The sequence below is a fragment of the Tenrec ecaudatus genome, chromosome 3 (genome assembly GCF_050624435.1).
Source record: "Tenrec ecaudatus isolate mTenEca1 chromosome 3, mTenEca1.hap1, whole genome shotgun sequence".
Lineage (NCBI taxonomy): Eukaryota > Metazoa > Chordata > Mammalia > Afrosoricida > Tenrecidae > Tenrec > Tenrec ecaudatus.
Genome location: NC_134532.1, coordinates 149,411,064 through 149,699,421, shown reverse-complemented (window position 1 = coordinate 149,699,421; position 288,358 = coordinate 149,411,064). Strand labels below are relative to the sequence as shown.

Here is a 288,358-nt window from a genome sequence, read left to right as displayed (position 1 = left end):
TACATGGGGTCTCCTAGTCATGAATCATGCCTATCCGGCTTGCCCTCACTGCCTTGGTCAGAAGGCCCTGGACCAATCTTAAAAGCCCTGGCTGGTATCGAGCAATGTGCATGTCATAAGGTCGAGAGAAGAGACTCCATTCAGTCACAAGACCAGACGAGTTGTAAATTGCAAAGTTGATTTCTCGCCTGGGTGCAGACATGAAGAAGCAGAGCAGTGCATTAGCCCAGGCTGAGGCTAGAACTTGCCTCAGCCCTGCACTAAGGGACTCGTGCCCTTACATTCAATGGTACAGAAATGAAGAATGGGCTTGGCTCCTCTGGTGTGGCAAACACGGGCTGAGGTCTTCCTGATCCTACCCATAGGTGTCAGGAAAGCTCCAGACAGTCATTTTCAGTTCTCATCATTCGTGGTTTGCGGATTTCTTCACGTTCATTGCTGTCCTGGGTTTGCTGGTTTGCGACTAAAGCACATTCTTTCCCATGTGTGCAGAACGTTTTACAGGTTCAGCCTTTTTAGGGTGTACTTTATAGGGTGGGCTCAGGGGCAAACATGGAGGAACTTTGGTTCTTAGCGACGCTGTGAAGTCTTACATATGTCCCAATCATGGGCTGGTTCCTGCTTCTTTAGTCCCATCTGTTGTTGCAATGTATTGATCTTTCACCAATCATGCTTTGGTGGCAGTTTCCTTTGCTCTCCCATGCCCTTTTATAAAGTGCTGCATTTCAACAAACCCTCATGTGTCATTTTAACCTCATGTTGGTGGCCTCCCTCATCCAGATGATGTGGCCGTGTCTTTGTCTCTCTTAAAACTTAATAAATATTCTCTTTAAATTATATTTGAGATGAAGTCTCTTTTGTACCCTAAACACCACTTCCTCTCCTGGTTTCACAGAATGGTCAGGATCAACCCTTCCTTGGAAATCTGTTCCAAACATGCCTATGGATTTTAGACCTCACTACTGCCCTCCCCTTTTTTGGTCACACCTCAACGGTAGAGTGCCAATACCCCACAATCAAGTGCCCTGCCTTCTGCAAGGAATCTGCCTGAGGGTTTCAGTAGTATGGGTTGTTATTACATGAAAATGTACCCCCTTTTCTTGGCTTTACCAAGTTTATAGAGTCTGACTTCGGGGTTAGTTGACTAGAGTTATGGAGCCCAGGCCAATAAACAGGGAAATTCTGAAAGCAAGGACAAAACATTAAAACATTGAAAGGAAGTAAGGAGATACAGTCGATGAAGCATGTGTTTATACATAAGCAGCTTTTAAAAATATATAAACTTTTATTTTTATTTTAATAAATTATTTTATTGGGGGGCTCTTATAGCTCATAACAATCCATATGTCCATTGTCTCAAGCACATTTGTACATATGTTGCTGTCATCATTTCTAAAACATCTTCTTTCTACTTGAGCCCTGGATCATAAGCAGCTTTTCATGTGTCTCAGTAGCAGCTACATTCCACAAAACTACAAAATATGTGTCATTAAGATAAACTCAGAAACATTCATCTATTAAAGCACAAACTCCATCTTGAAAGACTAAGGGGAAGCCTAATGCAATTTTATTTTCAAGTTCTCTGAATTTCAGATACTTCTCTAGTTGTGGTCTTTACAGCCTTGCGAAGATTATGAGCAGGAACTTCTAATTTATGAGTTACATTATCTAAACCCATTTAAAGTCTGATAACTCCCTTTAATGCAAGAATTAACTGCTTCTGTAACTAATAGCACTATGCTGATTATAAAGTATTCCATGAAAAGGATTTTTCTCATTCCCTAGTTATTCTTTTTAATGTTTCAAGATGATTTCTCTGGTCTCAATTTTACATTATTTTTGTATTTCTTGGTTTTCTTCATAAGTAATCTATTATATATAAGCACATAGAAATAGCATAACAAGAACCAGTCCAAATCTTTTTAAATCTGCAGATTAAAAAAGGAAGGAAAAAATTCTATTTAGAAGACAGTACCACTAATATTCCTACATAAAATGGATGGTAATCTTCTAGTCCACAAAGTTCTATGTTATTAATTTCCATTCTGTATAATTTTGGATCAGCCACTATCTGTGAACAAATCAGCTCTGAGCCAAGAATTCTGGAAATATTAATTCAAACATACCAAGATTATGCCAAATACACCCAAGTATAGCAAGATTATCAAGACTCTGAATATCTCAATAATATTGTGTGGGGCCCTTGAGTGGGATCTGACTCACAGCGACCTTCTGCATATGAAAACACCGCCTGCTCCTGCACCAGCCTCACAATTGTTCTTATGTTTGAGCCCATTGTTGCCGCCCCGGTGTCACTCACCACTTGTCTGCCAATTTGCCATCCTGTGGCGGTTTTTGTGCTGCTCGGTTGCTGGAAGCTATGTCACCGGTGTTTCAAATATCACGGGTCATTCAAAGACAGGTTTACATAGAACTGACAGACTGAGAACAGGTTATAAAGAAGAAATAAGCTGTCTACTTCTGAGGAATTAGCCATTGAAAACCTGATGGATAGCACTGAACATTTGAATAGTAATAAAAAATTTAAAAATAAAAACTCCATAAATAAACAATCTGACGACCCTAGTTAAAAACTGCTGGTTTTCTAACCTAAGAGCAATTTGTTCTGATGATGTGCTCCTACTCAATACTTGCCCTCATGAAGATATCTCTGAAGATCTGGTACTACAGCAAAATACATTAGAGAAATATGATGGTGCCCAGCTATTAGAAAGAATAACCTCTACACTATACCTAAGGTTTTGGAATTGGTGGTTGTTGGACTTTGGTTTGGATACCTTGCTTTGAGAGTGCTCAATAAATGGTAGCCTGGAAGTAGCATATTTTCACGTTCTCTTTCCTTTTTTTAGGAAATTTATTAGTCTAGACCAGTTCTGCCTCTTGAATGAGTGTTACTGAGTTTTGCCCTACCCCCCACACTCATTGTTTGTGTAAATAGTGTTCAGTCTCTCAAGATTTTAATGTGTACAAGTCAACAATCCACGTACTGTGGTCTAAAAATTTAACCTACAATGTATAATTTCCTTTTCTTGACAGTTTTAAATTCTATACCATTGGCTGAACTAATGATGCGATCAGTAGAAATACCTCATGACCCCTGGGGATGGTAATTGATATTATCTGAGATAATGATAATGATGTTTCTGAAGTAAACCAGGGATGTAAAGAAACCATAGACACAGGAATGGATGTGGACTCTCACTTAATTGTAGCCACCATCTAAAATAATTTGTTCTTGTAGCATGGCCCAACTCTAGGCTCACCCTCACAAAGACATCACTGAAGATATGGGTGCTATAGCAGAGAGTACCCAGCTGTCAGAAATAATAGAATCTGGAATCTTAAAGATTTGTCTTAAAACAATGAGCCATCAAAGTGAGGCATTATCTAAGTGCACATGAAAGATGAATCCCATGTTATATAAGGACTGTGAATTTTAAAATTAAATCTAGATGAGAGAATGGCATCGGAGCTTACATTGTGAATGCCCCATTTGCAAACCTATCTGTCTTGGAAGAAGAAAGTTGGTCATGGTGCTTCTTAGAGCAAGGATGGCAACACTTTGTCTTACGTACTTTGGACATGTTGTCAGGAGAGATTCCTCCTGAAGAAAGAGGGGTAAAGTGGAGGGGTAGTAAAAAGGAGGAAGGCCCTCAAAAAGATGGATTGACACAGTGGTTACAAAAATAGACTCAGGCATGGAAACAACTGTATGGACGGTACAAGACTGGGCAGTGTAGCATTCTGTTGTGCATAGGGTCCCAACGGATCCCAGCTGACTCAATGACACCTAATAACAAACAACAACAATGGAAATCCTTTTGCAATGTCACCACATGGATTAAGCCTCCAGGGAATTCTCTCAGACCACAGTCCAGGGTTGTGAACAGCCTTTCTATCAGACAGCAAGCATTGTAAAGTTGATGGCATAAGGTGTTGTTCATTCTTAGGAGGCTTCGAGTCGGTTCTGATTCATAGTGACCCCATTCATGTACAGCAGAACAGAACACTGCTCAGTGCTGGGCCATCCTCACCGCTGTTGTGCTGTTTGAGTCCACTGCTGCAACCACTGTGTCGATCCATCATGTTAAATAGCATCCTCATGTTTAATGCTCCACACTTTGCCAAGCATGATGACCCTCCAGAGACTGGTCTCTCTTGGTAACATGTCCAAAATATACAGGATGAAGTTAAGGTAAAATGTCATACTTTGATCTCCCTTTTGACTCGTTTTATATTTGTTCAAGATTTCAATATTTTCTGCTTTCTTTTCAATTGAGGTTTTTCCTTCCTTTATTTCGGAGTTTTGCTGTTTTATTGCTTCTTCTTTTGCATATTTTTCTGTGTATGAAATGCAGGATCGGTAAATCTATAAAGATGTAACTGGAAAATACTTTCATAGTTATGGCAGGGAAAGTTGGGGAGAAATAGGGTGCTAATAAGTACAAGAAGAAGAAAGTGTTTAACACTGATGATAGTAATGATTGCACTACTCTTTTAAAAGTGCTTTTTTAACAATTAAATTGATGCATGGTATGTGAATTATATGTCAATAAAATTGTCAAAACTTAAAAAGAAAGCATTGACTTTATGATGCTACATTCAAAAGAAATAAAATGATGATAATCAATTATAAAAATAATAGTATGACCAGATAGTATGTATTCATTGTCTAACAGTAGACAAAAATATAAAAGTAAAAATTAACATACTTTTTAACCCCCAAAATAAGCTTGAACATGGTATGGGCCAAAGTACTAGGCTGCCTATCAACTAAATATAAGACAACTGTCACATAAAGAAGCCACCCTATGAAAACAACACAGCGATTAAACCCATGGCAGACCAATTTCATTTGACTTTTGGAGACCAATGTTTGAACCTATTTCTTAACATAATTAATAATGATCTTGAATTTCCTCTACTGTATGCTGGTTTGGAGTTCATGTTAAAAACAACGACCATATATTTAAAGTATTTTGGAATTTCAAGGATCATGTTGACTTTCCATCTACTCTTTTATTATTCTATTTCAGGAAATATTAATTTTCTTTTGTGTTGTCTTTCTTTCCTTTAGAAACTATTTGATGCTCAGGTTTTTGTAGAGGATGTGATTACCCTCCATCTTGAAATATTTAACAATAGTTTTTCTCTTAAATTGATCCCATTTCATCTATGAATTTCTATATACACTTTAATAAACTGGTTTCCCCCTATGTTTGCCTTATATGACAGCTACATGACCTGATAGACCAGTGTTAATATCACTCTGCTGTTTTATTTTGTCCTTAGAACTTGCCTCTAGTCTGTAGAATGGAGGCCACGGGCACTGTTTTTCATGGGCCTGTTGAAAATCTCAGTTCCTTTTACATCGAAGGAAAAACAATGGCTTTGTGTGCATGACAGAATTAAACTTTTAGTAGATACTTTGAGAAACTTCGATAGAAAACAGCCTAATTGAAAAGTGCACTGAAACAAAAGGAACAGATTTGTAATTTGATTGGCATAACAAGACTTTAACAACAGATAAATTATACTAAATTGCTTTTTTGAAAGAACCTATAAATATGTAAAATATAAAGTTCTGAAAATGAAATCTTCTCCAACGTTTAATGGGATTACTAAAACTGAACTTGCATATTAGTAATTAAAGAGTCTGTTTCACAATCAGCCTCTGGCTTTGTTTTGGCTAATAATGTGAAGCTCCTCCATCTTCTCTTTCCACAGAGGTAGTCTACTTGATTTCCTGTGAATCATGTCTGGCAAGATCCATATATAATCAGTGCTTATTGCTGAAAAATGTATTTGTAATGAGGTTATTGGCCCTGGCAAAATTCTATCCTGTGATTTCTAATTGTGTTTCTACGTCCAAGGTTATAGTTTCCAACTACTAATCCTTCCTCTGTGTTTCAAACATTCGAATCCTTTTCCATGTATAATGATGTAGAGTTTTTGAAATTTCTTCATTATTGGAATTAGTAGTTGGTGCATAAATTTTAATAATAGTCATATAAATTGGTCTTCCTGGTAGGTATAGATATTATCCTATTACAGATAGTATTGTACTTCAAGATAGATCTTAAAATGCTCATTTTGATGATAGATGTGCCTTTTAAAATGCAAGTATAATATTCCTTCAAATAGCATTATTCTTTTTTTAATCATTTTATGGGGGGCCTCATACAACTTTTGTCACAATCCATACATGCATCCATATATGTATGTCAAGCACATTTGTACATTTTGTTGCCCTCGTCATTCTCAAAACATTTGCTTTCTACTTGAACCCTTGGTATCAACTCCTCATTTCCCCCCCTCCCTTCCTGATCCCCCCTCCCTCATGAACCCTTGATAATTTATAAATTATTATTATTTTGCCATGTCTTACACTATCTGATGTCTCCTTTCAACCATTCTTATTGGCTTAATGTAAACACTTACGTAAATTTAAGTTTGAATTATTTTCAGTAGTTAATGAAAGTGAATTCATTCTGACAATAATGTTTACATCAATCTTGAATGCAAAGTCTAAGTCATTTAAGCTGATAAGATATTCTGTGAGATGTATTGTGTCTAAGAAAATGGTTGATTTGTCTTAAACTATAGTTCCGGAATACCCTGGTGGCATCGTGGTTCTGCGTGGGGCTGCTGACCACAAGGTCAGCAGTGTGAAGCCACCAGCTGCTCTGCAGAAGAAAGAGGAGGCTTCTACTCCTTAAATCGTTATAGACTCGGAAACCCACATGGGCAGTTCAACTTTGTTCCGTTGCGTTGCTACCAGTCGGAATCAAACGGAGACCATTAGGTTGAGTTTTGAGGAGTATTTCCAGAGGAGCCATAGGATAAATCTGGGGGGTGGGTGTATGACTAATCTACAACTGGTGGGTTCATTTACATATTTATTTAAAGAGTTGGTATTTACTGGCTAGACAAAAGAATTTAATAAAGAGAAGGCAATATTGCTTACCAAGAGAATAGTGAAGGAGGAATATTTTAGTTGTTTTTTTTTCTTTCAAAGCACCAAGGTAACAAAAACATAAGTAAGTTAACTGAGAAGTTCAATAATTGCCTTTGACAAAGCCATAATATAATATAAGAGAGTCCAGAGGGATCAGCTACTGAGGACATGTAGCTCCACGGGAACTTTTGAAGGACTCTTCCAAACTACACGAAAACAACAGAAACAGAGGAGACACTGTCTTACTCTAGTGATCATTTTTTGGCAAACAACTTAGGCGTTTTAAGATGCTTAAACCTGTGCTCACATTTGGGGGGACAGGGTCGGGTCAAAACACTCTTTTGTTTTTCATATCAATCATAGGAAACAGTCCTTCTAACTCTGCTGCCTAAAGATCTAGTTTCTTTCTAAAACATACTAGTCATTCCAGCTAGAAAGTGCCCCAGAGGGGCCACTGGTTTATTAAACTGTCATCAGAGGCTCACACAGAAATCTGAGCATAAGCAATCAAAACAAGCAGCCCACTGGGATTGGTATCAACTGGAAGCGTTGGCTCTTACCCAGTATGAGACAAACCAAATTAGACTTAAGAATGTCAAGCTGACCATGATCTTCCAGAATGCTTTTGGTGAGCTAATTGCAGACAAACAGAAGGTGCGGGTGATGGGGCCCAATGCTGGCTCCTATGACGAAGCAAGGGCGCCAGAGCTCAGTGCTGAGCTGACTGGTTTCTGGAGCTGGACTTCTCCATGCTTCCAAGACAGTGGAGCAAATCCCAGGAACAAAGAAAACTCATTCTACACTATAACTCAAAAAGCTACCATGTAAAGAAAAAGGAGTGAGTGTTTATGAGGTTATTGACTTTAGGATGAGTCTGGAGATGTCTCAGATGCAGAGTCCAACATGGCTCTGCTGCTCCCAAAGCTCAAGATCTCGACATCTTGCTCAATGAGAGCCAAGTACCTTCGAATTCCCGTTTCTGACAATATATCAAAGAAGAAAGCACATCCTCTTTTACAAGCAAAGCAGAGTTCTCTGGATGACTATGAAGAATATGTCTGAACTGGGCAGCAGAATGGCGAGAGAACATTGAGCTTCAAGGGCCAACAAGTCTTCCTGAGGATAAAGATTTCTAAAATATAACTTGTTCTTTCAGGTATTTCCCACTGTCGGCTAATCTATTTTCCGTCTAAGAACAATCTGAGCTATTGTTTTAAGATTTACTTTCTTATCTGACCATTCCTGGATAATGCATGCTACCAGAAACAACCCTGATATTACAGCGCTTTCTACTGAACCTGCCCCCTCCCCTCCCCTTGGTTTCTCAGAAGAGGGGCTGAATCAACCCTTTACGGGAAATCTTCCCCCAAACGGCTCGAATTGTAGAGTCCTCTACTGAAAATGTTTTGCATAGGTCCATTTTTAGCTGCCTAAGAGTCATGGTTTCACAATTTTTATTATATTTTTTAACTTCAGAGGAAATTTTAAAAAATGGTATATCTGGGCATAGACAAATCCTAATGGCTTCCTTTTGTACTTAGATCCAAGTATTCCTACTCGTGGCTTATACTATTATTCAAGTCAATGCTTTGTTTGTTTTGGTTACGCCAAAGCAAAATAGATTTCTTTCTTTTATATCTATAAGTGTGGTGATAATTAGTGCTGAGTTCTGTAGCTAGGAAAATTCATTTTTAAATCAATTTGAGTACAGAGTGCGGACTTTGAAGCATAGGATTATATTCACAGCAGTGCACGAAAATAAAGATTTCTAGTGTTGATTTCTGCTGAAGTTCCCGAAACAATAACTGTTGCACTCTAGAGTGCACCATCTAAGGCAGAAGAGAAAATTTTGAAAATCAATTTCCTGACATTGAGCCTTAGCGCTAGCCAATGAAATATTTGAGATACTGAGAAAAGGTGCTGGCAGAAGACACTTAGTGTGTTTTCAGTTTTGTTTGTTTTAATAGTTGAATGAGGAACAAAGAAATCAACATAAGAAATGAAATCGGACTGCTCCTCAGAAGCAAGGGCGGAGACACTTGTTTCCGCTGCACCGTCACCAGGAAAGATCAACGCACCGAAAAGACGCCATGTTTGATGAAGCAGAGTCAATGAGACAGAGAAACCAGAAGAAAGAGGAAATCACCCAAGAGACATAACAGTGGAATGAAATAATCATAGACCATGAAGATGGCACAGACCAGAAAACATTTCATTCTGTTACACATGACGTTACCATGAACTAGAATCAATTGGAAGACTGTGCCATGTGGGATATTGCCACTGCTTTGGGAGTCTCCCAAATCACGGAGACTCCTCATTAGAGATGGGTATAATCTGCCTTCTGCTGACCCCATAGGCCCTGGTGGTATAGTGATCATGAGCAGTGTTGCCAACAGTAAGATTGCCAGTTAGAAACTACCAGTCACTCCCAGAAAGATGAGGCTTTCTACTCCTGTAAAGAGCTACAGTGTAGGCCAGCTACAGGGGCCATTTTACCCTGTCCTATACGGTTGCGATGAGTAGAAATTGACTTAATGGCAGTTTGTTTGTTTGTTTGTTTGTTTGTTTGTTTGTTTTGTCTGAGGGGGTTGTTTTCACTTTTGTTTTGGTCTCTTTACCCCAAGTCAGGAACCACTCAGAAAGCTAGATTTGGAACAATGTCTGGATTCTAGCTAAGAAGTATAAGAGATATGAGGCTTTGTCTAGTTAGTGCTCTGATAAAGAAATGAAGGTAGCTTCATTGGGATGTGTGTGTATGGTTGTAGGAGATTGTAGAGTTTGAAATCTGCATAAATACTTCTGTGGCTTAGAAGTAAGTCATGTACAAGAGCTGGTATGCAGCTTTCTTAAAACACAAGACTGCCTTAAATCCCCACATGAATCTCGAAGTGTGACACCGAGTGCTTGGAGGAAAGGGAAGAAAGCATCGCATTCAGAAGGAATAATATTTTTGCCTCTGCTGGAAGGCAACCGATCTCAAGAATGGGACCATTTTTGTCCTTGGTCTCTTTCTGCACTTGCTTTATACAATGAAGTCCTGGTCTGAGATTGAATTTTGTGACTAAAAGGTTTGCATTAAACTTATGAGTCTTCACTAAAATTTGCTCAAATGAATGGGAAAGAAATACTTCTACAAATTTCCTGGTGATCTTGAAAGGGTGCATACCACATGCATAAAGATGTTTTCTTACCGTATGCCACAATTTCTACTTGGTCAATATAATCATTACATATCCATGAAGTCTTTATATCACCTTGATTATCCTAGGCTTCCCCCATCATATATATATATATATATATATATATATATATATATATATATATATATATATATATATATATATATATATATATTCAACACACATCTTGCAACAGAATTTTCTTCTTTTCTCTTTCTGAAAATGTGTTTTAAATTGGCAGTGGCGAATGAGGGGGAGTGCGGAGTGGAGACCCAAGGCCCATCTGTAGGCAACTGGAATCTGCTTACAGAAGGGTCGTGGGGAGGAGATGAGCCAGTCAGGGTGCAGTATAGCAATAATCAAACATACAACTTTCCTCTAGTTCTTTAATGCTTCTTACCCCATCACCACTCTCATGTTCCCAATTTAACCTTACAAATCCAACTAGACCAGAGGCTGTATACTGGTGCAGATAAAAACTGGAAACAGAGAATCCAGAACAGATAAACCCCTCAGGACCTAATGAGAGTAGTGATACCAGGAGGGTGGAGGGAAGGTGGGGGAGAAAGAGGGAACCGATCACAAGGATCTACATGTAACCCCCTCCCTGGGAGATGGACAACAGAAATGTGGGTGAATGGAGATGCTGGAAAGTGTAAGACATGACAAAATAATAATAGTTTATAAATCATCAAGGGTTCATGTGGGAGGAGGGGTGGGAAGGGAGGGGAAAAAATGAGGAGCTGAGACCAAGGGCTCAAGTAGAAAACAGATGTTTTGAGAATATTGATGGCAACAAATGTAAAAATGTGCTTGACACAATGGATGGATGGATGGATGGATGGATGGATGGATGGATGGATGGATGGATGGATGGATGGATTGTAATGAGAGTTGTATGAGCCCTCAATAAAATGAATTTTTAAAAATTGGCAGTGATCCTTAAATAAAGAAAAATGGGAATACAGGAATCTGCCAGCCTGACCTAAAAGAATTGGCCTTTTGACCTGTATTACAGCAACATTATTTAAAAAAAAAACCATACTGCTCTAGAAGATACTTAGTCATCAGATGAGGTGATGAGTTTGTTATTGGCCATGTTGCCCAACAGAAAGGTCTTGTAGAATCTCTGAGTTCCGAGGTGAATTTGGCAGCATCATTGTGAGAAATTCCAAATGTCAGTGAAACACTGTCTCCCTGGGCTCAGAGAACAGGTCAGAATAGGCCCTGGAGGTTCTTGGAGCCAGGAGTAGACTGACAGTGACAGATGGTCAGAAAGCTACCTCAACAAACCGAATCTGTTTTATCAGAGTTGGAGGGCAAGAAATGATTAGGATTTATTTTACAGCTATTAGATGCCTGCAGAGATTCTCAATCTGGGTGAGGTAAACAGTCATATTAAAGCAAATTGTTTCATGTCCTTTTCCCCCCACGTTGCTCCCCACCCTCCAGGGGTTGCCTTTTGCACTCAGAGTCTGTGAGAAACTGATGAACCACAGGCCAGGGCTGTGCAGGTCTTTGAAAACCAGAAGACAAAATGCAGTTGGACAAAGAGACAATACTTATCATAAGGAAAGTTTCTCTCTGATCATCTCTGCCCGCCCGGTTCCACCAGATGAGATGCCTGGATAGTTTTCCCTTCTGTCCCTGTCTGCCCGTATCTACTATTTACACCAACGCCAATCATGCACTACATCTGCCAATTCAACTACATTCATTTTAAAATCTGTGAGCACCTACTGATGCTAGAAAACCCTGGATAACCCCCAAATGACTCAGACAGGCTCCGACCTCAAAGACCTTGCAGCCTAATCACAGCTATATAATGGAACTAAAGTGTTACATTAGAGGTACAGAACGCCAGAAAAGCACACAATTCATGTATTATTTGAACAATAGAAAGGAACAGGGGAAAACAAGGAAATAATTTCATTTGAGAGCATTGTGAGAAATACAACTGTGATAGGTTTTATGCTAACTTGGGTGGGCCGGGATTCTCCTGGGATGGTATCTAATACAGTAGGGGCAACTCCATGCTAGGATCCTCCGTGAAGCAACCAAGCAGGTCCCGGAAGAAGAGCGTGTTCATCTAGTCACTGCCTTGATAAAATCGAGGGGAAGTTTCATTCGGGATGTGACCAACATTTAGTATAGGTTGACACTGTGCACTGCTAGCTCATTTCTTCTGCTAGATCTCAATCCTGTAACTGGTTCTTGGAAATTTTCGGCTATCTCGTGCCAATTACAGGGACCACCAGTGAACTGCCTGCACTAGATTATTTCAACCAACTTCAGATTCATTCAGCTCTGCACTCACCTTCCTTTGGTCTTCCTACTTCATCTTCCTGCCACCGGTTCCCTAGCCCATGCAACTACAAGTCAGAAGAAGCCTCCACGTGAACACCTGATCCGTGGTCTTGAATCAGCTAGAATGAACCCACGTCTATAACTATATGAGCCACAGATGTGGTGGAATGGAATTTCTTTATATGGCTCTTCTTCCCAAGCTTTCTAGCTCCCACCAAATTATTGCATGGAACTATGCAAATAGGTCCTGTGTAAAACCAAGACAGGAGGCTAGCTCTAAGGAAGGGTAAGCCATCTTTGATAGGTCATCTTTGAAGCAGCAGTAGAGAATGGAGAAACCCCCAAGGACCTTAGAAGAGCACCTTCAAGATCTCTGTCTGAAGTGATCGAAGCTAATGAGACCAGATCACCAGTGACTGGCATGGAGAATTGGAGTCAGAGCAAAGAGACCATGGGGCACCTTTGCATCTAGCCTGAGACTACAGAACTCTGGGACAGAATGACAGATGGACTGTCTTCCTGGTCCATGGAGGAAAAGGCCAAGGGACCAAGTGGCTAAGAGACTGAGCACAGGAGAGAGAGACTTTGTTGTTGGCTGAGAAGGCCAAGGGCTGTTCGCTAATCTTGATTTGTTGTAACCTACTGATTTCCCTAATAAACAAACTCTCTTAATTGTGTGTATTGTCTGTGAGTTCTGTTGGCTCTTGAGTAAGGAAGATAAAAGAAGAATCGATACCTTGAATGATGGTGCTGGTGAAGAGTACTGAAAGTACCATGGACTGCCAAAAGAACAAACAGACCCGTCTCGGGAGAACGATACCCAGAGTACTCCTTAAAGGCAAGATGGCAGGATCTCATCTCACATACTTTGGACATGTTGTCAGGAGAGACCAGTCCCTGGAGAAGGACATCATGCTTGGTCAAGTAGATAGGCAGAGAACAAGAGGAAGACCCTTGATGGGATGGATCGCCACAGTGGCTGCAACAGGGGACTCACATACAACAAGTGTGAGGAGGACTTGGCATGCAGACGGGTTTCCTTCTGTTGTGCATAGGGTTGCTATGAGGTGGGCCCACTGGAGGACATCTGACAACGACAACACGCAAGAATGCGGTGTCTTTGTTATAAGATAGGAGTAGTGTAAGTTAAGTCTGAAATCTATTTCCTTTGAGCAATAAAAGAGGTCCAACAAACAAGCGAAGGAAGCAGAGACAGGGGAGGAGATGAGACGCTTCATTAGGCTAGCCCAGCAGCATAGATCAGGAGAGATGGGAACCTTCCTCCAGAAGCCACAAAGAAAAAGAGCCTTCCTCTAAAGCAAGTAACCTGAATTTGGATACCCATCATCCTCAAAGCAGAAAATAAACGTGTTTGTTAAAATTATCTACTTGAGGTATTTGTTACAGCAGAGCTAGATAGCTAAGACATGACCCATCTCTCTGGTAAAAGGAACCATACTTGGTATACATTTATTGTTATTTGCCACATTAAGCCTAGAGGAAATATTTTAAATAACATTTGGGGCATTCTAGAAATTTAAGAATCACTGTATTCAAGGAAAATTTTGATTTAAAAATAATGTATAGAATTGCATGCATGTAAATACTGTTTCCAAATTGTAAAAACAAAACCATTTTTAAAATCTGGTGGCACCTAAAACAATAAATTCGACTTTAAATAGATTTGCAGGCTATGATTTTTATAACATTCAAGTTACCTCAAGACTAAAGGAGCCCCGATGGTGTGGTGTGCCAGTGCCTGGTTACTAGTGGGAAGATTAGTGGTTCAAACCCACCAGCCTTTCAATGGGACAAAGATGCAGCACCTTGCCTCCATGGGGATTACAACATTAGAACTCATATGCGGTGGTCTGTTGTTATTCGGTTCTGCCTGGTGAATGCTGACTCACAGCATGCCATGCAAAATGGAATGAAACACTGTGGGTCCTGCTCTGTTTTGAACCCATTATTGCAGACTCTGTCAGTCCATCTCGTTGAAGGCTTTCTTAGTTCTGTCTTACCTTTCTACTTTACCCAGTGTGATAGCTTTTCCCAGGATTGGCCTTTCCTGATAGCATGTCCAAAGCCTATGAGACTAAGTCTCAGCCTCCTTGACACTAAGGAGCATCCTGGCAGTATTTCAGTTGTTTTTCTAGGAGTCCATGATACTTTCAGTACTCCTTGTGAACACTCTAATTCACTGTGTCAATTCTTCTTTGGTCTTCCTTGTTCATTATCGAACTCTCAAGTGCATCTGAGGTGATTAAAAACATCATGACTTGGGTCCGGTGCACCTTAGTCTTCAATGTGACAGCTTTGCCCTTTAACACGCTAAAGAGATCTTTGCTGCATATTTGGCCAGTGCACTAGACCCAAGCCATTCATTGTGGATTCAAAGAAAATGGAATTCTTGACATCTTTTCTCCATTTATCAGGATGTGATCTAGAAGTGGTCTTCTCTGGCCTCCGGGGCTGCTGCGAGCAGGAATTAGCTCAATAGCAATGGCATTTGTTCAGGCACTTCCAAACTAAGGTAGAATGGTTTGGTTTTTTTCCTACAGAATCAAGATCAGGAGAGTATATTCAAATTGATAGAAAATGTTATTGACAGTGAAGGGTGGGGAGTAAGGATTACTTCAAACCCTAAAATCACTCTATATAAATAGGCAACTTCAATGTCAGTTTTTTTTCTTTTTCATGGTTAGGAGAAGCAGACTAAATTTAAAAAGCAATAACTTTACCGAGTTTATCTCGATAATTTTAGGAGCTTACATAGTATATAAAAGATATAAAAACCTTGCTACCAGACTGTAATAAACAGCCATGGAGGGCCATAGTGACCCCTCTAGTTTCCCCATTGCCCAGACGCGGGGTCGCACAAGCCCCTTGCTTCATTCCCTATTCTGCCACCAGCGGTTCCTGGCACACCACTTCACAGCTATGTCGCATGTGATACTTCGTTGCAATGGCCACACAGAACTTACAGACAATGCTCACAATCAAGGAGGGTTATTAGGGAAGTTAATCGGGTACCACAAGTCAGGCTCAGCGAATAGTATGGTCTCCTCAGCCAGCAGCCAAGTCTCTTCTCCATTTCTCAGCCAATCAGCCACACAGTAGCCAAGTCTCGGGTTCAGTGTCTCAGCCACGTGATCCCTTGGCCTTTGTCTCCTTGGGCCAGGAAGCCAGACTCGATTATAAGTCTGCCTTACAGTTCCATAGTCTCGGGACAGAGAAGACGGTACCCCAAAGTCTCCGTGCTGCCCCGCTGCGTCTCTGTGCCACACCCTGTGGTACCTGGGGTCGCAGAGGCCTCAGCCACGGCAGACAGATAGCTTGAGCACTCTTTCGTGGTCCTAGGGTTTGTCTCTTGACTTTGAAGCTGTCTCATTCTTATAGCCCGGAGGGTGGGAACACAGACTGACCAATCCCTTCTCTGATTGTTACACCCACCCTGTTTGTATCGTCTCCCCCAATTCACTGTTTCTTCTAAGAACCACACTAAGATATTTTACTCCACCACTCAAACTGCTTGATGGTTACACTAGGATTATTGTTAGGATGTATTTTTTGGCAAAATATAAAACCTTTATCCTACTCCCCTGGAAAAACCAGCTGATTTCCTACTTCTCAGTTTTGATAAAGAATTTGTAATGCTTGGCACCAAATACTTTTTAAAAAGTGTTTAGAACTTGGGTGTGAAGATTGTATCCAAACAATACAGAGCTCAGAACGATATTTTTCTCTCTTTTCTATGGTAAAAAGATAGGCGTTATCCAGCCCAACAAGCCACTTTCCAGAGCCAAATCACTCGTTTTTATCTTCTTTCAGATTTTCAATATATTTCTAGTGAACGATTGATCCATTCATTGCATTCAATCCAGAATTTAATTTTTTTTCTTCAGAAATGGATGTTCTTCATTTTAAGAACAGAAACTTTTTCATTCCTGTCATAGTTAATTACCTGTCAGTCTGGAGATGACTCTAATTTTACATTATGCCCACTGTGTCAGATATCATTTGAAAACCAAGCCAGTCACCAACTGGAAGCAGTAGAGATGAAAGGGGACCAGCAGAGGCTATGAAATCAGTGTTGGCAGTAGCAAGGGACTCAGCCACGAATACGGGCACTGAGCATGGACTCACAGGTAGGTTCCAGAGTTGGAAAGCTTAGTAGTAGAAAGAAGAGAAGAAGAAAAAAGGAAGGTTTAAAGTATGCCTGCTGGGAAGTTGTTTACATGAGGTGGTCAGGAGTTGGAACCAAAGGCAGCAGTTAGGAAAACTGGCATTTACTGAGTGCTGACTATTCTGGGCTAATTGCTACAGAGATTAGGGGCAAAGACTCCATTGTCCTATTGTTACTCAGTCTCCTATTTGGATCTGTATCTCACTTGCAGGAAGTTGGCCAGTTCACAGAAGTCTAGAAATAAAGACCTGCACAGGTTAGGGATCGTTAACCATCTGCATAGGCAACAGTGTTGCAAAAGCTTCTGGACTGATTTGTTGTGTCATCTTGACAATCATAGGATGAGGAGCCCTTACCTAAAGCATTCAAAAGTGTAGGCAGATTGCAACGAACCAAGATCAGGATCACTAAGACAAAAGCAAGGAGAGATAGTAGCTCTTTTTAGAATCATGGAACCAGAAACCTCAATTGTCCAACTCAGGTAATGAATACAAGGTTCATAGGTCATCAACCTTAGAGGAACAAGTGTTTGGGGTTTTTCCTTTTCCTTGTATAAATGTATAGCCCTCCGCTTTGAGTGTTTCATTGATCGAAATGCAACCAGAAAAATTAACAATGGCACGGGCAGGGCATCATAATGACTAGCCAACAAGAAATCTAGAGCAATAGGATCGTTGATCACTACTTAGAGGAGAAAGTTGAGATTGATCTGTATTTCATCTGAGGCAAAAGTGGTATTGTTAATAACTTCTGCTGGTATTAAGGATGAGTTTCTCACCGTCTTTTATGTATTCATGGTTTATACCAGGGCTCCTCAAACTTTTTAAACAGGGGCCAGTTCACTGTCCCTCAGACCGGTTGGAGAGCCAGACTATAGTTTAAAAAAAAAAAACTTTAAACAAATTCCTATGCACACGGCACATATCTTATTTTGAAGTAAAAAAACAAATGGGGCAAAAACACCCAGGAGGCCGGATAAATGTCCCCGGCGGGCTACCGTTTGAGGACACCTGGTTTACACGAAGATGAAGACTTTCTGATTATTTACTTTGTTAGACGATCTTAGTAACGATGGGTGGTATTGTTTGGGTGTTCAGGTTCAAATCGGAATTCCAGCCTCAGTCATTTACGGAATTAGTTGCTGCGTATAAATGGTTCTTAAATGGTATGAAATGCTTTCCTGAGACAAACAGGGTCAGATGTCTTTGTCAGGGTAGCCAGCCCCTAACACAGCATCACGGGTCCCGCAGGCACAATTGTACAGTGACAATAAGTAAAGATTATAGTAAAGTCATAGATGATAGGAGAGATAGAAGAGAGAGTAAAATGAAGGAGCCAGACACATTTCATGGTAGCATGCTCACCTCAGCTCCTCTTGGTGGTACAGGTCAGGGGGGCAGGCAGGAGAGAGGAGCGGGGAGAGGACAAGGGAAAGGGGAGCAAAAGCAAGGAGAACATGAGACAAAAGGGGAAGCAGCTCCATAGACAGTGAGGCAGAGCCGTGGACTGCTTTGCTCTTCCATGGAGGCAGGGCCCAAGGGATTGCTCAGTGAAAGTGTGAGAAAGACTTGGCTCTCTCGATAGTGTGCTCTCTGTGGGCCAGATGTGAAGGGCATAGCATTGGGCAGGACACTCATTATGTGAGGGAGACCGCAAAGGAAACAGTAGAAGAACAAACAAATAAATAAATAAGACCACCTACTCCATTTCCGTGACAAAGGAGGCATCGTACCGTGTGCACTTGAAGAAAGGCAAGAGAAGAGAAAAGCATGCAGAAACAGAATGCCAGCCAAGTAGAAGTACATCTTCAGTCAGGGTGCAGTATAGCACCATGAAACATACAACTAGCTTTCCTGCTCTTCAATGCTTCCTCCCGCCGCCACCCTCACTATCATGACCCCAGTTCTACCTTACAAATCCGGCTAGACCAGAACATGTACACAGGTACAGATAGGAGCTGCAAACACAGGCAATCAGGACAGATAAACCCCTCAGGACCAATAATGAGTGGCAATACCAGGAGGGTAAGGGGAAGGTGAGGGAGAAAGGGGGAACCGACCATAATGATCTACATAAAACCCCATCCCTGGGGGACGGGGAGCAGAGAAGTGGGTGAGGAGAGACATAGGACAGTGTAAGACATATAAAATAATATGTGATTTATAAATTATCAAGGGTTCCAGAGGGAGTGGGGAAATGAGGAGCTAATACCAAGGGCTCAAGTAGAAAGAAAATTTTTGAAAATGATGATAGCAACAAATGTACCAATGTGCTCGACACATGGATGCATGTATATATTGTGATAATTGCTGTATAAGCCCCCAATAAAATGTTTTTTAAAAAAGAAGTGCTGTCTTATGTGCTGGGTTTGGAAAGCACATTCCGGTTTCTCTGGTTGGTCGTAAATTAGAAAGAGTCCGCACTACCCCACCCCCAAATGAGAATGTAACGAGCCAAGTCCTGCTCGTTCTGGACCACTTGCTAAGGTTGTGGTTTGGCTTCCTGGACATGTTGCTGTAGGTGGAGATTGTGAGTCTGCATTCTACTTTGTCTTTGTTTCCTTTCAATTTTGCAGTTTTCTAACGAAGAGTGTGTTTCATCGCAGAATCCAGTCAATGGCAGGGTAGTGTGTGTGCTGATGACCCTTCTCAATGAGCCCAGAGATGGGCCGTGGGCATTACTTCTTGTTCCAAAGTGCACCGAGTCCTCACGAAGCGGCCACTGTGCATTGGCATAGTCACTTCTCAAAGCTAAAATTTGTTTCCTTGCAGAGGCTCCTAGTCACTTAATAAAAAAAATCATTATGACATAACTATATTGAAGCAGAACAGACATTTTCTTAAAAGCCTTTGTTGAAGTGGGACTAAAAAGCATGTTTTGCAAAATATCTTCATTTTTGAGGTGCTTATAACTAACTCATACAATAAAAAACTAGGCTGCTTAACTTTTAAGACCAAAGATAATCCTGTTAACTTAACTTTATATCCATGAAATTGAATCTCTTGTCATGTTTGCCAAAATTTGATGAGGCCACAGACAAAAAAAAAAAAAAAACAACAACCAAAAAACCTTCAAAAGTATATAATAGAACCCTTTTGACTATTTACTTAAATTCAGATCAGGAAAATTACTTAAATACTTTTTACTCTCAAAGAAATATTTTTCCAAGTGAATTGTGGTTTTTAACCACAACATAATGTTTTACTAAGTAAATTGCTATAAGTTAAAAAAATATTCACATATTATATATTTTTTTCACCAAAGGAGTCATTTATTAGAATTTTCATTAGTACTGGTAAGCTTTCCTAATCTCAGTAAACTAAATAAAAGACACATAGTTAAATATAAAATGAATAAAAGATGCATATTTAAATAAAGTATAAATATGATATATTTCTTAAAGGAAAAATAACACATCATTGTGAAATTCTATGCAATTTTATTCATTCATTGTGGATGTTATGATAGTTTCTTTGAGGATCAACTCCTATTACATTTAGTGTAAATGCAAGTCCATAAGTTGGTATGGATTTTTTCTTCTGTAACATGCACACTATTCAGCACTACAATTACTTTTTTAAACTATAATTATCCAATAAACACAGTATAAGAAGATAGCTTGATTTAACTTCTTTTTAGAATTCCAAGTGACCTCACAGGTCTGTTTAGCCCCCAAATTTACTGACAGTTCATGTTTGAACCATGTTTAACATATACCAAGCACAAGTCTAAGCGCTTAAAAAATATAAATGAATTTAGTGTACAATTATATACCATTAAGATAGCATGGGCTCAGTCCCATAGCACCACAGTAAAATAAATACCATAATAAAAGAGAGTCACACAAATACTTTGAGTTTCCCAGATCATGCAAAAGTTAGCTTTATAATGTACTGTAGTGCACTGCTGGTGGCATAGTGGGTTATGGGTTGACCTGCAAACAGCAAGGTCAGCAGTTCAAAACCATCAGCTGCTATGCGAGAGAAAGATGAGACTTTCACTCCTGTGAAAATGTGCGGTCTTGGAAGCCCACAGGGGAAGTTCGATTCTGTCCTGGAGAATTGTTATGAGTTGGAATTGACTCAATGGAGTAAGTCTGGGGTTTTGTTATTTATTGTTCAAAAAATTGAAAATGTTTGAAATCTTGTGAGAATTATCAAAATGCGACACAGAGGCATGGAGTAAGAAGTACGTGCTATTGAAAAAATGGTATCGATAGATTTTATTCACTACAGTGTTGCCACAAACCTTCAACTTGTAAAAAAAAACACAGTATTTGTGAAGTACAAGAAAGCAGGGTATAACTGAATAAAGTATGTCTGTGGTTTTCCATGACATTTATTGGATGCCTACTATGGGCGGGCCCCACGTAAAATCTGTCCATAGATGCTGTCGGGCTGTCCCTGACTCACAGCTATCCCATGCACAACGGAATGTCCTGCTGCGCTGCCCCGTGATTGATTGGGGACTGCATAGTGGTGACCAGAGGGTTTTCATAGGCTGGTTTTCAGGAATAGATGGTCAGACCTTCCTTTCTTCTTAGTCCATTGTACTCTGGCAGCTCTAGTGAGTCCCATTCAGCATCACAGCAACATGTAAACCTCCGCTGACAGGCAAGTGGCAGCTGCCCTTGAAGTGCGTTGTCCAGGAGTTGAACCTGGGGCCTTCGGAATCCCAAACCAAACCTGTGGTCTCAAGTCAAACTCCAACTCATAGCAACCGTTGAGGACTGAAGAGCCCTTCCTCCAGTTTCGAAGGTCGTACAGAGGCTCCCTCCTGTGAAGCAAATGTGCTGATGGGTTCAAGCCACCAACTGACCTTCCAGCCAGCAGTGCAGCTCTTAACCACTGTGTCTCCCACCCACGTCTCATCTCTTAAAAGTGAGGACAAGAACTCTCCCACCCACGTCTCATCACTGAAAAGTGAGTGTACTTCTTGAATCCTCAATATAATCTTCTACGTCGACAGTATCCTTTTGTACAAATACAGGTTTCCTCCACTTTCCAAAAGTAGAGCTTTCTTATGAAACTTTCATAAGCAGAAATGGCATACATTGAAGAAGCAATTACCATGAATGCATATGAGAAAAAATTTCAATCTTCAGACCCCACAAATAACCTACCAACTCATACCAAATAGCTCCCTAAAATCTAACATCATACTAACATCCGATAATCACAGACACGGTTCAAAGGCATGGTGGCTTGACCCTGACCTGCTGAGTGGAGCTCCTGGGGCGGCCACTCACACGTACGCAAGGCGGGCGTAGCATCACGCTGCAAAACACATCCTAAACAATTCTGTCACCTTTTCCCATCCAAGCAGACGAGCTCTTAGGATTGCTTCAGTTGTTGGAAACAGGTATGGATGTTGGTCTTTAAGACTCAAGCTGAATAAAATGAACTTTGAAAATCAGGGGATACTTGTAAAGAGTGGTGTTCTGAAAAGATTCCTCACCTTGACGTCAAGCCCAGTGCCAGTCCCTTTCCGTTTTACCAGCTGTCTCACCCCCTTGATGACAAGCCCAGGAGGAATGGAAGAAGGGCACCAAGGAGCCAGATTAGGCTGTGGCCTGGAGATGGGAAACCAGAACCTCTCAGAGTCTTGCCCCCAAGCTGTGGGGTGAGGCAGGTAACTCATGCCGTACTTAGGGAATTTCAAAAGCATGGCATCAGGGTACACAGATGGTGGAAGCTGACCTGTTTTGCCCTTGGACTGTATGCCTGTTATAATTGAGGATGATAATGTATTAATACAAAAATGTACGAATGCAGCTAGCGAGGGAAAGGGATCTCTAGAAACAATATTTCTCTTATTATAAGTATTTCTAGGATACAGTCATTTTAGGTTCCAAGATTCTAAGTGATATAGGGTCTCCATTGTTCATTTGTTAACAAAAGCTTTCTGTTTCTTGTGAGTCCCAATAGATGTACAATCCAGTAATGTAATATGCCTTATTCCCTAGAAATGTACTTTCCAAAGAATTATAGCAATCATATTTTCTTGAAAAAGGAGAAGAAGTAGGGAGAGGAGTAGGAGGAGGGGAAGAGAAAGTAGAATCCACACAGCTGACCAATTTTGGTCTCTGATTAGAAGGCACATTTATATAAAAATATAATAGGACAGACTATTGAAAGCAGATGTTTCCGGGTAATTGGAGGTGTATCATCACCACGCCAGTAAAGAAGAGCTGCTAAAAGTCTGTACATAATTAGCTTGGCCTGTTCCTTGCCTGACATAGCAACAGGACAACTTACAGAAGATGCAGCTAATCAGGCATGCTAGCTACCCTCATTAGCTTCACATTTCACAGCATACAGAAACCAGCGTCTGATTTAAAAGCTGTAGAATGCCAAGCACCTGTGGAAATGCCAGTGCCTTAATTTTCTTGTTTACTAAATAACACTTTAGACAACATAATATATTAGGCATAGTCTTCTTTTTGTTGCAGATGAGATACACTTTCTTTAGCCTGCACACATGCTGCTTGCTCTCTCTTCTTGGGGTATTTGCTCGGCTCCCACCTCTTAACCCAGTCTTTCACTAGCCCATTTCCACTGGACTCCATGTTTCAGAGTCGGTGTCCCTTCCGCAGAAGGCTTTCCTGGCGCTGTGATGGATGAACTGTCCCTGCTGGGTGCTCTCCTCAATCGCTGGACTTTCCCTCTCACTCACCACACAATTCACTTGTTAAATCCCTGTCTTCTCCCAGCCCTCCTCTCTTGAATCTGCCCTATAAGTATCAATAATGGAGCATCATGTCTACCCTCATAAATGTGGGTTTAGCTATGCCAGGATAGTGCTTGCACAGGATACTGTTTTGTTGTCATGTATCATTAAGTTGGTTCCAACTCATGGTGACCTTCCGTACAACACAAGCAAATGTTGCCCAGTCCTGCGCCATCGTCATAATAGTGTCTTTAAATCCATTGTCATGGCTCATGTGAGAATGATGAGGGCAACAAATGTACAAATGTGCTTGACACAATGGATGGATGGATGGATTGTGATAAGAGTTGTATGAGCCCTCAATAAAATGATTGGGGGGGAAAAGTAACATTTGAAATTTCATTAAAAAGCATAAATAATTTTGATTTAGAAGTCACTGTCCTCTAAACAGAAGTCCTGGTGGGGAAATGGTTACTTGTTGGGCTGTGAGCTGAAAAGTCAGTAGTTTGGAACCACCCGCTGCTCCTTAGGAGAAACACCAGGCTTTCTACTCCTATAAAGAGCTAGTCTTTCAAAAACTCACAGGGGCAGTTCTATCCTGCCCCATAGAATCATTATGAGTTAGCATCAACTCAAGGCACTGCATTTGGTTTATGGTAGGCTATCATCTGTAGCTCAGTAATTTATTTATTTTTATTAGTAGGATTAAGGAAAAGAAATAGCCCAAGGATCTTTCATTGATTTCAGTGACTGAATGGCACATTTAAAGACTGCAATTACTAGTTAATCTCTTCAGATGTTTGTGGGAAACAGAAGGATTTCTCCCAAGTAGTCACCCCCAAATATACACTTGCGAATGACTTAGCTGCTTGCGAATGACTATACACTTGGAGGTCATCAGAAGTAGGTCAGGGGTTATTCTCTCTAAGAGCTATCAGCCATCTAGAGCAAGCAGAATCAGCCATCTAGAGCAAGAAGTCACCCCTGTTTATCCCACAACAAGTAGGGCCCACTCCTTTCTGATAAGGATAGTAGTCTGTTTCCTTGTAGGAGACCCCTGACAGGTCAAGCCCACCCAAGGGACTAAGGTTAGGCCGCCAACATGAATCTAGGGTCTGCCCATCTGGTCACATGTATACCTCTAGTCCCTCCCATTCCTATGTGCACACTCCTAGCTCATCCCCTTCCTGTCATCCCCTTCCTATGATGTGTATGCCTATTGTACTGCCCCTTCCTGTGACATGTGGTTACCTGTAATCACGCTCCCCTAATTAGATATAACCCTTGGTTAGCAATAATTGGGGTCCTGGAGCATACTGCCAGGTCCCTGCCCCACCTCTCCTCAGCCTACACTATGCGCGCACCTGACTGGTAAGATCATGGCCATCAGGAGGTGAGCATGCTACAATGAAATGTGTCTGATCCCATTATTTCAATCTCTCTTCTATCTCTTATGCTCTCTATGACTTTAATATAATATTTATATATCTCAACCACACAATTGCCCTATTGAACCCATGATTAATGGTGGGTGGCTGGCACCCCTTCCAACCACAGATGTTTTCTTAACACACCATACCATCTAAAGAATAGCTAGTAATTACCAAAACTACAAATGAAATAAACAGAAAAAATGCATATTATGGTCAAACATTTATTGAAGATCATAGTCTCTACTTGGATGCACCAGGGAGAAACTGCTTCCTGTTTTAATGTAAACACCAATAAAGTCACATTTTCAAAATAACATTCTTACTCTGGAAGCTCCACTATCCTAACTACTGTCAAATTGAATGTACAGCCATTATCATTAAGAGTAGAAGATGGCTCTGAGTGTGTCTGCTCTCCTGAATAATCAACATGTTCCCGTTTAAAGGCACTGCTGCAGCCAATATGCAGTTAGTCCACTCACTACTGGTGACCTGTCACGTCGTTTACTTCCTGAGAGCAGATTTATTATGTTCTTCAATAAAGACAGATGCATTGACCTAATGATTCATGTGGCCTGATTTTCCTCCTGGAGAATTGATGTGTTGCAAATTCAAAGATTAAGTGATATGGGACTCAATTTTTACCAGAAAAGTTACACAGCTACAAGTTTATTTTCTAGCCAGAATTCTTGTTAGACAATAATGACATCAAAATGAGTTAAATAGGAAGATCAGGTTTGTAATGCCACTGGCATTACAGTGACTGGCCCAAAGGGTCTGTTCTTACTGACTTGAAAGGAACCAGGCCTTTTCAAACAATTCCTCCTCCTGGAAGACTGGAGGCTGTTTCACTGTGTCAGTCTCCCGTTCTCCTAGTGCCAGCTCCCCAGTTCTCCGCCATGGCCAAGGGGCTACCTTTGCCTCACATTAGACCAATCAGATTCTTTTGCTCCAAAATTTAAATTTGTGTACATAGTCTTAGTGACTAAGAAAATCAATGATGATCATTCTTCCAGGGGGAGGATTTCTGGAGATTTGGCTATTGTATTCTTATTACTCTCTGGAGAAATCTCTGGTCTCTGAGATGGGATGTTTATTTTTTCCTATACGTTCAGCTCTTTGTATCCCTCAAATACATATATTTTTTCTTCCAGGTTGACTAGAATGCATTTTTGTGGCTTCAAACCCAAGAGCCTGACAGTGGGGAGACTTTAAAATTTGTGATTACATAGTTATTCAAAGCATCGTTCCAGCAGTCTAACTCTAAGACTGACGGCCTTAACAGGGCAATGGCTCTACCAAACAAAGGCAGCTGAAAGAAGATGGTATTCTACCCAATTCAAATCGAGATTTCGGTTAAGCAACAAAGAAAGTGAAATTTGCGCAAGCAGCCTAGACACACAGACTTCCATGTGCCGAGCAAGCCAGTGAGAGGCACGAGGAACCAACCTCCAGATATTATGAGTCTTTCTAATGAAGTGTCCACGCAGTGTTATAGACCAAAGCTTAGTCACCACATCAGCGAATATCTTTAGTCATATGTATGTAAATGTTTTAAGAGTTCATCAATGTTTATGGTGTTATATTTTAACCCTGTGAGGTTTATTATTAACTAGAGAAAAAGCTTCACAGAATTACAAATATAATAATTATGATATTTTGTAGTTTCAGTTCTTACCCTACAAAAAGAACATAGTCTTTGTGGTCTGTCTTATGACTTTGATGTATCCTGTACCACGGTCCTGAGCCCCTAGACCTGGTGACTCCTGTATTTCAACGATGAATAGCTTTTATCCACGCTACTCAAAAAAATCAATTTCCTATATTCCTTCCCTTACGTTGTCACAAAGAATTTGGCCTGTAAGAATAATCAGTCTGGTTATCATTCTAATTGAAAATGTATATTTATAATTTTAACAAACATTTGCTTACGTGTTTGTTGGTTTCTTTTCCTGCTCCGATTTAGCCTTCTGCTTTCCCAAGCATGATGCCCTTTTGCCCGCGACTGGTTTCCCCTGACAACACGAGCCAAGTCCATGAGAGGAGGTCTCTCCATCCTTACTTCTCAGGTGCGCTCTGGTCATACTTCCTCCTTTGTCCTCCTGGCAGTCCATGGTACTTTCGGCACGATGTACATCACAATCCAAATGCCTCCACTCGCTTGTGGCCTTCCGTACTCCCTCCCCAGCTTTCATATGCACATGCAGCGATAGGAAATGCCAAGGCTTAGACCAGGCACATCGTGGTCCTCAAAGTGACATCTTTTACTTGATCAAGTTGAAAACCTACAAAGGTGTAAAATAGCCTCTTCAAAGACCAACAAAATCACATACTTCAGCCTTCACAGGAAAGACGATTTGGTCATCTCTTCTATCTATTTCACAATCGTTCCCATTTCAAACATTAACTGAGTTGCCAAGAGGACGTTGTGGAGGATCAGAGATGGTAGAAAGACGTATTAGTTCTTCACACTTTTAACTGTTATGTGTTCTATCCTTTGTGTTTAGATAATTGAGATATAAAACTATATTCAGGTAGGAAAATAGATAGAAGATTCTCAATTTTACATAAATTTCATCAGATTTCCACAACTCAAAAACACGGCCTCAGAATCAGTGGAGCAGAACATGAGAGTCACCTTGGAGCCTCCTGGCACCGCAATACCACACTGTCTGCTAGTGGCTCTGTTACTTTTACCCCTCAAATGTACCTAACAACTCTTGCTACCTCAACTAAGTTTTCTATTCCAGTAATGAATCATAGAACTTTTAAAATTTAAGTATTTATTCCAATATTGTGTATCGTTCTGTAAGGCTCTCCTAATCAGGTCCACTTCATGTCTTCAAATTTTGATTTTTACATATTTGTATACATTGGAACATTTGTTTTTATTTTCTTCACTCCATTTCATGTTTTATCTGTTTGTGGGAATTGGGTGAACATTTACAGAAGAGATCGGTTTTCCCTTGAACTATGAAAACATTTTGGTTCACGTCATTGATCACAATCCCACAAGATAACACCAATGATTGTACTTCTGGCCTGTGCTTCCATTTGCTGCCCTTGTGATCTCAAGTAGTTTTGGATTTTTCCATGGGATTCATAGCTCCCTAGTTTTGTTCATCCCCTAATAAATCTATTGTTTGATGGAAAATTGAGCCAAAGCAGTGAGTTCATTGGACTAACTTTTCCCAGGCATCTTCAACTATCCTCTCTCTTCTCTGGAAAGGGAGAGATCAATAGTTGAGCCTTCGATGACCACTCATGAGCTTATAAGGTCCCAATTGCTGCTCACCCAAACAAGATATGGGACATTGTATTCATCGTTCATATTATGTCCGTTGACCTTGATGTGCCCTGACACCATGACCCTGAGCCCCATACTCAGTGACTAATATAGTCCAACAACAAATAGCTTTTACCCAGGCTATTCAAACATCCATTTTCAAACATATGGCAGGACACTATGTTATTTATCTGTATTTTCAAATCTTCATGTATTTATTTCTTCCCCTGTCCAATTCAAACAAAAAGGCAATCCTATTTTCATTGCAGGAGTATTCTGGTTGATGCAAAGAAATGGTTAACAGGCTCAGCTATTAACTAAAAGCTACCCAGAGGAGCTGGAAAGAAAAGTCTGGGAAACTACTTCTGAAAGTAGTTTAGGAAAAACAACTGTTTCCATCTGAAAAACCCTACAGAACATCGTTCTGCTCACATGCACATTCCCATGCAGCAGAGGCGACACCATAACAAGGGGATCTGCTTGCCATCTTGGTAAGCAGATCCGTAAAGTTCTCCTTGCCAGCTTGGTGAGCAAGCAGCTGAAGAAAAGCAAGAAAATTTTCAGGAATCTTGTAGGTTTTGGAGACAAAACCTAATCTCTAAAACTGAGAGAAGATTAGGGTACAGACAAAGTCTTTGTGTCAGAATAACAAAGGGAAACTTATTTCCCCCAAACAAAGACATTTGGAAGGGCTAATCGGATAGGATGGGTAATGAAAACAGAGTGGTCTAAGGGTCTAAAGACAGAAAAGACGGGTGACTACTTCCTCATCGGAGTCCCTAGAGGAGTGGAAAGACTTCAGTAACAAACTGACCCTTGGTGAGAATCTCGGCAAACCTTGCATGGACGCCTACACCCCAGCGCTGGTCAAGTGCCTGGATCTTAAGATAGACGTTGATGACAATCACTCTCGGTAGTAATGGAGTTTCAGAATGGACAGAGAACTTGACCATTAGATGCGCTCACCTCCACTTCAAGGTGAAGTTTTATTGTAATGTATTGTTCAGTTGCTATTTGTTTTAAGCTCAAGCCAAGATCGAACGTTTTCAATTGAACTGTAGTTTTATTGAACAATAAAAACTGTTGACAGTAACTACAATCAAATACACTAAATGACTTTAGTTATTGTGTTTTCGTTATTGATTTGTGACTTAGGAAACCGTGTTAGATCTCTCGGGAGCTAGATCTAGACCTCGGTCCTTGGCTCCACGCGAGAAAGAATTCACACCAAAGCCTGGTTTGTGATCCAAATGAGTTTTATGAGAGTTAGAAGAAGTTTCAGGTTTGCACGGCACCTATAGGACTCCTCCTGAACATGCAGCTTGGCTGGAAGCTGCCCGATGTCATGCAAAAAGTGTCACTCGAATCTGGGCTCCTGCCTTTTCAAGGATTCCATGGGGAGGCTTGATGGACAACTCCTGATTGACCCCATTGGCTGAATTGAACTCACCTGGCCTAGGTGGGCCAATCCAGGTGGCCTAGGTGGGCCAATCCAGGTTCAGCGCCCATCCATGCCTACCGGCGGGAAACCTGAACCTCTGAGCATGTGCAGTGCGCCACTCCTTTATTTCCGTAGCTTGGCTCTCTGGGCATGCGTTAATGGACATTCCCCAGTCCTACGCTAGCCTACCTAACAACCCCATGTGCTCCAGAATTATCCACTGAGGGTTCAGGGCTGTAATCCCTGCAGGAGCAAATAGGCAGACTTCTGCCAGAGCACCACTGCTGGGTGCTAGTGTGTGAGGGAACCCAAAAGAACTAGGTACTTGGGAAATGTATTCGGGTTTCAATTCTGAGCACCCAGTTTGCAGAAGGTTACTATGAGTTGAGATCAACTAGATTGCAGTGAATTTTGATGGATGGCAGCGAAAGCCCCAAATCCATTCGCAGAGTTCCCATGGGGATAATACTGCCGTTGAATTCCTCAGCCCATTAACCAGAGATATGAATAGACTTATCCTCGGGCAGAGTGCATCAGCAAGTGCACAATGTAGATACAGTTAGGCTAAATTTGACATCTAATCATTTGTTTTCCCTTTTGACTCATTTTTAATTTGTTCTAATTTCATTATTTTCTCTTTGGTTTTTATGTGTTTTGTTACCACTGGGGTTTGTTTTTTGTATCATGGTATTTTCTTTATTGGAAATCCAGGAGAGGTAAATCTATAGGGTTAGTAGCTTGATTAATAGTCTCTTAAGGTTATAGCAGGGATGTTGGAGGGAGATAAGGAGCAAATAACGATGAGTACCAGAATAAGTACAAGAAAATATCCGAAAATTGGTTCTGGTGGTGATTAGCATAATTCTTTTTAATACAGTCAGACTATAAAATTGTAAAAATAAATGACGTTTTGGTTAACAAGAAGGAGGAGGAGGAGAACGAGGTATTTGGCATAAGGAGAGGCTTCTGCCGGTGATGTAAGCCAGACTCCATTTTTTCTTTTCTGATTACTCTTTATTCTGTACTGACTTTCCAAAGTCAGGAAACCATCGTTCCTTGAGAAGCCTCAAGACCCCTTGCCCTTCCTTGCTTTCCTCTCACACCACACCCCCTGAAAGTGCATTCTTTCAGGTGGGTCTTCAGAGCCATAAAATAAGCTGTTAAGTGAGTCAAGCTTCGTGATTAGACAAATAATGTTAAAGGGTCTTGTGTTTGTTCAAACATGATTTTGTGAATTTCAACCAATCAGAATTTTCTTCTTATAAGTTCCTGGATCTTTCATATTTAAGATCTGTGAAAATTTCCTTTTACTACAGTACTTTGATGATGCTTGGGAGGCATTGCCAAAAGAACACAGAACTCTATCTTGGAAGAAGTACAGCCCAAATGCTCCTTAGAAGAAAGCACGGTGAGCCTTCATCTCAGATCCCCGTGTTGTCAGGAGAAACTAGTTCCTTGGGGACAAACACACTCCCATCATGCTCAGTAAGGTAGAGAGAGGGGCAGTGGGGAAAGAGGAGGACTCTTGGACAAGGTATCTGGACACAGTGGCTGCTCAAAGAACACCATTGTGAGGGCAACACAGCTTCGTTTTGCCGGACCCTGAGTGGTTAGAGACGGAACACACTAGATGGCACCTAACGGCAGCAATGGCAGCCCCGTCCTGGATTGTGTGAGCCTCTTTAATGTTGACAGAAACTCCTGTTTGCTCCTTGACAGATTCAAACCTTTGGTGACTAGCCAAGCACAAACCATTTAAGCTAATAAAAAACTTGCATGGCTTTGAAAATTAGTCTTTGATGCTCTCAGCATTAGTAAATTTATTTTGGTTGCAGGTGATATAAACCCAATAGGAAATAACACAATCAAAAGGGAGAACTTATTAGAATGCTTACGGAACCACTGGAAGAAGGTTAGGCCTCAGAGAGACGTGGGACCAAGAACTGGGATGCCACCAGGTTACTCTTCTCCTGTTCGTGCGTCTGTCGACGAGTCCACGATTTCAGGCCAGGTTCTTCTACCTGCTGTGCTGTGGAAGAAGGACAGCACAGGATCAGCGACTCTATACCCAGAGAGTAACTATTGGTGCCATTTTCTGGTCACAAAGAAAAATCCCCAAGGAAATCCACTGAAGGTAGAGTCCGGTGTCTACCTGAGAGAGGTCACCTGGTGAAAAAGGCAGGTGCTATGGGAGGTTGGCAGTCACTGGTGAGGCTGCTTGGTGAAAGCAGAAGAAGGAGCAGTTTTCTTAAGGGCGACTCTGGGAAGATAAGTCAAGTGATGTCCTCTGAAATCTAAAATCTCTCTCTTCCCAAAGAGTTCTCAAAGTGTGGTGTACCTACACTTGAGAATCTGAGACAGTTTTTTCCATGTACAAGGTCAAAAATGATTATGTAATAATTATGTGATGTTCCTGGCATTTTTGATGGGTTGACATTTGCACTGAAAGGCAATTGTAGATATAATTTCTGCTACGGCAGCATGATGAACATGGTGGTAGCAAACTGTACTAGACATGAAGGCACTCGGCATGGCCCCGGGCAGCTTGTTTAAATAGGTGGGGTGTCCCTTCAGAAAGTCCTCAATGAAGAAAACAATTCACTCGAGTTATTGAAGTTTTTCCTTAGGAGGGAGATCTTTTTATAAATCTCTGTGAACAAAGGAAAAGCATGGATAAAGCGTCCAGCGGCCTCAAGGAAACAGCACACTGTATGACTGTCCACACTGACCATCTGACTCCAAACTGATGAGCCACTTTTTTTTTCATGGAACACGATTTTTCCTTGAAAGAACAACTGAGAGATAACCTATGATTATCCAGATTTGAGCATTTGTAAGAAATTATCTCCCAGAAAAAAATCAGCCTGTCCCTTCAAGGAAAACAATTGAAAGAATGTGTTGCCAGTTGTCTTATTCTGAGGTCTCTAGAAGACTAAAACCAACAAAGTGCATGAGGATCTATAGAGAAAGACCTTGAATTCAAGGAAATGGCTCCCACAATCATGAGGACATGCTTCACACCATTGTGGGGGCCATCAAGTCCTCAGATAGTGAGTCAGGTAATAGGCAGAAGATTTCTGCTGGCTCACATGGTGGCAGGGGGTGACGAAACCAAATTCAGGCAGCAGGCTGGCATAGCAAGAACCAGAGCCAGGTGACAAGGTGGGCGCTGGGTTGGGAACAAGAGAGGACATCATCAGAACATAGTGAAGAGCTGGAAAGACTGGGAATCCAGGACAAATAAACCCCTCAGGGCCAGCGATGAGGGTATCCATACCAGGAGGGGAAGCCATCATACTGACCTACACATACCCCCTCCCAGGGGGACAGGCAACAGAAAAGTGGGTGAAGGGAGACATAGGTCAGTGTAACACATGAAAAAAAAAGATAAATTATCAAGGGTTCATGGCAGGGGGATGTGAATGAGCTGAGACCAAGAGCTCAAGTAGAAAGCAAATGTTTTGAAAATGATGATGGCAACATATGTACAAATGTGCTTGACACAATGGATGTACATATGGATTGATAAGAGCTGTACAAGTCCAAATAAAATGATTAAAAAAGAAAAGAACACAGATCAACATACTAAGGAAACTCCCCTTTCACCTGATTATTTGCTCCCCTCAGATCACAAACTAGAAAGTCATTATACACGTGTGTTAGACTGGGCACATTAGATAAACAAATCCATAGAAATTCATATGTATTAGAGAGAGTTTTATATAAAGGGTAAGTATACATTAAGAAAGCATCCAACCCAGAGCTGTCCAAGCCCAAGATCCCAACATTATCCCCTATGTCTGACACCAATCTACAAAGTCCTCCTCAATCTCACAAAACACACACAATGACACTGACTGCAGGAGGAAAGCTGAATCAGTGAACGTGTAAGCATCTCAGCACTGGCAGGGGTCTCCACACAGCTGCTCCAGCACCCAGGGCTGCATCAGGTTAGGTCCATGTCACTTCTCCTCAGGGATGTCTTGCAGGAAGTGAGCCCTGCCAGCTGAAGCAGGGAACTGACTAAGGCAGCTGCACCCTGGTCTGATCATCAAAAAGCAAGAGACCTGAGAACTAGAAAGGTGAGGCTCACTGAGCCATTTATCTCTCCACCCTTCAATTAACACCACAAATGTTTATCGGCCAGGTTGATATAATAAACCTTAACTATCTCAACAGGTTACCAAACCACCAAGAATCATAACCTATCTAAGTTGATATATAACCTTAAGAATCATACCAATGATATAATTAAAGTTTTCAAAGCAGTGGTTCTCAGCATTCCTAATGCTGCGACCCTTTAGTATAGTTCTTCACCATGTGGTGACCACCCCCCAACCATAAAATTATTTTTGATGCTACTTCATAACTGTACTTCTGCTATAGTTATGAATTGGGCAAACCTTGTGAAAAAGCTGTTCAACCCCCAAAGGGGTTGCAATCCACATGTTGAGAACCACTGCTTTCAAAGGAAAATTAGAATTTTAGCAAACTTCTATCCTCCACTATTAACTTGGCAGCTTCTCAACACATAACACCTTTTCTGAGGACATGCAGGTTAAGGTATTAACAAATGCAATTCCTGAGACTCTACGAGTTGCATGTGTAACAAAATGCGCTAATGTTTGGAAGAGTCGCAAAACTCAATGTACCAATATTCTCCACATGATCACTGTATGATGTTACAGAAATCGTGTGAGTGGTAGTGAGGTTTTGGATCAACTTGAATGGACTATGATTCTCAGTCTCTTTGCAGTTAAGACAATAGTTCCCCATAACTTGATCTAATACAATGTAATCAACTTCATAATGGGATATGCTATGAGCAGGAAATCAGTTGTTAGAAATTAAAGATGTGGTGCTGCACCCTTAATTAGATCACAACCCTGATACAATTAAAAGGAAGTTCCCTGAAGAGTGTGGCCTGCTTCTCATATAAGATTTCTTGGTTTTAGTGTAAGTTGTGGTGTGAAAGATTGCTGCTTCTTTGTGAGTCTGTATCCTGCAACTGCTTCATCGACGTCTGGTTCTTTGAACTTGAGCCAACAGCTTGCCATATTATTTGCCAATATTGGAAGTCACTAGAGGCTTTCCATCTATCCTTCCAGTCTTGCTCTCATTCACCTCTATAATCACAGCCTGACCTGCTAACCTTGCATTCATCTGGCCCTGTAGCCACTGTTGCCTTCCCACCTGTGATAATTAGGTTTATTGTGCCAACCTGGCCAATAGGAGCATGTGGGATTAATAAGGTCGCAGTGCAGGCCAAAGAGATAAATAGCTTGGCAAGCCCTGCCTCGCTCTCTCTCTTGGTTTCGAGTTCTCTGCCTCAACTTGTGAGCTACACTAGCTGTGGGACTGCCAACCCGTTGATCGTGTCACTAGAGCTTGAGGTTCCTTTGAGACCTGCTTCATCATGCTGCTGCTATATACATCGCTTGAACTTGGAACTTTCGGACCTTGTCATCTTGCTGACTGTTGGTGACCTGCCCTGCTATTTGCTGCCTATGGCTAGACTGCCTGCATTGCCCTAAGGAAGACTCAGATGTCTGCTTCCCTTATCTCAGATCCAGTGACCCTCATGAGTTGAAGGACTTCCAGTATATTAGCTGTTGCACAGGAGTGAGTTAAACTGAGCTCTCTGTACTGCTGTGTGTGCTAAGTGGCTATTATATTCCTGCATGCTATATCTATCTATCTAAAATCATAAGTATCCTGATTTTGTTTCTCTAGAGAACCCTGTCTAACACACCACCAAACGTAGGTTCATTAACCCTCATAGCTATGCAAGTCAGGAGAAACCTCCAGCTTAACAAATGACCAACAGACTTGGAACTTGCCTGGACTTGGACTTACCCACTTCTCCAACTATCTGAGCCATGTTCCTGATATAAATGTCTCTTTATACAAACATACACACACACACACATGTAAGAGTCACTGGTTTTGCTTCTCTAATGAACCCAGTCTAAGACAATGAGTAAAAGATATAAAGTGCAAGATAAGTCAATAGACATTAACATTAACAGAGATACATGTAAATTTAGCAGAGTACGAAAATTCCATGATTACCAAATTACACTAACTTTTAAGAAACTACTACTTACTGAGTTTTATTGCATCATGGAAGAAAAGTGGCATCTATTTGAAAGGATTCTCAAATGTTTTTCTGATGGAAGCAAATGCTTTTGGACATCTTAATAAATTGTAAGCCTGGAGTCACAATGCTAGATGTTTGGCTGCTAACCTAAACACTGGAAGTCCAAACTCACCAACCCTGCATGGACAAGATGTGGTCGCTTGATTCTGTAAAGATATGCAATCTTAGTAACCCTATGGTACAGACGATACCTCAGGATACCAGTGGCGCTATAGTGTTTTACATCAGGCGTCCTCAAATGATGGCCCACGGGCCACATGCGCCCACCTAGGACATTTATGCAACCAGCCAGGTGTTTTGCCCCATTTTGTTTTTTCACTTCAAAATAAGATATGTGTAGTGTGCATAGGAATTTGTCCATAGTTTTTTTTTTAATAAAACTATAGTCCAGCCCTCCAGTGGGTCTCGGGGACAGTGAACTGGCCCCCTGTTTAAAAAGTTTGAGGACCCCTGGTTTACATGTTGGGCTGCTAACCACAAGGTCAACAGTTCATAACCACCTGCCAACCCCACAGATCTGTGGGCTTTCTTCTTCCAGAAAGGACTGCAGTCTGGAAAACTCACAGGCGCAGTTCCACCCTGACCAAAAGGATTGCTATGGGTCAGGCTAGACTCAGGGGCAGGGATTTGGCTTTTTTTTTTTTTTTTTTTTGTAACACTGTGATGAAGTTCTACTTTGTCCTACAGGATTGCCAGGAGTTGGCACTGATTCGACAGTAGGGTATTTTTGATGGAATAAATTGTAGACGTGTAAAGGGGGCCTTAGAAGAGTACAGCAAGAGTTCAGCTTGCTTCCTTTGGACAAGTCTTTAAGAAAGACCAATTCTGACAAAAGGACATCATGATTGGTAAAGAGCCTGCAATAATGAAGGTAACTCCTAATAAGCTGGTGGGACACGAGAGCCACGACAGTGGACTAAGCAAGTCAAGGATGAGGAGGCATAGTATTGAGCAACAACTGCGTCTATTGTATGAAAGGTCACCATAGAGCGAACAGCAATAACAAGCAGGTCCTGAGCCTCAAGCGTTTGAAAAGTACTGCTCCCTCCTGTACATATCTTATCTATATTACCAGGGCTTCCACCTAGTAAGGATCGCTAATTCTAGTAATTATTACAGTAATAACAATAAGCCTTTACTCTTAGTAATCATTATAATAATTGTTACCCAAAATAACAGCAGGTATTGCAGCTCTGCTTTAAATTGTGCTAAATCTCTTTTAAATGAGTTCCTGCATCTTCCCTTTACAATAACCCTTTGAAGTAGATGATATCATCATCATCATCCCCATTTCATAGACGGTGAAAATGAGGCCTAGAGTGAGGTTCGATAACTTGCTCAAGGCCAGGTAATCAGCGGATCTGCTGCATCTAAAGTCTGTAAAGTACAGGTAATCTAGAAAGCCTCACCCACGCGATTCTTTTCTTCCAAAGGCAAGGAGAGCAACCAGGCCAATATTTTATAGGCACTCTGCTCATCACTGTAGCTCTGGAACACTTGAAAAGCAACTAGATTGAATGGAAATATCTTTTAGTGGTAAAATATGCCCTAGCCCTTGGAAGGTCAGAGAAAAAATCAAATATCTCATTAATATTTTCATATTCATTACTGTGGTAGTTATATAATCATTGGAGGATTAAGAGTATAGGGGTGGAGTCTAGCCTGTAAATCAGGATATGGCCAATGAGGTCTCTGTGGGGCCTGGCCTTCTCCTGAGGATTCTGGGAGACTCTCTCTCTCTGCTCACTCCCTCGGAGCCTCTCTACTGATAAGACTCAAAACTCAGTCTCTGAGAGACGCTCTACTGACCAGACACCTGGCACTACACTGCTAGACCCCGTGCCCTGGGAACTGAAGGAGCCACGTGGAGACCCCTGCCAGTGCTGAGATGCTTGCAACACCACTGGATCCACAAGGTTTCCAACCCAGGGGCCTGTGTGTATTTGGCATTGTTGCATGTATTTCATGAATCTGAAGAGGACTTTATAGATTGGTATCAGACATATGGGCTACTATTGGATTTAGGGTTATAATCTAGATTGGGCTGGGATGTTTTCTCAATCTTTAATTGCTCTTATATATAGACCTCTTTCTTACACACATATGAGTTTCTATAAATTTGTTTCTCTAGTCCACCCAGACTAACACAATTACTTGTTGCAATGACAGGGAGCCCCGGTGCTGTTGTCAGGTAAGCACTGGACTGCTAATACAGGGTCCATGGTTCAAAACTGCCAGCCTTTACACAGGAGGTAGATGGGCTTTTTCTGCTCCCATGAGATTCACAGCCTCCAAATTCCTTTCTAGGGAATGAGATAGAATCAGCTTGATGGCACTGGGATAAATTGTGCTTTGGTTGAAATGATAATATTTTAAATACATTGGGTTAAAGTAGATTATTAAAATGAATGCCACTTATTTCTTTTGAATTTGCTTTTTCCACAAAAACATGGCTACTAGGAATTTTAAATTATATCTGTGACATTTTATCCCTATGATCTTAATCTAAATATTAACTCAATCAAGTTTTGTTTTAGTTTATTTAAATAAGAGGTTTCATTATTTACATCATCTACAAGAACAGGATTCTTCCTCCTTTAAGTATTTTAAGGGATTTCTTCATTAAAATACAAATCACTGACACACGGTAGGATGTCTTCAAATAGTTCATACAGCTTTAAATAATGCTATTTAAGTAATCATGCTTCATCACGCCCTTTTAAGCTAAGTTCCAGATTTACCCTTTTGCACATCTTATATGCATGACTTTAATCTTTTTTACCATTAACATTGCTGTCTTATTTTGTGCTGCTATAACATAAATAGAGGCAAATGGCTTTAGCAAACAGAAATTTATTCTCTCGCAGTTTAGGAGGCTAGAAGGCCAAGTCCAGAGTACAAATTCTAAGGGACAGGTTTCTGCTTTCCATATATGGGGTTCTGGAAGGTCCCAGTTCAGAGAAGTTGGTTCCAGGGGACACACTCCACGCCTGGCTTGCTTTCCTTCATGGTAGTAGTTCATCTGGTCTCTGCTCCTTTGATTAATTTCTTATACTTCTAAAGAGATGGACTCAGAACACACAGGCCGGGGGCTTCTTCCACTCAGACTTAGTTAACACTTCACTTAGAAACTGTGTGTTTGAAGACAAGCCTTTACGATCCCAGACACTATTCTTTCTGATGACAGGGGACCATCTGGTTTCGTCATCACACAGTGATGTCTTCATGAGGGTGAATATTGAACAGGGCCATGACATAAGGACTAATTTGCCCAAGATTGGGGCTAGAATGAAATGTGAGGTCAAAATTCACTCCTGTATCTATGGTTTGGTTTATACACGTTTCTGGTTCACCATAGAGATCTCGGTACCCTTTTATGACAGAGAACATTATAAGTCATCCCTCCAGACCACAGTGGTTCTCAACCTTCCTAATCCCACAACCCTTCGATATCGCTCCTCATGTGTGGTGACCCCGTTTGAGGGCATATCTGCATGTGGGCGGACCCGCCTGGAGATGGATAGAAGAGTGGTGTCTTGGTTCCTAAGAGCATCGGAAATATGGTCTTAGGTGACCCCTGTGAAAGGGTCATTCAACCCTTTGGCGCTTGAGACCCCCAGGTTGAGAACCGCTGCTCTACAGCAAAGGAGGGAATAATATCAGCGTCTACACTGTGACTCTGGAAACCCAAGACCCATCATGGTCCAGGGGTGTGAATAGCCCTGCTATCAGACAGAGGATTGTTAAGTCGATTAGGGCAGACGCAGTTGTGCTGCAAGCCACACGGTCAGCAGTTTAAAACCACCAGCCTCTCTGTGGGAGAAAGACGAGACTGTAAAAAGTCCTGTAAAAAGAGTGACAGTCCCAGAAACCCACGGGGCAGTTCTACTGTGACCTGTGCGGTTGCCATGAGTCAGCATCAACTCGATGGCAGTGAGTTTGGTGTTTTAATTAGTTTAAAATGGAATACCTTTTCATTCCATCTCTCTCTTGACCCATTCTAAAGTTGTTCCAACTTTTAACATTTTCTATGTTCCCTTTTTTTTTAATTAAAATCTTCTGGCTCTGTTTAGTCATTGTTGTTGGGGTTTTGTTGTTGTTTGTTTTTATCTTGATGGTGTTTTGTATGACTTTCTGTATATGAAATCCAGGACAGATAGATCTATAGAGATTGTAACTGGATTGATAATCACCTAGGGGCATGGTAGGCATGGTAGGGGAGGATGGGGAGAAATGGGTAGCTGCAACCAGTGGGAGAAAATGTCCTGAAATTGACTGGGGTGATGATTGCAAAAATCGTCTTAATATAATTGAATATTTAAATTTTATGATATGCAAAATATATGCCAATAAAACTACTTTTAAAAACAAAATGGACTCAAATTAACATCTCATTAACAAAGCTGCCACTAATCCTGCCTCATTGACATCATAGAAATTAGGATTTATAATATATAGGATCATTGCATCGTATCACAAAATGTAGGCTAAATATTGAGAAAAACAGCTAGCCAAGTTGACATATATGTTTTCTAGGGGGAGGGGGGGTGCAGCCCATTTAAAATTCAATTCTTTACAGCGGCCTTGACACTGAAGATAAGAAAAGCAAAGTGACCAGGGAAGCGCCAAGCGCGGCAAAAACAAAGGAGATATTTGTGCAATGCAGCCCAGGGAAAGCGAAATGAAGCCACACCAAAATCTATCAGGATCTGCAGACAGCTGCACCATAGGCTTCGGGAGCAGGGGAGGCCAGGGCCGACTGTGAGGAACAGTTTGGAGCATCCGGCCACAGCTCCTTTGTAACGGGAGTGGAATCCCTGAGGGCAGAGCCGAAGTCACGTAATTGTGTGTGTGAAAAATTACCTGTGGGAGGAATGCATTTTTTCTCCTGTGCTCATATTTTAGAGTCCAAAATATGGTTTTTTAAAAAATGCCTCCTAAAGTTTCTCTTCTAAGAATAGGCAGCATTTATTGGGCACCTTTAACATGTCAAGCCTCTCATGTACATAATAAAGTAATCAATCTGCCAAAAAAAAAAAAAAAAGAAAAGATGGAGGCCTTGAGATGTCAATAAACGACCGAACTCCAGTGGAGCCCAGCCCCTCGTGGTCTCATTGCCCGGGCTCTCCACACGGTCTCTGCAGGCTCACAATCTCAGTTGAAACCTTCTGTCACTTCAGGATGAAACCAGGTGTCTGGAGTTAATGCTCCAAAAAGGTATAATGAATTCGGAATGTTAAAAATGCATTCAACCAAGGGCAATTTTTAGTAAGACGTTGAAAGTCTACAACACTAGAAATTCATTTTAACAATGATGAAAGTAGAGTGGAAGGCAGCTTGTATCCCAGCGGGGAGCATAACTAAAGAATCAAGACAACTCCATGAGAAAGCTAGTTGTGCTGTAAGGCATAAGAGTTACATGAAAATTCCATCCTGACCCTGCTGAGGTCAGCAAGTCCTCCTGCTGTACTATCTCACTGCCTCTTTTAGTGTCTGTGGATATGGACCATGGCCACGTTTGACCTGCTCGGGCCTTCCTCGAGAGAAGGTTCTAACCCCATACCAGCCCAAGACTGATTTCGATGACGTCAGACATGCTTCTACTCTCCGACCTGTTGTACCTGTCCTGACACCAACCGTTCCTCCCGAGGATCTCTTACTTCGCTGCTGGGTTCAATAACACAGCAATGGCCACAACGAAGTCATAGGTCATACTCCCAAGTAGGGACTTTATTAGGCTATAAACATGTTAAGCATAGAGTTCTTTTGTCCAGACCACCTCCGCCATGCTGTCAAGCCCTCGTGGCTCTCGCTGGTCCATTTGGTCTCTTAGCTTCTGTGCCACTCAACCAAGTGCTACAAAGTTTCTTTCGTATTGTTGATGCCCAAAGGCACTCACGTCCACTGTTCAATGGAGAGGGAAGCCCTCTGCTCTGTCTCCTGGTCTCAGTGCTGCTCCTCCCTTCAGGAATCTCGGTAGCCCTTCACCCTGGACGACCATCACCCTGGACTCCTCTTTCTTGGTGGTCATGGGATTCTCTGTTCCTGCTGCCCAGATGGCTCGCTTTATATTCAGTGGCATAGGAAAATGGACCAATCCTCCCTTTAAAGCCATCCACACCTTACTTTCATACTCCCACCCAGGCATTCAGCGAGAGGTACAAAACCTATGGACAGAAGATCCTTACCAAGAAATCTAACTTAAACAGTTTCCCTTATTCTTACACTCTAAGTGTCACTCAGTTTACTTATTTGTAATAGTGGGATAATACTATTAACTACCTCATACCTATTAAACTCGCTGCCATCTAGTAGGTTCCAATTCAAGAAACCTGATATAAGGTTTCTGAAGCTGTAAACCTTTATGGGAGCAGATAGCTGATGGGTTTGAACCACCGGCCTTGCCCTTAGCACTCTATTGTTGCCCCAACAACCCTACTTACCAGATAGAGGGTAAAATTTAAATAAGTTCATATGTATTAAATACTTGGAACAATTCCTAACACAGAGCAGAAGTTCAATACATGTTAGTGAGTAGAACAGATTTAATTGTGTTCCCACCAAAATAAGGTGAAATACCTGTGAATGTGATGACTCTGGGCGGCAACTACTTTTCTTGTTATGTTAATGACGCCGTGACCCATTCCCTTATAAATAGTGTCTTTTACAAAGGAAAACCAGACATGAAAAGAGAGAGACACATACACAGGGGAGCAAAACCATTTAAGTAAGTGCCAAGAAGCCAAGAAATAAATGCCCAGGGCTACTGACAAAGAAAGACTTCCCCCTGATTTGGACTTCAAACCTGCTCTTACATCCACACCCTTCCACCATTGTGCATTACTATTCATAGCAGTCGCCATAACACATTATTAAACATAGGTCTGTGATCACGCATGCAATGTTTGACTCCCCCATTAACATGCAAGCATCTTCATGTCAGGAACGATTATCCACTTGAATGACATACATCACAACTGTTCACTGGATGTAGCTCTCCACTTCAGGTGAGCACCAGAGCACACTGGCTTCCTCAGCCTTTAAAGCTGGAGCGTCCAATGCTGTTTCCAATACAATAGGAGTGTCTGTCATATTTTTGTGATTTGAACACTACCCTTGGCTATTCATCCCTCCCTTTCCCTATATCCAGGATGGAAGGACAAAACTGACTCGTGAGGAAGGGTACAGTGACCTGGGCCCCAGCAGACACTCTCTGAGAGAGACTTATGTCATTATTGCCTTATGTCTTTGAGATTTAGGGTGCATTCCTCATAACAGTGCAACGCAGCCTGCCCTGACTCTTCTAAGCAATCTACCCCCACGTCCTAACATATAGTCTGGCATATAGTAAATGCTAAACTATGTATCCATTCACTCAATAAATCTAACATTTGAATCACCAATTAATAATGTGGATGAAAGAAATGATTCAGCTCTATTCTCTATACAATAAAAACCATGAACATTTTAATCAATTAGAATGTGAGGATCATCCTCCTCGGGGAATCCAACCATCGTCTTAGATATCCAAGTCTCTCCAGTTTTGCAATCCAGAGGCAGTAGGGCCCAGTGGAATTTCAACGGAATACATTGTTCCACGAAGCTGCTCGCAGAAGTCTTTACTTCTGACACAGCGCCACTTACATAAATGGCCCTGTGCAAAGGCGCAGATGTCTTTTAGAATGTCCCTGAAAATTTCCTTCTGTGTGTGGTCCCTGCCTCCATGACAACCACAACTCAGATGCAGAAATTCCTCATAGGCATGGAGATTAGACCTCGAGGTCAAAAGCATTCAGAGAACACGCTTAACAAATTAAATTTGCCGTCTCTCTGGCCAGGAAGAGAGAAGGGGAGATTAGCACTCAGTTGGGCTTTCTTTCTTGGTTGGGCCTCTTCTTCCAGTAGGAAGCCATGAATTTACCAGGAAAACAAAACAAAACACCCATGGGCTCAGTTTAATCTGTTTATGGAGATGTGACCAAGATCAACAGAAAATATTGGTGGGTTCAGACAGAGGAATTGACCTAGTCACCCACAGGATAAACTCACTGACTGCCATCGAGTCCATGCAGACTCATCGCGACCCTAGAGGACAGGGGAGAACTGCCCCTGGGTCTTCCTGAGACTGTAACCGTTTATGGGAGTAGAAAGCCTGTTTTCCTCTCGAGGTGCGCCTGGTAATTTCGAAGTGCAGACTCTGAGGATCGCAGGCCAACTCACAACAACCATGCAGATAGTGAGGCCTAAAGATGAGAAATGAAATCTTACTGAGCCCCTGGTATGTGAGTGAGGTCACAGAAATGAATTCTCTCTCTCTCTCTCTCTCTCTCTCTCTCTCTCTCTCTCTCTCTCTCTCACACACACACACACACACACACACACACACACACACACAGTTCTCCAGTGATACCAATGACCTGGAGAAAATAAATTCTATTGGGAGTCTCATTGATTCCTCCAGCTCCACACTTCTAGAAACAAAGCCCACCTGGTTCACAGTAACATAGATGCTAGGAGAGACCCTGGCTAAGTGGCAGGGGTTGGAGTGAAACAGTTGTCTTTGATCTGAATTAACCTTGGGCTTTGGAAAAGGAATAGGGACTGATCCAGGGTGCCTGGGCAGGCATCTAATCTGCACCACTGTCTAGTTGTGCGACATGGACAAGTACTGAAAAGCTCTCTGTGCTTCAATTTTCTTCCCTGAAAACGAGGATAAGAAGTGGGCCCACTTCATAGAACTGTTGTGGGAAACTTGGCTAAAACCTGCACAGCCTCTTTCCAGAGCCTAGCACACAGTGGCTCACTGAGGGAATGGCAGCCATTGCTGGATGGAATGCTATTAACGTTCAATTCGGGGTCCAGTCCTTACCAGGTATGCGTCCTTGAGCACATCTCTTCTCATAGGGCCCCTTGGAATCTCTCTCACAGGCAATGCCAACTGCCCTCAGTACTGATTCTGCTAGTAAGAAGCTGAATAGGGGGGTTGGGCGACCAGGGATGCAGTGGGGTTGAGTGTGGGGAGGGCCTCTTGGACTAGCAGCAACTTTGGGAGAAAAGAAGAGGTTCCCTACTTGGAAAGAAATGTGCATGCTCTCCTACCTGATGGCGTGTGGCTCTTGGGGGTGACCAGATGGCATGTGGCCACCAGTTTAAAGTCTATAACCTCCTGTAAGAAAAGCAGAGATAAGCTTCCCTCAGGTAGCGACCAAGATAGCCTCTCATCTCTCTGCAAACCTCCAGCTCCCAGCCTCAAGCCAGGCGCTCCCGCATTTACAGAATAAACGTGGACTCCACGCGTCCTGACTGTCCAGCAGAGGCCGCCCTGGGCTGGAGCTCCCGGGACCGAGCGCCGGGGGTGGCCCAGTCGTCGCCGCGGGGCGGGGTGGGAGGGGTTTGGCGGTGGCGGCCGCGGCCGAGGAGGCGGCCCCGGGCGCTGGCGGCTGGGATGGGGCAGAGGAGCGCTGGGCGCCGGAGGGCACACAGCTGACGGAGCTGTGCAGTTCGGCGCTCGCCCGGCTTCGCCTCCCAGTCAGTCCGCGGAGGCACCGCGCTCCTCCCGGTTCCCACCGCAGCCCCGCGTGCAGACGAGGAGCCGCGGCGCCCGGTGCGCTCCGTCGGTCGCGGCCAACTCTCCAGCAGCCCGCGTCGGGCTCGGCGCCCGGCACCAGAGGTACCATGATCTGCAAGACGCTCTTCGCCTTTTGCGTGTTCACTGCAGGTACTTGGGGCGCCGCCTGGGCTCGGGGACCAAGTCGGGAGACTGGACAGGGAAGTTCCGGCTCTCGGGCCCTGCAGGAGGGCTCGCTGCCGCCCGGGGTGCGCGCAGGTGTGTGCGCATTGGGATTTGGGGTGACGGGCGTCTTTGGGGATCCTGGGCAGTGGGGGGCAGAGGGAATGGCAGGGTCTTTCGTGCCGCAGAAACTCCGGTTTTGTGGAACAGGTGGCTGCGCCGGCGCGGTTGAATCTGGGTGGGTGACACCGACTGCTTGTGGAGACTTCGCGGGCCTCCAGGGTCTCCGGGTGCACCTTGAGGCCCCCAGAGCCTGCGACCACACTTTCTGGGGCTGTTAGGCTGGGGGACGACTTACCAAAACAAGGGAAGAAATGTCTTCCGGCAAAGCTTTGCTGGGGTCTGCGCGGCGGCCGGGCGCGACTTGGCGGTGCCCGGCCTCCCGCCTGGTCCCTCCGTAGAGGTTTAGGGAGGGTGCGGCACCCGCAACCCCGCTGGCGAAGGCGGCAGGCGGCGCGCGCCAGGTTTAAGGTCGCCATCTCCGCGGAGAGTTTGCAACTCTCGCCGGCGCTTCCCCAGGAAAAGGAATCGCTTGGCCCAGACGAGCCTCCCCTACTCCACACACAGACGCCTTGGCGGAGACCACTTATCTCTGGTCTCAGGTCACCGAGGCTACCGGCTAGCAGGGTCGCCGGGACAGGGGGGCTGCGTTCGGCGGTGTGGCAGAGCCAAGGAGAGAGTCAGAGTCCCGTGGAGTGTCGAGTCTGAGAGCCCGATGTTCCAGAAAAGACCACTAGAGTCCTGGCGAGGGACAGCAGAGTCATGGCTAAGGTCACATGCCTAAAAACGTATGGGAAAAAAGTAGCCAGAGCTGCGCGGACACTGCCTTGTTTCAGTAAGAATGATCAAAAATTGACACCGCCAGCTGATGGAAAAGACCATTTAGTTATATATCCCCTCCCAACGCCCCCCGCCCCCCCCCCCCGCAGCCCCAACCTTTATAAATATCTTGGAAAGGATCATGACAGGTCATTCTCAAAGGATTTTATCTAACGAAAAGTTTCGCAACCTGAGGCAATTGACTGGACCTGTGCGAAAACCCCCTCTTCTTGCTCTCAGGTCTCTGGTTTGGAGATGCGGCAGCAGGCTATTCGGAGCCCTCTCCGCGCGCCCCGCGCCTGGGGGTTGCGCATCCCGGGATCTCAATGGGCGCCCAGCGCCTGGATCCCTTGCGTGCGCTCCCTGCATGCTCCGCCCAACCTTGCTATTTATGATGGATTCTGTCGTGGTGGAAACGAGCTATTTGCGAAATGACATGGAAAATGCCTTCACTTTCTTTTCACTTAAAATGTGCTCATGACATGCAGCTAGCCTGAAGGAGTCAGCAGAGCCAGAAAGTAAGTTTGTTTTTGTAAGCAGGTTGTCCTAGAAAACAACAATACAACACAACTCTGCCATGGTGGGGGGGGGGAGGACTGAATCAATCCTAACAGGAGTCATTTTAGCATCCCGCCTCCCCAAACTCAAGATTTCAAGATTGTGTGTGTGGGGGGGGGGAGGGGGGCGGGGTGCCAGCGCAGGAGCATTTCCAGGCTTCTAAGGCCTGCATTCCGGAGTCCTGGTAGCATAGTGATGACAGTCCGGCTGCTAAGCACAAGGTAAGCCGTTCAAAACCACCAGCGGCTCCGCGTGAGAACGAGGAAGCTTTCTACTCCAGTAACGAGTAGTCTCAGCAACCCGCAGGGGCAATTCTACCCTGTGTTGTCAAAACCGACTCTGGCAGTGAGTTTATTCCGGAGCAGAAAGCCCTGGTGATGCTGTGGGTTACATCTTGGGCTGCTAACCTCAAGATCATGAGATCGAAACCACTAGCTGCTCAGAGGGAGAAAGATGTGGTTTTCTTCTCTCCTACAGATGGACAGTCTCGGAAACCCACAGGAACAATTCTACCCTGTTTTTTAAGATCTTTATATTCCAGGGCAGAAAAATTGCCCTCATCCACAGTCTGAGTGAGGTTTATGGAGGGTTTGCTGAGCAGCCTCAGCCACACCCCCACATCATCCCCCCCACCCCCTGACCCCCAGCATATACACAGGTGCATTGGGACCAAGCCAGGAGGACTAAGACCTTCAAGGCCTGGAGCTCTGAGGACCACAAAGGACAAACTGCTGCTTTCTCCAGGTTCTATTTCTTGGTTCTGTTACTTTCTGTCGGAGGAAGAGGACAAAGCGAATGGAAGTTTCCTCCTCACTTCGGGCCCTCTAAAGATGGCTGCAGGGGCCCGTTGTTGTTAGACTTACTTGCAATAAATTTATAAGACGTGTCATCTGCCACGGAGTCCGGTCCAGCTCATATGGACCCTACAGAACCGATCAGAACTGTCTGTTGTTAGGAAGCACTAGATCCTCTGCACTCCAGAGCATTTCCATGTTTCCACCGTTTCTCCGTCAACCCTTCCCTCAAGCTTCAGATGCTTTCGCCCGTCTGTTTCTTCTACCCTCTGTCCAGTCGCCGCCAACCCAACCCCCAAAGTCTTAGAGGCTTCAGGGAAATTAAAAAATAAAAACAACCCTTAAGCTTTAAGCAAAAAATTAAACTCACTGCCAGAGAGTCCACGGGGACTCAGAGTGAAGGACTGGATAGAATTGCCCCCATAGAATCCATCCTCCAGCTGTAAACCTTTCAGGGAGCAGAGTGCTCCCCTCCGCCTCCCTTGCAGTGAGGGGTGAGTTCAAACTGCCAGCCTCTGAGCAGACCCAGGCTTAATCTGCTGCACCACCAGGGTTCCCAGGAAGAAGGCTAGGGGACCCTTTTGTATCTTAAATTCTCTCAACGTATACCTAGGATTTCCCTCCAGCTTGTATAATGGTCACTTGCGATTATTTATGCATTGCTAGCAGGTCAGCAAAGCTAAGCCTAATGGAGTCTCTTGTATTTAGGAATCAAGGAAGAGTAAAACCTTCGACTATGTACAATACTCTCAAAGTTGATTGTGATAGACAGCTCCCAAATTTCAAAAGAACATTTCTTTAAAACTCTTATGCTCTGACCAAAATATAATCTCACTTCCATCCAGCCATTTCTGACCCATATGACCCCAAAGGACAGGGTAGACCTTTGGGTAAACCTGTGGGTTTCGGAGACTGTAAATCTTCACTAAAACAGAAAGCCTCAGAGTGGCTGATGGTTTCAAACTGCTGATGTGGAGGTTCGCAACCCACGATGCTAGGTGAAACCACGGAAACCCAAGCTCACTGGCATAGAGTGGATTTTGACTCCTACTGTCTCTGTGGGTTTCTGAGACTGTAGCTCTTCACAAGAGTAGCCAGCCTCATCTTCCACAGAGAGGTTTTGAATGCTGACCTGGAGGTTAGCAGCCCAACAGGTAGGCCACTGGGGCTTCTTTTAAGACAGTAAGTTGATGGTAAAGTTACCCTCCCCCCTACAGGAAACCTGACCTGCGGAGATGGGAGCTCTCTTGTTATCTGATGTGTTTATGGAGGCCTTGGTGCAGTGGCACCCAGAGGCTCTCCAACTAGACGGTCTACGCTTTCCTATTTATAAATCACTCTCGGTTTCAGCCAAGTAATTTCACCACTCTCCATTTTCTTACTGCAGCCTTAATTGTCTTACTCAATTTCTTATTCAAAATGGAGGGCTAATAGCCTCATAAAGTTCTTCAAAGTCTTCATGGGAAGGGTTTTAGAACAGTGCTTGGGGGCACCCAAAGTATTCAGAAAATGTTTGCTATTGTTTTTGTTTTATTCTTATCGCTAGTTGACCCTACTCTGCACAGATTAGGTCACACTCTACCAAAGTAGAATGTATGTGTGTGCTCGGACGATGTAAATCAAAGATCTCAACTAATACTCTGTACTAGCTGCTCTGGCAAACCCTAATGTGCAAATGAAGAACATATTCAGCTGAGCCTACTAACTGCCTAATTTGAAAAGGTTAATAATGTGTCAACTCAGATTCAGCACGCAGCAGTCCCCCAAATTCTTGGTGACAAATAGAAGAAGTAAAGTGTATTCAAGGATTTGATTTCTTCCGCAGAGCCTTATACAAACAAACGGGCACGTTTCCAAAGCCTACATGGGTGAAACTTTAAGGTCAAGTTCTCTGAGGCACACATTTTTGAATAGCTCAAATAAAACAAATTAGACAGAGAAGTTGTCATATATGAATAATCCAGAACCATTAAAAATTGCCAAATCTCCAATTTAACTTGAACTTTAAGGCCCAGTCTAATTGTGATTATGTTTTCATGAGGAAAAAATTGGCCAAGTATTTACAGTGCATAAGCAGAGTTTCTTAAACAATGAGTTCCCAGTCCTGTGGAGTGATGGTGGAGAATATTGAAAGGACCATGCACTGTCAAAAGAACCAACACTTAGACTTGGAGCACTCTTTAGAAGCCAGGATGGTGAGGCTTGTCTCAAGGACTCCGCACATGTTATCAGAAGAGACCAGTCCCTGGAGAAGCACCTCATATTTGGTTAAGTGGAGGGACAGAAGCAAGGGGGTTGATTGACACAGCGGCTGCAACAATGGGTTCATGCATAAGAACAATTGTGAGGATGGTGCAGGACCAGGCGGGGTTTCAGTGTGTTGCACATAGTGCGGCCATGCGTTGAAACCGACTTAATGACACAAAGAATAAGTGCATGTATATGTGCATGTGTGTGTATGCACACATATTTAAAATTCATAGTTGTTAATCTTAAATTCAGCTTTAACTGGGTGTCCTGTATTTTATCTAGCAAGTAGGCTATTACCATTTCATCTTTTGGCTTTTCATCTATGGGTCATCTACCACCCATAAATTTCCAAACCTATGTGGTCTACCACCCCCTTTTCAAAAAAACAAAGCCAAAAACCAATATTCAGTGCCCCCTGGCAATGAAAATCCTGCGTAATCCATAGTCCATAATCCCTGATAAATTGTAGGTATCTGTTTTCACAGCACCCCTGGATTATTGATGTGTCCATCGGATGTGGTATTGCCCACTCTGGGAAAATACTAACAGGCAGTGGATTAGATAAAGGATTTGCTTTATTTCCCGTCCCATTTCGAAAGCGCTCTGGTGAAATAGTGGCCCAAACTCTGGGGTCTAAGTGCTCAGTCAGCAATTGGAACTCCCTAGGCATTCCACTCGGGAAAGCTGTGGCAGTCTGCTTCCATGAGGATGACTGTCTTGGAAACCCAATGGCACAGTTCTACTCTGCAGTATTGAGCTGCTAAACGTTTTAGCATTTGATTGCCCACCCCCCTCCTGTTTCACTGGGCTTTAGTTGCCCTGCCTTGTTCCTTTACAAACCATCTGTTCTTGGGAAGACACAGAGATTAAAGAGCAGCCCTTTCTCAGTTAGCGACTCTATGGACTAGGACCCACAGGCAGCTTTCACTCAGGGCACTACTTTGAATACGGTGGCCCATCCATTCCTGTACAGTGTCTCTGAGCCATTGGGGGGGGGGAGGGGCGGTCACTGTAGCTGTCCTTAGGCTACATTAGCCTAGCCCTTTGACTCTTCCTTTTTTAAAAAAGAGTAAGTTTTAAATCCTAGCAGTGTTCTTGCAATGAAGCTGGAACTAGAAACCTTCTAGAATCTAGTTGGCAGCTATATAAAAGAGAGAGATGTAGACTTGCTTTGGATTTTAATGATCTTATTTTGTGCCAAGATCTGAAAACATCTCAAATATTAATTATGTAAGGTTTACATAATTCCTGCTGGATAGTTCCACTTGTATCACTTGAAAGCGGCAGTTTCACAGGGCCTGGAGGGATACACTAGAATGTTAAGGCAGAGAGAAAACAAAAAGAAATCCTTTGTGTAATTTCATTGCGGTGAAAATTTGTACCTTTTGTACCTAAGGCAAAAATCTGAACAGGTAACTGTAATTAAATTGAAAAAAATATCTGGGAAGTTACCAGGTGTCAGATCATGAAATCATGCCTATTCGATACAAAAGAAGGCAAGTGGTAGAATACAGAGTTGATGATAATCTCTCTCTCGGACATTCCACAGTCCGACACCGGATTTTTCTGTCCATCGGGGAATAAATACAGAATGTGGTCTTGAACATGAGAAACATTGCAGGAGGGACGTTTTGTTTCGCAGATGGTTATGGAGAAGATGGCACACTTCCAGCGACCATCCACATTTCCACGGGGAGTGGGCGTGGCTGTTGGGTGCCATAGGGAGGATTCTGACTCAGCAATCATAGCATGGTTTTCTCGTAAGCAACCTTTAAGGGAGCATGTCTCTGGGTGTTTTCTTCCAAGGAGCGGCTGGGAGGTTCAAACCTTCAACCTCTCCATCAGCATTGAACATCTGACTTAATGCTTTAGGCATTGAACCTCCAGGGCCCTTTCCCCACTGGTTATAATACATGTTTCCTTTATGGGGTCATTGAGAAGTATAAAATGTTCCCTTTGGAATGGTGGTATTTTTTTAAGCATTTTATTAGGGGCTAATGCAACTCTTATCACCATACATACATCAATTGTGTAAAACACATTTGTACATTCATTGCCCACATCATTCTCAAAACATTTGCTCTCCACCCAAGCCCCTGGCATCAGGTCCTCATTTTCCCCCTCTCTCCCCACTCCCCACTCCCTCATGAACCCTTGATAATTTATAAATTATTATTTTGTAATATCATGTCTGACATCTTCCTTCACCCATGTTTCTTTGGTTTTCCCCACCCCCCCAGGTTCCCCCTTTCCACCCTACTCTCCCTCCACCCTCTCAGTATCACCACTCTCACCACTGGTCCTGAAGGGATCATCCTCCCTGGATTTCCTGTGTTTCCAGTTCCTATCTGTATCAGTGTACATTCTCTAGTCTAGCCAGATTTGTAAGGTAGAATTGGGATCATAATAGTGGGTGCGGAGGAAGCATTTAGGAACTAGAGGAAAGTTGTATATTTCATCATTGTACATTGTACCCTGACTGGCTCATCTCCACCTCGCGACCCTTCCATAAGAGGATGTCCAATTACCTACAGATGGGCTTTGGGTATCTACCCCACACTCTGCCTCATTCATAATGATACGATATTTTGTTCCGATGATGCCTGATACCTCATCCTTTCAACATCTCGTGATCGCACAGGCTGGTGTGCTTCTTCCATGTGGGCTTTGTTGCTTCTGAGCTAGATGGCCACTTGTTTGCCTTTAAGACCCCAGACACTATATATTTTGATGTTTTGATAGCTGGATACCATCAGCTTTCTTCACCACATTTGCTTGTGCACCCATTTGTCTTTAGCGATCGTATCAGGGAGGTGAGAACACAATGATATGATTTTTTTGTTCTTTGATGCCTGATAACTGATCTCTTCAGCTCCTTGTGATCATGCAGGCTACTGTGCTTCTTCCATGTGGGCTTTGTTGCTTCTGAGCTAGATAGCCCTTTGTTTACCTTCAAGCCTTTGAGACCCCAGATACTACATCTCTTGATACCTGGGCACCATCAGCTTTCTTTACCACATTTGCTTATTCACCTGCTTTGTCTTCAGCGATTGTGTTAGGAAAGGGAGCATCATAGAATGCCAGTTTAATAGAACAAAGTATTCTTGCATCGAGGACTACTTGAGTGGAGGCCCAATATCCATCTAATACCTTAATACTAAACCTATAAATATCTGCACATAGATCTATTTCCCCATCCTCAAATATAAATACATTTACATATGCACATGCCTTTATTTAGACCTCTATAAATGCCCTTTGCCTCCTAGCTGTTTCCTCTATTTTCTTTGACTTCCCTCTTGTCCCACTATCATGCTCAGTCTTCATTTGGGTTTTAGAAATTCCTCTTGGTTACATTACCCTGATCATGCCTTACCAGGGCTCCCACACCCTCCTCATCACCGATTTGGATCACTTGTTGTTCCCTTGTCCCTGGGTTTGTTAATCATGAAGGGCTGTTATGAGGGCTTCCCACCCCTAATATATATATATATATATATATATATATATATATATATATATATATATATATCCTGCACTGTTTGGAAAAGCTTTACAATCCCCACAGAGAAGCAGCAGAGAGTTACTGCTATTTGGGCATTGGGCTTTTATCTGGTTGTTAAACATTCCATACCATGCAACGCTTGCTTTGTACTGTAATTTAGATTCTTTGCTGTATTTGTCTGGGTAGACTTGAAAAACAAATCCAGAGAGACTCATATGTGCGCAAGAAAGAGCTTTATATATAAGAGCAACTGAATATTGAGAAAACATTCCAGCCAAGTCAAGATCAAGTCCATAAACCTGATATTAGCCCATATGTCCCATGCCAAACTATAAATTCCTCTTCAGACTCATGCAACACATACAATGACAACAAATGCAGGAAGATCACAGGCCAGTGGGGGGAAAGTCTTGTGCATGCAGTGGCGATGTAAGCATCTCAGCACTGGCATGGGTCTCCCATGTGGCTCTTCCAGCTCCAGGGCTCCAGAATAGGTCCATGCGTCTTGTTAGCAGGAAAGATGAAGCAGAGAGAGTCTGTCTGTATCTGGCTTCCAGTGAGCTGTTTATCTCTGTGCCACCTCCAAATGAGGTCATCAAGCTATGACCTGATTGACAGGCTAGACTCCACCCCTTCACAAGTTGGCCCAGATTATGTAACTACCACATTTATCAAGAACAGTAGCAGTCACTTCAAGGGTAAAAGGATATTCAGCATTTTGTTTTGTTTTTCTCTATATAAAAGCCACAGTGCACTCTCTCTATGTGGTTAGGGAAATGATCAAACATTCAGTCATAAGTTAGTTCTATAAAATGTCATATTACGAGAGAACTTTTTGTATCTGAGAATAACAGATTGGGAAGAACTCAATACCCCTTGCTCATCAGAGGTGGCTAACAGAGTCATGAAGAAATTTAGTGGGTTGTCCACTTCTTTCTGGTCTAGGAAAAGAGAAACGTTATTGAACTTAATTCTCCAAAGACCAGTCACCTGAAGCCCTTTCCATCTCACTCAATGGCAACTCCAACTATACACTGGCTACTCCAAAGCCCTGAGCCATACCTTGACTGCTCCTTTTCTTTCAACACCCCTTGTTCAGTACTTCAAGAATATCTGAATGCCTTATCTTGAAAATACATGCAGAAATGCACTACTCTTGGCCACCTGCATTTCTCTCCCTCTCCTCTGACCCACCATCATCTTTCTCTGGGAACACTGCTGTCACCTCCTCTCTAGACTACCAGCTTCTACCCTTTACCTTCTAGGATCTCTTTATGTGGCAACAGTTCATGAACTGGAAGTGGGTCACATGCTGGCACTGCTCTGTCCAACATCAACAGTGCTTCCCATTGCACTCAGGGTAGGGGACTGTGCCTTACAGTACTATCTCAATCAACTAGGGTCACATACACTCTCAGACCAGATCTTCTGCCCTTTCCTTGGCCCACTCTCCTCCAGACACCCCGGGTTCTTTATGACATGCAGTGGCTGCTTGCTCTGTCTACATTTCTCATGGCTGACTCTCTCACCTTCTTCAAATCCTTGCTCAGAAGTCACCTTCCCAATGACATTCACCCTGACCAACATTTTAAAATAGCAGTCCGTTCCACCTGCCAACAGCACATACCCAATGCTCCTTATCTGAGCTCGTGGCTCTACTCTCTCTCTAACATGTTATCTTGTTCCATGTCTACTCCACCCCAGCCTCCCCAGCTAAAGCATAACTCCACAGATGTGGGGATTTGGCCTTTTCTTTGCTGTGACATTCCAAGTGCCAGGAGTGTATGTGGCACATAAACGAGACTTCATAATCCATTTGTTAAATTGAATGATTAAATCCATTTTTGAGGGATGGCAAATTATACTTAGTTTAGTATGATTTTTTCACTTTGATCACCCAAAAGAGGGAGGGAAAGGGAGGTGAAGACAGACATACATATAGGCAAACTTGCTTACCTCCGGTGCTTAGGTCAAAGGCTACCAAATAGCTTTAAAATAAAATGAGTCAGGCTTTTATTTTTCATTGTGGTTCACAAAGGCTAAACTTTAAATTCAGCCCCCCGAAAGCCCCTGCTTTTCCATGTTGCGATTGTTGTTAGATGCCACTGAGTTGGCTCCAACCCATAGAGGCCCTGTGCACAAGAGAAGAAAGCACTGCCCACTCCTGCACTGTCCTGACAGCTGTCGCTATGCCTGAGCCCCTCGATGAAGCCACTGGGTCAGTCCATGTCCTTGGGGGCCTTCCTCTTGGTTGTTGCCCTTCACTTTACCAAACATGAGGTCCTTCTGCAGGGACTGGTCTTTTTGACAGCATATCCAAAGCATGTAAGATGAAGTCTTGCCATCCTTGCCTGCAAGGAGCACTCTGGTCTCAATGCTTCCAACACAGATCGTTTGTTCTTTTTGAAGGCCATGGTACTTTCAGTATTCTTCTCCAGCATCAGAATGCCAATGCTTGGATTCAAATGCTTCTGGGCCTTCCTTTTTCCATGTCCAGCTTTCACAGGCATCTCCTTTTCCCTTGGTATCCTTTGAAAATAGCTGAAACATCTTAGCGTTCTGGCCAATTAAGGAAGTGTCACCTTTGAATTCAGGGATTGAAGGTGAAGATACCTCTACTATTTGACATTTGAGAATTTTCCGAGTAACTCAAAATAGCCTAATGGACAAAAGTACTCTGAGACTAAGAGAATATTTATGAAAGTTAAGTAAATCCAGAAGGTATGAGGTAGAGGTGTTAGCAATGAATCGGCTTAAGAAGTGAAAGAGGGTCTCCTTGGCCTTCTGATCTCTGCCTGCTAGTAGCTGGCAGTAAGAATTGAAATTGTTTGGGAGCCTTAGAGATTATGGCAAAACTTAAGATTGTATCAACTTCAAGAGCAGCCTGTAAACAAATCACAGGAGACAGAAGAAACCTTAATACACCTTGCTTGCTACTGAAGCCCCGCTGTCCTTTATTGAAGGCATTGGACCATCATGAAGGACAGTAACACTGTCTGTGGAGCAGAGTCGTGGCCTTTGACTTTTGTGCCACAGACCGCTAGGGTGCAATGTCTAGTGTTGTGAGTGTGCATTAAAGGGCAGGGGAACATTCTGACACTTCTCCCAAGGAAGATACCTCTGATTACTCTGGCAAAAGAAAAAAAAGAAGGCTTGTGAGACTCCATATTTCAAAGGCAATTATGACTGTTAAAGAGCGAAAATGACTTTTGGATCGAGAGGAGATAGTTTGAAAATTTAATAAAGAATAGGAAAATGTGGTTTCTGAAATTCAAAAATTTACAACTAATTTTTGGTAAAATAAATGTCTCTCAATAACCGACAGTTGTCTCTTGCTTTGTAATTGTTTTCAAAAGTTGCATTTAAGGGTTGATATTTTTAATATTTATTTTTATTATGGAAACTATAAACGTACATTTCTAGATCTATCTTGAAGTACAATGCTGTCTGTGATAGGATACTATCTACCACATTCAAGGAAATCCAGTTAATACAACTATTACTCAAAGTTATGCACCAACCACTCAAGCTAGTGACATTCTACCAGTGTCTTCAGTCAGAAATGGATCAAACATACAATCAAGATGCATTGATAAATATTGTTGATTAGAATGCAAAAGTTTGAAGCAAAGAAAGAGGGATAGTTGATGGAAAATATGGCCTTGGTTATAGAAGTGAAGCTGGAGGTCACACGATAGAATTTTGCAAGGCCAACAACTTCTTCATCGAAGGATGACTATATAGCTGGACTTTGCCAGGTGTAACACACAGGAATCGAATCTGGGAAAACACAGCGGAGAGGTTCAGTATCAGCCGTCAAAACTAGGGGTCTGTGGAGAAAACCAGTTGTTCATAGGTAAGTTGAAGATGAAGAAAATTAATAGAAGTCCATGAGATCCAAAGTATGACCTTGAGTCTCTCCAACTTGAATTTCAAGAACATCTCTCTATAGATCTAAGTGGATGCTAATGGTGGACACTCGAAGCGCTGCGGAATGACATCAAGAACATCCTACGGGGAAGGGAGAAAAGCTGAAGGTCATTAAAGAAAACATCAAGAACATCCTACGGGGAAGGAAGAAAAGCCGAAAGTCATTAAAGGAACAGGAAGAAATAAAATATCAAAGTGGCTATCAGAAGAGACTCTGAAGCTTGCATTTGATGTTGAGTGGCAAAAGCAAGTGGAATAAATGGTGAAGTAAAAGAACTGAACAGAGCATTTCAAAAGGCAGCTTGAGAAGACATAATAAAGTATTGCAATGAAATGTGCAAAGACGTAGAGTTAGCAAACCAAAAGGGAAGAATATGCTCAGCATATACCAAGCTGAAAGAACTGAAGAAAAATTTGAGCTTCCAATAGTAATATAGAAATAGTGAACATTGTAGAAAGCTTCAAAGAAGACACAAAAAACATATGAGGTTATTGTACCAAAAAGAGGTAGTTGATATTTAGCCATTTCAAGAGGAAGCATATGATCAAGAACGAATGGTGTTGAAGGAAGTCCAAGCTTCACTGAATGCATTAGCCAAAAACAAGGCTCTAGAGCGGGACAACAAGTTGAAATGTTTTGACACACTGACATAGCATTGGATGCACTCTGTCACCCATGCCAATAAATTTGGAAGACAGCTAGATGGCCTGCCAAAGTGAAGAGATTCATATTTGTTCCCACGTTAAAGAAAGGTGATCCATTAGAAAACTCAAGTTATAGAACAATATAATTAATATCACATGTAAGTAAAATTTTACCAAAGAACATCTAATGGTGTCAGTAATACAGTGAAAGAGACTGTCAGAAATTTGGGCTAAATTCAGAAAAGGATGTGGAATAAGTGATATTATTACTAATGTCAGATGAATCGTGGTTGAAAGCAGAGAACACTAGAAAAAAAGCTTACTTGTTTTTTATTGACTGTGCAAAGACATTTGAACATGTGAATCATACCAAGCTGTGAACGGTGTTGATAAAAAGAGGAACTCCAGAACACTTCACTGTGCTGCGGAACCTGTCCACAAACTCAACGGGTGCAGAGAAGAGGAGCGTGCTGCGTGGTTTAAAATCAGGAAAGGTGTGCGACAGGCTTGTATCCTCTGACTAAATTTATGCAACATTTAGGCTGAGCAAACAAAGAAACTGGATTATATGAAGTAGAAGTCCACGTCTGGCTTATTAATAGCCTGGAATATGCAGAAGGCACAACCCTGCTTGCTGGGAGCCAGGCAGACAAGCCCTTGCTGATGAAGGCCAAGTATTGCAGGCTTCTGTATGCATTACAACTCAATGTAAAGAAAGCCCAAATCCTCATAACTGGACCAATAGATAAGGTCATGATAAATGGAGGAAAGATTGAAGTTGTCTAGGATTTGATTTTTGTTTGGATCCATAGGCAACTAAACCTCATGGAAGCAGCAGTCCAGAAATCAAATGCAGTATTTAATTGGGCAAATCTGCTGCACAAAACTTCTCAACAGTGTTAAGGAGCAAAGATGTCACACTGAGGACTAAAGTCCTCCCAACTCGGGCTGTGGCATTTTCTGTTTTTTCATATACATGTGACAGCTGCATAATGATAATCGAAGATCAAAGAGGAATTCCTGTATTTGAATTGTGGTGTTGGCAAAGAGTATGCAGAGTTCATGCCAAAAGGATAGCAAATCCGTGTTGGAATATATACAAGCCAGAATGTGCCTTAGAAGGCAGGGTGGAAAAGACTTTGTCTAGAATCCTGGGACGTGCTATCAGGAGAGATCAGTGCCTGGATGCCTGGAAGTGAGCATCCTGCCTGGTAAAGCCGAGGGAAACCCTCGAGGCGGGCTGGGTTCAAACTTAAGAATAATTGTTCGATGGCAAAAGACCCAGTAGCGCTTTCTTCGGTTGCACATGGTAGGACTGCTGTGAGTGGACGTCAGGTGAACTGCCCCAACACCAACCGCACACTTAATTTTATGGAGTTCCGATCTAGTGCTACATCGTTCACATGTATCGACATTTCTCTCAATGGTGAATGGTGCCTTGTAGGGCCTGCCAAACATGTGTGTGTCTATGTTTTGATAAATTTTAACTTTTTATGAAGGATTTCTACAATTTTGAGGTAGAAAATGATAATATAGACTCAGATCTACATGTATTTTTAATAGATGACATAAATATGTCTTGATTTTTTAAAATGTCTAGGCCATGTGATCTGTAATTTTTTTTCAAATTGCCCCATATCTTCAAGATATTCTCCAACATATTTATTGAAAAAAATCTGCATATGAGTGCGCCTAAGCAGTTCAACCCTGTATTTTCAAGGTTCAACTGCCCACTGTCATAAAATATTTAAAGCAAGTATATTTGTGTGCCTGCTGAATAAAAGGGTTTGCAAGAATCGAGTAGCTAGCATACTTTGTATTTACTGATTTATTATTAGCTTGAATTGCCTTTGCAATGAAAAATAAAAGACATTATGAACATCTATTTTGAATTCTCCTTTATCAATAATTAACGTGACTTTAGTAACTGCTAGATGGCTATTTTGATCCTCAAAATCATGAGTCAAAAGTCATTCTGATAAAACCTTCACAGAAGCAAGTGACCTCAGAAATATTTACAGGACTTTGCTGATGTAATGGGTATAGAAGGTTCTGGGTGGTAAAATAGCTTGGGATGATATTACATTTTCTAATATATGAATGATGCATAAATCATTGATCAGAATGACCATCTTGGGCAGTATTTTAAGAGGGCCTAGGCTAGCTGATGAGTATTTAAGTTTCGTTTAATCTTTTCAATGCTTATCACTTATAGGGGCAATTTCTTAAAGCATTAGTCTAAACTTTTAAAAAATAAAATGTGTTGAGTGAGATAGCAAATAAGAAAACTAGAGCTCTGTAGAATAGGGTGTTGTGGTTTTTTTTGTTTGTTTGTTTGTTGTTTTTTTTCTTTTCTTTTTTTATTTTTTTAATTTTTTTTTTGAGGGTGTTGTGTTTTTTCGGCCTCATGGAGTTGGTGATACCATCTCTTCGATGCGGTTTAAGCAGATGCTGGAGCATCCATACTGAGTACTCAACAACATCATCAGAGAACCTTCCGGAAAGGGGCTGGAGCAGAAAGGATGGAGAGAGGCTCTGGCGTGGCATAGGTCAGCTTCTCATAACTAAAATTGGACATGTTTTTAAAGCAATTAAAATTATTTTATTGGTGCTCTCAACAGCTCTTCTAACAATCCATACATCCATTGTGTCAGGCACATTTGTACACATATTGCCATCATCCTTTTTGAAATATTTTCTTTCTACTTGAGCCCTTGCTATCAGCTCCTCCTTTTTCCCCTCCCTCCCTCACACTCCAACTTATGAACCCTAGATAATTTGTAAATTATTATTAGTTTCATATCTTATACCATCCACTCTCTCCTTTCACCCATGTTTCCATTGTTCATCCCTGTGGGGGTGTGTAATACGTGGCTCATTGCAATATGTTCCCTGTTTCTACCCCCCACCTTCCTCCTACCCTTATGGTATCACTACTTCAATAATGTTCCTGAGGGGGTCATCTGTCCTGAGTCCCATGTATTGAGAGCTCTTCTCTGTACCAGTGTACATGCTCTGGTCTAGCTGGATTTGTAAGAAAGAACTGGGGTCATGATAGTGGTGGGGAGTAAGCATTAAAGAAGTAGAGGAATGTTGTGTGTTTCATCGGTGCTATACCACACCCTGGCTGACTCGTCCCTTCCTTGTGACCTTCTGTGAGAATATGTCCAATTGTCTACAGATTGGGTCTCCACTCCCCTACCCGCATATGATTATTTGTTTAGGGTTTTCTGATGCCTGATACCTGATCCTGTTGACACCTCATGATCACACAGGCTGGTGTGCTCCTTCCATGTGGGCTTTGTTGCTTCCCAGGTAGACGGTCACTTGTTTAACTCCAAGCCTCTAAGATCTGGAAATATTTATAGGCTTTTGTTTTGGTTTTTCATGTCTGTCTATTAAGGCAGGCAGGATAAATGATCCCATGGCTTCAAACTGCTGACCTTATATTTAGCAGCACAATGTGTAACCTGCTTTGCCACCCAGGGTTCTTTTGCACAGTGAACAACTGCACAAAAATATTGCATCCAACAAGGAGGCACAGAAAGGAGAACTGGGAGGCTGCTCGAGATCCAGTTGCCCTGCTTTAGTTAGGCTCAGGTCAGCAAGTGAGATTTATAAGGACATCTTTACCTCTACGTCCTTATCAAATAAAGAGTTCCCTCTAGAAAAGCGAATCCAATAGGATGGGGTTTTAAAGAGCCATAGTTAGAGCTGTGAATGCCATCAAGTTATTTACAACTCACAGCAACACATTTGCTGCAGAGTAGAGCTGGGTCCTTATGGTTTTCAAGGTGGTGACCTCTTGGAAGCAGATTGCCAGCCTAGGTCAGCAGTTCGAAACCACTAGCTACTCCACGGGAGAAACGTGGGGCTTTTGAAACCAGTAGATTCAAACCACCAACCTTTCAATTAGCAGCCAAGTCATGCCGCACAGAGATACCAAGAGGGAGAGCTAGCCCGAGTTAACTACAGGGGATTCCTACAGGCAGGAGATACTCCGTGTGTGCCCTCTAACCAAGATAAATGTATCTGCTTGGTTTTGAACTCATTAAGGAAGCATGTGAATTTTATATTTGTGTAGGTAAGATTTCTTATTTTAACATTGGAATTCACACTTCAACCTTTGAAATGTGTAGTCAAAACAAAGCCTAATCTGGACCAATATAAACATCAGTTTATGATGGCAAACATGTTCTATTAACTGAAAGGTGATATTAATTAGAGGGCCTTCGCTGTGGCCTGGCCCCCTTGCCATTCTCAACGTAATCTGATTCAGACAGAGAGGGAGTGGCCCTGAAAGCATTTTTATCTCGCCACAAGGACACTTTTCTTTCTTTGAACCCAGGATATTAGAAATCTGTCCTGATGCCATTCACATAGACAGAAGTCAAAAGCCAATGCTCTCGAGTCAATTCTCACTTGTGGACAGAGTAGAACTAAGTGCTCCATAGCATTTTCAAGGTTCTGACCTTTCAGCAGCTGGGGAGGTTCAAACCACTAGCTCTTCAGCTAGTAACCTTATGTACAGCAGAATGAAACACTGCCTGCTCCTCTGTCATCCTCCCAAGTCTTGCTGTGTTTGCACCCATTGTTCCGGCCACTGTGTCGAGTCCCCTCAGGAGAAAGACGCGGCTCTGATTCACCGTAAGTTGGACCAAGCAACGGCAATGGGTTTCAGGAGTGTGCATGCTACTGGGAAGGCATGTGGCAATGTCAAGGGTCTCCGTTTGCTTCTTCTCTCTTCTGTTTGAGGCGGTGTCATTTCAAAATCCTGCCTAAGATCGAGTCTGTTAACAAACAGAGATAAAAAAGTTTTAGGAGATGAAAATAGACACATTTGTGTTTAGGTTAGCTCCGTGTGAAATGAAGGAATAATGTTGCTCTTGTGTTTATGTGCCGGGAGGACCTAAATACTATTTGAAATATACATAGATATGTTCACAGTTATATGGGATGGATCATAGGATGGAGAAAAATGCATCTTATGCAAAGTGCATCATGTCCTCTCTGCACATATGTAAAGGAAAGGCATTGTTAGGAGACCTGGTGGCCTAGTGGGTTACAAACTGAATTGGTAACCACAAGCTCAACAGTTCAAAACCACTAGCAACTCCTTGGGAGAAAGATAGACCTTCTACACCTGCAATAATTCTCCATCTCAGAAATCCAGAGGGGCAGTTCTACTCTGCCCTGTAGGGTCACTATGAGTAGAAATCAACTCTGTGGCAATGAGTTTGAGGTTTTAGTTGATGGGATGGATTATTAGAGCTGGAAGCATATGCAGCCACACAAAGATCTAGGGGGGATGCAGACTGTATTATGTTACTCCAGGGCAACACGCGCTTACAGGCCAGTGTGACTAAGGTGCAGATGTGAACATTGATATGTGTGCACATCCGTTCTGCCCCCCCATTCTTGTTTGTATCCTTCCTCTCTAAACTAATCAGAAGAATTTAAAAAGTGGAAGAAAAAGTAGCATTAGGAAAAATAGTTTTTCAGGGAAAATTAACACTCAGGGATTCAGACAATTTCTAGCTCTGACTAAAACGGAGCCCCCTGTCTCTCCTAAAGAAGGACAGTCCTCTTCTGCACACCCAGCAGCCATGTCTACTGATGAGTAACCAGGATGTGCATTAGGAAGGATGCGGTCATGTCTTTGGTTCTGCAGCTAACTCTTTGATGTTCTTTTGCAATGAAGGCATTCTTTAAATGCCTGGATAAACATCAACTTGTGAAACAATCCTCTGTAAAAAAAAAAGCGATTTCACTACCGAAGATTTAACTCTATAGCTAGTGTTTGCTTGTGTGAGCAAGAGAAGGTTGAGAACAGAGGGCCCTATGGGCTACAGCTTTTATTGATTGGGGTTTTACTTGAAAGAATTTTTTTTTTAATGGAAGGCTCTGATACTATAAACAGAGTTCTTTGATAAGAGCGGAGTGCATGCTGGGATTAAGAGTCACACCACAAGAGAACAGCCTTTGTGAGGTTTTAACAATGCACGGAGAGGTATTGTTTTGGCAAAGCAATGAGGTAAAACATCTAGAGTGCCAACATCAGTGCCCAGGAGATGAGGAGCAAAGAGCCTTGCAGCTTTGATTTAAAAAAAAAAATTTAACAATTAAGATTAAAGGAGTTTATCGGGAAATCTGAGGTTATATAAGAGGTGAGAAGGTCAACCAGCTCAGATGTCTGGTTTGGGGCCCAGGCTTGAGATGACCAGAGGCTTCCGTGGAAGATTGTACTTGATGATAATTCTTCTAGAAAAAAGAGAAGTGACAAGAGCCGTTAAAACTTGAAAAGTGATCCCCATAGCTGCCGACATCTGAGAACATCCTGGCCTTTCCAGAGACATCTGACCAGGGAAGAAGATAAACCCTAGGGCTCGAACCCTGCAGGGCCCTGGAGGAAAGGAAGTGGGTCATGCCTGTGGAAGCAGCTCGTCTCCTTTGGCAAGTCAGCTAGCTGGCCCATTCAGACACGCCCAGGTCCCTTGTGACTGACTCAGGTCCCTGCAGGCCTCCTCTCCATCAGGTTACTGCTTAAGGTCTTACAGGAAGTTCTGGTAGACACTGGGTGGAGCTCTGGACTGTGGTGTCTATAGCTCTCAGGCCTTGTTTAGTTACTGTTGAGTCGATTTCAATGGACTGTGACCCCGTGAGGGACAGCATAGAACTGCTGCATTGTTGGTGCCGTGGAGTTGGTTCAGAACCATAGCGACCCGACGTACAGCAGAACAAAACACGGCCTGGTCCGGCGCCAGCCTCGCCATTGTGCCTATGCATGCTTATACTGCAGCCACTGTGTCCATCCAGCTAGCGGTGGAGGGTCTTCTTTCTTTTCATTGGCCCTCCTCCTTGGAAGGGCTGCTGAAATGATGGGAGTGGGGGAGGGCGGCAAAAGCAGATACCTACACTTTATTCCTGGATTTAGCACTCTAGTACCAAATATTTTTGTTGCCGGGGGATGCTGACTATGTTGTTTTTTCTCTCTCTGGAAACGCGGTGGGATAAGTTTGGGAACCCGTACTCTGCTTTAGGAAGCCCTTGTCCTGAGATTAGTCTCACCATCCTTGCTTTGAAGAAGCACACTGGCTATACTTCCAAGATAGATTTATTTGTTCCTCTGACGGCTGTGTGGCACTTTCAGGATTCTGCTACCTAGTTTCGCTTCTGTAATCCTAATGTAAGTAGATTGCCAGGCATTCTCTTTGGCTGCACAAGGGAAGAGGTTTCAGCCTCTAATCTTTAGGTAAACAGTAGAATGAAGGTCTCTGACACTGCCTAGTCCTCAACCAAAGCTAAACAAACCCACGGCCATTCTATTCCAACTTACAGTGACCCTAGGAGACAGAGCTTCTTTGAGCTTCTGAGACCCTAAATCTTCATGGTGTCAAATCGTCTCATCTTTCTCCTGAGGAACTGCTGATGCATTTGAATCATTGACCTTGCAGTTGGCGGTGAAGGTGACCTTCACCTTCCACCAAGAAGGCCTGGCGGTGCAGTGGGTGAGTTGACCAGTAGCTCTGAGAGGAGAAGGAAGAGACTCTCTACTCTCACGAGTTCCAGGGTCGGAAACCCACAGGCGCAGCGCTAGGTTGTTCTACGGGATCGCTGTGAGTTGGAACTGTTGGCTCTGTAGAACAAATCGGATAAAGGTAACAGGAGATCAGAGGGTCCCAGTGGGAGAGTGGAGGAAATGCCAATGAAAATAGGGACCACGGAAGGACCTATCGGCAGAGATGTTTGGGTTTGGTTTTCAACCTTTAGGTTTACCATCATACATAGACCTTTGGCCCTGCCTGTCCATATTAACCAAAATATAACACAACCAAACCAAACCAAAGAGAAAACGAAACCATTGCTGTGGAGTTTATTCTAATTCATAGTGACCACAAGATTCAAACAAACGAATGAATCCACTACCACTGAGTCCAGTCCAACTCAGTGAACCAGTATAGAGTTTCCAAAGGTTTGTGCGTCTCTGTGGGAAGAGACAGTCCCATCTTTCTCCCTGTGAGTGGCTGGTGGGGCATTTCCACCTTCCGTTGCTGATAGGAGTCCCATGCTTATCAGACACTGACCACAGAGCTCCTCCAGTGACCGTATACGGCAGAGCCACCCTGTATCATTGGGTTTCCCAGGCTGCCAGTGTCATGGGAGCAGGCATCTTCCTCGGGCAGAGCAGCTGGTGGGTCCGAGCTGCTGACCTTTCTGTGAGAAGCCAGGAATTAGATCACTGTTTTCTCATAACCACGATCATTCCTTTTCTCAAGATTAGTGGAATGAGCAAATTCGCCATTATAGCAATAACTCATCAGGAAGAACTAATAAGAAAATTAGAAATAGTTTTTAAAGGGAGAGGAAAAAGAAGAGTGTTTTTCAGGGAAAATATTCGTGAACTTGACCAGAGAGCAGATGTAGATTGAACCCCGCTGTAAATTCAGTGGTTCTGCATGCTCGTTTTCTTTTCACTTCTGATCTGGATGGCACAGTCCAGCATTCAGTTCAAAAGACTCGGGCTGATCTCACACCTGCAGGAGCCATTTGCACTGGTCTGATGAGAGTGGGGATGTAATAGGCACCGCATGATAATACCCATCTGCAATCAGAATGTTGGCCCTCACCGAAGCCTTCGAACTGTTTATGCACTTTCTTGATTTCATTTTTATAAAGTGCATTTTTCTCCACATAAGACTCAGGCAGCATTTTTTTTGGATGAGGGGTTTAGCAGACCATAGTCAATTAGCTAGAATGTGTACAAATTCAGGAAAATTGATGAACAGATCAAAATGTCTCTAAGAATTTAAGCTTAAACCCTGGTGGATACAGTTTCCTTAAAAAAGTGTTAGGCAATTTGGCTTTAAATGAGACCCTGGATTAATTCAATCTGTGCTTCATTACTACATGGCATCGTTTCAAGATACACATTCAATTTATATCATGGCAATGCATAAGATATGCACAAGCTTGTTTCGATGTTGTGGGGATGACGAATTAACTGTTCTGGTAAATGAAAGAGTCCAAATAATTGAGCTTATTCTCTCGGTAGAATGAAAATTGACCTGTTCCAAAAGAGAGAGAGAGAGAGAGAGAGAACGAACTATTTTTAACAGTTTGATAAAATTGCTGAGATGTTCCAAAGCTCCATGTCTCATTTCTTAAATAGAAAATTAGATGACATTTTTGTTTCTATTCTTTGTGATATAAAACAGCCTTAACCTGGCTGCCAAACCTTAAGCAAACAAACAACCAACCAGTTGCCTGGCGTCAGTTCCGACCCTTGTGTGTCCCACAGACTTGTGCTCCACCGGGGGTGTCCAGTGCCTGATTTTTCAGAAGTAAATCTCCAAGCCATTCCCTGGAAGTGCCTCAGGGTGGATTAGAGTTTCCATCTTTCTGGTTAGCAGCCCAGCTGTGAGCCATTTGAGTCGCCCGGGGGCTTCCTCATGGAGCCCTGGTGTCATATGGTTATCCACTGGGCTGCTAATCACAAGATCAGCAGTTTGAAACCACTCACCTCTCTGTTGGAGAAAGGTGAGTCTCTACTCCTGCAAAGCGTTACACTCGGGAACTCGTGAGGGCAGTTCTGGCCTGTCCTAGAAGGTCATTTTATGAATCAGAATTGACTCTATGGCACTGAGTTTGGTTTGGTTTGGTTTGGTTCGGTTTGGTTTGGAGGGGCTCCCTACCATAACTGAGATGATCCCGAAATGAGCACCCAAAGTCCACAACATATATCACATTATATCAAAATGTATGCACATGGCTTTTTTCTGCCTGTGAGAGGATCCACAGATTTTATCCAGTATCTGTACTCCGTGCCCCCAACAAGGTGAAGAAAGGCTCACTTTCATTCTGCAGTTAATTTGACCACTTAAATGATTTAACCACGCTTTGAACATTCAGAAAGCTCCTCAGTGCTTGAAGGCCTCCTGCTGCCAGGAGGAGCACGGGCTCAGCTGTCGTTCTGGCCTGCACTTCCCAATGTGCAAGTGACTCTTGCATCCCCAGTCTCACCCTTGGACGCCTTCAAAGGCAGACGTTCATCCCAAGTGACCGATACGACAAGGAGGGCACAGTGCTGGTCAACTCTCAGAGCCCTGGGAACCAGTCTTAGGTACTTTGGCTTCCTGGTCTGGCATTCTTCCTAGGACAGTCCTTTATGTAAAATTCCATAACACTTATACTCTAATGCACACAGTTCCGTTTTTTTGGAAGCCATTTCTGTTAAAAAAAACAAAAAAACAGCTATAGACTCTAGGCCCAAAGAAAATTGGAAAATATTACCCTAAGCATGCAGTTCTTCCAGTTCCTGCTCCTTAATTCTTGAATTAAAAATACGTGTGTAGAGCCTTATGGATTCCACAGTTTTTAGGTGCAAAATAGCCATCAGTCCTCACAAGGTCCTAGAAGTCACTGTGGTAGTCTTACCCCACAGATGAACACAAACAAGACTCACAGAAAGGAAGTGCTATGGCCAAAGTCACAGAAGGAGCTGAACCAGGACCCAACAGAGCTCTTGTGGCCAAGCCTGGCCTTGTTCACTGTACCAGAGCTGTGTCGACAATAGTCGAAGGCCCTGGAAGCAGGGGAGGGGTGCACAGGTCCGGAACTAAGTTAACTTGCTAGGTGAGATCATTTTTACAGATTCATGAATTTGGAATAGGGACCTGTCTGCAAAAAGAAAAAAATAGTATATTCTCTAGAGTTAAGAGGGTGATACTTCCCCCTAAGGGGGTGGGGGGACACTAGAAAGAGCCATGGGGGCTGCAAAAGCAGATACCGACATTGTATCTAAATTATGGGCTATAGTGGCTTAGTGGTTACACATTGGGCTGCTGACTGCAAGGTCAGCAGTTTGAAACCACCCGCCACTCCACCAGAGAAGGACAGGGCTTTCTATGTTCGTCAAGTGTTGCAGTCTTGGAAACTCACAGGCCAGTTCTACCTTGTCATATAGTGCCATTTTGAGTGGGCATGGAACTGATGGCAATGAAGTTTTGGTTTTTTTTGTAAATGGGCTATAGTACAAAACTTTTTAATTGTCAGAGGGGCATTGATTTTTTTTTTCCTGAAGAGGGGGGCGATAGGGCAAGTAAATTTGGGAACCTATGCTAGTCTAGAGTGTAGATTTGAAGCATTTTTCTAAAAGTTCAGATTATTTCTTCGTAGAAAGCCAATGGAGGACATATATATCTATGACCAGTAAGGAAGATATGGAGACTGAAATCTTTCTCAGTCCTAAATGCAAAATGCAACTTTTTATGAAACAAAGAAGCATTTTTGTGGGCTGGCAATTTTTTCTCTTTGCAGCAGAAAATGTGGCTTGATTCATAAAAAGCAGTAGGGGGGGGGGGTCTGAGGGAGAGATTTAAGCCAAGACAGAAAGGCTGTCACTCACTGCCATTTACTGGATTTTTGTGAATCCAGTAGCGTCTCAAGCACAGCAATTAGTCTACTATCGCCTGCCAACACTAACCCTTTTCCTAAGTAGCTCTCTGAGGTTAAGTGACTGGCAGAGGTATTTTCATAATCAGGCTGCACCGAAGGCACATTTTAATGCACTAGGAGATGCATGATTTATGTATTTTGATTTTGACCACTGAAAAATTTACGTCTGGGCATAGGTGCATAAACCTGAGAGAGCGTTTTTGCCAAGTACTAAGGAGCAATTACTCCCGGGCAGCCAGCTTGATTGCGGTGTCATCATGGTAGACTGTTCCCATGCTAGGCCTGCCCAGAATGTGCCTCAAAGGGTCCATGCTCCTGCGCTGGAATTCCAGGTCTGCCATTAGGGAGACAAGGGAAGGGGACACTGACATTTATGGAATCAAATAAGGTACCAATCACTGTGTTAAGAGCCACTGGGTATCTTTGGCTAGGTTCTCTAGAGAAGCTTATATAGACAGAGATTTTATTATAAAGAAATTTACATCAAGAAAATGGATTATACAGTTGGAGCAGTGGGCCCGTCCAAGTCCAGTCAGGTGCCAAACCTGTGGGTCAGATGTTAAGCCAGAGACTTTGACTTAGGTAGCTGATGAAGCCCAGGTTGCAGGAAGGCAACAGGCTAGCAATTGCAGAGGTGAGTGGCTCTAAGGTCAGCAGGTCAAGCTGATGACAGTGGAGGTGAATGCCTCCAAGGTTAGCAGGTCAAAAGGCAGGCCAATGAAGGCTCCCAGCAGCTGTCGGCAATGTGGCAGGCCTCTCACTCAAGCCCAGGGAGCCAGAGAGGTTTATGAGCCAGATGCTGGATCCAGATGCAGGTGACATCTCTGAGGCAATTAAGTGCATACGGCCTGTGACCTGAGTAAGGGTGTTGCATTCCAACCTAATCGCATCCTATTATGGAGGCTTATCACTGATTGGCTGTGATTGCATTATGTTAGGTCAGGTCAGGGGGATTACTAGATCTGAAATGCTAAACCATAGACAATCCTGGCCAAGTCAACACAAAAGCCTACAGTGGGTTTAGAGATATCTTCTTACTCTGTACTGACCCTAGAAGGTTGGTGTTACTGGTCTCTGTTTGCAAATGCGAAAATTGAGGCTCAGTAGTTGACCCAAAGCCACACAGCCCATTTCTCTTGTTTCGCAGCATCGAATCAATGTCATCCCATCACTTCCCCATAGGACAGACTGCAGTCTCTACAGACACAGTTTGCCACAGGGTTCTTCTGTAGAGCAGCCGGCGGGTTCAAACCACCCACCTTTCGGTTAGCAGCTGAGTGCATAACTGCTGTTCCCTCGGGTTCCTTCCCCACAGAGCCAGTAGCTCTCACATTTGGGACTTAATCTGTCACGAAACCCCTGCTCTTACTATGACCCTGGGCTTCGATGTCTTCATCTATAAAATGAGATCAATAGATGTCGTTGTGTGGGGGTGCTTTTCCAGACATCCTCGGCAGTTATGGCTTCCCCATTTCTCCTTGGCATCATCAACAAGCTTTAGAACAAAGCATCAGCCTCCTGCCGCCCAGCACAGGCACCTACCCCACCTTCCCTCAAGCGTAATGGTTTGTCTGAATGAGCTGCCTTTCTGGATGGGTGCCAAGGACTCTGCTCCTCCTCCCCTAGAGCTGTCAAGCAGGGGGAACATCTCCAATGCACTGCATGCAGTGGGTCACATATGCATTAGGGTATAAAAGTAGCTGGGGCCAGGGTCGTGGAGTGTCTCTGCTACTGTGCCGTGGCGGCGGCACCTATGGCAGAGTTCTCCATCTCCCTTGGGTCAGCTTCCAGTGCCAGAGCGGACAGCTCCATAAAGCCACGTGCCCTTTGAGCCCCTCGGCTACGGTACTAGGGGAAAATATATCTAAAAGACTTTTAAGGATCCCTAAGGAACCCGGTGGCATAGTGTTGGCATGTTGGGCTGGTAACCATAAAGTCAGCAGTTTGAAACCACGCTTTCTACTCCTGTTAAGAGTTGCAGTCTCCGAAACTCACAGAGGCAGTTCTCCCGTGTCCTGTAGGACTGCTGTGTGTCGGCATTCACTTGATGGCAGTGAATTTGCTTGAGTTTGGATGACACTCGGTAGGAGGAGCTCTGGTGGTGTCATGTGTTACGTGTTGGCCTCCTAACCACAAGGTCAGCAGTTTGAATCCACCAACTACTGCACAGGAGAAAGGTGGGGATTTCTACTCCCTAAAGAGTCATAGTCTCAGAAACCCGCAAGGGCAGTTCTACTCTGTCCCGTAAGGGTATTGAGTCAGAATAACTGTGTGGCCATGGTTTGAAGTAGGTTACATGTTGCGCTAATAACTGTAAGATCAGCAGTTTGAAACAACTAGCTGCTATGTAGGAGAAAGATGAGGCTTTCTATTCCCATAAAGCAGTGGTTCTCAAACTGTGGGTTGCGGCCCCTTTGGGGGTGGGTCAAACGACCCTTTCACAGGGGTCGCCCAGTTCATCACAGTGGCAAAATCACAGTTATGAAGGAGCAACAAAAGAAATGTTATGGTTGGGGGTCACCACCACATGAGGAACTGTATGAAAGGGCCACGGCATTAGGAAGGTTGAGAACCACAGCTGTAACGGGTTACCGTCTGGGAAGCTCACGGGAGCAGTTCTGCTTTGTTACATAGAGTCACTGTGAGCTGAAATCAGCTTGCTGACAGGGAGTTTCTGTCTGAGCCCAGGGTAGGGACTGTGAGGAGGGTCCTAGGAGCCCTCCCAGGCACATAAGAAGCGGTTTTCATCTTTTCCCAATAGCTTTTGGGCTAGGTTCCACTACTCTTCATGGGAACTCCCCTGTTGGATGCCTTCTGTACGTCATGAAAGCTACGCTCCATGTTCTCATGCTCTGAGGGTGTTTTACATGCTCAGGTTCTCAGAGAGATGGAGGAATCGCTGCTGGCAATCGTTACCCTGTTTCCAATGGCCGCCTGGCGATTTAGAAATCTGCAGCTACCTTTGGGGCCATCACAGAGCCTTGAGGCTGATTGGATTATAAGCACGTGTATCGATCCAGAGCAACAATCGTTTCACACAGACATTAAGAGTAATAGTAATTATTCAGCCATTGATCTTTATTATTTCTCCTCTTCCTATCCGCCACGGTGATAGTTCCGATTGTGTTAGTTGTTTGGTAGGTTGATTGATCAGGGCTTTCTTTGATTATGGGGTTTAGCTCAATGCTTTTTGAAATGCAGAAGCAACACTTTGGCTCAAAATCCAGGTGCTGACACGACTTCTGAGGCCGCAGAGGGCCAGAGTAACAATTTGTTCCTTCTTAACGTTTTGGCGTGAAGCGCTTCAGGGAAGGCCACTCGGGTGGCGCTGCTACCAGGGAACCCGTGCAGGGTTACCAAGTGCTTTCGCTGTGTGCCAGGGTCCTGTGGGGAGCTCGACTATCTGCGCATGAGCAACTGCAGCCAGACAGCTTTGGAGGAAGACTGAGGCCAAACAGCAGTGGGCTTGCAGGCTTTTGAATTGCTCTGGTAGTCTAGGCGGGTAACTACCCAGCCTGTATGCCGTTGTACAAAGGCTTAGAGGATGTCGCCAGTAGGAAGTAGCAGTGTTTCCTTGTCGATAAATGGCAGCCTGCTCCCAGAGAGAGCATGTGTTAGGATTCTGTTTTACGCTGTCCTCCCCTGCCTGGAGGCCCTGGAACCCTCTGCTTGTACCTGTAACTCAAGCTCCAGGATAGAAGGGAAACATGGAGAGTGACTGGAAGGGAGCAGAGTGGACAAGGTGGTGACTCTTCGTTGTAGCAGGTTGTTTCCCTAGTTTCCCTCACCATTGGCTCAGCTCCTTCTTTGAGATGGAGATTTACACAAATGATTGAGGCATAGCCTCCGTCTTGAAGAGTCTCCTAGTCTGGCAGGGGAGACAGACTTGGTAAGAGATGTAGGGGGCAGCCTGGCAGGGAGGCTGTTTGTTGGGTGATGGAAGGAGAGCTGATATTCGAGTTGGTTGTTAAAAGCTGATATTCGAGTTGGTTGTTTATCAAGTGAAGAAAGGAGAAGGGGTTACATTTTACATGTGTTGTTGCTTTCAGGTGTCATCCAGACGGTCGCAACCCATTGTGACCCTACGCACAATAGAGCCAAACATTCCCTGGTCCTGCACCATCCTCACAATGGTCCCCTGCCTGAGCCCTTTGTTGAGGCCACTCTGTCAATCCGCCTCATCGAGGCTTCAGACATACTAAAGGCAAAAGCCCAGTGTCCCTGAAAGGGGGGGAGGGGCAGCGTTTGTGAGGTTTGGCCATAAAGAGACCCAACTTGGAGCCAACACAAAGGACCTGGGACTCTGGATCACGATGTTTCATGGGGTCAGATCCTCGCTTCACAAGTTTTATGATGTGGTTTTGAACAATGCACTTAGTTACTCTGAATCTTGTTTATAACGTGAGATTCACACAATGGGACCAGGAGGTAAACAGAAAAGATTGACGTTGTCAAGGGTTTTATCTTGCTTGGATCCATAATCACTGCTCATGGAAAAGTAGTCAAGAAATCAAAAGACACATTGCATTGGGTAAATCTGCTGCACAAGACATCTTTGAAAGCAAGATGTTACTTTGAGGACTAAGGTACGCCTGACCCAAGCCATGTTATTTTCAATTGCTTCCTATGCCTGTGAAAGTTGGACCTTGTATAAGAGAGGCTGAAGAAGAATCAGTGCACTTGGATTATGGTGCTGCAAAGAATACTGAAGGTACCATGGATGGCCCAAAACCAAAAACAAGCAGAGCTGTCTTGGAAGAAATAGAACCAGAGTGCGCCTTAGAGGTAGGGATGGCGACATTTCATCTTATGCATTTTGTAAATACTGTCAGGAAAGAGCAGGATGTCCTTGGAGAAAGACATCATGCTTGGTCAAGTGGAGAGTCATCAAAAGAGAGGGAGGCCCTGAATACGATGGACCAACCAAGAAGCTCAAACATACTAACAATTGGGAGGATGACAGAGAACCAGGCAGTGTCTCATTCACTTTTAAATCGGAATGCGGTGAGTTGGAACCAACTTGATGACACTTAACAACAGCAATAAAGTTGGATGGCAACAGCTTCTGTCTCAGAGGGTTGTTGCGAGGATTCAATCAAAGCAGCCCCAGCACAATGCTAGCACGTAGCGTATTGTTCATTAATGCCAACTCTCCGTGTTCATCATTGGAGCAATAGCCAATTCCATGGTGACACCAATAACATTCTATTAGAACACGAACATCAGACTTCTCAAGGGCCTGGAACAGTCTGTGCTGATAGAAATATTCTGTATTTGCTGTCTCTGGCTACCGAGCATTTGAGGTGAAACCGAGGAGCCAAGTCTAAAATTTTATCTCATGCCCATTAAATAGCACAGGACCCTACAGTGCTCTGTTCTGTTGTGCGTGAGGCCGCTGTGGGTCGGAGCTGACACCATGGCACCTAACAACAACAACAACAATCTAATAGCCACACGTCCCTAGTGACTATTGGATTGGGCAGTGTAGGTCTAGAGTCATGTGATTAGCAAACATTTCACCTGTAAGAGACACCGGTGAAGCCCTGGTAGTTGAGTGATCGAATGCCTGCCTTCCACACCCCGGTTGGATTCCCACCAGTGTACCTCATGGAAAGCCACCTCCTGTCTCTCAGGTTCATGTTACTATGGTTCAAAACAGGTCTCAGTGCTGCTTCCAGAGCACGGCAGACTAGAAAGAACGGACTGGAGATCTAGATCTGAAAATAAGCCACGAAAACACTATAGATCATCACAGTCTGTATCTGATCGTGGCGATGGTGTGGGACTGGGCTAGGATTTGCTCTGAGGGACCCATTCAACCATAACTAATAAGAATAGGAACCACCTAAGAGACCTTATCAATCTTATCTAACCCCATCCCCCCACCCCCACACATCCCTTTTTGCAAAAATGGAACTAGAGGCTCTGAGGGTGGCCTGGGCTTGCATCGGGCGTTACATAGTGAGTTCAAGTGAGCCCTGCGGGTCGGACCCGTGGGCCTCTGGCTTCCAGGGAAGACTCTGATTTGCCTGTGGTCTGCTTGGAGTATACTTGCTGCTTTGGAAAGTACCTGCTCCCTGTGCATTGTGGGTTCTGCTGTCCTTCTCAGCTGCCTCCTCCTTCCTGGCCATTCACACTTCTGATCTGTGAGTTCTAATGTAACATGCACGCTCCATCCAATGAGTCCCAAGTAATCTGTAACTCACTGACAGACTATGCAGTTCCTGCTGTGGTAAATGCTAAGGGGAACATTGTGCATTATCATGTATTGGCAGCAGCTCATTCAGGACAAAATACCCAGTAGCATTGGTTTCATAACGAGTCCTTTTTGGCTGCTAGACTAACAATTTGTGTTCCTCTTCCTGGGTGTTAAATCCTCAGCAAAAACACTGACCTTCTTACAGTACTTACTAAGCATGAGTCCCAATCTTCAACATTTCAAAATGGAGGTTATCGGGACATTTATCAGAGTATTGATTAATGATGGGTCGCCAAGGGCAGACACAGGTCTTTGTAGCAACTGGTGTGGAGTCAGGCACCCTTGAACTCCAGAGGCAGCTGTGCTGCATGACACAGGTGTGGCTGTGGAAGGAGCAATCGGTGAATCGCCACAGGAGACTGTTCAGCTCAATGAACATTTAATTCACAGTTCTCACAACATTGGCCTGCGACATGAAGGAAGTACATTCTTGCCCTTCTGAGCACTTGGCCCTGTGCCCTACATGAGGGACAGCATCCATAATCTGAATCCTGGTCTTACCTGGTCTTGCATGACTGGTTCGGCTGCCCAGGGCTCTTGGCTCCAGATACACTGCCATCTGCAGTATTGTGATCATGCTAGGAGGCTCTCCTTTCGGCCTGGATTGTGCTCTTCCTCATGACCAGCTTACTTAGCTCTTGCAAAGTTCACCCCCTGACAATAGCGTTTCCGGACCTACACCTTGTAAAGTAAACCAACCCCTGCCATCACCTCCTCTGCCATACACACTCACACATAGCACCCCATTGTATCCTTGCTTATAATTCTAAGCACAGTCTGTAATGAAACTTTATTTTATGAGTATTTGTTTAATATCCAGCTCTCTTTAGACTATAGAGTCTATGAAGGTAAAGAGTGTATCTGTACTGAGTCCAGGAGCAAATGATTAACTGACTCAAGGTACCAAATGAGTACCTCACTGGGCTGCTTACTGAAAGCTTGAAGGTTGGAGTCTGCCCTTGAAGTGCCTCAGAAGAAAGGCCTGGCAACCAACACTTGATAAACTAGCCATCAGAAAACCCTAGGGAGCTCAGTTCTACCTAGAAACACAGGGAGTTGCCATGAGTCAGAATTGACAAGATGGCAACTGGGGAGAAGGAAAGGGCCTAACCCAATCCCAGATGTCCAGTAGGAGTATAGTGACTCTGTTGAATTAAAACGTAAATAAAGAAAGCCTGTATTAATGAGTAGAGACGAGCCGTGTTAGAGACTAAAGACACATGTTGTTTTTGAGTGAGTGAAAGCACATCAGTATTGTCCAACTGAGATCTCTAAGAGCTTGAGGGGTGGCCTTACCTGAAGACCATGCTGGCCGTAGAGAAGGAGGCATGAAAGGCAGGCTAGAGCCAGCACTGCAGGGAGTGAATCTGTGGTTGCTGTGGGCTGTGATGAAAGTGAGTAGGGAATATTGAGGGCCTACATTTTAGGCGAAGGAAGCTCCACAAACCTGCTCAACCCTCCGAACCCAAACCAAAGTCATCAACATCAAGGTGATGCCAACTCGTAGCGGCCCTTCAGGGCAGGGTAGAACTGCTCCTGGGGCTTAACAAGACTATCACGCTTTACGGGAGTAGAAAGCCCCACCTTTCTTCTGTTCAACGCTCCAGAGACACACAAGGTGTCTCAACTCTCAGCTTGTCCCGAAGGAGTGGTCATTTCTCATCTGATGGTTTTTGAGTGGAAATGTTTTTAATAAACCCTCTTTTTTCCTAAAAGACAAAACATTATTGAAACAAAAATTTTCTTATTAAAAAAAAAGTTTGGGTTGCTGCAATTCTGGAACCTGACTCTCTTTCTATCTTCGCGCTTGAGACCGCGGAATCAAAGAAGTAACGTGAGCAGCTGGCTGTGATCCGCAAACTTCTGCAGAGCCTCATTCATGTTTGTGATGCTCCTTCCCCTTTAGAACAGTGGTCCAGCCGGAGAAGCACAGCGCCCGTGGCTAAATAAATAAGAAATTATATTATCTGGAAATTAAAAAAAATTGCTACCCCCAGTTCCCTTCGTGGCAGGATGGAAGCTTAGAAAGAGTCTTCCTGGAACTGCATGGTGGGTATACAGAGGCGGGGAGGGTCTGGAGCTGCTGGGTCCCAGAGGCACCCGGAGCCCTGAGGACATGTGGACTGGCCCTCCTTTTACAAGACAGGGAAAGAACGGGCACTAGTGGGAATTGTTATGAACACGTGCTTTGTGCTCTGCCACATGCCTTGGGCCTCCTTCCCCTCACATGCCCTCCATCATGAAACCTTCCGTTAACCCTCTCCCTGCAGTGATGGGTGTGAAGAGCCCGGCTCACGGTTGGTGCCCACAGACCTCTGCCCGCGCAAGTCTCAGAACAATCACAAGTCATCACAAAACGTGACCCTGTGATGGGAAGTGCACTTTGCCTCCGTGGTGTGCCCCTCCCCCCCCCAATTTAATCTACAACCTTGGTCTAATCATGAAAAGATTTCTTTTAAAAATCTTGATTAGGGGCCATTTATACGGGACATGCCAGAGCCGTTCCCTTCAAGACTGTCAAAGTGACAAAAATGAAGAAAAAGATGAAGAAATGGTCACAACCCAGAGGAGGAGACATGACAGGCAAACCCTGCAGTAGAAAGAGGACCCCATCCCCCTCACCCACAAAAATAAACTCACTGCCATCTAGTCAACTCTGAAACAGCGACCCGTACAGGACAGGGTAGAACTGCCTCTGTGGCTTTCTGAGACTAAATCTCCACAGGATTACACAGCCTCATTTGTCTCCTGCAGAGCTCCTGGTGGTTCCGAACTGCTGACTTTGCAGTCAACCTTCCAAAGCAACTCTTTGTGCAACAGAACAACATGCAACTCGGGCCAGCCCCAACCTCACAATCTGTTTGGACTCAAGCCTGGAAAAGGGAGCGAATCCCTGTACGTAGGGACCACGAGCCTGATAAACGGCTCACAGCCCATCTGAGAGGCATCAGTGTGTGTGCAGCGGAGGACTCAGGGACCAGGACAGCAGGAGGGCCTCCACTGGCGGGGCAGCCCACTGGACGGGACAGGGGGGAGCACGGGGAGCTCTTCTTTACCCACTTTGGCTGAGGGGGGTTACTGGAATTGTTTGGAACTCATTGTGAGGTCATCTCTGTGGAGCATTCACAATGCAGCTGGCTGTGCGGCTCGCTCCCTCCCTCCCTCGGGGCCCAGGGGAGTGTGGGGCCGGCCTGCTTAGCTGAAGTGTGGCCCTCCTGGAGCCTGAACCAGTGGCCCTCCACCCTTGTTGCTATGTTGGAGCCCAATGTTGGAGCCCCTCTGTCCATCCAGATCATCGAGGACCTTCCTCTCGGTCGCTGGCCCTCTACCAACGAGGGTGTCCGTTTCCAGGGACCGGTCTCTCCGGATCACATGTCCAAAGGGGATGCAATCTCACCCCACCCTCCCGTCTAAGTTGGCACTGCCTTCACACCAGATCGGTTTGTCCTCCTGGCAGCGCAGTCGCTGTTTCTCACCACCGCCGTAATTCGAATGCACACCTGCTTCTGGGGAAGTCCTTAATCACAGGCCAGCCCTCACAGGTGCATGGAACGATCGACACACGGTGGCCTGCATCAGGCGCCCCTCAGTCTTTAACGTGACGCCTTTGTCCTTTAGAGAGGAAAGTGGGAGAGGACAGATAGGACAAGACTTTGCAAATTTCCTGTAAACCTCATATTTTCCAAATAGCTTATTTAAAACTATCAACTTTGATTCTCGGTTAACTAGTGCAGGGAAGCAAGTGAAGCAAATGCCTAAAGCTTTTGCTTTGTTTTCTGCCTTTCACAGAAAATGTAAGCTCCCTGCCAAAGAGACAGTGCTATTTGTTGTCGCTGAAGTGCTCGCCCGTCTGCTTCTGTCACAGCACCGTCATCAGCAGACAGGCTAATGTCGTCGGATTCCAATTTGGGTGGCACCCTCTCTACCCAGAGCAGCCCAATAGCTTGACTCCTGTCCGGATGACGTGGGCACATCTGTACTGTTGGCATGGCACAGCCTGGGAGCAGATGCCATCTGGGGCTGCGCATCCACCACCTGCCTTTTGGTTGATGGTGTTCCTGAGTTGGTTGCTCTCTGAGTCAAACTGATTTGTTGTGTGTCTGGAGACAGCCATGTCTGGGGCGTTTGTCAGAGGGTTTTGTAGATGATTTGTTGCCTAGAATCCACCAGGCCATTCTGTCCCAGGGCAAAAAGGCCCTGAAGCAGGCAGGTCTTTTTCCAGTCAAGAGATCCTTCTGCAGACATGGAGATTTCCAACAGAGTAAAAGCACGAAGCCCATCGCTGTGCCAACTTCAGTGAGGAAGATAAACTACGGGAGGGATTGTAGGTCCCTTGGCATCAGCCCCGCACATTTGTCCACATTAACACTTCCAGGTGTGCAGGCCTTTGCAAACTTTGATAAGCCCTGCCGGTCTCCATTCTGCATTAAGTTCCGCCTGGCTCTTTGTCATGTGGGGGAGGTCCTGGAGCTGTCTCTTGCTCCGTGTCAAGCAAGGTGACAAAAGGAGGGCAGCCTGGCGCTCTCTAGCAAAACCAGTTTGTGCTTGGGGGCCTGTGTTCTGACCTGAAGCGATCAGCACAATAGCCCTGATTCTGCACCTGGGACGCCGATGATGTCACGAGGAGCCCCTCGAAGGGTGAATGGAAAGGTCTGTGCAAGGAAGACCCGCCAAGTTGACCTTGGCACTGGGGCCTGAGCTCCTGAATATGTACATTCAAAGCTGTTCTTTTTCTGTTTGTTTCAGTTCCAAAGGGAGAGAAAAAGTGTTCCGTTGACATTCTGACTCTCCCAGCTCAGCTCCTTAAATAAATTCTGCAGGGACATGAAAGAAGGTCATAAAATCCAGCCCAATACGGGCCTACCTGTAAGGGTCTCTTGTTCTGCTGTTATTTATCTTGCAGTGTTTTCCTTTGGGATATTTTAATACACGGAGAAGAAGGGTTAGAACCCTGGGCGAAATGTAGCCCTTATGAACAAGCCACGCACTCAAAGGGATTCCCAGCCAGTACCCCAGCACCCCAGTCAGTGGGGTTCGGAAGTCTCTGGCCTGCACAGAGGACACAGGGGCCTATTTTCTTGGAAAAGGCTGGCCAGGAAATAGAGATGTTTCATGATTTCTGAAGACTTTTCAGGGACTTTTTTCTCCCCGTTTTCCATTTTCATTATATATGTATATATTTTTTAAAAGGTTTTTAAAGTTTGAATGTTAACACTATTTCTTAGTCAGCTTCTAAAATAAAATTAACACAGGTCGATGGCTTCATTTCTTTTAAGCCCTGTGTGATATTTGACGACAAGCCAGCCGTAATTTATTTATAGAAGTTGATCCTGTTTCTGTGTCTTTCTGTGTCTCCTAGAAAGCAGAGAGAAAGAGCTCCTGTGTACAAGGGGGCGCTCAGCATTGAACTCTACTTTCCCCCAGATGCTACAATAAAATTTGAGTATTTGTCCCAAGAAAGTGAAGGGGAAAGAACATTGTGTCATTTGAAATTTGATTACAAAAACATCAGCTTGAGCTAATTACATTTGTACAAGTCAGGAAATAGGAATTGCCTTATTCTGGCTTTATGTGGGTGCTGTAATCTGTAATGAGACTTCTACACTTCTGAAATGCTATACCCTCTCAACTTCAAAATAGATCGGCAAGGTTTGTATGTCATACCCTGATTATATGTCAGTTTACATAGAATAAAGAAACACCCCCCCACTGCCATCAAGTCATTGACTCATATTACTTCCCAATGTACATCTCTACAGGAATAGAATGCGTCCTCTTTCTCCACGTGTAGACTACTACATCACCAGCTTTCAAACAAAACTCACTTCCACCAAGTTGATTCTGATTGTCAGTGATGCTATAGGACAGGGCAGAGCTGCCCCTGTGGGTTTCCAAGACAGTAACTCTTTATGATAATAAAAAGCCTATCTTTCTCCTGTAGAACAGCTGGTGGTTTTGAACTGCTGACCTTGAGGTTAACAGACCAATGTATAACCTACTATACCACCAGGATTCCCGCCATGTCACCAGGTCTCCTTTTAAAATAGAGATGAAGAGGACACTGTTACTGGCACATACATTAACTGATCGCCACCACTACCAGCTATGGTCGAATGGAAATGGACCAATAGCAACGCCTTGTGTGGGGAGTAGAACTATGCTTCATGGGATTTCTAATGGTCTTCAGAAGTGGGTCCCCAGGGCTTTCTTCCAGGCTGCCTCTGGGTGGATTTGAACAGTTAACCTTTTGAGTAGCAGCTGAGTGCTTAACCTTTGGTCCACCTGAAATTCCACCTGAAATGAACTTGTAACTAATTGTGAAGCCAGCCTTGCCCCTCCATGTGCTGACAGCAAAGAGCAAAGACAGGACATGGTTGTCTATTGTACTTTCTTTTGCCAATAGACATCCTGTAGTAGGCCGGTTGTCGAGACAACCAAAACAGTGGCACGCATGTTTGTATAAGAAAGAGCTTTATGTCCAGGAGTAATCTTACACCAAGATGTCTTTCCAGCCCCGTCCATCTGAAGTCCATGGGTCTGATGCTAGCCAGCATCCTCTTGAGATCCACGTGACTGCAGGCTGATGATGCAGAAACGGAAGTGGGACGCAGAAAGATCACCTGCATCCAAAGTTTGTGGAAACTTGGCAGGGCACCAATGGCCACCCTTGGACACAGGCACAGTGCCAGCGAGCAGGAAGGTGAGGGCACAGAGAGAGAGGTTCCCGTTTCGTCCTTATCAAAAGGCCACACCCCCAAGGAGGCATCACCAGACTGTGACCTGATTGACAGGTTGGATTCTACTCCTAAACTTTCATACAGATTCAAGTTGACATCACATCTAATGACCACCCATCCTTACAAACAAACAAACAAAACCAAACAAACATAAAAAGGAGTCTTTCCTTTTCATTATTTACTTCTGTCTCCTCATTACTCAACATTCATTCCTTTCTTTGAACGGATTTAAAGGAAGCTGGAGTGTAGGGAAGTGACAGCAAACACTGTCGCTCTGAATGACACGCAGAGCTGTAGGACGGAGTTTCTAGCCATGATTAGAATTGCGCTGATTTCCCATCCTTAAGAAATGCTATGAAAAACAGTTGTAGATTAGGGATGTTTTGCCAAAGTCTCTCAGATGGGGAACCAGCTTACAGATGGGGAACCAGCATGGACGGGCACAGAGACCCAGGGAGCCACGGTTTGGAAGGTCACGTGTGTACATGTGTACGTAGGGATTGTCCTGGTGACCACGCAGAGGCTAGGAAGAGCTGTTTCAGCTCAGTGACAGGGGTGACTTTGAAGGAGCAAACTCACAGATCCTTCACTGGGTGTTTCAGGGAGATCCCAAGATCATTTGCTGGAAGTGCCAGGTGCTGGTAACATAGTGGTTACACAATGGGCTGCTAACCACAAGATCAGCATTTTGAAACCACCAGCTGCTCCTCGGGGGAAAGATGAGGCTTTATAGGCCCTTAGAGAGCTACAGTCTAGGAAACCCACAAGGGGCAGTTCTACCTTGCCCTGTAGGGATACTATGAGTTGGAATTGACTTGATGGCAGTGAGTTGGGGTTTTCGAGTTTGGGTTGCAGGCACTCAAGAGAAAACATGAACCTAAGCTTCTACTTAACCTACAGAAACAAAACAAACCAGTGTTGCCAGAGTCTAATGACCTCTTTGTAGAACTGTGCTCTCCAGTGTTGTTAGGGCTTGGGAAGTACACCGGTAGGCCTTTCTTCTGAGGTGCTGCTGAGTAACCTTGAACTGCCAACTTTTCAGTGAGTAGCCAAGGACTTAAGGAACATAAATACCACAGAGCATCCACAGAGCACCCAGCAGTTGGATTATCCAAATTGCAGATACAACAAATGCCTGGTAAGAGGCCGCTGCCACCACCCATTCGATCTAATGCTACAGTCTTGTCTTCCAGATACCCCCTGAGGCCGAAAGAGGAAGGCAGGTGGCCTAGCATTTCATCCTGAGCACAAACCGTGCACCTTCTCAAGGGTACACCCTCAGTATTTCCCCAGCGCAGCTCAGAAGCCACAGCCCTGAGACCCACGGGCTGCCTCCCGTGGTAGGGAAGGCAAAGTGTGGTGGAACCAAGGTGCTTCTGAGAAAGTGACTGTCTTGTTCCTCTCCCAGCAAGGCAGTGTGGCTCCTCTTTCTCTTCCGAATCCTCCTGCCTCACTACCCTACCCTCCACCAGGCAGCAGTCTTGTGACCTGGGAGCAGCCGGAGTTGTGTTTCCCACTGTGTCTTCGATCATAGAGGTTGACAGCTACCACACTGCCCTTTCTTCTTGAGACGATCTGGTGGCAGAACTCCCAAAGCTTCCAACAGACGCTGCTTGAGTTTGTACTAGACCATTTGGTTGGTTGGTTTGGTCTAAGTCATTGGAACACTCAACATCAGGGAGACATCAGATGAGCAGGCAGGGCTTGGGGAGATCAGTATTCACACTCGCTTGTCATTAGTTAGGGCTCTCTGAGTTCAAGGACAGGCGCCCTGGTGGTGTAGTAAGTTACCAATTGGGCTGCCAACATCAACATCCACAGTTCGACTCCACCAGCTACTCTGTGGGAGAAAGATGAAGCTTTCTGCTCTGGTAAAGATTACAGCCTTGGAAACCCACAGGGGCAGTTATACCCTCCCTATAGGGTAGCTGTATTCAGCATTTGGAAGATGGCAGTGGTAGGGAGAGGTGGAAGGAGGAAGGGAGAAAGTGTATGTGTGTATGAGAGAGAGAGAGAGAAACAGAGAGAGAGAATTCAAAAAAGCCTAGCCCCATACGAGGAGTGAGAGATGGCACCTCTCCAAGCTGATCTGAGAAGTAGTAGGGTATGGATGGGAGGTATGCCACGTCTAGGGGGCCTCTGGGACACTGACTAGATGGGACATTGTGGCTCACTCTTTTCCAAGCTTGATCTGTGCGTTCATGCCAGCCTAGCTAGAGAAGGCACCGCAGAGGGTGCTGGCCTCTCTGTACCCTGCCCCTCTTCTCAGAGTGGTGCAGACGTTGCTCAGTGAAAGGCTGGAGGTTCAAGGGTACCTTGAGGCACCTTAGAAGAGAGATTTTTGTAATCTGCTTCTACAAACTCAGTCATTGAAAACTTAATGGCTACTTGTAAATGGGGTTGCCATGAGTCCTAACCAGTTTAATGGGATTGGTTTCAAGTCTTCTCAAGTCTGAGGCATCCAGGTAGTGTGGTGGTTACGCATTTGGCTGTGATCCACATTGTCCAAAGTTTGAAACCACCAGCTGCTTCGAGGTAGAAAGAGAAAACTTTCTACTCCAGTAAAGAGTTACCCATCTTGGAAACCCATAAGAACAGTTCTACCCCATCCAGTAGGGTCGCTGTGAGTCGGGATGAACTCATCGATGGCAGTGAGTTTTTGTTTTCTCTAATCTGAGGCGTTCTGACTGCCTCCCCCCCCCCCATGGGGATGGAGAGCTTACAAATCAGCCCTTAGAGCGTTTAGCTATAGACGTGGCAAGCTTCTACCAACTCTGTGAGGCACTCTCCCTGAGTGTGGAGGGGAAGAACTCAACCGAAGCAGAAATAAAATTGCTCTTAACTCTTTCCCACGTTCCGTGAAGTCTAGATCTGGTAAAACATGACCTCTAACAGTCATAAGTAGTTATTCAGTTGCCTGGCCTGTGGACGATCTACTTTATAAGTTTCATGGAGCACAGCGGAAATCCATGGGCAAGTCTCCCTCACTGACAAGCTTCTGCCCAGACTGCTCCCAACATGCCTGCATGTGTGCCAGGCAGCAGTTTAAGTTTTACACTCCTATAAATGAAGCCCAATCAGGAAGGCAGACCTTCTGCAAATGAATGTGGATACATTTTTCAGAGCCAGGAAGAAATGTCCTGGGGCAAGAGGTGGCTTAGAGGTGTGGAGGCTGATTTCAAGTCCTGACTCGTTCTCTGCTTCTTATGAACTGAGTGACTTTGAGTAAGTCGCCCATTCTGGGCATTTCAAGATTTTGTTCTTATTTGTGGAAGCTGTACGTGGACCAAGAGGTAACCATTTAAACAGACCAAGGGAGTGCTACATGGCTTTAAAGTCAGGAAATGGATGTATCAGGGTGATAGCCTCTCACAAGACTTACTCCATCTGTATGCTGAGCAAATCAGCTGAGAAATTGGGCGATATGAAGAAGAATGTAGCATGAGGATTGGAGGACGTTTTATTACTAGCCTGCAGTATACAGATAACACAACCTTGCTTGCTGAATGCCAAAAGGACTTGCAGCATTCACTGAAGAAGATCAAAGCCTTGGGTGTGGGTTGTAACTCAATGTAAAGAAAGCCCAAATCATCCTTATTGCACTCTGACATACCATCCCGGTGAATGAAGAAAAGTTAAGAATTTCGTTTTACTTGGGTCCACAATCACTGCTGACAAGAAGCAGTCAAGATCACACCATATGGTGGTGCCTGGGGAGATGTGCCCCAAGAAACCTCTTTAAAGTGTTGAAGAACAAGGATGTCACTTTAAAGGCTCAGGTGCCCCTGACCTAAGCCTTCCTATGTTCAAGTGTCTTCTATGCATCTGAAAGCTGAATGATGAATAAGGGAGACAACAGAGCAGATGCATTTAGATTATGGTGTTTGCAAAGAATATCGAACATGCCACGGTGTGCCAAAACAAAAACCCCAAACAAATCTGTCTTGCAAGAAGAGTCAGCATGCTCCTTACTAAGCAAAGATAGTGGGCCTTGTGCCATGAACCTCAGATGTGTTATTCAGAGGAACCAGTCCCCGGAAAAGAACATCATGCTCGGTAAAGCAGAAGGACAGTGGAAAAGAGGAGGGCCCTTGAAAGATGCCTTGACGCGGTGGCTGCCACAATGGCCGCAAACAGCAATTGTGAAGGTGGCACGGGACAGGGCAGTGTTTCCGCTGTTGTATAAGGGTCACTTTGAGTTGGAACCACACAGCAGAACCTCCAAACAGCAATATTTGTGAAAAGAAACAGCATCCTGTAGCAGCAAACAAACAAAATAACAAACACACACAATAAAAAGACCAGAAACTTGAGGAGGGAGCAGTTTGGCAGAAGTCATTCATGACGTGGCATCAATTCTGAGACAGCTGTAGTTTTTCTTGGTTTAACATTTTTTTTCATCTTATCTTCTTTTTTTTTTTAACAATTTATTGGGGCTCAAACAATTCTTATCACAGTTCATACATATACATACATCAATTGTATAAAGCACATCTGTACAGTCTTTGCCCTAATCATTTTTTTCTCCTCTTTTCTTTTTTTACATTTTATTAGGGACCCATACAACTCTTATCACAATCCATACATATACATACATCAATTGTATAAAGCACATCCATACATTCCCTGCCCCAATCATTCTCAAGGCATTTGCTCTCCACTTAAGCCCCTTGTATCAGGTCCTCTTTTTTTTCCCCTCCCTCCCCGTTCCCCCCTCCCTCATGTGCCCTTGGTAATTTATACATCGTTATTTTGTCATATCTTGCCCTATCCGGAGTCTCCCTTCCCCCCTTCTCTGCTGTCCCTCTCCCAGGGAAGAGGTCACATGTGGATCCTTGTAATCAGTTCCCCCTTTCCAACCCACTCACCCTCCACTCTCCCAGCATCGTCCCTCACACCCTTGGTCCTGAAGGTATCATCCACCCTGGATTCCCTGTACCTCCAGCCCTCATATGTACCAGTGTACAGCCTCTGCCCTATCCAGCCCTGCAAGGTAGAATTCGGATGATGGTAGTTGGGGGGAGGAAGCATCCAGGATCTGGGGGAAAGCTGTGTTTTTCATCAGTACTACCTCGCACCCTAATTAACCCATCTCCTCTCCTAAACCCCTCTATGAGGGGATCTCCATTGGCCGACACTTGGGCCTTGGGTCTCCACTCTGCACTTCCCCCTTCATTTAATATGGTATATATATACATATATACATATCCATATATACATATACACACATATACACATACATACACACACATATCTTTTTTTTTTTTTGCATGATGCCTTATACCTGGTCCCTTGGCACCTCGTGATTGCACTGGCCGGTGTGCTTCTTCTATGTGGGCTTTTTTGCTTCTGAGCTAGATGGCCGCTTGTTCACCTTCAAGCCTTTAAGACCCCAGACACTATCTCTTTTGATAGCCGGGCACCATCAGCTTTCTTCACCACATTTGCTTATGCACCCATTTGTCTTCAGCGATCCTATCATGGAGGTGTGCAGTCAATGATGTGATTTTTTGTTCTTTGATGCCTGGTAACTGATCCCTTCGGGACCACTCGATCACACAGGCTGGTGTGTTTTTCCATGTGGACTTTGTTGCTTCTGAGCTAGATGGCCGCTTGTTTATCTTCAAGCCTTTAAGACCCCAGTCACTATCTCTTTTGATAGCCAGGCACCATCAGCTTTCTTCACCACATTTACTTGTTCACCCACTTTGGCTCCAGCCGTTGTGTGGGGAGAGTGAGCATCATAGAGTTCCAATTTAATAAAAGAAGGTATTCATGCATTGAGGGAGTGTTTGAGTAGAGGCCCAAGGTCCTTCCGCCACCTTAATACTTGACCTATAAATATAGACACATAGATCTATTTCCCCATCCTCCTATATATATTTGCATGTACATGTCTTTGTCTAGACCTCCATGAATGCCCTTTGACTCCTAGCTCTTTCCTCCATCTCCCTTGACTTTCCTCCTGCCCTACTACCATGCTTCGTCGCCACCTGGGCTAGAGTAACCTCTTCTGTAAGCAACCTTACCCTTGATCATTTCCCACCAGGCCTGCCACATTTATCATCTTTAAAACTGGTGTGCAGTTTACAAGCCAAAGCAAGTCCATTTATCGGCAGCATTTTGTCCCTCTCTTGATGTAACATCCATAGCTGTATGTCTTGTGAACGTGGCTTTAGATTTCAAGACACATGATCCTTTCTCTGGGCAAGTCTGCTCATTAGAAAATGAAGCTTATGAGCTGGCGCTCGAGTCCCTTTACTCGCCCGGGTTCTGGGTCCTGTTTGTCACTGCAGAGGTGGAAGTCATAAAACGCTGGCGTCACTTATTAATGACCTTGCTTGTGATCCTGATCTTCCCCAAGCCTGTTTCACAACCTTTCTCCAAGAGAAAGTCCCCCGCGTTTCCAGGAAGTCCAGGGAGTGAGAACGCTCTTATGGCCACAGCAATGTGATTTTATGTTGTAGGTTCTTTTTAAGTGGTAGGAGGCTCCTTTCGGTCACTGAAGGTGAGGGCCTGGCTATGTGAAGATGAGTGAGGATATTGACAATGTGCTCGTCTATAAGTCCCAGCCAGGCCAGGGGTGAAACACTGAAATCCCTGGGCCAGAACACTGGTGTGGCACTGCCTGCCCCACTCCCTGACTGGGCAGCTCCAGAGACATCGGGAATAGAGGGAGCGCGGTGGCACCTGGGATCTGCTTATCGTCTGCAAGATCTTGATCCACAGTTGGGGCCTTGGTCTTTCTGCTCTACCATCGACCACATTCATTCACTTCGTTTTTAAATCCTTTTATGTCTCTTTAAATATTCACATCTTTGTGTCTTTCATAACAGTAAAATAAGTAATGAAATAAGTACAGATCCAAGTTAAAACCTTTATTTTAATTTTATTATGATTATTAATCTGTACCATTTAACCACTCATAGCTAAATCTGCATGCATTCCAAATTCTGTCTTTTGCCTGCACCATTACAGGGCATGCTGGGGGCCCTGGCATCCTGTTGCAAATAGTTCTTTGGTATTAGAACTCTATTTGGGGAGATTTGCCTTTTACTTAGGAGCCCTAGTGACATAGTGGGCTGTTCACTGAGCTGTTAACCACAAGGTCGGCTGTTCAAGCCCACCAGCTGTGCACCAGGAAAAAGATGAGGTTGGCTGTCCTATAAAGGTTTAAAATATAGGAAACCCAAAGAGGTCATTCTACTCTGTCCTGTAGTGTCATCATGAGCTGGAGTTGACTTGATGGCAGTGATTTTGGCTCTGGGTGGTCTTTTGCATTAACACTAAGTTCAAAACTCTTCTGGTAAATACCTAAGGTGTCCTTTTCCGATAGGCAAAGACCTAAAGTAACCTAAGTTCAATCTGAACCTACTAAGAAGTGGCTGTCTAAATTCTCTGGATTGTTTTAAGTTAAGGCCCTGATGGTAAAGTCTTCACGATAAAATCAGAATCCTACCTTGTGCCCTTGAGTCTATTCTGACGCACAGAAATCCCAGGAGAGATGGTTGACCTGCTCATCGGCTCTCCTGTGGGGTAGTGCGCTCCGAGTTGGACCGCGGCACAAGGTTGGTGGTGGAAGCTACCAGCTGCTCTAAGGGAGAGAAGTGAGGCTTTCTGTGCCCGGAACGGATCAGAATTCCTAGATCCGCTTGCTCTGAGGCAGAATCTGCTCGACTCACAGCAGGGAGTTTCTTAGTTTCCCTCTTCTCTGCATCCCATTCTCTTTAGAATGTTTAGTCATTTGCTTGTGATTGTAGTTTTGAAAATCAACAAGGCAAGGCATAAAATCTCGTTGTTTTCATGGTGATACACATAATGTTAGAGTACGTAGTGATTCCGTGGCAGGATTTTCCTCTTTCATGTAAGATAACTGGCTTTCCATTCCTCGTCAGTGTACTGGACCGCCACCTTGTCTGTCAGGGGAGGCTTGCGTGTTGTTTTTTATCTTGAACAGGCTTCGGGACACTTCCTTATGAGATGGTTCAGAAAGCAAAGCGTGGCGAACTATCTCCAAAGATCAGCCACTGAAGATGTGATGGATCACAAAGAAGTGATCCAAACCAATCATGAGGATAGCACCGGATGGGGTGATACTTCTTTGGATGGTGGCCCATGGTAGCCAGGAGTCAGAAGCAGCTAATAAAGAAAATGAGATTAGCCAGTGCATTCTGATATCATTACACAAACAAACAAACAAATGAACATCTATAACCTAGTTTTAGAACAAAATGAGCTCCAATTGTCTATAATCAGATAATGTAGTTAATGAGAGGTTTCTATTTTCCAGTCATACGAAATCATAACTTTGCGTTTATTTTTTAAAGAAAACAAAGCAAAGACGTAAGATGTGAACTTCTGACCAGTAGGATTTCAGGCATCTCAATGTCCTTAGCCCACTTTGTGAATTTTGGGGTACTTTAAAACATATATGATCTAAATAAAAGGGGAAGCAATATCTTTCATGAGGTTTCAACATGTCCCAGACATTGGACAGACATTTACATACCAAATAAGGGTGGAAACACTTGCATTGGGCTACCTTTTGACTTACTTAATTTAAATAGGTCCATGCGGTTAGATGTGACAGGTGTATGGGTAGTTCACTAACCTCTGTCTTATCCACCTTCCCACAGTGACTGGGGTGTAGTTTTCCTTCTTCTTTTTGAAAGAACCTTGCATCACTACAGTTTCCGTATACAAGTATATGTTTTAAAGATTGCTAGCAGGGTTCCAGTTCGTGCCCATATACATTTATTCCAAGCAAAATGAGTTTAGACATGTCTCACTGATCAGTAGATGGCCACCTTAATTTTCTGAGGATGACACATGTCTTAGTCCAGTTCGGGTGCCATAAAAAGATCCATCAAAACTGACTCCCAAGGCTATGTGCTGGGTCAGGTAACGTGCAGGCAGAGATGTCGGCTTGAAAGGTTATGGCAACTATGTTGTTTTTAGATTCCCAAGGAATAATCTTGATCCACATTCTCAAAGAACACAGGACAATCACAGGAGCTTAGGAGGAAGACAATGTAAGAATATAGAAAATCTAGCATGAACAGCTACATGCACATCCAGATTCATCATAGCATGGCGTATAATAGCAAGATGAAAGCAACCAAAATTTCCATTGGTGAAAAAATAGATAAACCATGCATGGGTTTGGATTTATGGCAGGTCCAATCCCATGGGCCTTTCACAGTGTCCCATGCCAAAGCAACCTGTAACCCTGAACCATTGCCTGGCTTTACCCTGAAGCGGGTTGTGCGGGGCGGGGGGGGGGCGGTGGTGGCGGAAACCTTGGCAAAGACACAAAATGGAATACTACATTTGGTGAAAGAATAATAATGTATCTGCAAAGCACCTAATGAGATGGATGGGTTTGGAGGGCCTTATGCTTAGTGAAATTAGTCAAATACAAAAGGATAAATATTGCATGAGACCACTGTTATTTTTTTTAATCAAAAGGATTTCATATCCAAAGAAGCAGACTTTGCATGGCTACAAGGAGAGGGTGGGAGAGAAGAGAGAAGTGATAGGTTAGAGTGTAAGTCAACTACCTCACTGCCACCAAGCTGAGGTCAACTCGCAGTGATGCTACAGGATGGGGGCTTCCCTGTGGGCTTCCGAGACTGTAACTCTTTATGGAAGCAGAAAGGAGTGGCTGGTGGTTTCCAACTGCTGACTTTGCAGTGGGCAGCCCAGGGAGGAGCCCACTATACCACCCGGGCTCCTCAGGCTGGAAGGTAGACAGGTGTGAACTTGGGTGGCAGGGAAGACGATAGGCTACAAGGAGAAGCGGAAAAGGTGGGGAAAAAACAGCAACCACTGAGGGTTTCACAAGTTATTAAAGTTGTTGAATCAATGCAAAATCAATGATGTGACCCCCATGTAATCAATGCAAAATCAATGATGTGATATGTAAACTCCCATGTAATTCACAATACAAAGTTGGAGGGTGAGCATAATAGAGGTATAGGAGGAAGGTGAAAGGAAAAAGAGGAAGCAAAAGCTGTTTATGGAGGTATAGCTATAGGCATGTATATATATGTTTATGTATGTTAATGTGTAATGAAAGGAATAGAGGCCAATGTACATATATTTCTATGTTAAGTATTAAGGTAGCAGACAGACTTTGGATCTCTACTCAAGGCTTCCCTTAACAAGACATTTTGTTCTAATAACCTGGCACTCTTTGATACTCACCTTCCCAACATGATTGCTGAAGACAAAATGGGTGCATAAGCAAATGGGGTGAAAAAAGCATATGGTGCTCAGCTATCAAAAGATATAGCGTCTGGTATCTTAAGGGCTTGAAATTAAACTAGCAGCCATCTAGCAAGGAAGCAAATAAGCCCACATGGAAGAAGCACACCAGCCTGTGTTCATGAGGTGTCAAAGGGAGCATGTATCAGGCATCAAAGGATCCAAAACAAACAATTATATCAATGTGACATGGGGGGAGGGGTTGGAATATAGACCCATAGCCCATCTGTAGACAATTGGATATCCCCTCACAGAAGGGTTATAAGGAAGGGTCAATTCAACCAAGGTACAGTATAGCACCGATGAAACACACACCATTCCTCTAGTTCCTGAATGCCCCCACACACACACATAGAACCATAGACTATCATGACCCAGTTCTACCTTACAAATCTGACTAGACCGGAGAACACACATTGGTACAGATAAGCGCTCTCGACACATGGCATTCAGGACAGAGAAACCCTCAGGAACCGTAGTGGGAGCACCAATATCACGAGAATGGTTGGGGAGGAGGAAAAGGAAGAAGGGGGAACCATCCCAAGGTTGGCTATGTTCCCCCCACCCCCACCCACCCCCAAAGGGGACTAATAACAGAAATGTGGATGATGGGAGACAATGGACAGTGTAAGATACGAAATAATAATAACAATATATAATTGATGAAGGATGTAGGAGGGTGGAGGAGGGAAGAAAAAAAGAGGAGCTTATACCAAGGGTTCAAGTAGGAAGAAAATATTTTGGAAATGATGATGGCAACATATGTACAAATATGCTTGATACAATTGGTGTATGGAATTTTATAGGAGCTGTAAGAGCCCCACAATAAAATGATTTTTTTTAAGTTTGCAGAATAAAAAAAGTGTGAAACGGTATTGGTGAGGCAAAGGTCAGGAAATGTGCCCCCGGGGATTTATTGTTTCCGTCATGGCATTGTGTACCTGCTCATTCACTGGGGTAGCAAGAGCTCTCCAAGAACCTTTTATTAGAGCACCTTGACCTTGCCCCTTAAGACTCCCTTCTGTTCCCCAAACTACAAGAACATTTCAAAGAAAAATAATTTGAGCCCCTCCGGGATGCCTAACTGCCCTGTTGACCTGCTGTAAATCAGAGTGCAGACTTCTTTGGGGAAGCAAAATGGAAACACCGCTTCACAAGTGTACACATATAGATGGAGGGATTTCCAGAAGCAATCGCTTCGCGCGTTGGTATTTTTTGTTTAATAAAGGTTTCTATGGGTTCCATAGCAATGCTTTTTGACTGACACCAATACATGTATTGTAGAAGACTCAGACAAGCAAAACATTAAAAAAAAATAACTTCTGTCTTGCTGCCTCTTAAGGATCCCCGCTGTTCAGACTCAGTGTTCTCCTGTATGTTTTCTGTAAAGTCGCCGATACTTGATATCCTTCTTTGGAGCGTGGCCACCGTGCTTAGTGATAACTTACTCCAAAGGTAAACCGTTCCGGTGGCCTTTGAGTCAACCCTGACACTCTGTGTGTCAGAATAGAGCTGAGCACCATAGGATTTCCAATGACTGCTTTTCTGAAAGCCCTCACCAGGGCTTTGTTCCCAGGCGCCTCTGGGGGATGGCAACCACTAAGCTTTCCATTGTCTCGCTGATGGGGTGACCTGTGCACTGCCCAGGGATTCCATTAAGCAGACCCTCTCTTTCCAGAGGAACTTTCAGAAACCGTTCCCTTCAGGAACGTTTTCCTGAGCAGTTCCGCGAAGCTTTAAAATAAAAATTTTGAAAGCAATTTTCCCAATGATATGCCTGAATTAACTTGCCATTTTTCTGAAACACTTATGGTTTAGTTCTAATTCTACACCTACAGAAAATCGCTATCACCCTCTGAGTCAGTCAGTTTCTCATTCAAAAGATCCTGTTCCCTGACCCCATAAAGTATGGCTCGCTAGTTTCATCTGTCTTTCACTACTTTGCACATTGTAACAGGGAAAAATAGGATCGCAGTACCTACTTTATTCTTGACACCATAAAAAGAATTGTTTTGGAATCAAATAAGGAGCCCTAGTGGTATCACAGGAGACCTGGTGGTATAGTGGTTATGAATTAGGCTGTGATCCACAAGGTCTGCAGTTCAATGCCACCAGTTGCTCCTCGGGAGAAAGATGAGACTTTCTACTCCCATAAAGAGTTATAGTCTTGGAAATTCACAGGAACAGTTCTACCCTGCCCTAGAAAGGTTGCCATGAGTCAGAACTGACTCGGTGGCCATGAATGAGTGGTATACTGGGTTATGTGTTGGCCTGCTAACTGTGAGGTAACGTGATCAAATTCACATGCCACTCCAAGGAGGGAGGATGGTGGTGGGTTTTGTTAGAGACCTATTTTCATAGGGTTCCCTGGAGACGCAAAACCAGTGAAGCTTATCTATGCATATGAACAGTCATAGCAGTGGGCAAGTCCCAAGTCAGGACAAGTCCCAAGTCGGTGGCACTTGTTATGGGGTTAATGAACACAGGGTAGCAGGAAGACCGCAGGCTTGTGACTTTAGAGGTGAATTAATCCGAGCCTGGCAGGTAAGACAGACAGACTGTTGATGACTACCAAGGTAGACAGGCAATAAAGATGGTAGGCCGTTAGACAAAACCAGAGACCATGGACCAGATGCAGAATCCAGCAAGCTTTTCTAGTGTCCACGTATAATAGGCTCTCACCCCCTTCCAACTGACTGCATCAGAGCTGTGATGTGATCATGGTGTTGCACCCACCCTAATCATCCTACAACTGATTTGCAGCTCATAGCAGACCCGACTATGGAGGTGAGCCCATCGGGCTTACATCGTGAGGAGTTACTAGGTCTTTATCAAACCACTGAGAATTGTGGCCCAGTCAGGTTAATAAAAAAAATCTTAATTATGACAGAAGCAAATCTACTAAGTTAGAGGGAGAACAAGATAAATAGCTCAGGACCAAGCCGCTGTCCGCAGGTTCATCTGGAGCACATGTGGGGAATGCCTGGCCTGTGATCATCGGTATTAACTAACATCACAAGTCTTATGGAGGAGAAGCGGCCCCAGCCATCACATCGTGGTTGGTCGGGGCCACGCAGTCGGTTCAGACTCAGGGCAAGCCTAGGTCAAACAGAAGAAAGCACGACCAGATACGGAGCCATCTTGATAATCGTTCTTATGTTTGAGGCCATTGTGGCAGCCACATCAAAATCCATTTCATCAAAGGCCTTCCTTGTCTACCAAGCATGATGTTCTTCTCCAGGAACTGGTCTCTCCTGATAACACGTCCGAAGTACATCAGATATAGTCTCGCCATCCTTGCCTCTAAGGGGCATCTGACTATACTTCTTCCAAGGTAGATCTGTTTGTTCTTTTGACAGTTCATGGTACTTTAAATATTCTTTAATAGCACCATAATTCAAATGCATCAGCTCTTCTACAGTCTTCCATGTCCAGTGTTTAAATGCATATGAAGCAAGTGAAAAGCCTATGGCTTGGGTCAAGTGTAATTTAGTCCTTAAAGTAACATCTTGTCTTTCAGCAACATCTAAAGATGTCTGGTGCAACACATTTACCCAGTGTACTCCATCCCTTAATCTCTTGACTGCTGGCTCCGGGAGCATTGCTTGTGGATCCAAGCATGACAAAATCCTTGACAATTTGAATCTTTTCTCCATTTATCATGATGTGATCTATTGGTCCACTAGTGACAATTTTTGTCTTCTTATGTTGAGTTGTGACGTATGGTGAAGGCTGCAATCCTTGACCTTCATCAGCAAGGGGTTCAAGTTCCCCTACTTTCAGGAAGCAAGGTTGTGTCATCTGCATATCACAGCTTAATAAGCTTTCCTCCAGTCCTGATGCCACATTCTTCATCATGTAATCCAGTTTCTTTGATGATGGCTTAGCATAGAAATTGAGTAAGTATGGTGAGAGGGTACAACTTTGACACGTACCTTTCCTGATTTTAAAGTACTCAATATTCCCTTGTTTGGATCTCACAACTACCTCTTGGTGCATGTACAAGTCCCAAATGAGCACAATTAGGTGTTCTGGGATTCTCATACTTTTCAAAGCTATCCATAGTTTGTTATGGTCCACACAGGTGGATGCTTTTGCTCAGTTAATAAAACACGAGTAAACATCTTTCTAGTATTTGCTTTCAGTCCGGATCCATGTGACATCAGCAATGTTATTTACTCCACATCCTCTTCTGCAACTGGCCTGAACCTTTGGCAACTCCCGGTCAATGTACTGCTGCAACTATTGTTGGATGGCCTTCAGCAAAATTTTGTTTGCATGTGACATTATTGATATTGTCCTATACGTTTAGCGTTCTCTTGTGCCACCCTTCACATTAGCCAAACTCCCTGCCATGGAGGCAGTGCTAACTCACTGAGACCCTTGTTGGGCAGGGTAGAGCGGCCCTGTGTGTCCAAGGCTGTAACTGTTGGCAGGAATAGAAGCCTCGTGTCTCTCCTGCTCAGAGGCCAATGCTTTTGAGCTGCCAACACAGCCACTATGCCACCAGGCTTTCACCATGGGTGAGTTAATGAAATGTTTGATCAATGTGGTCCTCAAATGATGTTATAAATATCCAAATGGGCCTTGGCAGAAAGAAGGTCCCCCAACCAGGGTCTGTGGATATTTTGTGAAAAGAATGGGAATTCCAGAACATTTCAGTGTGTTCGTGTGGAACTTGTACATGGATCAAGAGGCAGTTGTACAAACAGATCAAGGAAATACTGTGTGGTCGAACATCAGGAAAGGTGTGCCTCGGGTTGCACCCTCTCATCATACTTATTCAAACTGAATCCTGAGCAAATCATCAAAGAAGCTGTGTTATATGAAGAAGACTGTGGCATCAGGACTGGAGAAAAGCTAACTACCTATGATATGCAAATGATACAATCTTGCTTCCTGAAAGTGAGGAAGATTTTAATCCCTTGCTGATGAATATTAAGGATTTACATTACAACCTAAAGTAAAGAAGACCCAAATCCTCACACGGGGCCAATAGGGAACATCATGATAAATGGAGAAAAGATTGAAGCTGCCCAGGACTTCATCTTGCTTGGAGCCACAAGCAATGCTCATGGACACAGCAGTCAAGAGATCAAACAATGTATTGCATTGGGAAAATGTGCCAGACAAGACATCTTGAGATGTTGGATAGCAAAGATGTTACTTTGAAGACTATGTTACTTGACCCAAGCCATGGTATTTTGGTTTGTTTGTTTATGATTAAACGGTTTATTGATGAAGTTATAAGTTATATGGCCAGTGAGGAATGCTTAGCATTGAGTTGTTTATCAGGACATGTTACAAAGTTCTTTTAGGCTAGTAAATGCCCAAAGGGACACTCCATTTCACTGTGAGTCTCACACAAGCCCCAGTTCTAAGGATCAGCTGGGCATTTTCAATGGCCTTATCTGTATGTGAAAGTTGGACCTTGAATAAGGAAGGCTGAAGAACTGATGCATTTGAATTGCAGTGCTGGTGAAGACTGTTGAAAGTACAAATAAATCTTTCTTAGAAGACGGTTGGCCCACAGTGCTCCTTAGAGGCAAGGATGGCTTTGGACCTATTGTCAGAAGAGACCAGTCCCTGGAGAAGGGCATCCTGCTTGGTAAGGTGGAGGGTCAGCGAAAGGGAGGAAGGCCCTCAGTGGTTACTGCAAGATCCTCAAACATAGAGCGACTGTGAGGATGGTGTAGGACCAGGCAGTATTTTGTTCTGAGATGTAACAGCAATAGCAACACCCCTGATCTAGAACACCGATTCGCAAATGGTTTTGACCTATTCCTCCCTTTTAGAAAATAAAGTTACTTAGCAATCCCTGGTAGTAACAAACATTTGCACAATAGCCCATAATGAAGGGTGAAGTATAGGTATCTGCATTTGCAGATGAGGGTGCCTAGCATCAGTTGAAAGGTGGTCTGAGCATTACAGCCTTATTTTGCCTGAATTGTTACAGTATTTCCTGGAGGGCAGTATCACTTCGGGACACACTGAGCTAAAACAATGATCTATCATGAAAGGTAGTATATGGTAACAAGACTCCAAAGGAATTAAGTGAGCAGGGAGGCAGTCAGAGGTGCCAGAGCAGATGTGAGACTCAATGGATTGGAGCAAGATCTTTTGGGTTTCCCTGCAATGGGAGCATCACCTGGCCGTGTCCCCTGGTCCCCAAGGCCAATGGGACCAGATGGTGGTGACCACACAGGCAGATGTGCTGCAGCTGAGGAGTCTAGACACAGAGCTCTGCATCTTTTATACCTAGTAGTGAATGCAACACACCAGGTCCGTCCCCTGGGAGCTGGTGGTTGTTTGTATGCTAGTTACTCCTGTGTCACCTTGACCTGCTGAGTCAGCTATGCGACTAGCTGCAGAAATGGCTCGGCAAAGGCAAAGTGTCACAAGACTTGAACACACTCAGCAAAAAGTGAGCAGATGCTTAAGCTCATGGCAAGCTCTCTCTCCCAACACTGAGCTGCCTGCTTCATCCTTGATCCTGGGAAATAGACCCTTCCTTTATCATTCCATTTTACAGATGAAGAAACCGTGACTCAAAGAAAGGAAAGCACGTTGCCCAAGGTCAAAATCACCTGCTCAAGGTTGGTGAGAAGTGGGAGATATATATAGATATAGGTATAGAGATAGAGATATAGTTTGGTTCTTTGGCCCTGGGTTTTGAAAATAACCCTAACAACCAAAATGCCTTTGTTTTCCAAAATCCCTGGGCCAATAGCAGCAATGCAAGCTCCACACCTGGTGAAGTCAGTAGGTGAAGGGAGACGGAGCCTAATGTAGGTATGCATCCATTGGATTGTTGCTGACTTTGGATTGGGGCCCAAGCCACGCATACTTACTGAGTTTCCAGTAACTAGGGGGCCAGAGGCCTTGGGCTACTCTCTTTGGGGCCTCCCGGGTAGAAGAGGAATCTGGTGGTATAGTGGGCTATAAATTGGATTGCTAACAGCAAGGTGAACAGTTCAAAACCACCAGCCACTTCTCAGGAACAAAATGAGCCTTTCTGTAAAGAGTTGCAGCCTAACCTAAAAGGTCCTCTAAGGGCTTTCTGGGTTGGAACCACCTTGCTGGCCACGCACCTGGTGTTTGCACCGGGAGATGAGAGCACCCAGGCACAGGAGAATGTGGTGGCACGATCCTGAGGACAGCGGAAGCCTCTTGCCAGGACCTCCAGTGGTGGGATTCAACTGATTTGAACCAGTTCAACAGAACAGAACCTAATTGTTTGGTTTGGCAAAACCAGTTGTTAATACGGCGCTTGTAATCAGGGTTCTTTCTAAGATGAAAATCACAATATGCATCCCTTACTCTTTCTAAATTTTCATCTGCACAATAACACATTCCAAGTCCTAGTAGTAGTGGGAAACCAATCCGTAGATATAAGAATTAGACAGAACAATACTTATAATACTTATTTATTCATTTCACAAAACTTGTTATGCTTCTGATGAATGACTACATTTTTATTCCCTTGCACTTGTTAAACATCAAGGGAAAAGGTGCCCAAACAAGTAGAGGATGACACGCTGTCATTCGTTTCAGCTTTGTATTACACCCCAGATTCCCATGAGATATTTATTATGAGCGGATGATACAATTCCTAAAAGTGTTCAAAGAGCTAAAAAATATTGTCAAAATAATTACCTAAGTTCCGAAGAAGTGGAAAGGAGTTTTCAAAGATGTATGTAGGATGCTCAGGGAGGAAAAATTACCGAACTGTTTCTAATACATGAAAAACAATGACTCTTGTCTAATTGGCCTAGCTCTAAAGGAATGGGGTCCTACTCCTACAGTGAACAGATGGTCAAGGATACATCACACCGCCAATGATGCTTGGATAAAAGCGAAGAACATTGCAAGTGAGGACACCAGTCAAGAAGCAATATGGGAAGATCTTCAATAACAATTTTATTGTTTAGGCATTATTTAATAATTTTTCATTAATATGTTAAAATGCTTTCTTATCATATAATCTAGTTTTGTGTGCCTTTTCATTATTCTTATGACATAATAAGCTACATATTGGTATGTTGTTTTTGTACTTAAAATGGTCATTAGGGAAGCGATCATGTTGTTAAATTATTGGACTGTCACAAGTGGACCTCTCACAGAGATGCCTGATGTATCTCTTGGCTGGAATCCTTCCTGGTTACAATACATGGCCAACTGTAAGATTGGGAAGTAGCCTCTGTAACTTTGGGAAGCTGGTGTAGAGAACTGACGAGCTCACAGGGCAGTGGGCCAGCAGAGACTGGCAGTAGAGTTGATGTACATCGACCCCCACACACACAGAGAACAGGGACAGAGAATGACTACACGGGTAGATGGTGGGAAAGGATAGTCTTTCTCACTTGTGACCTAGTCCGAGGAGAGAGACACAGAGACAGAGAATGATACAGAGCCAGCTGAAATGGAGGGAGCTGTGGAGACTCTAAAGGAGCCCTGTTGGTGCAGTGTTTACAATTGTATGGTTAGCAATTTGTTGGATGGCAAGGTGGGAAGTTGGAAACTACCAGCAGCCCCGAGGGGAAAAGACTGGGCTTTCTACTCCCATAAACAGTTAGTCTCAGAAACCCACAGGGGGTTACTATGAGTCCACAGTGACTTAATGGCAGTGAGTTTATTTAATTTATTATTTTAATGGAAACCCTGGAGCCGCTGGCTGGTCTGAAGTGGTTGGAGACTGAGGAATGGAAATGTGAGAAGATGAGGCCTAGATCCACTCACTTCCAGCTGGGAATTGGGTTCATGCAAATTCCTACTGGTTAGCTCATGATAAAGGTGGGATTTGGGATCGACAATACAAAGTGCTCCATTTCATTCAGAAGGAAACCAGGAACCACAAGGACTGGACTTAAGTTATGTGCTTGTCAAAAAAAAGAAAGAAAGAAGTATGCAAGCCAAAATCAATCTTAGGTTGTCTATATGAGGTTCCCAAAGTTAATTTACTTGTAAAGACTTTTAAAAATAGAAATAGTAAGTACACTGAGCATTCATGTTTTTATATTAAAAAACAAAATGTTTGAGGTGTTTTTGAATGCAGGTTATGTCAAGGTCAGGAGGTGAAATTGTACAGTTTTAACTTAGCCCCTCAATTAATTCTTTTACCTTCTGGGAGAAACAAGAGCCTTGTTCGGTTCTCTGTTATTTGCGGTATTCGCTTATGGTTGATCAAGAATGACAGACTTCTGTTCTATTATTTGAAAGAGATTAAAATTGAGTACTATGAAGAGAACCACGAGTACTTCCTCCAGGGAAATAAAATCATTTTTCTCTTCCTTTCAATTACTCGAGACATAAACAGGCCATCAGCATTCTCCAGGCTATTGTTTGAGCTTATGTTTATTTCTTTAATTCAGGAAAAGAACCCATTTATGTTTAATTCAGCATTGACAGTGAGTCATTGAAGACCCATGCCCGGTTGCAGTAGTAAAGTCAGGATGAATAAAATGTAGTTTCTTCTTTTGAGGACCTACTTTTGGGGAAGATGGCTGTGTGTGAAGTGTGCACATTGACAGAATCACGCTTGGGCACCTTTACACAACCAGGGGAGATCGCTGTGTATTCAGTGCATGCGTGTACACACTATGGGGGAGATGGCTGGTGTGGCATGGATGCATTGACACAGTTTTGCAAGGGAAAGCCTGGTGTGTGATATACAAATGTACACAACCGGGGGAGGACAACGTAATTAACTCTGTAACACGGAGCTGTGTGTGCCTCCGGTGCTCAGCCCGTTCTTACTGAATGCAAGGATTACTGGATGGATCAAGGTAGGATGGTAAGAGTGCTTTGGGAGAAAGAGAAAATGTTACGAAAGTGTAAAAGAGAAACCGTCATGCATTCGGGACATGTTTCTGGTATGGCTACTGTGTACCAGACACTGTTTGGAGCATTAAGTATGTGGTGTGAGTAGTTGGTTGGAAGTTTGAGAAGATAACATGAAGGCGCTGACACGCATGCTGGATGTTTATGTTTAGATTTACATGCTCACAGGGCTGAAACGTGCCTGTGAAAAGTTCAAAGGCAGATAGAAGTTCAATTTGGCTGGAGATACAAGTATCGTTAAGATGAAAAAGAAGCTCTATACCAACCTCACTGAACAAAAGCCCATCAGTGCCGGAGGGCTAGTTTCCAGAGGTAGGGAAAAGCCAGCCTGTGGGCTGCATACGGCATGTAAAATCACAAATACCAGCTAAGGTCACCTGCCTCCCCAAAGAGAAGCAGCTCCGGCCACCACGCTAGGGGCGAGCTAAATGATGCTATCAATATCCAAATGGTGCTTGGTAGAAAGAAGGTTCCCCACCTCTGGTTTAGATCAAAGGTATCCAAACTTATTTGGCCTAAAGTCCCCTTTCTAGAAGAAAAATAAATAGTCATCACCCTTTTGACGATTAAAACCCTTTTATCATAGTCCATAGTCCAGGAAAAAGGTGTAGGAAGCTGCTTGTGTGGCCCCTTGGCTGCACAGGGGGTGAGACCACTCACTTTGGGAAGCACTGCTTTAGGCTTAGTTTTCTATTCAGTGGGGAGCTCTTGAAACTTCTGAGCAATGAAGTCATAGAAACATAGTTCTTGCGGCGGGGCCAGGGGGAGGTGCAGATTTAACATGAAACATGGTATAATATGGATGAAGATGAAGAGTTATGGACATGAAGGATGAGATCTTGATTCAATGGACTAGTGGGACAGCAGGAGAAAAGAGGGTAAGAGAAAACCTGGGGAGGCAGAGCCCATAAAATACAAGCAAGACCATCCACAAAGAACTGTTAGAAAATAAGTCAGCTAACGATAACAGACCCCTGAATGACCCCTGAATCTCCAGTTCGCCACGTGGGAGACTTGGCGCACTGCCGATAAGAATAGGGATAGCAGAAAGACAGGTTGTCAGAGAAGAGGGGACGCAGATTTTGCATATGCTGCATTTGAAAAGAGAGGAAGATGCACTTGGAAAATAATCCATCAACAGTAGAAATGAGAGATCCGGGGTCAATTTTATAAAGAATCATCTATTGCAGTATGAAAGAAACCGACGCAAAAGCGTAGAGTCAAGAGATGTATTCCAAAGAAGTAATGGAGATACAAGCTACTGAGCAAGGGAGCCAGAGATGTGAATGAGAGACAAAGGATTCGAATCCAGGAGTAAAGCAAGACAAAGAAAGAAGGGAAACACTCCCTTGGGGCATCTTTGGCACCCTGCACCACATCAAATATATGTGATCCTCCTCCAGACATCGGGAAGGTTCCATTAGTGCCGAAGACCCTTCCTTCTTCAGGCCTCTCTTTCCTGCAGGTGTGGAGTTTGACTTCTTTGAAATAAGAACTAGAACAGGGCCATCACTGCCAGGTGCTTAAGGGAGTTTCCTGGTCTTAGCTTCCTAGGTTCTACCCCACCCACCAGGTGTGGAGTCTGAATGGCCATTCAGATTTCCTGTCAGGACAGACCCTTGAGATAGAGCACTGCACCTTTCAGAGCAGGTCGTCATCGCAGGTGATGATAGTCTGTTCTCCTGGAGTTGCTAAGGTGGAGGCATTTCTTGATTAGCTATGTTCTAGGTAAGGGATGGACAGGATTCCCACCACAGGGACAGTGTGGTAGGTAAAGACTTGGAGTCGCTAGAGGTGGAGGAGATTCTTTGTAATGGTCCTAAAAGAGCCTTGGGTCAGATGAAAAGGATTGTTTCTAGTCGTGGCTGAGTCCATTTGGACTCATGTCAAATCATCTGTGTTATAAAGTAGAACTATTCCACAGGGTTTTATGGTCTAATTTTAAGCAAGATTAACTATAGCCAGGAGCCCTGGTGTTATAGCAGGCTGTGCTCTTGGCTGCTAACACCAAATTCAGCAGTTTGACCCCACCAGCCACTCCTTAGGGGAAAGACGAGGCTTTAGGCTCTTGTGGAGATTTACAGCTTTGAAACCCAAAGGACAGTTATTCTGTGTCCTACGGGCCGGTGCAAATCAGAATTAACTTGGTGGCAGCGAGTTTTATTCATTTATGGCGTCTTAGCAAGCAGATTGCCAGACTTTTCTTTCACGAGGTTGCTGGGTGCGATTGAATCACCAATATCCAGATTAACAATTGAGTGCAAACTATTTGTACCACCTAGATCTATCCAGCCACCCTTTCCCCTCCACATCTGCCTCGACAGGACGTGTACCAGGGCCATCACAAACTCATATGGAATGGGAATTCCTTAAATTGCATGTAAGTTCACATCTAATTTTAGTCTTAAAATAAACAGAAGGGAAACTTAGGTTACACAGGATTTTCATCAATGCTTAAGGTTTTCAGTTCAAACAAGCAAGTCTAGCAGCCACTGCAGTGCGTTTATAGAAATACTTTCACCTATCAGATTATAATTTTAGTCATATCTATGTCTGCTTGATCAGTTTTCCCCCCTGGGAGCTAGAGAAGTTCTGCAGCTGCAATAGAAACAGGGATAAGAAGTTCCCCTACTATACTGCTGGACTCAGCACAATACAGGCCTTGCCACAGATGAAAGTGAGGTACGTAAGAACAGTACCAGAAAGCAAATGGACCTCAGACTCTGATCCAAGAGACATGGATTCAGTATCGTCCCTGGAAAGCTTTGGAAAGTCACACATTGCTACAAACTAAATTAGGAAGACATGGAAAACCCTGGCAAAGGGAGTGCACTTGGAATCAGAAGGTGGGAAGTTATCCAAACAAATGGGTGTTGACCGAACGTAATATTTAGGGTAATCAAACTCCTTTTGCCAGACCGCAGCTTTCTTGCCTAGGCTTACCTTTAACACATTTGGCGCATGAATGCCAGTTAGACCTATTATACGCTGCTACTCCGAAGTGGGCAATGATGGCTGAAATCGTCAGATTGGGTTGCATTGTGAAAGGGAACTCTTGTGAGGTGGGAGCAGGAAGTAGATTTAGAGAAGACAGAGGTCAGAGAAGAACCCAGAGTGCAGTATTGTGGCCGCAAGGGGAGGAGACTTCGTGACCACTCTTTCCAGAAGCCACGTAAGCAGCAATATACATATACATTCAGCCTGTGCATAGCACTGTGTGCTATGGACAAAAGAGTCAGCTGGCATGGGTTCTTCCCACCGGGGATACTTCTGCATACAATAAGAGACTTGTGAGAATAGTAAAGGAAAAGATGAATTGCCTTACAGACTAGGACAGCGTATGGAGCCAACTTCTGCTTCTGGACAGGGTGAAGTCACTGAGACCGAAGTTAACTTTCTACGTCAACAAGTAAAATTACAAACAAATTCTATGAAACTGTGATTTCTAAGCACTAGAAAAGAAGCAGAAATCCTGAAGAGAAGAGAAACAACTTGGCAGGGCACGGACAGAGATCTCCTCTGGGTAGTTGGCCAAGCAATAGTCTCCAAACTTCCTGGCCCAGATGAGCAAGGGCCCCGTGCTTCCCCAGCCTGCTGGTGACGTCTCTAACCATTACTTCCCTAACTACTAAGAAATGGAGAGACCTTCCATTGTTTTTGTGAGGGTTTCGTGATAGCTAAAGCAAAAGTGAGAGCCATGCAGCACATAATAGCAAAGGAAAATGGGAACTACATGTCGGTATTTTATTTGGGTCAGAAGAGGTTGATTAGTGGTGGGGACAGGACGGCACGTAGAGGAAGTTGGGATGACCAAGTGCAAGAAGAAACTTTTAGGTGTGAATGATATGCAGTTTTATGCTAATTGTGGTGAATTAAATAAAAGTATATGATGCAGACAGAATAAGTTAAGACAAGGGAAAGATCAGTATAGCTTGTGATTAGACTTATAATTAGTGAGAGGACAATCTACAATAGAAATCAACCTTTGATAAAATGGTTAGACCTAAGGAATCAAGGTAGAAGGAAGGCCAAGAGCAGGCATTGGTGGGAGGTGTGGTGGGGTCAAGGCACTCGGTGGGGCAGTGGTGAAAACAGCTTGACTGCGAACTGAAAAGTTGGTGGTTTGAGCCTCATGCAGATTTACAGCCTTGGAAACCCCATGGGAATGGTTCTGATTTGGGTTTAGTAATGGGAAAGGGAAGTTGATGTTCAACATTAAGTAGAATGATCCTTTAAAGAAGAAGTCTTCCTCTAACTTTTAAGGTTAATTTCTTCCTGATACGTAATGACTGTCTATTTCAGGAGATGCTCATATATCCTTAGCTTTGAAATGAAGCCATTTACACTGAAATATCACTAAATCCCTTTAAATGGACAGCAGACGATGTTGGTTGTCATGGCGTGGCCTTTCTCTGGGATGAAGTAGCTAAATGTCTGCACTTGTTCAGCTCTTTTATGGCTATGCATACTGTACGCTTAAGTCAGAACTCACAAACAAATCATGTTTATGTTTGTGAACTTTTACTGTCCCTTTTCCCCACAGAAAAAAAATAAATCAATAAAAGCAATGTAAAAGATGCATAAAATTGTTACTACTATAAACTAGTAAGATGACCCCATAGAGACTCTTTTCTGGCTGCTCAGCTTCTTGGGAGATGCACACAGCCCCAATCTGTTTGCATTAATGTGATGAAAGGCATCCCAAAGCAAAAGAGAGATTATACTTGAAATTCCTTGCAAATTAAGACTACGTCAAAGAGAAATCTTGAATGTTAGGTTATAGATCTTGGACTCAGCAGACGTAGAAGGTCTGGAAAAGAGCAGCAACAAGATGAAAACCATCTCGAAGTCCTCTAGGAGCCACAGAATGAGCCAGACCCAAAATAAGGTGACAAGGCTATCAAGATCTATCATGGGTTGGTTGGCCCACCTGAAGAGGTTGTCAATAAAAGCAATGGCAAGACAATCTCATTAGTAATAATAACAGTGTTTATTATGTGTCCAGCACCTGTCTAGATGATCGCTTGGATTAAGTACACCTTCATTATGTATTTTCGGAAGACAGATCTAGTTGTCTACTTCTGAAAAGTCAGCCATTGAAAGTGCCAGAGAACACACTTCTACCCTGACACACATGGGGTGCTCATGAGTTGGAAATAATTAGCCAGCAACTAATTTGGTTTGGGTTATTACATTTACATTTGAGAAAACCCAGGTACCAAGATATTAAATAACTTCCCCAGGGTCATGGAGCTAAAGAGACGGGTCAGGCTCTGAGCAGGGCAGTCTAACTCCTGAGCTCTGTGCACGCGGCATGGACTTCAGGCGCACCCTGGGCAGCTCAGTCTTTTGATAGGCACTGGGAGTGCGTTAAAGAAGGAGTCAAATTCAAGAGAGTTCTGAGTACATCGCCTTCCCTCCATCTCCATGGCCACCGCCATAATCCACGGCAGTGTCCTCTCTTCTCTGCAACAAGCACCAGCTGGTTTCCTTATCTCCACATGCACCATCCCATAATTGTCACTCCAACCTCACCAGAATGATTTTCCAGACGCTTAAAGCTGACCCCACTGCCTTCTGGATCAAATCCATTCGGATAAAATTCAAAGCTGTGTGTGTCTTACATGATCTGGTCCCTGGTGGTTTATTAATCTTGTCTCCTCCCACTCACTCTTTTGCATTAAACTTGATGCTCTCTCATGTCTGGGATTTTATACAAGGTGCTTCTTTGGTGGGAAATGCTGTCCCCTTTCCCCCAGTGTATTGTACTTCATAAACTAACTCCTACTCATCCCTTACATCCAATCTTGGCGGTTGCTTCCTTCAGAAAATACTCAAACAACCCCCTGACCATCATTTACCTTAGTTGTCATATTCTTGAACAGGTAAATATGTTATGCTATCATTAATTATATTACATTCTAATCTCCTGTCAAATAACTGGCTGCCTCCACTGAATATTAATCTCCATGAAGGCAGGGCCTTGGTTCATTGTATTATTCCCAGCATTTAACATGGAACCTAGTACATGAGGGGATTGCAATTTTTTTTTCTATGAAGAATGGAGGATTCGAGTCTGATGGGCTATAGAAAGTAAAAGAGATCAATGTTTCCCATAATACATTAAACCTAACTGGTGCCATTGGCAGAATCAAGGAGCTATTAAAAGGAAGGGGGTTGGTTACACAGTTTATTTGGAACCTGTTGAGGTTGGTTACAAAACACCATCTAAGAAGAGATGGCCCGTGTGCACCTGGGACATTGGAGCTGAAGCTCCTTTGAGAGTAAGGATGGACATTCAGACTTGAAAATGCCTTAACACTTCCTCACATTTCTTAGAGAATTAGCTTTTCTCTGTTCACCTGATACTGTTCACGTAGACTGACTGTTGTTTTATTACCATGAAACGAAAATCAAATAAAGAACTTTTTTTCCCCTTTCCTGGCCTACTCTGCGCCAGGTAGTACGGTCAGTCGTGGACAGGGAGGAGGACTGGGGCCCCTACCTCTTTGCGAAAGTGTGCATGTCACTGTCACCATGCTGTCATTTGCATAAGTGGTGAGCCAAAGGGTCGATTGCAGAGAAAGGAGCCAAGGGTGGAATGAATGCTCTTGCTTCCATTGTAGAGCAAAGACAAATGCTTCTTCATATCTCCCATAGAATCATGTTGGCTTTCCAGTGCATCCTTATTTGATAAGGGCTGGGCAAAGTAGATGATCTGGACGAATGCAATTACAGCTCCATGGCCCTAAAAAGCGGCTCTTAAGCTCCAGCCTGCAGAGACTGGACTGGCAGCTAGTTCGTGTTTTCAGGGTGCAATGTGACCCAGTCATGCCAAAAGCTGGCTTGGAGCCAGAGAAATTGTGTTTCAGTAGCCTGGCAGATAGTCCTTGCACGCCCCCCCCCCTCCCCACACACAGATGAGCATCTGTCCTGAGGTCCAAAATGTGCCCCATCCCTTTCCCTAGAGGTAGTTGTATGAGAGACTGTCTGACAGGACGAGTTATTTCTTTCTGACAGATCACTTAGAAATTGTGTGTGTGTGTGTGTGTCCGTGCGCATACATGAGCCCTTGCATGTTCTCTTGTGTTTATTCATATGAATATTTCTCCACAGTGCAAAGGAAATAATTCTCCAAATGTCCCCGTGACTTTAGGAATGCAAGTGTCTTGTACAAAATGACCAGGGTTTACAAAGACCACGTTTGAATCCCTATCTTGACTTTGACAAGTTTTTTGACTTGAGATTTGAACTTAAGTAAAGGGAAAGATGGTGACAGAAATCAGAGGGGCATCGAAGAGCTGGTGGGGTGGGGAAAAGAGAAAGTTCATTTTAGACTGACAATACGTTTAAGACTTTTGGGTCCCTGGGGCTGTCCTAAGAGCTAGGAGTCAAAGGGCATTCATGGAGGTCTAGACAAAGACATGTACATGCAAATATATATAGGAGGATGGGGAAATAGATCTATGTGTCTATATTTATAGGTCAAGTATTAAGGTGGCGGAAGGACCTTGGGCCTCTACTCAAACACTCCCTCAATGCATGAATACCTTCTTTTATTAAATTGGAACTCTATGATGCTCACTCTCCCGACACAACGGCTGGAGCCAAAGTGGGTGAACAAGTAAATGTGGTGAAGAAAGCTGATGGTGCCCGGCTATCAAAAGAGATAGTGACTGGGGTCTTAAAGGCTTGAAGATAAACAAGCGGCCATCTAGCTCAGAAGCAACAAAGTCCACATGGAAGAACACACCAGCCTGTGTGATTGAGTGGTCCCAAAGGGATCAGTTACCAGGCATCAAAGAACAAAAAATCATATCATTGACTGCACACCTCCATGATAGGATCACTGAAGACAAATGGGTGCATAAGCAAATGTGGTGAAGAAAGCTGATGGTGCCCGGCTATCAAAAGAGATAGTGTCTGGGGTCTTAAAGGCTTGAAGGTGAACAAGCGGCCATCTAGCTCAGAAGCAAAAAAGCCCACATGGAAGAAGCACACCGGCCAGTGCAATCACGAGGTGCCAAGGGACCAGGTATAAGGCATCATGCAAAAAAAAAACAACTATATAAGTGTGTGTATGTATGTGTATATATGTGTATATGTATATATATACCATAATAAATGAAGGGGGAAGTGCAGAGTGGAGACCCAAGGCCCAAGTTTCGGCCAATTGAGATTCCCTCATAGAGGGGTTTAGGAGAGGAGATGGGTTAATTAGGGTGCGAGGTAGTACCGATGAAAAACACAGCTTTCCCCCAGATCCTGGATGCTTCCTCCCCCCAACTACCATCATCCGAATTCTACCTTGCAGGCCTGGATAGGACAGAGGCTGTACACTGGTGCATATGAGGGCTGGAGGTACAGGGAATCCAGGGTGGATGATACCTTCAGGACCAAGGGTGTGAGGGACGATGCTGGGAGAGTGGAGGGTGAGTGGGTTGGAAAGGGGGAACTGATTACAAGGATCCATATGTGACCTCTTCCCTGGGAGAGGGACAGCAGAGAAGGGGGGAAGGGAGACTCCGGATAGGGCAAGATATGACAAAATAACGATGTATAAATTACCAAGGGCACATGAGGGAGGGGGGAACGGGGAGGGAGGCGGGAATAAAAAGAGGACCTGATGCAAGGGGCTTAAGTGGAGAGCAAATGCCTTGAGAATGATTGGGGCAGGGAATGTATGGATGTGCCTTATACAATTGATGTATGTATATGAATGGATGGTGATAAGAGTTGTATGAGTCCCTAATAAAATGTAAAAAAAGAAAAGAGGAGAAAAAAATGATTAGGGCAAAGACTGTACAGATGTGCTTTATACAATTGATGTATGTATATGTATGAACTGTGATAAGAATTGTATGAGCCCCAATAAATTGTTTTTAAAAAAAAGAGAAAGAAAACGCCACAAAGCAGGGAGCTTGGAGAGCAGAAATTTCCTGTCTCCAAGTGTGGGAGGCTGGAGCTCCAAAATTCCAGCATCAGCCAGGCCATGCTCTCTCTGCCAGCTTTCACTCACAGGTGCCGAGGCTGGGCATTCAATCTTTCTTTTGGAGAACACAGTTCAATTTAGAACAGGTGCAAAACCACAAAGGCATTAAGAATTAGAGACTACAGACTGGACACTTGGGTCTGGGAATCACCTTTAAAATAAAGCCTTGAGATGGAGCTGTCTCTGTGTAAAATTAAATGCATGTGAGTTTGCAGTGCCACTTTATAGTCCCAACATCGGCAGAGAGGACATAACCCAAAAGAATAACTCAGAACCCTGTAAAGCAGTGGTTCTGAACCTTGCTAATGCTGCAACCCTTGAATATAGTTCCTCATGTGGTGGTGACCCCCCCAATCAGAAAATTATTTTCGTTGCTACTTCATAACTTTAATTTTGCTGCTGTTATGAATCTGGCAACCCCTGTGAAAGGGTCATTCAACCCCCACCCCCAACGGGGTCGTGACCCACAGATTGAGAACTACTGCTATACAGGGTTTCTGAGACTATTAATAGTTAAGAGACTAACAACCTCATCCTTCTCTCGAGGATTTGAACTGCTGACTTTGTGGTTAGCAACCCAACACCTAACCCACGGCCTGCCAGGGCTCCTTAGGAGAACATAAAAGCAAAACCCACTGCCCTCCCTCTGATTCCAACTCATAGCAGCTGTGTTAGTCCGGGCAGACTAGAGAAACAAATTCATGGACGCTCAGATGTGTGTAAGAAAAAGGCTTATATACAAGAACAATTGAATATTAAGAAAACATCCCCCAGTCCAGACCAAGTCCATAAATCTGATATTAGCCCATACATCTGATACTAATCTATAAAGCCCTCTTCAGACTCGCAAAACACATGCAATGATGCCAAATGTAGGAAGATCACAGACAAGTGTGTGCAAAGTCTTGTGGATCCAGTGGTGGTACAAGCATCTCAGCACTGGCAGGGGTCTCCATGTGGCTCCTCCAGTTCTCAGGGCACAGGGTCTAGCAGTGTAGTGCCAGGTGTCTGGTCAGTAGAGCATCTCTCAGGGAATGAGTCTTGAGTCTTGTCAGTAGAGAGGCTCCAAAGGAGTGAGCAGAGAGAAAGTGTCTCCCATCTCCAAGGGGGAAATGCAGGAATTCCCAGAATCCTCAGGGGGATGGCCATGCCCCCACAGAGACCTCATTGGCTGTACCCTGATTGGCAGGCTAGACTCCACTCCTACACTCTTAATTCTCTCAAGTCCCAAATTGACACCAGATTATGTAACTACCACAGCGTCCCTATTAGACAGAGTAGAACGTCCCTCTTTGGCTTTCTGAGGTTGTACATCTTTATAGGAGCAGGAAACGTCTATCTCCCTAGGATCGGCTGGTGGTTTTGAAATGCTGACTTTGTGGTTAGCAGGCCAACCACACCAGGAGGCTCCTTGAAAGGGGACATAGGAATATATTAAAGAAGTGGCTCATAAGGTTTGGAATAGGCAGTTATTTTTGAAGAAGCAGCGACAGTGATAAGTGTATTCTAAAAAAAGTATATAACAAAAGCAAAATTAGTCTCTGGGTTGAGCTATCAACGGAGCCGATTTTTGTACAGCTTCCACGCTTCCACAATTTGCCCAAGCTCATATCCCCAGATTCCGTCCTTCCAGATTGATGTGTTTAATTGCATCTGTCACGGCAGAGGCTGTGGAGCAGCATTCTAATGGATCCCAGAGATTTTCATCAGAATATGCTGACCTCCAATAACAGAGCCAGCAACATCTCACCTATTGTCGTTGCTGACACTTTATTTAGCAGAGGTAGTTGAGCTCGGGTGTTTAAGAGAGACTGAATATAGGAGTCGTTGGAAGAAGTTAACTAGAGATGTTATCTAGTTATATGACCACAAGCCAGTAGCTTTTAAAAACACAAACCAAACTCACAGTCTGTTGCAACGCACAGCAACCCCACAGGGCAGAGGAGCCCTGCCCCTGTGGGTTCTGAGACTGTCACTCTCTACAGGAGCAGTGGCCACCCTTCTCCTCTTTCACCAGCAATGGCTGGTTCCCCCTCACCACTACGCTACCAGGGCGCATGGAAATGTGTCTCGTCACAATTTAGGAGACTCACTGCCAAACAGTCGATGTTCAATCATAGCGACCCTAGAGGACCGGGTAGAACTGCCCTTGTGGGGTTCTTGGACTGTAACTTTACGGGAGTCGAGAGCCCAGTCTGTGTCTGGGAACTGCTGGTAGTTTTGAACTGCCGACTGCAGACTGCAGCCCCACGCATAACCACTAAGCCACCAGTTTCTTTCAGGGCACCGGCTCTCTACATCCTTCTCTCTGTGTCAGCACAGGAATGCCTGTTTCCTCCCCTTCTGTTTCCTGCATTCTTGGAGATTTCCATATGACTTGGTATCAATTTTCTACCATCTCTGCTGGCATATTCTGCTCATGTTATATTTTGAGCTTATACCTCGTGCTGCCAACTGCAAGGTCCACCTACTGTCAGCCACTCCTTCGGAAGGAGACAAGGCCTTCTACACCTGTAAAGAGTTACCTTTCTAGGAACTGACCAGGGCAGTTCTACCCTGCCCTGTAGGGTCACTGTGAGTCCGAATTGACTTGAGAATTGAGACTTGAGTCAGGATAGCAGTAAGTTTGTTTTTGGTTTATCTTGACTCAAAACACACTCTACACTAATCCTGCTTCATTAAAAACAAATCCTACCTCATTAACATCACCGAGACAGCCCATTCCCAAATGGGATTATAATGATAGGCACACTGACCAAGCTTGACAGCACACCTTTTTAGGGGGTAAGGGCATCATTTAACCAGTACCAGCCATGTTTTATGTGACTGTGTGGACTGGTGTAGGGATTTACTCTCCTTTAAGGGGAGTGCAAGTGGTAAGCAAAGAGAGCAAGCAACTTCTTTGTGGAGCAGTGACTGGGGTAGGTCACAAAAGCAAGAGAGCATCTGGAATTTTAGGCAAATTAAAAATCCAAAGGTTTCTTTGATACAGGCAAGACATTCAGCATCTCATTAAATGAGGATTCACCATGGAATTTCTTTTAATAGCTAGTTTCCTTGCCATTTGAAGTATTTGATTAAAATTTATTATCTAAGGTGTCTTTTATGTGAAGCATGGTTCTCCATCTTGATTTTGAAAGCTTTGGTTCATGACGCGGGACATTCTTTAGAGCAGAAAATTTGTGTGGTAATCTGGGTACTTTAGAGAAACAGAGCCACAGAAACCCATGGATAAGAGAGTTTTATGTAAAGGTTAAGTACACAAGCCCACAAGTCCAACAACCCATTAACCCATATGTCCAACATCAGTCCACAAAGTCCTCCTCCATCTCACAAAACAGATACAATGATGCTGACTGCAGGAGGAAAGCCAAGTCAGTGAATGTGTAAGCATCTCAGCGCTGGCAGGGGTCTCCATATGGCTGCTCCAGCACCCAAGACTGCATCTGAGTAGATCCACATGGTTTCTCTTTGGGGATGTCTTGCAGGAAGTGAGCCTTGTCAGCTGAAGCAGGGAACTGCTAAGGCAGCTGCACCCTAGTCCAACCTTTACAAAGCAAGAGACTCGAGAACTAGAAGGGTGAGGCTCACCGAGCCATTTATCCCTCCGCCCTTCAATTAATCCCACTTGTGTTTATCGGCCAGGTTGGTACAATAAAGTAACTAACTCAGTTTGTTACCACATGATCATGTCCTCATAATGCCAAAATTAAAAATATGATGATTTGTCCCCACCCATGGTGGCCCCGTGCAGTGGAGAGAAGTGCGTCTGGGGGCTGCATCATTTCCGTGATTGGACGGAGCCTTGGGCTTCTCCGGCGAAAATTGCCAAATCAGTCTTCCTACTCCAGTTCACTCTGGAAGCAATTTGGAACTTGTTGAACTTCTGATGATCAGTTAGGTTTTTGAATTTCGGATGGTCAGTTTATTGTCCCTCCCAAGGACAATGTTGAAAGAGGATCCTGCCCTTTCTTCCCTACTGGCAAACCACCTCCTGGGACCCAGGAAACAAAAAGCTAAATCATTCACCAGAACAATGGGCTCTAGCGTAAATCGGAAAGCTGTTTTTTTTTTTTTTTGGCTTTAACAACTGAGATGTTTATTGTCTCATAATGCTAGTGGCCGGAAAAAGAAATGGAGGGCAGGGTTGTAGTCAGAGAGTTTCTCAAGTAGAAGGAGCGGCGGGGGAAGGTCGTTGTCCTAGCAGATCTCCACGTGTCCTGCATGTGCCCGGGCACGGATCTTGGTTTGCAGGGATCTACTTTGCTCTTGGCTCTTGTTTCTTCATGGTGGACAGTGTGGCCCCGATCTACTGGCCTAGCTGCCTTTCCATCCCAAAGCACAACCACCTGTTCTAGAAGGAGCTGGGTCTCACAAGGGCGTTCCTGTGTGGGAGCGAAAGGCAAACATTCACCTCGAGAGGTGGGCTGGCAACAATGACCAACCCAGCTGCGGAGTAGAGTACCCAGGGGGAGAATCATGAGGCCTGCCCAAGGTCACCTTCTTAGAAGGGAGGGTAACAGTGAAAAGTACGAGACGGCAGCTGAGATGGTCACGTTGCATGTCTGCCTGTGGTAGGAGTGCGTGTGTGTGGGGGGGGGGATGGGGGATCGTGTCACCGACTCTGGCTGACTCCTCTGATGGAAAGACCCCCCGGCCGAAGGGAGTGGAACGTGGAGGAGAAGGCAGGTGCCCCCAAACTCATAAGGCTACTTTCTGGGTGATGAGCGTGGCCCTTTTGCCACACGGTTGCAGAGATGCCTCTGGGAGTCTGTGCCTTGATGTGGTAGAGAGCATACCTAATGGCGGATGCTCACAGGGTCTAGGGGTCTCTTTCTGGCTGACAGTGGACACACTGTCTGGGAGTCTAACTCAGGCCATCCAAGGTGAGAATTCTATCACCAAACCACCGCTGTCCCAGCTTCTCTTTATGGTGACCATGGCTTTGTGCAGGCGAGAAATATCCAGACACAGGTGTCATCTCTGAAGGATTGGACTCCCCCACCCCCCCACCCCCGACCCCTTTTCCTTCCTTAGGGAAAGCAAGTGTGAACATGACTCCCTCCTGCTCTGGTATGGCCTGCCTATCTCTGACAACACTTTAGACTCGGGAAACTGTCTCTGAGAAAATAAAAATAGAAAGTTCTGTCCCGACATCTCGGGTGACAGGTTTGGTCTTCTTCTGCCGTGTGGTTCCATCCCCATCTTCCAACGTCACCCAAACCTAGTTCTGAAAGGCCTCCTCTCCTCAGAGAAGCCAACTACATCAGTGAGACTCTTTGTGGGAAAGAGATTTAATCATCAGGCAGCTTGGTCTCAAGGAAGAAAAGTAACGTAGCAACGGAACTGAGGCATCAAACCCACAAGGCCCATAGGAAACGCAGAATTGCAAACTCGGCCTCATGCCCGGCCTAGAACACATTGTCTTCTCCTGTCTGCCAAATCAGTCTGAAATCCTCACTGCCATGCAGTTGATTCCGAAGCATAGTGACCCTAGAGGACAGGGTAAACTGCCCCGTAGGTTTCTGAGATGGTAACTCTTTACGGGATTAGAAAGGCTTATCTTTCCCCTAAAGAGTGGCTGGTAATTTCAAACAGCAGAACTGGCAGTGAGCAGCCCAATGCATAAATACTAAATCACCATCGCTTCTTCAACAAGCCTCATTTCACGAGAATTTAGCCAGAGGAGAGTGATTTTCAGATTATAGAAGCTATTGATTGTGGCCCTGTACATTCTAAAACCTATCATTTGGGAGACATTTTAAGAGTTAGAGAGAGAGAGTTGAAGGGCAGAAATGATCATTAATTAATACCTCACGTTGGTCTGTTACTTAATAGCTTACGAAGCCCTTTCCCCTACTTGTTTATTCCTGCCCTTTCCAGACATCTGACAAAATAGAAAGTCTGTGGAGTAAGGTAACAGAGAAGGAAGCATGACTGTGCTGAGAACAGAGGCTGTTAGCCAGAACGGGCAGGTGAAGAAGGCCTGAAGCATCAACATGGAAGTGTTGTGACCTGCCCTTGACTTGGCTCCTAACTCATGGGAAACCCATGCACTGTGGAACAAAAGGCTGCACTGTACTGTGCCATTCCCAGGACAGGTTGCCGATTCGATTTTTGTGAGCCTTAGGGTTTTCATTGGCTGATCTTTCAGAACTAGATGGCCAGGCCTTTCTTCCTCATCCACCTTAGTCTAGAAGCTTAGCGGAAGCCTGTTCAGTATCATGGCAACATGGTGGGTAGGTGGTAGCTGCGCTGAAGGTCACTGGTTGAGGATTGAATCCACATGGAAGGGGAGCATTCTGTCATGGATCCAAGAGTGCCTCAGTAGCCACATTCAGGAGAGGAAGGAATGCATCCATTAACAGAACAAATATAAGAAATATGTTGCAAAATGATGTCACTACTAGCAGCCACCTCCTGTATCCCTTAGATCCCCGGGTGCCTTGCTTATTGCTGTCTCAAGTAGCATTCTCTACTGTTTCATCTAGAGTTTACCTTTCAGTGCAACTCACAGGCAAACTCCATCATTATAGGCTTTATGGTGGAGCTACTAGGTTACAATGTGGGTGAGAGATGCTCAGGACACAGATGTCCAGTCAGGTCATGTGACAAAGTTCCTTCAGAGCTGTTAATACACGCCACTCCACTGTAAGCATCAACCCTATGGCAATCAACTCACCCAGCTCCCCAAATTAAATGCCCACTCCACAAACCAGCCTCCTGTCCAAAGGCAGTCAGCTTTCCTGGCTCCTTGGGCTAGAAGCCCATCACCCTTTCACCATCTGCCTCCTGGTTCTGCTGCTGCTCCTCCAATGTCACAGCTGTCTTCTGGACCAAGGAGGTTCCCTGCACAGGGATCTTGGGGTTTAGAGGACATGCTCCAATTCTGGATCTTGCTGGTAGTGAAATTCCCCACTCCTGCTTCTTAGAGGGCTTGTTTTAAGCCCAGTAGGTGGCAATCCAGTGAATCCTGTTCATCATTACTCACAGGCAAATCCTATCAATGTCTTCCCTCATCTTCCTACCCAGCACGCTGGAGAAAAAAGGACCTCGGGTGGTGGTTACAGAGACTTTGACCAGAGGAGGAGCCTCATCAAATAATTCACTGCCTGTGCAATCGCAAGCACTTCATCCATGTTTGTTGACTGGAACCTAAACCTGAAACACGTTTAAACAGTTAAAAAACAAATAAACACAGCCATGCTTCAAATGAACCTAAACAAGAAAAGTCTAATCACGTTAAAAAATAAATGATGCTGAAAATTTTAAAGTAATAGTAGAATATGATTCTATATGTTCTTGCTTCTTAGTGGCTACACATTGGACTGCAAGCCTGAAGGTCAGCAGTTTGAAATCACGGGATGCTTCCTGGGAGATATAGGAGGCCTTTTACTCTCCGACAGAGTTACGGTCTTGGAAATCCACAGGGGGCAGTTCTACCCTGTCCTACAGGGTCACTATGAGTCAGCATCAATTTGACGGCAGTGAGTTGAGTTGTATTTCATAACACTAAAAAAAGCAAGCCAAACCAGCCTACCTAAAAAGAACTGGGTATGGGTTCCTCGTCCAGTGCTCCGTCTTCTGTTCCAATAGCCTACTGAAGCACCCTGCCTGGTGCAGGCCTACTGGGACTCATTTTCAAGACTGCCCCAGAAGTTCCTCATCTTTTCTTTGTTTCTTCCTTCAATTAAGGTAGAAACGAACATACAGATCAGATTTAGCTGGTTTTTGCTTGTTTGCTTATTTGTTTTCCCAGGGCTTTCTGTGGCTGTGGAAGGCAGCTCATGAACCCAGACAGGTCAGGACCACTAGTAGGTCCAGCTGCCTCTTGCATCGTTGAAGGATGTGGGCACCTCCCCACCCCGGAGGCCTGCAACTGATACCAGCAGGAATAGCATTCTCCTCTGGCAGTGCCTAAAGAGCGTGCCTTTTGAAAACCATTAGCAGCTTAAGGGAGGTGAGGATATTTGGACCCAAATTACAGTTAGGTAGCAGTCAATAATAGAGCCTAACAGGCATTAAGCTCTTTCCTTGTATTAGGAAATGTGATAGGCCTTTTACAGGGAGATCCCATATACTGCAAGTAATAGGAAAGCAAAGGCACTTCTTGTTTATTTAACAGCAAGTCTGGAGACAAGCAGCCTAGGCCTGGCTTCACATAGCAACAGTGTTATCAAGGGAAACTCTGATGGATTGACTGTCACACCTGGCTTCATAAGCAGGTTGCCTCAGTGCCTGTTAGCCCATCTGCATGGAAATCGGGGCTACTTAGTTGTTGGACTGCTAACTATAGAGTCAGCACTTCAAACCCACCAGCCACTTCAGGAGACAGATGATACTGCCTGCTCCCATAGAGACTTACAGTCTTGGAGGCCCTAGATAGAGACACAATAAGTTGGAATTGACTCTATGGCTGTTCATGATACAGGGAAGCAGATAAAAGTGGGATGGGAAATGGCTGTTGGGTTAGTCAAGTAACAGTCATTGCACATTTATTTAGTACCTTATCAATGGAAAGGTTCCTGTTGAACTGGTAACCACGAGGTCAGCAGTTCAAACCCTCCAGAAGAAAGATGATGCTCCTCTCTGAGAAGCCCAGGGGGGCAATTCTGGTCTGAGTGATAGGGGTGCTAAGAGTATGTGTTCGCAGCTGTTTCTTCTCATTTTGAGCTGTGAGCCCTCAGCCAATGAAGGTCCTGAAGGCCTTACGTCCACAGACTTCCTTCCATCCACGTCGTTCTGGTCCACTTTGCTTTGTGGAGGTGCCTCTTCCTCAGTCACTTGTTGAGTGCCTTCTGACCTGAGGGGCTCATCTTCTGCTACTTCTCTGACCATGTGCTGCTTCTGTTCACGAGGTTCAGCAGCTGACAATGTCCCCACTCTGTCCATAAGGTTTTCAGTGGCTAATTCCTCACAAGTGGACAATCTACTCCTTCCTTGTCATCTGTTCTTGGTCTGGAAGCTCTGCTGAAACCTGTGCACTCGGGGTGACTCTGCTGGCCACTGAGGTTCCGGTCACCTCATCTCCAGAATTACAGCAATACAGAAGGCACCTTAGAATGACAGCCTGACAAACAAGTGGTGGAGTAGAAATCAACTCAGTGACCACAAGATTGATTTCAGTGTGGCCATCCCCATTTGCAGACGAGGAAAATGAGACAGAGTGACTTAGAAACGTCCTCAGGGTCGTACTGCTACTAAGTAGCCTGGTTTACAGGTAGAACTGCAGTAGACAGCAGGGTAGGTAGGAGGGGGGTAAGAAGGCAAGCTGCTTTTTAGCCCTTGAATCCATGGCATCTACCTTCTAGCTGAGTCTTGGGAAGATATCTAAGCTCTTTGTACCTCCGTGTGGGCATCCAAAATTAGATTGATAATGATATTGTAAAAATTTAATGTTCTAACAACATACAAAGCACTTAGAATTTAGCATGTAAATCAAGCAAATAAACCATACAAATGTGTCAGCTCAGAGATTATGAAACAATTTTATATATAAATATAACAGGAGACAGGTGCCCTGGTGGCTTTCCTGACACCTTGAGCTGGTTACCACAAGGTCAGCAGTTGGAAAGCACCAGCTGTTCATAAAGAGTTAGTCTCCGAAAGCCATGGATGTAGTTCTGTCCTGTCCATATAGGGTCCCTGTGAGTCAGAATTGACTCAATGGGAGTGAGTTTGTTTTTAAAACCAAGAGACAGCTTCAGTGTCCATTAGCATGAGGTTGAGTAATTAAATTTGATAAACACTTGACCCCTGAACAAAACAGCACGGGTTTGAACTGCATGGATCTAGGTGGACTAGATAAACAAGAACAAACGAGAACACCGGGTGAGCTAATCATCTCCCAGTGAGTCATTCTCTCTCCAGGAAGTTGGGTGTTACACTAACGGTGATGTCTGGCAGTTCTCTCATATGTTTCTTCCTGTTTGCTCTAAGACCAGAAAACCTTAGTACCACCGGGCCGCCAGTGATGCTCGATGTACTTCCAGGAAAGGGAGAAAAGTCGTGACATTTACGTGAAAAAGTAGAACTGCTTGATAGACACCATAGATTATAGTCTACACTTGGGGGCACAAGTTGCTCAAGGATCAAATGTATTCACTGTATAGTATCCAGCAGGGGAAAAAATGAGGTACTGATACGCACGACAAATGTCCTGCATATCATGTCCTCACACTAAGTAAAAGGAGCCAGACACAGAACAGTATGCCTTGTGTAATTCTACTTATAGGAAATCCAAAACCAGGAAGAACTATTCTACAGTGACAGAATTCATAAGAAGCGTGACCGGTGGCTTAAGCATACACAGTGGGACTGTGGAAGAAAGACCTGGTGATCCACCTCTTTTTTTTTTAAACCATTTTACTGGGGGCTCATACAAGTTTTGTCACAATCCATACATACATCAATCATATAAAGCACATTTATATATACGTTACCCTCATAATTCTTTAAAAAATCTTTTCTGCCACTCTGGCTTTTTTTGTTTGTTTGTTTTTTTTAGCACATTTGTACATTCACTGTCTTCATCATTCTCAGAATATATGCTCTCCAGTTAAGCCCCTGGCATCAGGTCCTCATTTTTCCCCTCCCTCCCCGTTCCTCCTTTCCTCATGAACACTTGATAATTTACAAATTATTTTGTCATATCTTGCCCTGTCCGACTTATCCCTTCACCCACTTTTCTGTTATCCATCCCCTGGGAAGAAGGTTATATGTAGATCCTTGTAATTGGTGCCCCCTTTCCAACCCACCCTCCCCCCACCCTCCCAGTATAGCCACTCATACTACTGGTCCTGAAGGGATCATTGGCCCTGGATTCCCTGTCTTCCTACCTGTACCAGTGTACATCCTCTGGTCTAGCCATCTTTGTAAAGTAGAATTGGGATCATGATAGTGCGGAGGCAGTGGGGGGGAGCATTTAGGAACTAGAGGAAAGTTGTATGCTTCATTGTTGCTATATCGCACCCTGACAGGCTCCTTTCCTCCCCAATACCCTTCTGTAAGTGGCCTAAAAATGGGTTTTGGGTCTCTACTCCACATTCCGCCCCCCACTCCATTCACAATGATTTTGATTTTTTTGTTCTGATGATGCCTGATACCTGATCCCTTCGACACCTCGTGATCGCACAAGCTGGTGTGCTTCTTTCATGTGGGCTTTGTTGCTTCTGAGCTAGACAGTCGCTTGTTTGCTTATGCACCCATTTGTCTTCAGTGATCGTATCAGGGAGATGAGCACACAATGATATGAGATTTTTGTTCTTAGATGCCTGATAACTTCGGCAGCTCATGATCACACAGGCTGGTGTGCTTCTTCCATGTGGGCTTTGTTGCTTCCGAGCTAGATGACTGCTTGTTTACCTTCAAGCCTTTAAGACCCTAGATGCTACATCTTTTGATAGCCAGGCACCATCAGCTTTCTTCACCACATTTGCTTATTCAACCACTTTGTCTTCATCAATTGTGTTGGGAAGGTGAGCATCATGGAATGTCAGTTTAATAGAACAAAGTGTTCTTGCATTGAGGGAGTACTTGAGTGGAGGCCCAATGTCCATCTGCTACCTTAATACTAAACCTATAAATATATGCACATAGATGTCGTTTCCCATCCTCATATATAAATCTATTTACATATGTACATGCCTTTATTTCAACTTTTATAAATGCCCTTTGCCTCCTAGTTCTTTCCTCTATTTCCTTTGACTTTCCTCTGGTCCCACTATCATGCTCAGTCTTCATTTGGGTTTAAGTAATTCCTCTTGGTTACATTACTCTTGATCACGCCCTACCAGGCCTCCTACACCCTCCTTACCACCAATTTGGATCACTTGTTGTTCCCTTGTCCCTGGGTTTGTTAACACCACTTCCTTTCCCCGCACCTCACCTTCTCCTATGACCCCCTGGAATTGTCGGTCCCATTGTTTTCTCCTTCAGATTGTTCATCCAGCCTATCTTATTTAGACAGACCTGCGGAGATAATAACATACACAAAAACCAGACAGACCCAAACCAAGCAACAATATACAACAAAACAACCACAACCCAATGGGAAAAAAAAAAACACAAGAAAGGAAAGCTTGTAGTTCAAGGACTGTTTTTTGGCCTTTAGGAGTGTTTTCCAGTCCAGTCTGTTGGGGCACCATACCCTGGCCCCAAAGTCTACCTTCAGCATTCCTTGGGGACCTCGCCACTCCATTCTCTTGCTGTTCTGTTGCACCCCCTTAGTGTTTTGTCTCAGTGTGGTGGGATCAGAGAGGGCACAATTCCCACACTGTGTCTCCAGTGTTGTCTCCTATAGGGCTATGGGTCATGGAGGGATGTCATGTCTCATAGTGGGGCCAGCTATGTGGTCCTCTCTGTGGACTGACTGTGGACTGACTGCTCTAATCGGGAACATTGTCCTCAAGGCCTGGTGGGTCAGGATGTGCTGCACTGTGTCCTCTTCCCCCTTCATCTGCTCCCGTGTGCTCTGATCAGATATGTCCCTCTCCAGGAGCTGTAATATGTCCCTCTCCAGGAGCTGGGGGGAGGGGCAGGGATCCACCTCTTTAAAGATGACACCCAGTAAAATCCTACAAAGCAATTCAGTTCTGTCCTACATGGGGGTCACCATCAGGTGGAATTCACTTGAGTGAATGGGTTTGATATTAAGCTTATTGAAGGTTAGAAGGTACTTGTTAAGGTTGTTGTTGTTGTCGGGTGCTATTGTGTTGGTTCCAACTCATAATGACCACACAGAGAAACACTTCCAGGTCCTGCTCCACAGTCACCTCCTGTGAGGAGGGAAATGGTAGTTACACAGGTATAGATTCTTATAAAAATACACTGAGGTATGCCCTTAAAATCTATGTACTTCATTACCAAGTCACTTCAGTTTTAAAGTGCAAACACACACAGTAACTGTGAGCATACCCATGGCGGCTGACTGTCATCTCCAGCAGAAAACCCTTAGGGCAGAAAATGGTGACAAGAATAGGGAGGAGACACCCCAATATCACGGATTATTCTTCTTGACTCAGAAAGCCTCTGATACATTGTCTGCATGGTGTTTCTAGTTTTAGAGATGTGTTTGTACCAGAGCATCTCTGTCCGCTTGCCTCATCTCTAGATCCTCAGGAAAACAACCCATGACTACACTTCATGTGTATTATCCTGTTACCTGTCAAACCAGCAGCTGCTTCACCAAGAGGGATGGCAGCACACACTGGGCTGAGATGTCCCCGCGAGCTGTTCTTCTAAAGCAGTGCTTTTCAACCTGGGCGTCTTGACCCCTTTGGGGGTTGAATGACCCTTTCACAGGGGTCGCCAGATTCATAACAGTAGCAAAATTACTGTCATGAAGTAGCAATGAAAGTAATTTCATGGTTGGTGGGGGGTCACCATAACATAGGGAACTGTACTAAAGGGTCACGGCATTAGGAAGGTTGAGAACCATGGTTCTAGAGGCAGTGCTATAGAACCAACCAGTTAAAGAGCCCCAAGTGTCTATAGCACAAGAAGTCATTTACAGTGTAACAACTGAGCTGTAGACAGGTAGGAAAGAATGATTAAGTGCATGGAGATGCAGAAGGCAGAGGTGCAGCTACTTCAGGTCTGCCTCTGTCATTTTGGCAATTAGACGTGGAAAAAAGGACCCTGTGAAGCCTAAACAAAGATGCTTTGATGGAGAAGATTCAGAGTCAAAGCAAGTATAATGTAAGGTTCTGAGAGTTTCCAGGTTGCCCTAGGATATGACAAGTGACCTGATAGCAACTTTACCTTGTAAGAAGTGAAGTACAACAGAGTGACATGTTGCATGACCCTAAACCACCTTCATGGTGCTGCTATGCGCAATGCCGTTGTAGTGGTCACTATATATTTGAGTGACTTTCTAGCTGGGGGGGAGGGGGGAGGGCGCACATCCACCAGAATTATACCAGTGTCCTGCCATGATCCACAGGGATTCAATTAGGGGTCATTGGAAGTGGATGGCCCAGACTTTTCCTTATTCTGTTGAAATCTATCCACCATGGGTGACAATATTTTGAGAGACTGGTGGCATGGCTGCCAGCCTCCTAGCAGCACACAAGCTACCACAGTCATACATGGACAGGAGGGTTCTGATATTGAAGTTCATCACCTCAACTCTCCCTACATGGAAACTAACTTGGAAACACCTGGACATGCTGCCAGAAAGGGAGGCATGGGGAAGCAGGCCCTGCCCGTCAAAGCTGGGAGGGAAATATGGCCAACTCAGTCTACCGACCAGGTCTGGGTGTGGCCCATGTCCAGCTCTGGCCTGTACTACTTAGCAGACCACCACTTCTTTTAGCCAGGGGGTAACTTGGGGTCACAAGAGGGCTCGTCTGGGAGTGGGCTGCAGGGCTATGGTTGTGAGCAGAGGCTGGGTCAGGGACATGACTAGTTTATGCACTTTGATGGCTATACATTTGGTATGTGGGCCTCCACATGGATCTTGTGCTGGGCCCCACAAGTGTTCCAACTGGACCCTTGGGAGGCAAAGCAAAACCCCACTCAATCGAATTGATTCCAATGCAGAGTGGCCTGGCTTATAAGCCAGCATAGAAGTGGCCCTGTGGGCTTCCAAGACTGTAACTCTCTAGGGAGTGGAAAGCCTCATCTCTCTCCCTGGAGAGGCAAGTAGGAGAAAAGCTGACCTTCTCCCCCTTGACTGCTCCGCCCTGGCTACTTGAAAGAGGCACTGAGCCCTCTCCTCTCCCTTCCCAGCAGCCCCTGCTCACACCCACTTCCCTGAACAGCCTAAGAAGAGGCCCTTGTCCTTTGGGCAACAGCTCCCTTTTTCTCTATTGCCCCAACCAGTTGTTAGCAGCTGTCCTGGAATTAGGTGCCCAACTTGCGGCCTCCCACCCTCAGGGGGAGAGAATGTTGCCAGTCCTGAGCCAACCTCATGACCAGCTGTGGAGTGCACAATTATGACCCAGAGGATTTTCATGGACTGATTTTCAGAAGCAGAGCTGACCATTCTTCCTGGTCTCTCTTGGTCTAGAAGAGGTGTGGGAGACATGCATTCACCCCAGGAAGCCCTTGAAGTCATTCTTACCAGGCCACGTCCCACACCTCACCCTAGAGAAGCAGCTCCAATGATCCCATTAGCGGTGAGTTAAAGAAATGTTTGACCAAATATTAAACAGCAAAACTCACTGCCATCAAGTCGGTGCCGACTCATAGTGACTCGTTAGGGCAGGGTAGAACTGCCCTGGTGGGTTTCTGAGACGGCAACTCTTAAAGGGAATAGAAAGCCGTGTCTTTCCCTCACAGAGAGGCTGGCGATTTCGAACTGCTGACCTTGCCGTTAGCAGCCCTACATGGAACCTCTACGCCACTAGGCTCTTCTGGACCACATATAGCAGGCTAGTTTTTAAGTTGATAATTTTGGATGGCCCTCAAATGGTGTTATAAGTGTCCAAATGGCCCTTGGCAAAGAAAGATCCCCATTCCCCTCTAGAAGCTCCATCGCTAACAGGTTGACATGGCAGCAGTGTGTAAGCCTCTGTTATCAGACAGGGAGGTACTGGTACACATGAGATGCTCTATGCACACAGTCTCCAGCATGGAAGGTGGGGATTCTACTCCTGAGCCACCAGGCGCTTCAGCTCAGTCTATCACCGTTACGTATCAGAACAAAACTGTGCCCACCCTCACGGTGCTAGGTATATTTGGGTCCACTTTTGCAACCACCATGTCACTCCACTTTGTTGAAAAGCTCTTCCTCTTTTTCTCTGATTATCTACCTGAGAAACCTCAATATGATACCTGTAGATTCTCTGTTGGCATCTTTGCCCAGCCTAGCCTCCTCCTTGGGCGGATCATCCTTGTTCCTCTCAGCTAAGAGGGAGTGGGTCTTGGAATAGAATTTGGTGGACAAAATACTGCTTCTGTGGAATGGAAATAAAATTGTGTTTTTTGCCTAGGAAGTACAAAATGCTTCGCAAATGTGATTCTCTCCGTCAGAATCGACAGCTCTGGTTTGAGCCTGGTGGTAGCATTTCCCCTGATTTTATGGATGGGGAAATGGAGCCGCACATTCCTGATTTCCATAACAAAATACTTCAAACAAGTCTCTTCTTAAACACAGTTTGATGGCTTTGGGGCATACACATTATGTCTAGACATATGATAGCTTTCAAACACCAGCTGGTCGGACCAGATTCTCATCAATAACGGGGCTGCAGATGTTAAATGAGCCTCCTGGTGCCCGTGGGCCTTTAGCAACCTCAACCGAAGACAACGCGGAGAAGTTGTGTAGGGGTGACAGTCTCACCCAGGAGTTTTGCACAATCTCAGAGCACCAGAACTTAGTGTTTTCATGGAGAAAAACAAAATTTTCATTTTAAGATTCTCTCGCTCTCTGTCTCTCTCTCTCTCTCTACAGACACACACACACACACACACACACACACACACACACGCTCCCTCCTCTCATGCCCTTTCTCTTGAAGTGTAGCCCATTAAAACTAGCGATGGTAAAGCCAGTCTCTGTTTGGTCCAACTGATTAATGGTCAACATTTCAAAAGCTGGTAGCTCTGGGTTTTAACCCATAAAGAGGAGAACTCCCTGCAGTCTTCAAAGCAAAAACAAACAAATAAAAACCATGAAGGACGACTTAGAGGCCTTCTGAAATGTCACATTAGCTAGTCATCTTTACAGACCTGATGGACAAATCAAGGGGTGCTTTCTGCTATGGTGGTCCAGCAAGTAAGTCTGAACACTTTGGTTTGTTGATGGGCAGCACATCTATGTTTTTAATCAATACATATTTATTGCGCGCCTTCTGTGTGCCAGAAACACAGGTCCGAAGAAGAAAACCTTAGTGCTTATTATCAGGACTCCTGTCAGACCTCTGGGAGAGGAGTATAGAGAGAAATTATGGTCTGAAGAAGTATACACCAAGGAACACTGGTGACACAGTGACTAAAACATTCAGTTGCTGACTGAAAGGTGGGCAGTTTGAACCCACCAGTCACTCCATTGGAGAGACACCTGGTGATCGACTCTCATAAATATATATGTTCTTGGAAACCACGGGCACTCCTACACTGCGCTATAGGATCCCTATGGGTCAGAATTGACTCAATGACAAAAAGACTATCATCTGGCTCTTAGTTTGCACTTGGAATTCCCAACAGAAGCCCTGGTGGTGCAGTGGCTAAGTACTCAGTTGCTAAACAAAAGGTGGAGTGGAGATCCAATGCCCATCTGTAGATAATTGGCATCCCCTCACAAAGGGATCAGAGGGAAGAGATGAGCCAGTCACGGTGCACTATAGCATTGATGAAACACACAACTTTCTTCTAGTTATTTGGTGCTTCTTTCACCCCATTATCATGACCTTAATTCTACCATGCAAATCAGATTAGACCAGAACATGCACACTGATACAGATAAGAGCCTGCAACACAGGGAATCCAGGATAGATAAACCCCTAAGGTCCAACAAGGAGAGTAGAGATACCAGGAGGACTAGGGGAGAGTGTGGGGAGAAAGGAGGAATCTATCACAAGGATCCATCTAGAACCCCCTCCCAGGGGGACAAATAGCAGAAAAGTGGGTGAGGGGCAATGGTGGATGATGTAAGATATGGAAAAAATAACTATAACTTATCAAGGGTTTGTGAGAGAGGGTGGGTGGGGGATGGAGGGGTAGGAAATGGGGAGCTGATATCAGGAGTTCAAGTGGGAAGAGAATGCTCTGAAAATGATGATAGCAACATATGTACAAACGTGCTTGACACACTGGAGGAATTACATAGATTGTGACAAGAGATGTTAGAGCCCCCAATAAAAGTATTTTTTAATTAGTCTTTGGTTGTAATATTAACAGATTCTATAGGCAAAATGTTGAACCAGTCAGGAAGCATCAGAAGGCATATAGAAATATTATATTAAAAAAAGAGTTGACATTCAACCACTTCAAGAGATAGCATATGACCAAGAACCAATGGTAATGAAGGAAGAAGTCCTAGGTGCATTGAAGGCATTATCTACAGAAATTGATGAAATAGCTAGTGAATGAAATGTTTCAACATGCTGCTGATGAAGCACTGGGAGCACTCACTAGTCTCTGTCAAGAAATGTGGAAGACAGCTAATTGGCCAAACAACTGGAAGAACCCCATATTTATACTCATTTCAATGAAAAGTGATGCCATGGAATGTGGATATTATCTAATAATATCATTAATATCACACACAAATAACATTTTCTGAAGATCATTCGACAATGGTTGCAGCAGCATATTGACAGGGAGCTTCCAGAAATTCCGGCCAGATTCAGAAGAGGACATGGAATAAGGGTTTTCATTGCTGACTGCAGATGGAGCTTGACTCAAGGAAGGGAATATGTGAAAAATGTTTACTTTTGTTTCATTGACTAAGCAAAGGCATTTGACTGTGTGGATCATAACAAACTATGGATAAGATTGAGAGGAATTGGAATTCCAAAACACTTGATTGTGCTCATGCAGAACTAGTATGTGAATCAACAGGCAGTTGCTAGAACAGAACAAGGTTTAAAATCAGGAAGGGTGTGCATCAGGGTGGTATGCTTTCAACAGACTTATTCAATCTATATGTTGAACAATAATTCGAGAAGCTAAGGTATATAAAGAAGGATGCGACAGCAGGTTTGGAGAAAGTCTTATCAACAACCTTTGATATGCAGATGACACAATTTTACTGGCATGAATACTAACATTTCTGTGTTCTTAAGGGGATATTAGGACTAATTGTATTATAGTCAAAGAAAAATGATTCTACCTTGGGTGGAAAGCTCTATAGGAGCACTAAATCATCATACTGTCTTCAGTTGACCAGGGTGCACACGAATCCCCTCCTTTCTTATTCCTTAGTGGTGATTGCTAAAATAAATTTCCCTGGTCTGTGCAAGGTTGCGGCCCATTGTAATGTGCAGGATCAGAGGGCGGGAGTTTGGTTTTGTCATACCCAGGGTCACTTTGAGTCAGAACTAACTTGAAGGCACCTAACGATCACGGAGAAAAGCAACATTCTGACCTGCTTAGCTTGATTTTCCATTCCTATGGAAGCATAAGTGCCACCGTTGAGAAGGTAGAAATTATATTTTCTCAGACTGATCAATCCTACTCATCTCTTCTCTCTCTTTGAAATTCTGTCCTCCTTTTCACCAAAGTCATCATTTTAATTGAGTTTATATTGTCGGTGTAAGGTGATATCTCATTATTGTTTTGACTTGCATCTCCCAAATGACCAAAGATTATGAGTATATTTTCATATGCTTGTTACCCACTTGAATGTCGTTTTTGGTGAACCATCTGTTCGTCTACTTTTCTCACCTTTTAATTAGATTATTTGTATTCTTCTTATTGAGGTATTGCCATTTTCTTTAGACTTTAGAGATTAGTCCTTTGTCAGCTATGTCATTGCTGAAGATTTTTCACAGGCGACGGATTCTCCTTTTACCCATTTGATGAGGTGCGCAAAATCATCTTGTTTTTAGTAGGTCCCAGTTATCTATTTTGTCTTTTACTGTGTGTGTTTCCTTCCATATATTGTAGTATGTGTGTGTCGTACAACAGGGGCCTTAAGTTTGTCCCTATTTTCTCATTAATGATCTTTATATATCTGTGATATACATTTAGGTCTTTGATCCTTCTGGAGTTTCGATAGTATCCTGTGGTGACGTATGGATCCTGTTTCAGTCTTCTGCAGATGGAGATCTAATTTAATGGTACCTGGTATTTGTCTTTCTGTTATTGTTAGTTGAGTCATTGCCATCGAGTCAGATCTGACTGATGGTGACCTTGTATATGACAGAAAGAAACATTGCCCAGTCATGTAGTGTCTTCATGGTCACTGGTCTATTTGAGTTCATTGTTGTGGCTGTTGTGTCAATCTTACAGAGGGCTTCCTTCATGTTTGCTAATCTTTACTGTCTTCATGCTGAAAGAAGACCTACACTCATGCACTCAGAGCTGGAAAGGATCGGTCATCAAATAAGGGAAAGCAGAGGCTCTTAGCACTCTGTACACTAAAGACATGCTCACAATCTCATGCATCGTTGCCTTGTTAGGAAGAGAAACTGTCCAACCTAGACTGTAAAGTGCTTTGACTTAGTGCTCAATAGGCGGCTGTAGGAAATGAATGACTACCTCCAATACTCTTTGGAGGCAGTCACAATGGGACTTATGAAAGTATACTAATAAGAATTTAGCAAGGAAATGGGTGTTTTCAGCAACAAAATTTCTAAAGCAAAGCATTCCCAGGACAGTAACAGTTTCCATGATAGAGGTTCTAGCTACTCTGAAAATGACAGTGCGCATCATATCCTATACCTTCAGTGACATCTTGTGTGCTCGCATTCTTTAATAACCACCTAAAATGTCATGTCTTCTGTGATTTTTTCTAAATGTCATCTGAAAATGACATTTGTATGTTTTTACATTCTGTAGTCCCTATACCGAATTTGTAAGTGTCTCCTTGAGGTTCTTTCTGTAGCCTGCTTTTATTTCCAAAAAGCACTTAACACAGTATATGTTCAATCGTTGGCTGTCCGTTCTGCCCTTCTAGATACTTAACTCTCTGAGGGCAAAGCCAGGGGCATAGACATTACTCAAGAAATGTTTGAATGAGTGAGTTTGTCCTATTTTTATCACTCATTTCATATTTACCTCAGGCTTCCCAAGACTTCTTGACTAATACCAGACTGGGCGTGGTCTGCCCTCATCTGCCCATCTGTCGTATGCTACCATGAACAGCAGTTGATCATTGCCATCTTTTCGTCTTCATCTTCATTCATCAGTCTTAGAAGCTGCCAGGGTGCAGAGCCAATAAAACTAAAGGCCATGAATGAAGATGCAGTGTTTTAATAAAGGAATTTAAAAGCATCACATATTTGTCTTAACTGTTGTTCTGTCCATATTTAATTGTTTTCTTGGTCCTTATTCATTCTGAAATTCTTCACAGTTCAAAGGTGCCAAAAGATTACCATGTTTTTCTTATTGTGTTCTATCGTGTCAATTCAGACCCTTAGGGGTCTCCGGGTCAGAGTAGAACTGCCCATGAGGTTTTTTAGGTTTAATCTTTAAGGGAGAAGACAACTCTGTTCTCACCAGAGGAGTTTCTGAGTGCCTGCTGCCAACCTGCCAGTCAGCCCCTGAAAGCTTAGCTACGGTGCCCCAGAATTCCTGGAAGACCAGCGTGGCGTCATGGCATGTTAGGGGGTCTATGTCAGGAGACCCGTCTTCCTGTTTAACAAGAGAGTAGTTCTCCTATAGCAATAGTTTTGACTATATTTGTATTATGTTAAACCATTTTCCCCCATTATTTTGATGACACTTCAAATAAATTCAGTAAAATAATGAGTAGTAAGCTGTTTTCAGTGACACATTCTATATCACAGGTTTCATTCAGCTACTGAATACATTGCACAATAGAAGGATGAAGTGAGCAGATTTTATCCCAGTGCCCAAATTCCTCCCTGTTCATCTTTCCTCCCTTCCTCTGCGTTGGAATCTAGCCCATGCTGCGTTCTCTGGATCCAGGTCATGGGGGAGTGTTCTCTTGGTCACCCCCACGGAAATCTCCTCAGTATACAAGGATGAATAGTTGAAGAGATAACAAGGCATATGGTGTAGGCATGAGTCATGGCAAAATGGCAAGGAAAGAGGCTGACAGTTCAAACATTGTTCCTGCCCTCAAAGACCATGAGGTAGGCCACCATCCCCGAGGAAGACCTGGGGGGTGTGGCCTTCACTGTGTAATGGAATGGAGAGATATCAAGAGTACTTGTGATAGTTAAGGTTTATTGTGCCAACCTGCCCAATAAACACATGTGAGGTTAATTGAAGGGCAGAGAGATAAATGGCTTGGTGAGTCTTGCCTTTCGAGTTCTCAGGTCTCTTGCTTTCTGATGGTCAGACCAGGGTGCAGCTGCCTTAGCCAGTTCCCTGCTTTAGCTGGCAAGGTTCTTTTCCTGTGAGACATCCCTGAGGAGAAATCACATGGACCTACCCTTATGCAGCCCTGGGTGCTGGAGCAGCCGGGTGGAGACCCCTGCCAGCACTGAGATGCTTACACGCTGACTGATTTGGCTTTCCTCCCGCAGTCGGCATGTGTTTTGTGAGATGGAGGAGGACTTGGCAGATTGGTGTCGGACATATGGGCTAATGTCGGACTAATGGGCTTGGACTGGACTGGGTTGGGATGCTTTCTTAATGTATACTTACCCTTGATATAAAACTCTCTCTTATATGCATATGCATTTCTGTGGATTTGTTCTCTCGTCTACCCAGACGAACATAGTATTCTTAGATGAAACTCTGAGGGGCATCATTTTCTTCACTTCCCCTTCCTACTTCAAGGACAGAGAGAGCACTTCATAGGAGCCAGGCCTCTCCTGGGCCTACGAAACCAGTAATGAAGAAAACCCAGTTCCAGCACCTTCGTGGAGCACAGTCTACTAGAACAAACAGATCACTAATGAATTAAAAAGTACATATCCAATTTCAGAAAGAAGCTAGTACCATGAATAAAAGTAAGAATGGGCAAGGGCCTAGTGAGTAGAAAGTATTCTAGTTGGAAGTCCCCCCCCCCCCCCGAGGAGGAGGTGATATTTACTAGACTGGATGGTGGGGAGAAAGGAAGCCATTAATGGATTTGGGCCTGAGCTCAATAGGACGTTTTCAACACCATTTTCAATAATTAGATAACACGATCTTCCTTATGAGTGTTAAAGAACATCCTGGCTCCTATGTGGAGAGCAAACAGAAAGGGAAGAAACCTGAACGTCAAAGACCCATTAGGAGACCATTGCAGCTGCCTAGACCTGTGCCTGATGGCTCAAGTGACACTGAGATAACGGAGGAGGTGGGGAACAGTAGTTGTATTGGGATATATTTTTAATGTTGAGTCATTAGATTCCTGGCTAGATTTGATGTGGCGTATGGGGAATGAAAAACCCACAACCATGTCTCAGTTTTTAACTGACCAACTGAGTGAATGGAGGTTCCATCTATTGAAATGGAAACGACCAGGGAGAAAGCCACTTGGGGAGCAGCAAAGGGGAAGGAAGAGATGTGGTACATGGAAAGTGCAATTGTCATTTTCAACAAAGGCTGTAACAAAAAATATATATGGCTGTGGTTACATAGGTAAATATGTATGTATACATATATACAGGGATGTGTATGTGTGTCTATGGGTACACATATATGTATATGAGAAGGCATATGTGTGTGTATTTATATATGAGTGTGAATTCTATGTATATATGTATACACACATATATAATAAAGCACAGGAGAACAATTATGTTGGTCAAAATGTCACAGGCATGTTATCAGACCTTTCTTAACGTCATGAGGTGAAGGAGATTCACCCTTAGCATCAGCCCAAGGATCATTCTGATGAAGTGGACATTGAGACATGCTTCCATCCTTCAACCTTTTAAAATCAATTCTGCCACAAACTGTATCTCCCACAGCACTCTCTGTTCTCTGTTGAGTTCAATAATGTGTTGTAGTGACCATAAAAAACTTACAGGCAATATTCAAAATTATATTCATTCTTAAGGAAATTAGCAGGTTACAATTCAGGATCAGAAAGGCCAGGATACAGCTCTTCAATTAGAGAAGCCTCTTCTCAGTCATGCCCATAATCTGAGTGCCTCCAGGGAGGAGGCTGGCTACTGAATGGATTGTCCTTTGGAAATTTACCCATGCTAAAGGGGTTTTGCTACACTTACCCAAGCAGGGAAGAAGCCAAGAGACTGTGGGTCTGAAAAATTGAGGACTAGAGAGAGCCATCATGGCTGAGAAGAGGCACTACAGAAAAAGAACTGTTAGCTTAGCATTTTGTAACCTGCAAGCTTCCCTATAAACCCCATAATCATGAGTATGTTTTGTAAGCTCTGTGTGGAAATTTCAATGAATTATAAAATCTAGCTGAGAAGTAGAGTGCCATAGGAGGGACAATTTGTGTCAGAATAAGATAAAGTCAAAAGGTAGAGATATGCGTTACTTCCACCTGACAAGATTACCTTTGCGTAGTTCTCCATGCTGCTGTGTAGCCAGAAGTCAGATGTGACCCCATCCCTATGCTCAGTGAGTCACAAGTAAAAGGATTATAACTAGAAGGTCATATCAAGTGATTCACTAAACTGTACAGACACTTTCTAGAACTACCCAAAGCCCTCAGTAGGATTGTCTTGTGGGATTTGATGGCTTTGGATCATAGCCTTGTGAGACAAATTGGTCAGTTGGCATAATCTATTTCATAAGTTTTATGCTCTGTATCCTACTTTTCTGAGGTCCTTAAAGCTTGTAAGTAGCCATCTAAGAATCACCTGTTGGTCTTTACTCATTTGAAGCAGAGGAGAAGTCTGAACAGATTAAAGTAGATTATTAATATACTCTGGATACCAGAACCTCCTCTAACTGAAACCAGAACCAGGTGGTGCCCAACTACCATGCCTGACCATTCAGAGTACAACTCACATTCTTCGAAAAGCAGCAGCAGCAGCCAGGCTTCTTGCTGCGCCACAGAGACCAGAGAAACTCTTGATAACATCAGTCTGTGAGTTTTCTTTGTCATGTCACCTTTGTGTTACAGAACAGGTAGGCCTACAACATAGACAAGGCCCTGTGAGCACTGTGCTTTAAAAAAAAATCATCTCTACTCTGAAACGTAAACTCCCACCTAATTTATAATAACAACTGGGGATGAATAAGTAAAAAAATCATTGCTATGAGATCAAGTGGTCAATATTTACTTTCAGCAAACTTGAAATGGCAACTGGGGAGGCACAGAGGGAAGCTAGTTGAGTGGAAAGGGAACAACCTGAACCCAAATGGAAACAATGGGAATATGGAGATATTGTGGGAAATGTAAAGCATCGTCACTGAACCGTATACATAGAAATTATAAAACGGGCACCTAGATTACTCTGGAAACACTCACAAGAAAACACAATGAGACTTTATAACAAGAAGAAAGGATTTATCGACAATAAAAAAGGAAGTGTGTGGAGCAGAGTGCGAGCCCATAAAACGATGTATAAAGGACTCGTTGAATAGGTGACGTGGAATAAGTAAATTAAGGGAGGCAGGGCAGGAACGCGGAACTTAACTTTTACAGATTATGGAGGTACAGGTCTGGCAAAATGATAACACTCGTAGTGCGAGAAACCCTCGACTGGAGTTGGGAGAGCTGGGTTTCAGTCCCAGGCGATTGTTCCAAACCTCAGATTTCTGATTTGAAAAATAAGAAGATTGGATCAGGTTCTCAGAGCGGTCTTTGAGCTCTGGTTCCAGGACCTCTGGTTCTTCCTTCTTCCGCAGACAAGGTGTGAGGCCACTTGTTTGTTCTGCGCCTTGCCTCCCTGTGGGCAGATGCAGGCCTGGCAGCCCTGGGCGGGGGGCAGAGAACTTCCCAGCACCAACCACACTCTCCCCACTTCCCACTCCCCATGGCCCCGGCCCCACCCCACCCCCACCTCCAGAACCCCCTAGGCTTCCTGAAGGAGACTCCTCCTGGCCAGTCCAAACCAACTCCCATCAAGTCCAGGTCCCCAGAGGGCCCCGCTTTCTAAGAGCAAGTTTCAAATAAGACCGGTTCATTCCACATGCCGTGTGAACCTATGTAGACTGATCCTCTTATTGTTCTGACTGAGCCTTCTGGCTATTTCGATAGGTCACTCAAACGAATCCAGTTACCTCTAGTCTGTGCTACCTCCTGGCAACCACATGTGTGTCTGAGGAAGAACTCGGCACTCTCCGGTTTCAGTGGGTGATTTTTAAAAGAACTCGATTGGCAAGATTTTCCTCAGAGACACCTCTGTGTGGACTCCCTCTAGCCTTCTGGTTAGCAGCTGAGCATGTTAGCGGTTTGCCTCACCCAGGGACTGCCACCCCAGAGAGGGGAGAATGGTTATTGGGAAGAAAGGCATAAAAGGCCACCTTCAAATTGAGGAGGACGCAGTGAACAATAAAGACATCTGTGTGAAAGCACGGCACAGCAACCTGGCCTCTCCGGCCCCCACATACTAACCGCCTTTGCGCTCACTCTTCCGCAGGTGTGAGGGTCCAGAGTCTGCCTTCATCGACCCCCTTGCCTGCCTCTCTTCCTGCAAAAATTACATCACCGACGGCCATCTGGACTAGCTCACCACAAAACACTACTGCAGCCACCACCTCGGCCACCAGTGGCACACACAGCAGCTCATTACTACCCGTGACATCGTCGGCGTCGGCTCAAACATCTCCGCTCCCAAAAGACAAGTCCACAGAGCCCAGAGAGGAGAGGACCACCCAGCAGGCTTCCTATTGGGAAGGTACAAGCACAGACCCTTCATCTCCCGGGGTCTTGACGACCAACCTTGGAGCCCACTCCACACCCACACCCACAGAGCCCAGCTCCAGCCCTTCCGCTGCAAGCGTGTCATCCGCAGGGTCCCCGTCACCGGCGGAGTCTACCACACTCGTCTCCCCTGAAGCGCCAGCCTCCTCACCCTCATCTTTATCAACCTTATCACCCGAGGGCCCTTCGCCATCTGTCACCACTGACCATGGCTTGGCAGTGACCAGCACCAAGCCCCCGGGCCCCCTGACCTCCACTGTGCCCTCAACAGTGGAGCAGACTTCAGGCGGCACACCTACTTCACATGCTACGACTGAGCTGGTGACCAAGAAGACAACGCCCCAGGCCACTGTGGCAACCACGGTAAACTGTGAGCTGATTGACCGGGAGACCACCACCGCCTCGCCGGGGGTGATCATGGAGCAAGTAGAACATGCATTGAGTTCAGGTGAGTCTCTGTCGACCACACATGCTGTTGCTCACACTTGGATGTTAAGAAGGCCATTTGGCTAACTGTTTTGGTCTGGGTTGGCTAGAGAAAGAAATTCAGAGAAACGCATATGTGTATAAGAGAGAACTTTACATAAAAGAGCAATTGTATATTGAGAAAACATCCCAACCCTGTCCAGATCAAGTCCATAAGTCCTATGTTGGCTTATATGTCTGATACCAGTCTATAAATTCCTCCTCAGACTCACGCAACACATACAATGACACCAAATGCAGGAAGAGCACAGGCCAGTGGGGGGAAACTCTTGTGGATCCAGTGGAAGTGAGAGCGTCCCAGCGCTGCATCTGCATGGTTCCTGCAGCTCCAGGGCTCTGACTCCATCAGCGTAGCTCCATCTCGCTTGTCATCAGGAATGTGAAGGCGAGAGAATGAGTCCGGCCTCTAGTGAGCGATTTATCTCTGTGGCGCCTCTAAGTGAGGTCATCAAGCTGCAACCTGATTGACAGGCTAGACTCCACTCCTTCGCTCAAGTTGACAGGAGATTATGGAACTGCCAGACTATAACAACAACACAATTGAATCAGGCTGAATTTTGCAATCCAACACCTGAGCTGAAATAACTCCACAATGGTGCAAACTTTAGAGTCATTTAATAAATCCCACATAATATATATTAATGTGCCAATTAAGGAGCCAGTTAACTAATTAGAAATATTATTTGTCTTGACATAATGTCGCACGCAGTGTTAAAGAGAGAAGAAGTGGAACAAAGGGATTAATGCCATGTTTTTTGGTCTCACTTCCTAGCTTTAAATTCTGACTCCTGACATCACCTGAATTATTTACTCTCTCTGTGTTCTTATGTGTCCTCATTTGTAAAATAGAGGTGAAATAGGCTCTACTGTATGGTTCTTGTGAAGATTAAAGGAGATGGCATATAAAGCGCTTAGCACAGATCCTGAGAAGAGATAAGTACTCAAAAAATGCCGATTACAGTTGCTCGGTAGTCCCTTGGTGGTGCAAAAGTTGAAGCGCTCAACTACTTGCTAAAACTCGCCAGGAGCAAACTGCTCAGCACTTCAAACACATTGCCTTCACGTCAAGGTCCCCGGAGGGTCCCACTTTCTAAGAACCAGGTGTCAAGTAAGACCGGTTCACTCCACTTACTGTTTGAACCTATGTTGGCTTACTGTTCTTACCCAGCCTTCTAGCTTGTTCCTACTGATCATTCAAATGGACACAAGTTGCCTCCAAATCCGCCTGCTTCCGAAAGGTCATAGTGGTGGACACCCATGAAGTCCAGATCTGCTTTGACATACATGCGATTGCCATGAATCAGCCTTGACTTGCGATCAACTAACAATTATTGTTCCATATTGCATTGACCTACTGGAAACCCATAAAGAGTGTAGAGCAGGGCTGGGAAGAAACATGCTTATTCTCTGTTGTCACTGATGCATTTCATGGGAAAAGCAATACATAGTTGTGACATTTGTCTTTATTCTTTCCAGCAAACCTGTCACCTTTTGTAAATTAGAGAGAGTGATGTAGGGTCTTTTCTGGAGCTCTACGTACCCTCCTCACCCCTGACTGGTTTGAGTTATTTATTCAGCTTTTTAATTGGTATCACTCTCTCCCATTTGTAGGATACCCCTGCTATGGTGCACTGATATTCCTGAGCATGAATTCTGAGCTAGGAATGCCAGAGTCACCAACATCTGAAACAACATCCTCCTAGGGCTAGATTACCTAGGACAGTTCTGTTCCAATAGCCTCTCTCATTTTTTTTAGACCAACCCTTGTGTCTTGATTTCTTCCACTCTATGTCATCAGGGCCAAGAGACAAAAGGCCAGTAGGTGAGTTGGACTCTAAACCCCTAAAAGCCACCCCCGGGGGTCCTTGGAGTCTGTTCTCTGTGCCCTGTGTACCACAGTGCAACTGTACTCTAAAAAGTTTCCACTCACCAAGCATTTTTCTCAAGACACCTCTGGGTGGACTTGAACCCCAGTCTTTTCTGATGTGGATTAACTGCTGAGCCTATTAACTCTTCATGCCACCTAGGGCCCCCAAAACTTTATAGGCCTCCGGAATATTATAGAGAGCGGAACTCCCCAGGAAATAAATGATTGGATGACTGGAGGAAAAGATCAGTGCAGCAGGTTAAACTGAGATCCTTGAGCTTGGGCCTGTGTACAACTCATTTTGGTGGCTCTCCCCCTAGTTTTTACTAGCTGATGTTGCATCAATTCTGACTCAGAACCGAATAAATACGGCCCCATCCTACACTATCCTCGCAAGCGTTGTCATAACCCATTGTTGCAACTACATTGTTCATCTAAATTGTTGAAGGTTTTTCTTTTATTCCATAACCTTCTACTGTTCCAAGTATGTTGTCCTTTTCCCGGATTTGTCTCACCTGATGACACATTCAAAATACACATCAGATGGAGTCTTGTCATCTTTGCTTTTAGGGAGCATTCCGGCAGTACATATGTTGGTTCCAAGACATATGTTGGTTCTTTTGGCAGTCCACAGTATTTTCAATACTCTTTGACAGCACCTCTATTCAAATGCATCAATTGTTCTTTGATCTTTAAGAGTCAGTGTCCAAATTTCACATGTATATGATGCAATCAAAAATACCCTGGCTTAGGTCAGGCACCTTTCGTCCTCAAAGTGCCACCTTTAAGGATGTCACTTAAACTTAGAGCATTTTAAAGGGATCTTGTGAAACTTATTTGTCCAATTGAATGCATTTGATTTCTTGACTGCTGCTTCCATGAGCATTGATTTTAGATGCAAATAAAATGATATCCTTGACAGCTTCAATCTTTCTCCATTTATTATCATAATATATTGTCTTCTGGGCCAACTGTGAAGATTTTGATTGTTTTTACATTGAGTTGCAATCATGCTGAAGGGTGCAGTCTTTGATTTTCACTAGCAAGTGATTCAAATCCTGCTCCTGGTCAACAAGCAAGGTTGTACCATCTTCATACTGAAGGCTATTAATAAGCCTTTCTCCAATCCTGATGCGATTTTCTTCACATAGGTCAACAAACCACCACAGTGTGACAAACTGGCAGACAAGTGGCAGGCATTTCCCTTACAGCAGATAAAATAAAAAATATTTGTTGTATACCTATGCAGAAAAGCATAAACCTGTCCTCTGATATTTTATCACTTACCTAGAGAGAAACATCACATGTACTAATAGTTCTTAATATCATTCATTATATTCTACTCCAAGAAAGAACCAAGGTAGGCGGAAGAGCTTTGAGATGATGTAATACAATCAGTTCATGTCATACATGAAGAAATTACGTCCCCAAATGGCTTCCTCCAAGGTCACACTGCTCAGGGCCAGCTGGGCTCAGAGCCCCGATGCCCTAAACCACAGTGAAGCCCTTGTTCCACCACCCACCATTGCTCCACTGCTCTTCCCTTGGCGTAGCCGACTGAGCAGCGCCCCATGAGGCTGCGCTCCTGGCTTTCTCTTTGGGATGTCCTTGCTTAGACACCCTTGCCCCGCCTGTAGTAGCAGCGGTATTGACACCGCCCATTTGTAAGCACGTTGCCACAACTCACAGAGCCCATTCCTCGTTATCCTTACAAGGACTGATCCCCTCAACCGAAACCTTACCGTGCGTAGTCTCCAGTAGACCCTTCTAAACCCAAACGAATGCTATTCCAGTTCCCTCTGAGAAGATGGCATTAGGGAAGCTTCTAGGGTGGAGTGATCACAGGAGCCACATTGTTAGAGATGATGGCTCCGGCCATGAGGGGAAGGAGAGGTGCAAGGGTGACCCAGTCAGACTGGGGGCACAGTATGGAGGGACAAATCTGAGTTCAGAATCCAGCCCTCCATGTCAGCCTGGTTACCCAGGCTTGATGACCCTTGCCAAGGAGCCTAGTGACCACCCTATTCTCAACGTCAGTGATTACTCATCAGACCTGATTTACTTGACCTGCAGCAGCATTGGCTTACATAATTACTTCCCTCCCCTTTAAAGTCATCGGCAATCTCTTACTTCTTCACCTGCCTCTCGGGACGTCTTTCGCCCTATGTATGCCCAGCTGCCTCGAGGGAGATGTTGACGGGAGAAGCGGGAACAGGACAAGTATCCGAGGACCCGAGCTAGTAGGATGAGACAAGTAACTCTGTGTGTGAGGCCACTGATAGTCACTAAAGGCATCGATCAGGGGAAGAATGTTCTATTTTAAGAGTACTCATCGGGCAGGAATGTGTCTCTTCAGTTGGAGGGAGTTCAACACGGGAAACAGGTAGACCAACTCAGACCTGGTCCCTGGTTTGTCTTTGTCACCGATAAGCTTGACACTTTACTGCTCTTACTTCAAGTGTTTGTTACTGCAAATGAATCTAAGAGAGATGCTTTGTTCAGCTCTTTTTGGCTTACTCTCTGACGATAATTCTTTATTACAAGCTTGTCCTGTGCCGAAAGATTCATATGAGGTGGCTTCCACAAGACCCTGGAAAAATTATCTTATCCTTTCATTCCAATTGAATGGAACCCTCATCTTGAAGCCCTCTTGTATTTGTTCTGAGACTTACCAAGAATATACATGTTCTGAGAACTGAGCAAGCCCCCAACACACACACAAATGCCCTCATCTCCTCCTGGTGACCGTCAGTGAGGGGAACAATGCCACGGGGTCTGTTCGCCAGGTGTCCAAACAGGTTCTGAAAGATTAAGGGACTTAAGTGCTCATTTGAGGGCCCTGGTCAGGATTCCACCTCAGGTTTTCTGGCCCTAAGCTCAATGTTTGTTCCACACCAACACTACCTGACTCTGTAGAAATGAAAAGTGGGAAAGGGGGAAAGCAGTCCGCAGGACTACTGTGGCAATGAGCTATAGGGGATACTGTGAGTGCCAAGTGCCGCCAGGGCTGATTCTAAGGAGTGGAACTTCCCAGTGTGGCGTGGGACAGGCAATGGTGACCACCGTCTGAAACCCGCTATGATTGATTATACTTTCAACTTTTCGTTTGAGAGGCCAATGTGTTAAATATGGGCCATCTTGTGTTGCTGAATCCGAGCCCGTCGAGGGTGGAAGCTGATCGCAGTTGAAGTTAGAGCCCCTGCGCTGAATTGGATGGCCCTGTGCGCCATTCAATCCAAGTACATGCCAAGGGGTTAACTGGCATTGTGTAGCAAGTTCGGCTCAGGATGTCATCGATCCTGGTATTTGCAGACTTCAAAGTTATAGTCACATTGAAAACTGGTTGTCCTCTTTTGTCTGAAAAATTCAAGTTTCCATCAGTTTTATGCTAACTTATATGTTCCTCTGAAAAGAGAAGGGCAGGCAAATGAATTTGAAATTACCAATCGAAACTCCAGTGTTTATGCAAGTCAAATAAACAGCGCAAATAAACAGGTACAAACCTCAGGACACCTCTGTACCCGCACCTTCAAGGGGCATTCAACTCTATAAGACATCTCCTATTCCCTGACTTAGCCTTAGAAAGTGTATCCATTTGAAGAAATTTGCTCTTATAAAAAGTGAAAGGATAACTTAAAATATGTATGTAGCAGTCACTGTAAAATCCATTTTATAAATTCATGCTCATCAATTTTTAAAGGATATATTAAGAGAAAAAATGATTTCACACAAAAAAAACATAGTTATGAGAAGACCACTTAAAACCATGTTTGACATTTATTTTTTATCGGGTTGAAAATGCCCAGAATATATCAGAAAGCAGTAATTTTAAAAATGCATATCTTAAGCTCAGCTTTACAAACAGTACATCATTTTACACAGGCAAGCATGGCCCACTTAGTGGATAATGAATTAGTAAACCAGTGGCCATCAAGTCTATTCTGATTCATAGTGGCCTCAGGTGTGTCAGAGTCAAGCTGTGCTCCATAGAGTTTTTAGTGTCGGATTTTTCAAAAGTAGATTGCCAGGCCTTTCCTCCGCAACCCTGTTGGGTGAACTCACACCCCCAGCTTTTCAATGAGAAGCTGAATGTGATCATCCATTTGAGCCACACACCCCAAGACCTCCTAATGAGTTGTGCTGCCAATCTCCAATCCTTTCTTTCCTTCACATTTCTATCCATAAATGCTATTAATCTTGAACTCCTAGTAGCTCTCCAAGTCACCCACTGCTCTCCAATCTCACTTTCACATCAAGACTTCTCTAATTCTACTGGGATGACTTCCTAATTACTTCACATTCACCCCTAATCCCATCTCCCCCATCTTAACCTGTCTCCATAGCAGCCATTTTGACTTTAAACAGATATCTGACCAGGTCACACTTAACATCTCCACAAACAACATCCCAGTCCCTTGGGGATTCCTACTGTCCATAAGACAAAGGTCACAATTCTTCACTCTCTGTGGCTGCGGAAGTCCTGTACCTACCTTCGCGGATGTCTCTCAGTATGGTGCGCCTGCTGACTTCCACCCACTCATTCAGATTCTTCTACCTGGAGCCCGCTCACAACTCACCACACACATTTCCCTGAGGGGTGGCACTGCTTTTCAAGGTACTGGGGACCTTGCCTGTTTTCTCTCACAGATGAATTCCCCAAACCTACAGGGTCTGGCCCAGGGTCATACGTGTTCCATAAATGCTCGAATGACTCTGGGCGACGAAATATCAAGCTTGAGACAATACACCCATGTATTTTCTTGGTCTCATAAACCTTGGAGTTTGAACTGAACATGAAAAAGAACGGAGTATCTTCATCTATTCACACAAAAGATGCCTCTTGGATACTCTGTCCCATCTGCAGTCTTTCTAAATCGCATTCTGCTATTGCTCAGAGCTTTTGCCAAGCCCCACCACCACCACACCTCTCTCCCGACTTCCCTACTTGGCTTTCCCATAGGCACCGGGAATGACCAGGTCCTGAGTTGTTACAGAGTTTCATGCACATTTTTCCAAAAGGAAGTAAAGAACTCAAACCAAGCCTATACCTCCAAGCTTGCTCAAGCCAAGTGAATTCCCACAATAAGCCTCACTTGTCAGATTATATTTTAGATAAATTATTTTGAGTTTTTGCCCCTGCTACTTATATTTCTCCTTTGGCTTACTTTTATTGCTTGAATCTTATTCTATTATTTTTTAAATATTTCCAAAATATTCTTGGAAATGTTCTATCAAGATAATAAATTAAATCAGCTTTTAGCATTTATCTTTTCACCTAGCAGTAAATACTATCCCATCACATGCTTTCATTGTCTCAGTGTCAAGTGTCATTATATCTGGAGGGTTTCTGTCTCCATGGAATAATTTCACTCTTCTGCTTTATATACTTTTCACCAGTCATATCTGGCCAGTGATTTGGGGAAATCCTTCATTGAAGAAGTGGTTGTTGACAGCTAACATTACTGTTGATGCTATCCATGGCCGGTTAACTGTTTGGGAAACAGATAGGAATATGTTTAACTCTATAATCAGCCTTCCCCCTTACCCTAAGCTTCAAAATCAAAAGAAGTATGTGGTTTTAGTTACAAAATAACTGAGTAGAAAAGGGACCATGTATCGGCACCTACTCATCAACGTGGTTGGAAAGGATCTACGGATTGTATCCTTGAGATGTGGACTGGGGAGCACTGTATTAAGAGGGAACATAACAGATGGTAATTGATACGGTCCCCAACATGCCGCGTTCTAAGAAAGCAAAACAGTGGTCAGTAAGAGAAGGTATTTTATAGTGTCTTGCTTTCACCATCTGATCCAGGATCTTCAGGCTAATGACCACAGACTGGAAAGCAAGGGAAATTTTAGTGGAACCCATCAGATCTCAGTAAGTCCAAGGATGAGGGCCATCCCAACCATTTTGCTTTCTATTTTGCTTTGGAAGAAATTTTGTGGAATAACTTCAAAGTCAGACCCTAGGAAAACCTAAGTGTTACTGATGGTGTGAACTTTGTTATCTGATTGCCTGGTTCAAATGTCAGGGGTGGCATTTGCTAGATAGAAGACGGGGTGAGCGTACCCATCCCCAGATGTCCCATTTTTTTCTCATCTATAAAAATATCACACTTGCTTAATAATTCTGACTAGGAATAAGTGAGACAAGTGTATAAAATGACCCTAATGTAAACCAAAAATAAATCACTGCCATTGAGTTCATTCCAACGTCCAGTGATCCTGTAGGGCAGAGCAGAGACACCCTTTAGGTTGCCAAGACTATGTCTCACAGTGTGGTGGAGGGGTGCAAAGTGCAGAAGCTAACCATTAATGTGCACCGATGTAGTAGCTATTATTACTTTATCATTATTACCATAATGGGTCTGCAATCCTCGGAGTTGCCACCAACAGGACCCTTAAACTGTGATCTTTCTTAACTTGAAGTCCCTTTCGACCACTAAAGGGACTTTTAAACGTGTGCAGAACAGACCCATGTAAGCACTTACCCTACATCACAGCGAGGCAAAAAGTCCGAAAAACGGTACAGAGAAAAGTGACTGTATTCTCACGAGAATGAATAATATGTTCAGGCAATCTGGGCAACCTGAGAAAAGGGTGAAAGAGTTTTAACAACGAGATTCTAGACCAGCGAGAAGAACTCATGGTGGGGAAGAAGAGGCTAGAGAGGCTGTGCTGTGGGCTTTCCTACTTGGTCCCGTTAAAAAACAAACAAATAAGCCAAACTCACTGCCGCCAAGCCAAGCCTGGCTCATCTTGACCCTCGAGGACAGGGGTAACTACTGATGGGGGTTTCTGAGGGTGGCACTCTGTACAGGGGTGTGTAAACAGTCATCTTTCGCCTGCTGAGTGACCGGTGGTTTCGAACTGCCGACCTCGCTGTTAGCAGCCCACTGCACAGCCCCTACTGGACTAGGACTCCTCTGCGTAGAGAATTGGGAGATAGAGATTGTTCTATTCTCTTAGCTTGCACCAAAGTTTGGAAATTATTTTTTTTCCCAATGCTTTGTTTTGTTTTTTAATTTTAAAACCGAGGGGTCCAGAGGCTGGGAGAAATTAAAACGTGGAAAGTGCAGTATTTAAAGGCAGCTTGTGGCTTGTTGCCTGGCCTTGGTTATTCATTACACAGAGACGAGGTTAAATAAATGTAACTAATGATTCTTAGGCAACCCCTCAGGCCTTGAGGCTGTAGTGGTCACACGGACGCTCCTGCCCTTGACCAAGGTGTTAGGACAGATGACCACAATGGAATGATGAATGTGCCCAACACTTGGCCAATGGGGTTAGCACTCGGCCTGAGGCTACGATGTGTTCCTCCCTCCCGTTCTCCTATTCCATCTACATCAAGAACATGTTTCCGGGGTGCAAGGTCATCTTCACTAAAGTTGGGACACGCAGAAGGAATTTGAGCCTCCACCTGGCTGTCTGGGGGAGTCCCGACAAGGGAAGACGCCAACGTCTGTTTATTTTTCCTTGCAACTAGTTTATCTGTGGCCACACCTCACCCCCGTCATAGAAAGTAGCAAGGGCTGGAGAAGGAGCTAACAACTACAGCAAGTGTTCTCTCTTAATGCTCATGGAGATGACTGGCAGTTCATGAGCAAGGCAGGGGCCTGCTTCGCACACCACATTATCACCCCTTTCTAGGTGTCAGTACTGATCCAAAGGTTGGCAGTTCAAACCTACCCATTGGGCCTTTGGGAGCAAGGGCTGGCAAACCTACCCACAATCAGTTCTGAAACCCCCTTGGAGCACAGTTCCCCTCTGCGGCATATGGTTGCTGGAAGTCAGAGTCTGCAGGCCACGCAGACAGGTGGCCCAGCCTGGAAACATCAGCGAGTTCTCCCCACTAACGCTGTGGTTCATGGTATTGAGGAGGACAGCAGGGGGATTCTGGGACTTAGTTTCCCATTTCTGACCTGCTGGTGCATAGAAATCCTGACCCCTCCAGTCAAGGGATCAGATGTCCGGCTCCTCTCGGGTTTGTACAGCACGGTTTCCAGGACAGTGGAATTCTCTTCAATCACAGCCAACACGCGGATGTTTTCCAGTTTTGTCTCAGCAATTCTTTCCAGACTAATTGTGGGGTCTGGGTACAGGAAGGAGTCCCGCCGTTGCCACAGTGGCGGAGCACTTGGGGACAAACAGCAAGTCTGGTAGTTCAAACATACTCTGAGAAGCTTCTAAAGAAGGGTCTGGTGGACTTCCAAAAGCTTGCCATGTTCAAAACCCTACTCTGACACTGACATGTGGATATTCAGATGTTGGAAGCATTGCCCTGGGAGAAGTGGCTGGGGTCTTGTCCCTGTCCATTACCTCAGCGACCAGCACTTTCAGGGGTTTTTATCTGATGTGAAACCAGTGAGTAGAGCATTTAAAAGGATCCAAACCAGGAATCAAGAGGTCTAAGTAGTCTGCCACCGATGGACTCTGATCTCAACCAAACCTTTTAACTTCTATAACCTTTCATCATCTGCACAGGGAGCTAGACCAGCTGAGGCTTCTTCTAAGTCCCTTTCAACAATAAAGCCACATGATTGCATTGATCATGATCTGGCTAGAGGGGAAACTTGAACAATGAGATCAGCAGTCATTATGAATAGCTAGCTCCGCTCGAAAGTGCCACTGGATCCGAGCTTCCTTCCTGGCTTCGCAGGGTTTATGGGTGAGAGGTGTCCTGAGCCTTAGTCTTGCACTTGATAATGGACAAAGCATTTTAAATGCATTATTTAATACTCTGGCAGGAAGTGGGTGTTTCATCAGAGTTTGGCATGGAACAAACAGTAAACATCAAGAGTGTAATTGATTGAGCAACTTCTCCTTTGCAGCTAGAGATGGGAGAACAGAGGAGGCATGGAGGAGGAGAAGGGGGGAAGGGTTTCCCTGGGCCACTCCTCTAGGGCATACATAAAACCAGTCCCCATTCCCAAACTTCTGGCTGTGTGATGTGGGAAAGCAGGGATTTGGGAAGTCTAGCCCTACAGTTTGTGAGTTAAGGTTTATTACACCAACCTGGCCAATAAACACATGTGGAGTTAATTGAAGGGTGGAGCGATAAATGGCTCCATGAGCCTCGCCTTTCTAGTTCTTGGTCTCTTGCTCCCTGATGGTCGGACCAGGGTGCAGCTGCCTTAGCCGGTTCCCTGCTTCAGCTGGCAAGGCTGACTTCCTGCAAGACATCCCTGAGGAGAAGCCACATGAACCTACCCCGATGCAGCCCTGGGTGCTGGAGCAGCCATGTGGAGACCCCTACCAGTGCTGAGATGCTTACACATTTACTGATTTGGCTTTCCTCCTGTAGTCAGCGTCATTATGTGGTTTTATGAGATGGAGGAGAACTGTGTGGATTGGTGTTGGACTTATGAGATAATGTTGGACTTGTGGGCTTGGATAGCACTGGGTTGGGATGCTTTCTTAATGTACATTGACCCTTTATATAAAGCTCTCTTTAAAAAAACAACAAAGAAAACACTCTTATTTTTAAATGAGTTTCTGTGAATTTATTTCTCCAATCTACCCAGATGAACACAGTTTGAATGGCACCTCTGCCCACCAGCCAGCTGAGCAGACTCCTAAGGGCCTTGGACCCTCCACTTCCTGCACTCAAAGTGGAGAGATCTGCCTTAAGCAGTGATTGATGGCTGCAACATTGTCTGTGGTCTTCGGTGGTTTCCAAGTGCTTTTATCACTGCTGTTGACACAGTACTGTGGCTGTCCTCAAGAACTTGTCTGAATCCAAGTAATCTGCAAAGGATTTCTGTGACTGTCATCAAGGTGTGGGTCAAATGCACCTCGGGAGGAAATCTGATGCCCCCCAGAGTCATCTGGGGCACAGGGAGCAGCCTTGTTGTTGGAGCCATTGTTTTCATTGTTGCTACCTAGCAAGGGGTCAATCAGTCCCTGACTCACGGTGGACAGAAATACTGTCCCGTCCTTCACCTTCCCCATGGCCATTTGTGAATGGGACTAGTCACCCAGAGAGTTTCTGTTTTCTGAATTATGCCTCTCTTCCTAGGCTTAGTCCGAAAGCGCTACAGAAACCCGAACAGCATCATATGACAATGCAGGCTTCCCCTAAGGGAAGAAGGTAGTAGCTGGCATGGGGGACATTGGCTGGGAATTGAACCATGTCTTCTGTCTGGGGGTGCGAATTCTGCCACAAAGCCACTGATGTGTCAAAGCATGCACTTAAGCCAGCCGAATATCAGGAACAGTCCCAGACACTGGGCATGCTCCGGCTGCAGTCCAGGGTGGTAAGAGCTCCGCGACAGGCAGCCTGGATTCTGGAGCCTGCCTCAGTTTCCTCACCGTAAAGTGAAGAACTCAACAAGACAGATGGACACAAAAGAGGGCTGAGGCTCAGGAATGAGTGTGAGGCTGGCTCAGGGTGAGGCGGGGTTTCCTTCTGTTCTGCCTCCACACTTAGTCACCAAGTACTCGGAACGAAATCCACCGAACCTCCCTCCCGACAAAGCGGCAATAGCAAGAACACACACCTTTTGAAGTTCCCATAAATACTGCATTTGAAGCTCTTACAATAGTCCTTAGCACTGTGCGCGCGCACACACACACATGCGCGCACACACACACTGCCATGGAGTTGAGTCTAGCCTCATCTTTCTTCTTAAGAACAGACGGTGAGTTTGAACTGCCAACCTTGCTTTTAGCAGTCCAACACTTACCTCACAGTGCCACCAGAGCTCTTCCTGATGCCACAGGCACAAGAAAGCATTGTTGCTATTATTTTTACAGTGGTTGTTTGGTGTTGTGGTTATGTGTTGGGCTGTGTTCCACAAGGTCAGCTGTTTGAAACCAGCAGCAGCTCTATGGGAGAAAGACAACACTTCCTACCTCTGCAGAGTTGCAGTCTTGGAAATTCAAAGGGGGCAGTTCTACCCTGTCTTATAGGGTTTTGCTTTGAGTCAACTTCCACTCGATGGCAGTGAGTTTGGTTTTTGAGTGTGTTACTATCACTGTTGCTATTTGAGGGAGGGTGATGTATTGAGAGGCATCTGCTGTAAAGACAGAAGGTCCTTTGGCTGGAGTGATGAGTGGAGATTTGGGCCCCCCTACAAAGCTCTGCTAGGCAATTTGGTCACCGGCTGCTCATATCCAAGCGTGTTCTTTAAAGAGAAGAGACTTCTCTTGGTGACTTTGACTGAAGGAGCCCCGCACACTCTGAAGTGGCTACCTTCTCCCCGTCTCCATTCTTGCCTCCCCTGGGCCAAGAATAGGAAAAGAAAAGGGCAAGGATATTGAAAAGCCGTCAAGAGACTGTTTAGAGACTGCCCCGGACTAGATCAGAGGTGCGCACACATACCGGGGAACTTGGTCCAAGCCCTTCCTTGCACCTTTGGAAGAGGCTGGTTGTTGGTTTTCAAGGAGAATGTAGTCCCAGCGTCATCAGTGGAGAGGGTCAGATGCTCTACTCGCCTGGGCCAGATGCTGTTCCCACCTCCTGAAGCTTTTCCACGCCAACCTCACCTTCTAACGAGCCTGCTAAATTCTTTCCTTCAGATGTTCTCCTCCTCTCAAACTAGAATTTTCCATCTATATGCAGTTGGCAAATATGCCTGCCCAAGAGTTCTGATGAAATGTTTCTTTCATTTAACAGAGAGGAGAAGGGTAAAAAAAAATTTTTTTAAGCAAAGAAAGCCCCTCAGTGAAGAGGTTTCATGTGGGACCATTTGAAGTTCGGGAAATGTTGCTGAATCCAGAAAGACAGGAGGTGACTTTGAGGTCCAGCGAGGGGGAAGATAGTTGAGACGCAAGCAGTCCCCCTGGATGAGGACAGACCTCCTTTGTTCCTGATGGACTCAGTAGGTGTCTGACTGAAAGAGGGGATTTGTGTGTACCATGAGGGACAACCCACAAGGAACGGGAGCCCTTAAAATGATGCGCCGGGGATCCCAGAATTGCTAGGCGGTCAAGGACCAGTTCCAAACAGAGGGGCTGGCGGCCTGAGGCAGCCTCCTTCCTGTGGAGGAGGTGAGGAGGAGATGTTGGTCAGGTCTGGAAACCACCCAAGAGCCTGGGCTCCTGGGACTTTTCTCTGGCTGCTTCGAAGATATGATCTGGCTATAATCAGGCAGTTACTCCTAAAATAACTGTCCTCCAGCTTCCCCTCCAGGCTCATGCTTGGGCCTTGCAAGAGCCCAGAGTGGAGGGCTAGGGGTGCGGTGCTAGCAGAGGGGAGGATAGAAGTATTCGGCTAAGACTTGAAGCAAGAGATCCTAATCTGAAGAGTCTGCTTGCTGCTCAGGAACTTTCTCAGCATAAGAGTTGGCATATACAAGGGTGTGGAAAACACCAGTTACTGTTTTATTTGCCACCAATATTGCCTATGATCGTTTAAGAACTATAGGCAACACACGGGGCCTTGTCCTTTGAGTGTGGGCAGACTGGGAAGAGTCGTGGATTAAGATAATTAGCTTATGCCTAGGGCCATAGCCATAAAAGGGGCGCCGGGCTTGGTCATGTAGAAGGTCAGGGACAAAGGCAAAAGCCCTGAACAAGGTGCAGTTCTGTTGCGGGCGTGGTCGCTAGGAGGCGGAACCAAGTGGACAGAACCTCACAACATGCCTGGGGCAGCTCATAAGCAGAACACAGTAAGTAAGGCCAGTCCGGAGTGAGCACCCAGCAGACAGCACTGGGAAAATCAGGAGAAGATTCTCAGAAGGACTGATCTTTTCTTTAGGCCAAAAAAGTTGATTAAGAGCTCACCAAACTGAGAAAAGTCTGGGGAAGGCTTCTGTTTATTCATGGTTAAAAGTGTAAAACCTGCCAGGCAACTGTCCCAAGTTCAAGTGCTAGCTCGATTGTTTCCTTAATGTGAAGCCTAAATTGAGCTTGGCATCTCTCTGAGCCTTACCTTCCACAGCCATAAAAGGAGAACTACCCTACTCAACTCTAAAGAGGGATGGTAGTTGTGAACTGCTTGGCACAGTGTAAGCCTAAAATAGTCACCAGGAAGTGGCAGCTTTTGCTATTCTGTAGTCTGTTTATTTTTGCTCTGGGCTGTTATCAAAGTGGCACCCTGGCAGCCCGAGAAACCCCAGACGTCCGAAAGGCCAGGCTTCCAGGAGGCTCTGGTGCCTGGCTCTTCAAGAGCCGCCTGACCAGGAAGAAAGTGTTGGTGCCTGGAAGCTTCTAACGCTTTGGCTTAGAAAATATGCAGAAAATTTCCTCCCATTCTCTTCATGTCTGCTGGCTCCAGGGCCCCACAGTCTGAATCACAGCCCGGTCTGTAACTTGCAAAACCAACACGGAAGGACGCAATAAAATGCCAGCCACCCTCCCAGGACACGGGCCCACCCCACTGGTGCCTTCCTCATAGGACAAAGCCTCCCTGCCCCTCGCCACACCTTCCTCATTTTCCTTTTTCTTGCCCCACCTGGGGGGAGAGAGAGAGAGAGAGAGAGAGAGAATATGAGCGAGAAGGTGGGTGGAAGGTGGACAGGGGAATACCACTTTAAGTTAAACACAGCTCAGGGGGAAATGACACTTGTTTTCTCAAGGAGAATGTATTGCCTTTTTAGTTACCCCAAACACAGTTGTGTTAACGTCTTTGGCTCAGCAACTTCCTCCTGGGCGCAGTCTACGGTGCCCTCAGGTGCGGAACTTCCCAGGACCAAGGTTACCAGCTGCCTTCTGAAAGAACAGCCGGGGCCGGGGCAGCCAGAGCAAGCACGGGACTGGGACGCAAGGTCTCCTCCAAGGCCCAGGGCCAATAACGAGCTTCTCCTTCAGGAGGGCCAGTGCCCTCTGAGAAGGGTCAGGTGGTGGCAGAATAAATAGTAAGACAGTCCAAACGTCTCATAAATATCACCTAGTTTACCTCAGACTAATTTTGGTCTCTTATTGGTCAGCACCACCCCCCTAGAATTGCCCCATTGCCCAGTTATTCATCCAGCTTTGGTCACATGGACCACCCGAGGGGACAAGGAAGAGTGGCCTTCCATAGCTCCACTTGAAGCCCAGGTTTGCCGTAAGAGCTAGAGAACCACAGGTCACATGGAAGGGAAGTGGGTCACTCATCCCTTGCTCCCCCCACTCCTCAAAAAAAAGAGAAAGAACAGCACTTGAATTTGGAAAAACTGTCTGTGGTCATCTTTAGAATGAGCTGGTATATAAGTAAATTCAGCAAAGGGCAGAGTTGGAGGAGGCCCAAGCGCCTGGGGTCAGGGAGGAAACGTTGAGAATGTCAAACCATTGATGTCCTATGTGAAACTGTCTCTGGTGTAAGATCCAACCAGCCCACTGCCAGAGTCCGTCCCGCCTTATGCACTACACAGAGATTCCAAGACAGTAAGTCTGCACGGAAGCAGAGCGCCTCATCTTCCTCCTAGGGCAGGCCAGTGGGTTTGAAACACCAATCTTGTGGTTGGTTAGCAGCCCAATGTCTAGCCCACAGAGCAGGATTGTCTTATGGGAAAATTAGCTCTCTTCATTCCGTTACCCCCATTAAAAAAATCTTAAAATCCCTCCATCATCTTAACTTCAGGTTATAATCCCTTTTTCACAAGCTCTTAAAAGAAGCACTGGTGGCTCAGTAGTTAAATTCTTGGCTACTAACTGATAGGTTGGTGGTTCAAAACTAGCAGCTACTCCGTGGGAGGAAAATGAGGCCATCTATGTTTTTCAGTAGGACAGCCTTGGAAAAAGCCTATCAGACAGTTCTGTCTTCCAGTGCTGCTAGAAGTTGAAATGCCTTCCCAGGCAACATACTTGGTGTGGGCTTCGTGTCTGTGGCTTTGTTTTTGTGTGAGAGCTATTAAGAGGCTGTCATGAACTTTGAACTGTGATCATTTCTGTGCCACTTGACGACTGAGACACCAGTAACAGTCTTGCAGAGGAGGATGGGGCGTTTGCTATAAGGGAATCAGCCCCAGACTTGCTCATCTTGATCCAGTCTATATGTCTGAGCACTCGGTGACATGCTTACAACCAGATTACAGGAAAGGGGGACAAGAAGATTACCGGTAGTTATACTGATGTTATTGATGTTGTTGTTGTTGGGTGCCATCCAGTCAGTTCCGACGATGGCCTCTTGCTCCATGTGCAGGTTCCTTGTGAGCACAATGAAGTGTTCTGGAATTCTGATCATAGTAATCAAACTCGGAAGAATTCCAACAGCAACGCAAGGAATGTGTGAGTGTCCAGAAGTGTCTCACTGCCATTGAGTCAATCCATCTCATAGCTGAGCCTACAGGACAGGGGAGAGCAGCCCTTACCAGTTTCCAGCACCGTGACTCTTTCCAGGAGTAGAAAACTTGGTCTTTCTTTTCCAGAGTGGGTGTTGGTTTCAAACTGCTGACTTTATGGAGAGCAGCCCAATGTGAGAGAGCAGCCCATTACACCCCTGTCACTGCCAAGGCTCCTTCTAAAGGGCAGAAGCTCTGAAATGGTGGCAGGTTTGTGTAGACCCATCAAGTCCCAGTCTCAGTTTACATGTAGCCGTGATCTCACTTGGTTCCCACTTAGGAATTACAAAACCTGGAGCACGGGTCGCTGAGGCCCCCTTCTTTGTCCCAGACGATCAGGGGCATAACTAAAGAGTGCAGAAGATTCACCTTTTTTTTGCGCTCTATTCTAATTCCTTCAAGGGAAAATCAGTGGGGAGAATATTTAATAAAAGCTATTCACACAGGCGGGGAGAAAAATAAAAGGAGAGAATGCAAAGTCATCTGTAAATGATAATTCTCTCAGAATGTGGGGAGGTTCCATCACCTTTGAGAACTAGTCCATGGAAGCTGGGCCCTGGTCCAGACTCTCGCCCGCAGATAACAATGTAGCCTTCTGCATGGGACGGGTGGCTCACTAAGTCCTCCTAAAATCATGTGAGCTAGATGCGGTGTGGTCTTAGTTGCTTCCTGGCATCCTAATGAACAACAGAATCAAGCATTGGCCTATTCAGAACCATCTCCGCAAACATTATAATACCTGAAGTCCCTTTGTGTAACTGCTATGTGTTTTAAGTGTCCTACCTGAGAGCCTCAGGATCCCCCATGCGACGTAGTGGGTTAAACCGTGGCCTGCTACATGACAGTCAACAGTTTGAAATAAGCAAGATACTCAAGGGAGGAAAACGAGGCTTTCTACCTCTGTAGAATATTAGTCTCAGAAACCCACAGGAATAGCTCTGGTCCTATAGGGTGGCTAGGAGTCAGCATTGATTCGGTGGCAGTGAGTTTGGTTTTGACTTTGGACCTGGGAGCCTAGTGAAATTATTGGGTAAGTAGTAGACTGCACAATGCAAATTTGGCACTTCTGATTTACCAGCCACTCATCAGGAAAAAGCTGAGGCCATTTGCTTCCATAAAGATTTGCAGCCTCAGAAACCATACATAGGCTCACGGTGAGTCAGAATTGACTGGCTGGCAATTGGTTTGGTGTGGGTGAATTTCCCAACATAGCGGACTCATCTAACACCCCTCTCTTCTGCTGTGATCCACTGGGCTTTCAATGACCCGTTCTCAGAATTAGATTGCCAGGCCCTTCTTTCTAGTCTGTCATAGTCTGGCAGCTCTACTAAACCTGTCCACCATGTGTGGCCTTGCTGGCATAGTGGCATAGCTTCTAGTTCTGCACCAACCTACAAGCATCTACATTATGATAAACTGATAGAAGGGTGATGGGCGAGATGACTGAAACAACTCTTATTCTTCTGGTTTTGTATTTGCGTGTAAAAGAGTCCACAGTGTTAAGTCACCCAGCTAGTCATGGCAGAAACCATGACGAATTCAGATTCGAAATCCCTCATGGTTTTCCCAGTGTTTAAGAAGAGCGCCAGTCCTTTGTCCAAGTACCAAATACATCCCCGCTGGCCTGAACAAGTAAAGGAGGCTCATTAATAACCAAGATCAAAGGAGAATCGATGCAATTGAATTATGATATTGTCAAAGGCAGTTGTATGTACTGAAGACTGCTGTCAGAAGAATGAACAAGTATGTGGTAGAAAAAATAGCCAGGATCCTCCTTAGAGACAAGCATGGCAGAACGTTCTCTGACTTACTTGGGGCTGCTCTCAGGAGAGGCCAGTGCTGGGAAAGGCCATCGCATTGGGTGAAGTGGCTGGTCAGCAGAGACGAGATGGACTCTCAGAGAGCAGGCGCAGCACTGTGGCTGTAACAGTGGGCTCCAACATGGCACTCAGGAGAAAGACACAGGAGAGTATTCCATGGTGTTGTGCAGAGTCACTAGCAGTAGAAGCCAGCTTGACGGTACCTAACAACAATTACCTCCGCTCTCATGCCAATAAGTCACTTTAACTATTAGGTGTACGAGCCCGATTGCATCTGTGCATTTCTAGGGTGAAAATTAAACGGATGCATGTGCATTAATAGACCAACGTTCACCCCAAAAAGAGTGTCATGCTTCAAAGTAGTGTTACTGGGAGACATTCTGGTTATTCTCACTAATTCCTTGTGCTTCAAGATTTTTGTATGCTTTTTCCTTTCCTTCGCTATTTTTTTTTTAACTTGACCTTTAAAGGCCTGGAACTGAACTCACGCCTCTAGGTCAATTTTCATCAAAACCAAAGACAAGCCCATAAGGTAAACAGTAGCACTAGAACTCTTAGAAAAGTCAACCATTTGAGGCCAAAAGGGCATCGTACAAAGTTCAGAAGGTGGGAAGGGATAGGATGGAAGAATGGAAACACAAGGGAAAAGTAGAAAGTGGCATGCAATAAGTGACATGTAATAAACGGCGTATGAATTGTTGAATGGAAAATTGATTTGATCTGTAAACCTTCACCCAATGCTCATGAAAACGTTGTGGGGGTTTTTTTTGTTTTGTTTTGTTTTAAGAATAGTTACCTTTGATACTAGCTTTCAAATTACACAAGAAAAGATGGATGTCTTTTCCAATGGGACCTGGATATCTCCCAGCCTTGACCTTATGTAATATGCCAAACTTGACTTCATTTTCTAAAAATGGAACTCACCTTTCAAGGATGAAAAGTAGGCATGTTTCCCAAAGAGAGGTGTCTTAAAGGCTCTGATTGGATGGCCTCATCATTAAAACTGGTGCACCCCTGCTACCAAAGTGCCTTTTAAAGTGGGTGCTAGTGATTTGGCTGAATGCTTCCTAATTTATTAAAATAATCAACACTATTAACTTGTAGTGACTCTTCGATAAAACATCCTATCTCCCAATAGTTCACAAGTGGTCAAAATATAAGCGAAGGGAAATGAACCATCAAGAGGTTTTCAATCCCCGACCTCTGCAGACAACAGCAGCAGACTGCTCTCTCGTGGAGAGATCATCAAAGAGCACAATGGGCTGATCTCTGTATTCCATGTCCGTCAAAAACATAATCATCATAAAGATTCGCTCTTTACCAAACCTCCCCTGGCACTAAAAGCATCTTTAATGATCACATTAAGATCCTGGATTCCATTCCCGCTCTGACTGTCTGCAGAATGATCTGAGGTGAATAAGCATTTCCTCTGTCCAAGGGAAGATTGGGTGGGGCCGAGGCGATGGTGATGCGTGCTCCCCGAGAGTTGTGGAGCTGCCCCTTCATCTCCTTTTCCACTCTGTCCTCCCCACAGGCAGCATTGCCGCCATTACGGTGACCGTCATCGCCGTGGTGCTGTTGGTGTTTGGGGTTGCCGCGTATCTGAAGATCAGGTAAGACCCTCCCCCCCAGACTTTTTTCTGCATGAAGATAGGATTCTAGGTTGTAGGGGAAATGAATATGTCCAACACATTTCCCACTAGACAGCAATAGAAGCTCTATAGTATCTGAACCTGGCAGAGTACAAGAAATGAACTAAAATATTCAACAAGGTGATGTAATGGGAAAAATAGAAATTAACCTGGAGTCAACAGACTGAGTCCTGACTGGGCATTCTGCCCTCAGCTTACCTCACCATGTGGAGGAGGCCCCAGACCTTCAATTCTTCCCATCTGTGAAGTCAGGATAGGGATTGGATCCATGCTTCCTAAATACTGATCTCCACTTGAGTTCGGATCTGTGGATTTGTACCCAGTATGCAATGAGGTTTTCATTGGCTCGAAAGCAAAATTGAGGAAATGCCCTCTGACTTAAATACTGTTCTCAGTGGCTAAAAAAGGGAAGGAAGTCAAACTGGGCTTGGAATCTCTAGGACATAAAAGATCATTTCAAGGATATGAGGAAAGTATAAGGAGAGGCTGGCATTTTCCATGTAACTGCTGTCTATTGTATTTTATTTTAAAATTATTTTTTGAGACCACACCTTTTTTCATTTTGATTTTAACATTTCATTCTTGTTTTTATTTTCGTGTGTCTTTGTGAGGTGTGGCTGAGCAGAGATTTTAGCAGAGCCTTTGCTCTCTTTAACACAATAGATAGTTGCAATATTGTCTGCCACTTTGGCTTTGTATCTCTCTGTAAGACCCGAAAGTCTCAAAACTGCACTGCAAACACCTCCGAGTTTCTGTAGGTTTCCTATGGCTCTAACAGGCCACAGAGCGAGTCCAGTCTTGTTGGGAAACTATAAGGGCAGCAGGGGAGAGAAGGTCCACATGCCACCATGATGCCATGTGCCACACCTAAGAGATGTGCACACATCTTGTCCGTAATCAGAGCAGCGAGCTCCTCCCTCTCCCACACCTGCTCTCCCAGCAACCAGGTGGTCACTGTGTAAGTTTCTCAGACCATGTCACTCCCTTCACTGAAAGGGACTTTGCACTGCTCTTAGAATCAAATTCTACCTTCTCTGCTTGGCCCTCGGGACCACCTATGGACTCCCCCCTACCCACTTCTTACTCCGTGTACCCTCACTCCCTCTGAATAGCACTGGACTCCTGCCAAATTCTTGGTCTTTCCCTCTGCTTGCCCGTGGCTCTTGCTGACCTCTGTACCTGAAAGGTTTTCTTCTAGTGCTGCCACATCCTGTATGTGTTGGTTGAATAGCTTTCTCCCAAGGAGCCTTCCCTTTCAGATGGGCACCCAGATGGGCACTCTAGTGCTTTCCTAATTTCTATCCAATTTCTATTCTAACACTGGTGCTTCAGTGATAGCTTGCATTTGCTGTGAAGCTGAACATGCTCTGACACACTGGGATCAGAGGTTGGGAAATTCACTAAAATTAGCCAAGGAAAACCCTAGAGATCACAATGATTTGATTCTGCTGTGCCTGGTGCCACTGCCACCATGAGTCAGTGGATGACTCCACGGCCACTAACAGCAACTGCAGTTATCAACGTCTATGACTTTATTTGATTATTTGTTTATTATCTGTTTACTCCACTACAACATACGCTTCATGAGGACCCAGAATGTATCTGTAAGTTTTGTTTCTCCGGCGCTTTGCACAGTACTGAGTCCAGAGATGCATCGAATAAGGGAACAACATAGCTTACAAATCCATCACACACACCCCTCTGACTTCTCTTTCCCAAACTGCATTGCCTCCTCAAGAGATGTGAACACACCTTGTCCTTGGACTTCACGTGTATAATTTCTCATCTATATGCACATATCCACCTTGCGGCCCTCTCCCAGTGCCCTCTCTCATCCCTCCTCATCACCCCAAGCCAGTCCAATGCCCACTGGGAAGCTCTCTCCTCCTCCTTCCCTTTATGTCTCTTCCCCATTTGTCCTAACTGTGCACCAAATCAATCTACTGATGGTGTCGTTTCTATAATACCACCTCTATCTAAGGAACACACAGCATGCAAGCCAGGTTTGAGGGGAAAATGAAATTAAAGGGCCAGTGTTACTTGTATTCAAAAGTATTTTTAAAAGCCTCCAGAAGTTTCCTTCAGAGTTTACAAAAATATTTCTGTGTTTGGTCTGTACTTTCTTTGAACACTAAACTTAATTTTATAAATGGGATGTTACTAAATGATACTCTTTTCTATCTTATTTAATTACTAGTTTATTAACTAGTTTGCTTGCTAATTTAATGCTATTTTAATGACAAACTGAATTTGCTTTTATGAACCAACCTGGAACCTTATCCCTATTTTGTAGCAAACTTTCCATTGAGAATTGAGTTCTCAAGGCCCCTAAAAAAGAACTTCCTGGTATACTTTGCAGTAATTTCAGAATCACCAGGGAAGATAAGTCTCTAAAGGGTAATGCCACTAAAATAAGACCTCTCGTGGACTGTTAGGTTGAATAGAAACAGTTCTATCTTAGCACGCTTGCCATTTTAAAAACTGCACGTGACGTAAAGAATTCTTCCTTTTATTTATCTCTAGGCAAGAATTCAGGCTTGCCATCTCAAACCAACCTCTGACAATTGGCAGATTCTGGAAACAAGGTGCCAGCAGTTCAAATCCCAGCTCTACTGCTTCTAGCAGTGAGACCAGGGCATGTTATTTAGCTCACAAATCCTCATTGTCCTCGCCTGTAATATAACCCGGCTTCTCTCCAGTTGATTCCAACCCATCTAGACCTTATACAAGAGGCTGCCTCTCAGAGAATCCAAGAGTGTGAATCTTTACAAAAACAAATGCCTCCCCTTCGTGTGAAGTGGCTAGAGGGCGTGAACCAGGAACGTTTTCACTAGCAGCCGTACACTAATCCACTGTGTCACTAGGGCTCCTCACCTGCGACAGGTGGATAGATTTAGGGATACTGCTTCCCAAGTATACAGTGCTGGCAACAGGGTCACTCTCACCAAGGTGGTCCACTGGAAGGGGCCCTCATAAGTTGCTTGCTTGCTAGGTAGTCATTGGGCATCAGCCATGAATCAGCCATTCTGCAAAGCACTGTGGCCACCTTAGTGATAAGACACAGGCCTGCCCGCACAGCACTTACTGTGTTGGGACAATTTTATTAGTAGATCAGTAAAATTAGCATTAATGAGTGTTGATTATTTAAAATGGTACTTACAAAAATTTCCCAAAAGTAGATTCCATTGAGCTTTCTCAACTCCAGACAAATTCAGTGAATGACCACATTGAACTACTCATTGCTTTCCTTCCCATGTAAACTTGCCAACCTCAAGGTAGAACGGTCTACATTTGATCTGTGAATGTTCCTATTAATCTACCTGTGTGTGTGTGTGTGTGTACAGAGCCCTGGGGGCCCAGTTGTTGAGCACTTGGCTCATAACTGACAGAGTGGTCATTTGAACCCCCTAGTGATGGTCAAAAGAAAGACCTGACCATCTGCTCCCATAAAAACTGCAGCCTGGCCAATTGACCCAGCGATGCACGCGTGCGCACACACACGGACAAAATGGCCAGATTCCTTCTTACAAAGCCCCTAAAGAAAATCTCCCTGTGGTCCTCTATGAAGTCTTTTGGCCAAAATGTTAACATACAGAATGTAATTGGTCTTTCTTATGAATCTTAAGGCTGGGATAAAACTCTTTCAATTGCCAGATTCTTGGAAATTTTGGCGCGCGCGCACGCGTGTGTGTGTGTGTGTGTGTGTGTGTGTGTGTGTGTGTGTAGTACATAAGGCTAAACTTCGTATTGGCTGGAAGTTTTTCAGCTTCTCTCGGCCCAGATTTCTGAGAAGAATAGCATGGCAAGGGGTATCTGTCCCCTGTGGTCTTGCAGCTCACTTGGCTGGAACAACAAGCATCTGAAATCACAGCCCAGGAGGAAACCATTCGCTTCTGGCCTGCAAACACAAGCTGTACCTCTCTCATTCCAGCCAACATGCTTTCAAATGCAAGGTTAGAACCTTCCAGAAAGGGCAGCTTCACAACCAAAAGGCACTGTGCATGCTCTGCCTGGTGAGAAGTAGCTTCCCCCTCTCATCCCAAATCCACATTGTTCCAAAGACATGGTAAACCCTTATCATCTGTACATTCAGATCCTCCAGGGGCCTCTGACCTCATTTTGTCACACAGTGACACCAGCTCATAGAACTGTTTTTTTTTGTTTGTTTTGTTTTAAATGGATCAGTTCACACAAATGAACGACTGAGCCAACCAGGGCCCTACTCTGTGATGGAACCCCCTGTTAGCCAGCAGCTATATGGTGCGAGGGAAGGATTAGGGGCTTCAAAGACAGGTTTACTACCAGCCCTACTACCAATTGTCGGTAGGCCTTGGTCTTCAAGTTTTCATCTGCATAGTGGAGATAATAGTGGTTTTTGATTCAAGTTTGTTTTGAATATGAAATTAAATAATGACTGCAGAGCCCCCGGGGAGACACTATGACGTGATGGTTAGGAGCATGCGCTCTAGGAAGCGTTCTTAACCCACTCTGGGCTGCATCACAATCATACTTAAGGCACAGCATTGCTTCAATGAAAGTACACAGGTTTGAACTGTGCAGGCTCATTCATATGTGGCTCTCCCTCCCTCCCCCCTCCTGGCTCTTACTCTGGTGACCTTATGTAAGTATCTGCTAAAAACTCCCTGCTGTATTAATCAGCTTCAGTGACTGGGGAGCGGAACTGCTCATGTGGAGATGAATAACATCACTTGGTGTTTTAAGTGGCTATTTGAAATACTTCAGCTCCATAAAATAGCAGCAGGAGAAAAATCAGTCCACACAGAACTCGGTCCCCACCGTTAAACTCATGTTGCTCAAGAGCCAACTGTATAGGACATATGTCAGCCTTCTCTGCTCGGCAGGAGGTGAAGGTGAAGGAAGAGCTAACTGATAGGAAGGTGCTTACTAGAGTGCTGAGCCTTTATACCCGGAGAAGAGGGCAGCTACTGCACCCACATCGACTCATGTGAACTTATGCACAACAGAATGACATTTGGCCCAGCCTTGCCTCGTCCTCGAATTGTTAGCCTGTTTGAATCCATCGCTGCAGCTCTTGTTCCAATCCACCCCTCTTGCCTTCTACCAAGCATGCTGTTCTCCTCTATCCAGTGATCCTTCTTGAGAATGATGGCAAACCCATGCTGTATCCAGATCCATGGGGTTTTCAATGGTTACCTTTCAGAAATACATAGCCAGGCCTGCTTTTCTAGCTGTCTTATTTTAGAAGATGTGCTAATCCCTGTCTGCCATGGGTGGCCCTGCTGGTATTTGAATTCCTAATGGCACAGCATGAACCACCACAAGGTAACCGGTCATGGATGGGAGGTAACTTCGCCCAAAGAGGATCAGTAAAGTGGTAGCAATCAGCAATAGGCCTTCTTATCTCTGTCCTTCCTAGTCCTTTTCAGTAAGCATCCGAGACTTCGAGGATAGGGGAGGAAGGCTGAGAAGATGGGTCTGGATGTGATGGTTTCCCTCATGCTATTCATGACGGCCTGTGAAGCTGCTTCTATGCTGCATGCTCATAGGCAGAAATCTCTGAGAAAGCTTCACTAGAGGGCTTGTTTGCAACGTTAAAAGGAAGCTAAGGCCCTGCTGCCTCTTGAAGAGGGTCTGAGGGTGTGTGTAATTTGTGGCAGTTGAAGAAGGAGGTGACATGCCAGTTGTGTTTCAAGCTGGCTCAAAACAGACCGGTCACAAGTCATCTCCCTGAGAGGAGACCGTCTCGGCTCTCAGCAGCCGTGTCGATGCTGCGATAATTAGGTGTGCTGGTCCCCCAGACAGACCACGGATGCCATTCTCGTCTCCAAAAGAAAGGCAATCTCCCTTTGTAGACGCAACTGGCCCGGCTCTGCAGGCATCTTGTCACAAGTCACCTGCTTTGCTTTGTGTCTCTGTGGTTACATTTTATTCAACTGGATTCCTTCTGGCTGATATTCGTTTTAAAGTATCGGCTGAGCCAATTCGAAAAACCAAGCTCTTCCACAATGTGTTACCCATGGGTCAACTTTTTAAGGACAGTCTTTGGAGTTCTGCAGGTCTTGCTGAAAGCCTAGTCAGATGCTCTGCCCCCCGTGACTCTCAAACTTAACTGCACATCAGGACCAGCAAGAGCGCTTAGGAAAGCACAATTTTAACTTCCGGGTCTTATCACCAGAGAGTCTGACTCAGTAGATTGGGCTGAGAGCTATGCATCTGCAGCTCTGACCAACTCCCAGGGGATCAGGGATGCCTGTGCTGCAGATCCGAGGACCACACTTGGAGTGACACTACTCTCTCTTACACTCAAACCGACACCTTGCTCTGGAGTTTTCTAGATGTAGTTCCCTGCTGTGACTTTGTGTTGACCCTTCTACTGGGAATGTTTGGATCACCTGTGTTTTTATCCAACCCATTCCAAGTGGCCTAGCTAAAAGAGACATGCCCTGGAGAGCCCCCTTTCCACGGTGGGTTGCTGCTGCACATAATGCATTGTACTGTCACTTCCCTGGATGTGATCATTGTGTTCCTGGCCGGTGCCCTCCTCCACTAGAAGGATCTAGAGCAGGGGTCCTCAAACTTTTAAAACAGGGGGCCAGTTCAGGGCCGTCAGACTACAGTTTTCAAACAAAAACTATGAACAAATTCCTATGCACACTGCACATATCTTATTTTGAAGTAAGAAAACAAATGGGGCAAAAACACCCGGCAGGCCGGATAAATGTCCTCGGCCGGCCGCACGTGGCCCACGGGCCGTAGTTTGAGGACGCCTGATCTAGAGCCTCTAGAAATATCTGACATATAGTAGGTGCTTTATAAGCATCTGGAGGATGAATGAATATTTCTGGGAAAGGAAATCTGGGGAGAGTCAGCAGTCTTTGATTATTCAGGAGGAACTAGGTTTAGGGAAGAAGCAGTCAGAGGAATCTGCTAAACCACACAGGTCTTCACTAGTTACCTGACCCTGGACTCGATCCACAGAGACACATGTTCCAATGCGCAGACCTTTGCTGTGATACACGCTTGCCAGTAGCATCATACCTGCCCAGGATTCCAAACAAAATGCACATAGAATTGTACTTAACCCTTCAAAGTAAAGGGGGCTTTTAAAAGTAAGTTTGAAAGTAACCGTTTTTCAAAGACAAGCCCCTGGTGGCACAGTTATGCACCCAACTACTAACCAAATGATGGGCTCTTCAAACCCACTCAGATGAGCCTCAGCAGGCGGTCCGGTGATTTGCCCCAAAGGTCGCAGCCATGCCAACCCCTGGAGCACCAGGCTCCTTGGCACGGCCAGCGCCGCCATGCATTGTAATCAAGTCAGTAGCAACTGGGTTTGGATGGTTTATTTTTTAAAGAAACTGAGACTATGAAAAGAGGATTTTAAATATAAATTGTTTGGAAATGTTCCTGTCATTGGGCTTTGGGTAGAAAAAGACTGAATTGATAGGCTGTTTGAATAAGTCTGACATGCGGTCACTCATTGGGCAATATGAAAGGATGCCAACGGTCAAACCACCGTCCTCGTGTAAAAGGCAGGACAGGAAAAGAGAAGTATGGGTAACATTTCCTCAGCAAACCGGTTGAGGAAATAAACTCACCTCTAACGGTCAGTTTTCTTAGCTTTAAAATTTGGACTTCAGTGCTAATGTTATATTTTTAACAAATGTCCATGGTTATGTAAGTTGCCATCATTAGGAGAAGCTGGGTACAGGGTCTGTGTGAATCATCCGTATGCCTTCTCTGTAAATCTAAATCATTCTAATCTAGGAAGTCTGTTTTGAAAAACAATGGCTCAGTAACTACCCGACACAATTGCTGTTTGTTCTTGCCCTAGAACCTCTGTGTGTGTGTGTGTGTGTGTGCATGTACCCCAATTAGAAGGTAAACTATCTATAGACAAGGGATTTTTTTTTAAGCCATGGGAATACCCTCCGATGCCAACTTGGTGGTAAGTTTTCAGTAAATATTTAAAAGGATTCAGGTCAGGAAATGACAACGAGAGAAAGAAAGTCAAAATGCAGACCAAAGAGAAAAAAGGAGACAGTGACAGCTGTACCAAACGAGCTTTACTAATGGATGATAAGGGCCTCAGGCTTAATTGCTAATGACTAATGAGCTGCTAAGTCAGCTGTGTTCTCGCAGCAGAAGGCCAGGTCCTCGGCATCTCTCTAAGCACTGATGACGGGGTAGCAAGACTAGCTTGACGATCCAGCAGTTGACTTTGGAGAGAGTCCTGGTAAGCAAATCTGGAGATTCACCGGAGAACTTGGGTTGACCCTTGTAAAGGAGGCATCTTCTAAAATAAGGTTTGCTTTACAGACATGAAACACCAGTCATTCTCAATGAAAATTAAGCATTCCACTAAGTATTGGCACTGCTATATTCTTAAAACAGGTTCAGTTTGCAACAGTGGAGGAGGCCTCAAGCCCCAAATGTCACTCTGACATTGACCATTTGTAGCAACAAGGTGTCACCCATAGGTGGTGCGTGTAGGAGCTGTCACTTCTATAGAGCAGGGAGGCAAGACAGAATAAAGCACCTCCCGTGTCTCCTCTTGGCTTGAACTGTACAATCCAGTACGATAAGGTCAACCACATGCCCAGTGCAATTGCTTAGCTGGAACTCTGAGCACTGTGCTACATGCTTCAAAGCAACGTCATTGCGTGGGAAAATGTTAACCATCCTTCCCTTTCCCTGTCTTACTTGCAACGTTCAAATGATGGCTTTGACCCTTGGCCTCCTTTTTCATTGTGTCAGCGATACTGCCCAACGAGTGGCCAGAGTCTTTCTCATCCATGCTGGTATTGACCAAGAGGCCCTATAGATTCATCGTACATGCCACCAAATATAAGGATGTACCAGATATTCATAAGCTAGCCATGATGTCAAGAGCAACATATCAGATGTTTCTACAGTTAGAAGGTAAAACATAGTCTTCCCGTGGCAGCTTACCATCCAAGGGAGCCAAAGCATGCAAAAACAAGTTAGGTTGTTGTTGTTGTGGGGTGCCAATGGTCAGTTCCAACTCTGCGCCGCCTTCTGCGCAGCAGAAGGGAACCTGGCCTGCGCCGGAGCCATGATTTCCGTCACTGTCAATGCATCTCCTGGAGAGTCTTCCTCTTCCCCCTGCCCCTCCACTTTCCCGAGCATGACGTCCTTCTCTAGGGACTGGTCTCTCCTGCCAATGTCGAAGGTATGCAAGATGAAGCCTCGCTTTCCTTGCCCTTAAGCTATACTTCTTCCCTCCTTCTTCCAAGACAGATCTGTTGGTCCTCCTAGTAGCCAGGGGGCTTTCCGTATTCTTGTCCAGCACCACCATTCAAACGCATCCGTTCTTACTTCCGTCTCCTTTACATCATGTCCAATTTTCACAAAGTACCACAGCTTGAATCAGGCGCAGTCCCTTGTCCTCAAAATAAACTATAGCTCCATTGAATGGTACACGTCTTTATTACGAAGTTGAGTGAACAAACTTGTTTTGACCGACAGTGACGTCATTCATTCAGCCCACTATTAAGACCGACGTTTAGATAAAGCAGTGTTGCATCATGGAGGGAGAGTTGTGGATTTACATCTAAGATACATACCTCTTAACAAAAAGACCGTCCATGAGATGAATGGACCGTGTGGTGGCAACAAAGGGCTCAGACATGGTAACTGTGAGGACGGCCCAGGACCTGGCAGGCTTTTGTTCTGCTGCAGATGGGTCTCCATGAGTCAGAAGGGACTGGATGGCAGCTGACAACAGCAGTCGTCATGACTAAGTGGCATTGTCAAAGTCTTCTACATTCCCTGGATGCCTTCTCAATCTCAGGAGCGAAGTAATTGATCAGATAACCCCAAAGGTCCCCCCAGCAGTGCTGTTTCACATTTCCAAAAAAAATCAAGGAAGCAAAATTTGATGAAACCTTTTCCATTTTTAGCCCCTACAAATGTCTATCTGAAAACCTTCTCACTTATTCTAGAATGTGATTTAAGAAGTTCTGACCCAGAGAAAGAGTTTTAAATGGCCATTAATTCGTTAATCACTTCTCGTCACCAGTAACAAACAAAACATTTTTGCTTACTTCTCCTACATAGCGCAGGATTTATACAAACCTGACTTACATCCCAGGACACCAATTCATCTTGTGTGGACTCCTTCGTATATTGAAACAAACCCTACGGGTTAAGAGCATTCTTGGTGCTGGAGCATTCGTAGCTCCTATGCTTTATCCTCCCTTCTCCGCATGCTGCCCAACTTAGTGTTCCTTCAGATCGTGGCTTGCAAAGAAAAAGGGAAACCGAAAACCAGCCTTTTCTTGTATTTTACTAACATGTGTATCGTAATGCCTCTTACAATAACAAATTCCCATGTAGCATCGATCACTTGATTCTGCCTAAGATCACCACAGGCAGAGACAACCTGGCCACCGGAGGAGTTTTTAGCCCTGTGTATAATAATCATTTGTAACATTTCAAGTAATAGTACTCTAAGCGCATAGTCTTAAGTGTGCCCAGGGCATCGTTTCCGGAGTCTGTGGTGGGAGGGAGGCTCAACTGTGCACACACTGCCTTTTAAAAATTGTTTACAGATTTACCCTGTGCTTGCGTCAGTTTCATTATAATAAAAAATTTAAAGGAAGTATTAGCCAAGAGTCACTGTACATTTACTATGTGCTCAGCCTTTTATATGCATGACCTCATTGAACCCTCTTGGCAATCTGAATGTAATTACGAAATAAAAGGTTTCCCCATTTTGCACATGAAGCAGCAGCGGGTTCAATGAACATGTTCCAGGACAGACATCTCATAACCAAGCTGACACCTCATGGTCAGAAAATTATATGACCGATACCAAAAACAAAAGTTGTCAGAAGTTAAATGGGCAGTGGCCTGCCAGTAAAGGAACATTTGCCAAGCCTCCAACTGTAAGTCAGGTGGAAACTTAGGATGAGCTCCAAGTCTTGAAATTTCTAGATTTCCTTGTTTATTCTACATCTTCAATTTCTAAACCATATTGGTAACATATTTCATTGCTATTGCAACTTCTGAATTTGGGAGAGTGGTGGGCTGGAGGGTTCATGACCTTTGTTTACTTCTCCTTACATGGCTGGAGACCAGCTTGCTTTCCCCCTGTTCCTATAGTAGATCCAAAGGTCAATACTGGGCTAGCGTGTGTTTGCAGCCCTTTTCCTTCTCGCCCATCGAGATGAACATGAGCCATCAGGAGAACCACAGAGCATGCCCCACGGCATCCCCCGCTTCTAGATTTAGAGAGTGGGTCGGCTCAGTCACCCTGCAGAACCTAATGCAAACTTCTGAAGTCTAAGCGTGGATGCAAGCAAGCCAGGGCCTGCTGCTTCCTGGGCAGTCCTCCCTTCAGTACCTGGCACGCAGAGATAAGCTTCCAAAGAGCGACGGTGGGCTGTTGAACATGAGATACAAGCATCGCAGAGCGTGTTTTGTGCCTCTCCATTTCTATTTTTCAGTGGGTGTGATTTTCATACCTAGCTGAGGGGAAAAAAAGAGGTGAGGAATGTTTTCTGTACTTTAGAGAGCAAACATGATTTACAGTGACAAGGTGTAAAAATTCACATGCCAGCATGAACCTCAGAAGTACCAGCTGCTCCATTTCTGGTGTTGTCCCAACCCTGCCGCTGGAGCGAGCCTTTGCGTGAGCGAGTCTCTCTCCTGGTGTACGGACTGGATCTACATCTTCTTGAGCCCCGACTCTGGCCAGTTCTTCTTCTAGGTGTTGAAGAACCAACCAAGGGCAATGTCCAATATGGCATGTTCTAATTAGGGCAGAGAGACAATATCAGAACTAATAAATATCCTCTGGTATGATGCACGGTGGTGAGTACTGAGGAAACTAAAGCAGCGCTCAGCGAAAATTCAGATGGGGCTGATTTGGAAGGGCTTCTTGGGAAGTTGGCATTTGAATTAACTGGAAGGAGATGAGCGAGTGAGCCATGAGGATACCAGGCAGAGGAAACAGTACGTGCAAAAACCCCAAGACAGGAGAAGTACCGGGGCCAGATCACATGGTTTTTAGGATTGTTGCGTGTGGTCAATCTTGTAGGACTCTGAGAGCCGTCGCATGTTGACTTTTCTTAGTGGTACTTCCGAGAGGTCCTTCAGAGGTTTAGAGATGGAGGCAGGATAATTATCTGGCTTCAATTTCTCCTCGAAATCATGTTCATTGTGCAACCGGGTCCCCGAATGGTCCACTGATATGATTCTGGAACAAATGCATTCAATCAAACTCTTCAAAGAAGTGAAAACGGACTGCCCACCTGTGGTAGGACTCATAAAGCACAGGAGGTGGCAAGAGGGGCGCTGAAGGCGCAGCGGCTGTAGTGCTTCATGTTATTGCAGGGAAACCAACAAAGCCCAGGACCCAGGGCAGCAGGGGGCGCAGGGATACATCCTTCTCTGGCTTATTGAGCAGTCCTGGAGATGGGACTTTGTCCTCCTCCAGCACTGGGGCCTGGGGAGAGAACCAAGGCTGACTGATCCCAACAGAAGGCACCAGGTGGGTCCCATCTGGATCTGTCAGCACCACAGGGCATTGGTAGACCAGGGCCTCTGGAACCGGTGGCTCTTCTCCATTGCCAAAGGATTTATTGATGCCCTTCCTCCTCCTCAATTCCGGCTGCACAGGCCTGACGTCTGCTGGGCAACTTCTCCCAAATAACCACAACCCTCTCCTCCCTCCCCGACAGGCACTCCTCCTATGGACGGCTTTTGGATGACCATGACTACGGATCCTGGGGGAACTACAACAACCCTCTCTATGACGACTCCTAACAAAGACCCTGGGCCTGCGAGGAGAACGAGCTCTTCTTTATTTATAAGTGCTTCTCCAGTAGAACTCATCACGAGTACCTGATGCACATTGAGAGACAATCTTAAGCCCTGTTTTGTTGGTCTGGTTGGTTTTGTTTCCCTCCCTTCCCTCTGGCTGCCACAGTTCCCCCTTCTGTTAAAAAAGACCCATGGCTTCCAGGTGAGTCCATGGAGGCTGGCTTGCTTCTGACATGGGTCTGCCTGGAAGGGCCAGGAGGCCCCACCATCAGGGCCCAAGGGGCTTCGGTCAAGACAGGACCTACTCTGAGAGGGACCGAGGATGAGGAATTGGGTTAGGTTTATTGTAGGGCTCATTGAAGGGGAGGGTTGTTGTTGTTGCTGTTGTTGTTGTTCGTAGTGGTTTCTTAAACTTTTCTGTAGAAAATCACATTAAATATCAATGAGGACTAGGAGGACTTGAGTCTGCGCATGAGAAAAGCAGGGCTTTCTTGGAGTCCTTTCCATCTCTGTTGAGAGGGTTGTGTCCGACAGGCTGCCCGAGCAGCTGGACAAGCTGGATCCCCGGCGTCCTCACTGCCTGATGACTGAGAGATGAAAATAGAAGGTGTCCCGAGGGAGGCTGCAGGCTGAGGGGCAGAAGGGCAGTTGCTGTCAAACCTCAGCAAACGCCTGCCCCCCACACCCACACCTGTGCCCCCTCCAGCCACTCTCTAAGCTGAGGATCTGCCTCCACTCAGCCTCAGCTGCAACTCCAACCCCCCACTTGCTCACGGCCCACTTGTGACTCCGAAGGACAATGCCATGCCACGCGATGAGCTTGGGGATAGAAAAGAGAGACGGGGGTGGGCAGGGGTGGTGGTGCCTGAGAATGGCCGAGGATGGAAGGGTAAGAAGGGAGGAGCATGCATTGCAGGTCTCCTTAAGGAAGTGGGACGAAGGAACCCACAGAATCTTTGCTTCAGATCCTCAAAGCAACTGGTTCACTGCCTTCCTGTCCCTCGGCTAATAGCTGTACCCGAGTGGGTTTGTTGTTCCTCAGGGCACTGATGGAGTGGCATTGGTCACTGTCATTTCCACAAAAAACCAATCCCCTTGGGGATTCATGTATTCCTCCCAGCCCTTTAAGTTACACATTCCTCCTTTTGATAAATGAACTCCTTGGGTGACGGAAGTCCTTAGTACCCTCAACTCCTCCTCACCCAAGTCCAGCAGATTCAAACACCGCCTGGTCCTGGACGGTCCAAATTTCCACAGAGCAAATGCTGAGAAGGAACCGCTCAGCCTTACAGGCCTTGATTGCTGAGTGTCCCAATCGGGACGTGATTTTGCCCACAGGCGACATTTGATAACAGTTGGTGTTATGTATATAAAAAATTGGCAATGCTACCAGTGAGTAGAGATTAGGGACGCTGCTAACCATCCTACAATGTATGGGACAGCGATTACAACCAAGAGTTTTCAAATGTCAGTAGTACCAAGGTTGAAAAACCCTGATTTACTGTGTTTCATTGTGACTGAACAATACACTCCCAGATTAATAACGACTCCTATTTATTTAGCGCAATGAAATGCTGTGTTTGTTTTTATATTGACAGTGTTGAGTGGGTTGCTCAGGCATGCATGATCGCCTGCTTAATCTCTCTGTGTCTACTGGAAAACATCATGTCACACCTACCACCCTGTCTTCCCGTCATCAGGATGTAAGCAGCCAGCATCTTGTGTTCTGATGTCATGGAGCAGGACACATACTTTGGACTCCTTTTCAAAGTGTACCATACGTCCTTCAGTGTCACAGAGAACTTGAAACAGAGTTTGTTTTTCCTTCATTTTTAAATTGGGACTTGCTTGCCACTCGCTTGCCCTCGGCTCCTCCTGTCCCTCACTGCGGTCCAGCACGGTCCTGACACAGTCCCCACCCAGCACAGTCCCAACCTCTCCGCACTCGGAGACGCTGGGCACGGCGCCGGCCCCTTTCCACCGCCTTTCCTCCAGTGCTCAGCTAGAGGAATGAGTATACTCCTCAACGGAATCAGTGCCAAAAGAGGAGGCCACACTGACCCCGGGAAATATTTCACAGCAGCAGTGGGTAATGAGGAGTGAGCTTCCAGAAATTATAATATCGCTGAATTACAAAAAAGCAAAACAAAACCCCCCCAAAAGTGGTTCTTCTCCAAAAAGATGACCAAGAGTAAACAAACACTGACCCTGTGGCTGTCATGAGTCAGAATAATTGTCCCTCTTTCTGGACCCTCCTCCTTCACCAGGCGTTCAGTTTGGGAAGGGCAAGCCAATCAAAACAGGCCATTCCATACATTTTATCTCCCTCAGCTAAAAATACATTGACAATACACCCACGAGACACCTGGGCGTGGCATGAAGCTGGATGTGGCTTCAGTCACAGACACAGCATCAGAGGGACCAGCCCTCCCCAGGGAGCTCTGACCAATTATAAACCAGAGTCGATTGCTCTCCCTGACTTCACACTGCTTCAGTCTCGAGAACATATGTTCAGCTAGATGACAGCCTCCCGTAACAAATCTCACAGCACGTGATTATGCCAGAACAAAGTGTCGGTGGCTTGAATCTTATTTGGCTAAACCTCTTCTCAGCTTTTGAGTTGACCAAAACCTTTTTATAATCATATTCTGCAAATATTACCTAAAATAAAACTGGCATAGAACCAGTTTGTTCTAGTTCAGCCCTGTGCTCCGAATTTGCCTTTCCACCCCAGATATACTGAATCCAAATATATATTTTCACGTGTATTGATATCTGTAAGATTCCCATAGGGGTCTTGTTAAAACATAGATTCTGATTCAGTATGTCTGGGGTGAAATGCAACACCTCAGTAAAGAGTTGAACCAGAATAAACCAGTTTGAAACCCTGTTAAACACACACACACACACACACACACACACTGTGAAACGGAGGCCAGTAAATGGAATCATTTACCTCAGGGAGGAAGGAAGTCTGTTTCCCCAGATGAATGACTGCAGAGGCTCGAGAGGACGAATGGTCCACACACAGGACTAGTGACAATGCTTTAGCAGGCATGCCAGCACCGTTGGCAGGCTTTTCCCATCAATTGCGGATTTGTGAAAGACAAATTCAACCCTGTTTTCTGTTTCAGTTGTCCCAATGAAATCTCCTGCCCTCTCTGAACTTCTGTTTCTGCATTTCTAAAGTGAAGGCAAGGCTTTCATATTGACTTCACCCCATACTACCTCACAGTGGTGCCGTGAGGATTGATGAAATCATGTCAACAGTGTTTTCAATTTCTGGGGGGGAAATATTTATAGTCATTTGAAGTATTACACAGATCTATATAAATGATCTCAGTTCGTTTGCTGTTGTTTCTACTTAAACCCATGAAAGTACAACTGTGTGGTGGCCGCATCCGTTAGCTCTCACAGCCCCGGACAACCCCAGTCCAAAGGACCATCTGCAGAGTTAGCTGGGCCTGAGACTGTAAATGAAGACTGCCATCTCCAAAAGAAAGCATGGCCTAAGATGCAGGGTTAGATAGTTAAAGTTTATTGTGCCAACCTGGCTGATAAACAAACACATGTGAGGTTAATTGAAGGGCAGAGAGATAAATGGCTCGGTGAGCCTTGCCTTTGTTGTTCTTGGGTCTCTTCCTTTCTGATGGTTTGACTAGGGAGCAGCTGTCTTAGCCAGTTCCCTGTTTCAGCTGGCAAGACTCACTTCCTACAAGACATCCCTGAGGAGAAGCCACATGGACCTACCCCGATGCAGCCCTGGGTGCTGGAGCAGCCGTGTGGAGACCCCTGCCAGCGCTGAGATGCTTATTGATTTGGCTTTCCTCCTGCACTCAGCGTCATAGTGTGTGTTTTGTGAGCTGGAGGAGGACTTTGTGGATTGGTGTCGGACATATGGGTTAATGTTGGATTTGTGAGCTTGGGCAGCACTGGGTTGGGATGTTTTCTTGATGTGCACTTACCCTTCATATAAAACTCTCTCTTATATATGAATTGCCGTGGATTTGTTTCTCTAAAGTACCCAAACACACAGGTCCTGCAGACTACTGAGTCAGGATCCAGGTCAGGGTAACAGTGCAGACGCAGGAGCATCAAGGACAGTAGACTTCTGTCCTTTACCACCCTAGGGTCTCCTGGGTCCTGTGCTGGATTTGATTTTGGTTTATCGGCATCTGTTTGCCCATCACCGTGCTTGCAAGGGTGCATGGTTCCACCCCTCGCATCTGGACAATGAATTTTGCAACTGAGCCAGATGCTTCTGCGCACGTTAATTCACCTACTTTGCCTTTAACCTTTTCTGAAGGGAAGGGGAGGGGCAGCAAATGAATGTATCACTTCTCCTTGGATTCTGACAGTGGTAGATGAGATTGGTCACATTTCTAACCAAGAGACCAATGCCTGATGGTTTGCCTGGGATGTGTTAGCCAACATCATTTGAAGACGAGAAGACGTGCAAACTTCTTTGACATTTGATGTCCTTGTATTCATATTTGTTGTAAGACATAGTATACCAGTTCTAATTAAAGTTGCCAAAAGCTTGCACCTGGCTGTGCTGGTTCACGTTGTGTTTCTTTTATTATCCATGCTGTTTCGTCTCCCGTCGGTCAATCAGATTTTCTGCAGTGCAGGCAGGTCTTTCTGGTCTTAAAACAGAATTGAAGAGGATCAGAATGGAAGAAACTTTCCCATCAGTCATTTCCCACTTGCCTGTATCATGTGCCTTATCAGAGAGATGTGAAAGGACACTTGGACTCAAGGAGTAGTTGGCAGCACATTGGCATGTCACGCTGAGCGGCGTCAGCACTCTCACAGTACATCTGATACCTGCGTCACTCACTCCTCTTCCAGAAAACCACAGTGGGCACGCCCGTCCTGATCAGACAGCCGTCTGCAATAGCAGTCCAGGCCCGGAGGCTAAGCAGCGGTGCTTCTGATGCTGAGGAAAATGGCAACCGCAACAACATCTTTCTCTTTCAGGGGAACAGAGATCCCAGCAAACTCAAACGCCTTGACGGGATGGTGGGTACAAAAGTGAAGGTGAGAGGTAGTAAGTGGGGTTCCCTGTTTCCCAGTGGCACAGTCAGCACAGAGATGGGAGATGGAGACCCACCATAAACCGCCCCTTTCCCATACTTTATTCGCTCACTTCTTGGAAACCTGCCAAGGGAATAAAAGCAATGAAAATGCCCAACGTTACCCCAAGTTTTATTGAGCAGGATTGGTCAGGGAGCATTGAAAATGTACACAACGAGCAGGGACTTTTAAAAATACGATCTAGTGTTTACATTTGGGATGCAGACAATATGCTTTCTGTATTAGAGATTTGACAGGACTGTTCAATTGGGGACAGACCTCTAAGAGGTATGATGTCTTCCCGTAATGGATCTAGTCTTTGGCAAATGTACAACGAACTACCTTTACTACACGGATGAAATGACATTAATAAGTTTGAGTCACCAAATAAGTTTTCCAATTTAAACAAGATAACAGAACATTTACTCTCAAGATGAATAAAGAGATCCAACATTCACAGAGAACTTGCATGGCTAATGCAGTTGCTATGCAGCAGTTCCATAGGAATCCTGGTGGTGTAGTCGTTAACATTCAGCTGCTCATTGCAAGGCAGACAGTGTGCACCTGCAAATGAAGCTAACTTCGATAAAGACTGTCTGCCTTGGAAACCTTAGTGGACAGTTCCACTGTCCTATCAAGTTGCTAAGACTTACAATCAATGCCTGGCAATGGCTATTTTTTTGGTCCTTTAGGGACTGTGTGCTTTGGGGCAGGAGCCCTGGTGGCGTAGTAGTTACTTGGGCTGCTAACTTCAAGGTCAGCAGTTCAACACTACAAGCCGATTTGGAAAAGAAAGACAAGGCTTTCTACTTGCAGAAAAAGTTACAGTCTTGGGAACCCACAGGTTCTCCTCTGACCTCCAGGGTGGCTAGGAGTGGGCCTGGATGCGACAGCAAGGAGAGAGATGCCTTTGGGTGTTGTCTCGTGTAAGCCTTGTATCGCTGTAAAGATCATTATACCATCTCCAGGCTCCAGATGGGGAAACTGAGGCCCAGGCTATCAAATCCATTCATCCATTGACTGAATCTGGCTGTGGACTCCCTAAAGAACAGATTGGCCTGTGGTCTCCACCTGTATACACTTTAGAAGGAACAGGGCTGCAATGAGAACCAGCTTTGTCTTTCCCCAGAGCCCTTGGGCTTGTTCTACCAGCGGGACTGGGATCCGTTTGTAAGTATAGCCCAGGTCTCAAGATTCTCACATGCTCTACAAATACAGGACAAAAATTCCCCTTAGCTTGTTCCTGGCAGTGTGGGTGGAGTCTGGCATGTGCTCCCAAACAAATCCAGTCTGCTACCAAGCCCATGTCCCCTGCCAGATGCTATCGCCTTTCTGTTGACCTGCTGCTCTCGGTTCCTTGCCAAGGGAGACGGCTTCTCCCTCTTCTGTGGAGGCGCCAACGCAGGGCCCTCTTGTCCCGCCCAGTGGTACTGACAACTCTGCGTTCCTCCTCGCTGCCTCCTGCTCTCCATAGGAATCAGGTGCTATTCCACAGCCACCTGGTCTAGAACTCTTTAGACTGGGGAGTCACAGGTTGCCCTCTGCATCGCTCCCTATCGCACCTTGAGCCGCCCTCATTGGCCCAACTTACCTTTTCTTGGTGTGATGATGATCATTCCAAACACCAGTGGATTCCAACTCACGGCAACCCTCCGTCCGTGGGGTTTCTGAGGCTTTGCTCCGAGTCTCAGAGCTGGCGGGTCTGCTTGGCCCTTCCTGTGTGGCAGCTTAAATTCTAAGCACTTTGGATGCATGAGCTTCCCTAGGATGGAGTAATGTCCCCATGAAGAAACGAAGGGCCAAATGAGTTGAGAAACTTCTCAGAGGTCACCAGCTCATAGGTGTGGGGCAGGAGTCAAATCCAGAGGCAGTCCGCCTCCAAAATTCAGACATTGTCCTCACCCCATGCCGGAGACATATGGGAGATCCACTCTACCAGCCACAAAGCAGGTCCCCAGGGACTGGAGGAAACGGTAACTTTAAGGGTAAACTTTACCCAGGGACTACGGTAATTTAAGTCCAGGCTGGGCACTCACAGCCCTCCCTGAAGGACAGTTTGCAAGGTGGTGAGAGGGGCGTCCTCCGAGGGGATGCACACCTGGGCGAGTGTGCCCTCCAGCACCTATGGAGCCATAGGCGTCTGTGTCGGTCATGCCCGGTAGATTTTCGAGCTGCATCTCTCTAGATTAACAGTCAAGATCACTCACGTGGCAACCACCCACTCAACATCGAGGACTTCAGTTATCATTTCCTTGTCAACAAATCCAGAAGGAAACTGTGGTGCGGTGATGGTTTCACTCTCCCCTAACGCTTTCCCGCTTGACACTGGGAGGAAATCATCTGTCCTGAACATGGTTGGGCCCCATGATGAGAAGCTCACAAGCCATGTGTAGCTAGGCAGAGTTAGGCATCCACCCCCACCCTATGATTTGTAATCCACCCCCAGCCCCCGCAGGCCAATGCATTAAGCCCTGTGATAGGGTTCTTTGGAGAAACAACACCAAACACCATTTCACACACTCCGTGGATAAACCAACCAAACGAACTCACTGCCATTGAGTTGATGCTGATTCACAGCAACCCTGTAGGACAGGGTAGAACTTCCCTGTGAGTTTCCAAGACTGTAGCTCTTTACGGGAGTAGAAAGCCTCATCTTTCTCCTGGGGAGCAGGAGCTCAGCTCATGGTTTTGAACTTCTGACCTTGTGGTTAGCAGTCCAAGGAGTAAATTTTAATGTGAACTAAAAGGTTCCATATAGAAATGATAGTCTTAAAATCTTTGAAAGAACAGGTGGAGGAATGTGGATGGAAGCTTCCAGTGGGTAACTGGGGTGACTACAGAAACTTTAGGGGTTCTGGGAAAATACTACCCACTGACTCAGGCCATCATTCTGTAGAAGGTGGTTCTCAGGGCCCATGGGGATCAACAACAGTCTGTAGGTCCATTGAGGGCAATACCTGTGGAAGAATGACTGTCTCTTTTCCATTTTCCATATCTCACCTAAGAATTTCTCCTTGACAAAATGCAACCCCAACCACACAGGAAAAGGGATTCTGAGAGAGAGAGAGCTGGCTGCTCCTCAGTGTTGGAAAAGAGACTTTAGAAAAGGGGGGTAACAATGCTGGGTTGAAATAAACGTTGAAAGCCCACTCCTTTGACCCCAGGCTGGAACTCTGACCAAAGACAACAACAGCCTGCATCCTCCTAACCCGGCGCTCTGTCCCTTACACAAAGGGCGATGCACTCATGTTCTTCCCACACAGGATGGCTCAGCGTCCCAGGTGCGACGTTATTTATTTGTGGGAACATCCTCTAAATTGCAAATTATCGGGCGAACAATTTTAATTCACGTTATGTTGCATAGGAACCCGTTGCCATAGACTCTAATCCAACTCATGGGACTCTGGATTGAATACTCCTTTCGGTACCTAACCAAAAGTAAACTCACTGCCATCAAGTTGATTCTGTCCCAGAGCGATCCTGTAGGACATGGGGGGCTTTTCTGAGGCTGTAGATCTTTATGGAGCAGAAAACCTGATCCTCCTCCCTCTGAGCTGTCGGTGGGTTCAAACTACCGACCTTGCAGTTAGCAACCCAACACATAACCTGCTGTGCCACAGAAGGGGATAAGAGATGGGGGAGGGGTGGAGTTGCTAAATTATTTTTCATATGTTTGCATATATGTGCAAGAAAATGAATATGTGTAATGAATAAAGAATTTCTTTCTGCAGTTAGCCATGCTTGCTATCACTTCCTTCTTGCACTAGCTATTCATGTATCTTTTGTTCTGAGACCACATCTCAGTGGGTGCTTTCCACGTGAGGGTGACACAAATCTACAGTGGAGATGCGAGTAAATCCTGGCCACTGGCAAGGGGAAATGGAGTGACTGGGTTGAGTGGTATTTCTACCAGTTAAATTCCTCTTAAAAAATGTGTTTTTAAGTGTGGCAAATTCAAGAGAACGGGTAAAAGAGAAAGGAACGGAAAGGACGGCGTAGAGAGAGGAAAGGCAGAAGGAAGCCAGGAAGGACAAAAGGACAGAAGGAAGGTCCAACCCCATGACGCATCGTGTGCCAGCTTTCATCCCTTCCCTTCCTCCGTGCTCTTCCTTTCTCCAGTGATCCCTCCCGCCCACCTGAGCGCATGCACCAAAATAACAAGTCAGAGAAGAGACAACAGACGAAGGTGGCAGCTCTTAGCCTGCGGCATGCAGAGCCCGGAGTCACTCCTGCACGCTGCTCTCGACCTAGGGCCTTCCTCTTTCCTGAGAAGGAAGCTCTTCGAAGTCATATTTTGAGTTCCTTCTGACCGGAGGGGCTCATCTTCTGGCACCATCTCTGACATTGTCCGGCTTCGGTTCCATCAGGCCTTCGCTATCTGACCACGTTTCCATGCTACGCATGAGTCTGTCTGCGGCTTTGGCGACAGCCGCTTCCTTCTTTGTCGTCTTAGTCTGGAGACGCCACTGAAGCCGCTTCACCTTTTGCCACTCTGCTGGCATTTGAAACACCACTGACATAGCTTCCAGCATCGCAGCAGCACACGAGCCACAGCAGTATGACAAACTGACAGACAAGTTTGGCTCAGAAACCGAATACTAAAAGCACCGCGAGGAAGGATGGGAGAAAGCAAGAATGCTGTGTGTTTTTGTTTATTCCCTTTCAGCATGGAAGCATCATTTCACCACCACCACCACCACCCCACCCCCAACCCCGCGCCTGCGCCAACTCCCCCCGAAACTCTAGGCAGCGTTGACACACAATACAATGCGTTACATACACACATTTTATAGGATGAGTGCTCCCATACACCAGGTCATTTCCCAATCCCAAGCAACTCCAGTGCCTGTGACAAAGCATAGCTCTCAATAAGAGTAATAGGGACAATTCATCCACAAGGCAGCTATGTGTGGGAGTGTACTTCGGTTTTAATTTATGAGGAGGTACCCCCCCAAAACCAGAAAAATTTTAAAGCTATGTATTTAATATTTTTACAAACAACCTTATCACCTTCAAAGTACTCTCCATTACATTTAATACATTTGTCAAATCTGCGATTCCATTGTCGGAAACATTTTTCAAACTCATCTGTTTGGGTGGCTGACAGCACCTCCCTGGGGTCTCTTTGTTGTTGTTGTTGTTGTTGTTGTTGTTGTTTGCTTCACCCCTTCTATGTAGTCAAAGCACTGGCCTTTCATTCACAGAAACAAAAAGAAGTTGCCTGGAGTGAGGTCAGGTGAGTTAGGTGCACAGGGCAAGAGGGCATGGTGGTTTTTTTTGCCAAACCAGTCATGAAAGCAAACCAGTCTATGAAAGCAAACATGCATCTAGTTCTCAGATCCAACAAACACTAACATTAATGACCGTTGGCTTATTGCTTAATCTTCATGAATCTCAGATTCCTCTCCTGGGGAAAGCAAGAAAAGAAATCTAGATGATGATACTTATTGTATTGCCTATAAGGCTTAAGGTAAGATCCTTTATTCACAGTGCTCAATAAACATTATTCCCCATCTCCTCCTCATCCTATGCCTCAGAAAGAATAGCAAGATGGAATTAAAAGTTCAGATACTTTGGACACATGATTTACAATAGATAACTTTCTTATTGAAAACTAAAAGGATTTCACAGTTGAATTTTTATGAATTGGACTTTTGTTTCTCTGAAAACCCATTTGTTGTGGATTGAATCACATACTCTAAAAAGGTATGTGGTAGTCCTACCACTTGTGCCTGTGAATATGACCTTGTTTGGAAATAGGGTTATTCTTTTAAGATGCTATGTGTTAGAGTTAAGGAGATCAAGCCAGAGTAGAATGGGTTCTGACTGCTGCTGAGTCATGTTTCATTCAGAAGCAGAGTCAAGTGGGGAGTGGGGAGATGCTGTGTGAAGCTAGATCTAAATGTCAAGGTAGAAGAGTTGTCTGGGTCTACCTAAGCTAGAAATGGCACACAAAAAAAGGATTTTTCTCATAATGCAGAGAGAATAGGGTCTAGTCACTGTCCTGATCATGGATTTCTAGCTTCCAAAAATGTGAGACAATGAATGTCTATCCTTTAAAGACACACATCTTATGATACTTTGTTACGGAAGCCCTAGGAAACGATGGCACCATTTCATCTCATTACCAAGCCAAATGATCATAAAAACGTTATGCCCCCCAAACACATCCTTTGTCAAACACGTCCTCTGTAGGTACACGCAACCCCATACCATAAATGTACATTAACTGTACATCTGGAAGTATTTTGGAAGATGAGGCATCGACTGATTGCTTTTTCGAGTCCAGTAAACTGTGTAGGGAAGAGGACTTCGCTTCTTGGTAAGTTTCTCAGGAGTCAAAATCAGCAGTTTTCATTACTTCAGCGACCCTGGAAATGTGTTCCATACTGTCATTGGCTGGGCCAGTTTCCCCACCAATGAGCTAGCACATGTGAGCAGTACACGCTAAGGGAGGGATTCCCAAGGTAACGTCTCTCGCAGTGATGTTCTGTTCCCCTTCTGAACACACCGAATACCCATCATCTTCAAAGACTTCAGCTAATTTCTCCGCCTAGTACCCCTTTCCACACACCTGTGCTTCAGTGGAAGATCAGTGAAAACGAGAAAGAACTTCAACCAGATGAACTGACACGGCAGCGACAGCAATATCCTCAAACACTGTCCTGACAGCACAGAGCAGGCAGTGTTTTATGCTGCTGTTGCTAAGAGTCGGAACCAACCCTAGCACCATACTTTAGTAAGGTTCCTATACTAGACTATCCATGAGTCAGAAATATCTTTTCTCTATGGTTTCCCAGCTTTGTTCATGAGAATTTTAAAATGACACAGTCAATGTATTTGTCCAAATTACAGCTTGGCTCAGAGAACATGTTTCAACCAAACCTGAGCTCAAATAATCAAAAATTTTTTTTCCCACCTCTTGAATCAGCTTACCACATTGTCTTATCAGCAATTATTTTCACCGATTTGACTCTATTTTATATTAACATCAACTTTGACTTTTAGGCAATCATAAATACCAAATTGATTCATGATTGTTAAAATTCTACCTATATAGGTAACCGTGTAAAGACTGAACTTCTCAAGTTCTATCATTCCAAGTCAGGGGTTACCCATGCCTAAATATTCCACTAATTGCCTGTAATACCTTATCTCAAAATGAGGATTCTGGTCTGTTAGCTAATCCTACTAGCGTCATAACTTCTGATAAAACTTGGAAAAGATTTCTGGTCCCAATTGAATTATTTTGGACAATAGACAATTCCATGTCCCTAAGACAAAATTCTTGACATATTCAAAATTATAAATGTCAGTAAGTGTTTGGAAGGATAATAACGTGTTTCTGACTTTTGAAAAAGATTAAAATACTCTTCAGTTTGTTGAACCTTCTCTAATAAAGTCAGATAAGAGCTGAGGCTCTTGTCGGCCTGAAGGCAGTGGGTACGCAGTGCTGTGTCAGCACATTTTGTCCTGAAATAAGCAGCTCTGCTTCCAGAGGAAATAATCTAGCCGTGGGAGAGGTGACGTCACAGCATGAGGAACTTAAATAAATAAAGAATTGTGAAGTATATTTATAACCTTTTGATTAAATGCCCATTTATATTTCACATAGCTCCAACATAATACTTCACCAGTTTCATGAATTGGTCTTTCTAGGGATTTGGAATCCTGGGGGTACAGAATAGTGTCTTCTATTCAGTAAACAGAGCTAGAATAATTCAAAGAGCGAGAATCATTTTTAAGAAGTGTGCTGTGCACCATGAACGTAGTAGGAAAAGGAAAAGAAATGGCATGGGTCTGGGGGACATAGAAAGATCAGGTCCAAAAATACCCAAGCCTTCAGATGTTTTACAAAAGAAAATGTGTAATTAGTCAATGAATGTGACAGAATATTTTCAACTTTGAGAGTCATTTGAAAAATTCCAAATAAAATTACTGCACTATTAGATTTCATAAAAATAAAAATACGTGTTTAACTTTTTTATACCTGTGAGAGTTAGGTTTTGTGTAAGTGTGGCTGGGTCAGGATGCTCCGCGGTTTGGCAGTTAAGGATGTTGCCTAACACAAGGTGAGCACCTCCATAATGGGATGCACTGCAAGCAACCAATCAGTTGTAAGAAGATTGGGCTAGACTACAACCCCCTTACTCAGGTCACAGTGCTAATGCAATGGAAGGAAGCTTCCTCAGGCAGGTGACCTACTTCCTACAGAAGGACACTGTGAAGGGGTAGGGGTGGTGGGAGCTTAATTGCTTTTTGCCATGTCTGGATCCTGTGTCTGCCTTACTGGCCTCCACTTACTTGGACTTGAGCTGATGGCCTACCATCTGACCTGCTGACCTTGGGTATATCAGCTCTCCCATTGCAAACTTGACCTGCTCACCTTAGATTAAGCCATCCATGTGGCCTCTAACTTGTGGGGGCTCTGTCAGAACCGGCCCACTCCTACAACTGTGTGAGCCATTGTCTTGATAACACTCTCTTTATGTGTATGTAAACGTCAGTGGGGTTTGCTTCTCTAGAGAATCCAGCCTAACACGTTGGGTACAATGTCATACATGCTGTGATTAAACTGTTATCACATTTATTCCTAAAGACCAGTTTCCACCAAACCAGCTGCAACTTCTGGTCACCTGGTGGGTGTCAGAGAAGAACTGGCTTCCACAGGGCTTCCATGACTGATCTTCCAGAAGTCCACACCCTAGCCTTTCTTAGGAGGCACCTACCTCCGGATGGACTCAACTGCCAATCTGGATATTAGCAGCTGAAGTCATTGACCGTTTGCACACCCCCAGGCCCCATGCTATCTCTAGTGGGATTTAAACTAGCATGGGCCTTTTGTCAAAAATCCAAAACAAAAGAATCATAGTTTTGAGTTCAGGAGGTTTATTGGGGAGTGTTTTAGGGATTAATACCTAAAAGGATGAGAGGAAAACTAAAAAAATAAATAAATCAACATTGCACAGAGAAGGAATTAGAATTGCAATACAGTCTCAGCCTGTAGGATTGGCTGTGGGACTAAAATGACCAGTGTGAGTTGCCTCAAATTGTGGAGGGATTGCAGGATTCTCTCCCACGCCAAGGGGCCACGACTATGGGCAAGGTAACATGCTCCATCCATGACAACTCTCCAAAAATGAACTCAGCTGAGGTCTCTGCCAGCCACCCTCGTACCAGCTGGGGAATTGTATGGGTCAAACCCAGAGGGAAACCTGCGTGGCATATCCTGATATCCTCTATACACTGTACCTTGCACCCTCTTGCTCCATTCATCTCATGTAAACTCTCGGGGAAATCACCTCCAATAACCTGTCTGATTTCTTCTCCTGGAACAATCATACAAAAAGAAGGGTCATTTGAAGAGGTACAGAGATTGTTATTACAATTGACCCCCCACCACCTAGTCTAGAGTCTTTTCATCCCCAACCAACGATTGTGTTGGTGCAAATGGCTGGACAGCTGAGATGTCATAGAAACTTCTTCCCGAATAAGGATCTCCATGAATCACTGGCCATCACGACACTCTTAGGCCAAGGTTTCTGCCCCTCTCCATTTACCATCAACACTGAGCAATTATCAAGAAAACCCAAAATAGGTCACCTAAGTGCCATCCATGTTTTTTTGTTGTCCCTATTGTAATTCAGTGGAAAGAGATGATAAAGAAGCTCAATATCAGCAGCTAAAGCAAGGCCAGGAACTGACAATGGGAGAGACCATCAATTGTACGTATATAATTTCTAATTGAGACCATAGAAAATGAACACAAGTCACCAAGAGCCAAAATACGACCTTGAGTTTATCCCACCTGAATTTCCAGAACATCTTAGCAAAAGATTCACGTGTTGAACACTAATGACAGAAGACCTGAGGAGCTCTAGGAGGGCATTAAGAACATCAAGCCAAAGGTCATTAAAAAGACAAGAAAGAAAGAAAGAAAGAAAGAAAGAAAGAAAGAAAGAAAGAAAGAAAAAAAGAAAGAAAGAAAGAAAAGATCCAAGCGGCTGCCAGAAGAAACTGAAACTTGCTCTCAATCACAGAACTGCTGAGGCAAATAGAAACGAGGAATTCAAAGAACTGAACAGAAAATTTCAAAGGGCAGCTCCAGAAGACAAAGTAAAATAGAAATGTGCAAAGACCTGCAGTTGGAAACCCAAAAAGGAAGACGATGCTCACCATATCTTAAACAGAGAGAACCCAAGGGAAAGATTCAAGCTTTGCATTGCAATATTGAAAGATTCCATGGGCAAAATGTTGAATGGTGAAAGAAACATGAAGAGAAGATGGAGCGAATACACAGTCACTGTATCAAAAAGACCTAGCCGACGTCCAACCATTTCAGGAGCCAACACTGAGCAAGGACCAGTGCTGCCGAAGGAAGAAGTCCATACTGCACTGAAGACGATACAAAATTCAAGGCTACGGGAGCTGAAGGAATAGCGTTTGAAATATGTCAACAAGCTGAGAAAGCACCGGTAGCACTCACGCATGTGTGTCAATAAATTTGGAGGACAATTCCTTGGTCAATTGCCTGGAAGGGATCAATGTTTGTAACCATTACAAAGAAAAGTGACCACAGGAATGCTCTAATTATAGAAAAATTATCACATGCAGATAAAATGTTGCTTAAGATCAACAACAATAGTTACATTGTTACAACAACAAATAGTTACAGCAGGACCTTGACAGGGACCTGCCAGAAGCTCAGGCTCAATTCAGAAGAGGATGTGGAACAAGGGACATTATGGCGGATGTCAGATGGATCTTGGCTGAAAGCAGAGAATACAAGAAAGATATTTACTTGTGATACATTGTGACTATGCAAAAGTATTCAACTGTGTGGGTCCTAACAAATGTGGATCCCATTGACAAAAATGGGAGTCCAGAGTACTTCACTGTGCTCATAGGAACCGGTACATGGATCAAGAAGTAGTTGTTCAAACACAACAAAAGAATTCTATGTGATTTAAAATCAGGAAAGGTGTGTGTCAGGCTTGTATTCTGTCACAATACTTATTCTATCTGTTTGCTGTGCAAATAGAGAATCAGGACTCTAAGAACATGTGATCAGAATTGGAAGAAGACTATGTAATAACCTGCGAAACAGCCTTGTGTGCCCAAAGTGACAAGAACTTGAAACTCTAGCACATGAAGGTCAAAAGTTATAGCCTTCGCTATGGATTACAAAGCAATGTAAAGCAAACCCACATCCTCACCACCGGACTACTTCATCATGATTATAAACAGGAAGTTCAGGGGGAAAGGGCTGTCTTCCAAAGGCCCATCAATCGGCAATGAACAGACGCATAAAGGGTCCTTCTTGAGAGACCAGGAGCACATTAGAAGGCAGTGGGAAGAGACGTACGTTAAGTAAGGATCAGTTACACAGCACACACCCTTCCTACTTATACTCCCAACAAAAGAGAGTTCTCTGCTTTCAAAGACATATATGATTAGATTTATCCCACTCTGCCAATCTCTTCTACGATACAGTTTTCCATGTAATGTAATCACAGGAGTTAGATCTCATCATATTCACAGGATCCAGGAAATTAAGAGAAATCTGAGTGTCCAAGTTGTGGGATATTTTAGTGTATTGACCCAGTTGTCTCCATTTCTGGCTAATTGAGGGCCTGGCTTGGTACAGCTGACTGCTCACGTTTTTTAATTCCATCTCTTCTAGTTCTCTGCTACTCTGCTAATGAAGTGCGGCACCAGGTCCTGCAAGCAAGGCTTCGAGCCAGTTCTTTCAGGTTTGACACGCACTCCCAACTGAGAATTTGTATTTTCATCCCAAACCAAAAATAAAAAAAGCTCTATCATCAAGTCAATACTGACTCCTAGTGACCCTGGTGGTTTTAACGGATGACCTTGCATGTATCTCAGCTGAACATGCAACCACTATGTCACCAGAGCTCCCTTCCTTTCATCCCGGATCCACTAAATCTGAATCTACATTTTTAACCACACCATCAGGGGATTCTTACCAATCCTTGGACGATTCTTGTGCACCTTCATGTTAGCATATCTGGGGTAAAAATGGAAACTATCAGGGGTGGGGCAAGGGTGGGAGGTGGGGGATGGGGGATGGGGAGGTGGAACCAGAATGACCTGATTCAAAACCTTGCCTGCAGGAGATGGGAGGCTCTTTTATATGCACTGAAGGAGGACCATGCCCTTTAAGCATCAATTGCCACCACCCTTCCAATTCCGTAGTCCTTAAGAAGATTTCCCTCATGTTTCCTAAACATTTGACAGCATCCACTACTGCACAGCTTTCTTCCTGCATCCCATACCGATTCTCCTCATAGAAAATATCTGTTATTTGCCCCACTGCCACCTGTCAAAGAGCGCCCATCCTTCTCTTTGCTGGCTGAAGGGGAAGGCTAGAGACATCCCATCTTCCATCATAGATTTTCTACATACTGCACCCTTTATTTTTCTTCTTTTTTTTTTTTAGCATAGCACTCTAAAAAAGTGTGTGGCCACTGTTTGTGTTACAACTTTCACGGCTCCCAAATAAGCCAGTGACCTATTATTGACTCAACTACGTTGTCTGAATAAAACAATAGGTGAGTTTGCATTTTGGGTGAATTCTTTTCATATGCTATAAACATGGCTGATCTTTTTTTATATCACTTTATTGGGGGCTCATACAACTCTTATCACAATCCATATATACATCCCTTGTGTCAAACACATTTGTACCTTTGTTGAACATGACTGATCTTAATGTATACTTTCCTAACCAATTCGTGACTTTTAAATTTATCATAAGTGAAGAAAAAAATCTCACGTATCATGGGTTTGTCAAAATAAACAGAGCAAAAATGTTGTTGAACATTTTCATCTTGTCTATAACTTCACAAATGTTGAGAACTAACTTAAAATGCTGTCATTTTATAGCACTGCAAGGCCAAATATTTACCTTTATTATGAACTGGTTACGTCAGTCTGGGAAGACTAGAGAAACAAGTTTATAGATACTCACATGTGTATAAATAAGAGCTTTATGTACAAGAGCAGTTGAATATTGAGAAAACACCCCAATCCAGTCCAGATCAAGTCCATAAATCTTATAGTAGCCCATATGTCCAATACCAATCTATAACATCCTCTTCAGACTCACACAACACATGCAATGATGCTGAATGCAGGAAGATCACAGACCAGTGGGTGGAAGTCTTGTGGATCCAGTGGCAGTAGAAGAAATCTCAGCACTGGCAGGGGTCTCCACATGTCTCCTTCAGTTCCCAGGGTACAGGGTCTATCAGCGGTGTGCCATGTATTGTGTCAGTAGAACTTCTCCAAGGAAGTGAGCAGAGAATGTGTCTCCAAGGAGAAAATACAGAAGTTTCCAGAATCCTCAGGAGAAGACCATGCCCACACAGAGGCCTCCCTGGCTATATGATTGACAGGCTAGACTCCACCCCATTTACTCTTAATCCTCAAATTGACACCAGATTATGTAACTACCACACTGGTGCTAGTAATTGCCTTTTCATATTAAATTTTACTATTGATGAGTAATGCATAGCAGGATCATTTCATAAGGGACTTCCACCAATAACTCTCTAAGTATAATATTTATCACTAATTTGTATTGAATTTCTTAAGATTCTCCTTATTCATGTGATAAATACTATTTTTCCCTATGAATAGTACTGCTTTAAGTGCACTAATTCTGGTTTTTGTCCTTCTTTGAGTCTAGCAAAAAAAAAGTGTGTTCGTATTATACTATAAAGCATTGTGCTTATTCTTGGAAGATTGATTTCTTTGCTCTGGATGCGATTTATAGAAGATATTGTTATTTTCCTCTATCAAATCAGGATGTAAAGTTTTATCTTGAAGCAGCTGCTCAGATAGAAACTATCTTTCCATCTCTCTTGCATTGGCATTCCGGTCTATGATATAAATAGAAGTGTTTGTGTGGAGCTTCCAAGAAATGACCTTCAAAGGAGATGCACACGCCCATCCTTGTCTCTGCTGGCTAAAGGGAATGATGCACATCTGGAACTCCAATAGCCATCGTTGACCAAGAAGCAACATTGCGAAAAGAAGTCACACACCAACATGGTTAAGTGAAAACCAAAAGACGCCGGAGCTCTGCGGACCCTGTGCTGCCTCTGTCAACAACAGACCACCCGTCCTCTGACTTTGCTGTGAGGAAGAAATTAGTCTTCTCTTGTCTCAGATGCTGTCCTTGTGGGGCTAATTCCTACCAAGCAGTTGATATAATTTTTAATGAGTGTATCATTGACTGTAATTGAAATAAAACCTGAAGAAGAGATGCAGGCCTCAAACCTCTATTTGACAGTTCAACTATTTGGAGGTCAACAGTAGACTAGGCATCAGGGAGAAATAATTTGTCATTCTGGTAAGATTCAAATTTGAGATATGTATTTTATACTTCCTATTTTTTTCTTGTGCAAGATTATAATCCCCGTGGATTTAATTGTCTCAGTCCATGGAAATTCACAAATTATCCCCATTATATTTCTTGTTATTAGGTGCTGTTGAGTTGATTCCAACTACAGTAACCCTATCTATACACAACAGAACAAAATGTGTCATTGATGTGTTCTGATAATGTGTCATCCGCCTATTAAGGTGTCACCCTCATAATCTTTGTAATGCTAAGCCCCCTGTTTTAACCATTGTGCTAAACCAGCTCTTTAAGGGTTTTCTCTTTTCCACTCCACCTATAATCTACCAAGCATGATACCTTGCTCAATGTACTGTTACCTCCAGATAACATGCCCAAAGTTGAAATTTCATGATGAAATCTTGACATCCTCTCTACTAAGAGCATTCTGCCTCTACTTTACATAAAGCAGATTTATTAATTCTGCTGGTACTCAATAGCTGTCATCAAGTCAACTCTCAATTTTAGCAACCCCATAGGACAGGGTAGAACTGCCCCCGGGGGTTTCAGAGACTTGCTAAAGGAGTAGAGAGTCTCAGTTTGCTCCCTCAGAGCAGTTGGTGGTTTCAAAATGCTGACCTTGCAGTTGGCAGCCCAAAGCATAACCACTATGCCATATAGTCTATGGAATATCCAATATTCTTCAAAGGTATCGATTTTTTCTGGTTTTCCTTAGTCACAGTCCAACTTTTGAGTGCTTATTAGCCGCCTGAAAATACTCAATGCAACCATCTTTAGATCTCATGATTGCTGCTTCTATGAGCACCGATTGTGGATCCAAACAAGACAAAATCCTTGATAACTTCAATCTTTTCTCCATTTATCATGCCATTACCTACTGATCCAGTTATGAGGATTTTGGTCTTCCTTACATTGAGTTGTAATCCATACTGAAGGTTATGATCCTTGATCTCCAATAGTAAATGCTTCAAGTCCTCCTTTCAGTATGCACAGCTATGTCAACTACATATCTCAGAGTGTTAATAAAACTCCTTCCAACCCTAATGTGCATTCTTCTTCATATAATCCAGCTCTCTGGTGATTTTCTCAGCACGCAGACTGAATCAGCATGATGAGAAGATACAACCTCGATGCACACCTTTCCTGATTTGAAGCCAGGCAGCATGCCTTTGTTCTCTTGTCTTGAGCCATATACAAGTGCCAAATAAGCACAATGAAATGCAATGGAATTTCTATTTTTCTCAAGGCTCTCCATAGTGTGCTATAATTCACACAATCGAATGCTTTTGCATAGTCAATAAAACACAAGTAAACATCTCTCATGGATTCTCCACTTTGAGCCAAGATCTAACAGAGGTCAGCAATGACATACCTTATTTTATGTCCTCTTCTGAATCTGGCTTGAAGCTCCGGCAGCTCCCTGTCAGTGTACTACTGCAACCATTGTGGTATGAGCTCCAGCAAAATTTTACTTGCATTTGGTATTAATGATATTCTTCTGAAAGTTGAGCATTCGGTTGGGTCACTGTTCTCTGGAATGAAGCTTTCCATAAGGTTTTCATTGCCCACTTCTTCTGATGTGGGTGGCCAATTCCTTTTTTACAGAATGTTTCTGATGTCCACTGAAGTCTGTTCCCCCGCTAGCGTTTTCTATTCCAGTGCCGTAGCTTCCAGCATCTTAGCAACACATAAGCCACCACAGTGTGGCAAACTGACATATAAAGGGTAGATTCTGTCCATAGGATCCTTCAATATTTTAACTCGAGGCTTGAATTTTTTTCTTCAATTCTTTCACCTTCACATCTGCTGAATATATTCTCCCCAAGGCTTTTACACGTTTCATTATAATGTTTTACTTGCTGGAGTTGCCCTTTGAAATTTTCGGGTTAGCTCTTCTGCGTCATCATTTTTTCATTTGCTGTAGCTACTCTTCATCCAAAGCAAGTGTCCGAGTCTCTTCCGACATCCAGCGTGCTCTTTCCCTTCTCTCTATTTTAACGACTATTTCCTGGGTTCCAGTAGGATGTCTTTGATGCCATCCTATAACTTGTCTTTTCTTCAGTCATGAGCATCCAATGTGTCAAATCTATTTTTGAGAAATCCAGGTGAGATATGCTCAAAGTTGTACTTTGGCTTTTGTGAACCTGTTTTAATCTTTTTTCAAATTCAACTTTAAGTTGTGTGCGAGCAATTGGTCACCTGTGCTGCAGTTGGCCTCTGGCCTTGTTCTTGCTAGATAACATTGAGCTTCTCCATTGTCTTTTCCACAAAGGTCATTGATTTGATTCCTGTGTAGTCCATTCAATGAGGTCCATGCATACAGCTCCATTTATGTTGCTGAGAAATGGTATCTACAATTATTGTGTCATTGGTCTCACAAAATTCTATACTGTCATCTCCATCTTCCTTTCTATGACAAATGTCATGTGTCTCAACTGCTGTTGCTTCTTTGCTTCCAGCTTTTGTATTTTGAATACTAAACCCAAACCCAAACAAACCCACTATCATTGAGTGAGGCAAGGCTGGTTCATAGTGACCCCTTGGGGTTTCCGAGCCTGTCACTGTTTGTGGGAGGAGAAAGCCCAGCCTGTCTCCCACGGAGCTACTGCTGCTTGCCAACTGCCAGCCATATGGCTTGCAGCCCAACACAGACCTTAATTGCATAGTTAATCAGTTCCAAACTGCAAAGCTAAACTCATAGCAGCGGTGCAGTCAATCACAACTCATAACAGCCCTAAAGGACAGAGTAGAACTGCTCCTCTGGTTTTCCAAGACTGTAGATAGTTATAAAAGCAAACAGCGTCATCTTTCTTCGATGGTGGATCTGGTGGGTTTGACCCGCCAGCCTTGAGTTTATCAGTCAGAGTTTATGCACTGTGTGGCCAAGGATCTCTCAGGAGTTGGTAAAAAGTCATCAATTTCTCTTTCATTGATATTAGTGGTTGGTATCTAAGTTTGAATGATACCCTTATTAACATGTCTTCCTTGCAGGCATAAGCGTACTCTCCTATCCCTGGCAGCCTCAATTTTCAGGACAGATCTTGAAATGTGCTTTATGATGATGCAGGTGACACCAGTTCTCTTCCATTTGTCATTCTTGGCCTGGTCAATCTTATGACTGTCCAATGCAATACCAGTCTACTTCAGTCTACAAATGCCTAGGATATGGATCTTCCAGTATTTCATTTACTTTTGACAACTTCCAATTTTCCGAGATTCATAGTTCACACAGTTAATGTTCCAATTACTAATGAATGCTGTAGCTGTTTCTTCTCATTTTGTATTGTGCTATATTAGAAAATGGAGTAATGAAATCCTTACTCCTTCCATCTCATCAAAGTCAATTCCACTCAGTTCTTGCTTGGTTGAGTTTTGTGTACGGTGATTATCAGACTCATTTTCCCAGTCTGTCGTAGTCTAGAAGCCCTACTGATATCTGCCCAGCACGGGTGAGCCTGATGACATTTGAAATACTAGGGACATAGCTTCCAGTATCATGGCGATACACAGCTACCACAGTACGACAGACTGATAGGTGAGTGGTGGACATTATATATGGTGGAGCTCTGTTCAGTTATTTCAAGTTCATTTGTGTAAATGTTGTGATCATTATAGTCATGCTTCAATAAATCCTTGTAAATCATATGTTCCCAAACTTATAGGGTTTCCCACCCCATTTTCTGAAGAAAAAAAAAATCAGTCTAGTCAGCACTGCCCTAGCAATTAAAGACTTGAGTGTGATGGCCCATCATCCAGGATGAAATGCAGGTAATCTGATTTTGCAGGCCCCTGGATCATCCAACACCCTAGTGTTTGCATTATTTTGGTAAAATTCCAATAGATTGAAAGAGCCAAACTCCAAATCAACAAATATAATTTTATTATAACCAAGAAAATTCAGTAATAAATAGGACTTGAAGAGATATATTCAACTAGCCACATCAGTTTATAACGATTCTTTTTTTAAAACATTTTATTAGGGGCTCATACAACTCTTATCACAATCCATACATATACATACATCAATTGTATAAAGCACATCTGTACATTCTTTGCCCTCATCATTTTCAAAGCATTTGCTCTCCACTTAAGCCCTTTGCATCAGGTCCGCTTTTTTTTCTTTGCTTGTTTCCCCCTCCCTCCCCGCTCCCCCCTCCCTCATGAGCCTTTGATAATTTATAGATTATTATTTTGTCATATCTTGATTCTTTTGAGGCAAGACTTGAGCTAAAAGGTGAGAAAGAGAACTTACACACAGGTGTTGTTCAAATGAAAGAGAAGCAGAAGACAAGTGTTACTGCTGGGCATGGACTCCCATTGTTAGCTGCACGCCATTTCATCCCTCTCCATGGCAACCGATGAAAGAGTGATGGATTGCTCCTAGCCCTCTTCCCTCCCTGCTGGGAACATATAGAGCGGTGTGGTTGGCCGACTGTCATATCATGCACACAGCCCTCTCAGCAGACCTCACCTCCAACGTAGAAGCCAGCTGGATGGAAAGCTTGAGTATGTATGGGTCAGTTTGTGTGACAAGTGTAATGTAAAAAGATATTGATGTGATTTCACAAAGGTATGAACACAGACGTAATACAAACACACCTCTCTAAATTACCTAAACCCATTCCCATCGGATTTCAGGGATCCTAAATAAAGTTTGCAAGGCAGATTGCCTCATCTTTCTCCTACGATGATGACAATAATAGCATCGATGAAAATGTTGAGCATAAATTCAAGGCTAAGGTAGCATCTATGTTTCTAAAAATCTACACTATTAAGAACAAAAACTTTGTCACACTTTGTCAGGAATTGAATTTGAGAGTACAGTTGAAGCAAAATAATTGTAGACATAAAGAACGAAATCACCATTCTGGCCGAGAATGTGGCAGCCTGGTACTGTGAGTTACCCCACCTACAATCCACAGACAGCTCCCTTCAAAGTTCCCAAACTATCCTCAAATAAAGCAGCTTTATGGACAGCTTCCACTTGAGAATTTGCAAGGACTAGATGCTCCTTGTACATGCGCTTGTCATAAGTCCCCCACGTCTGCTCGAACACGTCATCGCCTCAGGTCACTACCCTCCCAGCCAAAAAGCCACATGAAGATAAGTCATTGCATGTCCTCCTGCATCTGGACAAATAGAAGCGTGGAATGAAAAGATGACCCGCATGTTTAAAGAAATCTACCTTCTGCCATTTATTCTTGGCCTCGAAGTAATCCGGGATAAAAACGTTATCTATGTCTGGAGAAGTAATTGAGACTCTTTTGAAATTTAAACTCAACGGAAGCACAGTAATGGAAATAAACCAAATGCTAGCAGGAATTCCTACCCCCATGGTCTTCTGGCACAAGCCAGACTTTTAGTCTATTTTGGTTTATTAAGAATGTTAACAGGCGTTTTCGAAGGCCTATATTTAACATTGCATTACGAGTCCATGAATGTAATTGCCACACTTTCTTAGTTCTTCCTGATAGGATAACCAATGATCTTGGCAGTTCACTCAGACCTCCTGGTCCTCTGGACTTGACTGTCACATGGAATAAGTGTTTTTATGGCAGAAAACCCAGGGAGCCCACAATATACCACTTTGGTGCCAGAGAATGATCAGAAGGGGCCCGACTGCCAGTGCACAGCAGTGAAATGAGCTTTCTAAGTGCTGACATTAGAGGAGCCTCTGAATTTGTCAGGATAACCGAAAACCACAGCCGCTTTTCTCCAAGGCCCTGGCGACATCAGAAGAAGAATGGCACTGGAAATGACAGCTGAAAGATAAGGGTGCAACAAGGATTTGTTGGAAAAAGGAAATAAAAACATAGAGAACTCTTTCCACAAAGATCTTGAAGCCTTCTTGTATATCCTGTTGCCATTGGTGGATTCTGATGCGCAGTGACCTTATGGGACAGACTAGAACTGCCCCGTGGTGTTTCCAAGGCTGGAATCTGTATGGAAGCAGACTGCCATGGTTTTCCCTCACCGAGTGGCTGGTGGGCTCAAACTGCTGACCATTCAGTCCACAGCCAAACACTTAGTCTCTGAGGTACCAGGACTCCTTCACATCTGCATAGGAAAGGATTATATATTTGAAAGAAATATATATATATATTGGCTTTTGCATAGCTCTATGATCTCTGATCCCTGCTCCAGTCACAATGCCAAGGAGGTTACCCAGAAGAAAATTTCTCTGCCAAGGATGGCCCCTGGACCTCGGGGAAGAGTGGTGTGTTGTGGGGTTTGGGTTTTCATTTCCTGGGAGGTGTGAACATCCGGATTCCTTCCAGCCAGCCCCCGCTTTGTATGCACCAGTTAGGTCTAAGCCATCTTCTTGGACAAGGTCAGAGGAACCAGGGAATGAACTGAAGGACACACACAGAGCTACTGTGTTCACACGCTGTGCATTGCACAGCTGCAGGGGTTCAATTCCTGGGCTGATGTTGCCACTCTGCAGGGTGGTGGCTCTGGCCCTACATGCCCCTCTACCTTAAGATATCTCCCCCTCTCGTCTACCCAGTGTGTTTAACAATACTTAAGAACCTGTTCAATACCAGCTGTGAAAACACTTGGGGAAAAGACGTAGACAATTTAAAAACATTCAGGGAAAGGACATCACCCTTGGTAAAGTGGAGGGTCAGCAAAAGAAAGGCAGACCCTCAGTAAGATGGACTGGCACAGTGGCTGCAACAATGAGCTCAAGAGGCGTCCATCTTCACAGCGTTTCATTCTGTTCCACATAGGGTTGCTGTGAATAAGAGTCAACTCAAAAGTCACAACACCAAGATATTCAAGGGAGGAGTACTATTTCCAGGAGCCCCTTGTTTACCTATCCATGTGTTGTCTAGAGGGACTCATTTATCAGCCTTTTAATCCATTCATTCTAATAGGTTGATTACATGAGATGCTAACTTCAATGTGTCATGCAAGCTTTAAGGAAATCTACATTTGCACAATAGTGAGTCTCTGGGTGTATGAGTTTCTTAGTGTTGCTGTAACAAAGTACCAGATTGGGTCACTTGTAATAGTAGGTACTTGTTTCACAGTCCAAGAAGCTAGGAGTGTGAAATCAGGATGCCTGCCGCATCCATGTAGCTTGAGGCTTTGACGGGGAATCCATTCCGTGACTCTTTCCTAGACTCCTGTGACAGCCAGCAATCCTTGGCATTCCTTGGCCTGCAGTTCCAATCCCTACCTTCACTGTGACATAGTCATTTTTCTCGGTGTGTGTGCATCTCTTCTCTTTCATAGGAAACCCCTCAATTGGGAAGTCTTTGGGCCGTGCAAACAGTTGAAATACTTAGCTGCTAAACAAAAGGTTAGAAGTTTGGGTCCACATAGAAGTACCACGGAGGATAAATATGTCAATCTACTTCTGAGAATCCCACCACCACCCGTCCCCCCAAAATCCAAACTCACTGTCACCAGGTTACTGCCAACTCAGCCATTGAAAATTGTATGAAATATGGTTGTTCTCTGACACACAGGGTTGTCAGGACTCAAAATTGACAATTATTTTAATTAGTTTTAATCAGATTGGGGCTCACCAAATTATGGTATGATCATATGCTTGATTAGCTGTTAGACGCACGACCATTAAGTCAATCCTGAACCATAGCAACCTAAAGGACAGAATAGAACTGCTCCCGAGGGTTTCCAAGGCTGTAAATCTTTCGAGAAGAAAACCTCCTCTTTGTCCTGCTGGGGGGCTGCTGGTTTTGAACTGTTGATCTTTTGCAGCCCAATGCATAAGCCATTACACCATGAGGACTCTAACTTAGCTGGTAACATCTTCAAAGACCCCTTTTCAAACAAAACTATATTCAGTAGTTCTGGGGGGTTAGGATTCCAATGTTTTTTGGTTTCATTTTACTTTTTATTGTGAATTAGGTGTAGCTTCACAAAGCAGAACAGTTTTTAATTCAACAATTTGTACACAGCTTGTTTCACACTATTTATTGCAATCCCCACAGTGTAGTATCACTTATCCCACTTCCTCCCTGGGTTTTCTGTTTCCATTCCTTCTTCTTTCCTAACCTGTCTCAACTTTGTCCTCAAGTAGATGCCCTCCTTTTTATCTCAAATAGTGAGTCCCTCTAAAATGTGTCGGTGTTAGTCTGGGTAAACTAGGGAAACAAATCCGCAGAAACTCATATGCATAACACCGGGTTTGATATAAAGGGTAAGTGTACACTAAGGAAGAATCCCTACCCAGTGCTGTCCAAGCCCATATGTCCAACATTAGTCCGTATGTCAGACACTAATCTACAAAGTCCTCCTCAGTCTCACAAAACACACGCCAAGACGCCAATTGCAGGAGGAAAGCCAAATCAATGAGCGTGTAAACTTCTCAGTGCTGGCAGGCATCTCCATACAGCTGCTCCAGCACCCAGGGTTGCATCAGGGTAGGTCCATGTGACTTCTCAAGGATGTCTTGCAGGAAGTGAGCCTTGCCAGCTGAAGCTGGGAATTGGCTAAGGCAACTGCACCCTGGTCCGCCCATTAGAAAGCAAGAGACCCAGGAACTAGAAAGGTGAGGCTCACCGAGCCATTTATCTCTCCACCCTTCAATTAATCCCACATGCGTTTATCGGCCAGGTTGGCACAAAAACCTTAATTATCTCAGTGTCTATCTCCCCAGTGTTATTTTTCCCCTTATATACCTGATTATGGTCTGGCTGGAAATTGAGTCATGGGAGTGAGTTTATTTGCGTAATCTTCGGAGTTCCACTAGTCTCTGTCCCACCAGTCACCTGGTCTTTTTGATCCCAAATATCTCTTTTCAGAACATAATTTAATTCATCACACTGAGTAAAAAGGTAGTCTAATAAACAACAAAGTCCCAAGAGAGTAACATGAAGACCTACACAAACCCAAACTCCTTAGGTCACTATGAGTCAGAATTGACTTAGTGGTAACGGGGGTGGAGACAGAATCTGTCATTGAATTCATTCCAACTCCCAGCAGCTCTATAGGAGGAGGTAGAACTGCTGCTGATGGATTCCGAGACTGTAAATCTTTATGGACGCAGACTGCCTCATCTTTTTCCCAAAGAGCAGCTGGGAGGTTTGAACCACCACCCCTGGTAAGTAGTCCTTTTCTTAACGAATTGAGGTACCATGACCCCTTCAGATGAAGACGTAGAATGAGAAAAATAAATGTATATATTGAAGTGCAGGTTAACTTGAGACAGCATAAGGTCACTGAGAGCAATTGGAATTGAAGTACCCTTAGAGGAGAGAGATACTAAAATAAACTACGTCCCCTTCACAATTTACAATATTGCAGTCACAACCCCATTCTGTTTCATTTACTCTCTATCTACTACCCTATCCATTATCTTCAGTTTTCAGTTTGTTATAATACGAACCAAGTTTCCCACGTCACTTAACCAGGACGTTAAGAGATTAATTAAATGATGTGGCCCTGCATTGTTTCTTGCCTCTTGTAGGTATATGCCCCATGGGAGATTGCTGGGCCATATGCTAGCTCAATTCCCATCTGTTTTAGATATTGCCAAATCAATTTCCATAGTGGCTGTACGTACACCTACAGGTCCACCAGCAGCGGATCAGAGTTGCTATCTCACCACAGCCCTTCCAACACTTGTTGCTTTCTGATTTTTTTGAATTGGGCTATCTTTGGGGGTGTTAGGTGATATCTCATTGTTATTTTAATTTGCATCTCTCTTATAGGTAATGATCAGGAATATTTTCTCATATGTTTATTGGCCATTTGGATTTCTGCCCTTGTGAGACTTCTGTTCAGGTCCTTTGCCCACCTCTTCAGTGGGCAATTAGTTTTTTTCTTGGTGGAAGCTAGCAGAGCATTGTAGATTTTAGTGATAAGGTCTTTGTCAGATGTGTCATTGCTAAAGATGCTTTCCCAGCCCATGGGCTCTCTTATTACTTTCTTGGTAAATTCTTTTGATGTAAACAGGTGTTTAATCTTCAGTATATCCCATTTGTCAACTTGTGCCTCCTCTGTGTTTGTGTCCTTCCCTATTTCTGATAGCCTGTGTATTCCCTGTGCCAAAATTCTCAGGTGTGTCCCAACTACCTCATTGATGGCCTTAATAGTTTGGGGTTTTATCATTATCCCAATTCTACCTTACAAATCCAGCTAGACCAGAGTATGTACACTGGTACAGATGAAAATTGCAAACACAGGGAATCTAGGACAGATAAACCCCTCAGGACCAATAACAAGAGTAGAGATACCAGGAGGGTGGAGAGAAGGTGGGGGAGAAAGGGAGAACCAATCACAATGATCTACATATAACCTCCTCCTTGGGGGGTGGACAACAAAAAAGTGGGTGAAGGGAGACATCAGACAGTGTAAGACATGACAAAATAATAATAATTTATAAATTATCAAGGGTTCATGAGGGAGAGAGAGGGGAGGGGCGGGAGGGGAAGAAATGAGGAGCTGATACCAAGGGCTCAGGTAGAAAGCACATGTCTTGAGAATGATGATGGCAACAAAAGCACAAATGTGCTTGACACTATATATGTATGGATTGTGACGAGAGTTGTACGAGCCTCCAATAAAATGATTTTTAAAAATGATCTGATCTCCTTGAGCTCCCTCGACTAGAAATAAAAACCTAGCTCATATTCTCTGATGGATGAAATAAAGGACAACAATGGAAGGCACCTCCTATAATCTGCCTTTCCTGATTCCTGAACTCTTCTCCCTAGCAGGAACAGATCAGGTTTCTGCCCTTCAATGTACCCACGTCGTGGTCATTGTATTGCTGTTCCTTCCCCAGGCACACCTGCTTTTGGATTCCTAGAGAGCGGTGTCTCCTTCCAGCATCAGAGCACCACATAGGCCACCACAGAGTGACAAACTGACGGACCAGTGGTGGTGGCACCCCTTCATTGCACTCACGCAGAACTCACACATGGATCAAGAGGCAGTTGTGAGAACAGAACCCGGCAGGAGTGCATGTTGTGAAATCTGGAAAGGCATGCAGCAGGTTTGCATCGTCTCGCCATGCTTATTCAACCTGTGTGCTGAGCAATAGCCAGGGAAGCTGGAGGACATAAGGAAGAACGTGGCATCAGGAGTGGAGGAAGGCTTATTAATAACCCACCATATGCCATCGACAGAACCTTGCTTGTTTGCTGAAAGTGAGGAGGACATGAAGCACTTGCTGATGAAGATCAAAGATGGCAGCCTTCAGTATGGATTACAACTCAATGTAAAGAAGATCAAAACCCTCACAACTGGACCAATAGGTGACATCATGGTAAATGGAGAAAAGCTTGAATTGGCAAGGATTTTGTCCTACTTGGATCCACAATCAATGCTCATGGAAGCAGCAGTCAAGAGATCCAAAGACACCTTGCTGCACACGGTCTCTTTAGAGTGTTGACAAGCAAGGATATTACTTTGAGGACTAAAGTGCACTAGATTGGAGTCATTTTAACTGACTCACATGTGTGTCAAATTTGGACATCGAATAAGGAAGACCAAAGAAGAATCAATGCATCTGAATTGTGGTCATGGCAAGAAATATTGAAAGTATTTCAAAAATATTGACAGTATCTCAAAGGACAAACTGATTTGTCTTGGAAGAAGTAAGGTCAGAGCACTCCTCAGTGACAACCAAGCCCAGCCTTCATCATACATACTTGAGACATGCTGTCGGGAGAGACCAGACCTGGAGAAGGACACCATGTTTGGTAGAGTGGAGGGGCAGCGACAAGGGGCACTAACATGGTGGCACAGGCATAGGAGCAACGGCGACGATGGCTCCGGACCGCGCGGTGCTTTGCCCTGTTGTGCACAGCCTTACTGTGAGTCGGAATGGACTCAATACTACTTAACAACAACAACAGTGTCGTATTCATTTTCCCATTATCTCGTGTATAGCACTAAAGTGCTTACTGCTTCTAAACCACTCATCTTATGTAAGAGAAGTACCTTTCATTAAAAAAAATAAAGACCCAGCCACTGACTTCTCAACTACATGGAGCAGGTATCATTCATTCTCTATTCACCCCTGTTCTGTGCACTGAGGATACAGAAACACACATCTGAAAGGTCCCCTGGGAAACCATCTTTTACAGTCCTGCTGACTGAGTCCCTAGGAGCCCTGGGGCGGTAGAGGGTTATGCAAAGTCAACAGTGTGAAGCCACAAATACTGTAAATAGTTACAACCTCGGAAAGGCATGAGGGCAGTCCTATCCTACCCTAGAAGGGGACTTTGAGCCAGCATGGACTCAATGGCAGTGAGTTTGGGGTTTGTTTGTTTGTTTGTTTGTTTGTTTGTTTGTAGTTGACTGAGTCTCTGGTTGCTCAGAAATGGGATGACAGTCAATGTTTATATTCCCATAAAGCTTAAAATTTGGAGAAAGGAGACTAATAACAAACACATCAATGTAGAGGGCAGATCAATATGGTAAATGCTAGTATCTATTTACCATTTAAAATTAAATTATAAACAATAAAATACATATTTTCCCTTTTTAAGAAAACTAATGGTATTGTTGGCCACACTTTGGACTGCTAACGGATTCAAACCCACCAGTTGCTCAGGGGAGAAGTATGAGATGATATGCTCCTTGGGAGCCCTATAGAAGGTCACTAGGAATTGGAACAACTTGATGCTAGTGAGTTTGAGTGTGTTTTTTGTTTTTTGAAGAAGAAGACAATGCATTTGAAGTGTGATGCGGGTGAAGAACAGTGAAAGTACAATGGGCAAAAGCTAAAGGACAAAGAAGTCTGTCTTGGAAGAAGTACATGCATAGTGTTCATTGGAGGAATGGAGAGACTTTGGTCATGTTGTCAGGAGGGACCAGTCCCTGGAGAAGGACATTATGCTTGGTGAAGAAGAGGGGCAGCAGAACAGAGGAAGGCCCTCAATGCAATCGGTTGCCACAGCGGCTGCAACAAGGGGCTCAAGCATAAGAACAAATGTGAGGACGGTGCAGGACTGGGGAGTGTTTGATTCTGTTGTGTATAAGGTGGTTATAGGTTGAAACTGACTCCCTGGCATCTAACAACAACAACAACATTTAAATTACTGTTATGTTATGTTATTATGTTACGTTGCAACCACTGTGTCGATCCATCTTATCTAGGATGTTCCTCATGTTGACTGGGCTTCTATGTACGATGTCCTTTTCCAGGGACCCATCCTGTTGGTAACATGCCCAAAGTACTTGAGACAAAGTCTTGCCATCCTCCTTTCTAATGTGGATGATAGCTGGAATTCCAAGAGATATTTGTTTGTTCTTTTGGAAATACATAGTAATTCAAATATGTTTCTCCAGCATAATAATCTCTTTGACTACTGAGTGCAGTTAGTAATGCATCGGTATTTTAAAACCCTTCAGTTGGTACTCTATCAACTCCTGGAGCCTTGATTTTCACCAACGCCTTCAGTACAGGTTGGACATCTTCCTTCATTGCCATTGGTTCTTGTTCATAGCTACCTATTGGCATGATGGAATGTCAATCAAGTCACTTGGCCAATTCCTTCCATCTTCTTGTGATACTTTGTGTGTCTTTTAGTATTTTGTCCACAGAATCCTTCAATATTGCAACTGGAAACTATATTTTTGTTTTCTTCTTTTAGATTGAAAATGCTAAGCATGCGCTTTCCGTTTGGCTTTCAAACTTCAGGTCTTTGCACTTGTTATTATGATACATCTGGAAGCTGCCCTTTGGAACCTCCTTTTTCAATTCTTTCATGTCATCTGCATTTGTTTCCTATTTCCTTTAGCTACTCTAAATTAAAGGGCAAGCTTCAGAGTCTATTCTGATATCAAATTTGATCTTTATTTTTTGGCTTTTAAATGACCTTTTGCTCTCCTCGTGTATAACGTTCATTATGTCATCCCACAATTCAGCTGGCCTTTGGTCATTAGTTTTCAATGCATCTAATATGTTCTTGAGCTTGTCTCAAAATTCAAGTGGCCTATGCTAATTGCCATATTTTTGTTCCATTGAGCATCTTTTAATTTTCTTCAGTTTTAATCTGAACTTTCATAAAGAAAATAATGGTCTGTTTTACAGTTATTCCCTGGCCTTGTTCAGGCTGATGGTGTTAAGCATAGGTTCCCAAACTTATTTTAGCTACTGCACCCTTTCCAGGAAAAAAAATACTACTGAAAGCCCCAATGGCAATCAAAACCTTTTCTACTACATGTAGCCTATAATCCAGGATAAAGCATAGGTATCTGCTTTGTAGTCCCCCTTGAATCATTCCAGTGCCCACCCTTGATCACTTTGAAGTAATCCCAGTGACCCCCACGGGCAATATTGCTCACTCAATACATGGTATTGAGCTTCTCTATCATCTCTTTGCACATATGTGTATATTTTTACCTGGTAAGGTTCACATATATATATTAACCATTTATGTTGTTGAAGAAAAGTATTTACAATGAATAAATCATTGATATCAGACAATTCTATCATACTGTATTAGATCGGGTTGACTAGAGAAACAAGTTCAGTGACACTCAGATATGGGTAAGAAAATTCTTTATATTAAGCAAACATCCCAGCCCAGAACAAACCTATAAGTCTGATAGTAGTCCCTACGTCCCTCTTCAGACTCACACAGCCAGATGCAATGATGCAGAAGGCAGGGACATCACCAGCCAGTGGCTGCAGAGTTGTGTGAATTCAATGGTGGTGTCTCTGGAAGTTCTCCATGTGACTTGATACCCGGAATGTGAAGGTAGAGAAAAATGGGGAAGTTACAAGCCCCTCTTTATGATGAGGTCATGCCCACAAGTAGGCACCGTCGGGCTATGACTTGATTGGCAGGCTAGACTCCACCCCTACACTTCAAGTTGACACAAAATTACGTAACTACTACACATACTATGACTAACTCTATCACCAAGAGCACATTTTCCAACAATTGATTCTTCCTCTTTGTTTCTAATTTTCACATCCCAACCATCAGTCATTATCAATGCACTTTGATTATATAATAGGTGTTTTTCAGACTGAAGAAGTTGGTAGAATTCTTTGATTTCTTCATCATTGGCTTTAGTGGTTGGTATGTGAATAATTGTCTTATTAACTGACCTTCCTTGAAAGTATATGACTATAATCCTATCACAGAGAACATTGTACTTCCAGATAGATCTTGAAATTGTCTTTGTGACGAGGAATGCAACACAATTCCTGTGAAATAGCTAATTCTCTTAGATATGCCAGATCATCCTTTTCAGCTTCTAAACAAACACAGTGAGAAGAGAAGGGTACGTGCAGCAAGGAATTTTTTCTTATTATTCCTTTGTTGGTAGTCTAGAGAAACAAAACCAGTGATACTCGTATGTGTATGAAAAAGAGCTTTATATTAAGAAGTTAAATCTTATATCAAGAAGGCATCCTAGCCCAGTCCAACTTAAGTCGATAGGTAGAACACTAGCCGGGGCTTTCTTTAGACTCTGTATTGTGCAGGCAGATGGTGCAGAAAGATCTCTGGTGTTATAGTGAGCTACCTTTGGGGTTGCTAGCCACCAGGCCAGGAAAGTAGTGATCCCTGTAGGAAAAAGGACAAAGGCGTGTGGAATATTCAAGGTGAAAAGAGGTCCACTGTGTCTCGGTTAATGGAGTCGGGATGAGCTGAAAATGAGTGATTCAGTGGTAAATATCTTGCCTCCCATGAAGGAGACCAGGATTCAAATCTTGACCAACACCCTTCATGTACAACCAGCACCTATCTTATACTGGAAGCTTCACTGTTTCTACAGTGCTCAGGACATTTCCACCACACTGCCAGACGAAGATGCAGCAGGAAGAAAGGCCTGGCTATCTCCTTCTGAACCATGAAGCACAACTGTCCCATGGGCAGCACATCATGAGGCTGGTGCGGCAGTAGACAATATTTCATTCCATCGTGCATGGGCTCTAGGGACAGATATACATCAAACAATAACACGGCAAGGAAACATCTGATCACATAGGAACATGTAGATAATGATTTTACTACATGGAATTAGCATCAGGAAAATGAAGGAGATCTCCCAGGAGCGAGACTAGGAAAAAAAAAAAAAAGAATACATCAGAGCCAGTATATCCTCTTAGGTTAGAAGACCTAAGACCAGCCTAAAGAGGGGCCCTTGCGTAGGGAATGTGGGTGACCTTGGATAATTTGGATCAGCTACCCATCAACCTTGGCAAGGAAGAATAGTTGTTCTGATCAAAGTCTTGAGCCTTTGCCCAGTTATTGTAGCATTTCATCTTTTTGTTGGGCCTTCACTTTCTCTTGAAGGTACTATGTTCTTAAAGAAGTCTCTGAGGTTCAGTTTAATGGAGTTCTTTTGGCATTCTGCTTGGCAATGGTGGTTTTCTTTGTCCTGGAGCCTAATTAGCCAACAACTCCTCAGTGAACAACAAACTTCCCATTTGCATAATTGTTTCCTTTGCTGTTTCCTTTATAAAAAATAATGAACCATTATGCACATAATTAGAGCAAGTTTAACAAATGAGAGCCCGACTGACAAGCATCACATGAGAAGGGCAAGAGAAATTAGCCTCAAGGCCTGGCTACTAAACACAATGCCAATCTAATCTGCAGCGTCTCCTGGGAGCAAGAGGGGACTCTTACTGTTGGAGTTTCAATGAGGTCAGACTCCTGGAGGAGATAGGATTTGATTTCTGCCAGCCCTTTTCCTTCTGTTTCTTTCATTTTTCTCCTGTCCTTTTCCACGAGAAATATCTGGCTTATTATTAAAGCCGTTTGCAGCATTCTCTGTCTCCTTCCTTCCTTCCCTGTGTCAGACATTTTCCCAATGAACGGTTCGATAAGACATGCAGAAAGGAGCCATGTTCTCTAACAATCCTCAGAAGCCCAGTGCTGAGCTTCATGGAAGCTGTTTCTTCTTTGTTGTTGTTTGATAGCAATTCTCTTTCATCACCAAGTGGCTAAATCCACTGCCATAATTTCCAGCTCATAGCAGTCTTATATCTGAGGCCTCTGAGTTTATAAATCTTTACAGAAGCAGACAGCCGCATCTTTCTCTCCCGAAAGGGCTGGTGGGTTTGAACGACCCACCTTGCAGTAAGCGGTCCAATGAGTGTCCTATAGGACCACCTAAGCTCCTTTACAAAGTGGCTAGAACTGAGGCAAAAAATAAATCAGTAGTCAAGTTTACTCCAGGCTAGGAGTAGGTCTCTAGACCATGTGACTTCTACTGTTGGTTACTTCAGCATGAATGCCCCATTTCTGAAGGGACATGCCTGGATGTGCCTGATTCTTAGGTGATTGGAAGGTCATTGAGCACATAGTGAATGTTTCTGTTTTCCCTGCCTGGTTTTGTATTCCTTCCAAACTAAACACACACACACACACACACACCCCTGCCATGAAGTTGATTCCTACTCAGTGATCGCATAAAACAGACTAGAACTCCATACGGTTTCAGAGGCTGTGATCTTAATGAAAGCAGACTGCCTCGTCTTTCTCCCTAGATGTGGCTGGTGGGTTTGAACCACTAACCTAGCAGCTAGCGTCTGTGTCAGTTACATAATCTGTCAACTTGAGAGAAAGATTGGAGTCCGGCCTGCCAATCAGGTCATAGCCAATGATGCCTCTGTGTGGGCATGGTCTTCTCCTGAGGATTCTGGGAACTCCTGTCTTCCTCCCTAGAGGTGAGACTCACACCCTCTCTACTACACATTTTTATTGACAAGCCACGTGGAGCCATGCTTATGGTAGCCAAAGCCCTGGAGATGCTTCCACTGCCACTGGACCCACAGCCTTCCACCTGCCAGCCTGTGATCTTCCTGCATTCAGCATCATTGCATGTGCTGCTTGAGTCTGATGAGGAATTCTGGGACTAATATTGGACTTTGGGGCTATTATTGAACTTATGGACTTAATCTGGATTGGGTTGGATGCATACTGTATATACTCATGTCTAAGCCGAGTTTTACAGCACATTTTTAATGCAGTTTTTATGGTAAAATTAGGTGTCTCGACTAATATTTGGGCTGCCTTATACTCAAGTATATTAGTTAATTACTTCTTGATATAAAATTATCTCTTGCACATATATAAGTGTCAATGAATTTGTTTCTCTAATCAACCCAGCCTAACATAGCAGCCTAGTGTAGCCTGCTATTTATTATTCTAAGTGTTTGAGGAGCAAGTGCATTGATATCACCTGGGAGTTTGATAAAAATGCAGAATATCAGGCCCCACATGATGACAGAACCAGAGTGGGTATTTTAAATAAGATCCCCAAGTAACTGATTTCTATATTCAAGTTTCAAACACAATGATAAGGGGCATTTAGTGGAACTATTTATTTGTCTCTTCTCACAAAAAAATCATCTTATAAAAGTACTCACTGATTTCACAATGCAAAACTATACACATACAAAACACCACCAATGGCGTCTTGACTGTAGAAAACACTTCCTGAATACAAACCCACTCCTAGTCCCTCTGTCTTTAGCTTTAGCCATTTATAACCTCTGTTTACCATGATTCACACTCTGACAACATTAATTGAATGCCTACCTCATGCCAAAAAATATTCATGTCTCTGGTGTACATTATCTTATTGAATCTAATATTGCCCCCAATACTGAGCTGGTTGTCCTACTTGCACGTTCTCAGGTTTACCCAGCTATCATGTACTGTTCATCATATCTTATCCTGGCATTCATCAATGCAATTTGTGATCTGTTCTAATACAACAAAAATCTAGCCAGGAAAAGAGCCTTCCAAGATATACAGATGCCAGTCACAATTTGTGAAAAACCAGCAGTAGGAAATAAATTGAGTTTATTGAGATAATTCAGTAATATGAACACCAGGGAAGATGGGCAGGTATAAAATGTTTTGGACTTGATTGGCTAGGGTGATATAGATCAAGACTGACAGTAGGCTGATATAGATCAAGACTGACTAGGAGGTTACTTGAGAGACAAATAATTAAAAAGACAGTATAGGGGATACAGGAACTACCAATTTTTCTAGATTATCTAAACACTATCTGATTAATTTAGATCCTCAGGAGCAGTGAACCTGAAGTATATATTTTTAGTCTCTCCAGGTGAAATACCATTAGTCTTTCTCCTGGTTGGAGATAGCAACCAATTATAAAACCAAACTAAACTCATGGCCAGAGTTGACTCTGACACATAATGACCCTATACAGAAGCTAGATCTAAAGATTTCAGAGACTGAACATCTTTACTGGAGAGTGTTTTGTTTCCTCCCTAGGAGTGGCCAGTGAGTTTGAGCCACTGGCTTCCTGGTTTACCACCCACCACCTAGAACACAGCACCTCCAAGCTCCTTTAGGGTTGGGAATGTAGACTCTGAATCAATGTATTTTTATCAAGAGTTTTATTGGCATATAATTCATATAGCATACAATTAAATAGTACAATCACATCAAGAAGACTTGTGCAATCATCACCAAATCTGTTTTAGAGCATTTCTTCTCTCTTGTACTCATCGTTATTAGCCCCCAGTCCCCTGAACCTCCCCTGGCTTGTCCTCAAGGCACCATTAATCCCAACTATTGTCTCAATAAATTTATTTATTCTAGATATATGATATCCTGTCTATCCTATATTGAATGAGAGGGCGCTAAACTTGACCTAACTGCAGTTGCAACAATCCACTTTCCAATGCACTCTGCAAGATAGCAAGGTAATTCACATCCCTGGTCCATGGTAAGAGGAGATTTACCAAGGGAAATGAGTGTTTCCCCTTCACGTTTTCTTAAAGATCTGAAACAACTTTAAAATTAGTGAAAAGAGAGATCAAATGATAAAATATTACATTTTAACCTAACTTTGGCTGCCATAATCAACTTTACCATGTTTTCCTGTGTGTTAACAAGGGCATTCACATCCCTTAACTATGGTCAGAAGGAATTCACCAGAAACTCAATCCAAATGTGTGAATCCAGATTTTTTCATTCAAATATCAGCCCCCCTGATTTCTACCTGTGGGACCCAGAACCAGTCATTTAACTTTTGTGGGTTTTATTTTCCTATCTTCAAACTACAGGAAAAAAGGGTTTTTATTCCCAGAATTGTGAAAATTCAATAAGTTAAGACAGGTAGTTCCCCAATTTAGGGCAATGTTTCATTCTGATGAGTCTGTCTTAAGTGGCTTCTTATGAAAGTTCAGCACCTCTTTAATGTTTCTCATTTTCAGTGTTATTGCCATTATTAGTGGTATCTTTTTGAATCTGATGTTGATCTTTAAAATTTGGAAACATTACACATAAATTTACAAATATGATGAGATGAGTGAATTATATACTGCAACATTGTATGCAGTACATATTACTATTCATAAGATATTTTTTTCTGAAGAAAAAAAACAAAAACCAGGCCATCTAATGTGTGGTTTGTTCTTTTTTTTATAAGGTACACTAGCAGGACTAAAGCAAGTGTATTTGTTCATCCAGTCTATCTTATTGAGACAGACCTGCGGAGATAATAACATGCCCAAAAACAAGACAGAGAAAAACCAAGCAACAATATACAACAAAACAACAACAACAACAAACCACTGCCAAAGAACAAAACAAACCACAAGAAAGAAAAGCTTGTAGTTAGTTTAAGGAGGAGAAAACAATGGAACTGACAGTTCTGGGAGGATATGGGATAGGAGGAAGTGGGGGGAAAGGAAGCGGTGTTAACAAACCCAGGGAAAAGGGAACAACAAGTGATCCAAATTGGTGGTGAGGTGGGTGTGGGAGGCATGGTAGGACATGATCAAGGGTAATGTAACCAAGAGAAATTGCTAAAACCATGGTAGGGCCTGAGCATGATAGTGGGACAGGACAAGGGAAGTAGAGGAAAGAGCTGGGAGGCAAAGGGCATTTATAGAGGTCTAGATAAAGACATGTACATATGCAAATATATTTACATATGAGGATGGGGAAATAGATCTATGTGCCTATATTTATAGGTTTAGTATTAAGATAGCAGAAGGACATTGGGCCTCCACTCAAGTACTCCCTCAATGCAAGAATATTTTCTTCTATTAAATTGGCATTCTATGATGCTCACCTTCCCACACAACCACTGAAGACAAAGAGGGTGAATAAGCAAATGTGGTGAAGAAAGCTGATGGTGCCTGGCTATCAAAAGATATAGCATCTCGGGTCTTAAAGGCTTGAAGATAAGCAAGCGGCCATCTGGCTCAGAAGTAACAAAGCCCACATGGAAGAACACACCAGCCTATGCCATCACGAGGTGTAGAAGGGATCAGGTATAAGGCATCAAAGAACAAAAAATCATATCAATCGGTGCACACCTCCATGATATGATCACTGAAGACAAATGGGTGCATAAGCAAATGTGACAAAGAAAGCTGATGGTGCCCAGCTATCAAAAGGTATAGCATCTGGGGTCTTAAAGGCTTGAAGGTAAACAAGTGGCCATCTAGCTCAGAAGCAACAAAGCCCACATGGAAGAACACACCAGCCTGTGGGATCATGAGGTACCAAAGCGATCAGGTATAAGGCCTCATCAGAACAAAAAAATCTTACCATAGTGAATGAGGTGGGGAGTGCAGAGTGGAAACTCAAAGGCCATTGTTGGCCACTGGAGGTCCCCTTGCAGAGGGGTCTAAGAGAGGAGACAAGCCAGTTAAGGTTCAATGCAGCACCAATGAAAAATACAACTTTTATTAGTTCCTGTCGTGATCCGAATTCTACCTTGCAAGTCTGCCTAGACCAGAGGTTGTACACTGGTGCATATGGGGGCTGGAGGCACAGGGAATCCAGGGCGGATGATACCTTCAGGACTAGGGGTGTAAGTGAGAATACTGGGAGGGTAGAGGGAGAGTGGGTTGGAAAGAGGGGACTGGTTACAAAGAGCTACATGTGACCTCGTCCCTGGGGGACGGACAACAGAAAAGTGGGTAAAGGGAGATGTCGGACAAAATAATAATTTATAAATTATCAAGGGCTCATGAGGGAGGGGGAAAAGGGGAAGGAGGGGAAAAAGGGGCACCTGATGCCAAGGGCTTAAGTGGGGAGAAAATGTTTTGAGAATGATGAGGGCAATGAATGTACAGATACGCTTTACACAATTGATGTATGCATGGATTGTGGTAAGAGTTGTATGAGCCCCTAATAAAATGATTTTTAAAAACTAAAGAACATAAAAAACAAAAACAAATAAATAATAAAACTATTTTTAAAAAGCAAGTGTATTACTGAAAGAACTTGTCGGCCACCCCCCTGCTGTGATAATAAATACATTTATTTTGAATAAACTTGAACCTTATTAGTAATACTTTTTGACTTACCCTTATACGTAAGGTCAATTGCTAACAGCAAGCCCAAATAGTACTGAGGCTGTTCAAACTCTTGTTGAACAAGACTACTCAACAAGTGAGACCTTTTCTGCCTCTTCTCACCCTACCCACCTCCCCATATCACATGAGACCTGGTATAGATAGAATACCACAGTCAGCAAGATGAGAACAGAACACAGGAGCTTGTTCTTGGAAAAGAGAGAGGAACCATGACTTCCCTTCCCTACCTTACCACCTAAAGAAAATCCCCGCCACGGGAGCAAAAACACTTTAAATCAAGTTCTGAGCTTTCAATTTGTGTTTGAAATTGCTTATCTTTATTTCTTAATTGATATTAAATTACTTAATTGATATTAAGTAACTTACTGTGTTGTGTACGTTACTCTGGGTAGACTAGAGAAACAAATTTATATTCCTATGTGTATAAGAAAGAAGTTCATATAGAGTAATTGTATATTAAAAAGACATCCCAGTCCAGTCCAGATCAAGTCCATAAGTCTGATATTAGCCCAAATGTCCAATACCAATCTATAGATTCCTCTTCAGGCTCACACAAAACATGCAATGATGCTGAATGCAGGAAGATCACAGGCCAGTGGGTGGAAAGTCTTGTGGATCCAGTGGTGGTGTAAGCATCTCAGCGCTGGCAGGGGTCTCCACATGGCTCTTCCAGTTCCAGAGCGCTAGTGTAACTCCATGTGTCTTGTCAGCAGGAAAACAAAGCAGAGAGTGGGTCTAGCCTCCAATGAGCTATTTATCTCCTTCTTACTTCCAAATGAGGCCAAGATGCAACCTGATTGACAGGCTAGACTCCTCCCCCTCGCAAGTTAACAGATCAACACACTGTGTCATAGAGGAGCTTTATAATTTGGAATCTACTCAATGCCAACAGGTTTATTAAATAAAAGTAAATGAGCATATTTCCACAATTGAACCTATCATATAGAGATCGTGAAAAATAGAAAACATGCTTTAGGAATACATCCTGTAAAGTCTTGCCTGTTCAATCTACAAGTAAGACCAACATTTATCTGAATGATTGTCAATGCTTATACATTGTTCCTCTTTATAAGCCCCTTGTGGCAGCCATGTGTCAATCTGCCTTGTCCAGGGTCTTCTTTTTGTAGGACCCTCCACTTTACCAAGCAGGAGCTTCTTCTCCAGAGACTAATCCCTCCTGATAAGATGCCCACAGCACCTGAGATAAAATGCCCCCATTCTTTCTTCTAAGGAGCATTCAGAAGGTTGTACTTCTTCCAACAGATTTGAATGCTCTTTTGGAAGCCCCTGATGCTTTCAATAGTCTCTCCCAGCACCATAATTCAAATACATTGATTTCTCTTCAGTCTTCCTTATTCAATGTCCAAATTTTACATGTGTATGTGACAATGAAAAATATCATGGCTTGAGTCAGATGCACCTTAGTGCTCAAAGTATCATCCTCGCTTTTCAATACTCTAACGAGCTCTTCTGCAATGGCTTTATTTAATGCAAAACCTCTTGAGATCTCTTGACTGCTTCTTCCATGACTATTAATTTTGTATCCAAGCAAAACAAAATCTTTGACAACTTAACTTTCCTCCATTTATCATATTACATTGGTTCAGTTGTGGAGATTTGGGTCTTCTTTACATTGAGTTGTAATGTATACTGAAGGTTGCAATCTTCATCAGCAAGTACTTTATCAGCAAGTACTTTAAGTCAGCAAGTACTTTAAGTCCTCCTCACTATCAGCAAACAAGGTTATGTCATCAGCATATCATGTTGTGAATAAGTCTTCCTCCAATCCTAATGCTGCATTTTTATTCATATAGTCCAGCTTCTCTAATGATTTGCTCAGCATACAGATTGAATAAGTATGTTGAGAGGAGACACTGCTGATACACATCTTTTCTGATTTTAAACCATGAAATATCACCTTGTTCCATCCATACAACTGCCTCTTGCTCCATGTACAGGTTCTGCATGAGCATAATACAGTACTTTGGAATCCCTATTTTTCTCAAGGCTATCCAGCATTTGTTATAATTCATATAGTAAAATGACTTGGCATAATCTATAAAACACAAGTAAACTTCTTCCTGGTGTTCTCTTGAGCCAAGATCCATATGACATCAGCAGTTATATCTCTTGTTCCACATCCTCTTCTGAATCTGGCCTGAACCTCTGGCAGCTCCCTGTCTATGAACAGCTACAACCATTGTTGGATGATCTTCAGCAAAATCTGACTGACATGTGATATCATTGATACTATTCTATAATGTGAGCATTCTGTTGGGTCACCTTTCTCTGGAATGGGTACAAATTTAGATCTCTTCCAGTCCATGACTAAGAAGGTAACTTCTAAATTCCCTGGCATAGACCTGTAAGTGCTTCCCTTGCTTCTTCAGCTTGTTGAAATATTTTTCTTGGTATTCCATCAATTCTTGAAGCCTTGTTTTGTGCTAACACTTTCAGTACAGCTTGAACTTCTTCTCCAGTACCACTGGTTCTTGTTCATATGCTACCTCTTTAAATGATGGAATGTCATGAGTGATTTTTGATTTAATGATTTTTTATATTCTTCAATCTTCTCTTGATGCATCCTGCATCATTCAAGAATTTGCCCATAGAATCTTTCAATCTAGGAAACTCAGGTTTGAGGTTTTCTTTCTTTCTTTCTTTCTTTCTTTTTTTTTTTTTTTTTTTGAGGTCTTTCAGCTTAAGATGCGTTGCATGTGTTCTTCCTTTTTGGTTTTCTAACTCCAGGTCTGTGCTCATTCCACTATAATAAAATAGAATTGCACATTTGGTAAATACTTTAAGGAAAAGTAATATCAAAACATATAATACAGGATAATACTTTACATCAGTCCATTCACGGAATGGCTATCTGATGAAATGACAGGCTGAGACTGGGACGTTTTGAAGGGATTCATTAACTAGACAGGGGATGGGAGAGGGCCATTCCAGATGAGAACATTTATATGCACACACATATTTAAACTTACAAAGTTTGCTTCTCCAGAAAACCCAGACTAAAATATCACCTTTCCACATTCAATCTACCCTACAGTCTGGCAATATAAAATTCAAAGTTAACTTGACCCACCTCCCCAAACTAGCCTTGGGCTATTAAAATAGTTGTTTAGCTCTTATATTGTTTTTCTTACCCCACGCTTAACTCGAAACTCACTGCCATCGTGTCCATTCTAAGGCACAGTGACCTTATTGGACAGGGTAGAAGTGTTCCTGCCGGTTTCTGAGACTGTAATTCTTGACGGAAGTGGGAAGCCTCATCTTTCTCCCAAGGACAGGCTGGTGGCTTCAAAGTGTCAAGCTTGGGGTTAGCAGCCCCACTTGTAACCACTGTGCCATCAGGGCTCCCACTGCCTCCCTCACACGAGCTTGAAGCAAATTCTCTGCACACCGACAAAAGTGGCCTTCTCGAAAGCACAAATCAAACAGTGACCCCCCCCCTTAAAAAACCATTTTCATAGCATCTCGCTGGATTTAGGATAATATCCACACTTCTTCTTTTTTACAATCATTTTATTAGGGGCTCCTACACCTCTTATCACAATCCATACAGACATCCATTGTGTAAGGCACATTTGTACATTCATTGCCCTCATCATTCTCAAAACAGTTTCTCTCCACTTAAGCACCTGGCATCACGTCCTCAATTTTCCCCTCCCTCCCCGCTGTACCCCCCCTCATGATGGATGGATATAAATTATTATCCTCTTTTTTATTTTACATAGTACTTTTCCTTATAGTATTAACCAAAGTGTACAATTTATATGGGGCTCATATAGTTGTAGAGATAGACAAGTTCCAAGTCTGTGGGCCAGCAGTTTGGCTAGGGGCTTCTCTTAACTCTCATGGCTACAGGGCCTGATGAACCCAAATCAACAGGAAGACAATGGCTTGTGGCTGCCCAAGCAAATGAATCCGGTTTAGCAGGTCAGGCTATGGCTGCAAAGGTGAATGAATCCAAGGTCAGATGGCAAGTCCATGATGACTCTCAGGATTGGCATGCCATATGTCAGTCCATTGGCTCAAGCCCAAAACACTGGAGGCTGATGAGTCAGATGGAGAGTCCAGAACCAGCAAAATTGAAGCAAGCTTTTCTAGGGTGTCCACTTATGTTGGGAGCAGTCCACACCTCCAGGGAAACTTCTATTAATTGATTACATCAGAGCTATTATTTGATTGAGGATGATGCTTCCCCCCCTAATGGTCTTCAAACTGATTGGCTACTCATAGTATATCCCATGATGGAGGTGGTTATATTGTATTAGATCACATTATAGGGAATTAATAGGTCTTCATTGCCAAACCATTAAGAATCCTAGCTCATCCTGGGTCAGGCACAAACCCTTAGCTGTCAGGTAGGTAGAAGGAGACTTTGAGGATGAGTTTCAAAACACGTGCCCTCAAGCCACTGACCCATCTCTTAAACCTTCCTTTCCTCTCAACCTCGCATGCATGTAGCTTGTGTAGTCAGTAAGACGGTAGGAGGCAAGAATGACATATATCTGCCTTAGTGTTTGGCTAGTTATGCATACCGAGAGAGTGGAAAGCAATGGGAAAAAATACAAATCATGGCACTAAAAAGACGACTGAGAAATTTAACCAGTTGGCCTGTGACGGATTGGCACATCGCAAAGTGGCCCAAATGGCAACCCTTATATAAGGCAGTATATTCCTTTTAACAATTGCACTTATAACAAGAAGTCATCATCAAAATGTTACCATGCTATAATACTAAAATTCAAGTGACACTTAAACATTTAGATGCTAACTGTTCTCATTAAAACTAATGAATGCTTTCCTGGGATCACAGTAGCCTCTTACTTTAGCTATTTCTAGAGTTATTCTATGCATTTCATCAGTGCTGTATGGTCCAAACTGAGATGATGTCCTTGTGCCAGACATTGCACAGATCCATCAATCAGACAGACAACTACAACAGAATGTCTTGGCACGGGCTCTGAGGCAATTCAGAGCAGCCTGCGTTTCAGCTGCAACAAACTCCAGGTTGCTGAAGTAAAAGAGGAACCAAGGAGAAGCACAAGCGCTGGGTTTCTGGCATGGACGACGGGTCCATGGAATTCTCATTTATTAAGCAGCAAAGAACAAAGGGAGAGCAGATTAAAGGGGATGCACACCTGTCAAAGGTGTTAAGAAGGAGATGCCTGAGAGAAATCCCGGTGCAGATAACAAGTCAGCATCGTACACACAGATCTGAAGCCTGGAGAGATGAGTAAGACAGAGAGCCCCTTTTTTATTTGCAAGTTTAAATGCTGAAATAAAAGTGATATGGAAAACCTGTGAGAATATGAGATCTTCTAAGAAAATAATTATGAAGGAGAATCAAAATGAAAGCCCGTGACTAAATCCTTAGAACTCTCACAACTTGAAACGACAGGCCAGAGAAAAGAAAGAAAGATTTTGAGCAGGAGTGGTCTGAGACGGGTGAAAGGGCAGGAGTGTAAGGTCCTGGAATCCCAAAGGAAAATATTTGCTTTCCATCTGCTCTCGGGAACTTCGCAAGGTTTACAACTGTGGTAGCTAATGCACTCCACATTTGGCATATTCTGGGTATAATTATTTTGTCGCTCTCGGCTATGGAATAAATACACCTGTCTACTACTGCTACCTGGTCATCTCACAGCTGTGTGGTAGACACTGTGCATTCTGTTGGGCACTTGGTTGTAAAGCAAAGGCCGGTTAGACCCAAGGTGCGGCCAGTTGTCCTAAAAGAATGCTCACATCCATCAACCCGGCCTTCACGTAACGTTCACACACCATCTCCAAGTATAGTTTAGGTGACCCCTTCATTGAGGGTAGATGGGGAGAGGGGGTCACAAGAGGGATGCTAGAATGCTAAGACTAGAAAGCAAAGGAGAGGGAGAGAAATATTCAGTTTGGAGAGAAATCTTTCCCACCAGAAGACAAGCATCATTAAAATTCTTAGCCAGACTTTCAAATCTCCAGATGCTGCCATGGCTATTTCGATAAAGAATAATCTCAATTTGGAGCACAATCTGAGGGCAATTAAATAATGTAGAGGGCACTCACTTGCTATGGAGAAAGTGACCAAGTAAAAAGGAAAGTTCAGTATCTGTTTTCAATGTTTTGAAAAGAGAATCCAGAACAACAACACAAAGAAACCCTGGTTCCTTTGCCTAGATCACCTGACTCTTTCAAAACAGAGCTGCTGCGTGCAGGGTTTTCTGGATGGTAATCCTCCTGTGAACAGATTGCTGCCATTCTGCCGTGGAACTTCTGGGTGGGCTGGACCAGTACACCTCTAGGTGAGTAATCATTTGTAAACCTCTTATACCATACACATTCCAGAACTGTTCAAATAATCATCATTATAATTAGCTGAAAATAGAGCAAATCCTTGATCAATTATATATTGTTATTATTATTTCATATCTTACACAAGGGAGGGCGGAGAGGGAAGGGGGAAAAGAGGAGCTTATCCCATAGGCTCAAGTAGAAAATGTTTTGGAAATAATGATGGCAGCACATGTACAAATATGCTCGATACAATGGATGTATAGAATGTTATAAGAACTGGAAGAGCGCCCCTATAAAATGATTTTAAAAGAAAATAGGGCAAATAAACTAAGAGTTGAATTCTTATGGGAAATAGTGTCGTCGTTAATGGAGATTACTATGCAAGCAATGCTTACAATACTTTGAATTATCTTAGCTAGCTTGCTGCAGTTTATTTATTTATTTTCTTGTTGACATTGAAATCTATGCTGCTGTCCTGCTGTCATTAGGTGCTGTCATGTAAACGCTGGCTCCCATTGCCTGCAGAAGTGGCTAGCAGGCCAGACATGACTTCCTGTGGCTACAGAAGGAAGAAGAAGCCATCTTCACACCAGCACAAGGCTGTGTCCTAAGACAGCGGTCAGGCTTGCCTCTGCCCTCTATCCTTATTGGCCCTCGTCTCCCACCAGCCGGTCCTCCTGTGACAATCTGCTTTTATTTGGGGTACAATTTTTCAGTGCAATGGCCACACAGACCTCTCAGACATACTTACAGTTGTTGTGGGGGTGGGGTGTTCTGAAAGTCAACAGGTGACCAGAGGCCAGAAGCAAAATAATACAGTCATTGGCCCACATCTGGTCCTCAGCCTCTCAGTCATCTGGTCCCTTGGATTCTCTGCTCTTTTTTTTTTTTTTTTTGCTTACCCTTTATTTTACAAAGCATGGTATCCTTCTCCAGTTATTTACCCCTCCAGATGACATGACCAAAGAAAATGGATGAAGTCTCACCATCTTTGCTTCCAAGGAGCATTCTGGGTGTATTTCCAAGACTAATTTGCTCTTTCTACTAAGAGTCCAATTTAATTCCAAATATTGAATCAGGTATGCAATTTCTAATTATAAAACTGTTGTTTTGACCCCCAAAAAAGTGTTTAATACAGATTTAGAATTAGATCTGAATTTGAAGCTATATTTTATAACTTAGTAGTTATATAATCTTGGATGAGTTACCAACTTCTCTAAGCCTTAGTTTTTTTCATTTCTAAAATGGGGAGGAAATCACAGTATGTACCTCACAAAGCAGTTGTGAGGATTAAAAGGATTAAGGGATATGACATACTTAGGCACTTAGTAACTATTTTCTTAATTAGTCACTTAAAAAATCATTATATTGGAGGCTCTTATAGCTCTTATAACAACCCATACATCTATTGTATCAAGCACGTTTGTATATATGTTGCCTTCATCACTTTTAAAACATTTTCTTTCTGCTTGAGTCCTTGGTATCAGCTCCTCATTTTCCCCCTTCCTTCCTCTCCCTCATGAACCCTCGATAAATTATAAATTATTATTATTTTCATATCTTACACCACCCACTATCTCCCTTCATCCATGTTGTTCATCACCCTGGGTGAGGGCGGTTATACATTGATCACTGGGTCCGGTTCCCCCATCACTCACTTTCACACAGTTGGAGTGTGGTAAACTGAGGGACTGGATGAGCACCTCTTACAGCTAAATCATCCATGCTCATAATTACAAGTCTGGCAAATTCCCTCCAATAACCCCCCCATAAAAGAACGGTCATAAAGGAGTTACGATATAAGATGAATTATTTCCCTGTCTGGCTGTTTCACAATGCCTAAAGTTTATCTGTAGATAAGGGCAATCAGGTTCTATAGCCAACCCACCATAAATGTAGCACCTCCGTGGTTGCTCTGGGAGATTCCAGGTCAACTAGCACTAGGTCAAGACAATGACTCACCTCACTGCTGGTTTATTATGTTACTTGCTTAGGATATTACCTGCAAAAGATGTAATATGTTAACTGTATGAGATGCATGCCTTATGAAAGATTCGTAAGCCCCATTATACACACCCATTGGAAAATGCATTCTCTCTCTCAGTCCTGACATGGGACAAAGAGCCCCTGTGCTGTCTGTCTTTAATATTTTCCACAATTGCAAAGTCACTCCTGAGGCCCCGTGAGAGTGTGGGGTATCCCTGCCCCCAACATTAGAGAATACCTTCCTAAAACAACCCTCTGTGCAGAAGGTATTGATATCAGTGCGGGATCCACAGGCGCCTTGGCATTTGATAGCACATCAGAGAAGGAGATGCAACATGTAATCTATTTATTTAATTCCCTTTCTCTTGACACGACTGCTACTAAACAACAACAGCAAGAGATGTTAAGGTTTTTGCTTTCTATTCTAAAGCAGTGCCATCTGTGGGGTTAAATTCTATTGTACTTAATTATTCTGTTTCAACTGAATGCAAACACAATGTTTCAGGGGCGCCGTCAAGTCAGTGCCGGCGCATAGCACAACACAGCACAGCACTGGCCGGTCCTGCGCCACCCTCGCAAAAGTTGCTGAGCTTGAGCCCCTTGTTGCAGCCCCTGTGCCTGTCCATCTCCTTGAAGGTCTGCCCCTGTGTTCACCAAGCGTGATGTCCTTCTCCAGGGCTCAGTCTCTCCTGACAGCACGTCCAAAGTTTGTGAGACAAAGTCTCGCTATCCTTGTGTCAGAGGAGCCGTCTGGACATATTTCTTCCAATATTAATTTTCAATAAATTGGAGGACGTGTTTTGTTTCAATTTTCAAAAAACAGGAGATATTCTTCTATTTTCATTTCCTCAAGTGGGGTTTTTCCCTCCGTTCCCCCAGTCTCCGTGGTAGCTTTCTAGTGCCCAAGGAGGCCTGCTGCGTGCCCTACTACGTCCCATTAGCATTCGCTAAACTAATGCTTCTCTGAGTGTCCATCTCTTTTTGTCCTTGCTCTGAGCCACTTATGCCTTTCCATTGAAATTTTCTGAAGCAAACCACATCTTCATTATCAATGGGAACCCGTTGTTTCCCCCAGTCTCTTGAGCATAAATGCCACTTGCCAGATAATAAATACTCCCTGTGGGAGCGTTCCAGCAGTACCAATCATTCAGTGGAAGAAAAGGCTACACCGCTCATCAAGAAGTCCTCGAATGTTGGCTATCTCCTTCTATGCTCGCTCCCTTCTATCCCCCCTTTTTTCCTCTTTCGGTTTTTAAATAAAGATTCAATAAAAAATATGATAATAAGCTATGGAAAAATTAGCAGCTTATTCTCCTTAGAAAAATTACCACAAGATAATATAAAAGTAATCATCAGGAATATGATGATTATTTTGATAATCATTATGATGACTATTTTTATATCTTAGTTGAACTTGCTATGTAATGATGCAAGGTTTATACACAAATTAATATATATGCATATTTTTTCTTTCCCTCATAGATTACAGATTACAACTCAACATAAATACAACCAAAATCTGCACAAATGGACCAATATATCACATCAGGATAAATAGAGAAAAGATTGTAGTTGTCAAGAACCACTTGCTTAGATCCACAATCAGTGTTCATGAAAGCAGCAGTCAAGAAATCAAACGATGCGTCTCATTGGGCAAAGGTACTGCACAGGACCTCTTGAGAGGATTTGAAAGCAAGGCTGTTACTTTGACCCACATCATGGTATTCTCCATTTCCTCAGATACATCTGAAAGTTGGACATTGAATGGGAAACCTGAAGAAGAATTGATGCATCTGAATTATGGTGTTGAGGAAAAAAATAATGAAAGAACCAGAAGGACAAAAGCACCTTCCTTAGAAGAAGTGCAGCCAAATGCCTCTTAGAAGCAAGGCTGGTGAGACTTACGTTCTTTGGGCAGGTTACCAGGAGTGACCAGTCCCTGGAGAAGGCATCAGGTTTGGTAAAGTGGCAGGTCAGTGACAAAGATGAAACCCTGGACAACACGGATTGATTCAGTAGCTACAAAAATGGTCTGAGCATAACAAAATTGCAAGGATGGTGCAGGACCAGGCAGTATTACGTTCACACTGTTGCTGGGAATTGGAACCAACTTGACAATATCCAACAATAAGACAGTTGTGAGCTTCATAAAGATAAAGGCTATGACTTTTTCTTTCAGAAAAATTTAGTCAATCAGAATGCCTTTCACACTAACATTTCAAGGTCTGGAAAACTGGATTCCAATTAACTAAGGGAATTTATGAAATTATGTCTTCTTTCTGAACCGCAATTTCCACATGTAAAAATAGAAGCAATTGGTTTAGATCAGTGTTTCCCAAACCATGATATATGAAACACTGACTTAACACAGTATATAAACTATTGTTCTTTTTTATTTTAAGAATTATTGTTTTAATGTATGTAATCTTGGGAAAATCTATATAACTTACATACTTAAATGTTTATAACATAAAGTTCATATGATTATGAATATATATCACATCTAAACTGTAATTCATAGACATTATTATCCAAGAAAATATGAAATTAATCTAAATTCTATTTAAATATATACTACCTGAATAACAGATGGTACAACAATAAGGAAAATATTAGTAAAATCATATGCAAAATGGAAGATTTGGGGGTACTGATTTCCAAGGCCTATCCCAGCTCTAGGAAGTCATGGCCGCTGTGTTGGCCCCATCTTCAAGAAGATTATGACCTGATATTCCAGAGAAAATAAGGAAGGTGGTATAAGAGTTGACTCTTCTCTCTCAATAGCAGAAAAAATGAATTTTAAAAAAAATATAAGCCAGTGCCAGACGACTGCAGTGTGTCAGCAAGGAGTGGGGAACCAGTGGAAGGGCCTGAGGGCTGGCCCCCAAACCAGGTATGTCAACAACTGCCCCTCACCCCAGAAGAATTTACTTGAGAGGACAGCACTGAAGCTAGGGGAGAGGGGCATGTCAGATCAGCACAAATGGGACCAAATGAAAGGAGAGGAAGAGAGAGTGGAGCACATCCTGGCCCATCAAGCCTGGAGGATGATATCCCCACTCTGAACAGCCAATGGATAGAGTGGACAATATGGCTCATCCCACTAGGAGACACACCGTCCCTTGATGGCTCAGGGCCCTAAGGGGAACAACACTGGAGACTCAGGGCTGGGACTGGCCCAGACTGACCCTGTGACACTGAGGCAAACCACTAAAAGCGTGCGACACAGCAACTGTGGGAGCAGAGCAGGGAGCCCCTGAGGGAGTACAAAGGACAGACTCTGAGGCCAAAGCATGGTACCCCAGTGGACCTGACTGAAGGACACACCTAGAGATTAAAAAAAAAAACAGACATTTATCTATTTACAGGTTTTTCTTTCTTTTAAAATTTTTTTCTTTTAATTTAATGTCCTATGAGTAATTGGTTTCGCTTTTTATTGTCATAGCTGTGCTCTCACTCATTGCCTATCTTGCAATGACTTGATTTTTGGTGCATATTATTATCTCTACAGCTTTATCTAGATAAGATAGACTGGATGAATAGTCTGGAGAAGAAAACAACAGGGCCAACGGTTCCAGGGGGACACCGGTGAGGGGGAGGAGGGGGCAAGGAGATGGTGCTGACCAACCCAGGGACAGGAGAGCATTAAGTGATCCAAAATCAGTAGCAAGGAGGGTGTGAGTGGCCTGGTAGGGATTCAGCAAGGGCAAGGTAACTGAGAGAAATTACTGAAACCCAAATGAAGGCTGAGCATGATAGTGGGACAAGAGGAAAGTAAAAGGAAATAGAGGAAAGAACTAGGTGACAAAGGGAATTTATAGAGGTCCAAAGACTGGAATATACATATGTAAATATATTTATATGAGTGTGGGGAAGCAGATCTATGTGAATATATTTAGAGGTTTAGTATTAAGGCAGCAGATGGACATTGGGCCTCCACTCAAGCACTTACTCAATGCAAGAACACGTTGTTCTATTAAATTGGCATTCCAGGATGTACACCTTCCTGACATGATTGCTGAAGATAAATGTGTGCATAAGCAAATGTGGTGAAGAAAGCTGATGGTGCCCGGCTATCAAAAGATATAGCATCTGGGGTCTTAAAGGCTCGAAGATAAACAAGTGACCATCTAGCTCAGAAGCAGCAAAGCCCACATAGAAGAAACACACCAGCCTGTGTGACCACAAGCTGTCGAAGGGATCAGGTATCAAGCATCAAGGAACAAAAAATCATATCATTGAAAATGTGGGTGAGTGCAGAGTGTAGACTCAAAGCCCAATGGTAGCCAACTGGACACCCCTTACTGAAAGGTTGTGGGGAGGAGAGGAACCAGGCAGGGTGCAGGGTAGCAACGATGAAACATATAACTTTCCTCTAGTTCTTAAATACTTCCTCCCCCTGACTATCATGATCGCAATTCTACCTTACAAATCTGGCTAGACCAGAGGATGTACATTGGTACAGATAGAAACTGGAAACACAGGGAATCCGGAACAGATGACTCCTCCAGGACCAGTGGTGAGAGTGGCGATGCCTGGAGGGTGGAGGGAATGTGGGGCAGAAAGGGGGAACTGATTACAGGAATCTACGTATAGCCTCCTCCCTGGGGGAAGGACAGCAGAGAAGAGGGTGGGGGGAGACATCAGACAGTGTAATATATGACAAAATAATAATAATTTATGAATGATGAAGGGTTCATAAGGTAGGGGGAAGTGGGGAGGGAGGGGGAAATGAGCAGCAGATATTAAGGGTTTAAGTAGAAGGCAAATATTTTGAGAATGATGATGGCAACAAATGTACATATGTTATTGACACAATGTATGCATTGTGATAAGAATTTTACGATCCCCAATAAAATGATTTAAAATAAATAAAAAAAATGTTTCAGAATGCTAATATATATAGATATATATATGTATTAGCATAGAAACAGAGGATTTTATATGAGTTACTTAATATCCACTAGGAGTATTTTGCTGGAAATCGAAACCAGATCTTGACCCGTGGGACTGGCATGGATAATTTTATTGGGACCGACTGATGGCAAATTATGACTCAAAACATAAATGAGCACAATTTTTTTTTCTTAATGACTAACACAGACACATGGAGGGTCAGAAAGAAACGGCAGCTGCTCTCTCCAAATACTCCAGCCTGAGGAGCAGCCGGCCGCTTACTCTGGGAACAGAAAGCTTGAGGACGACCACACAGACAAACTGCCTCAAGTCAGAATACCAAGAAGAGCCAGTGTTCTAGCTAGCCACAAATTTAAGAGTTGGCACAAAAAGGGTTTGGGATCTATGTGCTGTATACAGCTCACCACTATGGTTGTTTCATAGTTAAATATGAATCATTCAGAATTCATGTATCATTCAACCTGGATCAAAAGAGAAAGAGAATAGATGGATGGATGGATGGATGGATGGATGGATGGATGGATGGATGGATGGATGGGATAGATAGATGATAGATGGATGGATGGATAGATAGGTAGATAGATGATGGATGGATAGATAGATGATAGATAGACAGATAGATAGATGAGAGATGGATGGATGGATGGATGGATGGATAGATAGATGCCTAAGGGGGTTGTAAAGATGATACATGATAAAATATGGGTGATTATTACATCCAAAAAGGAGGCAGTTCATTCTCAATTAGCGTTTTTCTCTCCTCCTAATATCTTCATCGTTATATAAAAGGGTCGTTAGGTGTCGCTGAGTTGGCTCTGACTTATAGCAATCCATGTGTACAACAGAAAGAAAGAGTTTCCTGTGTGATCCTCACCACTGTTGTTCTATTCAAGGGCAAGGCCAGTCCATCTCACTGAGGGGTCCTTCTGTGAGGTTGCTGGGGTGATTTACCTCGGTTCGTGCTTCTCAACGCTGAAAGAATTCACGTGGTAGAAGCCCTTTGGTAAGTCCAAGTAACTTTTATGAGGGAAAGGGAAGTTTCTGGTATTACAGTTTCAAGGTCACAGGCTAGCTCTGAAAGCATGCGGGCAGCTCACGGACAAGAGTTCATGACTGAAGATGGCCATTTCAGGGGAACGTGAAAAAAAAAACATGAATAAGAGGGAATGGCTTGCTCTCTGTCTGGTATTTCTCTCCTCCTGTCCCCACTTGGGGTCAGGGGCATGGTTAAGGGTACTGGCTGACCTCACTGGCCAAGTTTAGGTGCATGTGAGTGTGCCCAGGTTGGCTTCCACCTGGGCCTAGGCGGCCTCGGTCTGCACATGCTCTGTTCTGGATTTTCCCGTAGGTGTCTCATTAGAGTGCCTGATTTCTTTCCAGCCCCTTTCTTAGCGCAGGGCCAGCTAATTTTTGTTTAGCATAGGCATTCGGAGAGAACAAGCCCCTTTATGCCTAATGTAGTGACCTTTGACTTCCTCCTTACAACAATTCTCTATTCTACAAAGCATAATGTCTTTCTCCAGGAACTGTCCTCTCCTGATAACTGTCCTCTCCAACGTATGTGAGCCAAGTCTTGCCCTGCTCACATCTAAGGAGGATGCCGGCTGTACTTCTAAAACAGACTTGCTTGTTCTTCTAACGGTCAATGGCACTCCCTGCATTCCTACCAGCATCCTAACTCAAATGTATCAGTTCCTCAGTTTTGCTTGTTCATTGTCCAGCTTTCATATGCACAGGATGCTAGTGACGGGATTATGACTTGGATCAGCTGTGTCTCATTCATCGTGCTTCATACAGTGCTTCCAGTGCTTCAACAGCTTCTCAAAACATTCCCATTGGTGTTCTTTCTACTCCTGAATCCTTGTTTTTGGCAAATGCTTTCAGTACAGCTTGGACATCTTCCTTCAGTAAGTTGGTTTGTTATCATATGCTAGCTCTTGAAATGGTTGAATATTGACCAATTCTTTTTGTTACAATAAGTCTGTGTATTCCTGCCATCATCTCTTGATGCTTCCTGCCTCATTCAATATTTTGCACTCACGGTGAGCAGGAACAGTTGCAAAGTCGGTTAAGAAGCATGCTTATAGGGAAATTAGAAGTCTGCTTCACAGTTTAAGTCTGCGAATGATATGGAGAATGCCCTCCATTTTTCTAGCAATTTCTACTTCTTCCTTTCAGTATATATTTTCTCCATCCTTCAAGTTATATACTTTCTTTAAGGATTGCGATTGTGCCCTTTCCATCACTTTTTAAATTGTCATTTTATTGTCATTGTGTCCCCTATTTGCTGTATTTACCATCAAAAGAAAGCCAATGTTTACGAGAATACCTGGCCTCTTGTGTGTTGGTTCTGGGATTTATACTTGGAAGGAAATATGATGAGCCAATTTGCTGTTGAATTTCCTGTGTTGAACAAACATTCATCTTATGAAACTTTTCTTTATCACATCAAAATCATCCCCATACCCCATTGCTTGATTTTGTTCTGAATTGCTAGTGTGTATTGAAATGACAATACTCAGGATATAGTGCTACCTGATCTTAAGGAGACCACGCCTCTTACTGCGCAATGCACCAAGTCAGGCCTGTGTACCCTGTATTGTTTTCCAGATGCTTGGGGTTCTAATAGATACAGAAAGAGCACGATGGGTTTCGAGGGGCATAGTAAACTGAGTCATTCATGGAATTGAGAAGTGAATTACCAACTAACTTTTTTTAAATCGTTTTATTGGGGGTTTATACAACTCTTATCACAATCCATATATACATCCATTGTGTCAAGCACATTTGTACATTTGTTGTGCTTTCTACTTGAGCCTTTGGTATCAGCTCCTCATTTTCCTCCTCCTCGCTCCCTCCCTCCCTCCTCCCCTCTCTCCCTCCCTCATGAACCCTTGTTAATTTATAAATTATTATTATTTTGTCATATCTTACACTGTCTGACATCTCCCGTCACCCACTTTTATGTTGTTCATCCTCCAGGGAGGAGGTCACATGTAGATCCTTGTAATCAGTTCCCCCTTTCTACCCCAGCTTCCCTCCACCCTCCCACCACTCTCACCACTGGTCCTGAAGGGATCATCTGTGCTGGATTCCCTGTTTCCAGTTCCTGTCTGTACCAGGGTACATCCTCTGGTCTAGCCAGATTTATAAGGTAGATTAGGATCATGACAGTGGTGGTGGGGAGGAAGCATTTAAGAACTAGAGGAAAGTTGTATGTTTCATCATTGCTACACTGCACCCTGACTGGCTAACTTTTTAAAGGAATGCTAAAGTTTGTGTTTGTTCCCTAAACACAAAGCTCTTCTTTCATATCTCGCTCAAAATCCACTATCATCAAGATAATTCTGATAAGATATCATCACTCTCCCACTGTCTGCTCACTAAACATAAGGCAAGATAATATCATTTCATAAGATTTAGCATGCATAGGTCATCAATTAACATTCTGAATACAGCTCCACAGCATGTACCTTGACAGCACTCATACCCGACCAAAGCTCCATTGAGCATAGTTGTCAAACACAAGTATAGGATAGATGGATGAGTGGCTGGAGGGAGGGAAACAGATGAAAGAAACAGAAGAGAAAGAAAAAAAGAGAGTGATGATTGAATGCCCTCAGGAACATCAATGAAGAGGAGGATAAAGGATGAGTAGTCCTCACTTCCCTACCTCAGAGGTGTGCTTTACATATTTCCATAAAGAGTCCCTGTCGGAATTAGAACTTAGAGATCCATACTTCAGAACACTTTTTATTGGCTTTCCTTTATTCTCTTATTTGCCTCTCAAATAAATTACTTGCAACATAGCCCTTAGTTGCTTTTGAGTGAATCCAAGCCAAGATACAGATGTTATAACAATATTACACTATAAATCTCAGTTGTGGTTTGGGGCAAGAAACCTAGTTTCATCCTAGAACAGTTACAAGATGTTATCAGTCTTCAGATGCTATGGTGTAAACACCCATAACCTTTAAACCCCTGTCTTTATCTTTATTCCCCTCTTATCCTTTGTTAGCCTCTGCTTTATAAATAAAAGTTAATTATAGTCATTCACTTACCCAGCCTGGTGGGTCAGTGTAGAGACATTGTCTTTCATGTGGGCAACCTAGATGCCATTCCCAGCCAAGCACCTCATGCACAGCTACACCCCATCTGTCAGTGAAGGCTTGCAGGTTGCTGTGATACTAACCCAGTTTCAATAGAGCTTCCAGACTAAGAGTAGGAAGAAATTCCTGACAAACTTACTATAATCCCTTAACTTCCTTTTGGATCTCTCAAAGGATCTACATAAATGACACAAAACATAAGCAGCTGTATGAATAACTTAAATGATGAGAAAATAAGCCACTCAAGTGATTTTTCCAGCTGAATATTTTAGGGTCATTATAAGTCTTCACTGATTTATTTTTCTCTGGGTTTCGGAATCACAGACTCCATATTCTGTAAATAACAGACTAAAAGCAGGGCTCTTGATATCAGGGGATCAAGTGGAAATCGAATGCTTTGAAAATGATGATGGCAGCATATGTGCAAATGTGCTTGACACATTGGAGGAATGTATGGATTGTGTAAGAGATGTAAAAGCCCCCAGTAAAAGTATTTTTTAAAGAAAAAAACAATTTACATTAGGGTTTATTCACATTCAAGTGTAAGTTGTTAAAAATAAATTCCCAGAAATTATTAAACATAAAAAAACAAGGCTCTATTTAATTTGAAGAAAGAGTAAATGCTTGGAGCTTTTGTATTTGCAGAAGGTCAATGGGTCACGGAAAAGCCAGGTAATTCTAGAGCAATCTGCTCCAGTCTATCAACATTGCTCAGGGCCCAAGGCTGGCTGCTGCTGCCAGTTGCCTTATAAAGAAGCAGGTGGGCTACAAAAAGACATTTTTAATGTTTCATTTGCTTGCAACAAAAGCCCTAAAGCTCTGACTTTGGACTGGTGTTCTTATGACTAATCTACCTAATCAAGTTGGCTTTGAGCTTCAAGTTCAAATGAGGGTCACCCCAAATTCAAACAAATGCTTCCCAAGAAGTAAGGGGAAGTATCCAGGATGTGATTGCCCTTAAGGATATTCAACCTCGGAGGGCGCATTCCTGATGCCAAAATTTTTTTTTACTCTGCTTGAAAGGCTCAGTGAAGTCGAGAATGGAAATATAGTCCACACCTTGTGGAGATTCATTTGGCTGGGTAACTGAAAAGGTTTATAGGTCAGCTGTGCTAGAGTGAATTGGTTTCCAACACAGCAGACATATTTTTGAGGACAATCTGACATTATCTCAATTGGTTCACCTCCAGGTTCATGAGTACAACGGCCTTTGGACTCAGGTTTTCTACTCTGTTTGTAAGTTTTATACTTATGTAGTCACGAGGATGGAGTAAATTCCCTCAAACTTTCCTCAGATATTAGCTGAGATAAGAAATGGTTAACAACCACAAAAATCTAAACTATTTACCATTAAGTTGACTACTATTTGCCTACCTATAGCCACCCTAGAGGGCAGAATGTTTCCAAGACTATAAATCTCTATAGAGGCAGACTGCCGCATCTTAGCTACTGAAATCTCATGGATAGCTTTGAAACACTGTCAGATACTGAAAACTTCATAAATAGAAGCAGAACACTTTCAGAGATATTCCACCTGAATTTCAAGAACATCTCAAGAACAGGTTTGACACATTAAACACTGACAGAAGACCTAATGAGCTACAGGAGGTCATCAAGAACATAATGTATTAAAGCAAAAGGCCGTGTATTCTTCTGATCCAGTCCTCTGAGCAATGAGGTAGAGAGCCTGCCTAGAGTTTAGAAAACACTTATCACCCCCTGCTAAATTTACATCTTTAAGAAAAAAAACATTTTATTGGGGGCTTGCACAATTCTTACTACAATCCATCCATCCATCCATCCATTGTTTCGAGCACATTTGTACATTTGTTGCCATCATCATTCTCAAAACATTTGCTTTCTACTTGAGCCCTTGATATCAGCTCCTCCTTTCTCCCTTCCTTCCCCACTTCCTCATGAACCCTTGATCCCTTCAAATATGTTCTAGTTTTTATTCTGCTATCTCTTTTATTGAGCTTTTTATCTGTCTTACTTTATTCTTGTTAGTTTGTTTTTCAATGTTTCTCTATAAATGAAATCCAGGATAGGTAAGTCTATAGAGACAGTAACTAGATTCATGGAACCTTGGGGGTATGGCAGGGTATATTTTTTTTTGGGGGGGGGGGGTAGAGGAATGAGGAGCTAATAGCAATGAGTACAAGGATGAAAACAATGTTTTAAAATTGTGGTGATGATTATACACTTCTTGATGCGATTGAACTACTGAATTATATGTCGATAAAACTGTTGGAAAAAAACAAAAGGTCATTAGGAAGACAGGAAAGAAAGACAATGTCAAAGGGGTGTCGGAGGAGACTCTGAAACTTAGTCTTAAATGTTGAGTGGCTAAAACAAATGGGGAAAATGATGAAGGCAAAGCATGGATTCAAACATGTCGAAGGGCGGCTCAAGAAGATAAAGTCACATATTACAGAGAAATGTACCAAGACCGAGAGTGGGGACACAAGAGGGAAGAACAGCCAGCAGCTATGAGACGGAAAGACCACAGGAGCAAATCCAAGCCTCGAGATGCAGCATCGAAAGAGTCTATGGGGAAATGATGAAATGATTGAGGAAACATCAAAAGAACCACACAAAATACACAGTCATTGTAATAAAACGAACTAGTTTCCAACCCATCATGTCAGGAGGTAGCATATGACCAAGAACCAGTGGTGCTGATGGAAAAAGTTGAAGCTGCACTGAAAGCATGAGCAAACACGTGGCTCCAGGAATGGATGGCACCTCTGAAACGTTTCAACCAGCTGAGGCAACACTCTTGTCTGTGCCAGGACATCTGGAAGATGCCTACTTGGCCAACTGCCTGCAAGAGATCCATATTTGTGCTCATTCTAAAGAAAAGTGACCCCACAGGATGCTTAAATTATAGAAAAATATCGATATCATATGTAAATAATAGTTTGCTGCAGATCATCCAACACTGACTACAGCAGTCTGTACACTGACAGGGAGCTAGCAGAGGTACAAGCTGTGTGGGAACCAGCCCCCCACAACTAATCACAGGTGCGGTAAGCACAATTGTATGTTTCAGATATATAAAGATTATAGTAAAGTTATAGAGAATAAGAGAGATAGAAGAAAAGATAAAATAACGGAGTCAGATACATTTCATGGTAGCACACTCACCTCAGCTCCTCTTGGTGGTCCACGTGGAGGTGGGAGACGAGAGGGCAGGCAAGAGAGAGCTTTATTTCTAACCAATACTTATATATCGTTGGAGGTGTGCAAACCCCCTAATTACAGGTAAAGACAGGAATGGGTTATACTCGAGGTAAAACGGTAATGGGGGAGAATGATCTAGGGGTATACACGCTATAGGAAGAGGAGGGATTAAGGGTATGCATGTGACAAGATTGGCGAATCCTAGATTCATGATGGCAGCCTAATCTCGATTGTCCTTGAGCTAGAGACTTGATTTACTCCAACCTTTTCAGGGAGAGCAATCTACTGCCCTTCATAGTAGGGAGTGAGCCCCACCTATGAAGGGACAGACTATAGGGTCTGCTTGCTGATGCCTTCAGGGAGATAACTTTGACAATCATTTACCACTAGTTGCAAGCAGTGTCCTAGATCTGACATATATTTTGGGGGGAAATCTGGGGAAAATCCTTTGTATCCCACAAAGCTGGATTCAGAAGAGGATGTAGAACAAGGAATATTGTTGTTGACATCAGCTAGAGTGTGGCTCAAAGCAGAGAATGCCAGAAAGATGTTTACTTGTGCTTTATTGACTAGGCTCAGAAAGTCGACTATATGGATCATAACAAACTATGGATGGCCTTTGGAAGAATAGAAATTCCAAAATACTTCACAGTGGTCCTGCAAAACTTTTACACGGATCAAGAGGCAGTTGTTAGACTAGAACAAGGGACTACTGCATGAGCCAAAATCAGGGAAGGTGTGCATATACTTAGTCAACCTGTATGCTGAGCAAATAATCAGCAAAGCGGAATTGTCTGAAGAACGCCACATCAGGACTTGAGGAAGACTTATCAATAACCTGTGATATGCTGATGATAAAACCTTGCTTGCTGAAATTGAGGAGGACTTGAAGCACTTGCTGATGCAGGTCAAGGATAGCAGCCTTCTGTGTGAGTCACAACTCAATGCAAAGACCTAAATCCTCCCATCTGGACCAATAGGTAACAACATTAGAAAGGGAGAGAAGACTGAACTTGTCACAGATTTCATCTTGCTTGGATCCACAATCAATGCTCATGGAAGCAGCAGCCAAGGGATCAGAGGACACATTGCTTCGGATAAATCTGCTGAAGAAGACCTCGGTAAAATGTTGAAAATCAAGGAGGTTACTTTGAGACTAATGTGCTCCTGACCTAAGCCATAGTATTTTCAATTGCCTCCTATGAATGAGAAAGTTGAACATTGAATAAGGAAGATCAACGAAAATTGGTGCACTTGAATTATGGTGCTGGCTAAGAATACTAAAAGTCCCATGGATCACCAAAAGAACAAGCATGTCTATCTTGGAAGAAGTACAGCCAGACTCCTCCTTAGAGGCAAAAACCTAAGACTTTGTCTTTTGCACTTTGGGTTGTTGTCAGGAGAGACCGTGCCCTGGAAAAGGACGCCATGCTTGGTCAAGCACAGGGATTAAAAGGAAAGCCCTTGACAAGATGAACTGATGCAGTGGCTACACCAATCCAACCCAGTCTCTCTGCTGGAGAGAAGCCCAGGCTGCCTGGAGGCGGAAAATGGAGGATTTCAGGTTAATAGCCAGCTGCGATCAAGGTGAGCCCAGTCACCATCTGACTACACTTGCATAAGAAACCATGAACAGAAATAAGCCAAATGAGCCCAGTCAACCCCTCGCACAGGAAGGACAATAGTAATTATTGTTGTTTAAACACCTGTTTAAAATCATTTTACAGTAATAGGTGACTGGAATAAAAGCCTAGTAAAATAGGTATTATTAGCCCTACTTTGCTGATGAAGAATGAGGAGAATGAGTGGTTGTTAAGTCAATTACCCCAGGTAATTGGCAAAGTTTGGTTTCCAATGGCAGCAACATGGTTCATTGGAGTTTATGCTCATAGTCTCTCTTCTGTTCTTCTTTGATTCCTTCTTCCCGATAAGAGCCCAAGAGCAAGGAACTGCTGAACAGCGATGCTATAAACGACGGGAGAAAAGAGATCATTCTTTCAGGCATATCGCATCCATCCGACACTCCCTTAGCACACATCCCTTTTGAGGCGGTTCCGGTTGCTAGGCACCGTGGAGTTGGCTCCAATTCAAAACGATTCTTCTTCCCTTCAATATTTTTTAATAAAACATTTTATTCGGGCTCTTAAAGCTCTTATAGCAAACTGTGCAGCCATTGTGTCAAGCACATTTGTACATACGTTGCCGTCATCATTTTCAAAACATTTTCTTTCTACTTGAGCCCTTGGTATCAGCTCCTCTTTTTTCCCTCCTTCCCCCACCCTACTATGCACATGATCCCTTGATAAATCATAAATTATTATTATTTTCATATCTCACACTGACCGCTATCTCCACTCACCCATGTTTCTGTTGTTTGTCCCTAGGAGGGAGGGCATATTACATGTCGATCATTGCAATCGACTCCCCTTCCCCCACTTTGTCCTTCCCCTCATGATATCACTACTCTCATTATTGTTCCCGAGAGGTTTATGTGTTCTGGATTCCGTGTGTTAAGAACTCTTATCCGCTTCACAATAGGTTGGAAGTTCAAGTACACTCAAAGATGCCTTGGTGAAAGACCTGAGATTAACTTCCCAAAAGTATTCATTGAAAACCTTATGGAGTCCAATTCTACTTCAACACACATAGGGTTACCTAGAATTCACATCAACTTATAGTAACAGCTTTTTGCTCTTGTGGGTTTTTTTTTAACCTGACCATACAATGCACAATTGGAGAACACTGATTTCTTTAATAAATCAACAAGCCTTTTATAAAATATGAAACCTAAGACAAGAATTATGGGAAGACTCAGTAGCCATACTATACTATTGGCTGTACCTTCTGATCTTGAGTAAACTGAAGGAGCCTCAGAGAACTTCTAGGGTAAGTAGTAATGTGGAGAGTGTGTTTAGGGTCTGACCTCTAGAGTAGAGTCCCACCAGCCCTTCATTCTTATTCATAGGTGAAAGTGTCAGGGATTTGATATAATCTGTTCTGAAACTTCATATTTGGCTATCCCAACTTACCAGGAGCTCAAATGCTTTAAGACCTACTTATGTTGTGATTTTGTGCTACGGAGGTGTCCCTGGGAACTACAAGTGTTTAACAGGCTTGGCTACTAACTAAAAATTAGAGGTCCACATCCCTCTAGAGACATCTCAAAAAAGCAGTCTGATATGGGTGCTACAGCAAAGTGTGGTGAAGAAATTAGATGGTTCCCAGCTAGTAGATAAAATAGCATCAGAGGTCTTAAAGGCTTTCTTCCAAATCAGTAGCCATGTAACTAAGATGTCAACGAAGTCCACATGGAAGAAACACTCCAACTCCAACATCAGTGATCAACGGGCTGCAAATCATATCATCTGAATGGGAAGGAGGAAAGAGTACCAGATCCCAAATTGTGAGATTCTGGTTTGCAGAAGGCCACGGATGGCAGTTGGATCCCAAGATACAGTTGTGAGAGCTGCACAGGAAATAAGCCTCCAGTGCTTTCCCTCTGTGCATAATGGAGGGATGGGAATAAACTGGTTTCAAAACAAAGCGCATTGGAGAGATGACGATAGGAGATCAAAATCATAGACCTGACTTGAGCGGTTAAAATACTGTTAGTCGATCCCTACCACCCCCACCCCTTTACCTACTGTTCCCCATAAACATTGGGCCTGATTTAGTTTTTAATATTTTCTTTGTTTCTTCTTCTTGTTTTCCTTCATATTGGGGTTTAACTCTAATGTGTTTTGTCACTGGGGGTAACCCTCCTGAAATTTTGTTATATGGTTTTCTGGGGTATTTTTTGGTATATGAAAGCCAGGATTGATGAGCCTACAGAGACAGCAAGGAAAATAAGGGTTAAGGGAGGTACAGTGGAGGAGGTTGGGGTAAAGGGGATCTTATACCAAGGAGTTCAAGAAGAGAGAGAATGTTTTGAAACTGAGTGTGGTAACAATTGTACAATACTGTTTGATGGGATTGAATTATGAAATGATATATCTGTATTAGCTCCCAAGAAAAATAGTTTTTTGGAAAAAATAGCTATTTGAAAACCCTGTGAAGCACAGTTCTAGACTTTGGTTTGATGCAACACAAGCTGTTTTTTGTTGTCCTTGACGTTCAACTCTAGAAAGGCTCAGAAGTGGGCTCTTGGAGTCAAGTACACTGGCGATAGGAACAAGGTAAATAAAAATCGTCAGAGCTAAGTGCTTGTGGGCAAAATTCAGTGCCAGCCCAACGGCAGGTTTGCCCAATTGAAATCAGAGCAGACAGAGATACGAGCAGCTTGGCTTTCTGAGAATGATAAATTATGACTGACCTCAGAAGCTACAGAAATGACTTTCCAGACTGTTCATTTTTAATACCAGTCTGATTGCCCCTTCAGCATCACAACAGATTTCACAGCATTGGCAGGAAAATTCATCAACATTAAAGACATTAAATTACTGGGTCTCAGACAGACGACTTAAAATTAACATGCCTGGTTTGAAAATAAACATCTAAGGGAACCAGTATTTTCCTTCTAGCCCCTAAGACCTACTCGATGCACCCTTACGAGTCTCTCATAGTTCTGCACAAACCCCCTTCCCACACCCCCATGCCGCCACCTCTCACTCTCAAGCATTTCAGATACCTCAACTTATACCCAAAACCATGTATTAAAGTTTGTCTGCCAGACTCTGTAAACTGTATACTATCCTATCCCCTGTTTTATGTTTCCAAGGCCTGTTTTTCTACTAGGTCTTCAAATCACTGTGGCCTTACCCGCAGTGTAGCACTTTGACTCCCCTCCCTGCAGTCTCCTTTCAAGTGGATAGAACTTGGAAATGTGCTGGAAGGAGGGAAGTGTTGAGGGGAGGCGCTGGCGATGGGTATACGTTTAGATAAGGCCTTGTGACTTTCCATCTCCCAGGTTGCAAAGTCTGGAACTTTTTCTTCCCTCTGATTGAGCCTACAAAGCTGCCCAGGACATATGACAAGTAGCCCATCGTGTTTGGAACAAACATTGAATCCAAGATTTAAAATGTGTTCTTCAATCAGGAGAATTTTGGCTTCCGAATGAATCTATCTTTAGGATTTAGTGCAGAAGCCAAAACTCAAAATAGTCCAGGTCATTACAAACCCATGGCACAGTTAGAAACTGGACAGGTGCTAAAGCCTGGGCTCAGGCCATGCTCCACTTTCAGTAATGACAAGTGACAGCTCTTTGTGAGACGTGCATGAGATCTGTGATCTGTCCTGCTTCATAGGTGAGACATTGGTCCCCTGCAGAGGCTGCCTCCTGTGGCCACAGATAAAGTTGGAACCCCCTTCATATCTCATTCCTCGGGAAATCGTTTCTGATATTTCAAGGTCCTCCCTGGAGTCCCTCTCACTCACTCCGAAACAAGAAAATTTGAGCACCCCAAAACATGCTCTATGGATCTCTGCTGTCTTTGAAATAACCTTTCCTACGTCTCTCCATGAGCCCTGCGTAGTGTGGGCTGTGGGCTGCTAACTGCAAGGTCAGCAGTTCAAATCTACCAGCTCCTCCAAGGGGGAAAGATGAGACTTCTTACTCCCATAAAAGTCTCAGAAACCCACAAGTGTCCTATAGTGTCACTGTGAGTTGAATCCAACTGATGGCAGAGAGAGTTTGGAAGTACCTCCAAATATAAAACAAGAGTCGCCAAAATCAAACTATTACTTCATGACTATGTCCCTTAAACAAGCAGCAAAGACTCTGACTTTCCAAGAGGATAACAAAGTATTCCATGAAAAGTGGCATTGAATTGGGATACAAGCAGGGTGTAGCTCAGGCCAGTAACAAGTACGAAATGAGGCACTCAGCGTCTCAGCCTCTGTTGCGCCCGCGAAATGGAGTGAGACAAGATTGTCTCCAATGCTCTGGTGAGTTCTACAGCTGAGTGCCGCCAGAGCTGCTCTGTGGCTCACAACAGCTCTGAAACCCCAGGGGTGCGCAACAATCACCCTCCCTTGTAGGGGATTTATACCATGAGACCCAGGGGAGCAAGAGCTCCACAGGAAATACCTTGTTTTTCCTGGTCTCGCAATCATTCCACCTTTGACAGAGCTAAGGTTACGACTATACCGCATGTTATAGTGGAAAATATGAGATTTCCATCCCTGACAGGGTTCCACCTTACACAGTTTCCGGCTTTCATAGATATTCCATTAAACGTTGACTTCAGCCAAGTTAATTTAAACTCATAGCAACCCTATAAGACGGAGGAGAGCCTCTGTCTGACCACAATTTTCTCCATGGAGAAGCTGGTGGGTTTGAACCATCGACCTTTTGTTAGCAGCTGGGTGCTTAACAACTGTAACACAAGCGCACCTCGAGTATTCTCTATAAATGCCATTAAAAAGAACTAACTTCTGTTAAGCAAAGTTTGTGTTGATGTGGGCCAAAATAATGTGAAAGGAAAAAAAACTTGCAATAAATTGTATTTTCATTCAAAGACAGTACTACTTGGGAATAAAAGCCCCATTGTAATCTGATGAAGGAGGATATTTTATTTATTATAAACCAAGAAGACGAACCAGCATTTCTGGCCCCTGCTCCCCAGCCTATTTTCACCATGAAACTATTCTTGCTTTTAGTGCTGTACCCTCTGGGGGAATAGCAACACACAAAACAGGAAGTTCTTCTTATCATTCACAATTTTAGAACGGAAAACCCCAAACCATTTATCAAGAAATGCATTTGTCAGTCTAATTGTTTTATTTTTATATCACCAAACAAACTGAATTGAGTAATTCCCTTAACATCAGCTGTATAATCTGTAATAAAATATCAACAAATGTGGCAGACTGGTACATCAAATTGGCAGCCTTTACTATTTCTTAGGGAAAATAAGGGAAGTCTTTCTCAATTCCTATTTAAGGAATATTAAATATTCTTGAAAAAAATCCTGCAGAAGAAACAGTTACAAAATAAGGTGTCTATACCATCATCTTCAGTTTTTGATGGTGTGGTGGTGTGGGGGAGAGGGGGTGTTCCAGGTAATCAATCATGATATGACTAGAGGGATGTGGTGATGTCCTTACTCCCGTACCTGTGAAGGTGGCCCTGTTTGGAAATAGGATCTTGGGACATGTGATCACTTGCACCTCCAGGATAACAGAAGGTTGTGCTGCAGTTACCAAACCCAAACCAAACTCACTGCAGGGCGACCCTGCAGAGCGAGATAGAAGGACCTGTGAGTTCCAGAGACTGCAGCCCATCGCCGAGTAAGGTGGGTCCTACTTCTAAATGGGTGTCCTTGGGTGGGACAGTTAACATGCTTACAGAAAAATTAGAAGTTCTAGTTCACTCAGAATGCTTCTAAAGAAAGACTAGACAACGTACATCGGAAAGATCAGCTATGGAGCACTCTATGAAGTGCGGCTCTCCTATGAAACACATGGGGTTGCGGCGAATCAGACTCGGTTTGACTGTGTGTGTGTGTGTGTGTGTGTGTGTGTGTGTGTGTGTGTGTGTGTTTAATACTCAAAGCTTAGTGTCCTGATACGAGAAGTGACATGCAGACAAACAGACACTACAGCTGCAAGCCAAGGAACAACTTGACTTCCCCAAAGCTAGCAAAACAACTTGCAAAAGACCGCTCCTCACTCGGAGCCTCAGAAGACATGGCTGACCCCTGGTCGCAATCACAGATTGTGAGACACGACGTTGTGTGCGCTATTTTTACAGCAACCCAAGGAAACTAAAATGCTATATATAGATTTCCATTCCCAAAGTAACTCGAATATATGCTCGCTGAAACTCGCTGCCATCGAGCGGGTGCTGACTCATAGTGAGCCGTGGAGCGTGGTAGAACTGCCCCCTGGGAGTTTTGGAGACTGTAATGGTTTATGGGAGCAGAAAGTCATACCTTTCTCCCATGGAGCACCTGGTGGTTTCGAAATGTGGATCTTGGGGATTGCAGCCCCATGCCTAACCACTGTGCCACCAGGACTTCTTACACCTACACAATATAATTCAGAATGGTTTCCTGTCTCAGTTAAGGATGAACATGGCCTCATTTAGTGCTGTGTGGGATTGAGATGCAAATGGTGTTGCAATTGGGCTGAGATGCAAATTAGGTGAAACCTATTATAATCCTGTGAAAAACAAAAGATGCCACTTTTAATATTTTTAAAATCCCCATTATCAGCCTGTTGATTCAATTTCTCCTTTTAATACAACTTCCTGGCCAGAAAACATCCTTGACTTTTGGCAATAGTGATCTTTTCTTTTTTAAAATATATTTTTAAATCATTTTATTGGGGGCTCAAACAACTCATCATAATTCACACATCCATCCATTGTGTACATTTGTACATTTGTTGCCATCATCATTCTCAAAACATTTTATTTCTATTGAGCCCTTGGTATCAACTCTTCATTTTCCCCTCCCTCCCTACCCTCTCTCCTTCATGAACACTTGATAATTTATAAATATTTTGTTTATGTCTTATACTGTCTGATGTCTCCTTCACCCACTTTTCTGTTGACAATCCCCTAGGGAGGGGTTTGTATGTAGATCCTTGTGAATGGTTCTCCCTTTCTACCCTACCTTCCCCTTACCCTCCTGGTGTCGCTATTCTCATTATCGGTCCTTACGGGTTTATCTGTCCTAGATTCCACGCGTTTCCAATTCTTATCTGTACCAGTGTACATGCTCTGGTCTAGCTGGATTTGTAAGGTAGAATTGGGATTTCATCGGTGCTATACTGTACCCTGAATGGCTCTTCTCTTTCCTGAGACCTTTCTGTAAGGGGATGTCCAATTGCCTACAGACCCAATGGACTTTGGGTCTCCACTCCGCACTTCCCCCTCATTCCCAATAATATGATTGTTTTTTGTTCTTTGATGCCTGATACATGTTCCTATCGACACCTGGTGATAGCACAGGCTGGTGTGCTTCTTCCATGTGGGCTTTGTTGCTTCTTAGCCAGATAGATTTCACTTCAGAGGACAGCACTGAAGCTATAGCTCAGAGAGAGGGAAGAAGGGAGAGGAAGAGAGAGTGGAACACATCCTGGCCCACCAAGCCTTGAGGACAATATTCTCGCTCAGAGCAGCCAAAGCCCAGAGAGAACCATAGGGCGGGCCCCACTATGAGACACGACATCCCTCACTGATCCATCGCCCTACAGGGGACCACACTGGAGACAGTGTGGGAATTGCCCCTGATCTGACCTCACCACACTGAGGCAAAACACTAAGGTTGGACAACAGAACAGCAAGGGGAACAAAGCAACGAAGTTCCCAGGGAATACCAAAAGTAGACTTTGGGGCCAGGGCATGGTACCTCAACAGACTTGACCAGAAAACACTCCTAAAGGTCAACAAACAGACCCTTAACTATTTAGAGCCTTTTCTCTTTTTTTGTAATTGGTTTTGCTGTTGTTGTTTTGCTTTCTTTTGCTTTGCCTTGATTTTTGTGCATATTATTATCTCTGCAGGTCTATCTAGAGGAGAAAACAATAGGCCCGACAGTTGGGGGGAGGGGGGGTATGGGAGAGCGCTAGGCAGGGGAAAAGAAGTGGGTGTTAACAACCCCAGGGAGGAGGGTGTAGGAGGTCTGGTAGGGCTTGATCAAGGGCAATGTAACCGAGAGGAATTACTGAAACCCAAATGAAGGCTGAGCATGATAGTGGGACCAGAGGAAAGTCAAAGGAAATAGAGGAAAAAGCTAAGAGGCAAAGGGCATTTATAAAAGTCTAAATAAAGGCATGTACATATGTAAATAGATTTATATGTGAGGATGGGAAACTACATCTATGTGCATATATTTATAGGTTTAGTATTAAGGTAGCAGATGGACATTGGGCCTCTGCTCAAGTGCTCCCTCAATGCAAGAATACTTTGTTCTATTAAACTGACATTCCATGATGCTTACCTTCCCTACATGATAACTGAAGATAAAACATGTACACATGAAGGTATTTTTGAATTTGTATTCTGTCATGCAACTTATTTTTGTTCTCCTCCGCTGTCAGATTATCCATAAATATTATTGATATGTATAAATATCTTCTAATCTTGGTTGCTTAAAATATTAAATAAATCAAAATATTCCAGCCAAGTTAAAGATTGTGAGATGTTGTCATGATGGTGACTAGTCCTTTTTATTCCTGTTACATACAAAAAATTATCCATTTTTTTTCTATAGTAGCATCACGGAGAGCTTGTGTTAAAGACTGGCTTAGGTAAAATAACAACATATGTATGACAATACTTTAATGTATCATGAAGAAAAAATATAAAGTTAGTTTGACTTGATTTCTTTTTATTCAAATGATGTTGGGACCTAAGAAACACTGATTTTTCTTTTTCTCTAATTCATGTACCAGCAACAGTTAATTGATAATGGCTGCCTACAGTAAAGTTTTGGTAATAATTCTAAGTCTTGTCAAGACAGAGAGTTAAGACTGCATTGATGTGATTATTTAATTGTGCCTTTCATGGTTATATTAGGTAAGAATAATGGGACAGGAACAACGTATTTATGTGTCATCCTTCACCTGGACTTTCAAAATCTAACCTTTAATTTACTAGACTCTAAAATTGTAGCTGGTCTGTCATTTATAGAATTCATTTTTTTCCTCTTTACAAAAGAATGACCAGTTGCCAGTGTATCAATATTTCTGATTTTTGCACTTCTTCGAGGTTAGTAAAGTGTCTCAGTGACCTGATTTGCAGGCTTTCTTGGCATCAATGGGTGAGATTCATTTGGGTAAAGAGAGTTTAGCTTGTTGACGTCAAGAAGAATGTTTTATGCTGACCTTCAATTCCTCTCAATCATGTTTGGAAACTTATCAATAGAATGATTGGTCTTTGTAGGATACCTTCTTTGCCAAAGATGGCCACTAAATTTGCCTTCCCTACATGCTGGTGTTATCATCTGTTCTTGACAGTTCATAAACATGAGCAAATATGTTTAACTCTCTTATGCTATGGTCTATGATAGAAGTGACAGTGTTCCACTGTTATGAGTTATGTCATAAAAGGGAGACACTTTTAAACTCTAACACTTGGAATTCCTTTGCCACAATTCAAGAAGACACAAGACAGATGATGTAAACACATGAAAAACTACATGTTCATGTTGCTGATGTTATATGGATCATATCAAAGCAGAGAATACCAGAAAGATTTTACTTGTGTTTCATTGACTATGCAAAGACATTTGACGGGATGGACCATAATAAACTGTAGATAAGCTTGAGAAAAATGGGAATTCCAGAACACGTGAAGGTGCTCATTCTGGACATGTACATTGATCAAGTTGTACAAACGCAACAAGGGTATTCTGTATGGGATGCATTGGGTTGTCTCCTCTCACCATACTTGTTCATTCTGTACGCTGAGCAAAGCATCAGATAAACTGTGTGTCTGAAGATCGTGTATCATCATTGGAGGAAGGCTTGTGAACAACCTTGGGGTTACAGAGGGCGCAGTCTTGCTTGCTGAAAGTGAGGACTTGACACACTTGCTGATGAAGATGAAAGATTGCAGCCTTCAGTGTGAATTACTACTTGATGTAAGAAGACCAACATACTCACAACTGGACCAATAGGTAACATGATAAATGAAGAAAGAGGGAAGTTTTCCAGGATTTTATCTTACTTAGATTCACAATCAACGCTAAGGGAAGCAGCAGTCAAGAGATCAAAAGATATGTTGCATTAGGTAAATCCGCTGCACAAGACCTCTAGGGCACTGAAGAAAAAGGATGTTGCTTTGAGGATTAAGACACGCTTGATCCAAACACAGTATTCTCCCTTACATCATATGCATGTGGAAATTGGACTTTGAACAAAGTAGGTCGTAGAAGAATTGATGTATTTGAATTGTGGTGCTGGAGAAGAATATTGAAAGTTCCACGAACTGTTAAAAGGATGAACAAATGTATTGAAAAACATACGACCAGAGTCCTCCTTAGAGGCAAGGATGGAAGACTTTGTTTTACATACTTTGGACATGTTGTCAGGAGAGACCTGTCTCTGGAGAAAGACATCATGTTTGATGAAGTGGAAGAGCAGTAACAGAGAGGAAGGCCCTCAACGACATGGATTGACACACTGGCTGCATCAATGGGCTCAAGCACAGGAACAATTTAAAAATTATTTCAGAGTCTTAAATATGCTTTTACAAACAAATGAAATCACCATTATCTGAAAAATACCCTTGAAATGTTTTTAAATTTCACTTCAGGGTCACGTGTCTACCGAAAGAACCACACATGGCTCTTGAGCTGTAGTTTGTTGAGCCCTGTTCTAGTCAAATTAAAAGGTAAATTGACTTCCACTCATAGGACCCCTACTATGCAAAAGAAAGGGAAATAGTTCCCGGTCCTGCACCATCCTCACAATTGCAATTATGTTTGAACTCATTGTTGTATCCTCAGTTCATCACCTCGAGTGTCTCTGGCTTTTTAAGTGACTCTGCTAACCAGACATGATGCCCATTTCCAGGGACTAGTCTCTCTTGAGAATATATCAAAGTAGGGGGGGTCAAAGTCTCCATTGTCCTTACCGCTAAGGAGCATTCTTGCTTATGCATATCCCAGTTTAGATTTTTCCATTCCTCTGGCCGTCGATGGCACTTTCAACATTCTTTGCCAACACCATCATTCAAGTGCATCAATTCTTCTTTGATCTATCCTCATTAACCAGCTTTCCCCTATATATGGAGACTGAACACACAATGGCCTGGGTCAGGAGAACTGTGGTCCTCAAAGGGACACTTCTGCTCTCTACACTTGGAAGACATCTTGTGCAGCAGATTTGCCCGATTAAATACATCATTTGATTTTTTCGACTGCTGCTTCCATGAATGTTGGTTGATGGTGGATCCAAGCAAAATGAAATCATTGACAACTTCGAGCTTTTCTCTGCTTATCATGATGTTTTCTATTGGTCCAGTTATGAGAATTTTGTTTTTCTTTATACTGAGTTGTAATCCATACTGAAGGCTGCAATCCTTGCTCTTCATCAGCAGGAGCTTCAATTCCTCTTGGCTTTCAGCAAGCAAGATTGTGTCACCTACATATTGCAAGTTGTTAATAAGCCTGTCTTCAATCCCGATCCTGAACTATATAAAGAAGAACCAGCAAATTGAATAAATACAGTGAGAGGAAACAACCTTTATGTCTACATTTCCTGATTTTTAACCGTGTATGTAGTGGTTACAAGTGAAGCTGCTAGCCACAAAGTCAGCAGTCCAAAACCACCAGCCCCTCTGAGGGAGAAAGATGGGGTTTTCTATTCCTGTAAAGAATTAGAGCCTTGAAAATTCACAGGGGGCGGTTCTACCCTATCGATACTACAGGGTTGCTACGAGTCAGCACGGGCTGGATGCAGTGAGTTTGTTTGTTTGGTTGGTTTTTCTGAGTATTCTCTTGTTCTGATTGAACCACTGGCCATTGGTCCATTTACAGATTCCAAAGCACAATACAGTGTTCTAGAATTCCCATTCTTCTCAAGACTATGCATAGTTTGTTATGATCCATGCAGTGGAACACAAATAAGTTTCTTTCTGATGGTCTCTGCAAGACCCATCTGAATTCAGCAATGATTTCCCTTGTTCTACATCATCTTCTGAATTCTGCCTGAATTTCTGCAGATCCCTGTCAATATCCTGAGCTCTTTGTTAAAGGACGCCATTAGCCATGTGACTTGGGAATGAAGAAGAAGCCAACAGGTGATTCCAGGCCATAGATGAGTCCCCTTCACCTTCAAGTCTTAGAAGATGAAGTTTCAGACATTGTGAAATGAAGAAAATTACCCCTGCTAGGCCTATCTGGATTTTTGAAACAGAGAATCTAGGAGCACACTAAAAGGAGCTTTACATGGTCAACTGTGAGGGGTGTGTTACCCAGCAAGAGTTACTGAAACAATATTCTTGATAGAGTTGCTGTTATCACTGTGTTCCCTTGAGTTGATTGTGACTGGTAAGGAGCAGATAGAATGGAGCAGAACTCTCTCAGTGCTTCCTAGACCGTACTCCCTATGGGAGCAGATCACTAGTTGTTTTTTTTTTTCTGCCAATTAGCAACTGAGAACTGAATGATCACACCACCAAATAGAAACTTCTTTATATGTCAGTGTGTCTTGGCTACTACATATACTGAAATTACCTGGTATGTTTGTTTTTAAGTCAGCCTCCTAGAAGGACAAAGACAGTGGATCCTTGAGGAACTAACCCAAAGGAGGAGTGGTAGAATCGCAGATCCTGAAGAAGGCCAGAAGTGAATGTCTGGCAATCTGAGCATGGACTGATAAATATCATTATATATGCATAGATTCTGGAGTGTGTCTGAATTGCTAGTTCTAAAATTTCTGTTATTGAAAAAGATTGCAAAAATGAATTGTGGTCAGAAAAAGTATATAATTTCCAATTGAAATATATGATGAATTATGTATAGTAATATACTCTCTTCTTCTTCCTCCCCTTCCTCCTCCTCCTCCTCCTCCTTTTTCTTCTTCTTCTTCTTCTTCTTCTTCTTCTTCTTCTTCTTCTTCTTCTTCTTCTTCTTCTTCTTCTTCTTCTTTCTCTCTCTCTCTCATTCTGTGTCCCAAATCTTGTACTCTGTCCTAGCCACTATTTGCTGCTTTGGGTTGGAGCAGTTCAGGATTAACCCTTTCTGAATGACAGCCATAAGACCCAATGAAAGAAAATATTGGCTTTAATCACCAACTAGTGCTCTGCAACTGAACTCCTCCCCATAAGAAAAATTAATGTCTTTATTCATCTAAATATGGGCCAGTTCCTCGCCCACCTGCCAGGTATAAATCCATGTTAGTACCAGAGTAAAACGCACATCAAAGAAAAGCATGCCAAATGGGGCCAGATTTCTCAACTTGTTTTCCAACCAGGGCTTCCATAATCCTTGAAACAAAGCTGAAATTACAGTCTCAGTATCAGGACACCTCACTAGATTCAAGAAAAATCTAACTCTAAAACTGTAACTCCAATATGTAACTTTGTTGGATTACCACTAAGTATCAACTCAGCTCTGTAAAACAGAATGCTAGATGATGTCTGATATGGAATGGGTATGATTTTGACAGATTTCTTTAAAAGTAATTTTTGAGGCATTTTTGTGTTGTATTTTCATTCAAACCTCTTTTTTTCTTAAATTTAATTACATAAGAGAAGCTTTGAGAGAATTCGAGATTTGCCTGCTCTAAACTGCCAAAGGCAGGGAGTGGATAATGCTAATAAAGTGGTGGACATGCTTCACAGGTTTTAGAAAGAGTACACTGTATGATCTAGCTCAAAATTTTAATAGAGCTTCTTTTATTCCATTTTAGGTCTGATAAAGAATATTTAAAAACAGGATGTTTGTTCAACAGTCATTCAAATAACAAGATAAAAATATTTTAAAAATTCAACCGTATACATATGAAATATCCTCCACAGAGTCCACTCTATGAAACATTTGGACTGGTGCATTTATCATCACATTTTTATTTTTCACTAAACTGCGGGGTAAGCTGTATCCCTTAATGAATCCATTTTTAAGGCCAATCCAAAGTCTCCATCTTCTAGCAGAGCATTTTTTTCTCTAAAGCCCATACATGGTTCGTATTTCTTCATATAGAAGCAACATGTATTATATTTTGACCCTCGTCTTCTATAAAGGATGTTGTTTTGATATATTGCTTTGGGTTTCAAGTAAGCAAGTTAGGATGATCAAATGGTAACCATGGTAACAGAAAGCACAGTTCAAATCTAAGCAAGGTCATGTCATTTTTTTCCACCACATTGCGGAATCCACATCCTAAGGCCAATCCAGTATCTAAAAATATATCACAGGACAGCTCATGTTGCCATTTATGGGAAAACATGATTGATTCCATTAACTTACATTCCAGCTGAATAAAAGGAATTACTAATTAGTAAACTAACAGATCCCTAGTTACAGGGACATAAAGTTACAAGAAAAGGGAGAGATTTCATTTTTTATCAAGTAATATTCAAGCTTTAGAATGATCCCAGAAACCAACAGAAACGCAAATCCAGTGGGAAAGCTTCACTATCGAAACCATAGTGATAACAATGGAAATAGCCATGTGGCAGTGTATTTCTTTCTTGGGCTCCTGACTGCACGGTCAGCAGTTCAACAATGAGGCTTTCTACTCCTGTAAAGGGTTACAGTCTCTGAAACCCACAGGGGCCATCCTAATCTGTCCTACACAGTCACTGTGAGTGTGCACTCGGTGGCAATGAGTGAGGGATGAACTATAGGTGGCTCGGTGGCTCCCTTTTACAATGGAGACGGATTCAATTGCTGTTCAAAGCATTTCACGAGCAGTCACTGCTGTCTGTCAGCGAAGGATTGCATGTTGCTGTAGTGATGGACAATGATATTCCAGATCGGCATCGACTAGTGAGAAGGGCCTGGCGATCTACTTCTGAAAATGAGCTCGTGCAAACCCTTTGCATTGCAGTGGTCACGTTCAGAAATGATCAGCGGCATGGCTCAGGACTGCAAAGCAGTCAGTTCTGTTGTGCATGGATTCACCACAAGTCAAGGGCTTCTCTGGCACCAACATCCACATCCACAATGGCAGACAAGTCAAGAGACCATCTCTGGGACTTTCTTACAAACAAGCGAGTGACTTTGTAGTGGGCTGAGATGTAAGCATGCCCATGACCTCAGTCAGACTGATTCTGAGAGCTGAGTGTGCACAGAACAGGGGCTCTGTCCCCACGTGGTCAACCATAATCGTGTGAGAGCCAAGGTCGATGCTCCCCTCCTATCTACTTCGAAGTTCATCATGGAAGGCTTTGTTTTCACTCTTTTTTTTTTGAGCCTTAGAGTATACAACTTCAAAATAACATAACCAGGGTCACAGAATTAAAATATTACTTGAGAGTGAAAAAAAACTATTGCATATCCAGTTGCGATAGTTTATTGTGCCAGCCTAAGGATGTGGGATACTGGTGCACAAAATGTAATATTAGACCGGTCTGAGTTTCTGGATATGGGACTCCTAAGCACAGACTCTTCTTTCAATGTCTCTGCGAGACAAGCTAAAAAAGGATCTAATTCTTTATTTGGTTGGTTCAATGAAGCATGGAATTCCAGATGGCCTAGATTAGACCAACTTGAAATACTTGACCTACCTTGGTACACTGTAGAGGAAGGCATCCAAAGCTTAGAGAAATTGGTATGTTAGAATGGATCTATCAAGATATTCCCATAGACCCAAAAAATGGGGTGTCCTGAGGACATACCCTTTACCACAACCATAAGAACAAGTTTGTGAGGTGGGCCCCAGCATCTCTTAAGACTCCTGTAATTGCTATTTTATGTGCACCAGGATTAACAGTGGGCACTGCCCTAAGCAAACTCCAACATTTGCCCACAATGGGGCTGATTGGTCCCCGTGATGGTAGAGGGCAGGTGTCAGCACTGAATCAACAGAGACAGTGGGTGTGGTTATAATAGACAACAAGTTTTCAATAATAATCAAAGCAACCTGTCTCGTTTGGAATTATGACATTGGCTACTTAGCCATGGTGTCCCTAGAATGAAATAGATGGGAAGCATACTAAATATTTACGTGATCTGTACAGACGAAGGAATGGTAGATCAGGTGAACAGCAGAATAGACAGTCACGATCACTCAATCAATTCCCAGACCTGGACCAGTTTACAGACCCACAACCCCTTGAATGAGGTGGAGGCCGGGTCCCTTGGAAGGAGGACCCTGCTATATCACCGAAGGTTTATACTGTTTCTTCTAGCTTTCCCCAAAGGGACCTGCGGCCTTTCACAAGAGTGACTGTTCATTGGGGGAAAGGAAATAATCAAACTTTTCGGGGATTACTAGACACCGGCTCAGAACTGATACTAATTCCAGGAGACCCAAAATGTTTTGAAGGCCCACCAGAGTGGGGGCTTATGGAGGTCAAGTTATCAATGGAGTTTTAGCTCAAGTACGCCTCACTGTGGGTCCAGTGGGCCCCCAGTCCCATCCTGTGGTTATTTCCCCAGTTTCAGAATGCATCATTGGAATAGACATACTTAGTAACTGGCAGAACCCCCATATCGGATTCCTAAAATGTGGAATAAGGGCTATCATGGTAGGAAAGGCCAAGTGGACACCATTAGAATTGTCATTGCCTAGGAAAATAGTAAACCAAAAGCAATACTGCATTCCTGGAGGGATTGCAGAGATCAGTGCCACCATCAAAGACTTGAAAGATGCAGGGGTGGTGATTCCTACTACATCCTCATTTAACTCACCTATTTGCCCTGTAAAGAAGACAGATGAATCCTGGAGAATGACAGTGGATTATCGTAAACTTAACCAGCTGGTGACTCCAATTGCAGCTGCTGTCCCAGATGTGATTACATTGCTTGAGCAAATTAATACTTCTCCTGGTACATGGTATGCAGCTATTGATCTGGCTAATGCTTTCTTCTCCATACCAGTCTCAAAGGACCACTAGAAGCAGTTTGCTTTCACCTGGTAAGGGCAACAATATACTTTCACAACTCTCACCCAGGGGTACATCAACTCTTCTGCCCTATGCCATAATTTAGTCCGAAGAGACCTTGACCACCTGTCTATTCCACAAAATGTCACACTGGTCCATTATATTGATGACATTATGCTGATTGGAACCACTAAGGAGGATGTATCAAAGACTCTAGATTCATTGGTACAATATCTGCATACAAGAGGTTGGGAAATTAACCCAATGAAGATTCAGGTACCCTCCACATCAGTAAAATTTCTAGGGGTCCAGTGGTGTGGGGCATGTCGAGATATTCCTACTAAAGTGAAGGATAAGCTATTGCATTTAGCGCCCCCAACGACTTAAAAAGAGGCACAACGCCGAGTGGGCCTCTTCGGATTTTGGAGGCAACATATCCCTCACTTGGGTGTTCTACTTCGACCCATTTATCAAGTGACAAGAAACGCCTCCATTTTTGAGTGGGGCCCAGAACAAGAAAAGGCGCTTCAACAAGTTCAGGCTGCTGTGCAAGCTGCTTTGCCACTGGGACCATATGATCCAGTTGACCCAATGGTGCTAGAGGTGTCAGTTGTAGATAAAGATGCAGTGTGGAGTCTTTGGCAGACCCCTATTGGTGAATCACAGCGAAGACCATTGGGATTTTGGAGTAAAGTCTTGCCATCCTCTGCAAACAACTATTCCCCCTTTGAAAAACATCTGTTGGCCTGTTACTGGGCCTTGGTGGAGACTGAACGCCTCACCATGGGCCAACAAGTCACCATGAGGTCTGAATTACCTATCATGAACTGGGTATTGTCTGACCCACGTAATCATAAAGTTAGACGTACGCAGGAACACTCCATTGTTAAAAGGAAGTGGTACATTCGAGATCGGGTCAAAGCAGGACCTGAAGGGACAAGTAAGCTGCATGAAGAAGTGGTCCAAATACCCACAGTCTCCACTCCTATCACATTGCCTCCTTTCTCCCAGTCTGCACCTATGGCCTCCTGGGGAGTTCCTTACCATACTTTAACTGAAGACCAAAAAAGTCATGCTTGGTTTACAGATGGCTCTGCACGATATGCAGGTGCCACTCGTAAGTGGACAGCAGCAGCACTACAGCCTCTTTCTGGGATCTCCCTAAAGGACACTGGTGAAGGGAAATCTTCCCAATGGGCAGAACTTCGAGCAGTGCACCTGGCCGTTCAGTTTGCATATAAGGAAAAATGGCCAGATGTGAGACTACATACTGATTCATGAGCTGTGGCTAATGGCTTGGCTGGATGGTCAGGGAATTGGAGGACCATGATTGGAAAATTGGTGACAAGGAGGTGTGTGGAAGAGGTATGTGGATAGACATCTCTGAATGGGCCAACAAAGTAAAGTTAATTGTATCTCACGTGAATGCTCACCAAAGGATTACCTCTGAAGAGGAGGATTTTAATAATCAAGTGGATAAGATGACACATGCTGTGGAGACTGGTCCTCCTCTTTCCTCTGCCACTCCTATTATCGGCCAATGGGCACATGAACAAAGTGGACATGGCAGCAGGGATGGAGGTTATGCATGGGCACAGCAACATGGACTTCCACTCACCAAGGCTGACTTGGCCACTGCCACTGCTGAGTGTCCCATTTGCCAGCAAGAGAAACCAACATTAAGTCCAAGATATGGGACAATTCCTCGGGGAGATCAACCAGCAACTTGGTCGCAGGTTGATTACATAGGACCACTTCCATCACGGAAGGGACAGCGTTTTGTTATTACTGGAATAGACACCTACTCTGGATATGGATTTGCCTTCCCTGCACATGATGCTTCTGCCAAAACTACTATTCATGGACTTACAGAATGCCTCATCCACCGGCATGGCATCCCACATAGCACTGCTTCAGATCAAGGAACTCACTTCACAGCAAATGCAGTGCGGCAATGGGCCCATTCCCATGGAATCCACTGGTCGTATCATGTTCCTCATCATCCTGAAGCTGCCGGCTTGATAGAACGATGGAATGGGCTCCTAAAGACACAATTACGGCTCCAACTAGGTGGCAACAACTTGCGGGGCAGGGGCAATGTTCTCCAGGAAGCTGTATACGCTCTAAACCAGCGGCTAATATATGGTGCTGTGTCTCCAATAGCCAGAATTCATGGGTCCAGGAACCAAGGGGTGGAATTTGGAGTGGCACCACTCACTATTACTCCTAGGGATCCACTTGCAGCATTTTTGCTTCCTGTCCCAGCAACCCTGTGTTCCTCAGGCCTGGAGGTCCTGGTCCCGAAGGAAGGAACTCGCCCACCTGGAAACACAGCACGGATTCCACTGAACTGGCAGCTGAGAATGCCTCCTGGGCACTTTGGGCTTCTCATGCCTTTGGATCAACAAGTCAGGAAGAGTGTCACCGTACTAAGTGGTGTGATTAATCCTGATTACCAAGGAGAAATTGGACTGGTGCTACATAATGGAGGTAAAGAAGAATATGTCTGGAATCCAGGAGATCCCATAGGCTGACTCTTAGTGTTACCATGCCCTGTTATTAAAGTAAATGGTAAGTTGCAGCAACCCAATCCTAACAGGACTTATAATGACCCAGATCCCTCAGGAATGAAGGTCTGGGTCACCCCGCCAGGCCAAAAACCACAGCCAGCTGAGGTCCTTGCTGAGGGCAAAGGTAATACAGAATGGGTAGTAGTAGAAGGTAGTTCTACCTATCAATTACAACCAGGTGATCAATTGAAAAAGCGAGGTTTGTAATTGTCAATGTATTTTCTTTGTATGTGATTATTGCATATATTTCCTTTGTTCAGGTATAATATATCAGATATAATTTGACTCAGTGTGTTTTCATTTACATGTATGATAGATGATTGATGATAAGTATAAGTGTGATTTCATTAATGTCTGGAAATTATATAAGTATGTATGGGTGAAGAATTGTGTACAGGTGCCTGGTTGGCAAGGGGTGGATTGCGATAGCTTATTGTGCCAGCCTGGTCAATAAACACAAGTAGGATTAACTGAAGGGCTGAGGGATAAATGGCTCGGTGAGCCTCGCCTTGCTTGTTCTGTGCCTCAGTTTAAAGGGGTACGCTACCTGTGGGATACCTAGTCTGTGGACTGTGTTGCTGTAAGTTTAGGCCCCTCTAATCCCACAGGATTGGAATGTTCATCTCTGAAACTGGGAACTGACAGTTGGTGACAGTTGGTGACCTGCCTTGCTGTTTGCTGCCTGGGTATATATAGCCCAGCTCTCTCTACAGAAGGGGACTGGCAACTGGCGGCTCTCAAGCCTTAAAGGACTGCTAGTGTCTCACTGCTTTATAATTTAACTGTTAATTTCTTGTATTATCTATCTGTATATACTTTAACAGTTCATTTCTTGTATTCTTTATCTATCTTTATAAATATATTTATATATAACTACTAGCAATCTGGTTTGTCTCTCTAGAGAACCCTGTCCAACACACCAGTCATATTACACTACCTTGAAACAGCTAAAGTTTTTATTTTAGGTCTTTGGTAGCATATGTTTTAATCTTAAATTCATTGGCTTTTACTTCTGCTTAGCTTCTTGGATATCTCAAATATTCATTGCCATTTCTTCCCACATTTCTATTTTGAAGCTGAATTAAAATTTTTACTGTCTTCATTGCACAATTGGGAAGAATGTTTTCTTTTTGTAGTAGGGTTCCCAGGGCCTTTCAAACGCCAAGCAATTCATCTCTATGGTCATGTATCACTGAGTCATTTCTGACCCAGAGCAACCCCAGCACAATGGAAGGAAGCGTGGTCTTGTTCTGTATGGTCCTCTAAACCACTGCTATCTCTAAGCCAATTCTTACAGTGCCTGTATCAACCAATCTCACTAATATTGGCACTCTTTCTCTTGGTGGATAGCCCTCTACTTTGCCAAGCAGGATGCCCTTCTCCAGGACTAATCCCTCCTAATAACATGTCCAAAGTCTAGGAGGCAAAGCTTTACCATTTTTGTTTCTAAGGAACATTCAATGTCATAAGACCGATTTGGTAATTCTTTCTAGCACCCAGTGGGATAGTTAATATTTTTTCCAACATCATAATTTCAATGCATTGATTTTTCATCTGTCTTCCTGACTTATTGTTCCATTTTTGCATGCATAGGAGGCAATTAAAAATACTATGGCTTCGTTCAGGCACATCTTAGTTCCCAAGGTAATATATTTGCTCTTTCAAACTTTCAAGAGGTATTTTGCCTAATGCAGGGCATCACATACTTCACTGCTATATCTACAGATGTTGACCGTGAATCCAAGTACACGTAAATTCCAGACAACTTCAATATTTACTTTGTTGATCAGATGGTGTCTGTGGGTCCAGCAGACAAAGGGTTTTGCTGTCTATTGGTTGAAGTGCAATCTATACTGAAGGCTGTAGCCCTTAGTCTTCAAGTCTTCTCACTGTCTCACTCTCAGTAAGAAAGGGTGTGTGTGCAGCTCACAGGTTACTAATGAGCTCCTGAGATCGTGATGCCGTGTTGTTCTTCATATAGTCCAGCTTCTTAGAATGGTTACTTGGCATACAAATTACATAAGTATGATGAAGGATACAAGACTGATACATACCTTTCCTAGTTTTAAGTCAACCATTATCTCCTTGCTCCATCCCTTGGTCTCTGAATCAATTCTGTGTGAGTACAATTGCTTCTGAACCCCTATTCTTTGCAATGTTATCCCTAATTAGTGATCAGCCACACACTTGAAGGTCTTTCCGTAGTTAATAAAACACAGGTAAACCTCCTTCTGGTATCCTCTGCTGACAGTCATTGCTTTACGATATCCCTCATTTCATGTTCTCTTCTAAAAATCTGGCTTGAACATCTAGCACTTTCCTACTGATGTCATGCTACAGCCATTTTTAAATGACCATCAGCCAAATTTGATTTGTGATATTAATGGTGTTGTTCTCTAGTTTCCACATTCTGTTGGATTATCTTTCCTTTTGTAATTATTATGCTTTAAGTGAAAGCTTACACATAAAATTAGGTTCTCATTAAACTATTTTATACAACTTATTCTGTGCCATATGTATGTGTGTGTGTATGTATTGTGTAGGTATAAGAAAGATGTTTACATACAAGAGCAATTGAATATTGAGAAAACATCCCAGCCCAGTACAGAACAAGTCCATAAGTCCAATATTAGCCCATATGGCCAATACTAGTCCATAAATTCCTCTTTAGACTCATTAAACACATGCAATGGCACTGAATGCAGGAAGATCACAGGCCAGTGGGTGGAAAGTTTTGTGGATCCAGTGGCACTAGAGGCATCTCCGCACTGGCAGGGTTCTCCACATGGCTCCTCCAGCTCCAGAGCTCTAGTGTAACTCCATGTGTCTTGCCAATGGAAATGTCTCACAGGGAGTCAGCCTGTTATATATATAATCATTTTATTGGGGGCTCATACAACTCATCACAATTCATACATCCATCCATTGTGTCAAGCACATTTGTACATTTGTTGCCATCATCATTATCGAAACATTTTCTCTCTACTTGAGCCCTTGGTATCAGCTCCTCATTTTCCCTTCTCCCGTCCACCCCATTGGTTATATTTTTATAATGCATTATTTTTCTATCCTAATTTGTTCTGTTTGCACTAACCTAGCTTCCTAGCCCTCTTTACTGTCTCTAGTTTGCTTTAAGGTGAATGCAAATCACATGGTCTCATTTACTGATTATTTAATGAAGCACAGTACTGAAGGGATAGCATGTTTATTTTATAAATCAAGTTATTATTTGGATGAAAGATGACTTCTGAGACTTTCCAAAACTCAAATGCTATCTTATCCACAGCCCTCAGGGTGATTCCAATTCATAGAAGTCCTATAGGATAGAACGGAATGGCTCCAAAGGGTTTCTAAGTCTATAAATCATAATCAGAGCAGAAAGTCTCATATTTCTCCCACAGAACAACTGAGGGAGTGAAACCACAGGCTTTGTGGTTAGCAATGCAATGCTTAACCCACTGTGTCACCAGGTCTCCTAACAGTGTCATAGGGTGATAGTATGGGATGGGCTACTAGTCTCATTTCTTTTTCTCTTCTTTTTTTACTGTGATTTATGTGTAAATTTGCACATTGGTGTTCCATTCAACAATTCATACACATTTTGACTCATGACATTGGTTCAATCTGTATAGTGTAACAGCACTCATTCCACTTCCTCTTTGTGTGCCAACGCAATATCAAATACCAGTGGGGTCGCCCATGGTGGATAAGTTTCAATAGCGCTTCCAACCCCATGACAGACCAGAAATAGACCTGGAGATCTACTTTTAAGAATTGGGTACTACAGATCACAACAGTGTTGAAATATGAGCTCTCTGGGTGAGAAGGCACTCTGAATACAAAGTGTCCACAACAATGAACTTGCGCATATTAGCAATGGTGACAATAGCCCAATGGTTTCCTGGCCATACCTAAGACCACCATGAATCAAAGCCAACTTGGTGACTACTAAACAAAAACAGCTGGGGACCGCAAATTAAAGACTTACAACACTAGGGGGCAGATATTACAGAGCTTTAAAACACAATTATTTTCTAGTCATGAAAATATTAAATGATAATCAAATACCAACTGTTTCAGCCGTTCAGCCATCTCCTGATTAAGTTTCTTTTTTTGAACGATGTCCAAAGCTTAGAATGTGAAGATCACTCAACTACATTAGGCATGTTGAACAGTGAGAAGTTTGTTCTCCAGCAATTCGATAAACACAACCTGGTTCTTCTTCCCAGAAGGCTAGATGACATGGGTCCATCTTTGACATACCAAGCATAACTGACAACAGTGAGATTCAATTTTAGTTCTTTGTCATGCGGCATCCTGGGAAGAGGCTTTCTCCAACTGATAACAGACTACAAAGCAACAAGTGTGTAGACTTGCTCATGCCATGGAGAAAGTCATTGAAGAAGATACCATGGCTTATTTCACCCCTCTTATATTGATTATATAAGTTATCTCCTATTAATGCACGATCCCAAGCTTTGAGGTATAAAGCTATCCCTTAAGAGTTTATCAAGTTCATATTTTTTTAGATACAAAAGATTTCACATGCCAACAAGACACCTGGATTCTTAAGAGGAGATCACCCAGAGTTCCTTGGCGTGACAGGTACACATATCTTCATCAATGACTGCCTCTAATCACTGCGTTTTCCACCTCCCCAACAGAAATGGCAAGGTACTACAATATCCTGTTTGCTTTCCCTATACTTCCCAGCCTCCTCTGGTTAGAGAAGAAGCAGGAGACTGGAGCTGGTGTGCTTCTTCCATGTGGCCTCTACTGACACCTCACTGCATGGCTGTTGACTACAATCCTTTAGGACCCAGACACTATTCTTTTTGATAGCCGGACACCATCTGCTTTCTTTTATTAAAAAAAAACATTTTATTTGGGACTTTTACCGCTTTTATAGCAATGCATACATCAATTATATGAAGCATATTTGTACATGTGTTGCCATCATTCTTCTCAAAACATTTTCTTTCTACTTGAGCCCTTGGTATCAGCTCTTTTTTTCCCTCTCTCTCCTACCCTTCCACCCTCGTGACCCCTGATTAGTTATAAATTATTATTATTTTCATACCTTACACTGTCAGCTCTCTTCCTTCACCCATGTTTCTGTTGTTCACCCCCTCAGTGGGCAGGAGTGGGTGGGTACTACATTGATCGTTACAATCAGTTTCCCTATCTACTCCCTCCTTCTCCTCATTCCTCCCCACCTACCTTCATGGTATCGCTACTCCCATTACTGTTCCGCACACTTTGCTATAACACTCATATCTTCAATTATCTCTTCATAAAGGCTAGTATTGAGCAAGGTCATGCCATAAGAACTAATTGTCCTTGGATTGGGACTAGAATTAAGTGGAAGTCCAAGATGCACTCACTTGTCTTTGGATTCTGTATGGTTCTGGTTTACAGTAGGGGCCTCATTATCATTTTATGACAAAGAACATTATCAAGCATCCTCTTGGGTATAAGGTTGTTCTATAGGTAGTGTCATTAATTCATCCAATAGCATAGAAGTTAACACACTGATAAGAAAGGGAATTTATGCAAATATACCAGCTCCAAACTGCTATCCATGAGTTGTTGATTTGTACTTATTTCAAAGAAGGTAACCCAACAGAATGCTCAAAGTATAGAACAATATCATATGCAGGTACAATTTTGCTAAAGATCACCCAACAACAGTGGCTGAAGTACATTGACAGGGAGCTGCCAGAGGTAATGCCTGATTCAGAAGAGGATGTGGAACAAGGGATATCATTGTTGATATCAGATGGATCTTGGCTCAAAGCAGAGAATACCAGAAAGATATTATGTGTTTTCTTGACTATACCATGTTTTTGACTATATGTGTGGATCATAACTAACTATGGATAGCCTTGAGAAGAATGGGAATTCCAGAATACTTCTTTGTGTTCATGAGGAATTTGTAAGTGGATCAAGAAATAGTTATGTGAAAAGAATATGGGAATATTGGTTTAACATCAGAGCCCCCAATGAAAGGGTCTTTAAAAAACAGTAAAAAGATATTACTTTGGGGAGTAAGGTGCATCTGATCCAAGTCATAGTATTCTCAATCACTTCATATGCAAGTGAAAATTGGTCATTGAATAAGGAAGACTGTGGAACAATTGGTGCATTTGAATTGTGGTGCTGGAGAAGAATATTGAAAATACTACACATTGCCAGAAGCACAGGCAAATCTGTCTTGAGAGAATGGTGAAAGTGCTCCTTAGAGGCAAGGATGGAGAGACTTCATCCTACATACATTTGACATGTTGTTAGGAAAGGCCTGTCCCGGGAGAAGGACATCATGCTTGGTAAAGCCGGACAGTTAAAAAGTGGAAGGCCCTCAAGGAGATGGATTGGCACAGTGGCTGCAACAATGGGAAGACTCGTGAGACTGGCGCAGGACTGGGCAGTGTTCCATTCTGTAGCGCACAGGGATGTAATAGGTAGAAATGGACTCAATGGTACCTCACAGCAGCAAGAGCTTGGTAATTCTCTCTCCATTCTTTGATTTTAGTCTGTCTTTGTCTTTGTGCCTAACATATTTCTCTAAGGTCTTGTCCTCTTGTCTTCGTTGGTCTTGTTTTCTTATGCAGTCTGTCACTCGCTGTATTTGACCCGTGCACTTAATTCAGTAATATTCGGTGTTGTTATTGATGTATTTGTGTTTGTTGCTGTCATCCTGCTATGCATTTGTGTGTGTAGGTTTCTATTGGCTTCTTTGTTTTTCCTAAATGTCTGTGCTGCTTTGAATGCTGTTTTCAGTGTGTTGATTTCTGTGCGATGTTGTCGTGTATGTTGTCCTCAGGTTTGCCTGCTATTGTTATTGGTTCTCTGTCCAAACTGCCCCCTCTAGTATTTTTTGTAATGCTATTTCATATAGGAGTTTTAGTTCTATTATTTTAATTGTTCTCTTGAAAAGTTTCCACCACTCATTCAATGTGCCTCAACCTCATCCTTCTGAATTCTATTTCTGGTAGCTCCAGGGCCTTTTCTTCAGAGTATAGTCTGTGAGTTCTGTATAGTAGACTTTACAATGGACAGTAGAACCTAGATATAAAACTACAGCTCTTTATACTATAGTAATAAACACCAAATTCAACAAATGTTTCCTATAATCTCTCCAGAAATGATAAACTATGTCAGGCTCAGAGCTTTGCACAGCATTCGCTGATGGAGACTATGTGCGTCTTCTCTGACTTGCAGCAGCAGCAATGGTCTCTCTCCCTTCTCCAGGGAGCTGAGCCAGTGGGTGCTGTGGAGTTTTCCCCAAAGAAGAACTCAAGGGAACGGTGGCTGCTCTGAAACGGGCATTGGTGGAATTCTCCCCTGTCACCGACAAACGTTTATTCCCACCGAGAAAGTGACAGCACTTGGGTGTAGGAGAAAGGCATCTTTTACTAGCAGTGGGTGTTAACTAAAGAACACATCAAACCAGGAGCTGTTCTTTTTAAAACTTAAAAAAGAGACCCAGGATGTAGGGAACATACTGTGCGTGGGAGGAGAGGAGAGTAAAGGTTGCTTATGGAGAAGACAACCGTACGGAAATTTCAGGTGTGAATCCAAAGCAGAACTATGGAGGTGGAAAAGAATGAGGGGAAATGGAGTGTGTAATGAGAGGATGAAGTAAATGTTTTCCCGACAACCAAACATCAGAACGTGTTTCCTTTTACTTATGCCATGTAAATGTATTGTCAATTACTGAAAATATTTTCAATATTTCAAAAATTTAATTTATTGAAAATTATTTCAATCCGAGGTCATAAATGCAACTACAGTATTATAGCTTCTGATAAAAAGGTGACCGGGGAAGCCTAGCTCTCTCTGATTCGTGCAAATGATGAAAACGCTTGACGGCTATTAGCCAGAAGATGAATGCTTCAAACCCACCCAAACGTGTCTTGAAAGAAAAACCTGGAAATATGTTTCTGAAAAAGCCATACCGTTCTACTTTGCAATATGTGAGGCTTCCAGGAAGTGGAATCAACTCAACAGCAATTGCTTTTACCTTAGCATTTGGGCTAACAGGGTCCAATTCCCATGTGATCCATTCCTCGAACGGGTGTCTCCCGAGAGTGTGTTTTATGCTCGGTACCACTGTGCTGTATACTTGAAACGATCTCATCAAAACTATAAAAGAGAAACGTTTGAAGTTTTACTTCTCTGAGTAAGCTATCCATTGTCCTGCAGAGCAAAGCAACCCTCTTAAATAAGGTTCAAAGGAAAGAGGAGAGGAAAACGGGGGGGGGGGGGGGGGAGAAGAGAGGAACAAGAGGAGCACCCTCTGTATGTGGGGGAGAAATATCCTGTGCCCAGTGTCTTACTTGCAAACCCTGGCAACCAAAACACTGAAAGTGGTGAACTGTTTACATGACATGATAATATGCACAGTCAAATTAAAATGACAGATTTGAGACAGTCACCCTTTAATTGCTGCAGGGAAACTGGTTGAGACGAATCGACACTGTCCCAGAGAGGAAGAAACAGTGAAATCGCACGTATCCCCCACTCACCAGGCCTCATGAGAAGAAGACAATGTAAGTGGAAATTTTAGAATTGACTCAAAGCTCTAATAGTCATAATAGAATACATTGAGAATGGCTCGCCTTGTACTCTTCTGCACTCTAAAAACACAATTGAGCAACTGGCCCACCCTCCCCTCTCCTAGTCTCTCACTTGGGAGCTCCCTGCCATCACAAGAGGGACTTGAAAGGCAGTGGATGAATATCTGCCTGGGCTGGATTTCTAATCAGATTTCCTAGATGCTGGCAGGAAACTGTGGTGGGTAATGAGCTTAATGCTGCTGGAGAGGAAAAGACGCACTGGTTCCCTGGCCAAGGGCTCTCCAGCCTGTTAGCACAGAGCCCTCGGAGCTAAGGACACCTGGAGTCCCCCCAGCACACACCAGCACCATTAATTCTGACTGTCAGATTCTGCCAGAGACAGGAGGCAGGAAGAAATGCATAAACATCAAGAGCAGTAAGAACAGCACTTGAATAAAAATTATATGGATGGCAAGCTGGAGATCGCAAGAATTTTTAAAAGTAATCTATAAAATCATTTGAGTGTTTAAAATCTTTCTTAGACACTGATACAAGAGGAAGTTCTGTACTTTCCCAATACAATGGCACTTCAACTCAAACCCCATTGTAATTAAGCCCCAGAAAAGTCCACCAGGACTTCCTTCATCTCATAATATCCATTAGGTCAGCCAACAATATTTCTGAATCAGCAAAGATACCCCTAGTACTTAGCAAGTGAGGGACTATGGTTTCATTAGAGACAAAGCATGTGTCCAGTAAGAAGTTAAGAAAGCGATGAAATCTAAGAAACTTGCTAGTTACATATCAGAAACAGAACCACTGTGCTTATAGATGAGTCAGATGACTCCAAGCATCGTAAGAGAGTAGGATAGAACGACAAGGTAGACAAGGAAGGGAGAACAGCTAATAGGGAAGTATTGAGTAAATTGACACTCTGGGTAATAAGGATTCAATGCAACTGGTGACTCTCTGGGAAACTGTAAAACACGCCTAAGGAGTATCCACTGAGGGGTTAAGAAGTGCAGTGTTTATCAACTCCTATTTCCCACTACAGGGTTACTTTGAGTCTGAATTGACTCAAGGTCAAGGAGTTTGGACTGGGTTTTGATTGTTTGCCCATTAGTTAAGGGTAGCTCCTTGGGCGCTGATTCCCCAGCACTTCCAAGTGACCTTCTGTACCTGAGTAGGAGATGCTCCCAAATGAGAGCTTTTCCTCAGGCAGAGAAGTATAGTATGGAAGGGAACCACCAGTGTCTAGAGGCCTGTGTTAGACAGGGTTCTCTAGAGAGACAAAACCAGATTGCTAATATTTATTTATTTATTTGTAAAGATGGATAGATATATAACACAAGAAATGAACCGTTAAATTATATACAGATAGATATATAATACAAGAAATGAACAGTTAAATTATAAAGCAGTACAAATGGCTCGGTGCAACTCACTCCCGCGAGTTGTGAGACACTGGCAGTCCTTCAAGTCTTGAGAGCAGCCAGGCAGTCCTCTGTAGAGAGAGAGAGCTAGGCTATCCCGGCACAGGCAGCAAACCGCAAGGCAGGTCACCAACTGTCAGCCAGGTCACCAACCCTCAGTCCCCAGCTCCAGAGATGTAAATTCAATCGTGTGGTCTTAAAGGGACCTCAACTTACAGCGACACAGTCCACAGGCTAGGCGTCCCAAAGGTAGTGTAGCCTCTAAATTGAGGCACAGAACAAGTAAGGTAGCCCTGATCTGATGATCCAAGAGCAAGAGACAAGAAAGGCGAGACTCACCGAGCCATTTATCTCTCCGCCCTTCAATTAGTCCCATTTGTGTTTATCAGACAGGCTGGCACAATAAACTATCTCAGGGTCTATCTGCCAACCACTTCTAGGCTAGGCTAAGGGACATTGGTAGAGAACTGACATTTTCAATTTCAGAGTAATACAGATGGACGATACAGTTGCTTACGTACAATGGGCAATTTTATAAGTCTAATGGGTCATTTTATAACTGGGCTGTGGCGCACTGGTCCACTTGCTCTTATATTTACATGTGATCAAATCAGTTGCCCTCAAGCAAAGCAGTTTACTTTCATTAATGTAGGCAGGCCACAATGAGTTATTGGGCAACCTGAAGAGTGACGTCCCCCTGGGGTCCACTCTGCCTCCAGAGGACATAAAGACCTTTTTTTTTTTTTCAGAACACTCTTACTCTTCTCTCTTCTCATCAACTGACCTATGAATTTGGGGACACAAACCGACAGGATCCTCCAGGCTGTTCCTCTGGCTTACGGAACGGAGACTTTCTTAGCCTCTCACAATCATGAGAGCCGATTATTTGAAGTAATTCTATCTATCTACCCATCTAATCATTAGTTCTGCTTTTCTAGAGAGCTCTAATACTTTCGGGTTACGGGAAAGCCAGCGCTGTGGGCAACAAGAATCCAAGCACATGTTCATCTAGTCCTTCAAACCTGTGAAGGTTTCAAATGTGCTTTGTCAAGCTGCCTGTGATTCACGGGGCTCAAGCACTGCATAAAGAATGTGGAGAGGGGTGTGGCATTAGGGTGGCAGGAAGGCTTTTTAACAACTTGCAATAATAAGGTAACACAAACTTGCTTGCTGAAAGTGAGGAGGCCCTGAAGCACTTGCTGCTAAAAATCAACAATTTCAAACTTTAGTATGGATTCCGACCAATTTAAAGAGGATCAAAATCCTCACCACCGAACCAATAGTTAGCATCGTGATAAAGGAAGCAATGACTGAAGTTGTCAAGGATTTCATCTACATCGCATTAGATAGCCCTGCTGCACAAGACCTCTTTAAAGTATTGAAGGATATTACTCTGAGGATTAAGGTGGGCCTGACCCAAGCCATGGTATTTTCAATTGCTCCGTGTGCATTTGAAAGTAGAAGGTTGAATAATAAAGACTGAAGACGGATTGATGCATTTGGATTTGGGTGCTGGAGAAGACTATTGAAAGTACCATGGACTGCCAAAAGGAACAAATAAACCTTCTTGGGGAAGTACAGTGGCCCCAGTGCTGCTTAGAGACAAGGATGATGAGACTTTGTCTTACACACTTTGGTCATATTGTCAGAAGAGACCAGTTCCTGGGGAAGGACACTGTTTGGGAAAATGGAGGGGTAGTGAACAAGAGGTCGGCCTGCCATGAGATGGACTGACACCATGACTGTAACAATGGGCTCAGGCAGAGGAACAATTGTAAAGATGGCGCAGGCTGGGCAGGCTTTCATTCTGCTGTGCATAAGGTCGCTATGGATTGGAAGCAACTCGATCACTTTAACAACAACAACAACCTGCGTTACACAGAACTTCTCCGTGGATGTTATTTTTTTGTTTGTTTTTGTTCTTGCTGTGACTTTACAGAAGCAGTTCGCCAGCCTTTCCATCCATGAAGCTGCTGTGTGAGGCTGAAACACGGACCTTTCAGTTTGCAGCCAGTGGCAAAACACTCGCACCTTCTCCGCCAGGCTCTTGAGTGTTGTTATTGATAAGTACCATCAAGTCACTTCCAGCCCATGGGGGCCCTATGCACAACAGAGGAAACACGGCCCGGTCCTGCAGTCCATCGGGTTGTACCCTTCTTCTTGCTCTGGGCCCTTAACAGATGGTGGTTTTGAATATGAAACTAACCAGCTATCTGGTTCTTTCTTCAGTCATCTCACCTCAAATTACTCACTCGTTGCCATATGTCATGCAGTTAGTATTTCCAGAGGTGCCTATTACAGACAGTCAGCCAACTTATGCTGTTTGTTTTTGTTGTTGTTGTTGCTGTTGGGTGCCACTGAGTCAGTCCCCACCATAGTGACTCTCAGCACAACCAAATGGAGCCGCGCCCGGTTCCTGTGCCAGGCTCACAGTCACGATATGCTGACCCCACTGGCGCAGCCTCAGGGTCAGTCCACCTCACTAAGCTCCTTCCCTTCTTTGGCCCGACTTGACCAAGCATGATGGCCTTCGGCCTTCCCCAGGGCTGGCCCCTCCTGTCACCAGGATCGAAGTGTTCAAGGGCCTCCAAGGAGCCCTCTGGCCTCACTCCCAAGACAGATTGGTTTGTCCTTTTGGCAGTCCACGGGACGTTCAACTGTCTTGATCATCACGACAACTTAAACGCATCGATTCTTCTTGAGTCTGTGTTATTCCACGTCCAACTTTAATATGCAACGAGACAATTCACACTCACATGGCTGGATCAGGCACACCTCAGTCCTCTCTGATTTTAAGAGGTTTTACACAGCATATTTTTTTCATGTTTACGGTTTCCTTTCTAATACTGTTTTTTCCCCAGACAACACACTTAAAGAGCTTAAAAATGAACATAATTTCTCATTCAAAGCAAGTTTCAGAAATGGAAGAACAAACTCTCCTGGTTATCACCCCCTTTCCCGCTCACTCCAAAGTATGACCTTGCTCTGACCGCATCTCAGTGTTTACAATCCTGACGACGCTCAAATGAGGCAATGTCCCACCACATCTATCTTCTTTCTTTGATGTTGATTTAGGGATGCACTCTGCTTCCACTAAACCTCTCATATTGTTAATGCCAGGGTTGGACTGAAAACTAATGTTGCACGTTGATAAAAATCTGGCGTGATAGTCCTGTGGCACAGCTGATAGATGGTTCCTAGATCCACATAGGAAATGGAGCATAGCCTCTAGATGAGCTCAATGGCCCATCGGGGACCGGAAAGACAAAACATGTTTAGAAAATGGTCAGGGAATCCGTCTGAAGGGTCTGTGCTAAGAGTCATCAGAATTCAGGCTGCAAAAAGAGGTCACCAAGCCAGATTCTGGTAGGTTCGGAATATCAGGCTCACGCTGCTATTTCAATCTGCCAGCGAGTAAGAGCCACTGATGTAATGGCCCAGAGAGGTAAGACAGCAAAAGTGGTTGAAGAGGAAGCACCTGTGAAGTACATAGGAATGGGGAAAACCTGAAGGCAAAGAGACCATTATAAAGTTATTTACTCAATTCAGAATGAAATTTTAAGGGTTTATAAATATTCCATGATCCATAATCAAGTGCATACAGTTGCACAGGTTTCAAACAAAGAAGCCCAATTGAGAGAGGCAATGGAAGGGAAAGAGACATGTTCTAATTTCACAGAGTAGCTGGAGGAGTTAGCCAAGGTTGTTCTGTTAATACGCACGTACCAAGGTAAGTGTCTGGGACTAGCTAGGTAGCAGTGGAATGGGTACAAATGAAAGGAAAACAAGAGAAGAGAAAAGGTAAGTTTAAGAAATATTTAAATTATTTAAATTGTTATTAATAACATGTATTGGTTACATGGTGGACTGCTAACCAAAAGTCAGTAGTTCAAAACCACAAGCCACTCCTAGGGAGAAAGATGGCATTTTCAATTCACTTAATTGGTTACAGTCTCAGAAACTCACAGGGACATTTCTACCCTGTCCTATAGTTGCTGTGAGTTGGAACTGACTCAATGGTAGTAAGTTTGGTTTTGATTTACCCCATGACAGGGCTCTGCTGCTATTCGTTGAGTTTTTATAGGTTCATCTCCCAGACATGGGCAGTATTGCTCCTTCCCAGTCATGCTCATGCCAAACCTGTACATAAGCCAAGAGGCAGGCGGTAGAGCATGGTTTAAGATAAGGAAAGGTATAGTTCAGAGTGATACCCTTTCACCGGATTTATTTATCAATATGTGGAAAAAATCATCTTAGAGGCTAGACTCTATGGAGAAGAATATAGCATCAGGGTTGGATAAAGACTTCCTAACACGCTTATGAAAGGACACAAACGTGCTTGCTGAAAGTGAGGAGGGCCTGAAGCGCATGCTGGTGAAGATCAAAGCCTGCAGGCACTGGACTGCAGAGCAGTATAAAAAATGAAATAAGCCCTCACGAGTAGACCCAAGAAAATATCATGATGAGTGGAGAAAAGATGGAAGCTGTCAAGGGGCGCCTTTGGCTTGGATTCACAATTAATGCTCATGGAAGGGGCTGTCAAGAAATCAGGGAACATACTGCACTGGGAAAATCTGCGGCACAAGGTGGTTTTAAAGTGTTGAAGAGTAAGGATGTAACTCTGCGGAGCAAGGGCACCTTTCCAAGCCATGGCACTTTCAGTCGCCTCGTGTGCATGTGCGCACCGGACAATGCATAAGGGAGACTGAGAGAGAACGGACGCATTTGAGTTGTGGTGTTGCTGAAGAGTATTGAAAGCCCCATGGGCTATAAGACCCAATCCATCTGCCTTGGAAGAAACATGGCCAGACCGATCCTTAGAAGCTTGGATGGTGGCACTTCATCTCAAGCACTCTGGCATGTAGTCAAGAGAAACCAGTCCCCCAGCAAAAGACATGGTGCTTGATAAAGTCGAAGTCAGCATACCATAGGAAGGCCTCCAGCACAGTAGATGGACACCGCGGCTGCAGCGAAGGATTCAAATGTAACGACCGCTGTGAGAGTGGGACCGTTCCAGGCAATGCTTCTTCTGTACTGAAGGTTGCTATGTGTCTGAATGAACTGCTCAGTACCTAACAATAACAACCCCATAGCAAAAAGTAAAACCGTGCAAAACAAATTAGCTGGCATGATGTTATTATTGACTTAATGGAATCCATTTAATTCAAAAATGGTTAGGATGTGGTTTTAAATTCTAAATATTCTTCATGTAATAGAGGTATGAGTCACTTAAGGTCTACAACACTGTATTACAACCTTTGGGCACCCACTTGGGTTCATCCTCAATGTGTGGCTGCCTCGACCACTGCTGGGGGATTGCTGGCTGAGGCCGTGGCTGGGGCTGCAAGGGTAGATGCTGGAGTGTCCTGAGAGGAAGCTAGCAGGAGGGAGCAGAACCCAGACCCATCTGTTCCGCCAGCAAGCCCACTGGATAGAATCTGAGATGCTGTGACTGAATCCACATCCTCAGCTGCACACTGCCCACCTGTGGCCCAGTGCTTCAAGTCTGGATTCGGGTCTTTACTCTACTGGAGTGAGAGGGAGTAATAAACAAAACAACACACAATTATCCTTTAAACAGCAACAACAAACTTTATGGAACCCCAACCAGATGTTAAGCAATGTGTACATGCATTACTAAATCCAAAAAATAATATGTAATCCCTAGCGGACAGAGTCTGTGACCATACAAAATATAACTGACCATAAAACCACCTGGAGAGCAATATACTCCTTCTTTGGTAATTCAGAAACTTTCAGAAGTTACAGAGCTTCAGGAGGTTGACAGCATCGAAGAGAAGCAGAAGGTCTCTGTTAAAATTAAAGCAGTGAATTATATCGAGGGACTAGAGCACTCAGATGATCCAGGATCTAGTGAAAAAATTTCCTTTTGCTGCAGCATGTGTTGCCAGTGAAAGGAAATTTTTTCAGCTTTTAAGTTTGCAAATTCAGAAATTTAGGAAGAAAAATCCTGCTTGGTTGGTATTAGCAAAATCATGCTTTACCCATCAAAGGACAATCAGGAGATCTCTTAAACATTGTTTTGTTCATCAAAATTTCAATTCAAGTAACATCTTGTTAATCCATGGCTATTTGGGGGCCAGCCTGAACAAGTATCCTTCCTGGGAGCTCATTGTAAGAGAAGAGAGTGGACCCCGGGCTTCCTCAAGGATTCTGGCTGAGCGACTTTTGAAAGTCAGCTCAGAACACGCAACAAACAAGAACAACAGAGTCCAGCCTACATCTGGGCCAGAGACACCTCCTTATAACCAGCACCTAGACTTCGAGGACTCACGATCAGCACCACCGTGTTGTAGACTGAAATACAAGCTGGGCGTTTTATGCTTGCTGGCCTCATCCTTTAAATGTGGAAACACACACACACACACACACCCTTAGTGTCCCTGCACCCCCCCCCCCCTGAGTGCGCTTTATGGCCCTGTTTTCAGATGTGACCTTTGCAAACGGATTAGTTGACCAAAATTAGATCAGAATAAAATTGGAAAGATGAATCCTTTATTTTAAATTAGACTGGAACTAACTATTCAATATTTATAACCACTCGTTGAAAACACATAATTGTTCTACTGGGAAAATAAGGTTGCCTTGAGCAGAGCTGCAGGAAATCTGATTTGAAAATCCAACTTAATAATCTCCCCAATTCTAATAGGAAACGTTGTAAATGAAACGTAGGTTAATAGGTACAGCAAGAGAATTGCCTCTGTGGATTCCAATTAGAATAAGCACACCCAGAAAAAGAGGAGGGCCTCTAGTTATTGCTGTGGGTGGCAGTTAAGGCTCATCCGTGAATATGAGACAAACAAAATTAAAAGCTGAACAGAAGCAAAGTGTTCCTCCTGATTATTCAGTAGGACCTTTATGATGTGAAATAAAAGCATTGTTAAAGGTTTAAATAATTCTGAGAAGAAACTCAAAATGTTCATAATGGCCTTAGCATTGCCCGTAGAGGTGGATAGATTCCATAGTCTGCTATGTTCAGGTTTTGCCAAGTTAGTTAACACATCTGAGCCTTAAGTTCCTTGTCTGAAAATGGGTCTATGACAGTGGTTCCAACCTTCCCAATGCCTCAACCCTTTAATACAGTTCCTCATGATTTGCTGACCACCCCCCAACCATAAAATTATTTATGTTTCTATTTCATTTATGTTTCTGTAATTTTGCTACTGTTATGAATCAGGCCACCCCTGTGAAATGGTCACTCGCCCCCCCCCCCCAAAGGGGTCACGACCTACAGGTTGAGAACCGCTGGTCTATGATGTCTTATATATAGGATCTATAAATATGCCTAAAACTGTCTTTCTTTCATCATGGGGTCCATGGCTCCATTTCTCCTACCTCTCCTTGGATATGAGAATAACCTTGGAAAACACCACACTCTTCTGTTGTGTAAACGCATTGGACCTTCTGCCCGAAGTCGCTGGTCTACTTTGACAATATAATCATTCTTCTTTAGCGTTATGGTCTCTTTGCTAACAGTTGAAACCTTACTGTGGGGACTCCATGAGGTTGCATTCTATAACGTGTAGGACTCTGGGCCTAAAGCTATAGTCCCCCAGAATTGAGATCCTGGCTCTGTTACTCACTACCTGTGTTACCTTGAAAACCTTATGCATGCATTCTTGGTATAAATGTTCTTATCTGTAAGAAAGAAGAATTTATTTTATGGTTATGAGAATTTAGTGACCTAACCCATGAAACTGCCACCTGTCTGTCAGTTGGTCACACTGTGGTGGCTGTCAGTGTGGCTGCGGCTATGATATCAGCAAGATCATCCATATTGGGCAGGTTCTAGAGGAGCTTCCAGATGAACTAGAAAGAATGCCTGGCAATTTATTTCCAAACATTAGCCAATGGAAAGCCTATGGATCACTAGAGAATATCGCCCAATAAAGTGCTGGAGAGGAGTCTGTCAGGCTGGAAGGCACTCAACATCCACTGGTTGCAACACTGGGCTTCCGCATGCAACCGTTGTGACAGCCGGGATTGGACAATCCCTTCCTTACGTGGTTATGGAGTCCTCCTGAGTGGAGTCACCTTAATGGTAACTGACGAGAGCAGCAACAATCTATGAGAAAAATTAAAGCATGGCAATCACTCTGCTAATTGTAAAGCTGCTGTATTCAAAATTAAATCCAGAACACAGGGAGATTCAGGATGGCTTTCCACTTCCATGACTAAGGGAGGGGTTTAAGTGAGGATTTGTTTAGAAAGTGTCTCTGTTTAACCAAGTTGTTCCTGGGAGGGGTGCCTGCCGTGCAGGAGAGGCCTTACCGTGGATATTAGCTACTTCTGGGCCCACTGTGCTCACGGCTCAGGAGAGGGTCGCAACTTCCACTTTCTCATTGCGTGGAGGCTGCCCACCCAGGAACCAAGGTCTTAGTTATGCTTCCAAACAGAGCTTTGCTTTGCCATCAACTTGTTTTAATGTAAAATAAGCTCACGAATAAAGTTGTCAGCGTCAATGTGGCATAATTACACTCTATCAGTGTGTTTCTCAATTTGAAGTCTACCCTGAGTAGCTATTAATAGGATATCTTAATAGCTGAATTTCTAAGAATTGCTACTTTTTTATTTAATTGACTAGAACTCGTCCAGATTAGTACAACATGCCAAATGTGGGGCCTTTGAGTTGCCCTCAGATTCCTCCCTAAGGGGGGGAGGGGGAGACACCTCTGTAAACACTGGAGGTTCATGAAATAATAGAGATTATATTCTTAAATCTGATGAAGGTTCCAGAGATTATCAATTGAAGGCCATGTTCTTTAGAGAAAAGCCATGTTCTTTAGAGCCATAAAAGGAAAATCTAAATAAAGGAGTCATGAATAAGCAAGACTAAAGAAAAAGATGATGAAAGAAGAATTGTTGCATTTAGATTATGATATTGGCAAACAATATTGGATGGATTGTGGACAATCAGAACAAGCAAGTCTGTCTTCGATGAAGTACAGCCAGATGTACCTTGAAAGTAATGAGAGTCAAACTTGTCTTATTTACTTTGGACTTGTTTTCAGGAGGGATCTGTCCCTGGAAAAGGACATCATGCTTGATGGAGCAGAGAAAGCCCATCAACAGGATGATTTGACCCGGTGACCGCAGTCATTGGACCAGACATGACAACGTTTGTGAGGATACTGCAGGACCAGGCAGTATTTCTGTCTATTACACCTGGCACCACAATCTTAGTCATCTAATGCTACTGTAACAGAAATACCACAAAAGGATGGCATAGGCAAACATATTGATCTCCAGAGTTTGGGAGGCTAGAAATCCAAATCTAGAGGAAGGCTCACTCTCTGTCAGCTCTTTAGGAAGGTCTGTGATGGTTAAAGTTTATGTTAACTAGACACACATGTACATGCTCGGCTCACACTGGTGCCAAGATTGCTATTTTCCCTCACTGACTGCTGTTATGAGTTAGATTCTACCAGTAAGAGGTACTAGAGGGAAATTCTGGCTGGTGCACGTTGGTTAACTAGTTGGGCTGCTAAGTGAAAGGCTGGAGGTTCTCAGAGGTGCCTTGGAATAATGGATTTCTTATCTACTGAAAAATCACCCATTAAAACTCCAATGGGGCACAGTTCTACTCTGAAGCGCATTGGCTCATCATGAGTTGGCTAGAGGGAATCTGGAAGACGGTAGGACAGAGAGGATCATGCTTCTTCCTGTTGGCTTGCTGTTTCTGTCTACATCCCTTAGCAATGAACTTTCATCCTGACAGAGGGAGTTGGTCCCAAGCTCTAGCTTCTTTGTTTGACAGCCCCAGGATTACCTCATCTGGCCTTGTCAGAGGTATTAGCCCCAGGTGGGCACTAGGAATTAGCAGCGGTCACCCACTGCTTAGAGTGTGACTGCCTCCTATAATTACTGTCTTTGTGATACATTGTTCTTGTTGACTCATCGAGACCTCATGTGACACAGTAGAACTGCCCCAGAGAGCTTTCTAGGCTGTTGTCATCATGGGAGCTGCTTGCCAAGTCTTTCTCCATGGAGCCGCTGGGTGGGTTTCAACTACCAACTTTCAGTTGGTAGCTAAGAGCTTAATCCTTCACTCAGCCGGGCTTCTTCTGTGATACCCTCTACCACCACCACTGCTGCCACCACCACCATCACCACCACCTCCACCATCACCACTGCCCCATTGAAACTGATTCCAATCTCAGGTAACCTTACAGTGTTTCAGCAAGCTGATTAAACATCAGAAGCATGCACTCCTCTATGACAGGATACTTGGAAGGCTGCTACTTGGAAAACTGACTGGTAGAGATCCATCTTTGTGCCCTTTCCAAAGAAAGGACACCCAACAGAATGCTTAAACTATAGAACACTCTCATTGATATGTGAGGTAGCTAGTTAATTGCACCAACCTGGCCGATAAACACATGTGGGATTAATTGAAGGGCAGAGAGATAAATGGCTCCATGAGCCTCGCCTTTCTAGTTCTCAGGTCTCTTGCTTTCTGATGGTCAGACCAGGGTGCGGCTGCCTTAACCAGTTTCCTGCTTTCGCTGGCAAGGCTCACTTCCTGCAAGACATCCCCGAGGAGAAGCCACATGGACCTACCCCGATGCAGCCCTGGGTGCTGGAGTACCTGTGTGGAGACCCACGCCAGTGCTGAGATGCTTACACATTCACTGACTCGGCTTTCCTCCTGCAGTCGGCATCATTGCGTCTGTTTTGTGAGATGGAGGAGGACTTTGTGGATTGGTGTTGGACATATGGGTTAATGAGATAATGTTGGACTTGTGGTCTTAGGCAGCACTGGATTGGGATGTTTTCTTGATGCGCACTTAACCTTTATATAAAACTCTGTCTTATACATGAGTTTCTGTGGATTTGTTTCTCTAAAGTACCCAGACTAACACAATATCACATACAAGTTAAATGCTGCTTAAGATCATCCAACAATGGTGGCAGCAGCACATTGACAGGGAACTGCCAGAAGCTCAGGCCGGATTCAGAAGAGGACATGGAACAAAGGAGAACATTGCTGATGTTAGCTGGATCTTAGCTCAAAGTAGAGAGTACCAGAAAGATGTTTACTTGTGTTTTATTGAATAACCTTGGGAAGAATGAGATTTCCAGAATACTTCATTGTGCCCATGTGGAATCTGTCCATGGATCAATAGGCAGTTGTGTGAACAGAACAAGGGAACACTGCATGGTTTAAAATCAGGAAAGGTGTTCATCAGGGTTGTATCCTTTTACAATACTTGTTCATGTGTATGCTGAGCAAATCATCAGATAAACTGGATTATATGAAGAAGAATTCGGCATCAGGATTAGAGGAAGGCTTATTAAGCAGATGACACAACCTGCTTGAGCAAGTAAGGGGCACTTAAAGCCCTTGCTGATGAAGTGTCCAGAGCCATGAGGCCCGGCCATTACTTGGAATTTATTAGCCTGAGCTCTGGGTGTTCTTCTACCCCAACCTACCTGACAGAGCACTGCAGCTGTAAAGCTTGAGCAAACAAGGTGTGATGCTCTTTAGATAAGCGCCTGTTTCCTGCTTCCCCTTGATTGGGTAAAAGATTGTCCTCGCCCACGCCTGATTTGCATAAACATGCCACTCCACAGCGCACCTGGTTGAAGGCTGTAAGCCGGTACTGACTCATGGGCTGGGTGCGCTCCCCTGAACTCCCTGATTGGCCTGTTGCCAAAGTAGCCTAATTTGCATGTGCGACGGGTGCTTCCCCCACTGCTGGCCCATATAAGCTGTAACCCTTTGTTCATTAAATGAGACTTGATCAGGGTACTGTCTTGTCTTCATTCTCCGTGCCTCTTGTCCTCCCCCCAATTCCCACTCTCTGCTCCAGGATCCATGTTGAAGTTCCCGCGGGACGGGACAACGAAGAGCAAGGATAGCAACCTTCTTTGGATTGCTACTCAATGTAAACAAGACCAACATCCTCCCCATTGAGCCAATGGGTAATTAGCATAACGAAGGGAGGAAAAAGTTCAAGTTGTCAAGCATGTTGTCTTTCTTGGATCCATAATCAGTGCTCATGGAAGCAGCAGTCAAGAGATCCAAAGGTGCCTGTACTAGGTAAATCTGCTGCACAAGACCGTTTTAGAGTATTGTAGAGCAATAATTTTACTTTGAGGACTAAGGGGTGCCTGAACCAGGGCATTGCGAGTGCCTCGTCTGCATGTGAAAGATGGGCATTGACTAGGAAGACTGAAGAACAGACGCGTGTGGAGTGTGGCGCTGTGAAGAACATTGCAAGTGCCAAGGACTGCTAGAAGGACAAACTGACCTATCTAGGAAGACGTATCGCCAGAGTGCTCCCTAACGGCAAGGCGGGCAAGACTTCTTCTTACTTACTTTGGACATATTGTCAGGAGAGGCCAGTCCCTGGAGAAGGACCTCGTGCTGGTAAAGTGGTGGGGCAGGGAAAAGGAGGGCGGCCTTCAACAAGAGGGTTGGACACAGTGGCTGCAACGGTGGACTCGGCATAGGAACAGTTGTGGGGATGGCAGAGAGCTGTTTTTAGTTACGCTGTGCAGTTGTGCACGGAGTCCTCATGATCCTTGCCCAGTTGGTAGCACCTAACAACAAACAGCAACTTATTGGGATTCCAAAATTGTAGGTCTTTATGGGATAAGACAGTCTCATCTTTCTCCCAAGGATCAAAAGGTGAGTTTGAACTGCCAACCTTGTGGTTAAAAGCGCAACGTGTACCGCCAGCCCTTCTCTGCAATACCCTAGTGCCCTTTTAGTATTATTACTATTATTATTGCTTTCTCGGTTTTCCAACACTTGTTTACCAGTTTCTATGTAAATTCTTTCTGTAGCAATAGCTAATGAGGCTGCTGTTTTCCCTGATTGAAACACTGTCTGCTCTGGATGATTTCCAAAATTAAAAGAACAAATATCAGGCAAATCACAGCCAGTTCCAATGCCCTCCTTTTTCATGCATGTCTGCATAAACCACCCTGCAAAGATGCTAATTTCTAATTAAGGTGCCAGCTGACAATGGTTTCGATGTAAACTGTCAAGTTGTTCGTATTTTTTAAAGCTTAGATAGTTGTGTTTAATTTTCACTCAGATGTTTAGTGACGACCTTCTATACATTTGACCCTGAATTGCAAACAATCAAGGATAGAGGTAATTATAAGATTGGCGTAAAAAAAAAAACCACTGTACTCAAGGAATTGTAGCTGGGATTGGAGAACTCCATGTACACAAATTAATAACAGAAACATAGGAAACATAAATCTAAGCTCCATTGTGTGGTATAAACCGTAAATCTATTGTTGCTGGGTGCCTACAGTAGCTCATTTTGTCTAACACTCTCACCCGAGTAGAACTGCCCCCATAGGATTTGCTGTTCTATGATCTTTATAGAAGCGGATGTCCGCATCTTCCTCCTTCAGAGCCACGGGGTAGAGTCAAATGGCCAATCTTGTTGTTAGGAGCCAAGCACCAGAACTCCTGGCTTCTTTTAAGGACATATGGAATCCAGTTAACTTGATTATAAGTTCACTAAAGCTTGAGTTCCAATTCGGTGGTAAACCTAAGAGAATCTACGGAATAGCAGAGTCACAATAATCGCTACCAATGAATATGTATAAGCCAAAAAAACACACAAAGCAAAGCATAAAACCAAACCCATTGCCGTCAAGTTGATTCTCTACATAGAGTTTCCTATTAGGGTCAGCTGGAGCCCAAACCGTGTCTGTTCCACCAGAGGCCCAGCTGACTCATCCCAAACTACCTCACATAATAATGAGGCACACAACTCATGAGGTACTAGACCAATCATTGTTCTGGATTAAAAACCAATTAGGCTACCAGTATGCAAAGATAAAGGCCAATAAGAAAGCAAGATCGGGACTGAAGCAAGTTAATAGGGTCCCACTGCCTGATCCCTATAAAACTTAATGAGCCTAAACCAGGCTCTTCCTCAACTGGAGAGGGGACCCAGTTTATTAAACCTTGCCTTCTCTTATTGTCTTATGTGGGTAGCTCCCTCTGCTGGGGTGACAAACTGCTCTGGAGGAACTTCTTAGAGCCTCCAAGGAAGAATGCCCAGTGTCATAATATAACATTTTCTGAGTTGTAAATACGGGCATAGAGCCTCATCTTTCACTGATAAGAGAAATAAGTTAATAAGCCAATGACTACCTGACAGTGCCTGATGAGCATGCCTTTATTCACGCTACTTCCAAATTTGGAAGGTTCGTTCTCATCTCTTTCCATATCTAAATCCATCTCCATGTTCCATTGTGATGTGCTGCTGAGCTACCTTGACTCCCAATGGAAAGAAACTTTCAGTCTGGGAAGTAGGATGAATAAATGCATGGAAATGGAATGGTCTGTATGTTTACTGAGACATGAGTTTACCATTATGTGTCTTAGACTTCCCACCTAAGAGGGAAACTCCAACTCCAGTGATGTTACAAGTAATCAAACAGACCGGAGTTCCATCTGCCCTTTAAAATGAGCCTCTGTGATTATCAAACGCAAGTGTCACTCAAATGTGATCATTTAGAGCCAAATTTCATATATTTTTTCTAACAGCTGGGGATTTGATATCGAGAATCAATTTCCTACTAATTCGTTTGATTGACTTGGAGTGGTGTCCAAGAACTTTCCCTCCTTCAAAAGAGATTTAGGTAAGGATATCAAATCCAACTGCTTTTGGAGAAACACTCAGAAGCCAGTCATAGCCCAATTGATTAGAATCAAATATTTAGATTCAATAAAATATAAATCAGATCAGTAAGCATCAAACAGAAATGCAAAGCAACCTATGACCCTTGATACCTGCCTATATTCAAATTTTGAAACATGTTAGCATGCGTTTTGTAAGTTTCATAAGGGATCGAAATAACCATATTGCAACAAACACTTCTGTAGTGAGTAAATTCAAATGAGAGCAGAATTTTCTCAACTATAAGCAAGAAGATAATTAAATCATGACCTTTCCCATAAAAGCAGAGAAGGCATCCTCTTCCCTTGCCAACACCCTTCTCCAATTTACTGTAATGTAATCCATATGGGAGAAGCCAGTGGATGTTTGGGAACTAAGTCCTACACTTTCCATCACAAAAGCCAGTTGTTCTTCAGACCATCCGTCAGCATCATATTACACTCTGAAGCATTAAAAGCAGGGCCTGAGTTCAGACCTCCTGCTGAAGAGTTAAGTTGTCAGTTGTTAGGCAGAAAATCAATCAGAAATGCATTTGGGACAATGGCTGGCTGCCTGGAATTACACCAGGCTGGCAGAGAGGGGAAAAAAAAAAAACATCCAACCAACAGCAGAATACTAATGATTGGAGTTGCCTATACTGCCTTAGAGAAGGTTTATTTAGACACATTTTCTGAAGGGAAACGTGCTGATGCCAAGCCCTGGATTTACATCCAATTATAGCAGAACATTGGCAGAATGTTCTCAGAAGGATCAAGATACTCTTTCCCAGGGTCTTGTAGGAGATGTTGTGTTCGCAACACCTGGTTTGCAGAAGGCTGTGGAAATGAGGGAAAGCCCGAAGTCCATTTAACAGTCCCCACCTCATTGAGCCCTCATTGAATTCCCACTGACCGCGAACCCCATTTGTATATAGCCCTGCCTTCAGGCAGAATGCATTAGAAAGCAAATTCTCTCAATCTCATAACTAGCCCGGGGGAGGGGCAGTCTCCCATTGAGGCTCCCTGTGCTGTGTTCTTGATGGAGATTATCATTCTGGGGCCGCATCCTCATTAGTCTTGCTCTGACTCCCTTGGCTGGAAGGTCCTGGATCAATCTTGTAACTCTTCTGTCAAGCACATTGTAAGGATCCCAATCATGGTCCCTTTCCCAGCTCTATAGTTCTGCCTGCCACTGTGATGAATCTGTCCTTCACCAATCATGCTTCTGTGCCGGTTGCCTTTGCCCTCCCATGTCCTTGTTAAATCTTCAAATCTCTTCAAACTCTTGGGTGCCATTATAACCTCCTGCTAATGGTCTCCTTCATCTGCATGTGTCTTTGTCATTGTCTTGTCTTTTCTTGTTTAAACTTTAATAAAAGTTTCTCCTTAAATTGTATTTGAGATTTGGGGTCTCTTGTAGCTTACGACAATATAGATTTTGACACAATTCAGATGATGTATTACTAATTCGCAAATGCTCGGGCAAAACAAACTCCACAGGTAGCTAGTAGTACTACAAATCCATTGTAACACCTAGCTGGGCAGGTGTAGATACGTTTACAAAGTGATTGCAAATGAAGTCAGTCCTAGATCCTGACTTAGCTCCACAAGGCTGCTGTAATACAAACCTCTGTGGGTGGCGCCAAGCAGGGGGTCACTAGGGTTCATGACCCGCAGTGTGATATGTCATGGTGTAACCCCCCTGCCATACAGAATCCTTAATGTGGTTAGTCATGGTGTTCCCCCTGATATGTCATGGTGTAACCCCCTGCCATATAGAATCCTTAATGTGGTTAATCATGGTATTCCCCCCCCCCCATATGTCATGGTATAACCCCTGCCATACAGAATCCTTAGTAATATTTATAGTCAATTTTACTCATAGAGTAATATGTAAAAAACATGATTGTCAATTGCTTCATTGTAATATTTCTTAGAATACAACCCTATGGATACTAACAACAAAATCATTTTTCAAAATCTTTCTCGTTGAATTAGAACATTGTGAGTTTCATTATTAGTGTATTAGAGCTGAATTCCGAGCGCTTGGTTGCTGGGAGGCTCCAGTTATGGTAGGAGCCACCTTAAACCCATGTTGAGTCTTCACATAGATTCAGCAGCCATTGAGTTCTCCTCATCTTTACCCCACAGTGGAAAACACTGTCCCCAGGAAATGGTGTTTGTTGTGACTCCCCTGGCCAACCTAGGCAAAGACGATCTGAGCTTCAGGAACTTGCTTCGGCATGTCCTTGATGGAAACTGAGGTACTGGGATTGCATGGTTCTGAGTCATATCCTGACCAAGATGATCAAAGGGCCGCTGGACCAATTCTGGAATGGTTTCTAACCTGTAAAAGTGTGTTGTTGCCGTTAGGTGCCATGGACTTGGGCCCAAGGAAGAGTGCCACCGTGGGAAAGGGCATTGCTTCGGGGTCTCTAAATCTTCACAGGCGGTAGACTGCTTCATCTTTCTCCCATGTAACGGTGATGGCTCCAAATTCTGACCTTGTGAGTACCAGCCCAACATGTAACCAACCCACTAAAGCCACAAACTGCCCTATCACCATCCTGTGCCCACTTACTCCTGCCTGAGGTGGATGAATCGATCTGATGCCAACCGTGGTTTTGTGACCATTTCCTTTGTGGTTGCTGCCCTCTCAGTTCCAACTCATGGTGACCTTATGTAGAACAGAGTGAAACACATCCTGGACCCGCTGCGTTCTCACAATTATTCTCATGTCTGAACTCGTGTTATAGTCACTGTGTTAGTTCATTTTGTCAAAGATCTACCTCCTTTTTAAAAATATCATTTTATTGGGGAGTCATACAATGCTTAGCACAATCCATACATACATCAATTGTGTAAAGCACATTTGTACATTCATTGCCCTCATCAACTCAAAGTATTTGCTCTCCACTTAAGCCTCTGGTATCAGCTCATTTTTCTCCTCCCTATCCACTCCCCTCTCCCTCATGAACCCTTCATAATTTATAAATTATTATTTTGTCATATCTTGCCCTGTCCGACATCTCCCTTCAGCCACTTTTCTGTTGTCCATCCCCCAAACTCTCTCTTACCAAAACGCGAATGAAGGCCAAACTGGATAGTGGGACAAGAGGAAAGTAAAAGGAAATAGAGGAAAGAACTGGGAGGCAAAGGACATTTATGGAGGTCTAAATACAAGTATGTGTGTATGTATATACATTTATATATAAGGATAGGAAAATATATCTATGTACCTGTATTTATTTATAAAGTATGAAGGCAGCAGATGGACATTGGACCTCCACTCAAGTAGCCCCTCAATGCAGTAACACATTGTTCTACTAACCCGGCACTCTGTGATGCTCACCTTCCCTGACACAATCACTGAAGACAAATGGGTGCATAAGCAAATGTGGTGGTGAAGAAAGCTGATGGTGCCTGGTATTCAAAAGATATAACATCTGGGGTCTTAAAGGCTTGAAGTTAAACAAGCTGCCATCTAGCAGGGAAGAAAATAAGCCCACATGGAAGAAGCACACTAGCCTGTGTGATGACAAGGTATCGATGGGATCAAGTTTCAGGCACCAAGACCCAAACCAAAACAAAAAATCATATCATTGTGAGTGAGGGGAAGAGCAGAGCAGAGACCCAAAGCCCATCAGTAGCTAATTGGACATCCCCTGTCAGAAGGGCCACAAGGAAGAGACCAGCCAGTCAAGGTGCAGTATAGCACCAACAAAACACAACTTTCCTCTAGTTCTTTAATGCTTCCCCATCGCCCCCCGCCACACACACACTATCATGAGCCCAATTCTACCTTATAAGCCTGGCTAGACCATAACATGTACACTGGTACAGATTAGAGCTCAAAACACAGGAAATCCAAGACACATAACCCCCTCAGGAACAATAATGACAGTACTGAAAAGAGGAGGAGAGAGGAGGGGGTGGGGGAAGTAAGGGGTAACCGATCATAATGATTGACATATAATACACACACACACACACACACAGCCAGGGGCACAAAGAACAGAAAAGTGGATGAAGGGAGACAGCAGTAGGTGTAAGACATGAAAAAAGTAATAATTTATAAATTATCAAGGGTTCATGAGAGAGGGAGGGTGGGGGAAGGAGGAACAAAAATGAGTTGCTGATGCCAAGGGTTCAAGTGGAAAGAAAATGATTTGAAAATGATGATGGTAACAAATGTACAGATGTGCTTGATACAATGGATATATGTATTGATTGTGATAATAACTGTAAGAGCCCCCAATAAAATGAATTATTTTAAAAATATATTAAAATACATGAAACATACCATATATACTTGTGTATAAGCCTAGTTTTTCAGCACTTTTTAAATGCAGTTGTTGTGGTAAAATTGGGTGCCTTAGCTGATATTCGGGTTGGCTTAAACTCAAGAATATACGGTATACTAAAAAAAGAGTTGCTGTCTGCCCTACAGAATCAGCATGCATCATAGTTGACTTGATGGCAGTGAGCTGATTTTCCCCCTAGGACATTTGTAATTGGGTAGAGGTTTGTTTTGAGTTTGCTCCTTTTCCTTTAATTACTATTTCATTTCCAAAAGGAGTCATTGATACAGGATCACAAATACTGCTTACCGCAATATTGTAGTTAAACATCAGAAACTCTGACAAAAATCAGTGACTATAAAACTACCAGCATCAATGAAAACAGCATGTGCTTTTACAGATGAAATCACGTGATTTGAAGTCATTGTACTTGGGTAATAATTATAGCTCTAACTGGAGGACATTAGAAGATTCAAAAAGTAAATTAGCATAGGATTTTACCTTTGAATGTATATTTGTATTTGTAAATAGGATTTATGCAAAATGTTTTACTTGTTAGAACTAACTGTGGTAGTTATATTGTAGGTCAACTTGAATTTGTCTGAAAGTGAAGAGGTGGAGATCAAACTATCAACCAGACGTGATGGTACCTCCTGAGAGGGGGGACCTTTTAATACGTGAGACACTGATAACCCCTCCTATCCCTGCCCTTTTGTCTTCCTGCTTGCTGGCACTCTGTGTCTCTCTCCAGTGGCAGCCCCATCTGGGCCACCCCATCCGGAGAACTGTCAGACTCCTTCCACGTGCCCACCCAGACATGAAACTCTGCACCTACCGGCTTGTCATCGTCCTGCACCCCACTTCACTTGTCTGTGTATTCAGCCTGCAACTTTGTGAGTCTGAAGAAGGATGTGGCTAGCTTTGAACCCAGGAACTTAAATTGAATGGTACTGGGATGCCTTCGTCCACAGCAACAGAAACTTTAGCTGGGGAGTTAGCCAGGAGAGTCAAGGCAGTATTTCCTACTCTTTCTTGTGGAATGGCATAGCCAGATGACTAGGGACTGGCCCATGGGATGTATGTGTAAGTGATTGTTGGCATTCCCTGGCTTGTAAATACCCTCACAAGGTGCCTCACTATCTCAACATGCATCTGGTCTTTCCATCACTCAGAAGTGATTAGTTTTAGGATCTCCCCTGCACTGGCATGGTTTCCTTAATGTAACAAAATAAACCATTCTAGATGTGCCTCCTGTTTTCCCCTCCTTTGATATGATGGGGAGCCCTAGTGGTGTAGTGGTTAGGCTTTGGGCTGCTAATCACAAGGTCAGTAGTTCTAAATTACTAGCATGATCTAATGGAGAAATATGAGGATGTAGTTTAACCCTGTTTCTACGGGGCCACTATGAGCTGGAATCAACTTGAAGGCATTGAGTTGATCTGATGCGAATCATAGGGTTTTCAGTGGCGAATTCCTGAAGTAATTAAGCACAACCTTCAGGTGAAATTTATAAACCTTCAGACGAATATCTTTTAAAAGAAGATAGAAAAAAGGTCAGAGTCAAGGGAACAAACTCTTGTATAAGATGAAATCTCAAATTAAAGCAAGCATATTCCAAAACGGGTGAGTACATTAGTTAGGAAGTGTAAAGGTACAGTGGCTTAGACATTTTATATCATTTCTGCCTTATACTGGCTCCAGGGGTAGTAGGATCAGAGCCCTGCTCTCTTAGACCTTCCAGAAACATAGACTCCTTTGAATTTATTGTTTCTCTATCTCTAGGATACTGATTTTCAACGACATGGTACAAATTATCCTGTTGTCATATTCATGTTCTAAGCACTGGATCAAGAAATAATAGGTTGCCACTTCAGAGGAATTCACCACTGAAAACCCTATGATTCTCATCAGGTCAACTCACTGCCTTCAAGTTGATTCCAACTCTATACTTTTCATTATAACTTAATATATTTACATATATTCAGGCCTATAGCTTTTGCCTTCTAGTTCTTTCCTGTTTTTCCTTTTACCTTCCTCCTGTCTCACTATCATGCTCACCCTCTCTGTAATTCCTCTTGGATACATTGTACTTGTTCAAACCCAGCAGACAGTATATACCCTCCCACTCCTAGCCATCAATTTTAGATCTCTTGTTGTTCCCTTATCCCAGACTCTGTTGGCTCTTCACCTCCTCCTTTCCCATGTCCCTCAGGACCTCCGGTCCAGCTGTTTTCTCCTTGGGATTGTTTGTCCTGCCTATATTACATTGATAGACATAGAGCTTTTCCAAAGCTGTGTGAAGCTCAGCCAAGGCCTGGCGGGACTGCCTTAGGCAGTGCAAAGTGCTGTGCAAGGCAGAAAGAAGCTTCCCTGCCTCATGGAGGGCCATGATGAGGGGGATGGGGGGCTCATGGGAGTTCCCCCTTTAGTCCATTATTGACAATGCTTTATCTATCATTTCACTTGCACTTTAAATATAAATTTTCTTAAATATCTGAGAAGTCTTCTAATTACGTGTTTTCAAACTTGCTGTTTAAACTCAGGAGTTATTTTTCCTAATTAATTTCCAATTTATTAAAATTGCATCACCAAATCATAGTTATTTACTCTCAAAAAATTAAATCAATTTCTGTTTCTTTTATAAGTTTCAAATGTTTCAACCTGTCTTACTAAACTTGCATATTTAGTGCAATTGATTTTAAAGCATTTTTCCAATATAAGGAAGGTATCCCAATTACTTAGATAAATTCAACTAGCATTTAACTATCTAATATAAAATATAGAATATTCTAAGTTATTCTGAAGGAGTACTAAAAGCTCAGTAGTTAAAGGACTCGGGTGCTAACTGAAAGATTGGCATCTAGAAGCCAGCAGCTAGACCAGGGTGGGAAATGGTAGTGTCTGCTTCTGTAAAGAAGCCCTGGAAACCCACTGCAGAAGTTCTACTCTGTCCACACTGGACCACTAAGATTTGACAATGTTGGGCTGTTGTTTTAATTTTGTTTTACTAGTCTTCCTATAAGTAGATGTCTTCTTAAAGAATTTCTTTTCTTTTTAAATTGTAAATTAGGTCAAGGTTTACAGAGCAGACCATAATTATACACTGAACCATTCATACACATTTGGTTTCAACTCATCCATTGCAAACTGCTCGATGCACCATCATTTATTGCATGTTCTCTCTGTGATTTCTGTTTCTCTTCCTTCCCCTTTGCTAATCCTCTGAACTTTATTCTTAGGTAAGTATTGTCCTTTTGATCGTAAATGGTTGGCTATTATAACATAGGGGTGGGTTCGGTTCTAGGTCTAAAGGCTGACAGAGAGCCATGGTCTTGGGAGAACACTTATCTCTAGGTGACCAGAAAGTCCAATTGTGAGCCTTAGTCAACATTTCCAGGACCTTCTAACGTGATCCTTTTCTGAGCAGCTAGTAGTCCTGGTTTTCTGGTCTTGGGTATGTGGAGCGTGATGTTAAGAGAGTGGCTGTTTGCTTAAACTCTCTCTTAAACAGTCTAAATACAATTTGTAATTGACAAAGTATATTATACATTTCACGCTAAAAATAATCGATCTAAGTTATTTATTTAATACATATTTTGAATTGAGATCACAAAGCCAACATGATAGGCTTTTTTTTAATTCACATGTTTAAATTAACCAAAACATTAAGATTATGGGTTTGCTTTAATTCATTATATTTAAGATTAATCTATGTATCTCTTGGGTGAATGACTTTTATGTTTTAAAGAAAGCTAATTAGAGTTTATAATCTCAAGTAAATTAGAGTTTATAATCTTAAGTAAATTTCAGCAATTCTTTAGGCATAATGAGGTAACTTATTTTGTCCAGAATGGACTCTCCACCGCCACTAACGGATAAAGAAAACCCTTTACATGGTCACTCCAGCTCCAGGGAGGGCAAGTACATAGCCTCCAGATAAGTCAAGTTCACGGCCCCTTGAATTCAAGTTACACATTTTTTCTCTTTCTTTAATCTAATTTGAGTCTCCAATAAAACCACTAAACTGGTTTCAACACGTGATGAGATTTAACTAATCCATGTAGTACTTGGCTCTCTTCTGAATACTATTTCTATTTTTGCTGTCTGCTCCTCAAAGAAATTGTATTGATGTTCAGTGTCGTTGAGTTGGCTCCAACCTGGCAACCTTATGTAACAGAGAACAAAGCACTGCTCAGTCCACAACCCTCCTCACAATTGTTGCCATGTTTGTGGCCATTGTTGCAGTCACTCTGACAATCCATTTCACGGAGGCGCTTCCCCTTTTGTCTATTGATCCTCTAGCTTCCCTGGCAGGATGTGCTTTACAAGTCATTAGTCATTCCGAATGATGAATCCCAAGCAAGCAAGACTCATCTTAGGATCCCTGCTTCTCAGCAGCATGCTGGCTGGATGCTCCCGGTCAGGTTTATTCATCGTCTGGTGGTTGTGGTTGTTGTTAGAGGCTGTTGAGCTGGTTCTAACTCATAGCTACCCTGTGAACAAAAGAAAGAAACACTGTTAGGTCCTATGCCATCCTCAAAATAATTATGTT

General features: G+C 43.6%; 1 protein-coding gene and 1 pseudogene across 1 annotated transcript; both read left to right on the top strand.

Annotated features, from left to right (window-relative positions):
• Positions 1 to 45,044: 45,044 nt before the first annotated feature.
• Positions 45,045 to 174,178, top strand: PARM1 (prostate androgen-regulated mucin-like protein 1). Its single transcript, XM_075544204.1, has 4 exons — positions 45,045 to 45,358; positions 137,549 to 138,280; positions 158,749 to 158,827; positions 171,556 to 174,178. The coding sequence occupies exons 1-4, from the start codon at positions 45,316 to 45,318 to the stop codon at positions 171,638 to 171,640; spliced, it is 939 nt and encodes a 312-aa protein (XP_075400319.1). The 5' UTR covers positions 45,045 to 45,315; the 3' UTR covers positions 171,641 to 174,178.
• On the top strand, positions 91,536 to 91,653 carry LOC142444147 (small nucleolar RNA SNORA42/SNORA80 family; annotated as a pseudogene).
• Positions 174,179 to 288,358: the final 114,180 nt, after the last annotated feature.

Bases quoted from the DNA above. Each gene is read 5' to 3' on its own strand.
- PARM1 (XM_075544204.1), top strand. From the start codon at position 45,316: ATGATCTGCAAGACGCTCTTCGCCTTTTGCGTGTTCACTGCAG. The intron at 45,359-137,548 runs GTACTTGGGGCG...ACTCTTCCGCAG, and splicing joins CTTTTGCGTGTTCACTGCAG to GTGTGAGGGTCCAGAGTCTG. The intron at 138,281-158,748 runs GTGAGTCTCTGT...TCCTCCCCACAG, and splicing joins AGAACATGCATTGAGTTCAG to GCAGCATTGCCGCCATTACG.